General features: G+C 45.2%; 3 protein-coding genes across 5 annotated transcripts; 2 read left to right on the forward strand and 1 right to left on the reverse strand.

Moving 5' to 3' along the window:
* The first annotated feature begins 4,213 nt into the window (after positions 1-4,213).
* Positions 4,214-87,074, forward strand: LOC140105734 (ovostatin-like). 3 transcript variants are annotated; one of them, XM_072129762.1, is made up of 40 exons: positions 4,214-4,339; positions 4,675-4,716; positions 10,942-11,149; positions 11,944-12,100; positions 16,792-16,844; positions 16,946-16,966; positions 22,541-22,709; positions 26,306-26,390; positions 26,507-26,636; positions 27,646-27,757; positions 29,268-29,383; positions 31,223-31,381; positions 32,102-32,365; positions 32,952-33,018; positions 34,149-34,291; positions 41,589-41,738; positions 41,838-42,005; positions 43,770-43,875; positions 44,305-44,328; positions 45,522-45,545; positions 47,788-47,808; positions 49,472-49,541; positions 52,312-52,543; positions 54,202-54,325; positions 56,368-56,495; positions 58,430-58,481; positions 58,841-58,924; positions 72,071-72,247; positions 73,649-73,727; positions 73,871-74,024; positions 76,246-76,323; positions 77,548-77,710; positions 80,164-80,375; positions 80,486-80,698; positions 81,208-81,332; positions 82,426-82,513; positions 82,626-82,694; positions 82,789-82,894; positions 85,437-85,486; positions 86,782-87,074. In XM_072129762.1, exons 1-40 carry the CDS (start codon positions 4,275-4,277, stop codon positions 86,785-86,787), a joined length of 4,494 nt encoding a protein of 1,497 aa, XP_071985863.1. In that variant the 5' UTR covers positions 4,214-4,274; the 3' UTR covers positions 86,788-87,074. The 3 variants fall into 3 exon arrangements, with proteins under 3 accessions (XP_071985863.1, XP_071985864.1, XP_071985865.1); XM_072129763.1 differs by having other exon boundaries at positions 47,791-47,808; XM_072129764.1 differs by lacking the exon at positions 45,522-45,545.
* A 19,393-nt stretch (positions 87,075-106,467) lies between these two features.
* Positions 106,468-171,503, forward strand: LOC140106019 (ovostatin-like). The gene is made up of 19 exons (XM_072130169.1): positions 106,468-106,673; positions 140,076-140,259; positions 141,164-141,287; positions 142,162-142,289; positions 146,650-146,701; positions 147,573-147,659; positions 148,812-148,988; positions 151,189-151,267; positions 151,940-152,093; positions 155,492-155,569; positions 156,518-156,680; positions 159,141-159,349; positions 159,475-159,705; positions 166,806-166,927; positions 167,684-167,771; positions 167,868-167,936; positions 169,580-169,685; positions 170,564-170,613; positions 171,216-171,503. The coding sequence occupies exons 1-19, from the start codon at positions 106,603-106,605 to the stop codon at positions 171,219-171,221; spliced, it is 2,178 nt and encodes a 725-aa protein (XP_071986270.1). The 5' UTR covers positions 106,468-106,602; the 3' UTR covers positions 171,222-171,503.
* Positions 171,504-177,699: 6,196 nt separating this feature from the next.
* On the reverse strand, positions 177,700-238,226 carry LOC140106499 (ovostatin-like). The gene is made up of 36 exons (XM_072130966.1): positions 238,067-238,226; positions 213,440-213,623; positions 209,661-209,817; positions 207,895-207,947; positions 207,210-207,230; positions 206,595-206,763; positions 205,584-205,668; positions 205,354-205,480; positions 204,750-204,861; positions 204,471-204,586; positions 202,106-202,264; positions 200,918-201,148; positions 200,333-200,390; positions 198,737-198,879; positions 197,738-197,887; positions 197,444-197,611; positions 196,788-196,881; positions 196,552-196,702; positions 195,526-195,757; positions 193,843-193,966; positions 193,622-193,740; positions 192,978-193,029; positions 192,681-192,764; positions 191,201-191,377; positions 191,039-191,117; positions 190,534-190,687; positions 190,138-190,209; positions 187,727-187,889; positions 187,425-187,645; positions 187,122-187,340; positions 186,676-186,800; positions 183,723-183,813; positions 181,411-181,482; positions 180,198-180,300; positions 180,031-180,078; positions 177,700-177,949 (listed from the first exon to the last, which is right to left on the reverse strand). The coding sequence occupies exons 1-36, from the start codon at positions 238,132-238,134 to the stop codon at positions 177,939-177,941; spliced, it is 4,392 nt and encodes a 1,463-aa protein (XP_071987067.1). The 5' UTR covers positions 238,135-238,226; the 3' UTR covers positions 177,700-177,938.
* Positions 238,227-273,037: the final 34,811 nt, after the last annotated feature.

Consider the following 273,037-nt stretch of genomic DNA (forward strand, 5'->3'; position numbering starts at 1 on the left):
GCCCCCTGTCTATGTTGATGGTAGAACCGTCTCTCCTCTAGGTGAGGAGGATGCCCCCTGTCTATGTTGATGGTAGAACCTCCTCTCCTCTAGGTGAAGAGGATGCCCCCTGTCTATGGTGATGGTAGAACCGCCTCTCCTCCAGGTGTAGAAGATGCCCCTGTCTATGGTGATGGTAGAACCTCCTCTCCTCTAGGTGTAGAAGATGCCCCTGTCTATGGTGATGGTAGAACCTCCTCTCCTCTAGGTGTAGAGGATGCCCGCCGTCTATGGTGATGGTAGAACCTCCTCTCCTATAGGTGTAGAGGATACCCTCTGTCTATTTGTTGCTAGAACCACCTCTCCTCTAGGTGTAGAGGATGCCCCCTGTCTATGTGGATGGTAGAAACTCCTCTCCTCTAGGTGTAGAGGATGCCCCCTGTCTATGGTGATGCTAGAAACACCTCTCTTCTAGGTAGATGATGCCCCCTGTCTATGGTGATGGTAGAACCTCCTCTCTTCTAGTTGTAGAGGATGCCCTCTGTCTATGATGGTAGAAATGTGTCTCCTCCAGGTGTAGAGGATGTCCCCTGTCTATGTAAAGGTAAATCCTCCTCTAGGTGTAGAGGATGCCCCCTGTCTATGGTGATAGGAGAACCTCCTCTGCTCTAGGAATAGAGGATGCCCCCTGTCTATGGTGATGGTAGAACCTCCTCTCCTCTAGGTGTAGAGGATGCTCCCTGTCTATGGTGATGGTAGAACGTCTTCTCCTCTAGGTGTAGAGGATGCTCCCTGTCTATGGTGATGGTAGAAGGTCTTCTCCTCTAGGTGTAGAGGATGTCCCCTGTCTATGGTGATGGGAGAACCTCTTCTCCTCTAGGCCTAGAGGATGCCCCCTGTCTATGGTGATGGTAGGACCACTTCTCCTCTAGGTGTAGAGGACGCCCCCTGTCTATGGTGATGGTAGACCTGCCTCTCCTCTAGGTGTAGAAGATGCCCCTGTCTATGGTGATGGCAGAACCTCCTCTCCTCTAGGTGTAGAGGATATCCCCTGTCTATGGTAATGGAAGAGCCTCATCTCCTCTAGATGTAGAGGATGCCCCCTATCTATGGTGATGGTACAACCGTCTCTCCTCTAGGTGAGGAGGATGCCCCCTGTCTATGTTGATGGTAGAACCTCCTCTCCTCTAGGTGAAGAGGATGCCCCCTGTCTATGGTGATGGTAGAACCGCCTCTCCTCTAGGTGTAGAAGATGCCCCTGTCTATGGTGATGGTAGAGCCTCCTCTCCTCTAGGTGTAGAGGATGCCCCTGTCTATGGTGATGGTAGAACCTCCTCTCCTCTAGGTGTAGAGGATGCCCACCGTCTATGGTGATGGTAGAACCTCCTCTCCTATAGGTGTAGAGGATACCCTCTGTCTATTTGTTGCTAGAACCACCTCTCCTCTAGGTGTAGAGGATGCCCCCTGTCTATGTTGATGGTAGAAACTCCTCTCCTCTAGGTGTAGAGGATGCCCCCTGTCTATGGTGATGCTAGAAACACCTCTCTTCTAGGTAGATGATGCCCCCTGTCTATGGTGATGGTAGAACCTCCTCTCTTCTAGTTGTAGAGGATGCCCTCTGTCTATGATGGTAGAAATGTGTCTCCTCCAGGTGTAGAGGATGTCCCCTGTCTATGTAAAGGTAGATCCTCCTCTAGGTGTAGAGGATGCCCCCTGTCTATGGTGATAGGAGAACCTCCTCTCCTCTAGGAATAGAGGATGCCTCCTGTCTATGGTGATGGTAGAACCTCCTCTCCTATAGGTGTAGAGGATGCTCCCTGTCTATGGTGATGGTAGAACGTCTTCTCCTCTAGGTGTAGAGGATGTCCCCTGTCTATGGTGATGGGAGAACCTCTTCTCCTCTAGGCCTAGAGGATGCCCCCTGTCTATGGTGATGGTAGGACCACTTCTCCTCTAGGTGTAGAGGACGCCCCCTGTCTATGGTGATGGTAGACCTGCCTCTCCTCTAGGTGTAGAAGATGCCCCTGTCTATGGTGATGGTAGAACCTCCTCTCCTCTAGGAGTAGAGGATAGCCCCTGTCTATGGTAATGGAAGAGCCTCATCTCCTCTAGACGTAGAGGATGCCCCCTGTCTATGGTGATGGTACAACCGTCTCTCCTCTAGGTGAGGAGGATGCCCCCTGTCTATGTTGATGGTAGAACCTCCTCTCCTCTAGGTGAAGAGGATGCCCCCTGTCTATGGTGATGGTAGAACCGCCTCTCCTCTAGGTGTAGAAGATGCCCCTGTCTATGGTGATGGTAGAACCTCCTCTCCTCTAGGTGTAAAAGATGCCCCTGTCTATGGTGATGGTAGAACCTCCTCTCCTCTAGGTGTAGAGGATGCCCGCCGTCTATGGTGATGGTAGAACCTCCTCTCCTATAGGTGTAGAGGATAACCTCTGTCTATTTGTTGCTAGAACCACCTCTCCTCTCGGTGTAGAGGAGGTCCCCTGTCTATGTTGATGGTAGAAACTCCTCTCCTCTAGGTGTAGAGGATGCCCCTGTCTATGGTGATGCTAGAAACACCTCTCTTCTAGGTAGATGATGCCCCCTGTCTATGGTGATGGTAGAACCTCCTCTCTTCTAGTTGTAGAGGATGCCCTCTGTCTATGATGGTAGAAATGTGTCTCCTCCAGGTGTAGAGGATGTCCCCTGTCTATGTAAAGGTAGATCCTCCTCTAGGTGTAGAGGATGCCCCCTGTCTATGGTGATGGTAGAACTACCTTTCCTGTTAGGTGAAGAGGATGCCCCCTGTCTATGTGATGGTAGAACCTCCTCTTCTCTGGCTGTAGAGGATCCCTCCTGTCTATGAAACACCTCTGCTCTAAGTGTAGAGGATGCCCCCTGTCTATGTTTGTGGTAGAAACGCCCCTCCTCTAGGTGTAGAGGATGCCCCCTGTCTATGGTTATGGTAGAACCTCCTCTCCTCTAGCAATTGAGGATGCCCCCTGTCTATGGTGATAGTAGGACCTCCTCTTCTCTGGCAGTAGAGGACCCCCCTGTCTATGGTGATGGTAGAACCACCTCTCCTCTAGGTGTAGAGGATGCCCCCTATCTATGGTAATGGTAGAACCACCTCTCCTCTAGGTGTAGAGGATGCCCCCTTTCTATGATGATGGTAGAACCTCCTCTCCTCTAGGTGTAGAGGATGCCCCCTGTCTATGGTGATGGTAGAACTATCTCTACTCTAGGTGTAGAAGATGTCCCTGTCTATGGTGATAGTAGAACCTCCTCTCCTCTAGGTGTAGAGGATGCTCCTGTCTATGTGATGGTAGAACCTCCTCTCCTCTAGGTGTAGAGGATGCCCCCTGTCTATGGTGATGGTAGAACCTCCTCTCTTCTAGGTGTAGATGATGCCCCCTGTCTATGGAGATGGTAGAACCTCCTCTCCTCTAGGTGTACAGGATACCCCCTGTCTATGGAGATGGTAGAACCTCCTCTCCTCTAGGTGTACAGGATACCCCCTGTCTATGGTGATGATAGAAATGTCTCTTCTCTGGGTGTAGAGGATGCCCCCTGTCTATGGTGATAGTAGAACTGCCTTCCCTCTTTGTATACTTCAGATTCATTCATTTATTAATTTCTGGGGCAAAAAAAGTTTTATTACAAAAAGCACTAGGCTACACTACATTACAGTAACATGTCACTGGATTCTATTTAAGTATAGAGAAATATATAATATATAGAAAACAATATGGCCAGACATTTCAGATAACTTTCAGCTAGAGAATGGATGTAAGCTTGGATAAATACTTCATGTGCCATATGGTATAATAGCTATGGTGCCAGCACTCAACTCCCCAAAAGGTTGGATGACTTGAAATTGAATTTTATGAGTATTTTACAACATCTCCAATTGCAAGTGTGAAGGACCACCATATATATCAGAAGCTTGGCCGAATATAGCTCGTATGGTATCCTTATGTCAGCCTATAAGAAACTAACTAGAACTATCACCATATTGCAACAATAACCAATAAACATTTTGAATGGTGTCCAATTGCATCATGAGCAAAATAAGGAAATCGTTAAGCTTCCTTATTTCTTAGGTGACTTTGTTGACCTTCTTTCTCACTAAGCAAAGTTCCGCATTACATCACGGGTTGAACAAACGTCTAATGTTTGGTTTTCGCCTGGAGCAGTTTGGCTCCTGGAAGGATGAATCTGGTTGGTTCACGCAATTGGAAAGGGAGAACTTCCCTATAAAAGGAGACCAATCCATGAGGTTGGTCTACAGGTGATCCCTACAGGTCAAAATGTGGTGGAAAAGCCTTCCTCTGAGCATTGCCCTGCTGGGCCTCATCATGCGTGCCGGATCACAGTAAGTTATCAGTAGAGCAACCGAGAAATGATTACATTGATATGCATTATTGTGTGTATTTTTAAAGGCGTGCTGAAGGGTAAGAATGGAACTGTCTGACTATTGTCTACCTGCCACCAAGACACCACCATGGACCGTCCTCAGTAGATCGTTAGTAACTAGATTGTCTTAGATTTTTTGAGACTTGCCAGAATATCCAATGGTCAGATAATCTAGGTAGCCCCTAGATGTTAAAATTAGCTAATGACTTTTATTTACAATTACATTTTTGATTGTATTCAAATATTTTAATGCATTTTACAATAATATTTTACAACTATGTTTTTCTCTTGCAGGAAAATAGCCTCACCTCCAGCATACATAACTACAGCTATCAGGTACTTTTGCTTTTTCATTTTTGTTCTAATCATTTTTAATTATATAGTAATATTGATATTTTGTCAATTTTGTAAGCTGAATATATTAAAGTTAACCAATATTTTGCAAAAAGGTACAATAGGTCATCCTTCATTGGGTGGTAGCTGCACTGGAGATGCAGTCGGTTAGAAGTTCACAAGTTACTTCCAACCAAAAGTTGGCCTAAATCTGTGTATCTTTTATGTATCAGTGCACAATGCAGATAGAACTCTACTGCAATGGCAAAATTACTGTACAGGTGGTCCCCTACTTAAGTACACCCGACTTACAGACGACCCCTAGTTAAAGACGGGCCCCTCTGCCAACTGTGAAGCCTCTAGTGAAGCTCTCTGGAAGCTTTACTATAGTTCCAGGCTGCAATGATCAGCTGTAAAATGTATTTAATAAAGATTTAGTGATAATCCTTGGTCCAAATACAGCAAATAATTTTGAAACTCCAATTGTCACTGGAGCAAACATTTTCTTGCCTTGAACTACTATTATAAAATATACAGTATAGACTTACCGTATATACTCGAGTATAAGCTGACCCAAGTATAAGCCGAGACCCCTAATTTTTCCACCAAAAACTTGGAAAACCTATTGACTCGAGTATAAGCCAAGGGTGTAGTATACAGCTAGCCAGCCCCAAGTAGTATACAGCAAGCCAGCCCCAAGTAGTATACAGCCAGCCCCATGTAGTATACAGCCAGCCCCAAGTAGTATACAGCCAGCCCCAAGTAGTATACAGCAAGCCCCAAGTAGTATACAGCCAGTCCCAAGTAGTATATAGCCAGCCCCCATGTAGTATAAAGCCGGCCCCCATGTAGTATAAAGCCAGCTCTCATACAGTATACAGCCAGCCCCCATGTAGTATACAGCCAGCACATATAGTATACAGCCAGCCCCCATGTAGTATACAGCCAGCCCCCATGTAGTATACAGCCAGCCCCCATGTAGTATACAGCCACCCCCCATGTAGTAAACAGCCAGCCTCCATATAGTATACAGCCAGCCCCCATGTAGTATACAGCCAGCTCTCATCCAGTATACAGCCAGCCCCCATGTAAAAACTCGGCTTATACTCGAGTAAATACGGTACATACAAATTCAACTTAAGAACAAACCTATGGAACCTATCTTGTACGTAACCCGGGGACTACCAGTATATTACTTTTCTAATTAAAAAGATAAGACTGATACCATATCAATATAATCCTATTGAAACTGTAGAGAATTGTACATTGTTTGACACAAAGGCCCACATTTATTAAAATGCCCCCACAGCAGCACACCCCCTGACCCCCTTATATTTGTGTCACCAAAAATGTAAATCTCAAAAAAAGCATCTAAAAACTGATCCAAAACTGATTGAGAACTTCACCACCCATCAGATCACAGACACCCTGTGACTGACACTACACTTACTGATGCTCCCTCACACTAGTCTAGAGACATTGAAACAGTTGTGTCTACAGTTAGGAATCTGTTACTTCTAGAATAGAATATATACAGTATATATATATTCAGTTAGAAACAGGACATTACGACTTCTCCAGGCCGTGGTTTATTACCGTAGCTTTCGTTGTCAGATGTCTTCAGAAAAATGCAGCAAATCTCCACACTGCGCCTCTAAAAACAACACAGTGGCATACACTATAATATCACCTGGATAACAGTGCTCCTCAATAATATATACTCCTCACACAACAAATGACAATACAAATAAAACATACTATATATAGTCCCCTAAATAAATATGTACAGCACCCACAACTTATTATATATACTGGACTCCCCAAATACATATATATATATATATATATATATATATATATATATATATATATCATAGATATATACTGGTTTGCCTTTAATCCTGCATCATGTTATTAGGCTTCCTGAAAGTCATGCTTGATGAAAGGGGGCTGCCTTACAAGGAAGCTAAGAGGCAATATTTTCCTTATCACCATCCTGAAAAACACATTTGCATATTTAGCTGAATTCCCCAGTGGGGCATCAATGGCTACAAGTCTTTAAACACCTTCAAGGCAGCCTTAATTCATAAAGTCTTCGTAAGGAGAACTCTTATTTTCCGACTCTAAGAGTTACACAGTGACACAGACATTAGTGGCATCTAGTACATTACAGGTGACAATTTGCTCAGTTAGAAACAGGACATTACGACTTCTCCAGGCCGTGGTTTATTACCGTAGCTTTCGTTGTCAGATGTCTTCAGAAAAATGCAGCAAATCTCCACACTGCGCCTCTAAAAACAACACAGTCGCATACACTATAATATCACCTGGATAACAGTGCTCCTCAATAATATATACTCCTCACACAACAAATGACAATACAAATAAAACATACTATATATAGTCCCCTAAATAAATATGTACAGCACCCACAACTTATTATATATACTGGACTCCCCAAATACATATATATATATATACAGAAACTCCCTCATAGACTCATAGATAGCAAATACAGTCAAGGAACCCCTTCGGCATACAGGGTAAAGTGGTAAAGTGGGGCCCTGGGCACAAATACAAGTGGGGCCCCAACATAAAACTTTTTTGTGAACAGTCACTGTAAGAGAATGCTTTAGTCCGGCACAATAATAACACTTTGTAGTTACACCCAGTAGTAGGTAAGTATCTGTCATGTGGGACTGTAGGAGAATCTTATAGGAGAGAGACAGATGATAGGGAGATGGATGATAGAAGATAAATATGAAAGATGATAGAGATTTATAGATGCAGAAATATAAAGAAAATTGTATGTAGACAGCTGGATGGGTAATAAAAGATAGATATGAGAGATAGAAAAATAATTGATAGATGAATAGATAATAGATAGGAGATAGATACGTGGATATATAGATAGACAAAAAGCTACATAGATAAATGGTTAGGAAGACAGATATATACATAGGAAATAGACAAGTTATAGGAAATAGATATATAGACAGGAGATAGATGATAAGCATCTCCACCCAGGCATTCAACCAAAGGGTATTCAAAGAGTAATACATCCTCTGCCCACAAAAGTTCACAAGCAGGGAGCCCATTTAGGACAGGGGGCCCTGGGCATATGCCCAGTTTGCCGCTCCATAACGCCGGCCCTGCCTACATAGATAGTATATTCAGGCAGGTCTCGCATTGGTAGTATACTGTACACAAACAGAATCTCTCATAGATATATACAGGCAGGTCCCTGCCCCCCCTCATATGTAGTATATACAGGCAGGTCCCCCATAGGTAGTATACTGTGTACTGTATAGAAAACAGAATATCCCATAGATAGTATATACAGGCAGGACCCCTGCCCCCCCCATACGCAGTATATACAGGCAGGTCGCTGCCCCCCTATAGGTAGTATATACAGGCAGGCCCATACCCCACCCCCCCCATAGGTAGTACTGTACACAAACAAGATCTCCCATAGATAGTGTATATGTAGGCAGGTTACTGCTCCCCTTATGTAGTATATAAAGGCAGGTCCCCACCCCCATAGGTAGTATATACAGGCAGATCCATGCCCCTCCCCCCAATAGGTAGTATTCTGTATAAAAACAGGATCTGCCATAGAAAGTATATACAGGCAGGTCCCTGCCCCCCATAGGTATTATATACAGGCAGGTCACCACCCCCCATAGGTAGTATATACAGGCAGGTCCCCACCCCCCATAGGTAGTATATACAGGCAGGTCACCACCCCCCATAGGTAGTATATACAGGCAGGTCCCCACCCCCCATAGGTAGTATATACAGGCAGGTCACCACCCCCCATAGGAAGTATATACAGGCAGGTCCCCACCCCCCATAGGTAGTATATACAGGCAGGTCCCCACCCCCCATAGGTAGTATATACAGGCAGGTCCCCGCCCCCCATAGGTAGTATATACAGGCAGGTCACCACCCCCCATAGGTAGTATATACAGGCAGGTCCCCGCCCCCCATAGGTAGTATATACAGGCAGGTCACCACCCCCCATAGGTAGTATATACAGGCAGGTCCCCGCCCCCCATAGGTATTATATACAGGCAGGTCCCCACCCCCCATAGGTAGTATATACAGGCAGGTCCCCACCCCCCATAGGTAGTATATACAGGCAGGTCCCCACCCCCCATAGGTAGTATATACAGGCAGGTCCCCACCCCCCATAGGTAGTATATACAGGCAGGTCACCACCCCCCATAGGTAGTATATACAGGCAGGTCCCCGCCCCCCATAGGTAGTATATACAGGCAGGTCACCACCCCCCATAGGTAGTATATACAGGCAGGTCCCCGCCCCCCATAGGTATTATATACAGGCAGGTCCCCACCCCCCATAGGTAGTATATACAGGCAGGTCACCACCCCCCATAGGTAGTATATACAGGCAGGTCCCCACCCCCCATAGGTAGTATATACAGGCAGGTCACCACCCCCCATAGGTAGTATATACAGGCAGGTCCCCACCCCCCATAGGTAGTATATACAGGCAGGTCACCATCCCCCATAGGTAGTATATACAGGCAGGTCACCCCCCCCATAGGTAGTATATACAGGCAGGTCCCCACCCCCCATAGGTAGTATATACAGGCAGGTCACCACCCCCCATAGGTAGTATATACAGGCAGGTCACCACCCCCCATAGGTAGTATATACAGGCAGGTCCCCACCCCCCATAGGTAGTATATACAGGCAGGTCACCATCTCCCATAGGTAGTATATACAGGCAGGTCCCCACCCCCCATAGGTAGTATATACAGGAAGGCCACCATCCCCCATAGGTAGTACATACAGGAAGGCCACCATCCCCCATAGGTAGTATATACAGGCAGGTCCCCACCCCCCATAGGTAGTATATACAGGAAGGCCACCATCCCCCATAGGTAGTATATACAGGAAGGCCACCATCCCCCATAGGTAGTATATACAGGAAGGCCACCATCCCCCATAGGTAGTATATACAGGCAGGTCCCCACCCCCCATAGGTATTATATACAGGCAGGTCCCCACCCCCCATAGGTAGTATATACAGGCAGGTCCCCACCCCCCATAGGTAGTACATATAGCTGATGCAGCCCTGCATACACCAGCCAATGGCAGGTAATGCACAATAAACACATAAGGAGTTTATTGGGATTCTTGGGAATTACAGTGATGATGTGTTTGGCAGTGTTATGCAGAGATTTTTTTTTATCTTTTTGCATAAAATAACATTGCATTGATAACATCCATCACATGAAATTACAAATGGAACCGTTTTCCCAGCGAGACAACTTATAATATACCGTATTGCTCCTGTTTCAGTCACAAATAAAGGACCAATATCTTGCACAAAAAAATAAGTTTAAATAATAATGACTAAAAGTAAAAATGTTTTATTTTGATATTTTTGTGGATATCTGGGCATTAAAGTTAATTTCTCCAAAAAATTGTTAAGAGTCTCATTTATAATAAATATTTAGCATTTTTCACTTTAAAGGAATTTCAAATGTGCTATTTCTGCAGATGAACGTGTCGGTGCACCAGGGGCGTGCCCGGGACTAATGGTGCGCCTGTGCATTTCTTTTTATGCCAACCATCCCCATCGGGCCCTTTATAATATCCTTTATGCTCCCTGTTATGGAAAACTTGGAAAACAGCTTATGAAACAAAGTGATAGAAGGAATACTGGGTATACTAGTAGTCATGGCTAGGGATGACCCGTTATGGCCAAAAACTCACCCCCAACTGTTACACTGTGCAGGAGCACCCCCACCCCCCACTATATGATGAAACATCCTGTGCTGCAGTGAGATTACATCAGGCAGAGGGAGGGGGCAGGGTGAGACAGTGTAATAGCCGGTGAATCTGTAGCATGGTGGGGCTCTGGGAAACACCACAGAAGCCTTTTGGGCTCATTAGCATAAATGTATCCATTTAGATTTCACTGATTGCATGTGTTGACAGTGGGGTAGGGGGGAGCCCAAACACTGAACTCAAACGTCTTGTTGAAGTCTAAGTTCAGGGCCCCAAATTCCCAGTGTTCAGCGTGGCCTCTTTCTTGGTAAAAAAAAAAGTTAATTTGCATACAAATGCAAAGTTTTCTCTAAAATTAAAAATGACTGCGAAATAAAAAGCAAAGCTTATACAGAACCCTGTACAATACAGAGTTAGTACCTTCCTCTGGGATGTGATGAGTAACATTCTTATCCCATTTTCCTAGCAACGGTGATCCCATCAAGAATCAAAACTGCCGATTTTTGTTGTCTGTCCCAACTGTGGTGAAAAGTGGGATGCTGGGACAAGTCTGCGTCGTCATGAACTGTATAGAGCCCGTGGAGATGACGGTCATTGTGGAAAACCAGGGACAACAAATTGTCGTAATCCATGAGCAAATCAGCGCCAATTTCTTTGACTGCGGAACTTTTTTAGTAAGTGATGTTATATGATGGGTTAATAGAAGGGAATGTTATCGGTGGCTCTTTATGATTTACTAGGGTTCGATTTCGTGGCTCGTTTATCTGTGGGCTGAGTATTGTAACTACATCCCTAGAGCTAAATTGATACAATGGGGCTCATTTACTGAGGGTCCGTGGAGCGCATTTTTGTCAGCGATTTCCGTTTTGCGCCGAATTGCCCCGGGATTTTGGCACACGTGATCAAATTTTGGCGGATCGACGCCAGCTTGCACGCGGCACAAATAGGGGGGGCGGGCCGTCCGACAACTCGACAGATTCGGACAAGGTGCGGGATTTAACATTTCATAGTTTATACGGTTAAAAAAAGACACATGTCCATCAAGTTCAACCAAGGAAGGAATGTGTCGCAAGACATGCGCTTACATGCACCCGGAAGAAGCAGGTGAACTCCGCCGGACCTCGGCGGGGAAGCGATGGATTGAGGAACTCGGGTGCACGAGCTTTGGTGAATTGCGCAGGACCCTAATCCTCATCGGACATCGCGCCGCGAGATCGCAACAGTAAATTTGTCCCATTGGGGGTTAAATCCCGCGCGTTGTCTGAATCCGGCGGGTTGTCCGACGGCCCGCCCCCCCCCATTTCTGTAGCGTGCAAGCTGGGGCTGATGCGACACAATCCGATCGCGTGCGCCTAAATCCTGGGGCAATTCGGAGCAAAACGGAAATCGTCTGGAAACCCGACGAAATTTGCGGCATTGGGACCTTTAGTAAATGAGCCCCAATGTGTCCTTTCCTTTGTCTTCTCAGGTCCCCGTAGTGAGCGAAACCCAATATGCCTATGTGACTCTTACTGTAACTGGCGCCACAGTAGATATAAAAGAACGCAAGAGTTTCATTATAGACATCATGCCAGACGCCTGCCGTGTCCAAATGGGAAAGAACCTGTACCAACCCGGAGACACAGGTGATGGAAATATTGTATTCAGTCTTAACAGGAGGAAATCTTGGCATTTTCCAAAACTTTCCAAATGGGAGGGAATCGCAGGGCCGCCACTAGGAGTTTTTGAGGCCCCTGACTGGAAGATTTTAGTGCCCCCCCCTTCACCGGTGTCCATTCCCACATTAATACATAACACTATACACAAAATTTTTTTTTCGACCAAAACATTTTTGAGGCATGACAAGCTAGACAGGACCCTACTCTACTGTGCGTGCCCACTCAGTATATAGATAGCCCCTGCACGTGCCCGATCAGTATATAGATAGCCCCTGCACATGCCCACTCAGTATATAGATAGCCCCTGCACGTGGCCACTCAGTATATAGATAGCCCCTGCACATGCCCGATCAGTATATAGATAGCCCCTGCACATGCTCACTCAGTATATAGATAGCCCCTGCACGTGCCCACTCAGTATATAGATAGCCCCTGCACGTGCCCAGTCAATATAGATAGCCCCTGCACGTGCCCACTCAGTATATAGATAGCCCCTGCACGTGCCCACTCAGTATATAGATAGCCCCTGCACGTGCCCGATCAGTATATAGATAGCCCCTGCACATGCCCACTCAGTATATAGATAGCCCCTGCACGTGGCCACTCAGTATATAGATAGCCCCTGCACGTGCCCGATCAGTATATAGATAGCCCCTGCACATGCTCACTCAGTATATAGATAGCCCCTGCACGTGCCCACTCAGTATATAGATAGCCCCTGCACGTGCCCACTCAGTATATAGATAGCCCCTGCACGTGCCCACTCAGTATATAGATAGCCCCTGCACGTGCCCACTCAGTATATAGGTAGCCCCTGCACGTGCCCACTCAGTATATAGATAGCCCCTGCACATGCCCGATCAGTATATAGATAGCCCCTGCACATGCTCACTCAGTATATAGATAGCCCCTGCACGTGCCCACTCAGTATATAGATAGCCCCTGCACGTGCCCAGTTAGTATATAGGTAGCCCCTGCACGTGCCCACTCAGTATATAGGTAGTCCCTGCACGTGCCCACTCAGTATATAGGTACTCCCTGCACGTGCCCACTCAGTATATAGGTAGTCCCTGCACATGCCCACTCAATATATAGGTAGCCCCTGCACGTGCCCAGTCAGTATATAGGTAGCCCCTGCACGTGCCCACTCAGTATATAGGTAGTCCCTGCACGTGCCCACTCAGTATATAGGTAGTCCCTGCACGTGCCCACTCAGTATATAGGTAGTCCCTGCACATGCCCACTCAATATATAGGTAGCCCCTGCACGTGCCCACTCAGTATATAGGTAGTCCCTGCACGTGCCCACTCAGTATATAGGTAGTCCATGCACATGCCCACTCAATATATAGGTAGCCCCTGCACGTGCCCACTCAGTATATAGATAGCCCCTGCACGTGCCCGATCAGTATATAGATAGCCCCTGCACATGCTCACTCAATATATAGATAGCCCCTGCACGTGCCCACTCAGTATATAGATAGCCCCTGCACGTGCCCACTCAGTATATAGATAGCCCCTGCACGTGCCCACTCAGTATATAGATAGCCCCTGCACATGCTCACTCAGTATATAGATAGCCCCTGCACGTGCCCACTCAGTATATAGATAGCCCCTGCACGTGCCCACTCAGTATATAGATAGCCCCTGCACGTGCCCACTCAGTATATAGATAGCCCCTGCACGTGCCCACTCAGTATATAGATAGCCCCTGCACGTGCCCACTCAGTATATAGATAGCCCCTGCACGTGCCCACTCAGTATAAAGATAGCCCCTGCACGTGCCCACTCAGTATATAGATAGCCCCTGCACGTGCCCACTCAGTATATAGATAGCCCCTGCACGTGCCCACTCAGTATATAGATAGCCCCTGCACGTGCCCACTCAGTATATAGGTAGTCCCTGCAAGTGCCCACTCAGTATATAGGTAGTCCCTGCACGTGCCCACTCAGTATATAGGTAGTCCCTGCACATGCCCACTCAATATATAGGTAGCCCCTGCACGTGCCCACTCAGTATATAGGTAGTCCCTGCACGTGCCCACTAAGTATATAGGTAGTCCCTGCACATGCCCACTCAATATATAGGTAGCCCCTGCACGTGCCCACTCAGTATATAGATAGCCCCTGCACGTGCCCGATCAGTATATAGATAGCCCCTGCACATGCTCACTCAATATATAGATAGCCCCTGCACGTGCCCACTCAGTATATATATAGCCCCTGCACGTGCCCACTCAGTATATAGATAGCCCCTGCACGTGCCCGATCAGTATATAGATAGCCCCTGCACATGCTCACTCAGTATATAGATAGCCCCTGCACGTGCCCACTCAGTATATAGATAGCCCCTGCACGTGCCCACTCAGTATATAGATAGCCCCTGCACGTGCCCACTCAGTATATAGATAGCCCCTGCACGTGCCCACTCAGTATATAGATAGCCCCTGCACGTGCCAAGTCAGTATATAGGTAGCCCCTGCACGTGCCCGATCAGTATATAGATAGCCCCTGCACATGCTCACTCAGTATATAGATAGCCCCTGCACGTGCCCACTCAGTATATAGATAGCCCCTGCACGTGCCCACTCAGTATATAGATAGCCCCTGCACGTGCCCACTCAGTATATAGATAGCCCCTGCACGTGCCCACTCAGTATATAGATAGCCCCTGCACGTGCCAAGTCAGTATATAGGTAGCCCCTGCACGTGCCCACTCAGTATATAGATAGCCCCTGCACGTGCCCACTCAGTATATAGATAGCCCCTGCACGTGCCCACTCAGTATATAGATAGCCCCTGCACGTGCCCACTCAGTATATAGATAGCCCCTGCACGTGCCCACTCAGTATATAGATAGCCCCTGCACGTGCCCACTCAGTATATAGATAGCCCCTGCACGTGCCCACTCACTATATAGATAGCCCCTGCACGTGCCAAGTCAGTATATAGGTAGCCCCTGCACGTGCCCACTCAGTATATAGGTAGTCCCTGCACGTGCCCACTCAGTATATAGGTAGTCCCTGCACGTGCCCACTCAGTATATAGGTAGTCCCTGCACGTGCCCACTCAATATATAGGTAGCCCCTGCACGTGCCCACTCAGTATATAGGTAGCCCCTGCACGTGCCCACTCAGTATATAGGTAGCCCCTGCACGTGCCCACTCAGTATATAGGTAGCCCATGCACGTGCCCACTCAGTATATAGACGGCCCCAGCACATGCCCCCTCAGTATATAGATAGCACCACCAATCCACAGTCAGCCCCCCCAGTTCACAGCAGCCCCCCCATTATTGAATTGTCCTGCCAGCCGCCCCCTTTATACTGACCTTTCGGCTTCTTCTCCTCAGTCCAGCAGCTTAGTTTTGCTCTTTGCTCTTCCGGCTCTGACGCATCAGTATGACGCGGTGGTGTCGCAGCCGCGTGACATCATAGTGTAAGTGCCCATGCGACGTACAACAATATGACGTCACACACCCGTGACACTGCCGCCTCATAATGATGTGCCTGGGCCGAAAGAGCAGAAGACAGAGCCACAGGGCCGGGGAGAAGAAGTCGAGAGGTGAGTACAGCCTCCTCGGGCCCCCCTTTCGATAGGTAAATGGGGGGCCCTTGAACACAGTCCCATTAGACCCCCATGATGGCAGCCTTGGGAAATACTCTTCCTCCAGTCATTGACCCACTCAGTAGTGGGGGCACGGGAGTCACAAAGTCCCCCCTCCCAGAACAGAGACAACTCTGAAGCAATGCACAGTATTTAACCCCCTCTCACACTACAGTATGGCAGTATATAGGGATTACTACTCATTGTATCAAATGGCCAGAAATCATACAGCCTCGGACAGATCGTCGCACCCTGGTGCAGTCACGAGATTGATGATGCAAGGGAATATATCAGCCCTCACATGCTGCTGCCCTTTTACCGCCGCTGATGGTGAAAGAAAAGGCAACATCTATGAACGGTGCTAGCACCAATTGTGGGTGTTACCCGTGGGTGTTTGCTGCTATATGCAGCAAACACCCACCTTGTATGGAGAGGGCTCAGCCCTATTACGTCCCATGTCGGTAAGGGGTTTTTAATATCCAATGCTGAGTACTGGGAAGCTGGAGCCATATCTACTGAGAGGCTTCAGATCGGGTGCAATCTACGTCAGTTTGGACTTTAGACCCGGTCTGAACTGGCAGAGTTTTTTGCTGTAGTCTGCTCACTGACGCCGTCCAAGTGCCGTACAAGTCAGAGATTGTACAAGATTTATGTGACTTCTCCACCAGTTGTCTGCCCCCCAATGTATCCACGTAGTTGGTCCTGGTAACACATCTACGTAAAATGCTTTTATGCAGCTCATGGTCCTTGATAGTCTTATCATATGTTTGTGATGTAGTAATATAAAATGGGAAATATTAATGTATGTGGTGGAGTGAGCCCCAAAATTCCAATGGTGGCCCTGCTCCCAAAGACACTGAGGCCAGGATGTGCAACCTCCATTCATTAATGAGAACGGGACCCCCATTACTCTAATTCTTGGTGGTCAAATGTCAATATAACAATAAAAAGCTACCTATCATTATTGTGTCAAAGTTTGGGCTCTGGTAATCTAGTAGCCGTGTCCTCCCACGATGGTCTCTATTAAATTGCTGTTTCACTTCTTTCCTTGCAGTGAGAGGCAGGTTGTTTTGTTTCGACTATGACCTGAAGCCCATGAAACACAACGTAAGTGGAATTAAGTTGTGGCTTCAATTAGAATTTACATAATTGTAATTTTTTTCTGTCTATGAATAATAATTTATGATTTTTTTTTTTCTATTTTGCAGGTTACTAAAGTCTACTTGGTGGTAAGAAATCAATAACTGCCCTTGTCAGGGCACATTTACCTAATGTATGACACAAGGCAATGCCTGATCCAAAAGAGGGTTACCCCTTTTTTCCCATTTAATGGTGGATGCAATTTTACAGCAAAACTGTCATCTTAGACCATATGGGGAGGCCTTTCCCCCATGATCTATCGCTGTGGGGAACATTAGGACCACATATTGACATATCCACAGATATGCCATTGAGTAAATAGATAGGAAAGGCAGTGGGAAAATCCAATTCCTTGATATGTCAAATGTATAAGTGTCAATAAAAAGTACAAATCCAAACTCATCCATCTTTATAAATATAGTAAAAAAGAGATGAAATTGTTAAAGGACACAAAGAAAAAAGAATAAAGAACATTTTGTCAACATTAACCCCTTAGCGCTCCGCGCCGTAGCTGTACTGCGCAGCTTCCCACGATTAGCGCTCAGCGCAGTACAGCTACTGCGCGAGCGCATACTATTTTAGAATTGTCACCACGTCGCGAGACATGGTGACATCGGGATGAGATTTGGGTGACAGAGGCAGGAGGAGTTCCTGTCTCCGTCACCCGACCAATCAAATCGGTCCCGCCCGCCGATCGCCGTGATTGGCCCGTCAAACCTGACTGGCCAATTACAGCGATTTTAGGCTAAAAAACGTGCTTTTAGCCCTTTCCTCTTCCTCCAGTGGCACCATTTTGGTTTGGTATCGCTGGCGAGAGGAAAGAGCGTTACTGTGTGCACCAAAATACACTTTTACACTATAAATAGTGTTCTGATCCTTATCTGATCCCTATTGTTCCATACAAATCCCTATCTGTTTTTTCCTGTGTCCTGTGTGTTCCCTGTGTGATCGCCTTGTGTGATCCCACGTGTCTTCCGTTTTTCCCTGTCTGTCCCTTCTGAACCCAAACGCACTTTTCAGTGCGCTGTGTTAGCGTTGTTCTGCACTGGACGCACTTTTCAGTGCGCCGTGTGAATAGCGCTGCACAGAATCTTTAGCAGTCTTAGCGGTAGTTAGTTTGTCTTAGGGCAAGCTAGGTGCATTTGTAGCGCCTTTTTGCGCGGTGCACATAGGTTTTTTTTCGGTGCCTGGTAATATTTTTTTTCCAGAGCGCCGTAGGTGTACCCGTACTTAGCTATTTTTTGTGTGTGCTATCTGTGTGGCTTGTCCGTGTAGTTTAGTGCACATTATTTTTTTTGTGTGCTATCTGTGCGACTTGTCCGTGTAGTTTAGTGCACATTATTTTTTGTGTGTGCTATCTGTGTGGCTTGTCCGTGTAGTTTAGTGCACATTATTTTTTGTGTGTGCTATCTGTGCGGCTTGTCCGTGTAGTTTAGTGCGCATTATTTTTTGTGTGTGCCATCTGTGCGGCTTGTCCGTGTAGTTTAGTGCGCACTATTTTATGTGTGCTATCTGTGCGGCTTGTCCGTGTAGTTTAGTGCACATTATTTTTTTTGTGTGCTATCTGTGCGGCTTGTCCGTGTAGTTTAGTGCACATTATTTTTTTTTGTGTGCCATCTGTGCGGCTTGTCCGTGTAGTTTAGTGCACATTATTTTTTTTGTGTGCTATCTATGCGGCTTGTCCATGTAGTTTAGTGCGCATTATTTTTTTTGTGTGCCATCTGTGCGGCCTGTCTGTGTAGTTTAGTGCGCATTATTTTTTTTGTGTGCCATCTGTGCGGCTTTTCCTTGTAGTTTAGTGCACATTATTTTTTTTGTGTGCTATCTATGCGGCTTGTCCGTGTAGTTTAGTGCGCATTATTTTTTGTGTGTGCCATCTGTGCGGCCTGTCTGTGTAGTTTAGTGCGCATTATTTTTTGTGTGTGCCATCTGTGCGGCCTGTCTGTGTAGTTTAGTGCACATTATTTTTTTTTGTGTGCTATCTGTGCGGCTTGTCCGTGTAGTTTAGTGCGCATTATTTTTTGTGTGTGCCATCTGTGCGGCCTGTCTGTGTAGTTTTGTGCACATTATTTTTTTTGTGTGCTATCTGTGCGGCTTGTCCGTGTAGTTTAGTGCGCATTATTTTTTTTGTGTGCTATCTGTGCGGCTTGTCCGTGTAGTTTAGTGCGCATTATTTTTTTTGTGTGCTATCTGTGCGGCCTGTCCGTGTAGTTTAGTGCACATTATTTTTTTTTGTGTGCTATCTGTGCGGCCTGTCTGTGTAGTTTAGTGCACATTATTTTTTTTTGTGTGCTATCTGTGCGGCTTGTCCGTGTAGTTTAGTGCACATTATTTTTTTTTGTGTGCTATCTGTGCGGCTTGTCCGTGTAGTTTAGTGCACATTATTTTTTTTGTGTGCCATCTGTGCGGCTTGTCCGTGTAGTTTAGTGCACATTATTTTTTGTGTGTGCTATCTGTGCGGCTTGTCCGTGTGGTTTAGTGCGCATTATTTTTTGTGTGTGCCATCTGTGCGGCTTGTCCGTGTAGCTTGGTGTGCATTATATTTTTTTGTGTGCCTGCTAGACGGTTTATCCGTGTAGTTTGGTGCACAATATCTAATTTTTCTAGTTCTCTATTTTTTTTTGTGTGCAATGTCTCAGAAGACGTACACCGTGTTGGAGGCATATAACATGCTTGCCTCTGACACCAAGTCAGCTAGTGGGGATGATGTCCCCTTTTACCTATCATCATCCTCCTGCTCATCTTCCAGTGACCTGGAAGGACCCCCAAGAAGGCGCCGTATGGTTCCAGGGACTTCTGCAGGAGAAGTGTCTGGGACTTCTGCAGGAGAAGTGTCTGGGGCTTCCACTAACTGTGGACTTTTTTACGTTTTTTTTTGATGAGGAGCTGCTGAATGTTATTATATTTCAGACAAATCTCTACGCTGCACAACATATTGCCCAAAACCCCACGTCCTTTTATGCACAACCCTACAGGTGGACCCCTGTCACTGCAGCAGAGATGCACAAGTATTGGGGCATAATACTCCTTATGGGAATAGTAAAGAAGCCTTCAATCAGGGACTACTGGAGCACAGACATACTGTACCACACCCCCATGTTCCGCATGGCAATGAGCAGGATGCGCTTTGAAGCCATCCATAAGTTTGCCAGTACCTGCCCAATAAGAGGGCAAGGTATGGTGTGAAGATGTATAAGCTGTGCGAAAGTTCTTCAGGGTACACATACAAGTTCAGGGTATATGAAGGGAAGGACTCCACTATAGTGCCCCCAGAATGCCCCCCTTCCTGGGTGTTACAGGGAAGATAGTGTGGGATTTAGTGCACCAACTGCTGGACCAGGGCTACCACATCTACCTGGACAATTTCTACACCAGCACCACCCTGTTCAAGTGCCTCACTTCCAGAAATACTGCGGCATGCGGCACTGTTCGCAGAAATCAGAGAGGTCTCCCTAAGTCGCTGCTTGGGCAAAAACTTAAAAGGCACGAAAGCAGGGCACTATGCAGCGACTCTGTATTGTGTGTTAAGTACAAGGACAAGAGAGAGGTCCTTGTATTAACCACAATACATGAGCACACCACCACCCCTGTCCCAGTACGAGGTACCAGTACAGAAACCCCCAAGCCAGACTGTATTTTAGATTATAACAAATACATGGGAGGGGTGGACTTGTCTGACCAGGTGCTTCAGCCGTACAATGCCATGCGGAAGTCGAGGGTGTGGTACAAGAAGCTGGCCGTGCACATCATGCAGATGGCATTGTTTAATGCTTTCGTGCTGCACCGGTATGCCGGCCAGCATCATGCATCATGATTTTTAGGGTGTTTGTCTCCCATGGCAGCAGCTGGGCACAAAATGACATAATGGATATTTTTTACTATGCACTATCCATTATGCACTTTTTCAGGGGTCCACCTGTGGGGTTAAAATGTTAACTATACCCCTAGATTAATTCATGGAGGGGTGTAGTTTCCAAAATAGGGTCAGTTCTTAGGGGTTTCTACTGTACTGGCCCCTATTGGCATCTACAAATCTTTCATGATGCCAAAAAGAAAAAAAAATGTACAATGTCTGTGCTCCAACAAGTTATTCCCTTTTGAGCCCTGCCGTGTCTCCATCCTACAGATTATTGCCTCCTATGGGGTATTGTCCTAACCGGGGTAACCCGCAGAATGATTTTTGATGTGTTTTTCCCCTTTTGTCACTTCAATGGCATATTTGATAAATTGCAATACAATTGTTTCTCTGCACTACTCACTTTGTATTACATTTGAGCCAGCACCTTAGGGGTTAAAATGCTCATACAAGCCTACATACATTCTTTGAGGGGTGCCCTTTCCAAAATGGGTTCACTACTTGGGGGTTTCTATTGTACTGGTACCTCGGGGGTACCCCCCATTACCAATCTAGTGAAAACGAAGCTTGAAAACCTAAATTGTGCTTCTTTCTTTCTGACCCCTGCCGTGTGCCCAGCCTGTAAATTATTGGCACATGTGTGGTATTGCCGTACTCGGGACAACCCGCAGAATGATTTTTGTGGTATTTGTCTAAAGTGGCATGGGTTGGGCACAGTATATGAGGCACTAAAATGACATTTTTGAGATAAAAACGCAAGTTTTACTCTGCACCCTTTACTTTGCATTCAATTTTGACCAGCGTGTCGGGGGTTAAAATGCTCACCACAACCACCGATAAAATCTTTGAGGGGTCTAGTTTCCGAAATGGTGACATTTTTGGGGGTTTTCTATTGTACTTTTACTTCAGGGGCTCTTCAATTACACTGTGGCACCACAAAATATTTGCAGCCAAATTGGCCTTCCAAATTCCCAGTAGCGCTAACTCTGTTCTGGACATCGCTGTGCGGGGAAAAAGCAGCTGACATCCACATGTCTGGTATTGCCGTACTCGGAAGAAGCAGGGCAAAAAATTAGGAATATATATTTACCTCAAATTCCTTCTGAATGTATCCGTTTTAGGGCTAAATTGGAAAGATTGAAATCAAAAATTGAAATTTCAAAATTTCCACTCCATTTTCATATGCTTCCGGAAAAATAATTAAAGGGTTAACAGACCTCTTAAATGCTGATTTGAATAGGTTGAGATGTTAGGTTCATAAAATGGTGTTACTTGTGGGGGTATATAGTACAGAAGCCTTTGTAGGGCACTTCCAAACTGAATTGATCACCAAAAAGTTCGCATTTTTCAAATTTCAAGAAAATCTGAGAAGTTGCTACTAAAACTTCAAACCTTCTCACATCCATAAAAAAAATGGAAACGTAAAACAAATAATGGATATAAAAAGAAGACCAATGGCAAAAGGTTTCTATCAAAAAAAAATTGTGGTATCACTTTTTGTCTAAAAAGTATAACATTTGAAACTTTGAAAATAGTCATTTTTTTCAAATTTTTCCTACATTTTTGAATTTTTACCCCCCAAAAAAGGAACGGATCACCGAAATGACACTACTAACATAAACTACAATGTCTCACGAGAAAATAATCTCAAAATCACAGAGATATCTTAAAGCGTTGAAAAGTTATTACCACTGGAAGAGACACTGGTCACATTTAAAAAAAAAAAGTAGCGAGCCTTAACGTGCAAACAGGCTGCGTCCTTAAGGGGTTAAAGGGCTAATCTTTCCTATTGTTGACATTTCGATAGGATCCAAATAATGCCCGTATTGTGCTGATATCGGTGGAAGCATCAGAGGATAAGCTGCTATCAGTCGAGGTTTCTCTGAATGAAGATGCACATCCTGGAACGTACCACCTCCGATTTGAAAGGGAATCCGGTGATACCATATTCGCATATATAAACGTGCAGAGATACTGTAAGTATTCATTATGTCGGGTACATAGTATTATTGTTGGTGACTCTTCAACTCTTCAACTTTTCCATAGCTCTCCACCACCAAGATGTCTACTCCAATCTTCTTCTCTGACTCATAAGTTTTATAGATGGACATAGAGGGGCAGATTTACTTACCCGGTCCGGTCACGATCCTGCGGCGCGTTGTCCGACAAGGATTCGGGTCTGCCGCGATTCACTAAGCTCGTGCGTCCGAGTACATGTATGTGTCGCTACTGTGCCGAGGTCCACCGTAGTTCACCTTCTTCTTCCCGGTGCATGTGAGTGCTTGATCATGCGACACAAAACTTTTTTTAAATTCTGCGGTTTGTCTGAATCCGACGGGTTGTCCAACGGCCACGCCCCCCAATTTCTGTTGCGTGCAAGCCGGCGCCGATGTGTCAAAATCCTATCGTGTGCGGCAATATCCCGGGGCAATTCGGCGCAAAATGGAAATATTTGGTAAACCCGACGAAAGTGCGGTGTTCGGACCCTTAGTAAATGAGCCCCAGAGAGGGGCTTATTAAACTAATGAAAATGAACACCAAATTTTTCAATAAATTTTTCAAGATTTTGCAGTTGAATAATAAAGGCAGTGTCATCCTGCAAGTGGTAGCTATGACTGTCATCCTCCCATTAAAAGGGAACCTGTCACAAGGTTTTACCAAACTAATCTACTATTCCGCTCGGATGAAATGTCTTTTCTGGAATTCCCACTTTTATGAGAAATGTCACCCGTTTACCTATATAAAAAAAAACTCCTCTAAAGTCAGGCAAATATGACTTTTCTCACCCCATTTTCACATGAGATGAGTCATGTTTAGTAGCTGCAGGTGGGTGTCACTTCAGAAGCCTCTATTTTTGGTTCTCTAGCACCTAGAAACATGCTTTCTGTGTCATATTAAAGATAGGAATCTCTTCTCGCAGACCTCATCCGGCTTATCGCTCTGTGAGCTACAGAACTGGACATACAGGCAGTTATAAAGGCAGGAGCTGGATCTTTATCCAGCTATGTCCATCTGTATCTCCGGTTCTGTACATAAAGCCAAAAAGCCTGATGTGATCTGAAAGATGAGATCTTTATCTTTAAAGCAACACTTCATTAATATTAATTATTCATAATTCATTAAATAATACATGGTGTGGGCCTGAAGGGAGAATCAGGACTCTATTCTTAGGAGCTGGAATCCTGCTGTGACTGCAGCCGTGATCCTTAATATGGCACCAGCACAATATTTCTAGGTCCTATAGAACAGAAGATAGGGGATTTTGAAGTGACACTTCCCCCGGTAACCACTAAACTTGACTCATCTCATTTTCAAATGAAGCGATAAGAGTCATATTCGCCTGACATTGGGTCAGATTTTACATAAAAGAGGGAATTCTTAGGCTTATAGTTTGGTGCTATAAAACCTGGTGACAGTTCCCTGAGCTGAGTGGTTTTGCTGAAAAAACAATTGTGACATTCAGGACCTTGGGAAAGCTGGCTCAGACTGGCTTACAAATTACATGGGAGCTTGGAATTGCAAATGGCTGCTATGTAAAGAATAACTAAGCATGACTATTCAAGCACTAATCAACCTGAGCTGGATGACTGATACACATCAGCTGGGTGATGGTGCAGCAATTGATTATTCTGTCTGGCAGGGAGAAAAGTAATTACATCATCATCTCCTGCTGAGAGAAACTCTCCTGCTATGAGAAGCGGGAAAGCAAACGCCAGAGCAGACATAGAAGCGACAGAGATTCATTACCATAATGTTATCTATTTTTATCAGAAAAACCACTCAGCTCAGGGATTAACCAAGATATGATCCTGCATCAGTGTAGCTGCAGCATTCTCAAGGTATTTTTGCTTCATAATGCATCAAATGGTAGGTTTCCTTTAAGCAACAAGGTTCTACACATGTGGCAAAGCTTACTATATGTACATCCTCTCCATATTTTTTGGATCAGTACCTACTTCTCCCTCTAATGACACAGCTAGTGTTGGCCAATCAGAGCTGACCAGTTTAAACATGCCGCCAAAATGTACCACTTCGATATCAAGTCCAAAGTAGGAAATCTTAAAGGGGGTTTTCCCACTATGCAAGTTAGACCATATCCACAGGATAGGACCTAACTTTCTGATCCAGGAGTGTCTCACAGATCACTTCCTTTGGGTCCATCCACATGTTGCAAAAATACTTCTCTTTTCCCCTCCATGGTATTGGGTCACATTTAGTTGTCTGTAATTACGTATTAAAGGGGTTTTTCCCACCAAGCAAGTTACTGATGGGTGGAGGTCTCAGTGATGAGACCCAGATACCTCCGTCGGACCCCTTGTCGATCCCAGAGATGAGTGGAGCAGAAACGACCACGCATGACCAATCTGCTCCATCCATCTTTATAGAGCTGACCGAGATTGCCGAGTGATGTACTCGGCAATGTCCATCAGCTCCATAGAGATGAATGGAGCAGAAAGGTCACGCGTGGTCATCTGATTCCTCTGCCGATCAGTAACTTGCTTAGTGGGAAAACCCCTTTAATACATCATTACAGACAACTAAATGTGACCCAATACCATGGAAGGGAAAAGACGAGTATTTTTGCAACATGTGGATGGACCCAAAGAAATAAGCAGGAAACTAGACACAAGTGATTGTCGACTATGTTCCACATCTACTACATTCAGTTTCAATCCTGGTGTATCCCTAAGATTATCCCTAATTTTAAATTGATTTGGAATTGAGTAAAGAACATCTGGAATGGGATTGACACATGCTCATATCTAGTTTGGGTAGATTCTAGTTTCCTTCTTCGGGTCAATTCGCCATGAAAGTCCACAGGTCAGGGCCGGCACCAGCACTGGGCATACCTGGGCAAGTGCCGGGGACAGAGCTGCCAAGAAGGCCCATATAAGACTGTACATAAGGAATCCATGAGGGTAAAATAACTATGAGGGGGCTGTTTAGGATGATACACTAGGGAATATTTGTGAGGTCACTGCTGTGAGACCCACTGAGGCTCTGTCGCCCAGGGGCCTTCTGAAACCTGGAGCCGACTCTGCCACCGACATGTATCATGATTTGTATCAACACGTTTATGATTTAATTTATCCTTTGGATTACCCCACCACACAAGGTAAAGAGATACTAAACTCACTATACCAACTGCATCTACTGCTGAAGGAAGTTAACCAGCTCCAAAATCTGTTGTGACACCAGAAACGGGCTGTGTCCGCCGGTGCACCTGTTTTCTTCTCTTTGTGCTTCCGCCCCTATGCTAAATGATTGATATCTCCTCTATAAGTAGAAGAAAAATAGAAGAAAATAGGTGCACCAACATACATGACCCTACCCACAGTGCACCAAGAACCTAATTAGCATAAAGATAAAAAAGGAAATGTTTCTGAAATGACAGATTTTTTGGGAAACAAAATATATCTTGAATGTGTCCAAATTCCCTTACACGATGCAAGTTTTACATATGGGGAGATTCGGGAGCCGGTTGACCCCCTGAAAGCTTAAGTTACTACATCTATAAAATTGTGTATTATTGTATTGGGTTTTTTGATCAATCCGTCCCATTATATCACAGCTTTGCCGAGATATGATTCCACGGTCAAATGTCAAAATACCGTCTCAGTTTTGGAAACATCTACTACCATTGAAATATCCGCCGAGTAAGTAACAGTCTACGCATTCAACCGCATTACTTTTAGTAGTGGAGGGTATAAATCCTACTTATCTATATTGTGGTCAAAATATACAATGATATCTTTGATTTTGACTCTTTCAGATATGTCTACGATAAGCCATTACCCGGCTCTTTCGTCGCCAAGTGTTGCAGGAGGAAAGCCTACACTTACGGTCGAACAAGTAATTGCTTCAGGGACCTGGAAGATATTTGTGTGAACTTCAATGCAGAGGTAAATCTATTCTTCCAGATATTAAGACCTGGTGACTCAATGCTCATTGACAATCGTTCATTTTTGTCACTGAATTTGGGAGGAGGGGCTTATCGTTGCAGTTAAATCCAATTTCTGTCGTAAAAATGTTTCAAAATTGTAGCATGTGCCGATTTTTTCTACCAAATTGGCAACTCTGTTTTTTTGTTGAATGGAGCCAACACAACCCAACTTTTCCAGACTTACCACATTGGCCTTAATTTGACATAAGGAGAACTTTTACTAACCGACCCTAGCCTCCTACCGATTCCCTTGACTGTACTGAAGAGACGCAACCTCTTCAAAATATCAATGTCTACAGTTGGGAAAATGTTATTTAGATAGATAGACCGGTTTGGCTGCCTTAAAAGGTATCTAAGAGAGGCGTGGCTTTCCTTGTCCAATCCTAGAAAACTTATTTGCATATTTCCCTGAATCCCCCAGTGGAGCATCAATGGCTATAAGTCTCCACACGCCTACAAGGCGGCCTTAATTGACAAAGTCTCCGTAAGAAGAACTCTTACTTCTCAACCCAGATTTACTACATGGATCCAGATGAGGAAAACAGAATTAAAAAGTGCACCTGTAAAAATAAAAAAAAATAAAAAAAAAAGACCCTCTATTCCTCTGGTGGGGCAAGAAAAACTTAGGAATCAGATGCAACTTTTTGTGAATTTTTTAAAATCAAAAAGCTGCACATCCACTGCAAAAACGACCTAATTTCTCAAACGTTCTAATTATTACAAAACTAATGGCCAAAAAAATCTCAAAATTGTTGTCATACGTCACCTACCTCATGATAAATATGCCCTATTTTGACATCATTTTACGCCCGTCCGTCGCTAATAAGGCTCCCCAATTTACCAAGTGCCACGAACATTAATGAGCAGCTTTTGTGCCCTCCAAACCTTAGGGAGGCTGCTATATCAAAAGTTGAGATATTACAGAAGTTTTTTTTTAAAAAAAAATGTTTGTGTTTTTTTTTTCACAGCTGGAATCTGGTTCCTACACCAAAATTCTCGACCTAAGTGTCTTTAATTTGCCGCTTTCAGAATATCAAAATAGCATCGAGTGTGAAGTCACCGTAAGAGAAAAAGGGACAGGTAATAATGAGATGTGCAATGGAGGACGAGGGTGTACAAAACTGTTATATATGTATCGATCAATGTTCAACTGTGATATGGACATCACTTATAGTATTTATGTAAGAAGGGACACCCAAGGTGAGGGTTGTGTCCTCCTCGGGAAGAGGCAATGGATGCCAAACCTCGGTCAATCTCAAAGTATAGGTGATGAACAGGGGTGGAGCTAAAATCTGACGAGCTATATAGTACTGCACCACCTCATCCAGAGGTAACATACCAAGGGTTCTCCATGCAGGCATCTCGACAGTCGGCATCTGAGATTCGACAACAGAAAGCATAAAAGTAGCGCATGGCTGTAAGTAATTAATGTGCAGACGGAACTAATCAGTCGGGGGCGACATAAAAATGCCGTCACAAATGAGATGTGCGCCAAAATCTTACATGGGCGGCGCCTGTTTTTCTTTGTTTTTTTATATCAGACCATTTTTTTTTACTGGTCTGTTCTGTGCCAAAATTTGCGCCTAAAAAAGACGACAAACTCAGCATAAATGTGGCGGATGATGTGGAAAATATAGGCCACGTCTGCATGCGCCAAAAAAAAGATGCACGAGTCGGGATAGTCAGAAAGATCTGTTCTTTCTGACGCAAAGGCATTATAAATGATCCGCAAACACTTTTACGCCAATAAAAAAGTAAGTTCCCAACACTTTTTTTGACGCAGCTACGATAATACATCTGCCCCATTGAGTGTGAGGAGTCATATTGGGGGGCATTTATTAATTTTGGCACAGGGTGGTACGGGGACCGTGCTATATTTTTTAGTGGTGCAAGGGATTAATAAATTGGTGCACGGACTAAAAGGTTTGAAGCTCCCTAGACTTGTCTTATATCTGCTTGGATTTTGTGTCACGAATTGCTCGACAAAACGAGGCGGAAAAATAGAAGCCCCAGGAAACTGTCTGATTCCCAAGCAGCGCCCCAAAAAAGAACCAGTCGAGAGTGCCGAAAAACACAAATATTGTGGCGCCGACACTTCTTAAATGAAGGCGCAGAAAGGGAAAAACAGAAAAACACTGCCAGTTTTCCGTTTGATAATAAATGACCCCCATAATGTTTAGGTCTTGTTTTATAGAAGTTGACTTGCACCCCTGATACTTCTCCTTATCTTGCTGCCTGAGGCAAGAGGCTCAACTCGCCTCATGGATGGTGCTCCACTAGTGATGAATTTCAGAAACTTGACATTCCCTTTAAAAGGAATTTACTAAGATTCTTGGAAAATTCCTTGCATTTTCTAAGGGCATAAGTGCAGCCAATCAGTGGCCTCAGCACTTGTTACATCGCTGACACTTACTAAGGTCACTGATTGGTCACAGCGAGTCCAAAGCCACTGAAACAGGCGGATGTGATGAAGAACCAATGTTTTCTGCAAAAAAAAAGGGATTAGCCAGGAATCTAACAGTAACAGACAAGAAAATGCTGTAGGACATGTTTGATAAAGTTACAAAAAATATTCTTGTCCTTTTCACAGGGGTCCTAGATACCAAATACTGTTATATTTCCATCACCAGCCAGCCTGCGAGCCTGCAGTTTGTTGATTCCTCCTATTACATGTATTACAAACCCGGCCTGCCCTTTCACATTGAGGTCAGTATGAATATACTATGGGGGTCATTTACTAAGGGCCCGATTCGCGTTTTCCCGACGTGTTACCCGAATATTTCCAATTTGCGCCGATTGTACCTGAATTGCCCCGGGATTGTGGCGCACACGATCGGATTGTGGCGCATCGGCGCCGGCATGCGCGCAGCGGAAATCAGGGGGCGTGGCCGAACGAAAACCCGACGTATTCGGAAAAAACGCCGCATTTAAAAACCGAAACAGTGTCGCTTGGAAAGTGCTTACCTTCACCTGGTCGAGCTCGGTGCATTCCAGTGCGTTCAGATGATTTTCAGCGCAGCAGTGCCACCTGGTGGACGGCGGAGGAACTACCTTCATAAATCCCGTCCGGACCCGAATCCTGTGCAGAGAAGGCGCCGCTGGATCGCGAATGGACCGGGTAAGTAAATCTGCCCCTATATGTCTTCAGAGTCGGACTGGGGGGGGGGAGGGCCTTGTGCTCAAACCAGAAATTGTTTCGGGGGGCCCATCAACTACTATATAGAAATATTACCTATATCTTCTTATGCCGCATTTGCGCAATGCATTTTCATTACGTTTTGAAAATGCATCAGAAAAAACACATCCCAATACACATCAGGATTAATAGTAAAAACACAGATGTATTTTGAGGTGCATTTTTCCCACTGCGTTTGCAATGTGTTTTAAAACATGAACAAAGCCTAAGACTATGTACCCAAGATGCAATTGAATTGCGTCTTAAAATGCATTTCAGCAGGATCGGATCCAGGTGTCAGTAGGCCCCTGGGTGACAGAGCCTCAGTGGGCCCCTTTGCAGTGAACTCATATGGCGGAATTAAAAATTCAGAAACTAAAAGAGCCCCCTGTTCCCTAAAATATTCCCTAGTTTACCATCCAAAACAGCCCTCTCATGTTTATTTTATTTAAAGACCCCCTCACCCCGTGGATTCTTTGTGTAGAGCCTTATGTGGGCCCCCCCCCCCAGCAGCTCTGGGCCCAAGCACTTGCCCAGGTATGCCCAGTGTGGGCGCCAACCCTGTATTTATAGAAACTGAACGCATCTCCTTGAACGCAGATGTTTTTAGACCTAAATGCTTGAGTTCGGTAGGTAGTAACGTGTTTTGCCATTTTGTAAAGAAAAAAAAAAATTGTTGCTACTTAACCCCTTCATGACCGATGGTCATTACTGCCTGAATGTCTACCTCAATTTTTGATGTTCTGCTATGCGCTTCTTTAAATGGCGATATCTCTGGATATCCCTCGCCCCCTCTCATATCCCACCATATTGTGGGCCCCTCTCATACCCCTCATATTGTGGACTCCCTATCATATAACCTCCATTTTGTGGACCCTACTTGTCCTCTTTTATTTGTTTCAATGGAATAAAAAAAAAATAAACACCACATACTTACCTGTGCCTGTTCCCCTGCTGATCTCCTCTTCTCATCTTCCTCTGTGCTGTGATGCTGGCAGACATCAAGACATCATCAATCCACCCCTGCTGGTCATACAGCTACAGCAGGGGAACAGTGATAATGTAGGGAGCTAATAGCTCTCTGCCCGATCCTGCTATTCTATTCAGTCCCGACATGGAGGATGGGGGTCAGAGTCAGCAGAGAGACTAGTGTCCAGCAGTCGGCAGAGCTAAAAGGCATTGGGGCCCACCGGTGTTTTCACCGGTACATTGGTAGGCCAGTCTGACCCTGTATGTCTTCGATAGATCTTTTGCTCCATCGATGTCTCCTGAACCTATATACTGTAGCATTAATGTCAGTTAGTGTTGAATATTTCTGAATATTTTAAATCCATATAATATCTCACCTACACCCCTTTTCTTTCTTGCAGGCTACATTGTCGAATGAAAAAAGTCAACCAATCACCTATGAGAATATAAGCATAGCGGTCAATGGAGTAGAAGTCAAGATAGCGACAACCGATGACCAAGGGAAGGTGGAATGTTTAATCGATACAACGCCATACTCTGCACCAAATATTACCATCAGCGTAAGTATTGAGCTTTTTCACTGCTCCCCATCTTCTGATCTAAGCAATGTTAAAGGGAACCTGTCATGAGGAAGATTATTTTTACATTGTGACAGGTTCTAATTGCCCCTGACATGTTGCATCTGAAAAATATCACAACTTTTTAATCATTTCTTTAACATTACCTGGCTTTCTGCCAGCATGGTGTACTGAGTCCTCGGGGAGGGAAGCAGTCCAAATGAGATTTGCTTGTGATGGTGAGCTTACACAAGTTGGGGAAGGGCTTAGGGAGGGAAAGGGTGATGACTGAGGAGGCATTGAGGAGAACATGACTTGTGTCATTTGATCTTCCCCAGGGACTCACCACACAGTGCTGGCAGGGAGCCGGGTAATATTTAAGAAATTATTAAAAACCTGTGGAATTATTCGGATGCACAACAAAGGCATGCATGAAACCAATATGCAAGAGTCTGTCATCGTATAAAAATGACCCTTCTGATGACAGGTCCCCCTTAAATGTTACGGAGGTTACTCAACACAAGGTGCTGGGCTGTGGGAAAGCTGAATGCAGACATACCCCAGTGCAAGTCCTCCTATCCTCTATGGGTTCTACATAAGTGATTCTCCTAGGTTCCCTGAGCACATATGGCCAAACCCTCAAAATATATAATTGCTATGGTAATCTATTGCTATACTACAAATGATCTTTTCTCATATTTCACACGTTTCTCTATCCCACAGATCAGCTATTTCAATGAAAATCAGTGTTACGCCACAAATCAGCCGTCCCGACCTTTCTTTAGGCCATATAATTGCTATGATCGTGACTATCCTTATGCGGAAATGATTGCCTATCGCTATTTCTCGGAGTCCCATAACTTTGTACAAATAATAAAGACAAAGGGGACCCTCGCCTGTCACCAGACTTATAGCATCGAGGTGGAATACATAGTGACGGAAGATGGAGTCGGAGAGGGAGTCACTTCAACCCAATTCTACTACATGGTAGGTATGAGGTGTGGAGACTTAGTAGAGTCATAAAATGTGATATATCCTCCCAAGGAGATCCTCTACAAAGCAGAGTCAGAGTGGTCTACCAAATGAGCAGAGGAAACCGGGGCTAGGCTCTGGACCCTAGAAGATGAGCCAATTAGGAGGTAACAAGGTTCTATTTACAAATAGGTTGATGGAAGAAGAGCTTCAAAAACTTAATGGGCCCTCGAAACATTAATCAAACATTTTGGGCCCACGTGAGTAAATTAAAGCTTGAAGATTTTTTTTGGAGGGTGCCTTCACACGTTCAGTTTTTCAGATGCAGTTTTTGATGGCCAAACCAGGAGTGGAAAGAGTAAAAGAGGAAGGGTAGCACCTCTCAGCTGTATGTTCTCACCCGTTATCATCCACACCTGCTTTTGGCTTTAAAAACGGCATCAGAAAAACTCAACGTGGGAACGTACTGTTGGTTTCTGATGGGGACAGTGGAATATTTTTGTATTGCAGTGGATTTAGTTTTTATGTTTTACTAAGATAAGTCCTGAGATAAGTCCCAAGAGTAAATACTGACATAAGTCCTGCTTATATTTTTTTATAGGTAAAAACCAAGGAAGAATTTGTATTACATGGCACAGTGGATATTGATTTGGCCGAGGGTAAGAAAGGTGAGTAGTGGTGAGAAAAGTGGTAGGTGAGAGCACAATATGGTACTAGTGTTGAGGCACATTTCCTAAGGGCTTTGCGCCAATTATTTATCGGGCTTTGCACGTTCTTTTAGGTGTAAACTGCTTGCACAGGTATTTAAAGGGAACCTACCACCACGGATCTACCTATTGAGGTAGATCCGGTGGCAGGTTCCTCTACTGTATTGTTGGATTGTTTAGGGCTAATTCTTGCGTGGCCGCTAACTTTAATAAACGTTAATTCTTCCAATATGTACATTTTCTAAAGAGGCTACTGGGGCGTGGAGTAGCCGGAGCTGAGGCTACACGGCGCGGCTACTCCACGCCCCAGCAGCCTCTTGCGTTCCGCCAACCCTGACATCTTCAGCGCACAGCTCCTGGTAGCTCGCATACTCGTCTGCAAACTTGGGTTCTGTGCATGCGCAGAACGCAGGCCGCCGGCTGCACAGTCCCGGAGCTTCTGCGCATGCACAGAAAGCAGGAGCTGCGCGCTGAAGATGTCAGGGTAGGCGGAACGCAAGAGGCTGCTGGGAAGTGGAGTAACCGCGCCGTGTAGCCTCAGCTCCGGCTACTCCACGCCCCAGTAGCCTCTTTAGAAAATTTACATATTGGAAGAATTTAAGTTTATTAAAGTTAGTGGCCAAGCAAGAATTAGCCCTAAAAAGGGTTATCCAACAATACAGTAGAGGAACCTGCCATCGGATCTACATTAATAGGTAGATCCATGGTGGTAGGTTCCCTTTAAGAAGTGTCCGAACTACAAATATGTCGCACACGACCGTTTTGTGGCGCAGCTGCACTAGTCTTCATGCAACACAAATCAGAGGGCGTTCCGGTGCTCAGTTGCACTGAGAAGTCTGTGGGGCCGGTGCAGGGAAGCACCAGATTCATGATTTCTGGTGCACGTTCTTAACGAATGTGTCGCACTCAGCGTTATACACGGGCAGAGGACTTGCAGTGCAGTTTGGAACATTCTAAGTAGATGTGCCCCATGGTGTTTGTTTTTTTTCCACTAAATAAAGAAAATGTCAAAACATTTTTTTTAAAAATTGTAAAAATCTGCAATAAATTTTTAGACGATTGTAACAAATATTTACATTCTATCCTTACAGTCTGGAAAGGATCCTTCACCATAGATCTTTCTATAACTCCTAAATATTCACTTAATATACAGCTCTTTGTTTTTGGATTTACGTTGGGTGAAATCATCTCAGACACCCAGGAATTCAGTGTAGAGAGCTGCACCAACAATGAGGTAGGTACATCATGTGCTACTTAATATGTATTCCAGGACACACTCTTAATTCAGAAAGAATCATATACGCATTGCTGTAAAAAAACAACAATTAACTAGAACCTAAAAAATAATGGGATTTTTTTGGCAGATAATTCTGATTTTTCTTAGTATTTCCTTATAAGAACATGATCTGGTAAATGCACCATTCACTATCCAATACATTTTCTTATAGAGGACCTTACAATGTCCCCACTAATATTCCTCCAGCTCCCCCCTTCCTCGAGCAGTCATTTTAGTTTCAACACCCATTATAGTGAGTAGGAGCTTTACTGTGAGATGGGAAGAACTGATCATCTGACAGTAATGAACACATTGGGGGTCATTTACTAATGGCCCGATTCGCGGTTTCCCGACGTGTTACCCGAATATTTCTGATTTGCGCCGATTTTCCCTGAATTGCCCCGGGATTTTGGCGCACGCGATCGGATTGTGGCGCATTGACGCCGGCATGCACACGACGGAAATCGGGGGGCGTGGCCGAACGAGAACCCGACGTATTCGGAAAAACCGCCGCATTTAAAAACTGAAAATGTGTTGCTGAGCTTGCACTTACCTTCACTAGGAATAGGCCGGTGAACTTGAGTGCGTTCCAGCGGGCCTCGGGGAACTTCAGCGCAGCAGCGCCACCTGGTGGATGTCGGAGGAACTGCCTTAGTGAATCCCGTCCGGACCCGAATCCACGGCAGAGAAGGCGCCGCTGGATCGCGAATGGGCCGGGTAAGTAAATCTGCCCCAATTTAGTCCTGAATCAAAAGAGAAAGGTTAAAAGAATACAAAGAACTATTAAAGAATGCCTACAGCCCCCACAAAACTGACCCCTGCCTATTGCCTCGTTGTGTCCTAGCGACATGGGACAACTAGAAAACACTCCCTCCCTTTTATCTGTGCAGACACAGAAAAAGACAAAGAAATAGAGAAACACAAAAAGGGTCAGTAACTGGAAGAGCAAACAATGACGGAACATTCAGTCCAGAGATCAGAACCGGATAATCAGAACAATCAGAACAAGTTTGAATGGAGCTAGACTATCAGTGAATACTTATAGTGAAGAGAGGCTCTGCCCCGGGTGGTGGGGGCAGGTAATCGCAGTCACAGGGTGTTATCTCTTACAAGTCAAAGGCAGAGTGCAGAGAGATGGGTGTGGCGAACACAAGGTCAATCTCCCACTAGAGCCCAGTTCACACTGCCGGATGAGTGAATCCCAATTCAACGTCTCCTCAATCTACTAGCATACATCAGACATCAACATAGATATGACAAGAATATTGCCTAATTTTTTACCCTATACGTAAGGGTAACAGAAAGTATAGAGAAGTCTATGGGAAATATTAGATGAACCGAAGACCTTCCGTCGTTAGTTCCCATTACTCTTTCCCAAAAAGGGAAAGTGTAGAAGAAAGTCCCAACACACAACATGAAAACACACAAAGGAACCAACAGGACGTTAGTTTTGTCTACTGCAGTCTGTTTGCTGTAGACATCAGCTGATCACTGCATTCTGGGACTAAAGTAAAACACCAAAGGTCACAGGTGGCAGAGGGTTCCATCTTTAACTAGGGGTCGTCTGTAAGTTGGGTGTATTTAAGTAGGGGACCGCCTGTAACTTAGGTGGTCAGTCACCCCAAGAACCATAGTAGTACTTTGGGATAGGCAAAAGCCACCTTCGATACAACCTGGTCATTAAAGGACTTGCGAAGAACCACATGAACCCTTGCCCTCACCAAAAAGGGAGTGAAGATTCCAAGACTTCCTGAAGACTTCAAAAGTAATACTTAAAGAGTAACCATCATTTTAGATGATTTTTTTGATATTGGGGCACGTTTACTTACCCGGTCCAGTTGCGATCCTGGGGCGCGTTGTCCGACGCTGATTCGGGTTTGACGGGATTCACTAAGGTCCGTGCGCCCGATATCCAGCAGGTGTCGCTGCTGCGCCGGAGTCCGCCGGAGTTCACCTTCTTCGTCCCGGTGCATGTGAGTGCTGATCCTGCGACACAAATTCTGTTTTAAATTCCGCGTTACTTCCGAATCTGTCGGGTTGTCCGACGGCCACGTCCCTCGATTTCTGTCGCGTGAAAGCCGGCGCCGATGCGCCAAAATCCAATCGCGTGCACCAAAATCCCGGGGCAATTTGGAAGTGTGCGATTTGGACCCTTAGTAAATGAGCCCCAATTCTGCTAAGTTGTGTAAAGTTGCGATGTTACTTCTAGAATGCTATGGCAAATCTGTCTACAGGATTGAAGACTGGTCTCTCTCACTCCTGTTTGTTACACAGCTGTGAGTGTTAACTCTTCCTGCTCTCTCCCTGGCTGTAAAACGCTAAGAGCATTATTTTCAAACATCAAGCTGAAAGTGAAGGGGTTAATCCTCCCTTCTCAGAGATGTTTAACCAAACACGGTGCAGTGCGGAGTCCCACAATGCACCGGCTGGAATATGCATCTCATCGGAGCGAGTAGCTTGATTTTTATTACAAACTAAGCAGAATTTATTGATGAAGTATAGTAGAAAATTATATTTATCACGTCCTCCCACCAAGAGTATAAAAAATGATCTCAAATGATGTTTTTCTTTAACCCCTTAACGACCTGGCCCATTTTAGTTTTTCAACTTCCATTTCTCACTCACCAGCTTCAAAAACCTATAACTTTTTTATTTTTCCACATAATGAGCTCTATGAGGGCTTATTTTCTGCGTAACAAATTACCCTTTATAGTGACTGTATTTATTATTCGATGCCATGTACTGGGAAGCAGGAAAAAAATTCCAAATGCAGGGAAAATGGTGAAAAAAACGCATTTGCACATTTTCTTGTGGGCTTGGATTTTACGGCTTTCCTTGTGGGCCCCAAATTACATGTCTATTTTATTCTTTGGGTCGGCATGATTACGGGGATATCAAATTTGTATAGGTTTTATAATGTTTTCATACGTTTACAAAAATTAAAACCTAGTGTGCAAAAATATATTTTTTTTATTTTGCCATCTTCTGGCGTCAATAACTTTTTCATACTTCAGTGTACGGAGCTGTGGGTGGTGTCAATTGTTTGTGACTTTTGATGGCGTTTCCGTTGCTCTCATTTTTAGGACTGTGCAACCTTTTGATCACTTTTTATTGATTTTTTTTAATATTTTTCAAAATGGCAAAAAAGTGCCATTTTCGACTTTGGGCGCTATTTTCCGTTTCAAGATTAAATGCAGTGAAAAAACATTATCATATTTTGATAGATCGGGCATTTTCGGATGCGGCGATACCTAAAGTGTTTATGATTTTTATTGTTTATTTATATTTATATCAGTTCTAGGGAAAAGGGGGTGATTTGAATTTTTAGGTTTTTTTTATTATAATTATTTTTTTTTTTTTACTATTTTTCAGACTCCTTAGGGTACTCTAACCCTAGATTGTCTTATCGATCCTACTATATACTGCCATACTACAGTATGGCAGTATATAGGGATTTTCACCCTCATTCATGTGAGGGGGTTATATGCAGTAGTGGACACTCCTTTAAATTTTGGACTTGAGGCAGTGTCCTGCATTTTTATGTCCTCTAGTCACACCCCAGGGAGATGACGACATATGAGGCTGCGGTCAAACGTGGTGTTGAGGGTGAGGTCACGCGTTGCGTTTTCATTGCGTTTTGAAACACATCACAGCAGCTGAGGAGAGGTGAATTGACTAATTTCATGACTGTTAACATTTGTGTTTAAAAAATGCGCCTGTTAACATGTGTTAACACCGTTTTAATGCATGCAAGACGAGACATTTATTTTCCCACAACTTAGCGTTTTGCTTTTAAAAATGATGGGAAACTTGATATTTTTTCATATATTACTATAAGTTAATCACATTCCTGTTCTTGCCTCTTCTTAAAGGAAATTTACCACTTTCCAAAAGTAAATTGTACCTACTCTCTCTTCATCTTGATCCCGGCGCTGGTCTCTGTTGATCTTTACATGCCAGAATCACCTAGAAAAAAGACTTATAAAAGTGATGTGTATATAACGGGATTATTCCGGGTAGATAATTATTCACGCCCCCTGCGTGACATCACACTATCTCTCCAACACAGGAAAGGGAGGCATCTATCATGCAGGAGGTGTGAATTCTACGTGATGTCACCCCCCTCTCCTAGATTTGGAGAAGGAGATGTGAAAGGCATGAATAATTAGCATCCAGACATCCCGGACATCGCTTTTCCGCACTCCGGGCTGCTTTTTATAAGTCTTTTTTCTAGGTGATCCAGGCATGTCAAGATTAGCAAAGACCAGCACCGGGATCGAGATGAAGATGAGAGCAGGTGAGTATCTGTAGGTGTTGTTTACTTTTGGAAAGTGGTAGATTCCCTTTAAGGCAGAACCCTATGTGATGTTAAGGATTCTTCATGCCCCTTAGGAATTTTCTGGCGCCACTTTCTATTTATTTGCAGGGGTGTAACTTGAGTGGGTGCGGAGGGCGCCATCGCTACTGGGCCCAAGAGCATGAGGGGGACCATAAGGAGTCACTTTCCAATATGCAAATACCAGTACTATAAACCATTCATTCTAATCTGGAGCCGGGCACCGAGGCCCATCAGTTTCAAGTCACGCCACTGTTTATTTGTTCTTTTAATAATGTCTACAAATTTCCAAATGACAATGCAGAACTAATTTAGTGTTACCTAATTTTCCTTAAACAACTGGCCCCATTGCCATCTGCATCATAGGCTTCCTGCACATGAACAGTGTGTGCAGCCCATAGTAATGGATCTGTATGTTGGTCATTGCATTATACAGAAAAATGACCCAATGACTCCTTGTCAATCTGCAGTGTAATTCTTGTAAGTTCCCCCATGGGGGCCTGACTGCAGTGTGAGGGCAGCTGGATTCCCAAGGACTGGGGTGGCCAGCTGTGGTGCAGGCAGTGGAATTGGTTGGCTGTGGATCCGGACTGTGGTGATTCCATTGAGAAGTAGAAACTTGGTGGTACCTCAGCCTTGACTTGGGTGTCAGAGGGCTGTAAATAGGGGCCAGGTTGGCCCTGCTACTTCTGCAGCAAGCAATGAGCAAAGCTCACATGGGGGAGGCAAAAGATCTGGAGAAAGACTTAGAATTCCAGGCAAATTTATAAACTCTCTGAACTGGGGAATTCCAGGACACCAACCATCGACCAGCCTGGGTATTGCGGAAAATCTAGATTTGAAAGTTAACATTTAACTCCACAGTGGCAGGCATGATGCAATAAAGAGGTAAATGCCACTTTTAGACATTAGATGGCAGCAAAAGATCACCATTGCCAATTAGAGAATGAGAGAGCTAACTTTAGGAACGACCAGTCTAGCGGGACATTACATAAGAACTGCTACAGTGTCCTTTCTGCAGTCTGGCCTGCATCTGAGAAGTCGTGGTTTATGATGCTCACAGTTTGTGTAATCCATTCAACACACAAGTCCATTTCTGTTGGCCTCACAGTTTAGGGTTCTATCCAGGGGCACACCACCCATGAGGCGAGTTGAGACTTTGTCTCAGGCGGCGCCCTCTGGTGGTCAATGAGGGCGGCATCATGCAGGCCACTGATGTCGGTAAAGAGCAGCCAGTCTGAGCCAGGACATGTCATGTTAAAATAATCATGACCGTGGCATGTCCTGGCTAGGCATTAGTCAGTAGGAGGTAGCAGGCTCAATATAGAGCAACATTAGTGTGGAGCCACAGATTGACTGTCAACTGTGCACTGTCAGCTGCTGCACAGCTCAGTACAGTACAGTCAGGGTCCTCCGCTTCCTTCACTCATTGATGAGGCCCCGCCCACAATTCCCGTGCCTCTGTGTACCAGGGAAGTGCTGTCAGTGGCTCCTAGGGGTCCCCTACCACCTCATGTGCAGAGGAAGCAGCCCCTCTCACAGAGGACACTATCTACTGGAGGAGACGGAGGTGAGGGGAGGAGGGAGTCAGGGAACAGAAAAGAGAGAAGAGCAGGAAGTTCTCTGAGTGTCTGCACTGGCCTGTGCTCCCTCTTACTGCTGCAGCCTGCACTCTTATCCTGGTGTGGGAGAGACAATGTCCCTTACTGGCTGTCTGACCACCTCTAACTATCTACAGGAGAGTTGAGTGTACAATACTGTTTGTATGTAGAGCTTGTGTCTGTAATAAGTAGAGCTTCTGTCTGTAATGTATATGTAGAGTTCGTGCACGTAACAAGTATGTAGAGCTTGTGTCTGTAATGTATACATAGAGATTTTGGCTGCAATGTATCTATAGAGAATGTGTCTGCATCTGTGCGGAACAGACCTTGTATCACATCCGAAATGGTGGAGTTTGCACCAAAATCTACTAAGAGACCGGAGTCTTTTAGTTGATACGGGTGCTGGAGGGAATAATTTTAAGACTGGCATTTAAAAGACCAGTCTTAAAGGGGTTTTTCCCATGAAGAAAAGTTTGCCCCTATCCACAGGAGGCGGCCTAACCTGCTGATCAGTGCGGAGACCCCCACAGATCACGAAAACGAGGGGTCCAATGGGGTCCCACGGACCTCTGTCGGATCCTTCATTGCTCAGTCAGACTAATGGAGCAGACGGCTGCGCATGACCGTTCTGCTCCATTAAAGGGGTTGTCCGAGTTTTGAAAAAAAAATATATGTGGCCGGGAGCGGGCTGCCTAAAACAATAAAGCTGTACTTACCTCCCGGTGCCCTCCCATATCCAGCGCTGCTGTCGCTCCGGTCCGGGTGCCATGTAAACAAACATAGCCGGAGCAGCGCTGCATTCAGCTTCCGGCCGGACCTGACAACCTTCCGGCCCCCGTACACAATGCTGTGTATAGGGACGGATAGGCGTACCCGGCCACGGCCGGCCGGAAGCTGAATGCAGCGCTGCTCCGGCGGCCATGTTTGTTTACATGGCACCCGGACCGGAGCGACAGCAGCGCTGGATACCGGAGGGCATCGGAAGGTAAGTACAGCTTTATTGTTTTAGGCAGCCCGCTCCCGGCCACATATATATATATTTTTTTTTTAAACTCGGACAACCCCTTTAATCTCTATGGAGCTCATGGCCGCGGGAGGGGGTGTTTTTCTATAGTTCGCCTCAGGCAGCAGAGAGGCTAGGTTCACCCCTGGTCCTATCACCATGCTCTACAATGCTACTAAACTGGAGGAGCTCCTAGTTTCTCTTTATAGGCTGAGCATTACTCCAATTATTATTGGTCTATGATTTACACTCTTTTTACTAATTTGTATCTACAATATTTTGACTCAGTGTTTTTCTTTTTTTCATATAATTTAGGTTTCCGCGAGATTCACAGAACAAGTCGTGGAACCAGGCGCTGAGGTTAAGCTAGAAATATCCGCAGCTCCAGGTTCAACCTGTGGAGTAAGAGCATGGGACTCCAGTCTGGAATTACTAGGAGCAATTTCTCTCCTCTTCGCTGATGATGTAAGAGAACTAACTGTACATAGAGTCGTCATATTTTACATTTAACAATGACATTTTTTGTATGTGACAGTTCGAGTAACGTCTACTTCTATCTGTCAGTTATATAACGCAGTGAACTATTATCAATCTGGCTTCCGAGTTAAGGATTTCGACTTAACGGATCCAGCACCCCCTTGTGAGGATCCGAACAAAGAAGTTTATTGCCATGGAAGATATTATAAACAAGTCAGCAGCCCAACAGATGGAGACGCATACGGCAATTTCGAGGTGAGTACTCGATGCCTCTGATCGTACAGAATGACTCTTACTTCCACCTACTCCAACTCTTTGCACTCTTTAGCCGATCTCTCCAATGTTTCCTGAGCTCCCACCATTCCTGAGCAATCCGTGCCGATAGTTCTAGCTTTCAATATGTTAGCCAGGCCAGGGGTGAACCTAAAATCTCTGCTGCCTGAGATAATAGCGCCTGATCCATCCCATCCAGTAGTAATATATCCGTTTCATTTGTTAGTAAGGTAGCTCTCCTGCAGGGTCTCACACCTATGCTGACATTGGTTGAGAAGAGACAATGGGGCTCATTTACTAAGGGTCCTGCGGCCGCAATTCTGTCGGGTTTTCCCCGAATATTCCCGTTTTGCGCCGTTTTGCGCGTACGTGGCCGGATTGTGCCGCATCGGCAACGGCTTGCATGCAATGGAAATCGGGGGGCGTGGCCATCAGACAACCCGATGGATTCGGGAAAAACCTCGGTATTTAAAAAAGGATTTGTGTCGCAAGACACGCACTTACAGTCACCGGGAAGAAGGTGAACTTCGGCGGACCTCGGCGCAGCAGCAACACCTGCTGGATATCGGGCGCACAACCTTAGTGAATCCCGGCAGACCCCAATCTACCCCGGACAACGTGCTGTGGGATCGCGAATGGAGTGTGGCTTATTTACTAAGGCTCCGCGGATCTCATTTCCGTCGGAATGTTCATGGTATTGAGGGTATTCGGCGGCTTTCATGCAACAGAAATCCGGAGGGCGTGCCATCTGACGATCCGACGGATTCGGACTGAGCACGGGATTTAAGATTAAAATTGTGTTGCAAGACAATGCACTTACATGCACCAGGAAGAAGAAGGTGAACTCTGGCGGGGGAGCGACAGATGCAGGAAATCGGGCGCACGATGTTAGTGAACCGCAGCACAGGGCATTGTCGTCGGACAATGCACTTTCGGAAACTTAGTTTAATGTCCTACTTTGTAGCAGCTGACAGCAGCCTTGATGCTGCCCCCTATCTTCCTCCAGGTGGTGCTACAAGTCTGCTGCAGTCCAAAAATTCTGAGTGCAAGAAAATTTTAGTTTGGCCGAGGGTCGCCGGCACAATGCTGTACATTGTATAGTGGCTGCAATGGGTATTGCATCTCGTCCTCGCTCACTTGAATAGGATTGATGTTTGGAACAATCTTTCTGTCAAAGTCTTTGTGTTGAGTAACACGGTATCGGCAAAGGTTTTAGGCATAGTGCTGTACATTGTATAGTGGCTATCATGAGTATTACAGCCCACCCCCACTCACTTGAACAGGACTGATATTTGGAACAGTCTCCCTGCCAAATTCTTTTACGTCCTCCTAGTAGATACAAGTGGCCCATAAACGACCCATAAACGTAAAAGAGTCAGGCTGGACATTCACACTGTTGCCTGCCCTCCTTCTGCTCTCCTCCTCAACAGGCCCAAAGTGGCGTGTGGTTCAGAAAAGCCCGGAAACTGGTCCATGTGGTTAATAAATCTCCCCCTGTGTGTGAACCTAGAAGAACTTAACCCAAGGTTGGACACACTAAATATTAATTTAGATTTCAGGGAGACTACTTGATTTTAGAAACAACTCCTGGCGACGGTCTGAGCCGGAATTTCCAATCCATCTCTATTTTAACGTACATGACCGCATTGCAGTACCACGTACAACCTGCGGGCGGATGTGGAGTAAAAGTTTTATCTAACAAACCAAAAACCTTGTATTATTTACTGTATCACCTCCTCATTTCAGAGATTCAGCATCATTTTCATCACAAACCACGAGGTGAGAAAACCAACAGTCTGTGGAATGGAGGAAATCGTATATCCCAACGATCCATGCGGTCCGATATTTTTCGGTATGTGTTAGCGTTTAAAGAATGTTTTTAGTCAGAGCCCCCTCCCTCTAATTTTAAAATGTAAAACCTCATCTTTACCCCAATCATTAACTTCATATGACTGGTGGACACATACACCTCATATTTACTGGAAATCGTCCTTCATTTTTCGATATTTCAGAATCTGAGTACTGATTCCCACGCAGCTCCCTCTCTCTGTGTAGTGGCTGAGCCGGGACACTGCAGCTTAGGTTCCATTCAAATAAATGGGAGTGGATCTGCAGTAACCCAGTCTGACCACTAAAAGAGACTGGCGCTGTCTCCTTCCTATTCCAGTCTCTTTGCAGATGTTGGTAGATCTATTTAGATTTGATTTTTTTGAAGTTATATAGGAAGACTATGAATTTGTTTCTTTTCATATTAATGATCTTGGGTTATTTGTTTCTCCAGCACGAGCTGAGGCATTCGTTGGAGGTAGATATAATTTTATATTTCATACAGTATATTGTAGACGTATCCTGTAATCAAACAAAATTGGATTTAAAAAAAAAAAAAAACATCCACACAAGGTTCAGACACCGACTCAATTCCCCTCATAACTTCTCTTAAAGGAAACCTACCATTTGATTTGATGCATTATGAAGCAAACCTACCTTGGGAATGCTGTAGCTACACTGATGCACGATCATGTCTTGGATAATCCCTGAGTCGAGTGGTTTTGCTGTAAAAACTATTATAATATTCAGGACCTTGGGAAAGCTGGGTCAGGCTGGCTGCCTACATAAACACATTACACACGGAGTTTGGCATTAGACATGGAGGTTAGTGAAGACATGACTAATCAACCTGAGCTGGATCACTCATACACAGCAGCTGGGGGATGGTGCAGCAATTGATTATTCTGTCTTCAGGCACAACCCAGGGATTACATCATCCTCTCCTGCAGTGAATAACTAATGTGCTAGGAGAAGCGCTGGAGCAGCCATAGAAGCGACAGAGCTTCGTTATCATAATGTTATATCTGTTTTATCAGCAAAACCACTCAGCACAGGGATTACCCAAAATATGTTTCTGCATCAGTGTAGTTGCAGCAGTCTCAGGGTATGTTTGCTTCATAATGCATCAAATCTAATGGTAGGTTTCCTTTAAGAGGGGTCCCAAATTCTGGGAATCCTGAAAAATCCTTTAAAGGACAGTGTTCCAAAAAAGGAAAGATTACTTACCTTTCCCTGATTCCTTGGTCTTTTTTAAGTCAGAGCCCCCTCCCTCTAAATTCAAAATCTATTTTCTTTGAATTGCAAAACCTCATCTTTACCCCCAATCATTAACTTCATATGACTGGTGGACACATACACCTCATATTTACTGAAAATCGTCCTTCTTTTTTCGATATTTCAGAATCTGAGTACTGATTCCCACGCAGCTCCCTCTCTCTGTGTAGTGGCCGAGCCGGGACACTGCAGCTTAGGTTCCATTCAAATAAATGGGAGTGGATCTGCAGTAACCCAGTCTGACCACTAAAAGAGACTGGCGCTGTCTCCTTCTTATTCCAGTCTCTTTGCAGATGTTGGTAGATCTATTTACATTTGATTTTTTTATAGTTATATCGAAAGACTATGAATTTGTTTCTTTTCATGTTAATGATCTTGGGTTATTTGTTTCTCCAGCACAATTTAAAACATTGGATGGAGGTAGACATAATTTTATATTTCATACAGTATATTGTAGACGTATTCTGTAATCCTACAAAATTGGATTTTTTTTTTCACTGATGCAGGATCATATCTTGGTTAATGCCTGAGTTGAGTGGTTTTGCTAAAAAAAACAATTATAACATTCAGGACCTTGGGAAAGCTGGGTCAGGCTGGCTGCCTACATAAACACACTACACATGGAGCTTGGCATAAGACATGGAGGTTAGTCAAGACATGACTAATCAACCTGAGCTGGATCCCTCAAGCACATTAGCTGGGAAATGGTGCAGCAATTGATTATTCTGCCTTCAGGCACAACCCAGGGATTACATCATCCTTTCCTGCAGTGAATAACTAATGTGCTGGGAGAATCACTGAACCAGCCATAGAAGCCACAGAGCTTCATTATCATAATTTTATAATTGTTTTATCAGCAAAACCACTCAGCACAGGGATTAACCAAGATATGATCGTTTTCAGTCAGAGCCCTTTCATTCTAATTTCAAAATGTAATTACTTTGAATTGTAAAACCTCATCCTTACCCTAATCATTAACTTCATATGACTGGTGGACACATACACCTCATATTTACTGGAAATCGTCCTTCTTTTTTCGATATTTCAGAATCTGATTATTGATTCCCACACAGTTCCCTCTCTCTGTGTAGTGGCCGAGCCGGGACACTGCAGCTTAGGTTCCATTCCAATAAATGGGAGTGGATCTGCAGTGACCTGGTCTGACCACTAAATGAGACTGGCGCTGTCTCCTTCTTATTCCAAATGGGAAAAAAACACGCAGGCATCTATAAATGACATTTCCAGGATTAGATTGTGAAATTAGCTCAAGGTCTTTATAGTCAGAGATGAGGTTGCGTCGTGTCCTGTGTACCGGGATATGAGTTAAATCCGGGAATGGGATAGATCATCAATAAACAAAAAAAAACAGGAATCCGAAACGCACTTCTCATCAAAAGAGATTGGGGCTCATTTACTAAGGGTCCGCGGACCGCGCAAACGTCGCAAACGATTACCGTTTTGCGCCGCATTTACAAGCAGATTGTGGTGCACGGGATCGGATTTCGGCGACGGTTTCGGACTGAGCGCAGGATTTAACATTTGAATTTGTGTCGCAAACCATACACTTACATGCACCGGGAAGAAGAAGGTGAACTCTATTGGACCTAAGCGAGGAAGTGACACATGCAGGATATCGGACTCATGATCTTAGTGAATCGCACTGGAGTCCATGATCGTCGGACAACGCACAGCAGGGACCGCACAAGGGACGGGTAAGTAAATGTGCCCCATTGTGTATTTCGGAGACAATGTAAAGTGGACTATGCGTTTTGGGGCAGACAGCTCCCTTCTTCTGGTCCATAACATGAAAACATTGGGGCACATTTACTAAGGGTCTGAACGCCGCACTTTCGTCGGGTTTTGTGAATATTTCCGATGTGCGCCGAATTGCCACGGGTTTTTGATGCATGCAATCGGATTGTGGTGCATCGGCGCCCGGCTTTCATGCAACAGAAATCGGGGGCCGTGGCCGACAGACAACCTGACGGATTCGGACAAACCGCAGAATTTAAAAGAGGAATTGTTTCGCAAGATCAGCACTCACATGCACCGGGAAGAAGAAGGTGAACTCCGGCGGACCTCGGCGCAGAAGCGACGGATGCTGGATATCGGGCGCACTATCTTAGTGAATCACGCCAGACTCGAATCCTCGTCTGAGAACACACCGCGGGATCGCGACAGGACCGTGTAAGTAAATCTGTTTCGGTGTTTCTGGCTCCCTGGGGGTTGTTGTGGGGTATGAGCCTCAGTTAATGCAGAATATGTGAAATCCTGTTCAACAGAAGGTAAAAGTTGGTATGTAGTACGCATATGTATATAACAGAGGGGGGTACTCTGAGATGCCTTGACAGTTGAAAGTGCTTCTGACTGTCAAGGCATCGAGAGATTCAAGTTATAGACCAGAAGAAGGGAGCTGTCCGCTCCCCGAAACGCGTAGTCCACTTTACATTGTCTCCAAAATAAACAATCTCTTTGAGAAGCACGGTCCGGATTTCAGTTTTTTTGGTTATTGATTATCTATCCCATCTTATTCCAGTCTCTATTGGTAAATTGGTAGATATTGGTAGATCTATTTAGGATGGATTTTTTAAAGTTATATCGAAAGTCTATGAATTTGTGTATTTTCATATTAATTGTCTTCGGTTTTTTCTTTCTCCTACAGAAGTTGCAGCAGGAGTAGGAGGTAGGTATAACTTTATATTACATACATTATATTGTAGATGTATTCTGTTATCAAACAAAATAGGAAGTTTCTTTTAAAAGAACATCCACACAAGGTTCAGACACCGACTCAATTCCCCTCATAACTTCTCTTAAAGGGGTCCTAGATTCTGGGAATGCTGAAAAATCCTTTGTAGGACTGTGTTCCAAAAAAGGAAACCGTACTTACCTTTCCCCAATTCCCTGGTCGTGCATCAAACCGGTCTTTGGCCCTGATGGTTCGGCCTAGAGTCACAGGAATCATTGTGGTCAATGATTTGCCTCCTCAGACCTTGGGAAGTCCCTTCCTATTATACCACCAGTGAATTCCCATGATGAGAGGCGGCCACTGATTGGCTAACATGGTTACTGTGACCTTTAGCACCTAGGCTGATTCATTGGTGCCAAAAGGACATGGGAACGGGAAACCGGAGAAAACCTTCTTATTTTTGCACAATGCCGCAGACTCCTGAAAAGTGGGGCACATATTATATGCCTTTGATTTCCAGTTCCTAACCTAGCTTCCCATTCACTCTCGATTTGGCACACTGTGAGGGTGCATCCTCGTGTCCCCCACAATGTGTGCTGTATAAGGGGGTAGGGTAGGTGTAGAAGTCTTATACAGTTCCCAGGATAGGGGTTGCCCCAACGCTATGCTGGATCAGGCAAGCACCATCAAGGTGTCACCATGTGTCGCTGCTGCCAGGAAGGGATGGTAAGGCGCGGTGCACACCAATGGGAAATAAGTCAAGAGAGTTGGGGTCGGCAGTGAACAGTTTCCTCTTTTACTGAATAAACTCAGGTGCAAAGCAATACAAGCAAATCATAGGGCTGATTTCTCCAATGGTCTCCCTGCCAGAAGAATGGTTCTATGCTGAGGAAAAGCTGGGTTTTCTCAGAAGGCTGGTACCCTGATCACAGGGTAGGAGCCCAGGGTCTATGGCAGAGTAGCTTCTCCGCTTCAGCTTCTTTTTCTGGTTGCTCAGGTAGACTGGTAGTCTTCTCCTCCAAGCTATATTCCTTTACTATCAGACACTAGGGACTGGGACTCTTCTCCTTAAATGCCTTCTAACAGGAGAAGAGTGGTTACATTTCAACACAAAAACAATGACAAAGCACTCTCCCACAGACTTACATTAAGTCTCCACGATATCCTATGTCAGCAAGTTTCTAAAATGTAAACAACTTTCCAGTCTGCTCCTGTCATTCTAAAGGACAGACTGTCTGCTTTTCTGGTAAACAATCTGTTTTTCTTATGCAAAACAATCTACAGCTATGGAAAACAAGTAGTTTCACTTGTTTTTGAGATTCATTTCTCACTCTCTCTATGCTCATTAACCCTTTTTAATAGTCTATACAGTAATAAAGAACAGAATGTATATAGCAAAACACAAAACATCAATGCAAGTAAAAAGTGCTGAGGTCTCATAAGGGAAATATCCAAATGTCCACAAATGTCCAAAGTTCAATGTTCCTCTGATCCAGGGCACTACACTAAGTGAGACGGTTAGGGGGGGGTAACCATAAAGTGTAACTATCTGAGGCACAGGGCCACACACTCAGTACAAACCTAAAGGCATAAGTAGGAAGTAAGTTTACGTAGATGGGGCCTTTGATCTAAAATATTCAGTTTCTTCTCCTTTTAGCCCCTGCTGCCGTTGTAACAGTCCGCAAAAATTTTGCTGATGGTTTTGCATGGCTGAAAACTACCATAGGGTAAGTAGGTCCTTCACTGATGGTTCTATACTATGAGAATCTCTATAATAAGACTATACAAAAATGTACCAGGAAAGATTCTCTTTTGGATGATTTGATGTCCATTGTCTCTAATGAGGTTTAGCTTCATAACCTATTTAAGAAAAAGATGATTGGTGGAGGACCCATGTGTCAAACCCTACAAATGTAGCTGTTATGACCTACCCATAGGATAGGCCATTGACCGTGCAGCTAGCTCACGCCCACCATCAACCTTTATCATTCATGGTCACTAGGTGGAGGAGCCACCAAACGGCGACAAAGGCAGACGGTCATGCTGCAGACTATAGAGCGGGTCCTAATCATGCCTGTGACGCGGCCTCGAAAGGGGTTTCTTTCACCCCTTAACGCCGCAGCCCTTTTTCGTTTTTGCGTTTTCATTTTTCACTCCCCAGCTTCAAATATCCATATTACTTTTTTATTTTTACACGTAAAGAGCTGTGTGATGGCTTATTTTCTGCGTAACAAATTGCACTTCATAGTGATGGTATTTAATATTCCATGCCATGTACTGGGAAGCTGGAAAAAAATTCCAAATGCAGTGAAATTGGTAAAAAAAAAACACATTTGTGCCGTATTACAAAAATTAAAACCTCCTGTACAAAAATTTTTTTGCCCTCTTCTGGCGCTAATTACTTTTTTATACTTTGGTGTACGGAGCTGTGGGAGGTGTCATTTTTTGCGGCTTTCGATGACGTTTACAATGTTATAATTTTTAGGACTGAACGAGCCTTTGATCACTTTTTATAGAATTTTTTATTTTTTTTTAAATGGCAAAAAAGGGCAATTTTCGACTTTGGGCGCGATTTTCCGTTACAGGGTTTAACGCAGTGAAAAACCGTTGTTATATTTTTATAGATCGGACATTTTTGGACGCGGCGAAACCTAATGTGTTTATGATTTTTACTGTTTATTTATATTTATATCAGTTCTAGGGAAAGGGGGGGTGATTTGAGTTTTTAGGGGGTTTTTTATTATAATTTTTTTTTAAAACTTTTTTTTATTTTTATTTTTACTATTTTTCAGACTCCCTAGGGTACTTTAACCCTAGGTTGTCTGTACAAACCTATCATATACTGCCATAGTACAGTATGGCAGTATATAGAGATTTTACTCCTCATTCATTACCATGGGGCAGATTTATTTACCTGGTCCTGTCGCGATCCCGCGGTGCGTTGTCCAACGAGGATTCGGGTCCGGCTCGATTCACTAAGCTTGTGCGTTGAGGTCTGCCGGAGTTCACCTGCTTCTTTCCGGTGCTTGTAAGTGCGTGTCTTGCGACACATTTCTAAATGTTAAAAGCCGTGCGTTGTCCGAATCCGTCCCCCCGCCCGATTTCTGTCGCGTGCAAGCCGGCGCCGATGCACCAAAATCCGATCGCGTGCGCAAAATTGCCCGGTGATCGCACGCAATCGGATTTTGGCGCAAACCCGACAAAAATGCGTCCGACTGACCCTTAGTAAATGAGCCCCAATGTACTGATAGCACATTGTAATGAATTGGTTAATGGGGCAACGATCCTCAGAAAGATGGCGCATGGGAGATGATCTGCTGGATCTGCGGGAAAACACCCGCTAGCACCTATCGGGGGTGTTACCAGTAAGCCTTTGCTCTAATAAGCCCGTGAGCCCTCTCCATGCACCCGCACCCGGCATGTGACGTAGTATTACGTCACAGGTCGGTAAGGGGTTAATGAAGTTTCTTTTATTAGGTCCCAAAGGCTTAAAGTGATTTACCACAAAAGTCTTCAATGTCATATTGTTAGTAAATACCATCAATTACTGATCAATTACTGAGTTTTGACTACTTAAAGAAAGTCAACCAGGTAAAAAAACTAAAAAGTCTAATTATACTTACCCCCTTGATCCCGGCAATATCTTTCGCTAGACTTGACACGCTGGGATCACCTAGAAAAGAAACCTATAATTAGCAGCACGGAATGTGGGGACAAGTTGTCCAGTGCTCTTGGCTGCTAATTATGCACACCCCTGCACCTCCCACTCCCATGGGAGAGGCGTGTCAAGACAAACGGATCCCAGCATGTCAAGGCAAGTAGAGGTCAACATCAAGAGGAGCAGAGGTGAGTATTTCTAGGTTTTTTGTTTTTTTTTAAATTTGATTTCCATTAACCCCCCCCCCCCCATTTATGTTCCTTAGAATCATAAAGCAACAATGCTACTTATTTATATTGTATATCTGCTAAATCCCTTCAACCAAAACCCAAAAGTCCAGAAGTCCACCAACCACAATGATATGGAAGAGCAAAGTTTTTCTTATTGTGAGAACTTCCAAACAAATTCCCTATCAGGCCGAGTTTATACGAGCATGTTTGGTCTGACAAACTCTCTCCGTGTGTCTGTGGGATTCCCACCCCTAAATGTAGAAGTGCTGAACTGAACTAACATGCTCAGCTCAGCTCAGCAGTTCTACATTTAGGTAACTGATAAATCCTGCAGTAACACGAAACAAGATTTTGCACCAAACTCACTTGTGAAACTTCACTGCAGGGAAATGATCTGTCGGAGCTCAAAGCAGAACCAGGAGCTTCTTCCTCAGAGTCTCTCCAGGTCTACTGGACCAGAAGCATCTCAATTAAAAATCGAATTAATCTAGAAAATTCCAATGAAAAATCTAATTTCCATGGTGACAGACTACAAACAAGCCCCATGTAGTCTGATCGTTAAGTCATTCATTGATCCATTGTATTTCTTCACTTCTCTTTAACCCTCAGGCCTGATGGAAAAGGAAGCGTGACGGCCACCTGTCCACAAACCATCACTACGTGGAATGGCGAAGTGCTTTGTGTCGAAGATGTCGCAGGCGTGGGTATCAGCAATGGGTCTGCATCATTTACCACAAGTTTAGATTTCTTTACCGAAGTCACATATCCACCGTATTGCACCAGAGGAGAAACTATCTTGATAGACATAACTGCTGTAAATTACCAAGAGAAGTGCGTCAAGGTGCGTAACCCAATTCTGGATTTACTGATGAAAATATAACATTACCAAAAAAATGCTTTGTTCTGTGTCTTAAAGAAGATGACAACTATCCCTATAAGTATAATACAGCTTTAGGGCAAATCATTGGGGGGGGGGGGGGCATTTATTTTTGGCTTAGAGGCAGTTTTTTGGTGGCTCCGTTTTTGGTTTTGTTGCTGCGCCATGTGTGCCATATTTATTATTTGTTGGTGCCACAATTCAGCTTCTTTTCCGACACTCACACGGTTTTTCTCTTTTTTTTTTTGTCGCTCAATTTGGGGCGAAACTTTTGAATCCCAACACTTTTCCTGTACTTCTAGTTTCTCCGACTTTCTGCACGCAATTTTTGGTGCAAAATAAGACCAACAAAAAAGCAAGTCTATCACGGTCTATTACACCTGCTTGAATGTGAAGTCATTTCAGGCCCTTGCACCATATTATTGAGCCCTGGGGACACAATCTTAAATCAGCATCTAATACGCCACAAAATTTGTGAGCCAAATAAATGGACCTTGCGACACAAATAATAAATAGCCCTCCAATATGTGTACCACAACAGTAGAGATGAGTGGACCCAATGGTCGTGTTTGGGTTGAGCGTTCAGCCACCTGATTGGCAGCCAAAAAACCGATGCAGCAAAATGACGCCCAAAGCAACTAGCCATGGCTATGATTGGCCAGGAGTGTTGAACCTGGCCAATCATAGCCATGGCTAGTTGCAAGGAGTGTCAATTTACCAACCGACCTAGGCATATTGTCGAATTGACAGCTGAACAGTCAATGCGGCAAATTGACAACCCTAGCAAGCCAAACCCGAACGCGAATCTAACCATTGGATCTGCTCATCTCTGCCTAAATTGTATGAAGGGCCTGGTTGTGCATATACATGGTGGATCGGCTCACTGTTTATCAGGATCAGAAGTAACCGAGTACCGTGCTTGGCTATCTCAGTGTCGTAGAGAGTTAAATGGATGCCCCCTTTCTTATAATTGGTGGGGATGCCCATTATCAGTGCCGACAGCTATATCTTCAGACTTTCCTCAATGGGGCACATTTACTAAGGTCTTCCTAAGGTTTATGTTGGACTTTTCACGTTCTTTCTAGCGCAAATGGTCATTGTGCGACACTAATTTCTGCACTCCAGGGGTTGTTCCGGTGCTCAGTCGGACCGTGCGCCAGATTTACCATGCAAGTCTGAAATGTGCCGCACGTGTTAACGGTGCACCAAAAGCAATAGCAAACTGTACACCATGTATGTAATTACATGAAATCACAGCAGCCTCCATGGAGGATGGAGACAGAGTAGTCCATGGAGACAAACTACTGTGGTCACATACAGTACAGCACAGACACAGTTTGCTATTATTAAGAGGCTAGAGGACCTGTGATAATGTCAGCCTAGCCACATGGCATGGATTAGATGGGAGGGGCCAGATGAGCAGGATATGCCCCCCTCACCTCCTCTGATGCCAGGGAATATAAGAGAAAAGGTGATTTATGTGGATGTAATGTAAACAATTTTTAGCTAAAAGAAGGGGGTCAGTTAGTTACCAGAGCTCTATAGGAACCTGTCACTGGCTGTATATGTGCAAATGTGCTGACAGGTTCCCTTTGAAGTCAATACTTTTGTTTTTGCTTTAGGTTGAAATTACACTAGAACTTTCAGATAGTTCTGTGCCAAAGCCACACAATGATATCAGTGGAGTCTGTGTTTGTAACGGACAACGGGTCTCAATGCAATGGAGCGTGCATTTTACTGCACTAGGTGAGATCCGCTGGAATTCTCTGAGGGTATCTGTGAATATGAAAATTCAGTCTAATCTGCAATTGGCAATTGATCTAAAGGGAACTAAAGTGTAGAACAGGAAAAGTGTCCTATCTGCAGGCAGCATGTTATAGAGCAGGAGGAGCAGAGCAGATTGTACATAGTGTCCTATCTGCAGGCAGCATGTTATAGAGCAGGAGGAGCTGAGCAGATTGTACATAGTATCCTATCTGCAGGCAGCATGTTATAGAGGAGGAGGAGCAGAGCAGATTGTACATAGTGTCCTATCTGCAGGCAGCATGTTATAGAGCAGGAGGAGCTGAGCAGATTGTACATAATGGGGCAGATTTACTTACCCGGACCATTCGCGATCCAGCGGCGCGTTCTGTGCGGTGGATTTGGGTCCGGCCGGGATTCACTAAGGCAGTTCCTCCGACGTCCACCAGGTGTCGCTGCTGCGCTGAAGAGCATCGGAACGCACTGGAGTTCACTGAAGGGTGAAGGTAAGCGCGAGTCCAGCAACACTTTTTTTCTTTAAATCCGTCGGGTTTTCGTTCGGCCACGCCTCCCGATTTCATTCGCGTGCATGCCGGCGCCGATGCGCCACAATTCGATCGGGTTCGCCAAAAACCCGGGGCAATACAGGGAAAATCGGCGCAAATCAGAAATATTCAGGTAACACGTTGGGAAAACGTGAATCGTGCCCTTAGTAAATGACCCCCAGTGTCCTATCTGCAGGCAGCATGTTATAGAGCAGGAGGAGATCAACAGATTGTACATAGTGTCCTATCTGCAGGCAGCATCTTATAGAACGGGAGGAGCTGAACAGATTGTACATAGTATCCTATCTGCAGGTGGCATGTTATAGAGCAGGTGGAGCTGAGCAGATTGTACACAGTGTCCTATCTGCAGGAAGCATGTTATAGAATAGGAGGAGCTGAGCAGATTGTACATAGTGTCCTATCTGCAGGCAGTATGTTATAGAGCATGAGGAGCTGAGCAGATTGTATATAGTGTCCTATCTGCAGGCAGCATGTTATAGAACAGGAGGAGCTGAGCAGATTGTACATAGTGTCCTATCTGCAGGCAGCATGTTATAGAGCAGGATGAGCTGAGCAGATTGTACACAGAGTCCTATCTGCAGGTAGCAGGTTATAGAACAGGAGGAGCTGAGCAGATTGTACATGGTGTCCTATCTGCAGACAGCATGTTATAGAGCAGGAGATGAGCAGATTGTACATAGTGTCCTATCTGCAGGCAGCATGTTATCCTGAAGGAGGAGCTGAGCACATTGTTCATAGTGTCCTATCTGCAGGCAGCATGTTATAGAACAGGAGGAGCTGAGCAGATTGTACATAGTGTCCTATCTGCAGGTGGCATGTTTTAGAGCAGGAGGAGCTGAGCAGATTGTACCTAGTGTCATATCTGCAGGTAGCATATTATACTGCAGGAGAAGCTGAACAGATTGTACATAGTGTCCTATCTGCAGACAGCATGTTATAGAGCAGGGGGGGCTGAGCAGATTGTACATAGTGTCCTATCTGCAGACAGCATGTTATCCTGCAGGAGGAGCTGAGCACATTGTACATAGTGTCCTATCTGCAGGCAGCATGTTATAGAGCAGGAGGAGCTGAGCAGATTGTACATGGTGTCCTATCTGCAGACAGCATGTTATCCTGCAGGAGGAGCTGAGCACATTGTACATAGTGTCCTATCTGCAGGCAGCATGTTATAAAGCAGGAAGAGCTGAGCAGATTGTACATAGTGTCCTATCTGCAGGTGGCATGTTATAGAGCAGGGGGAGCTGAGCAGATTGTACATAGTGTCCTATCTGCAGGCAGCATGTTATAGAGGAGGAGGAGCAGAGCAGATTGTACATAGTGTTCTATCTGCAGGTAGCATGTTATAAAGCAGGAGGAGCTGAGCAGATTGTATATAGTGACCTATCTGCAGAGCAGGAGGAGTTGAGCAGACAGGAGGAGCGGAATAGATTGCACACCATGTTCTATAAATTATATTAAATATTCCATTGCCTTTCACAGGTGACGTAGACATCACAGCAACTTCATCCACAACGTTCATTTCTACTTCTGAAACTAATTGTGATGGGGCCAGTGACAATTCTATGCCGCAACATATAGACACAGTCATAAAACCAATCCATGTAGAGGTGAGGGCTCGGTGTCTACAATTTGTTGTTGCTTTTTGTCATAAAAAGATGGGGTAAATCCAAATGTTTAGAGCTCACATGATGTCCCCCCGCCCAGGAACATCATGAACTGATGCTTCCCATCCATCACGGGCTACTGTTAAAGAGTAACAGTAGTTTGATAGCACTTTTACTATTTTGTAGGAGGGGGGAGGGTGATGTGAACATTTTTAAATACTTTAATTCTTCACATATTGTAAAAGTAACAGGGAGCAAAGTGCCACCTTAGTAACAACTTTCTCTCTCTGTTGATAAGGAACATCCATTTTTTCAGGAAGACCAGGAGACTATCCATTTCTTTCCCCTTTCCTGTTTGTTTACACAGCTCTGAGCAGTGAGTTCTAACCCTTAATGCTCTCTCCCGGGTTATAGTATTCTGTGAGCATTTTTTTTTTAATTTCTCAGTTTCACTGTCAGCTAGATAAAGTAAGACGGGCTGAGCAGTGATAGATAAGATCTTCTGTTAGAAAATAATGCCAGTAGAAGGGAGAGAGCAGAAAGGTTTAACTTCACAGCTCAGAGCTATAAAAAAAACACAAAGAGATTCTCTAAAGACAGGCCAAAACATGGATTTCCTTCACAACGGAGAGGTAATGGTGAGTTATATTTGTTAACAAAGTATACAAAGAAATGTTTACAATACTAACCCCACACAATACATCAAGAATAACCTCAAACAACAGGTCATGCTTTAAAAACTAGCAGGGAAACATTTTATAAACTCAAAAAAATAATAAGATAATGGGGAAGAAATCTTATGACTGGCGGACAAGTTATATAACAAGACCCATTTCGGGGTCAGACCCTCTCAGTAGATCCGGCTTCGGAGAGGGTGGGGGCTAATTAGGGGGGTGGGGGGCTTTCAAAATGTAATAATTCCCACCTGTGTTTTTATTTCTGACATGAGTAAAAACACTTATTAACAGTCATATCATTGACCAGTGACGGCAAACGTTTCAGAGACTAAGTGCCCAAATGTCAACCGAAACCCATGTATTAATCGCAAAGTGCCAGCACAGCATTTTAAGGAGAACCCGTCAGGGCGATTTGGCCCCCTAGACCGCACCTTATGGACCATACTACACCCCGGGTTCACTGCACATATGCCGTAGGTACTGCTCCATCTTCATCCGATGCGCCTCTTCAGAAATATCCATTGGTTTGGTTTATAGTGTTTTTTATATAGAGAAGGCACAGGGGGACAAGCTGGAGGGTAATTTGGGACACTAAACCATCGGTCCATAGGTGGTTTGGTGTCCAAAATCAGCCTGACAGGTCCTCTCCAAGCTGTAACTTATTGCTCCCTGTTCTTCACCAACTTTCATTCATACCAGTCTCCTGAGGACCAAACACAGTTGAAAAGAGAAGGGAAAATTCGGACATCATCATCGTTGTAGCTTCTCTCCAGGGCCCCTGTGTACAGGAAGATGGGGGGGGCCCAGCAGAATGACCTACAATGATAATCAAACATGACAACACCTTCTCATGTCTCCTTCCAAGTTGCCAAGGAGGTGTCACTGACAGCAGGATCTCCCAAGACTGTAGGAGTTCTGTCTAGTGAACTCTGTTCTGGGGCAATGGCCTGGGTGCTCACAGGGAGGGGTCTGAGTGCCACCTCTAGCACCCATGCCTTAGTTTTGCTACCACTGACTTAGGGCCTCTTGAACTCTCTCTTGAAAGCTTCAAAAGCTTAAACTTTCCGTTCCGTTACTTGTCTTCTATCTGTCTCAGGCCAGTAATTAGTTTAAGAGGGTGTGAAACCACTAAAAGGGGCCACTGGATGGTGTTAGGCTGGTCGAGGCCCACCGGCGTCATAGTCAGGTTGTTTGTGAAGTCATATCATTTAGGAATATGTGTGACCAATCTTATCTCTCTCTCTCTGATTTTTCTACAAGTCCGAAGGAATAAGAACACAAGTTACGTCCAGCCATTTGGTCTTTTTGAAAGGTAAGCAGTTGAATGACCACGGATCACTCATATTTACAAGGGTTTTTTACGGGGACAATTCCGATTTTGTTAATCCGGTATTTGCTTTTGCAGCTACTGCTTGACATTGAGAGTTTTTGCCTATTTGCCTTCCATGTCTTTGTTTATCTATTACGCGGCATAACTGAGTTTTAGTCATCAAAACCCATCTCCGCCAATCATGTCTTGATACATTTTTAAAAAATTGCTGGAATACCTTCAAGTAAGGAGTAAGAAGGGAACCAGCCGGAGCAAAGTTCCTAGAGATCTCCTTCCAGCAATAAAGAAGATTTATTGGAATATTTTTGTGACATCTAACCTTTTTCTACTTGCCTTTAAAGGGTCCACTATGGAATATCAAGTTACCATAAGTATTCCTGAAGACGCGGTGCCAGATTCTTTTACTCTACATGTTCAATGCATTCGTGAGTTAATTTCCATATTGTATGGAAAAGTAGTAAAGAAATCCTTCCGCAATACTGATAAAAAAGATCTTAGAGATAAATGTCTCAGCAAAATATCACCTGAGGTGGGGTAATATCCAACTACACAGGGGTAGGAAGTGACACCAATACCCCATCAGGAGTTTAGGTCTAATAGAGCGCTGGAAGGGGGAAGTGTGACTGTGAACACCAACTTAAAACTAGTGAACCCAAACCAACCCATAATTATTCCTACTAAAGCAAACATTTTTGGGCTGACCAGGAAGTATATTGATGTGATGTGAATACGTCATCAGATCCTTTGGTGCCAAAACAGTTGTCCCTGTAGCATCGAGAAGCAACAACTTCTGGATGCTGAAAGAGAACACAAAGCCAAAGCCGACCCGTGATGACTTTTTGCCTTCTGCTACCAAGAGCAAAAGAGCAAAAGAACAGATCAGTGTCAACCCCCTATACGCATCCTGTTAGTAGGCCACCAAAACAATTGTTCGGGACACAGAGAAAAGAATGAGGGGGGCAACACAGTGCCATTACATTGAGGTGTATGGAGCACTAATAGAGGGGGCACCACAGTGCCATTACATTGAGGTGTATGGAGCACACATAGAGGGGACACCACAGTGCCATTACATTGAGGTGTATGGAGCACACATAGAGGGGGCACCTCAGTGCCATTACATTGAGGTGTATGGAGCACACATAGAGGGGGACACCACAGTGCCATTACATTGAGGTGTATGGAGCACACATAGAGGGGGGCACCACAGTGCCATTACATTGAGGTGTATGGAGCACACATAGAGGGGGCACCACAGTGCCATTACATTGAGGTGTATGGAGCACACATAGAGGGGGACACCACAGTGCCATTACATTGAGGTGTATGGAGCACACATAGAGGGGACACCACAGTGCCATTACATTGAGGTGTATGGGGCACACATAGAGGGGGACACCACAGTGCTATTACATTGAGGTGTATGGAGCACACATAGAGGGGGACACCACAGTGCCATTACATTGAGGTGTATGGAGCACACATAGAGGGGGAAACCACAGTGCCATTACATTGAGGTGTATGGAGCACACATAGAGGGGGGCACCACAGTGCCATTACATTGAGGTGTATGGAGCACACATAGAGGGGACACCACAGTGCCATTACATTGAGGTGTATGGAGCACACATAGAGGGGGGCACCACAGTGCCATTACATTGAGGTGTATGGAGCATACATAGAGGGGACACCACAGTGCCATTACATTGAGGTGTATGGAGCACACATAGAGGGGACACCACAGTGCCATTACATTGAGGTGTATGGAGCACACATAGAGGGGGCACCACAGTGCCATTACATTGAGGTGTATGGAGCACACATAGAGGGGGACACCACAGTGCCATTACATTGAGGTGTATGGAGCACACATAGAGGGGGGCACCACAGTGCCATTACATTGAGGTGTATGGAGCACACATAGAGGGGGGCACCACAGTGCCATTACATTGAGGTGTATGGAGCACACATAGAGGGGGCACCACAGTGCCATTACATTGAGGTGTATGGAGCACACATAGAGGGGGACACCACAGTGCCATTACATTGAGGTGTATGGAGCACACATAGAGGGGACACCACAGTGCCATTACATTGAGGTGTATGGGGCACACATAGAGGGGGACACCACAGTGCTATTACATTGAGGTGTATGGAGCACACATAGAGGGGGACACCACAGTGCCATTACATTGAGGTGTATGGAGCACACATAGAGAGGGAAACCACAGTGCCATTACATTGAGGTGTATGGAGCACACATAGAGGGGGGCACCACAGTGCCATTACATTGAGGTGTATGGAGCACACATAGAGGGGACACCACAGTGCCATTACATTGAGGTGTATGGAGCACACATAGAGGGGGGCACCACAGTGCCATTACATTGAGGTGTATGGAGCATACATAGAGGGGACACCACAGTGCCATTACATTGAGGTGTATGGAGCACACATAGAGGGGGCACCACAGTGCCATTACATTGAGGTGTATGGAGCACACATAGAGGGGGAAACCACAGTGCCATTACATTGAGGTGTATGGAGCACACATAGAGGGGGAAACCACAGTGCCATTACATTGAGGTGTATGGAGCACACATAGAGGGGACACCACAGTGCCATTACATTGAGGTGTATGGAGCACACATAGAGGGGGCACCACAGTGCCATTACATTGAGGTGTATGGAGCACACATAGAGGGGGCACCACAGTGCCATTACATTGAGGTGTATGGAGCACACATAGAGAGGGACACCACAGTGCCATTACATTGAGGTGTATGGAGCACACATAGAGGGGACACCACAGTGCCATTACATTGAGGTGTATGGAGCATACATAGAGGGGACACCACAGTGCCATTACATTGAGGTGTATGGAGCACACATAGAGTGGACACCACAGTGCCATTACATTGAGGTGTATGGAGCACACATAGAGGGGACACCACAGTGCCATTACATTGAGGTGTATGGAGCACACATAGAGGGGGACACCACAGTGCCATTACATTGAGGTGTATGGAGCACACATAGAGGGGACACCACAGTGCCATTACATTGAGGTGTATGGAGCACACATAGAGGGGACACCACAGTGCCATCACATTGAGGTGTATGGAGCACACATAGAGGTGGACACCACAGTGCCATTACATTGAGGTGTATGGAGCACACATAGAGGGGACACCACAGTGCCATTACATTGAGGTGTATGGAGCACACATAGAGGAGACACCACAGTGCCATTACATTGAGGTGTATGGAGCACACATAGAGGGGGACACCACAGTGCCATCACATTGAGGTGTATGGAGCACACATAGAGGTGGACACCACAGTGCCATTACATTGAGGTGTATGGAGCACACATAGAGGGGGGCACCACAGTGCCATTACATTGAGGTGTATGGAGCACACATAGAGGGGGAAACCACAGTGCCATTACATTGAGGTGTATGGAGCACACATAGAGAGGACACCACAATGCCATTACATTGAGGTGTATGGAGCACACATAGAGGGGACACCACAGTGCCATTACATTGAGGTGTATGGAGCACACATAGAGGGGGAAACCACAGTGCCATTACATTGAGGTGTATGGAGCACACATAGAGGGGGACACCACAGTGCCATTACATTGAGGTGTATGGAGCACACATAGAGGGGGACACCACAGTGCCATTACATTGAGGTGTATGGAGCACACATAGAGGGGGGAACCACAGTGCCATTACATTGAGGTGTATGGAGCACACATAGAGGGGGACACCACAGTGCCATTACATTGAGGTGTATGGAGCACACATAGAGGGGACACCACAGTGCCATTACATTGAGGTGTATGGAGCACACATAGAGGGGACACCACAGTGCCATTACATTGAGGTGTATGGAGCATACATAGAGGGGACACCACAGTGCCATTACATTGAGGTGTATGGAGCACACATAGAGGGGACACCACAGTGCCATTACATTGAGGTGTATGGAGCACACATAGAGGGGGCACCACAGTGCCATTACATTGAGGTGTATGGAGCACACATAGAGGGGGACACCACAGTGCCATTACATTGAGGTGTATGGAGCACACATAGAGGGGGGCACCACAGTGCCATTACATTGAGGTGTATGGAGCACACATAGAGGGGGGCACCACAGTGCCATTACATTGAGGTGTATGGAGCACACATAGAGGGGGCACCACAGTGCCATTACATTGAGGTGTATGGAGCACACATAGAGGGGGACACCACAGTGCCATTACATTGAGGTGTATGGAGCACACATAGAGGGGACACCACAGTGCCATTACATTGAGGTGTATGGGGCACACATAGAGGGGGACACCACAGTGCTATTACATTGAGGTGTATGGAGCACACATAGAGGGGGACACCACAGTGCCATTACATTGAGGTGTATGGAGCACACATAGAGAGGGAAACCACAGTGCCATTACATTGAGGTGTATGGAGCACACATAGAGGGGGGCACCACAGTGCCATTACATTGAGGTGTATGGAGCACACATAGAGGGGACACCACAGTGCCATTACATTGAGGTGTATGGAGCACACATAGAGGGGGGCACCACAGTGCCATTACATTGAGGTGTATGGAGCATACATAGAGGGGACACCACAGTGCCATTACATTGAGGTGTATGGAGCACACATAGAGGGGACACCACAGTGCCATTACATTGAGGTGTATGGAGCACACATAGAGGGGGGAACCACAGTGCCATTACATTGAGGTGTATGAAGCACACATAGAGGGGGAAACCACAGTGCCATTACATTGAGGTGTATGGAGCACACATAGAGGGGACACCACAGTGCCATTACATTGAGGTGTATGGAGCACACATAGAGGGGGAAACCACAGTGCCATTACATTGAGGTGTATGGAGCACACATAGAGGGGGAAACCACAGTGCCATTACATTGAGGTGTATGGAGCACACATAGAGGGGACACCACAGTGCCATTACATTGAGGTGTATGGAGCACACATAGAGGGGGCACCACAGTGCCATTACATTGAGGTGTATGGAGCACACATAGAGGGGGCACCACAGTGCCATTACATTGAGGTGTATGGAGCACACATAGAGAGGGACACCACAGTGCCATTACATTGAGGTGTATGGAGCACACATAGAGGGGACACCACAGTGCCATTACATTGAGGTGTATGGAGCATACATAGAGGGGACACCACAGTGCCATTACATTGAGGTGTATGGAGCACACATAGAGTGGACACCACAGTGCCATTACATTGAGGTGTATGGAGCACACATAGAGGGGACACCACAGTGCCATTACATTGAGGTGTATGGAGCACACATAGAGGGGGACACCACAGTGCCATTACATTGAGGTGTATGGAGCACACATAGAGGGGACACCACAGTGCCATTACATTGAGGTGTATGGAGCACACATAGAGGGGACACCACAGTGCCATCACATTGAGGTGTATGGAGCACACATAGAGGTGGACACCACAGTGCCATTACATTGAGGTGTATGGAGCACACATAGAGGGGACACCACAGTGCCATTACATTGAGGTGTATGGAGCACACATAGAGGAGACACCACAGTGCCATTACATTGAGGTGTATGGAGCACACATAGAGGGGGACACCACAGTGCCATCACATTGAGGTGTATGGAGCACACATAGAGGTGGACACCACAGTGCCATTACATTGAGGTGTATGGAGCACACATAGAGGGGGGCACCACAGTGCCATTACATTGAGGTGTATGGAGCACACATAGAGGGGGAAACCACAGTGCCATTACATTGAGGTGTATGGAGCACACATAGAGAGGACACCACAATGCCATTACATTGAGGTGTATGGAGCACACATAGAGGGGACACCACAGTGCCATTACATTGAGGTGTATGGAGCACACATAGAGGGGGAAACCACAGTGCCATTACATTGAGGTGTATGGAGCACACATAGAGGGGGACACCACAGTGCCATTACATTGAGGTGTATGGAGCACACATAGAGGGGGACACCACAGTGCCATTACATTGAGGTGTATGGAGCACACATAGAGGGGGGAACCACAGTGCCATTACATTGAGGTGTATGGAGCACACATAGAGGGGGACACCACAGTGCCATTACATTGAGGTGTATGGAGCACACATAGAGGGGACACCACAGTGCCATTACATTGAGGTGTATGGAGCACACATAGAGGGGACACCACAGTGCCATTACATTGAGGTGTATGGAGGACACATAGAGGGGGACACCACAGTGCCATTACATTGAGGTGTATGGAGCACACATAGAGGAGATACCACAGTGCCATTACATTGAGGTGTATGGAGCACACATAGAGGGGGACACCACAGTGCCATTACATTGAGGTGTATGGAGCACACATAGAGGGGACACCACAGTGCCATTACATTGAGGTGTATGGAGCACACATAGAGGGGGACACCACAGTGCCATTACATTGAGGTGTATAGAGCACACATAGAGGGGGACACCACACTGCCATTACATTGAGGTGTATGGAGAACACATAGAGGGGACACCACAGTGCCATTACATTGAGGTGTATGGAGCACACATAGAGGGGGGCACCACAGTGCCATTACATTGAGGTGTATGGAGCACACATAGAGGGGGGCACCACAGTGCCATTACATTGAGGTGTATGGAGCACACATAGAGGGGACACCACAGTGCCATTACATTGAGGTGTTTGGAGCACACATAGAGGGGGGCACCACAGTGCCATTACATTGAGGTGTATGGAGCACACATAGAGAGGGGCACCACAGTGCCATTACATTGAGGTGTATGGAGCACACATAGAGGGGACACCACAGTGCCATTACATTGAGGTGTATGGAGCACACATAGAGGGGACACCACAGTGCCATTACATTGAGGTGTATGGAGCATACATAGAGGGGACACCACAGTGCCATTACATTGAGGTGTATGGAGCACACATAGAGGGGGAAACCACAGTGCCATTACATTGAGGTGTATGGAGCACACATAGAGGGGGACACCACAGTGCCATTACATTGAGGTGTATGGAGCACACATAGAGGGGGACACCACAGTGCCATTACATTGAGGTGTATGGAGCACACATAGAGGGGGACACCACAGTGCCATTACATTGAGGTGTATGGAGCACACATAGAGGGGACACCACAGTGCCATTACATTGAGGTGTATGGAGCACACATAGAGGGGGACACCACACTGCCATTACATTGAGGTGTATGGAGCACACATAGAGGGGGGCACCACAGTGCCATTACATTGAGGTGTATGGAGCACACATAGAGGGGACACCACAGTGCCATTACATTGAGGTGTATGGAGCACACATAGAGGGGGAAACCACAGTGCCATTACATTGAGGTGTATGGAGCACACATAGAGGGGACACCACAGTGCCATTACATTGAGGTGTATGGAGCACACATAGAGGGGGACACCACAGTGCCATTACATTGAGGTGTATGGAGCACACATAGAGGGGGACACCACAGTGCCATTACATTGAGGTGTATGGAGCACACATAGAGGGGGACACCACAGTGCCATTACATTGAGGTGTATGGAGCACACATAGAGGGGACACCACAGTGCCATTACATTGAGGTGTATGGAGCACACATAGAAGGGGCACCACAGTGCCATTACATTGAGGTGTATGGAGCACACATAGAGGGGGACACCACAGTGCCATTACATTGAGGTGTAGGGAGCACACATAGAGGGGGACACCGCAGTGCCATTACATTGAGGTGTATGGAGCACACATAGAGGGGGGCACCACAGTGCCATTACATTGAGGTGTATGGAGCACACATAGAGGGGACACCACAGTGCCATTACATTGAGGTGTATGGAGCACACATAGAGGGGGCACCACAGTGCCATTACATTGAGGTGTATGGAGCACACATAGAGGGCGCACCACAGTGCCATTACATTGAGGTGTATGGAGCACACATAGAGGGGGGCACCACAGTGCCATTACATTGAGGTGTATGGAGCACACATAGAGGGGGGCACCACAGTGCCATTACATTGAGGTGTATGGAGCACACATAGAGGGGACACCACAGTGCCATTACATTGAGGTGTATGGAGCACACATAGAGTGGACACCACAGTGCCATTACATTGAGGTGTATGGAGCACACATAGAGGGGACACCACAGTGCCATTACATTGAGGTGTATGGAGCACACATAGAGGGGACACCACAGTGCCATCACATTGAGGTGTATGGAGCACACATAGAGGGGGAAACCACAGTGCCATTACATTGAGGTGTATGGAGCACACATAGAGGGGGGCACCACAGTGCCATTACATTGAGGTATATGGAGCACACATAGAGGGGACACCACAGTGCCATTACATTGAGGTGTATAGAGCACACATAGAGGGGGCACCACAGTGCCATTACATTGAGGTGTATGGAGCACACATAGAGGGGGCACCACACTGCCATTACATTGAGGTGTATGGAGCACACATAGAGGGGGACACCACAGTGCCATTACATTGAGGTGTATGGAGCACACATAGAGGGGGACACCACAGTGCCATTACATTGAGGTGTATGGAGCACACATAGAGGGGGACACCACAGTGCCATTACATTGAGGTGTATGGAGCACACATAGAGGGGGCACCACAGTGCCATTACATTGAGGTGTATGGAGCACACATAGAGGGGACACCACAGTGCCATTACATTGAGGTGTATGGAGCATACATAGAGGGGGCACCACAGTGCCATTACATTGAGGTGTATGGAGCACACATAGAGGGGGGGTCTCAGTCCCATTACATTGAGGTGTATGGAGCACACATAGAGGGGACACCACAGTGCCATTACATTGAGGTGTATGGAGCACACATAGAGGGGACACCACAGTGCCATTACATTGAGGTGTATGGAGCACACATAGAGGGGACACCACAGTGCCATTACATTGAGGTGTATGGAGCACACATAGAGGGGGAAACCACAGTGCCATTACATTGAGGTGTATGGAGCACACATAGAGGGGGAAACCACAGTGCCATTACATTGAGGTGTATGGAGCACACATAGAGGGGACACCACAGTGCCATTACATTGAGGTGTATGGAGCACACATAGAGGGGGGCACCACAGTGCCATTACATTGAGGTGTATGGAGCACACATAGAGGGGGCACCACAGTGCCATTACATTGAGGTGTATGGAGCACACATAGAGAGGGACACCACAGTGCCATTACATTGAGGTGTATGGAGCACACATAGAGGGGACACCACAGTGCCATTACATTGAGGTGTATGGAGCATACATAGAGGGGACACCACAGTGCCATTACATTGAGGTGTATGGAGCACACATAGAGTGGACACCACAGTGCCATTACATTGAGGTGTATGGAGCACACATAGAGGGGACACCACAGTGCCATTACATTGAGGTGTATGGAGCACACATAGAGGGGGACACCACAGTGCCATTACATTGAGGTGTATGGAGCACACATAGAGGGGACACCACAGTGCCATTACATTGAGGTGTATGGAGCACACATAGAGGGGACACCACAGTGCCATCACATTGAGGTGTATGGAGCACACATAGAGGTGGACACCACAGTGCCATTACATTGAGGTGTATGGAGCACACATAGAGGGGACACCACAGTGCCATTACATTGAGGTGTATGGAGCACACATAGAGGAGACACCACAGTGCCATTACATTGAGGTGTATGGAGCACACATAGAGGGGGACACCACAGTGCCATCACATTGAGGTGTATGGAGCACACATAGAGGTGGACACCACAGTGCCATTACATTGAGGTGTATGGAGCACACATAGAGGGGGGCACCACAGTGCCATTACATTGAGGTGTATGGAGCACACATAGAGGGGGAAACCACAGTGCCATTACATTGAGGTGTATGGAGCACACATAGAGAGGACACCACAATGCCATTACATTGAGGTGTATGGAGCACACATAGAGGGGACACCACAGTGCCATTACATTGAGGTGTATGGAGCACACATAGAGGGGGACACCACAGTGCCATTACATTGAGGTGTATGGAGCACACATAGAGGGGGACACCACAGTGCCATTACATTGAGGTGTATGGAGCACACATAGAGGGGGACACCACAGTGCCATTACATTGAGGTGTATGGAGCACACATAGAGGGGGGAACCACAGTGCCATTACATTGAGGTGTATGGAGCACACATAGAGGGGGACACCACAGTGCCATTACATTGAGGTGTATGGAGCACACATAGAGGGGACACCACAGTGCCATTACATTGAGGTGTATGGAGCACACATAGAGGGGACACCACAGTGCCATTACATTGAGGTGTATGGAGCACACATAGAGGGGGACACCACAGTGCCATTACATTGAGGTGTATGGAGCACACATAGAGGAGATACCACAGTGCCATTACATTGAGGTGTATGGAGCACACATAGAGGGGGACACCACAGTGCCATTACATTGAGGTGTATGGAGCACACATAGAGGGGACACCACAGTGCCATTACATTGAGGTGTATGGAGCACACATAGAGGGGGACACCACAGTGCCATTACATTGAGGTGTATAGAGCACACATAGAGGGGGACACCACACTGCCATTACATTGAGGTGTATGGAGAACACATAGAGGGGACACCACAGTGCCATTACATTGAGGTGTATGGAGCACACATAGAGGGGGGCACCACAGTGCCATTACATTGAGGTGTATGGAGCACACATAGAGGGGGGCACCACAGTGCCATTACATTGAGGTGTATGGAGCACACATAGAGGGGACACCACAGTGCCATTACATTGAGGTGTTTGGAGCACACATAGAGGGGGGCACCACAGTGCCATTACATTGAGGTGTATGGAGCACACATAGAGAGGGGCACCACAGTGCCATTACATTGAGGTGTATGGAGCACACATAGAGGGGACACCACAGTGCCATTACATTGAGGTGTATGGAGCACACATAGAGGGGACACCACAGTGCCATTACATTGAGGTGTATGGAGCATACATAGAGGGGACACCACAGTGCCATTACATTGAGGTGTATGGAGCACACATAGAGGGGGAAACCACAGTGCCATTACATTGAGGTGTATGGAGCACACATAGAGGGGGCACCACAGTGCCATTACATTGAGGTGTATGGAGCACACATAGAGGGGACACCACAGTGCCATTACATTGAGGTGTATGGAGCACACATAGAGGGGACACCACAGTGCCATTACATTGAGGTGTATGGAGCACACATAGAGGGGACACCACAGTGCCATTACATTGAGGTGTATGGAGCACACATAGAGGGGGACACCACAGTGCCATTACATTGAGGTGTATGGAGCACACATAGAGGGGGACACCACAGTGCCATTACATTGAGGTGTATGGAGCACACATAGAGGGGGACACCACAGTGCCATTACATTGAGGTGTATGGAGCACACATAGAGGGGACACCACAGTGCCATTACATTGAGGTGTATGGAGCACACATAGAAGGGGCACCACAGTGCCATTACATTGAGGTGTATGGAGCACACATAGAGGGGGACACCACAGTGCCATTACATTGAGGTGTATGGAGCACACATAGAGGGGGACACCGCAGTGCCATTACATTGAGGTGTATGGAGCACACATAGAGGGGGGCACCACAGTGCCATTACATTGAGGTGTATGGAGCACACATAGAGGGGACACCACAGTGCCATTACATTGAGGTGTATGGAGCACACATAGAGGGGGCACCACAGTGCCATTACATTGAGGTGTATGGAGCACACATAGAGGGCGCACCACAGTGCCATTACATTGAGGTGTATGGAGCACACATAGAGGGGGGCACCACAGTGCCATTACATTGAGGTGTATGGAGCACACATAGAGGGGGGCACCACAGTGCCATTACATTGAGGTGTATGGAGCACACATAGAGGGGACACCACAGTGCCATTACATTGAGGTGTATGGAGCACACATAGAGTGGACACCACAGTGCCATTACATTGAGGTGTATGGAGCACACATAGAGGGGACACCACAGTGCCATTACATTGAGGTGTATGGAGCACACATAGAGGGGACACCACAGTGCCATCACATTGAGGTGTATGGAGCACACATAGAGGGGGAAACCACAGTGCCATTACATTGAGGTGTATGGAGCACACATAGAGGGGGGCACCACAGTGCCATTACATTGAGGTATATGGAGCACACATAGAGGGGACACCACAGTGCCATTACATTGAGGTGTATAGAGCACACATAGAGGGGGCACCACAGTGCCATTACATTGAGGTGTATGGAGCACACATAGAGGGGGCACCACACTGCCATTACATTGAGGTGTATGGAGCACACATAGAGGGGGACACCACAGTGCCATTACATTGAGGTGTATGGAGCACACATAGAGGGGGACACCACAGTGCCATTACATTGAGGTGTATGGAGCACACATAGAGGGGGACACCACAGTGCCATTACATTGAGGTGTATGGAGCACACATAGAGGGGGCACCACAGTGCCATTACATTGAGGTGTATGGAGCACACATAGAGGGGACACCACAGTGCCATTACATTGAGGTGTATGGAGCATACATAGAGGGGGACACCACAGTGCCATTACATTGAGGTGTATGGAGCACACATAGAGGGGGACACCACAGTGCCATTACATTGAGGTGTATGGAGCACACATAGAGGGGGGGGGGGTCTCAGTCCCATTACATTGAGGTGTATGGAGCACACATAGAGGGGACACCACAGTGCCATTACATTGAGGTGTATGGAGCACACATAGAGGGGACACCACAGTGCCATTACATTGAGGTGTATGGAGCACACATAGAGGGGGGCACCACAGTGCCATTACATTGAGGTGTATGGAGCACACATAGAGGGGGACACCACAGTGCCATTACATTGAGGTGTATGGAGCACACATAGAGGGGACACCACAGTGCCATTACATTGAGGTGTATGGAGCACACATAGAGGGGGGCACCACAGTGCCATTACATTGAGGTGTATGGAGCACACATAGAGGGGACACCACAGTGCCATTACATTGAGGTGTATGGAGCATACATAGAGGGGACACCACAGTGCCATTACATTGAGGTGTATGGAGCACACATAGAGGGGACACCACAGTGCCATTACATTGAGGTGTATGGAGCACACATAGAGGGGACACCACAGTGCCATTACATTGAGGTGTATGGAGCATACATAGAGGGGGACACCACAGTGCCATTACATTGAGGTGTATGAAGCACACATAGAGGGGGACACCACAGTGCCATTACATTGAGGTGTATGGAGCACACATAGAGGGGGGGGGGTCTCAGTCCCATTACATTGAGGTGTATTTTCTCACTAATAAGATTTCTCTCTATATTGCTCCGTATATTTTTTGTTTTTATCACTTTTAGCGGATATAATCGGACCTCTGGGGGACAATCTTGTTCGTCTGGTGTTATTGCCAGATGGATGTTGCCAACAGAACCTTGCACGGCTGCTTCCTGTTTGTCATTATATCAGCTATCTCCAAGCTACCAGTGGAATAGATAATGATCTTCTGGATAGATCAAAAAATCTTCTCATCGCTGGTAAGTAAGATCTCCCGAACAGATATATAAAAAATAATATTCATTGATGTTTATATAGTCCTAATAGAAGTATGGAGAGGCCCATCCTTCAGAGGAGGTCATTGGTCAAACTTGTATAAACCATGGACCTGACGCAGAGCCGGTACTTACCAATATGGTGACAAATCACCAGCTATTGATGTTGTTTAGATTACGTCCAACTACCAGGGTGTATCTCTATCCAAGTCTATGGTGGGATCAGTAACGCACTAGTGTGTGGTCTGCCACCGGATCATGCCCCACACTCAAGCCACCCGATATAGCTAGCGGGAAGTTGGTTCTGTCTGGCATAGAATTGGGCTTTAGTGCACCCGTTGGTCAGAAACGCCCCATGATGGCCCAGCATCGCACCCCCGGCACCCCCCTCCATGCCAAATCTAGAAAATAGTGTTTGTGCACAAGGGAATACGAATATTTTGAGGCTTGTACACCAGAAAACTGACGTACAAGCCCTGATCAATCTTCCCAGTGTCTTCGTTTAGTTTGTTTCGTGTTTTTAAAAACATAAATCATCTTCACTTTTCGGGATAGAAGCCTTTTCTGTAGATCTCTATGGAAGTCCCCCAAGACTTTCATCCTATTTAGATCTTCAAATAATTTGATGTGGAATTTGTAAGTGAAAGACACAGAATTGGTCCACAGTGTTGGGTTAGCAAATTATCAGTTGAGCAGATTGGCAGGAAAGTGCTGCCTTCACATCAGTCATCTTGTAAGTTGGAATGACTTCCACTGGGGGGCAGCATTCTAGTAATTGGCAACCCCATCAATGAACCATTTCCTTTATACAAAATACTTGCTAAATATTTTTCATAATATAAACTTTTAGTTTATAAAAGTTAGGCCCTATTCACTCATTTGGCAAATGCGGTCCCGATTTCAGTACTTTATAAAAGTCCATTTCACATTATCTGGCTGCCTTCCGGCAGCGTGTGGTGAGTCCATCCCCCTCCCTCCACTGCCTAATCAATGCGCATGACAGGAAACGAGCAGGGAAAGGGGCGGAGGAAGCTGGAGGAGTGTGTAGCAGAGACTGAGACACAGGCACACCAGCTGCAGCTCACTCCCCACCCCCCATCCCTCAGAATCACCACACACTGCTGGCAGGGAGCCAGGCAATGTGAAATAAACTTTTATAAAGCAGTGAAAGTATTCAGAATGTTGCCCAAGGCATTTTTAAAAGCGTGATAGTACAGGCTATTGGAACCTGTCACTGGATAAAAATGGCCTTCCTGTTGACAGGTTCGCTGTAAGATCCGCAGACACTAAGAATATAGGACCCTCTACCTATTTGGTTTTTTTTTTTCAATATAAAGAATTGTTAAACTTTATCACAAAGTCACGTTACTATCTATGTATTTGTAGGTTACGCTCGTCAACTTGGATGCAGAAGAAATGGCGGAGAATATTCTTTATTCCGAAATAGCCTTCTACTGAATTCATGGTAAGGGCAGCGCCGTAGGGTCGTGAGCCGCAGGACCAGGACATTGAATTCTGTTCTGTGGCTGCACCTCAGGTTCTCATCCTCGCTAGTTTTTTTTGTATTTGATGTTGTCACTTTATTGATATATATTATCTCTGTTCCAGGGTGACGGCAGACACATTCTATGCGTTTGAATGCATGCAGGATCTGATTTTCATTGATACAGACATTCAGCAGGAGACGCTGGCACAACTAGGACGCCTTCAAAACTTGACAACTGGCTGCATCAGTCCAATTGGATCGTACTATATTTACCAGGTAACCTGCGCTTATATCTTCTCATCAACTGGTCATGCTACCCAATAGGTATCTTAGGGCAGATGCTTGGACTAGGAGCCTATGTGATCATCTACTTTTTGGGATATGATGGTCTGGGGTGTAATCCAAGGGGTTTTACACCCTGTAAATAAACATTGATCCGTAGGCTATGACACTAAGGGAAGCAACACAGGTTCCGAGGGAGAGAGGGCTTCCACGTTGGGATTTGTTTGCTTTATGAGGACTCTACATCCTTTCATGGTGCCGATAATGATGTGCTCCGTACTGTTGCGTTGCGTCGTTAAGGGGGTACCATACAGAGGGGCTACTCGCTGGCACCTATTGCAGGTGGTAACCACTGCAAGGGGTTGTCCATTCACAACCAGTTATCCCCTATCCACAGAACAAAGGATAACTTGCTGACCAGTGGGGAACTCCATTTTAACCCCATTGTACCCCAAAAGAATGAAGTGTCAGGTGAGACCTGTGCTGCCGCTCCATTCACTTTCTATAGAACTGAAGGAGATAGGTAAGTAGTGCTCCCAGCTATCTCCATCAGAGCCATAGACCTAAATAGTGCAGCAGGTCCATGTGTGACTATCTGCTCTGCTCACTTGGACAATGGACCCCCACGGATCAGCGACTTATCCCCTAGTACAGGCAGTCCCCTGGTTACTTAGAAGAAAGGTTCTTTAGGTTTGTTCTTAAAGGGCACCTACCACCATGATTCTACCGATAAAGGTAGAACGGGTGGTAGGTGGATGAATGGGACGTGAGGATAGCCCTTTTTTGGGCTAATCCTCACGTCCCGGCTATCCTTTGGTAAACTTTAATAAGTCTGTATGTAAATTTTTTTAAGAGGCTACTAGGGTGTGGAGTAGCCGGACATTAGGCTACTAGTCGCAGCTACTCCACGCCGCAGTAGCCTCGTTCCTCCGCCTACCATGTAATCTTCGCTGTGCAGCTCCTCTTAGCTGCGCACCCTCGTCCATGCGCAGAACGCAGGCCTACGGTTGCGCGGCCATAGCTCCGAAGCCGGTGCTACTGCGCATGCGCAGAACGCCGGGTACTGGACGAGACTTACATACAGACTTATTAAAGTTTACCAAAGGATAGCCGGGACGTGAGGATTAGCCCAAAAAAGGGCAATCCTCACGTCCCATTCATCCACCTACCACCCCTTCTACCTTTATAGGTAGAATCGTGGTGGTAGGTCCTCTTTAAGTTGAATTTGTATGTAAGTTGAAACTGTATATTTTATAATTGTAGATCCAGACAAATTTTTTTTTTGGCCCCTGTGACAAGTTTCACATTTTTTTGCTGTAATGGGGCCAAGGATTATCAATAAATCTTCATTACAGACAATTTTAAGATGATTATTGCAGCCTGGGACTATAGTAACAACCAGAGACTTCCCCAGAGGTCACAGTGGGGAGAGAGGTCCGTCTGTAACTATGAGTCATCTGTAAGTCGGGTGTCCTGAAGTAGGGGACTGCCTGTAGTGCAGGAGGTGCAAGTGCAACTATCTGCTCTGCTCACTCGGACAATGGACCCCCACGGATCAGCGACTTATCCCCTAGTACAGGTAGTCCCAGGGTTACGCACAAGATAGGATCCATAGGTATGTTCTATTGAATTTAAGTTGAATTTGTATGTAAATCGAAACTGAATATTTTATAAATGTAGTTCTAGACCAGAGGTCACAGGGGGCGGAGGGGCCCGTCTTTAACTAAGGGTCGTCTGTAGGCACCGTCTGTGGGCAAAGCTCCGATCGGATATCGGTTCATACAAAAACTTGGCAAACTCTTGTTTTCTCTAAAGTTTTTTCCATTTTTTTTTAAGGATTTAAAACATAAATGTATACATTTGATATCTACGTGATTGTACTGATCCCAAGAACAAAAGGCACCGTACAGTTAAAACCATAAATACAAAACCCATTTAAAAAATTGCCCACGTGCCGATTGTTCTCTATTTGGAATTCTCGGGGCGGAGCCTGGAACATTAAATGGCGACGCTCGCACGTAACAGCTCCGGCAATGGAAGATAAAGAGGTTATGGTTCTTGAAAGGAGGGGAGTAAAAAAAAAAAAGCGGAAAAGTGCAGTGGCATTAAGGGGTTAATTTGTCCACGCAGAGATGAAGAGTTCAGTATATGGACACGTGTTTGTCGGTTCTTTAGCCGATACTTAATTTTACAATAATCTAATTTTTTCTCCCAGGATGGTAAGAACACGGAAGTCTTCTACTCAGCGTACCTTCTCATACGGCTAACGCCATCTCGCCACTACGGCATTGGGGTGAGTAGACGTGAATAGTAACAGACTGCGTATTATGATGTGTACTAAGACCTACATGAGACAGGAGTTATCGGGACAGAGTTATGAACATAGAAATTACCTGCAGTAAAATAATCCACGTGTAGAAGTGGCGCAGTAGGAGGGGTTAAAAATTTGACCCGAGAAAGATCTGCTGGGAATCCGATCACTGACACTAAGCCCCTGAGATTCTGGACTGCAGGCAACATTGTCCATCTCAGAGGTGACATCTAGTTGGCAGCCAAGGGGGGATTTGAAGATTTTCTCGGTTGCCTTTGTAAAGTTACAAAAATGCAGAATTTCACAGATATCTATCAGTCCTGCTGTACACAGTTTCAGTTGGCCCCTAGACAAGACCCTGTAACTTCTGACTTAGGGTCGGGGAAGCCATCTTGGATTCCTGTGTGACGCCATGCAGATGAGATTTCTGTCTCTCTTTGCTCCGAGCCTGTAGCCACGCCCCCTCCACGGAGCTCAGAGACACTCACTGATCACTTCCTGCCAGGAGACCGTGAGCAGAGAGGAACTGCAAACTACAAGCAGATAAGTGATCCGGGGGAAGGGGGAGGCAGGCACATATATGTGAGATGTAGCAGAGCTCACAGTGTAACAGAGTAATGGTCTATCAGCCTCTGTGTAATCATCTCATGCATCTCTCATCTGTCTCCTCTCTCTCTCTATGTGTCAGTGTTTAAGTTCAATGTCAGAATCCACATGAAAGTGTAGATACACCTGTACCCTGATAATCTAATCACATTGCCACCCCACAGAACCAGACAGATCATAATGTGTCTGCTTAGAGAGTCCCCGCCCACACCCTGGGATTTTGCACTGAGCAGCCTAGGGCGTTATAGGAGCTAAAACAGCAATAAAACTGAGTAAAATGGGGTTAAAATGTTCTTTATTGTGTGAACATCACTTAGGAGGTGGAGATTTACAAATTTTCTTTTGTGGGACAACCCCTTTAAAGCAATTCAGTCATCAGAGTAGTTTAACCTTGGAGAGGAGCTAAGAAGTGAGCAGTTCTAATGTTTAGTGTAAAGTTTTACCTTTAACCTTGTGACCTGACCACTGCCCAAAAACTAGAAGCCGAGGACTTGTCGATTTGCTCTGTATGATTTTGTAGCTTCTCCTTAATTCAATTTTTTGCATTCCGACTCCTTGCACAGTTCAGCACCGCCCACATATTGTGCCTTTTATTTTTAGGATACATTGATAGAAGGTCTTATTAGATGTTTGGAGAACGTTGTGATTGAGGATCTGGACATGATCACAATCGCCCATGTGTTCCACGCTGCAGCTGTGGCCAAGATATCACCATTATGGGAAAACGCAAGGGATTATCTGATGGCTCGGATGAATAACAGAGGTATTGTAAGCCTGGAGGTCCATTCATTAGAGATCTGATGCAGGGGGTGTCCTACTCATCTGCTTCACCAGACATCTAGGTTCCTCTTAGTAACAACCTGCATTTAGCAAAGTCTTAGGGTTGGTTTATTACCGAATATGTTGGGTGCTCTGGGATAGAAGCCGACCTGGCAGTAGAGATAACGATATTAATGACTACACTGGAATTTATGGAGTTGATGGAGGGATGGTGGAAATGTCCTCTTTACCATGTTGATTTCAATCAGAGAAAAAAACGGAGAAAACGTTGCGCTCCACGTGTAGCCGGGCTTCCAATTTTTCAGACCATAGACACAATTCGCTCAAAATTTGGCCCAACTAAATTTTATTTCACAATAAAATGTTTTACAATACAAGCGAATTGTAAAAGGTTTTCATAAAAATCTTAAAGCTACGCGTTTCCAGGTCAGAAACACCGACCTCTTTATCAGGCTTATTAGAAGATTAAAAAAACTCTGCACTGGCCGTTTCTGCCGAAAATGGCGCCAAAATCCGCTCCAAAACCTCATTATTCCGAATTGTTTATTGTTGTCCCGTTCATAAATTCGTGACGTCGTTCCTATTGTCTTCTATGGAGTCTTCTACAAGCAATGGGAGATTGGTTCTCTGTCGCCCTCGTGTGGTGAGATTTGCGTATAACATGGATTGTTCCTTGTATATTCAGATCCAGATGGAAGAAGAAAAAAAAAACGCATACACATTACACCTATCGGCCGAATACCGGAAGGCGTATAAAATCGCTTCGAAAAATGTTAAATATTTATTGGATGTATAAGTGAAACACACTGGTTGCCTACGGACTAAATGAAGCCACAGAAATTATTTGCAAATTCGTCTGGATTACATATAACGATGCTCAGGCACCTTCTGTCGGCTTTCTTCTTCCATTATGATCTTCATATGATTATGGAAGGGAAATGATTTGCGACTCCCCAGAAACCTTCCGCACTCTCTGCACGATCATAATTGTGGTCCTAGCAGTTAGAAGTCATCTCATGCAACACATCAACTTCACCACACGAGGGCGGTAAAGTCCACAGTCGCCTTGATCTGAGCAGAGAAGAACAATCCACGTTATACCCAAATCTCACCACACGAGGGCGACAGAGAACCAATCTCCCATTGCTTGTAGAAGACTCCATAGAAGACAATAGGAACGACATCACTAATTTACGAATGGGACAAGAATAAACAATTCGGAATAATGACGTTTCGGAGCGGATTTAGGCGCCATTTTCGCCAGAGCAGACGGTGCAGAGTTTTCTATCTTCTAATAAGCTTGATAAAGTGGTCGGTGTTTCTGACATGGAAACGCGTAGCTTTTAAGATTTTATGAAAACCTTTTACAATTCGCTTTTATTGTAAAACATTTTAATGTGAAATAAAATTTAGTTGGACACAATTTCGAGCGAATTTTCTCTATGGTCTGAAAAATTGGAAGCCCGGCTACACGTGGAGCGACCCCAGAAGGTTCAGAGGAGAGGAGCAGAGCCGGGCTAACAAGGACTTCCATCTATATGGACACCCAGACATCTATTTTGTTACATTACAGTGTAACCCTATGAGCCCCCCCCCCCCCCTCTTTACCATATTGTTACTATATTTGTTGCCAAACCCATTGTCTAGAGGGTTGGAAAGGAAATACTTTGTACTTTTCAATTCTGATTGTAGGGTGCAGGTGTAGAGGGGCCACACCCAATTGCCACAGGAAATGTTAACACCCAGTTGTCACAAGTCGCTGAGGCATATACAGAAATATTCTCAGAAAGCCTTAAAGGACACCAGACTGTCACCAATGTAATGCCTGACACATTAAGGGGTTAACCGGACCCTTTTTTCTTATCTTCAGGAACGGGCGATACACTGCAGAAACAACTTTATAGTAATATGCTAATGAGCTGCTAAATTATGCACGCCCCCTTCATTAAAGCTCATTTCCTGGTCCCGCCCACCAGCGTATTCATCACCCAGAGCTTGCGCATGCGTGGTAGCTCGACACACTGCGCAACCGCCCGGAGATTGTGATATTTGTGATATATCGCGATATCGCTGGCGCCGGTACATTTCTAGAAAGGGGGTGCGAATAATTTAGCCTGGAAGCGCTGACGTAGACGGCTCATTAGCATATTTCTAGAACGTTGTTTCTTCGCCCATTCCTGAAGAATAGGAAAAACGGTGGCGGTTAACCCCTTAGGTGATGAGCGTTAATATCGGTGACAGTCTACATTGGGGGTAGATGTCCTTTAACAAATCCAATTACTAAATCTGTAGGGACCCTCAGGACCCTTCATGTAAGGGATCCATGGTGGGGGTGGGGGGGGGATGCAAACACATCGATCTATAAATAAATACCTCCATATAGTTCTACTATAATATTAATACACAATGTATATCTGATATTTGTCTTTCCTATAGATGGAGGCATATTCTGGCTATATGAACAATCAATACCAAGTCCATATTATTTCCTATCCAATCGCTACACTACGGCCGATGTGGTCATCACAGCTAACGCTATGTTGGGCTTCCTGATGGGCTCTGGAGATTTGGATTTGGATTTCCTTGCCCAAATATCCTACTGGTTGTGTGAAATTCAGGGCGGCACTGGTGGTTGGACATCAACAGTGGTAAATGAAGGCTAAAGAAAGACCCTGCTCAATATTTTTTGATATATATTTTTTTTGTCCTTAAAATATCCAAATTGGAGCACAATATTAATTTTGTCTCTTTCTAATAGGACACAATAGTGGTCGTCGAAGCCCTAACTATCTTCGGCAAAATTGTCTATGTGGAAAACATCAATGTTGAGGTTACTGTGACTTCAGGAGACAATGTAGTCGCTCACATCACGGCCACCAATGTGAACAGACTGGTGCTTCAGAGAGTCCTACTGCCTGGACCTGGGACTTTCTCAGTTTCCGTTGCCGGAGTGGGAAACCCCCAGATACAGGTAAGATTTGCCTTCTTGTCGCAATATCTACATAATGGGAGTCATTTACTAAGGGCCCGAATCGCGTTTTTTCCGGCGGGTTTGCACGAATTTTTCAGTTTTGCGACGATTTTCCCTGTATTGCCCCGGGATTTTGGCGCACGCGATCGGATTGTGGCGCATCGGCGCCGGCATGCACGCGACGGAAATCGTGGTGGGGGGGGGCGTGGCCATACGAAAACCCGACGGATTCAGAAAAACCGTCCTGGTGGACGTCGGAGGAACTACTTTAGTGAATCGCCTGAAGACCCGAATCCACCGCAGAGAACGCACCGCTGGATCGCGAATGGACCGGGTAAGTAAATCTGCCCCACTATTTCAGGTCAATTCTTTACTGTGGACATTTCAGTTTGGCCAAGTTCAGATAATTCGGAAGTGAAACGAGCAACTTCTCATGATATATTGTGATAACGCAAAATTATATTGACAAAGAACCTTGACAAATCCTGAGCATGGGTTTCTCTCTATAGTTTATAGCAGATTTCCACAGGAAGGTATCAAACGACGGCAACCTCATCTCTCTGACAGTCACTACGGAGGCTGAGAGCTGTACCGATGGAGTAGCTCCAGTCATCAACATCACAGTCTGTGCCACGTAAGTCCCTGCAGCTCATACTCCTCCCTCTCCCTACATTACAATCCTCCATGGTGACTCGTTTTGAAGGCTACGTCATTTATAGTTTCATAGTTTCATAGTTTATACGGTTGAAAAAAGACACTTGTCCATCAAGTTCAACCAAGGAAGGGTAGGGATTGGATGAGGAAGGGATTTAGGGGAAACAATTCTATATAACACAACCATCAATGTTATTTAGGTGTAAAAAGGCATCTAGACCCTTCTTGAAGCTCTCTGCTGTCCCTGCTGTGACCAGCGCCTGAGCTCGGCTATTCCACAGATTGACAGTTCTCATAGTAAAGAAGCCCTGTCGCCTCCGGTGATTAAACCTTGTTTTCTCCAGACAGAGACAGTGCCCCCTCGTCTTTTGATTTGATTTCATCTGAAACAACTTACCACCATATTTTTTGTATGGACCATTCATATATTTATATAAATTAATCATGTCCCCTCGTAGTCGTCTCTTTTCCAGACTAAATAAATCTAGTTGTTTTAATCTTTCCTCATAACTAAGACCCTCCGTACCCCTTATCATTTTTGTGGCTTTACGTTGAACCCCCTCCAGCTCCAGGGAATCCTTTTTATGGACCGGAGCCCAGAACTGAACAGCATATTCCAGGTGAGGCCGAACCAGTGCCTTGTACAGGGGTAATATTACATCCCTATCACGAGAGTCCATACCACTTTTGATACATGACAAGATCAAAAAGCCTTCTAAAAGCCATAAATTTTGTGCCCCGGTTTGGAAATTTCCATCTTTCTATAATGGTGGCCTTGGCCATGGAAAGTATTGGGTGTAGGAGCTTCACTTTTCTCCACGCACTTCAATAATCTCATGGCGTCCATGGTATAAGAGTTCTGCTTTGGTTGGTTCGAACAAGGACCTGTTCATAGCAAGGTCATTGTGATCATTACAGTAAGTTGTCACCCTCCACCTGCCCAGTCTACTATGGCGACAAACTTTCTACGTAATGTAGAAGTCGATGCCACTATATATACACCACTCGTGGTCACCTGAAGACCAGAACATGGAATCATTTTCTTATATCTTTTCTCAATTTCCCTTTTTTAGTTACACGGGTGAAGGAGAAACCAATATGGTATATTTTGACGTAAAGATTTTAACTGGATATTCACCCAACCAGCAGGCAATCTACGATGTGAGTGTCAGGACCTTGGATGAAACCAAGTGTGGTCCTTAGGCCTTTCAGATACTGTTTGACATGAAACTTAAAAGTGATACAATGACCTTATATTATCTTCTCTGATCAGTTGGTGGCCAGTGGACAGTTCTCTGAGTATGGATTGGACGAAAATCATGTTTATCTTTATCTGGAAAAAGTAAGTCTGCGAGAACTTTTCTTCCATCCTCTTCTAACTTCCCAATCAATGAAATCAGTGAATATCGAGTGTAACATTTGTTCTTATTGTACAGATGAAACCTAATGAAGAGATCTGCTTCTCCATGGAATGTTTCCTGGACCAAAGAGCAATGCTCTACAGTGGCAGCTCTGTTATCGCAGCGGATTTCTACAATTCCCGTAAGGTTATATACAGTATGGATGATATGAGCCCCACCATTCTCCAGATGTCGCTACACTTGGACACATAACTCGGAGACTGTTTTCCTTACTTGTAGTCCGGTGATGGGTTAGGATAAGGAGCTGAAATGTGCCGTAACGTATATACTGTATCCAGACTCAATACTGATGGTTATGGTAGGAATAAAACACCAGGCTGATGAAGGATTTATGGCACATGGGCCTGGTAGTGTCTGAAGGATCCAGCGTGACCCCATAGGAAGTTACTGGGGAGTTACACTTGGGTCCATTAACTAGTAATGGAAATAAGATGATATGGGTTATCCTAATTCATGGGTCGTTGCCGCATTAGGACGATCTATATCGTCCTGTTGATCTCCAGCAGTAGAGTCGCTGTTACAGACTGCATCTGCTCAGCAAGGAGATCTTTCCTTGCCGCGCAGTTTAACCGCTTAACTGCTGTGATCAAGCACAACCGTGGCAGCTAAGGAGAGAGGCAAAGGGAAAAGGTGTGCCTTATGGGGGGGGGCAATGTGCCTTATGGCGGGGGGTGGGGGCAGTGTGCCTTATGGGGGGGGGGGCAGTGTGCCTTATGGGGGGGGCAGTGTGCCTTATGGGGGGGGGAAGTGTGCCTTTTTGGGGGGGCAGTGTGCCTTATGGGGGTTGGGTAGTGTGCCTTATGGGGGTGGGGCAGTGTGCCTTATGGGGGGGCAGTGTGCCTTATGAAGGGGGCAGTGTGTCTTATGGGTGGGGGGAACAATGAGGCTACGGGGGTGGGGGGAGCAGTGTGTCTTATGGGTGGGGGGAACAATGTGGCTACGGGGGTGGGGGGAGCAGTGTGTCTTATGGGTGGGGGGAACAATGAGGCTACGGGGGTGGGGGGAGCAGTGTGTCTTATGGGTGGGGGGAACAATGAGGCTACGGGGAGCAGTGTGTCTTATGGGTGGGGGGAACAATTTGGCTACGGGGGTGGGGGGAGCAGTTTGTATTATGGCTATGTGTGGCTATGTAGAGGACAGCATTGTGGCTGTGGGGGGAACGGACAGTGTGGCTATGAAGGGGGGGGGGGGTATGACTACCCAGGGGGGGACAGTGTGGCTAATGGAATGTGGCTTGTAGGGGGACAGTGTGGCTACAGGGGGTGGGACAGTGTGGTTACTTTGAGTTGGGGGAGCTACAGTCTTGCTATTGGGGGGAGGCCCACTAAGGGGCCCACTAAGGCTGTGTCGCTCAGGGGCCTACTTAAACCTGGTGCTGGCGCTGCCCCTTACAAAAGAGGTTTTTAATATGATAAAGTAGTAAAACATAAGAAAACCTGTCTATGTTCGCTGTCTCCTTTATCGTACTAATCCTATTTATTATACTGTACGGTGAAGTGCGCTAATTAAAAAAACAAGGGGCAAAACAGCAGTTTTATTCTGTTCCATTGCAGGAAAAAGCTAATAAGTTTGAATCATCAGGCTTTTTTGACCATAAAAATTAACCCATTGGAAAATACAAATCTTACTGCAAAAAACAAGCCCTCACATGCCCATGTCAGATAAAAAAATAAAAATGTTATGTTTTTTGCAATTTGGGCAGGGAAAACGTAAAAAACGGTCCTGAAAAGGGTCCTGGAGGCCGATCCAGGCCGTGTCCTTAAGATTAAAGGAGTCATATGTAACCGACCAGAACAAAACCTAAAATCACTTGGTTTTTGATTCTGTTGGTTTTCCCTTTTGCAGATAAATCACAGAAGCATCTTGATCTCTTTGGGGGTCATTTATCTTTATTTATTGATCTTTTTTATTGTTTTTTCTTCTTCTTTGAGAATTTTTTTGGACGCATCACAATTTTTGCGCTTTTTTTATGGACATTTTGAAATGTCCGCCAGACATTTGTTTTTCGCCGGTAGGAGACATTTATCTTCTATTCACAGATGGCATTTATCATTTCAAATTGTCTCAAATTTGCGACATTTTTGGATGCAAAAAAATTCAACCTTAAAGGAAATCTACCATCAGGATTATGGATTATAAACCAAGTATACTTACATGCTGCAATGTGACCCTCTTTGTCAGGATCTGGTATTCTTTTAGCTTTTTATGCCTTTGTTTTTAAGAAAAAAAAAGCGTACAAAATTATGCAAATGATCCTGAGGGGCTCCACTCTCCATAAAAGTTAATGGAGACTAGAGCCCCTCAGGCTCATTTGCATAGTTTTTAAAGCATATTTTCTTAAAAATGAAGGGCATAAGAAGTTAAAAGAAGAGCAGATCCTGATAAAGGGGTCACTTGGTTTATAATCCATGATCCTGATGGTAGATGTCCTTAAAGGAAAACTTAGACTATGGAAAGAAATGACTTGAGACATTTCAGTGACATTTTTGAGACATTTGTGACAAATTAAAAAAAAATTAACACAAGGGAAAAAAAACGACATTGATAAATTAGCAAAGAAACAGGGAGAAGATAAATGACCCCCTATTTTTTTCTTTATGGCAATTCAAGACCATTGTCTATTACTCAATGTATTGAATATTTATTGTTCTTGTCATTTGTAGGTGTTGCAGCTTCTCAAAGCTACAGCTATCCCTGCGCACCTAATGCTTTGGTAAGAAAACTTTCCTAATATTATAGATTTGTAAGTTATATTCATCACATCCAAGAAAATAGGACATTTCTCACAGCCGGTAATGTCAGTAGGCTGCCTCTACAGCCCTTGTCATTTTGGTTGTGATTAGAGAGGAGCGAGCACTAAAATGCTCGGGTGCTCGTTATTCGAGACAAACTTTTCCAGATGCTCGAGTGCTCGTCTCGAATAACGAGCCCCATTGAAGTCAATGGGAGACTCAAGCATTTATCAAAGGGACCATTGTTCGGGAATAAAATGTGTTAATTAACTGAAAAAGAATGTCTTCTGATAAGTTATCAGATGTATGCAAACATCTGCAGTCTATTCTTCACTGTTCCGCGCGTATATTATCTCCCGACAAGTTAGCAGATGTGAAGAACAGTGAAGAATAGAATAAAAACAGTGAACACAGTGACCACAGGATCATTTAAGAGAAAAACACAGTGCAGAATAGATTGCAGATGTTCGGCACATCTGCTTACTTGTCGGGAGATACGCTGTCCCAGGATCCGCTGCTCTTCTTCCACTGAAGTCTCCCCGATCTCTCCGTGCTGCCCGATGTCTCCCTGCTGCCCGATGTCTCCGTGCTGCCCCATGTCTCCCTGCTGCCCCATGTCTCCGTGCTGCCCCATGTCTCCGTGCTGCCCCATGTCTCCGTGCTGCCCCATGTCTCCGTGCTGCCCCATGTCTCCGTGCTGCCCCATGTCTCCGTGCTGCCCCATGTCTCCGTGCTGCCCCATGTCTCCCTGCTGCCCCATGTCTCCATGCTGCCCCATGTCTCCGTGCTGCCGCTTCCCCGGTGTCTCTGTGCTGCGGCTCCCTGGTGTCTCTGTGCTGCTGCTCCCCGGTGTCTCTGTCCTGCTCACCGTGTTCTTCACACATATATATTGTTCTTCACATAGTATTTTGTTCGCACCGTTCCACGCGTATCTCCCGACAAGTAAGCAGATGTGCCGAACATCTGTAATCTATTCTTCACTGTGTTCTTCACTGTGTTTTTCACTTAAATGATCCCGTGGTCACTGTGTTCACTGTTTTTATTCTATTCTTCATTGTTCTTCACTGTGTTTTTTTAATTAAATGCTCGATCTCGAGCAGGGGAAATATTCGTTCGAGCAACGAGCCGTTTCGAGTACCTTAATACTCGAGCGAGCATCAAGCTCATCTCTAGTTGTGATATACAATGTAACTTTTTGAGTGTTTTATATGTTATTAGACATGTTAGGAACCATAAACCCATCTGATAATAACTGGTTATGTGTCTCTTTCTCTAGGAGTAATCTTGTTGGCTTCAGTCTGGGATCACATATTGGGATATAAGATATCCTGCTACACTTACAATAGTTGTAGATCTTAGTGATCACATTGTAAGACTGAAACTTCGATGAGAAGAACTGATGGATACAAAAAAAAAAAGATTTCCCAGCATGCATTTAGGGCTTTTGTGCTTTGCAGATACAAGATTAGATTTTGATTCAACCATGAATGGAGGTGACTTTTCGCTATTCTCATGGTCTCATATGTAATAATCAATCTTTATTGAATAAATTACGCATTTTAGTCTCCAGTGTTGTGCCCGGCTTTCATTTTTGCTTGGATAAGTTTCTTGAAATACACAGAGATATCTATTAAGCTCGGCTCACGGCCCCGTGGACAAGCTCTAAACATCTAGAGAAGGTTCATCTATCATTGAGAACCTGGACATGCGACACGTTGGCCAATAAAGATGGGGTCAGTAAGAGAGGACTAGAAATACCGGATATAGTGCCAGGACATTCCGCAAGTAGAAAGCCAAACCAATCCAGGTAAAAACAAGTCCTCAGGCAGATAGAATGTATCGAAATGTAGAGGAGATGCTCCAACTAGCACCAGGTAAGGACCACTGATGGCTTATTCTTAGCTATTTTCTTATCAAAATACCCATCAAGTACAAGCAGTATCAGAACAGCACCACACTGGACCGGAGGTAAGGACAGAGGAACGTCTTGTTTTTAACCTCCTGGGGGCAATTAAGGAGAAATTCAATAAATATCAACCTCTTTGGGCATTAGGTGCCACATAGTCCATAAAGTCCAACAGAAGAAGTAGATGGAGGGGAAGGACAGATACTCGTCTGGAATGAATGTGACGTGACATGACGTGTGCAGGTGGGATGGACCCTCACTTCATTTTAAGAAAAAAACTTAAACTAGAGGAGACATTGTACCTCTCACGTGACGTCACTTACCTCTCTTATGCTGCCAGCATGGGAGAGGGAGGTTGTCCAAGCCTTCTAGGGGGTCCATGTCCACTCACACCACCCACCAAATTTATGCTGAGAAGGACCTTCACCCATGAAATAGACATGTACACAAGAGCAATTTCAAGACTTTTGAAGGTCCTTGAGAAGGTTGTTTGAGAATTTATGAAATCAAGTCAAGAAATTAATAATTGGCAAATGGAAGCTGTGAGCTACCAATGCAAAATGGCCATGAAGTAGGAGACCAAAAAGTGACAGAGTAGTGATAAGCTGAGTGCTGACGGGTTTAGTGCATAAAGCTATCATATTGGCCTGGTTGGGTGAGTACAATATGGTATGGAAGATCTTCACTAACCGGCACAGATCCGTGACCTTGACACCTTGGAGCACCTTAGTGGTGGACTAGAAAACAGAATGCAAGACAAAGTTTTCTCGTCCGACATCAGTGTCTATCTTCAGCATTGCTCTTTTGGATGAATGGGCAAAACTTTGGCACATACCTTCTAACATCCTGTAATGGGGACACCGGACAACAAACAAAACAGATCCCCAACAGCCTGGCATGCTCGCATCTGCAAATGGTAGGCGATGCGGTACAACCACAAAGAAGGTCCCTCCCTGCACTAGTATGGACATGTAACAAGACATATAAATGAAACTAAGGGAGGGTCAACAATCAGAGCTAGTATATAAAGTACAGAATGCATACACAGAAAAATAGTCAAGAATGTAAGCCAAGTATTAAAAAACCAGTAGAGACTCATAGCACAGACAAGAAAGCTAGCAAGAAAATCTTTAATCAGCAATCAGGACAGCGCACGCAGGGAGCCAGGTGGGCTGGGCAGAGCTCTGATAATTAGAGTTAACCATTGCTGGCTCAGAGCAAAGATTGCAGAAAGATTGCAGATTGCGTTTGAGGTGGATTCAACCAGGGTGGAGGGTGGTAAAGTAAGCCAAGAGGGCTGGAGCAAAATTGCAAAATTGTGCAATGATGCAAGGACTTCAGTGTCAGAAAAGGCAGCCTAGTGGATCCTGCTCTCCCTAACAGCCCGAGGAGCAGACCAGCTAGTAGTGGGTGAGCTTAAGGTTGAGCTTAAGGTTCTGGAATTAGAGGAACAGTTAGATGTTGTTGGTGCAGCGGAGACATGGCTCGATGAAGCACATGATTGGCGCATTAATATTCAAGGTTTTAAACTCTTTATGTATGTATGTCTATATGTAATAGGAGGGGAGGTGGTGTATGAGTATATGTAATAGGAGGGGAGGTGGTGTATGAGTATATGTAATAGGAGGGGAGGTGGTGTATGAGTATATGTAATAGGAGAGGAGGTGGTGTATGTGTATATGTAATAGGAGAGGAGGTGGTGTATGTGTATATGTAATAGGAGAGGAGGTGGTGTATGAGTATATGTAATTGGAGAGGAGGTGGTGAATGCATATATGTAATAGGAGAGGAGGTGGTGTATGTATATATGTAATAGGAGAGGAGGTGGTGTATGTGTATATGTAATAGGAGAGGAGGTGGTGTATGTGTATATGTAATAGGAGAGGAGGTGGTGAATGCATATATGTAATAGGAGAGGAGGTGGTGTATGTGTATATGTAATAGGAGAGGAGGTGGTGTATGTGTATATGTAATAGGAGGTGAGGTGGTGTATGTATATAGGTAATAGGAGAGGAGGTGGTGTATGTATATATGTAATAGGAGGGGAGGTGGTGTATGTGTACATGTAATAGGAGAGGAGGTGGTGTATGTGTATATGTAATAGGAGAGGAGGTGGTGTATGTGTATATGTAATAAAAGGGGAGGTGGTGTATGTGTATATGTAATAGGAGAGGAGGTGGTGTATGTAAAAATGTAATAGAGGGGGAAGTGGTGTATGTGTATATGTAATAGGAGGGGAGGTGTTGTATGTATATATGTAATAGGAGGGGAGGTGGTGTACGTGTATATGTAATAGGAGGTGAGGTGGTGTATGTGTATATGTAATAGGAGAGGAGGTGGTGTATGTGTATATGTAATAGGAGGGGAGGTGGTGTATGTATATATGTAATAGGAGGGGAGGTGGTGTATGTGTATATGTAATAGGAGAGGAGGTGGTGTATGTGTATATGTAATAGGAGGGGAGGTGGTGTATGTGTATATATGTAATAGGAGGGGAGGTGGTGTATGTGTATATGTAATAGGAGGGGAGGTGGTGTATGTATATATGTAATAGGAGGGGAGGTGGTGTATGTGTATATGTAATAGGAGAGGAGGTGGTGTATGTGTATATATGTAATAGGAGAGGAGGTGGTGTATGTGTATATGTAATAGGAGGGCGGTGGTGTATGTGTATATATGTAATAGGAGGGGAGGTGGTGTATGTGTATATGTAACAGGAGTTGAGGTGGTGTATGTGTATATGTAATAGGAGGGGAGGTGGTGTATGTGTATATGTAATAGGAGAGGAGGTGGTGTATATGTATAAGTAATAGGAGAGGAGGTGGTGTATGTATATATGTAATAGGAGGGGAGTTGGTGTATGTGTATATGTAATAGGAGGGGAGGTGGTGTACGTGTATATGTAATAGGAGAGGAGGTGGTGTATGTGTATATGTAATAGGAGAGGAGGTGGTGTATGTATATATGTAATAGGAGGGGAGTTGGTGTATGTGTATATGTAATAGAAGGGGAGGTGGCGTATCTGTTAATGTAATAGGAGGGGAGGTGTTGTATATGCATATTTAAAAGAAGGGGAGGTGGTGTATGTGTATATGTAATAGGAGGTGAGGTGGTGTATGTATATAGGTAATAGGAGAGGAGGTGGTGTATGTATATATGTAATAGGAGTGGAGGTGGTGTATGTGTACATGTAATAGGAGAGGAGGTGGTGTATGTGTATATGTAATAGGAGAGGAGGTGGTGTATGTGTATATGTAATAAGAGGGGAGGTGGTGTATGTGTATATGTAATAGGAGAGGAGGTGGTGTATGTGTATATGTAATAGGAGGGGAGGTGGTGTATGTATAAATGTAATAGAGGGGGAAGTGGTGTATGTGTATATGTAATAGGAGGGGAGGTGTTGTATGTATATATGTAATAGGAGGGGAGGTGGTGTATGTGTATATGTAATAGGAGAGGAGGTGGTGTATGAGTATATGTAATAGGAGAGGAGGTGGTGTATGTGTATATGTAATAGGAGGGGAGGTGGTGTATGTGTATATGTAATAGAAGGGGAGGTGGCGTATCTGTTAATGTAATAGGAGGGGAGGTGTTGTATATGCATATTTAAAAGAAGAGGAGGTGGTGTATGTGTATATGTAATAGGAGGGGAGGTGGTGTTTGTTTACATGTAATAGGAAAGAAGGTGGTGTATGTGTATATGTAATAGGAGGGGAGGTGGTGTATGTATATATGTAATAGGAGGGGAGGTGGTGTATGTGTATATGTAATAGGAGGGGAGGTGGTGTATGTGTATATGTAATAGGAGAGGAGGTGGTGTATGTATATATGTAATAGGAGGGGAGGTGGTGTATGTGTATATGTAATAGGAGGGGAGGTGGTGTATGTGTATATGTAATAGGAGGGGAGGTGTTGTATGTATATATGTAATAGGAGGGGAGGTGGTGTATGTGTATATGTAATAGGAGAAGAGGTGGTGTATGTGTATATGTAATAGGAGAGGAGGTGGTGTATGTGTATATGTAATAGGAGGGGAGGTGGTGTATGTGTATATGTAATAGAGGGGAGGTGGCGTATCTGTTAATGTAATAGGAGGGGAGGTGTTGTATATGCATATTTAAAAGAAGGGGAGGTGGTGTATGTGTATATGTAATAGGAGGGGAGGTGGTGTTTGTTTACATGTAATAGGAGAGAAGGTGGTGTATGTATGTAATAGGAGGGGAGGTGGTGTATGTGTATATGTAATAGGAGAGGAGGTGGTGTATGTATATATGTAATAGGAGGGGAGGCGGTGTATGTGTATATGTAATAGGAGGGGAGGTGGTGTATGTGTATATGTAATAGGAGGGGAGGTGGTATATGTGTGAATGTAGTAGCAGGGGAGATGGTGTGTGTATATATGTAATAAGAGAAGAGGTGGTATATGTGTATATGTAATAGGAGGGGAGGTGGTGTACGTGTATATGTAATAGGAGAGGAGGTGGTGTATGTGTATATGTAATAGGAGAGGAGGTGGTGTATGTGTATATGTAATAGGAGAGGAGGTGGTGAATGCATTATATGTAATAGGAGAGGCGGTGGTGTATGTGTATATGTAATAGGAGAGGAGGTGGTGAATGCATATATGTAATTGGAGAGGAGGTGGTGTATGTGTATATGTAATAGGAGGTGAGGTGGTGTATGTATATAGGTAATAGGAGAGGAGGTGGTGTATGTATATATGTAATAGGAGGGGAGGTGGTGTATGTGTACATGTAATAGGAGAGGAGGTGGTGTATGTGTATATGTAATAGGAGAGGAGGTGGTGTATGTGTATATGTAATAAGAGGGGAGGTGGTGTATGTGTATATGTAATAGGGGAGGAGGTGGTGTATGTGTATATGTAATAGGAGGGGAGGTGGTGTATGTGTATATGTAATAGGAGGGGAGGTGGTGTATGTATAAATGTAATAGAGGGGGAAGTGGTGTATGTGTATATGTAATAGGAGGGGAGGTGTTGTTTGTTTACATGTAATAGGAGAGAAGGTGGTGTATGTATGTAATAGGAGGGGAGGTGGTGTATGTGTATATGTAATAGGAGGGGAGGTGTTGTATGTATATATGTAATAGGAGGGGAGGTGGTGTATGTGTATATGTAATAGGAGAGGAGGTGGTGTATGTGTATATGTAATAGGAGAGGAGGTGGTGTATGTGTATATGTAATAGGAGAGGAGGTGGTGTATGTGTATATGTAATAGGAGGGGAGGTGGTGTATGTGTATATGTAATAGGAGGGGAGGTGGTGTATGTGTATATGTAATAGGAGAGGAGGTGGTGTATGTGTATATGTAATAGGAGGGGAGGTGGTGTATGTGTATATGTAATAGAAGGGGAGGTGGCGTATCTGTTAATGTAATAGGAGGGGAGGTGTTGTATATGCATATTTAAAAGAAGGGGAGGTGGTGTATGTGTATATGTAATAGGAGGGGAGGTGGTGTTTGTTTATATGTAATAGGAGGGGAGGTGGTGTATGTGTATATGTAATAGGAGGGGAGGTGGTGTATGTGTATATGTAATAGGAGGGGAGGTGGTATATGTGTGAATGTAGTAGCAGGGGAGATGGTGTGTGTATATATGTAAAAAGAGAAGAGGTGGTATATGTGTATATGTAATAGGAGGGGAGGTGGTGTACGTGTATATGTAATAGGAGAGGAGGTGGTGTATGTGTATATGTAATAGGAGAGGAGGTGGTGTATGTGTATATGTAATAGGAGAGGAGGTGGTGAATGCATATATGTAATAGGAGAGGAGGTGGTGTATGTGTATATGTAATAGGAGAGGAGGTGGTGAATGCATATATGTAATTATAGAGGAGGTGGTGTATGTGTATAATGTAATAGGAGGTGAGGTGGTGTATGTATATAGGTAATAGGAGAGGAGGTGGTGTATGTATATATGTAATAGGAGGGGAGGTGGTGTATGTGTAAATGTAATAGGAGAGGAGGTGGTGTATGTGTATATGTAATAGGAGAGGAGGTGGTGTATGTGTATATGTAATAAGAGGGGAGGTGGTGTATGTGTATATGTAATAGGAGAGGAGGTGGTGTATGTGTATATGTAATAGGAGGGGAGGTGGTGTATGTGTATATGTAATAGGAGGGGAGGTGGTGTATGTATAAATGTAATAGAGGGGGAAGTGGTGTATGTGTATATGTAATAGGAGAGGAGTGTTGTATGTGTATATATAGATAGAGAGGAGGTGGTGTATGTATATATGTAATAGGAGGGGAGGTGGTGTATGTGTATATGTAATAGGAGGGGAGGTGGTGTATGTGTATAGTAATAGGAGGGGAGGTGTTGTACGTGTATATGTAATAGGAGAGGAGGTGGTGTATGTGTATATGTAATAGGAGAGGAGTGGTGTATGTGTATATGTAATAGGAGAGGAGGTGGTGAATGCATATATGTAATAGGAGAGGAGGTGGTGTATGTGTATATGTAATAGGAGAGGAGGTGGTGAATGCATATATGTAATTAGAGAGGAGGTGGTGTATGTGTATATGTAATAGGAGGTGAGGTGTGTATGTATATAGGTAATAGGAGAGGAGGTGGTGTATGTATATATGTAATAGGAGGGAGGTGGTGTATGTGTACATGTAATAGGAGAGGAGGTGGTGTATGTGTATATGTAATAGGAGAGGAGGTGGTGTATGTGTATATGTAATAAGAGGGGAGGTGGTGTATGTGTATATGTAATAGGAGAGGAGGTGTTGAATAGAGGGAGGAGGTGTATGTGTATATGTATAGGAGGGGAGTTGTTGTATGTATATATGTAATAGGAGGGTAGGTGGTGTATGTGTATATGTAATAGAGAGGAGGTGGTGTATGAGTCTATGTAATAGGAGAGGAGGTGTGTATTGTACATGTAATAGGAGAGGAGGTGGTGTATGTGTATGTGTAATAGGAGGGGAGGTGGTGTATGTGTATATGTAATAGAAGGGGAGGTGGCGTATCTGTTAATGAAATAGGAGGGGAGGTGTTGTATATGCATATTTAAAAGAAGGGGAGGTGGTGTATGTGTATATGTAATAGGAGGAGTTGTGTTTGTTTACATGTAATAGGAGAGAGGTGGTGTATGTATGTAATAGGAGGGGAGGTGGTGTATGTGTATATGTAATAGGAGAGGAGGTGGTGTATGTATATATGTAATAGGAGGGGAGGTGGTGTATGTGTATATGTAATAGGAGGGGAGGTGGTGTATGTGTATATGTAATAGGAGGGGAGGTGTTGTATGTATATATGTAATAGGAGGGGAGGTGGTGTATGTGTATATGTAATAGGAGAGGAGGTGGTGTATGTGTATATGTAATAGGAGAGGAGGTGGTGTATGTGTATATGTAATAGGAGGGGAGGTGGTGTATGTGTATATGTAATAGAAGGGGAAGTGGCGTATCTGTTAATGTAATAGGAGGGGAGGTGTTGTATATGCATATTTAAAAGAAGGGGAGGTGGTGTATGTGTATATGTAATAGGAGGGGAGGTGGTGTTTGTTTACATGTAATAGGAGAGAAGGTGGTGTATGTATGTAATAGGAGGGGAGGTGGTGTATGTGTATATGTAATAGGAGAGGAGGTGGTGTATGTATATATGTAATAGGAGGGGAGGTGGTGTATGTGTATATGTAATAGGAGGGGAGGTGGTGTATGTGTGAATGTAGTAGCAGGGGAGATGGTGTGTGTATATATGTAATAAGGGAAGAGGTGGTATATGTGTATTTGTAATAGGAGGGGAGGTGGTGTACGTGTATATGTAATAGGAGAGGAGGTGGTGTATGTGTATATGTAATAGGAGAGGAGGTGGTGAATGCATATATGTAATAGGAGAGGAGGTGGTGTATGTGTATATGTAATAGGAGAGGAGGTGGTGAATGCATATATGTAATAGGAGAGGAGGTGGTGTATGTGTATATGTAATAGGAGAGGAGGTGGTGTATGTGTATATGTAATAGGAGGTGAGGTGGTGTATGTATATAGGTAATAGGAGAGAAGGTGGTGTATGTATATATGTAATAGGAGAGTAGGTGGTGTATGTGTACATGTAATAGGAGAGGAGGTGGTGTATGTGTATATGTAATAGGAGAGGAGGTGGTGTATGTGTATATGTAATAAGAGGGGAGGTGGTGTATGTGTATATGTAATAGGAGAGGAGGTGGTGTATGTATAAATGTAATAGAGGGGGTAGTGGTGTATGTGTATATGTAATAGGAGGGGAGGTGTTGTATGTATATATGTAATAGGAGGGGAGGTGGTGTATGTGTATATGTAATAGGAGAGGAGGTGGTGTATGTGTATATGTAATAGGAGGGGAGGTGGTGTATGTGTATATGTAATAGGAGGTGAGGTGGTGTATGTGTATATGTAATAGGAGAGGGGGTGGTGTATGTGTATATGTAATAGGAGGGGAGGTGGTGTATGTATATATGTAATAGGAGGGGAGGTGGTGTATGTGTATATGTAATAGGAGAGGAGGTGGTGTATGTGTATATGTAATAGGAGGTGAGGTGGTGTATGTGTATATGTAATAGGAGAGGAGGTGGTGTATGTGTATATGTAATAGGAGGGGAGGTGGTGTATGTATATATGTAATAGGAGGGGAGGTGGTGTATGTGTATATGTAATAGGAGAGGAGGTGGTGTATGTGTATATGTAATAGGAGGGGAGGTGGTGTATGTGTATATGTAATAGGAGAGGAGGTGCTGTATGTGTATATGTAATAGGAGAGGAGGTGGTGTATATGTATATGTAATAGGAGAGGAGGTGCTGTGTGTATATATGTAATAGGAGGGGAGGTGGTGTATGTGTATATGTAACAGGAGTTGAGGTGGTGTATGTGTATATGTAATAGGAGGGGAGGTGGTGTATGTGTATATGTAATAGGAGAGGAGGTGGTGTATGTATATATGTAATAGGAGGGGAGGTGGTGTATGTGTATATGTAATAGAAGGGGAGGTGGCGTATCTGTTAATGTAATAGGAGGGGAGGTGTTGTATATGCATATTTAAAAAAAGGGGAGGTGGTGTATGTGTATATGTAATAGGAGGGGAGGTGGTGTTTGTTTACATGTAATAGGAGAGAAGGTGGTGTATGTATGTAATAGGAGGGGAGGTGGTGTATGTGTATATGTAATAGGAGAGGAGGTGGTGTATGTATATATGTAATAGGAGGGGAGGTGGTGTATGTGTATATGTAATAGGAGAGGAGGTGGTGTATGTGTATATGTAATAGGAGGGGAGGTGGTGTATGTGTATATGTAATAGGAGGGGAGGTGGTATATGTGTGAATGTAGTAGCAGGGGAGATGGTGTGTGTATATATGTAATAAGAGAAGAGGTGGTATATGTGTATATGTAATAGGAGGGGAGGTGGTGTACGTGTATATGAAATAGGAGAGGAGGTGGTGTATGTGTATATGTAATAGGAGAGGAGGTGGTGTATGTGTATATGTAATAGGAGAGGAGGTGGTGTATGTGCATATGTAATAGGAGAGGAGGTGGTGTATGTGTATATGTAATAGGAGAGGAGGTGGTGTATGTATATATGTAACAGGAGTTGAGGGGGTGTATGTGTATATGTAATAGGAGGGGAGGTGGTGTATGTGTATATGTAATAGGAGAGGAGGTGGTGTATGTGTATATGTAATAGGAGGGGAGGTGGTGTACGTGTATATGTAATAGGAGAGGAGGTGGTGTATGTGTATATGTAATAGGAGAGGAGGTGGTGTATGTGTATATGTAATAGGAGAGGAGGTGGTGTATGTGTATATGTAATAGGAGGGGAGGTGGTGTACGTGTATATGTAATAGGAGAGGAGGTGGTGTATGTGTATATGTAATAGGAGAGGAGGTGGTGTATGTGCATATGTAATAGGAGAGGAGGTGGTGTATGTGTATATATGTAATAGGAGAGGAGGTGTTGTATGTGTATATGTAATAGGAGGGCAGGTGGTGTATGTGTACATGTAATAGGAGGTGAGGTGATGTTTGTGTACACGTTATAAGAGAGAAGGTGGTGTATGTATATATGTAATAGGAGGGGAGGTGGTGTACGTGTACATGTAATAGGAGAGGAGGTGGTGTATGTGTATATGTAATAGGAGGTGAGGTGGTGTATGTGTATATGTAATAGGAGAGGGGGTGGTGTATGTGTATATGTAATAGGAGGGGAGGTGGTGTATGTATATATGTAATAGGAGGGGAGGTGGTGTATGTGTATATGTAATAGGAGAGGAGGTGGTGTATGTGTATATGTAATAGGAGGTGAGGTGGTGTATGTGTATATGTAATAGGAGAGGAGGTGGTGTATGTGTATATGTAATAGGAGGGGAGGTGGTGTATGTATATATGTAATAGGAGGGGAGGTGGTGTATGTGTATATGTAATAGGAGAGGAGGTGGTGTATGTGTATATGTAATAGGAGGGGAGGTGGTGTATGTGTATATGTAATAGGAGAGGAGGTGCTGTATGTATATATGTAATAGGAGGGATGGTGGTGTATGTGTATATGTAATAGGAGAGGAGGTGGTGTATATGTATATGTAATAGGAGAGGAGGTGCTGTGTGTATATATGTAATAGGAGGGGAGGTGGTGTATGTGTATATGTAACAGGAGTTGAGGTGGTGTATGTGTATATGTAATAGGAGGGGAGGTGGTGTATGTGTATATGTAATAGGAGAGGAGGTGGTGTATGTATATATGTAATAGGAGGGGAGGTGGTGTATGTGTATATGTAATAGAAGGGGAGGTGGCGTATCTGTTAATGTAATAGGAGGGGAGGTGTTGTATATGCATATTTAAAAAAAGGGGAGGTGGTGTATGTGTATATGTAATAGGAGGGGAGGTGGTGTTTGTTTACATGTAATAGGAGAGAAGGTGGTGTATGTATGTAATAGGAGGGGAGGTGGTGTATGTGTATATGTAATAGGAGAGGAGGTGGTGTATGTATATATGTAATAGGAGGGGAGGTGGTGTATGTGTATATGTAATAGGAGAGGAGGTGGTGTATGTGTATATGTAATAGGAGGGGAGGTGGTGTATGTGTATATGTAATAGGAGGGGAGGTGGTATATGTGTGAATGTAGTAGCAGGGGAGATGGTGTGTGTATATATGTAATAAGAGAAGAGGTGGTATATGTGTATATGTAATAGGAGGGGAGGTGGTGTACGTGTATATGAAATAGGAGAGGAGGTGGTGTATGTGTATATGTAATAGGAGAGGAGGTGGTGTATGTGTATATGTAATAGGAGAGGAGGTGGTGTATGTGCATATGTAATAGGAGAGGAGGTGGTGTATGTGTATATGTAATAGGAGAGGAGGTGGTGTATGTATATATGTAACAGGAGTTGAGGGGGTGTATGTGTATATGTAATAGGAGGGGAGGTGGTGTATGTGTATATGTAATAGGAGAGGAGGTGGTGTATGTGTATATGTAATAGGAGGGGAGGTGGTGTACGTGTATATGTAATAGGAGAGGAGGTGGTGTATGTGTATATGTAATAGGAGAGGAGGTGGTGTATGTGTATATGTAATAGGAGAGGAGGTGGTGTACGTGTATATGTAATAGGAGAGGAGGTGGTGTATGTGTATATGTAATAGGAGAGGAGGTGGTGTATGTGCATATGTAATAGGAGAGGAGGTGGTGTATGTGTATATATGTAATAGGAGAGGAGGTGTTGTATGTGTATATGTAATAGGAGGGCAGGTGGTGTATGTGTACATGTAATAGGAGGTGAGGTGATGTTTGTGTACACGTTATAAGAGAGAAGGTGGTGTATGTATATATGTAATAGGAGGGGAGGTGGTGTACGTGTACATGTAATAGGAGAGGAGGTGGTGTATGTGTATATGTAATAGGAGAGGAGGTGGTGTATGTGTATATGTAATAGGAGAGGAGGTGGTGTATGTGTATATGTAATAGGAGAGGAGGTGGTGTATGTGCATATATGTAATAGGAGAGGAGGTGTTGTATGTGTATATGTAATAGGAGGGCAGGTGGTGTATGTGTACATGTAATAGGAGGTGAGGTGATGTTTGTGTACACGTTATAAGAGAGAAGGTGGTGTATGTATATATGTAATAGGAGGGGAGGTGGTGTATGTGTATATGTAATTGAAGAGGAGGTGGTGTCTGTGTATATATGTAATAGGGGAGGAGGTGGTGTCTGTGTATATATGTAATAGGAGAGGAGGTGGTGTTTGTGTATGTATGTAATAGGAGAGGAGGTGGTGTATGTGTATATGTAATAGGAGCGGAGGTGGTGTATGTGTATATGTAATTGAAGAGGAGGGGGTGTATCTTTATTTGTAATGGGAGAGGATTTGGTGTATGTATATATGTAATAGGAGGGGAGGTGGTGTATGTGTATATATGTAATAGGAGAGGAGGTGGTGTATGTGTATATGTATTAGGAATGGCGGTGGTGTATGTTTATATGTAATAGGAGAGGAGGTGATGTATGTGTATATATGTAATAGGAGAGGAGGTGGTGTATGTGTATATGTAATGGGAGAGGAGGTGGTGTATGTATATATGTAATAGGAGGGGAGGTGGTGTATGTGTATATGTAATAGGAGGGGAGGTGGTGTATGAGTATATGTAATAGGAGAGGAGGTGGTGTATGTGTATATGTAATGGGAGAGGAGGTGGTGTATGTATATAGGTAATAGGAGAGGAGGTGGTGTATGTGTATATGTAATAGGAGGGGAGGTGGTGTATGAGTATATGTAATAGGAGAGGAGCTGGTGTATGTGTATATGTAATAAGAGGGGAGGTGGTGTATGTGTATATGTAATAGAAGGGGAGGTGTTGTATGTGTATATGTAATAGGAGGGGAGGTGTTGTATGTGTATATGTAATAGGAGGGGAGGTGGTGTATGAGTATATGTAATAGGAGAGGAGCTGGTGTATGTGTATATGTAATAAGAGGGGAGGTGGTGTATGTGTATATATGTAATAGGACGGGAGGTGGTGTATGTATATATGTAATAGGAGAGGAGGTGGTGTATGTGTATATGTAATAGGAGAGGAGGTGGTGTATGTGTATATGTAATAGGAGGGGAGGTGTTGTATGTGTATATGTAATAGGAGGGGAGGTGGTGTATGTGTATATGTAATAGGAGAGGAGGTGGTGTATGTGTATATGTAATAGGAGAGGAGGTGGTGTATGTGTATATGTAATAGGAGGGGAGGTGGTGTATGTGTATATGTAATAGGAGAGGAGGTGGTGTATGTGTATATGTAAAAGGAGGGGAGGCGGTGTATGTGATTCACACCTTCAGTGCTGCAACAGATACCAATCCCAGAAACTGAGTCAGGAGACCCTAATCCAGAGCTGCAACTTCCACAGTTTGGACACAGCTCCATCTCAGCTATCCCAGCCTGCATCTACTACCTGGCTGGTGCCTCTTTCCTGAGGACCACTCTTCGTGACCACTCCAGTAACCAGAATCCAATGTTAATCGTGTGGGGGCCATTTCCTCATATCCAGAGAGTTGTGATCAATGATTCCTACTCTCTATTCTGTGTTTGGCCCACTACTATTTAATATATTTATTAATGATATAGAGGTAGGAATTAATAGCAATGTGTGAAATGATAAGGGTTATGGAGGGGAAATTAAATCAACTAGATTTATTTAGTCTATAAAAGAGACGACTACGAGGGGACATGATTAATTTATATAAATATATGAATGGTCCATACAAAAAATATGGTGGAAAGTTTTTCCAGATTAAATCAAATCAAAAGACGAGGGGGCACTGTCTCCGCCTGGAGAAAACAAGGTTTAAACACCAGAGGCAACAGGGCTTCTTTACTGTGAGAACAGTCAATCTGTGGAATAGCCGAGCTCAGGCGCTGCTCACAGCAGGGACAGCAGAGAGCTTCAAGAAGGGTCTAGATGCCTTTTTACACCTAAATAATATTGACAATTATGTTATTTAGAATTGTTTCCCCTAAATCCCTTCCTCATCCAATTCCTTCCCTTCCTTGGTTGAACTTGATGGATAAGTGTCTTTTTTCAACTGTATAAACTATGATCTTATCGGCCTGATAGTACAAACTGGATCAGAGAAAGACATAAAAGATCCTCCACCAAGTGTCCCCATAAGAGCCATTTATGCTTTTGCAAAGAGACCAAGTTGACTTTATGATGGTGTTCCTGGGTGGGTCGGTTGCAGAGTCCTGGGCTGGCAAATTTTCCTAATGTTGAGATCAAAATTGTGCACAAGGTCAAGACTGGGTCTTCACCTGCAGTTGTTTGGCTTGATAAAGACACCGTTTCAGCATTAAAATACCTTGCCTTATATCCCAACAATGAAAGGCTTTCCAGCTCACCCAACAGCCATCACCCATCTCCTAAACCGGTGGAACCCTATTTCCTCTCACACTCTTTTGGACTCCATATTGTTGCACACTCATCGATTCATTGTGGGATGTCATAAAAACTGTACAACTAATTTGGATATGTGCCAGTAGTCACAGGGATGTTCTCTTATTTCTATACTGCTCTGTAGTGCATTAGGGGCTTCATTCCTTGCCTATAGGGAGATATGTGCATTTCAAATTTGTAAACTTGCCAAAAGAATTGGGAGAGCAAAAAAGATGTTCATCTGAAAATGGGAGATCCCCATAAATTTTAGAAGAGAAAAAAGAAGCCCCGCACTCTTCTTGAGAGGTAAATATTCTTTGCTTATTTCCTCTTTTTTATTCTCGTATTTACAAAAAATGTTCTCAAATGAAAAAGCCTTACTAGTTTCAAACTCCATCTGTGCATTGAAAATGTGCAATTGCATGTTTTTTGGAAACTAACAATTCATCTGTGACTAGTGTATGGGGCCATGATTTCTATTGATGTGCCTTGTGGTTACAGGGACAATAGTAAAAGTGATTTATTTGCAAATGTACTCATTACTAGCTGTAGATCCTGGCGTTGCCCAGGATAGTAAATAACTGCTCTCACCTATAACAAAATAGAATCAGTTAACAAAAAATATTTTATATCTATCTATGTATCTATTACTCTCCCTGCCTGTCTCTCACTCACTCTCCCTGCCTGTCTCTCACTCACTCTCCCTTCCAGTCTCTCTCTCACTCACTCTCCCTTTTAGTCTCTCACTCTCCCTGCCTGTCTCTCACTCACTCTCCCTTCCAGTCTCTCACGCACTCTCCCTTCCAGTCTCTCACTCACTCTCCCTTCCAGTCTCTCACTCTCCCTTTCAGTCTCTCACTCTTTCTGCCTGTCTCTCTATCACTCACTCTTACTTTCCCTGCCTGTCTCACTCTCCCTGTCTGTTTCTCACTCTCCCTGTCTGTCTCTCTGTCACTCACTTTTTTTTTTAAATCAGATAATTTTTATTTGATTTTGAACACAAACAAACAATTGTACATGTATTACATTTTCCACAGTATAAATCACTGTATAAGGAGAATATGAGAATATTGCAGTATTTATACAGCATCATCTTACAACTCAGATCGTCACAAGGTGTTGCAATAGTATACATTACTAGTTGCTAAATACAGTTACCAATAGTGTGAATTAACTGAAACAGTCCCTCCACCCCCCCCCCCCCCCGCCCCAGAGTCAGCTCCCGAAAATTTGACCCACGACTATTTGACCTGTAGTGCCCTCTATGTGGCTAGCGATAGTTGGTACTGCAGGCTTGCTCTAAGTTGAGTTAGTGGACGCGATGGCAATCCCGGAACATCCATCCAATTTTATGGAAGTAATGTTGTGGCACCCATACCGGGGCATTATGCAGGACATATAGAAGCTGCGGCATTAAGACCATTTTATCAGGTTCCCCCTTCCTACTGGGGACAAGGGCAGCTTACACCACGTCTCTATTCTGGTTAAAAAGCGAGAAATCAAGGGATCTAAGTTGTCCTTTATATAGTCTTTTGGTCGGCCAGTCACCACCACTCCCAAGTATTTAAGCTTGGTCGCCACTTGTAATGGACCTAGTGTTTGGGGGTCGCCCGGGATTGGGTCCAGGGGAAGTATAACGGATTTATTCCAGTTGATGTTAAACCCTGAGTATTCTCCAAAGGTCCTAATAATGTTCATGGTGCTGCTTAGGGATCTATCTGTATCTCCCAGATATACCAGGAGATCATCGGCATAGAGAGACACCCGCTCTTGTACCTCCCCTCCCCTGAAGCCCTGTAAGTCTGGGGTAGATCTAGGAATGCTCTGTCACTCACTTACTTTCACTCACTGTCCCTGCCTTTCTCTCACTCTCCCTGCCTGTCTCTCTCACCCACTTGCTCACTCTCTCCCTGTCTGTCTCTCTATCACTCACTCAGTGAGTCTCTCTGCCTGTCTCCCACTTTCCATGCCCATCTCTCTGTCACTCACTCATGCTTCCTGTCTGTCTCTCTAGCAGTCCCTCAGTCTCCTGCCTCTTTCTCTGTCACACATTCACTCTCCCTGCCTGTCTCTCACTCACTCTCTCTCCCTGCCTTTCTCTCCGTCACTCACTCTCTCTGCCTGTCTCTATGTTACTCACTCTACCTGCCTGTCTCTCTGTCACTCACTCTCCCTACATTTCTTTCACACTCCCTGTCGGTCACTCTGTCTCTCCCTCTCCCTGCCTGTCTCTCTGTCTCTCATTCACACTCAATGACTGTCTTTCTATCACTTACTCATTGAGTCTCTCCACCTGTCGCTCGCTCTTCATGCCCATCTCTCTGTCACTCACTCATGCTTCCTGTCTGTCTCTCACTCTCCCTGCCTTTCTCTCTCTCTTTCTCTGCCTGTCTCTCTGTCACTCACTGTCCCTGCCTGTCTTTTTGTCTCTCACTCTCCCTACCTGTCTCTCTGTCTCTATCCCTATCCATATTACCTCACATGTAAGCATCTTATACTCATTGCCAATCACAGCTCAGAGCTCATATTAATGACCTATGACAGGACAGCAGACAATCACGGATCAGCTTCCAACTGCTGCAGCAGCAGCAGCAGAAAATGTCTCCTGTATATGATTGTTACTAAGTGTATTTTGGAAAGTGTGAGGTTAAAATTTCGGCTCAAAACTGAGTCTGTCATTCCCTGAGTCACAGAGAGGGCTGGTGCAAAATTTGGTGATTGTAAATGCAATGGTGCAGATTCCTTTAGTGGACATACATACAGTAAATACACACATACATCTGTACATACACTCAGATTTATCAAGTTGCCTAAGAGTAAGAATGTGCCTAGTTGCCCATTGCAACCAATTACAGCTCAGCTTTCATTTTATCAGTGTTCATGAATATTTTAAAGAGGTGCTGTAATTGGTTGTCAAGGGCAACTTAAACAATCTTACTCTTACGCACCTTGATACATCTGCCCCATACACTCATCTTTATAAATTAGTTTTATATTTATTATCCAAAAGTATAAAATACAAAATGAGATGGGTCTACCTTCCAATCTATCTGGTGTTCACTGTTGTAAACGGAAAATGTCATGGCAAAATGTAATAAATATGATCTGACTTTAAAAAAACATCTATCAATGAGTCAGCAGGTGGTAACATACACGCTTAAGGGGGATGTGACACTATAGTTGTATAGGATGTACTGAAATTTAATATACACCTGTTCCATGCACCTCTTGTGAATGTTACTAGAGCCCCTTAGTGCACTCTTCTCAGACTGTTACACTGTCTCCCTCTCCCCCTGCTCCTCCTCCCTCTTTCTGATGTAATGACACACAGTGGGAGGGGGGGGGGGGAGTGCTCCTGCACAGTGTAACAGCCTGTTAAACTAAAGCAAGGAGGGGCTCTGGTAACGATTAACAGAGCCCTTTTGGCTTATTAGCATTATTTTAAGGAAGGAGGCCATAGATAACAAATATTAGAAGATACCACAGTCACGGTGTCTGGACTTTTGAGTATGTGTCCCTGGTTTATCATGATGGATTTTCATGGTAGATTTCCTTCTATGCCATAATTTGCAGTAAAGTGAAGTAAGGGAGGCCATGACACTATGGGGATTGCATTATTCTCCAAAGCATTGTGGGAGACCAGGGAACCTTCCATGATATTTACCATGTGAGTCATATGATTCTGCAGCAGATCTGAGACCTTTTGTAGGGACCCTAGCTAGCCCTTTCACCTTCTTACCTTTTTACTACACACCTGGGCAAGCAGAAGGGTAGGGGCAAGTAGGGTGTACTGTGTGATACTCGGGACCGAATGCACTTTATATGCAAAATTATTCAGAATTTATTGGGCAAGTCCATGGTGCTCTGGAAGTTTTATCTTTGATCAGTAACTATATTAAAGTATGTGGACACATGCTCCTGATTTGATCTGTTTGACTCCTACCTGATCTGCATGTCTCCTGACCTGGTTGTCCTCTGCATACAGTAACAGGGCCGGCGCCAGCACTGGGCATACCTGGGTAAGTGCCTGGGGCCCAGAGCTGTTGGGGGGGGGCACCACATAAGGCTGTACATAAGAAACCCAAGGGGGGGGTGAGGGGAACTTATATAAAATTACCATGAGGGGACTGTTTAGTAAGATAAACTAGGGAATATTTTAGGGAACAGGGGACTGTTTTAGCTTCTGAATTGCCACGTGAGTTCACTGCAAAAGGGCCTACTGATGCTTGATCACCCAAGGGTCTACTGGAACCTGTCACCCAAGGTCCTACTTGAACCTGTCACCCAAGGGCCTACTGGAACCTGTCACCCAAGGGCCTACTGGAACCTGTCACCCAAGGGCCTACTGGAACCTGGAGCTGACCCTGCACAGTACTATACATGCTTGGCTGAAAATAGCAACTTTGGCTTAAGACCAATATAGAGCAATACCACACCCCTATGAATCTCCAATCCATGCCATCCTATCCTATTATATAATATGAATATATGAATCATAATAATATAATAGACTTATTACCATATGCCAATAATAACCACCTTGAACGGCATCCAATTAGCAATAACAAAAGGAATGTGGGAATCATGAAGCTTCCTCATTCTTTATGCAAATTTTTGTTCTTAGTTGGTTCCTCATTACATAACAAGTAGAACAACGATCTAATGTCTATTTATTGGCAGGAGAAACTTGTCTCCATGAGTATCCTTGAATCTGGTGCGTTTAGAGAAACTGCAGTATAAAAGAAGAGTTATCCATAAGGCTCGTCTCCAGGAGATCCCTGCCCGTCACAATGCGGTGGAAAAGTCATTCACTGTGGATTTCCCTACTAGGACTCATCGTTGGTGCCAAATCAAGTTATGGGTTAGTAAGTCATGGGTTAAAGGAAGATATTTTATTACCAACTGAGATGCTACTTATTCTATGCTAAATTGTCCAAGTAATTTAAGTATTCTCAGAGCTAACAATGGAAATTGTGTGTCCACTGTCATCACAATCCCTTGATGTTTGTGTTCATTGGTTGTCTGTATAGCATATTCTGACAAGTATGACATTCTGACAAGTATGATATTCTGACAAGTATGATATTCTGACAAGTATGACATTCTGACAAGTATGATATTCTGACAAGTAGGATATTCTGACAAGTATGATATTCTGACAAGTATGAAGCAGTTATACATCACATGAATATAACATCAACATCACTTTCGACAGGTACATATCTCAGATTTCTGAATGCTTTTTTCATCTGTATACTCTGCCTTTCATATAGCTCACCGCCTTATGGTATATGCTCTATGGTATATATCTGTTCATTACCTTTGTATTACATGCGTGTCTGTTACTTTCTGTAACATTTGTCCCTTTTATGTCTGATGTTTTAATGTTCATCTTTGCCCTTGAAATCTTTTTGTTTTTCTCTTTTTAGAAATTGACCTACATGTAAAAAGTCCCCTAGATTAGGAAAATTCAGATGTCCTCCAGCACTCCAGAGACAAGATTTTAAAAACTCATCATGTTAAAAAACCGCATACATCCAATTTTCTCGAAGCTTGCCTGCTTGTGTGATAGAAGGTCTTCCTTATAGAAAGATTTCTTCCTACACTGTTCAGAACTCCTGGCATTTTTCCGCAGCACCTTTAGGGTATAGGTATTACTACAAGCTATTCACTAATAGCAACAGATTTTTTGGAGCTGAAAGCTCTAAAGAGACAGGATCTTCAAGTTCTTGCTGGATTGTGGTGTAAATGCAAATAATAGCTTAAGGCATTTTGTTCAGAGTGAACTAGAAAAGTAATTTTTCAGATTTCTACTTTTCCCTAATAAGAGCAGCCTCTGCTCCCTAACTAAGTGCCCTGAAAAGGGCAATCACTGATTTGTGAGAAGCCCCTGCCTGACCCCTTATCTGACTGACCCTACAAGGAGTAGCAATTTCTTCCTAGCTCTGTCTGCTGTTTGTTATGACATCTTCACATTTGATCCTACACTTATACTTCAGAGTTAAATGTTGAGCCTGGCCAATTACAGGCAAGCCTACAGGGGACATTCCTGAGGTTGCTAAGGGTCTGCAAGCTGCTTGATTGTGTGCTCAGTAGTCAATCAAGCAGCTCGACATGATATCCCCAAACATTTCTAATTTAGTAGGGACTCAGCTTGTGCTGTCCACTCACAACTAGTCATCTTCCAAAATTGCCTTCTAGATTAGTTGGTTTTCTGAAAAAGGTCTATGGTTTAAAATGGAGTTGAAGTCTGTATTCAGAGGGGGTTCGGAAACTGACAATATTTGGACCATCCTTGGATTAAATTATAAAGATTGTGTAATGGATGTACTGGGAATAGAAAGACAGACATGGACAGTGAGTCCTAGAACTGAAGCCACCAGATGGTCCCCACCTACATTCTCGAAAGCCAACCTAGGTGGTGGCTTGTAACTGGGGGATGCTTAATACTAAGTAAAGACAACCGAAGGAGGGCAAGACAAATGAATACAAAAGTCACCAGAGCCAAGTCAGAATTCTATAGGACATCAAAATACCAAATTGATTAGGGAAAACCAAGAATGTTAGCTTGGTCAAGTGTGGACTATAAGAAGCACTAAGGAAAGGTTCCCAGAATATCAGAATCCTGGTCCAAACCCCGATAGGGTAAAGATTCTGTCCATCACACAACCAAAAGCCTCCTATAAGTCTCTCCGGCAGGGGCGTAACTTGAGGGGGTGCAGAGGTTGCGGTCGCACCTGGGCCCAAGAGGTTGAGGGGGCCCTTATGGTGTCACTTTCCCATATGAGGAGACTATTACTATAAACCATATGCAGAAAAAGGTAAAAAGACACTCACGTTCCCTGGCTGGTCCAGAAATTGAAATCCACAATGGAGGTGCTCCCACGGTGTCTGGCAAATAGAGGCAATCTGAGAGTATGCAAAGGAAGACCGGAGCACTTGAATAAAATCCAACGTAATTTTATTGCAAATCCATTCTAAAATTCAGCACAGGTATTGTGCATAGATCGGTGTAGGTACATGAGCAGACAGACCTACGCTTTTCAGCTCAACTTCGAGCCTTAATCATGGTATGGCACAGATTAGTTAAAAACAGATTTTTATGAACCTTAACACACCTGAATAATTAGCAGTTTTACACATCATATCCGGTTTTGTTCGTAAAGCCACATCTTGTACTCTTTTTTTTTTAAACAACAATTTTTTATTTTGTCTCTGCATAGTTTACAAATAAATAGTCATAGAATCTAAAAAGTTTCACAGTATTATCCGACGGATACATAGTTGACAAATTTCACAATAATGTATCAAATATATGCAAAGACAAACTTTTTCATTTTTCTAAAACCAGTGAATAAAACAAATTCAGCCTGTGGCTCCAGCCTTCCACCTCATCCTCCGGCTTCCGGGACCCCAGGCTTATAACACCCCCCCCCCCCTCTCCAGGTGATCTCTTTCCCTAACCTCTATACTCCAAAGCTCCAAGTCTTCCTTTCAGCTGTTGAGTATTGTACCATGTGGTGTATTGAAAGGTTTTCATAAGTGATTGTATCTCTGCTTCCGTATAATATCTTAAAATAAACTCCTTCCATTTTTTAAAGAACTTTTCCGAATCCCTTTCTTTATGTCTCTCCGTTTCTATTTTATCATATACTAGAAGCTGTTTCAGGGTGCTAATCACCTCCGGTATGTCAGGGATGGTCGACACTAACCAGTGACGCAAAATACACTTCTTAGCTACCAATATAGTTATATGTACCAGCCTTTTGTCTACTATGCATGTTTCCTCTGGATTCCCATCCACTGGTATGTGGCGGAATAACATTGTTTCCGGGGTCATTATCACCTCCTGTCTCCATACTTCTTTTATCATGGCCTTAATGGCTTGCCAAAAGGGCTCCAGATGCGGGCATGACCAAATAGCATGAAATAGATTTGCTCTATCCAAGCCACATTTCGGGCAGCTTCTCTGATAATGCGCTGGTGCGTCACTCGGGGCAAAATTGAAAGCATATGTTGCTCTGTGCATCAAGCGATACTGCATTTCCCTCCCATTGCTCATTTATCATCGATTTTCGTACCTTTTCCCAACCAGCTAGCATTTTGTCATGTAGATCTGTGGTATCTATTTCCCTTTCCCATCCCTGGAAGCAGTTCCCTTTCCAACGGTGCAGCATTTGTTCCCTAATTCTCACATGGATTTCCGATAAAGAATCATGGCGTTGAGGCGTGCCTACCAAAGTGTCAAACGGACCTGACTTTTCTGCTTCTGGCATTCCTCTAACCCTTGCTTTGCTGGTCTCCAGAATTTGATAAAACTGCAGGTGTTGTGCGATGCCCAGTCTATATTTGTCTTTGAATTCCTGCCAAGTAAGCCACCTAGGTTCTGACTCGTGTAGGAGATGTCCGGTTCTTGTTATCCCTTTTTCTCCCCACTCCTTAAACAATCTATTCTCTCTGGTTTGTCTATATATCATGTTTAGCTGTATGGGGGTGTATTTTGATAAGCTGAACGGTTTCCCGTATATTTTCCTGATTGCTTTCCATGCCCCAACTGTATCTTTCAGGAGATAGCTTTTCTTGACATTAGGGGGGAGTTCTGACCATTTGAGATGTAGTAGTGCAGCCAAACTATGCTGTCCCGCTAGTTCTTGTTCCAGGATCACATTAGAGTGGGAGTTAGTGTTGTGTAGCCAGTCCCTAACGTATCTAAACTGTGCTGCTAGATTATAACAGCGTAATAGCGGTAACTGTATTCCTCCATCATACTTGGGTAGAGCTAACTTGTTATAGGCAATTCTAGGACGCTTGCCCTTCCATAATCTTGTACTCTTATGCACTAATACAATGGTAAATGCAGTCGTACATGAAAGAGGTACTACAAATTTAGATGTTTAGACAAACAATCAATATATGTAGGCAAGATCATTCCTTAAATTCATACCGTTAGGATATCTGGAATTCAGAGCGAGGATCCAAAACGCCTCTCTCCTAAGGAGGAGTTTTCTCCGGTCTCCTCCTCTGTTCAGCTGTTTAACCTTTTCAATACCAAAAAACTGGAAATCAGAAATATTTTTATTGTGTCTTTCTATGAAATGTTTAGCGGCTCCAGAGGCTTTAATATCGCCATTCTTGATACTTGTTAAATGTTGAGAGATTCTACTTTTTAATTTCTGTATAGTGCAGCCAACATAGATGATGGAACAGCAACAGCATTTTATAATGTATACTACATATCTTGTGTCACAATTAATAAAAGATTTTATCCTATTACTTTTTTTGTTGTCTATTCCAAAAATACTCATTTTGCTGGCTGCAAGAACGCATACGTTGCACCTGCTACCCCCACATTTGTAAAACCCTTTAAGGGATAGCCACTAGAGATGAGCGAACATACTCGTCCGAGCTTGATGCTCGATCGAGCATTAGCGTACTCGTAACTGCTCGTTGCTCGGACGAGTATTTCGCCCGCTCGAGAAAATGGCAGCTCCCGCCGTTTTGCTTTTTGGCGGCCAGAAACAGAGCCAATCACAAGCCAGGAGACTCTGCACTCCACCCAGCATGACGTGGTACCCTTACACGTCGATAGCAGTGGTTGGCTGGCCAGATCAGGTGACCCTGGGATAGACTAGCCGCTGGCCGCGCTGCTCGGATCATTCTCTGTCTGGATGCCGCTAGGGAGAGAGCTGCTGCTGCTCAGGGAAAGCGTTAGGGTTAGAGATGAGCGAACATGCTCGTCCGAGCTTGATGCTCGGTCGAGCATTAGGGTACTCGAAACTGCTCGTTGCTCGGACGAATACTTCGCCCGCTCGAGAAAATGGCAGCTCCCGCCGTTTTGCTTTTTGGCGGCCAGAAACAGAGCCAATCACAAGCCAGGAGACTCTGCACTCCACCCAGCATGACGTGGTACCCTTACACGTCGATAGCAGTGGTTGGCTGGCCAGATCAGGTGACCCTGGGATAGACTAGCCGCTGCCCGCGCTGCTCGGATCATTCTGTGTCTGGATGCCGCTAGGGAGAGAGCTGCTGCTGGTCAGGGAAAGCGTTAGGGTGTTCTATTAGCTTACTGTTAGGCAGGAGTGATTCTCAAAGAACCCAACAGCCCTTCTTAGGGCTACAATAACGTTCTACTTTTTTTATTTTAATTTGCATCTAGTACCATTTTGTGAGGAATTAGCAGGGGGACTTGCTACCGTTGTGTTTAGCTCTTAGTGGCACACATATCCATAGCAAAGACCGAAGTGGGAAAATTTAGTAGGGGTTGGATTTCAATTAGGCACTAACTCAGTGTCATCTCATCTGACAGTAGTGTGCTTTGATACTTGGCTAGAAAATAGCCATAGGAGAATACAAAGAGCTTACTTACGCATACAGTAGCGTTCTATATATTTGATTTCTGGTTGATCTGCTGGTGGCTGTACTTTCTGCAGTGCATGTACTAGCCAATTCTGAGCAATTTGTAGTGAGACTTGCGACCGCTGTGTTCTGCGCTTAGTGACGCACATATCCATAGCAAAGACCGAAGTGGGAAAATTTAGTAGGGGTTGGATTTCAATTAGGCACTAACTCAGTGTCATCTCATCTGACAGTAGTGTGCTTTGATACTTGGCTAGAAAATAGCCATAGGAGAATACAAAGAGCTTACTTACGCATACAGTAGCGTTCTATATATTTGATTTCTGGTTGATCTGCTGGTGGCTGTACTTTCTGCAGTGCATGTACTAGCCAATTCTGAGCAATTTGTAGTGAGACTTGCGACCGCTGTGTTCTGCGCTTAGTGACGCACATATCCATAGCAAAGACCGAAGTGGGAAAATTTAGTAGGGGTTGGATTTCAATTAGGCACTAACTCAGTGTCATCTCATCTGACAGTAGTGTGCTTTGATACTTGGCTAGAAAATAGCCATAGGAGAATACAAAGAGCTTACTTACGCATACAGTAGCGTTCTATATATTTGATTTCTGGTTGATCTGCTGGTGGCTGTACTTTCTGCAGTGCATGTACTTGCCAATTCTGAGCAATTTGTAGTGAGACTTGCGACCGCTGTGTTCTGCGCTTAGTGACGCACATATCCATAGCAAAGACCGAAGTGGGAAAATTTAGTAGGGGTTGGATTTCAATTAGGCACTAACTCAGTGTCATCTCATCTGACAGTAGTGTGCTTTGATACTTGGCTAGAAAATAGCCATAGGAGAATACAAAGAGCTTACTTACGCATACAGTAGCGTTCTATATATTTGATTTCTGGTTGATCTGCTGGTGGCTGTACTTTCTGCAGTGCATGTACTAGCCAATTCTGAGCAATTTGTAGTGAGACTTGCGACCGCTGTGTTCTGCGCTTAGTGACGCACATATCCATAGCAAAGACCGAAGTGGGAAAATTTAGTAGGGGTTGGATTTCAATTAGGCACTAACTCAGTGTCATCTCATCTGACAGTAGTGTGCTTTGATACTTGGCTAGAAAATAGCCATAGGAGAATACAAAGAGCTTACTTACGCATACAGTAGCGTTCTATATATTTGATTTCTGGTTGATCTGCTGGTGGCTGTACTTTCTGCAGTGCATGTACTAGCCAATTCTGAGCAATTTGTAGTGAGACTTGCGACCGCTGTGTTCTGCGCTTAGTGACGCACATATCCATAGCAAAGACCGAAGTGGGAAAATTTAGTAGGGGTTGGATTTCAATTAGGCACTAACTCAGTGTCATCTCATCTGACAGTAGTGTGCTTTGATACTTGGCTAGAAAATAGCCATAGGAGAATACAAAGAGCTTACTTACGCATACAGTAGCGTTCTATATATTTGATTTCTGGTTGATCTGCTGGTGGCTGTACTTTCTGCAGTGCATGTACTAGCCAATTCTGAGCAATTTGTAGTGAGACTTGCGACCGCTGTGTTCTGCGCTTAGTGACGCACATATCCATAGCAAAGACCGAAGTGGGAAAATTTAGTAGGGGTTGGATTTCAATTAGGCACTAACTCAGTGTCATCTCATCTGACAGTAGTGTGCTTTGATACTTGGCTAGAAAATAGCCATAGGAGAATACAAAGAGCTTACTTACGCATACAGTAGCGTTCTATATATTTGATTTCTGGTTGATCTGCTGGTGGCTGTACTTTCTGCAGTGCATGTACTTGCCAATTCTGAGCAATTTGTAGTGAGACTTGCGACCGCTGTGTTCTGCGCTTAGTGACGCACATATCCATAGCAAAGACCGAAGTGGGAAAATTTAGTAGGGGTTGGATTTCAATTAGGCACTAACTCAGTGTCATCTCATCTGACAGTAGTGTGCTTTGATACTTGGCTAGAAAATAGCCATAGGAGAATACAAAGAGCTTACTTACGCATACAGTAGCGTTCTATATATTTGATTTCTGGTTGATCTGCTGGTGGCTGTACTTTCTGCAGTGCATGTACTAGCCAATTCTGAGCAATTTGTAGTGAGACTTGCGACCGCTGTGTTCTGCGCTTAGTGACGCACATATCCATAGCAAAGACCGAAGTGGGAAAATTTAGTAGGGGTTGGATTTCAATTAGGCACTAACTCAGTGTCATCTCATCTGACAGTAGTGTGCTTTGATACTTGGCTAGAAAATAGCCATAGGAGAATACAAAGAGCTTACTTACGCATACAGTAGCGTTCTATATATTTGATTTCTGGTTGATCTGCTGGTGGCTGTACTTTCTGCAGTGCATGTACTAGCCAATTCTGAGCAATTTGTAGTGAGACTTGCGACCGCTGTGTTCTGCGCTTAGTGACGCACATATCCATAGCAAAGACCGAAGTGGGAAAATTTAGTAGGGGTTGGATTTCAATTAGGCACTAACTCAGTGTCATCTCATCTGACATAGTAGTGTGCTTTGATACTTGGCTAGAAAATAGCCATAGGAGAATACAAAGAGCTTACTTACGCATACAGTAGCGTTCTATATATTTGATTTCTGGTTGATCTGCTGGTGGCTGTACTTTCTGCAGTGCATGTACTAGCCAATTCTGAGCAATTTGTAGTGAGACTTGCGACCGCTGTGTTCTGCGCTTAGTGACGCACATATCCATAGCAAAGACCGAAGTGGGAAAATTTAGTAGGGGTTGGATTTCAATTAGGCACTAACTCAGTGTCATCTCATCTGGCATAGTAGTGTGCTTTGATACTTGGCTAGAAAATAGCCATAGCAATAGGATAGCATTGTTTGGTTTTAAAAACTCAAAAAAAAACAAAAAACACACAAAAACACACAAAAAAAAACAAAAAAAAGTAAAAAAAAAAATAAAGTTATAACTCTCATTTTAAAAATGTTTAACCCGAGGGCTAGGGGTAGAGGACGAGGGCGGGGACGTGGGCGTCCAACTACTGCAGGGGTCAGAGGCCGTGGTCCTGGGCGGGGTGAGACACCACCTGCTGATGAGGGAGCAGGGGAACGCCGCAGAGCTACACTCCCTAGGTTCATGTCTGAAGTTACTGGGACTCGTGGTAGAGCACTGTTGAGGCCAGAACAGTGCGAACAGGTGATGTCGTGGATTGCTGACAATGCTTCGAGCAATTTGTCCACCACCAGTCAGTCTTCCACGCAGTCCACCCATGTCACCGAAATCGCCACTCCTCCAGCTCCTGCACCTCAGCCTCCTCCCCCCCAGTCTGCCCCCTCCCAGGAAAATTTGGCATTTGAACCGGCATACTCTGAGGAACTGTTTTCTGGACCCTTCCCACAGTCACAAACCACTTGTCCGGTTGCTGCTGAGCAATTTTCCGATGCCCAGGTTTTCCAACAGTCACAGTCTGTGGGTGATGATGACCTTCTTGACGTAGTGGAAGTGTGTAAAGAGGTGTCCGACGATGAGGAGACACGGTTGTCAGACAGTGGGGAAGTTGTTGTCAGGGCAGGAAGTCCGAGGGGGGAGCAGACTGAGGGATCGGAGGATGATGAGGTGACAGACCCAAGCTGGGTTGAGAGGCCGGGTGAACACAGTGCTTCTGAGACGGAGGAGAGTCCTCGACCAGAACAGGTTGGAAGAGGCAGTGGTGGGGCCAGACGGAGAGGCAGGGCCAGAGCTGGTGCATCAGCGCCAAATGTGTCAACTAGTGAAGCTCCCGTGGCGAGGGCTCCTGCGGCGAGGGCTAGATCTTCAGAAGTCTGGAGGTTCTTTAAGGAAACACCGGATGACCGACGGACTGTGGTGTGCAACATTTGCCAAACCAGGCTCAGCAGGGGTTCCACCACTACTAGCTTAACTACCACCAGTATGCGCAGGCATACGAATGCTAAACACCCCACTCAGTGGCAACAAGCCCGTTCACCTCCGGCCGTGCACACCACTGCTCCTTCCCCTGTGTCAGCTGCTAGTCAGCCCCCTGCCCAGGACCCTGCCACAAAAACCCCATTGTCGCCTCCACGATCCTCCACAGCATCCACCAGCGTTCAGCTCTCCATACCCCAGACGCTGGAGCGGAAACGCAAATATAGTGCAACCCACCCGCACGCCCAAGCCCTTAATGTGCACATCTCCAGATTGCTTAGCCTGGAGATGCTGCCCTATAGGCTAGTAGAGACCGAGGCCTTTCGCAACCTCATGGCGGCGGCCGCCCCTCGGTATTCGGTCCCCAGCCGCCACTACTTTTCCCGATGTGCCGTCCCAGCCCTGCACCAGCACGTGTCAGACAACATCATCCGTGCCCTGACCAACGCCGTTTCTGACAAGGTCCACCTGACCACGGACACGTGGACGAGTGCTGCCGGGCAGGGCCACTATATATCGCTGACGGCACATTGGGTTAACTTGGTGGAGGCTGGGACCGAGCCTGACACTGGGGCTGCTCATATACTGCCGACGCCGAGGATTGCGGGGCCTACCTCGGTCCAGGTGTTTCAGGCCTACTATGCCTCCTCCTCCTCCCACCCCTCCTCCACCTCCTCCTCCGAACTACCATCCGTGGGCACGGCGCCATCAGTCGGTAGCTCTAGGCACAGCAGCAGTGCCGTCGCTAAGCGACAGCAGGCGGTGCTCAAACTGCTGAGCCTAGGCGACAAAAGGCACACCGCCCAAGAGCTATTACAGGGCATCACGGCGCAGACTGATCTGTGGCTGGCACCGCTGAACCTCAAGCCGGGAATGGTTGTGTGTGACAACGGCCGTAACCTGGTGGCGGCTCTGCAACTCGGCAGACTGACACATGTGCCATGCCTGGCCCATGTGTTAAATCTGATAGTTCAGCGTTTCCTCAAGACATACCCCAATCTGTCTGATTTGCTCACGAAGGTGCGCCGCATCTGTGCGCATTTCAGGAAGTCCAGCCCAGATGCTGCCACTCTCAGGGCAGCGCAGCGCCGCCTCCAACTGCCCGCTCACCGACTGTTGTGCGACGTGCCCACGAGGTGGAATTCAACACTGACCATGTTATCCAGAGTTTACCAGCAGCGCAGAGCGATTGTAGACTGCCAGATGTCAACTTCCACCAGAACTGGTAGTCAGGTCAGTCAGCTTCCTCAAGTCTACAATGAGGAGTGGACGTGGATGTCTGATATCTGTCAGGTGCTGAGTAACTTTGAGGAGTCAACACAGATGGTCAGTGGCGATGCCGCCATCATCAGCCTCACCATCCCGCTGCTTGGCCTGTTGAAAAACTCTCTGGTCAGCATGAAGTCGGAAGCTTTGCGCTCGTCACAAGAGACAGGGGAAGAATATTCCCTTGTTGATAGCCAAAGCACCCTCAGGTCTGTTTCTCAGCGCATATCGGAGGAGGTGGAGGTGGAGGAGGATGAGGAGGAAGAGGAGGAGAATGTTGGTGAGACACAAGAGGGGACCATTGTTGAGTCCTTTACTGTTCAGCGTGTATGGGCAGAAGAAGAGGAGTTGGAGGAGTTGGAGGAGGAGGAAATGGACAGTCAGGCCAGTGAGGGGAGTGAATTCTTACGCGTTGGTACTCTGGCGCATATGGCAGATTTCATGCTAGGCTGCCTATCCCGTGACCCTCGCGTTCAAAGAATTTATTCCAGCACCGATTACTGGGTGTTCACTCTCCTGGACCCACGGTACAAGCAAAATCTTTCCACTCTCATCCCTGCAGAGGAAAGGAGTGTGAGAATGCATGAATACCAGCAGGCCCTGGTGCACAAGCTGAAACAGTATTTCCCTTCTGACAGCGCTAGCGGCAGAGTGCGTAGTTCTGCGGGACAAGTAGCGAGGGAGAGTAGGCGAGCAGGCAGCTTGTCCAGCACTGGCAAGGGTACGCTTTACAAGGCTTTTGCCAGCTTTATGTCACCCCAGCAAGACACTGTCACCTGTCCCCAGTCTCGGCAGAGTAGGGCTGATCTTTACAGAAAGATGGTGAGGGAGTACGTAGCTGACCATACCATCGTCCTAAATGATCACACAGCTCCCTACAACTACTGGGTTTCAAAGCTGGACATGTGGCACGAACTGGCGCTGTACGCCTTGGAGGTTCTTGCCTGCCCTGCCGCTAGCGTCTTGTCCGAGCGGGTTTTCAGTGCAGCTGGTGGCATCATCACCGATAAGCGTACACGCCTGTCGACTGACAGCGCTGACAGGCTGACGCTTATTAAAATGAATAAAGGCTGGATTTCTCAGAATTTCCAATCTCCACCAGGTGAAGGAAGCTCAACCTGAATAATTGATCCACTCCTCCTCCTCCTCATTTTCCTCCTTCTCCTCCTCTTTGTACAGTAAAGCAGAGGAAAATGGCTATTTTTTGACAGGGCCCACTGGCTCTTGCTATAGTACTTCATGCATTTAATTTTTCTGGAGGGCCACCTACCCGGTCCTCTGTTTGAAACAATTTTTGTGAGTGCCACATACAGGCACTCAATCTATTCCATTTTACTGCAGGGCCACCTACCTGCTCCTCTGGTTTGAAACATTTTTGGGACTGCCACATACAGGCACTCAATCTATTCCATTTTACTGGAGGGCCACCTACCTGCTCCTCTGGTTTGAAAAATTTTTGGGACTGCCACATACAGGCACTCAATCTATTCCATTTTACTGCAGGGCCACCTACCTGCTCCTCTGGTTTGAAACATTTTTGGGACTGCCACATACAGGCACTCAATCTATTCCATTTTACTGGAGGGCCACCTACCTGCTCCTCTGGTTTGAAAAATTTTTGGGACTGCCACATACAGGCACTCAATCTATTCCATTTTACTGCAGGGCCACCTACCTGCTCCTCTGGTTTGAAACATTTTTGGGACTGCCACATACAGGCACTCAATCTATTCCATTTTACTGCAGGGCCACCTACCTGCTCCTCTGGTTTGAAACATTTTTGGGACTGCCACATACAGGCACTCAATCTATTCCATTTTACTGCAGGGCCACCTACCTGCTCCTCTGGTTTGAAACATTTTTGGGACTGCCACATACAGGCACTCAATCTATTCCATTTTACTGGAGGGCCACCTACCTGCTCCTCTGGTTTGAAAAATTTTTGGGACTGCCACATACAGGCACTCAATCTATTCCATTTTACTGCAGGGCCACCTACCTGCTCCTCTGGTTTGAAACATTTTTGGGACTGCCACATACAGGCACTCAATCTATTCCATTTTACTGGAGGGCCACCTACCTGCTCCTCTGGTTTGAAAAATGTTTGGGACTGCCACATACAGGCACTATCCAAATTAAATTGTCTCCATAGCAGCCTCCACACGTTGTCTCCATTGCTACCTCCAAAAGTCGTCCATATAGCTGCCTCCATACATCGTCCCTTTATCAAACGAGGTGTGTCAGGCAGAAATTTGGGTTGTTTTCATGGATTACACATCAAAGTTGTTAACTTTGTCGCCACCCTGCTGTGTTATCCACAAAATATACTGGCAAACTTTTACCATTTAGGGATATTATTTCAGCGCTTCTTGCGCATCTGTTTACATTCCCCTCACCCGCCATATCCTAAACTTATAAGAACGCTACTACACTTGATCTTATACAAAAGGTTCTTAGAAGTGCTGTTTGGGGAGTAGCCTAGAGACAGGGGCTTGAATTGGCGAAAGCTCGCCTGGCAGCGGAGCGCCAGCTCCATGCGCATCATGCGCTTCTTGCGCATCTGTTTACATTCCCCTCACCCGGCATATCCTAAACTTATAAGAACGCTACTACACTTGATCTTATACAAAAGGTTCTTAGAAGTGCTGTTTGGGGAGTAGCCTAGAGACAGGGGCTTGAATTGGCGAAAGCTCGCCTGGCAGCGGAGCGCCAGCTCCATGCGCATCATGCGCTTCTTGCGCATCTGTTTACATTCCCCTCACCCGCCATATCCCAAACTTATAAGAACGCTACTACACTTAACTTGGTGCAGGCTGGGACCGAGTCTGACCCTGGGGCTGGTCATATACTGCCGACGCAGAGAATTGCGGGGCCTACCTCGGTCCAGGTCTCAAAGGCCTACTATACCTCCTCCCACCCCTCCTCCACCTCCTCCTCCTCCGAATTACCATCCGTGGGCATGGCGCCATCAGTCGGTAGCTCTAGGCACAGCAGCAGTGCCGTCGCTAAGCGACAGCAGGCGGTGCTGAAACTGCTGAGCCTAGGCGATAAAAGGCACACCGCCCAAGAGCTATTACAGGGCATTCCACATCAAAGTTGTTAACTTTGTCGCCACCCTGCTGTGTAATCCACAAAATATACTTGCAAACTTTTACCATTTAGGGATATTATTTCAGCGCTTCTTGCGCATCTGTTTACATTCCCCTCACCCGCCATATCCCAAACTTATAAGAACGCTACTACACTTGATCTTATACAAAAGGTTCTTAGAAGTGCTGTTTGGGGAGTAGCCTAGAGACAGGGGCTTGGATTGGCAAAAGCTCGCCTGGCTGCAGAGCGCCAGCTCCATCCCAAGATCCAACTAACATAGTTGCAGCACCTTTAATCTACTACTAGTTCACTGCCTCCATAATAATAATAATAATAATCTTTATTTATATAGCGCCATCATATTCCGTAGCGCTTTACAAATCATAGGAAACAAATACAAATGTATTGTAACAGAGCACAACATTTGTATGGAACAACAGGAGTGAGGTCCCTGCTCGCCAGAGCTTACGGTTTATGAAGATGATGGGGTAACACGAGGTAAAAGAATATTTAACGGTCAAGCCATTCTTCTTAGGGAATAGAAAAAAATATAATAAATGGAATTGCTGTCGCTTGAACCACTCAGCCGTCATCTTATATACCAGGTCCAGGGTGAATGGGACTGCAGAGAAGTCTGGTGCCTGTTGGTTGCTGGATAACAGATGGGAGGACGACACAGGACGGGTTAGTAGAAGAGTTAAAACTTCATGCAGTTAATGAGTGTTATAGGCTTGCCTAAAGAAATGGGTTTTAAGAGCACGTTTGAAACTTTGGAGGTTAGGTATTAGTCTGATAGTCCAGGGCAGAGCATTCCATAGAATTGGTGCAGCTCTAGAGAAGTCTTGGAGACGCGAGTGGGAGGTCCGCACTAGGGTAGAGGTTAATCTAAGATCACTGGCGGATCTAAGAGCACGGGTTGGGCGATAGACTGAGATAAGAGAGGAGAGGTAGGGGGGTGCAGCATTATACAGAGCTTTATGGATGAGGGTTATTATTATTTTAAACTGTATTCGAAAGGAGACTGGCAGCCAGTGCAGCGACTGGCATGAACTGTAAGCATACATGGTCCCCTTATCAAACGAGCTGTGTCAGGCAGAATTTTGGGTTGTTTTCATGGCTTCCATGTTAACTTTGTCGCCACCCTGCTGTGTAATCCACAAAATATACTGGCAAACTTTTATCATGTACCGATATTATTTGAGCGCTTCTTGCTCACCTCCTTTGGTTCCTCTCTGACACCCATTGGTTTGAAGCCTGAGTCCAATTAGGGTATGTCGCCATGCCACTCTCTAGCCTGCCGCTGCTGCCGCTGCCTCTGCATGCCGTCCCCTATAGTGTCAGGGTCAATTATTGGATGTTTTACATGCTATCTAGCTTCATTCTGTCACTCTGTCATGGCCATGCTGTTGCCCATAATTTCGGCATAATGGTGCGATTAAGCAGCCTCAGAGGCATCCATGCATGCTGCCCCTGCTGTTTCCTGTCCATTTCCGTGGTGTTTCCATCCTTTTCTGAGGTTCCCAGGTGTTTGGCCAAGCTTCCCTGTGCAGAGCCTTGGTCCCCTTGAAAAATGCTCGAGTCTCCCATTGACTTCAATGGGGTTCGTTATTCGAGACGAGCACTCGAGCATCGGGAAAAGTTCGTCTCGAATAACGAGTACCCGAGCATTTTAGTGCTCGCTCATCTCTAGTTAGGGTGTTCTATTAGCTTACTGTTAGGCAGGAGTGATTCTACAAGAACCCAACAGCCCTTCTTAGGGCTACAATAACGTTATAATTTTTTTTTTTTTTTATTTGCAGCTAGTACCATATTGTGAGGAATTAGCAGGGGGACTTGCTACCGTTGTGTTTAGCTCTTAGTGACACACATATCCACCTCAAACACCAAAGTGGGAAAATTTATTAGGGGTTTGAGTAGAATTAGGCACAGTCTGCCAGTTTCTTTTTATTTTACGTTTATTTTTTTCATAACTCAGCGTCATCTCATCTGGCATAGTAGTGTGCTGTAATACTTGGCTAGAAAATAGCCGTAGGAGAATACAAATGTCTTAATTACGCCTACAGTAGCGTTATATATATTTGATTTCTGGTTGATCTGCTGGTGGCTGTACTTGCTGCAGTGCATCTACTAGCAAATTGGGAGCAATTTGGAGTCAGACTTGCGACCACTGTGTTTTAGTGACGCACATATCCATCGCAAAGACCGAAGTGGGAAAATTTATTAGGGCCCGGGGTTGTATTTCAACTAGGCACAGTCTGGCATTTCCTTTTTTATTTTACGTTTATTTTTTTCATAACTCAGCGTCATCTCATCTGGCATAGTAGTGTGCTGTAATACTTGGCTAGAAAATAGCCATAGCAATAGGATAGCATCGTTTGGTTTTAAAAACTAAAAAACACAAAAAAAAAACAAAAAAAAAAAAAAAAAGGTAAAAAAAAAATACAAGTTATAACTCTCATTTTCAAAATGTTTAACCCGAGGGCTAGGGGTAGAGGACGAGGGCGGGGACGTGGGCGTCCAACTACTGCAGGGGTCAGAGGCCGTGGTCCTGGGCGGGGTGAGACACCACCTGCTTATGAGGGAGCAGGGGAACGCCGCAGAGCTACACTCCCTAGGTTCATGTCTGAAGTTACTGGGAATCGTGGTAGAGCACTGTTGAGGCCAGAACAGTGCGAACAGGTGATGTCGTGGATTGCTGACAATGCTTCGAGCAATTTGTCCACCAGTCAGTCTTCCACGCAGTCCACCCATGTCACCGAAATCGGCACTCCTCCAGCTCCTGCACCTCAGCCTCCTCCCCCCCAGTCTGCCCCCTCCCAGCAAAATTTGCCATTTGAGCCGGCATACTCTGAGGAACTGTTTTCTGGACCCTTCCCACAGTCACAAACCACTTGTCCGGTTGCTGATGAGCAATTTTCCGATGCCCAGGTTTTCCACCAGTCGCAGTCTGTGGGTGATGATGACCTTGTTGACGTAGTGGAAGAAGTGTGTAAAGAGGTGTCCGACGATGAGGAGACACGGTTGTCAGACAGTGGGGAAGTTGTTGTCAGGGCAGGAAGTCCGAGGGGGGAGCAGACTAAGGGATCGGAGGATGATGAGGTGACAGACCCAAGCTGGGTTGAGAGGCCGGGTGAACACAGTGCTTCTGAGACGGAGGAGAGTCCTCGACCAGAACAGGTTGGAAGAGGCAGTGGTGGGGCCAGACGGAGAGGCAGGGCCAGAGCTGGTGCATCAGCGCCAAATGTGTCAACTAGTGAAGCTCCCGTGGCGAGGGCTCCTGCGGCGAGGGCTAGATTTTCAGAAGTCTGGAGGTTCTTTAAGGAAACACCGGATGACCGACGGACTGTGGTGTGCCACATTTGCCAAACCAGGATCAGCAGGGGTTCCACCACTACTAGCTTAACTACCACCAGTATGCGCAGGCATATGAATGCTAAACACCCCACTCAGTGGCAACAAGCGCATTCACCTCTGGCCGTGCACACCACTGCTCCTTCCCCTGTGTCAGCTGATAGTCAGCCCAGGACCCTGCCACAAAAACCCCATCGTCACCTCCACGATCCTCCACAGCATCCACCAGCGTTCAGCTCTCCATACCCCAGACGCTGGAGCGGAAACGCAAATATAGTGCAACCCACCCGCACGCCCAAGCCCTTAATGTGCACATCTCCAGATTGCTAAGCCTGGAGATGCTGCCCTATAGGCTAGTAGAGACCGAGGCCTTTCGCAGCCTCATGGCGGCGGCCGCCCCTCGGTATTCGGTCCCCAGCCGCCACTACTTTTCCCGATGTGCCGTCCCAGCCCTGCACCAGCACGTGTCAGACAACATAATCCGTGCCCTGACCAACGCCGTTTCTGACAAGGTCCACCTGACCACGGACACGTGGACGAGTGCTGCCGGGCAGGGCCACTATATTTCTCTGACGGCACATTGGGTTAACTTGGTGGAGGCTGGGACCGAGTGTGACCCTGCGGCTGGTCATATACTGCCGACGCCGAGGATTGCGGGGCCTACCTCGGTCCAGGTGTTTGAGGCCTACTATGCCTCCTCCTCCTCCCACCCCTCCTCCACCTCCTCCTCCGAACGACCATCCGTGGGCATGGCGCCATCAGTCGGTAGCTCTAGGCACAGCAGCAGTGCCGTCGCTAAGCGACAGCAGGCGGTGCTCAAACTGCTGAGCCTAGGCGATAAAAGGCACACTGCCCAAGAACTATTACAGGGCATCACGGCGCAGACTGATCTGTGGCTGGCACCGCTGAACCTGAAGCCAGGCATGGTTGTGTGTGACAACGGCCGTAACCTGGTGGCGGCTCTGCAACTCGGCAGACTGACACATGTGCCATGCCTGGCCCATGTGTTAAATCTGATAGTTCAGCGTTTCCTCAAGACATACCCCAATCTGTCTGATTTGCTCACGAAGGTGCGCCGCATCTGTGCGCATTTCAGGAAGTCCAGCACAGATGCTGCCACTCTCAGGGCAGCGCAGCGCCGCCTCCAACTGCCCGCTCACCGACTGTTGTGCGACGTGCCCACGAGGTGGGACTTTGAGGAGTCAACACCGATGGTCAGTGGCGATGCCGCCATCATCAGCCTCACCATCCCGCTGCTTGGCCTGTTGAAAAACTCTCTGGTCAGCATGAAGTCGGAAGCTTTGCGCTCCTCACAAGAGACAGGGGAAGAAGATTCCCTTGTTGATAGCCAAAGCACCCTTAGGTCTGTTTCTCAGCGCATATCGGAGGAGGTGGAGGTGGAGGAGGATGAGGAGGAAGAGGAGGAGAATGTTGGCGAGACACAAGAGGGGACCATTGTTGAGTCCTACACTGTTGAGCGTGTATGGGCAGAAGAAGAGGAGTTGGAGGAGTTGGAGGAGGAGGAAATGGACAGTCAGGCCAGTGAGGGGAGTGAATTCTTACGCGTTGGTACTCTGGCGCATATGGCAGATTTCATGCTAGGCTGCCTATCCCGTGACCCTCACGTTCAAAGAATTTATTCCAGCACCGATTACTGGGTGTTCACTCTCCTGGACCCACGGTACAAGCAAAATCTTTCCACTCTCATCCCTGGAGAGGAAAGGAGTGTGAGAATGCATGAATACCAGCAGGCCCTGGTGCACAAGCTGAAACAGTATTTCCCTTCTGACAGCGCTAGCGGCAGAGTGCGTAGTTCTGCGGGACAAGTAGCGAGGGAGAGTAGGCGAGCAGGCAGCTTGTCCAGCACTGGCAAGGGTACGCTTTACAAGGCTTTTGCCAGCTTTATGTCACCCCAGCAAGACACTGTCACCTGTCCCCAGTCTCGGCAGAGTAGGGCTGATCTTTACAGAAAGATGGTGAGGGAGTACGTAGCTGACCATACCATCGTCCTAAATGATCACACAGCTCCCTACAACTACTGGGTTTCAAAGCTGGACATGTGGCACGAACTGGCGCTCTACGCCTTGGAGGTTCTTGCCTGCCCTGCCGCTAGCGTCTTGTCAGAGCGGGTTTTCAGTGCAGCTGGTGGCATCATCACCGATAAGCGTACACGCCTGTCGACTGACAGCGCTGACAGGCTGACGCTTATCAAGATGAATAAAGCATGGATTTCTCCTAATTTCAAATCTCCAGCAGGTGAAGGAAGCTCAACCTGAATAATTTATCCACTCCTCCTCCTCCTCATTTTCCTCCTTCTCCTCCTCTTTCTACAGTAAAGCAGAGGAAACTGGCTGTTTTTTGACAGGGCCCACTGGCTCTAGGTATAGTACTTTATGCATTTAATTTTTCTGGAGGGCCACCGACACGGTCCTCTGTTTTAAACAATTTTTTGGGACTGCCACATACAGGCACTCAATCTATTCCATTTTTCTGGAGGGCCACCTACCTGCTCCTCTGGTTTGAAAACTTTTTTGGACTGCCACATACAGGCACTCAATCTATTCCATTTTTCTGGAGGGCCACCTACCTGCTCCTCTGGTTTGAAAACTTTTTTGGACTGCCACATACAGGCACTAAATCTATTCCATTTTTCTGGAGGGCCACCTACCTGCTCCTCTGGTTTGAAAACTTTTTTGGAATGCCACATACAGGCACTCAATCTATTCCATTTTTCTGGAGGGCCACCTACCTGCTCCTCTGGTTTGAAAAATTTTTTGGACTGCCACATACAGGCACTATCCAAATTGAATTGTCTCCATAGCAGCCTCCACACGTTGTCTCCATTGCTACCTCCAAAAGTCGTCCATATAGCTGCCTCCATACATCGTCCCTTTATCAAACGAGGTTTGTCAGGCCGAAATTTGGGTTGTTTTCATGGATTCCACATCAAAGTTGTTAACTTTGTCGCCACCCTGCTGTGTTATCCACAAAATACACTGGCAAACTTTTACCATTTACGGATATTATTTCAGCGCTTCTTGCGCATCTGTTTACATTCCCCTCACCCGCCATATCCCAAACTTATAAGAACGCTACTACACTTAACTTGGTGCAGGCTGGGACCGAGTCTGACCCTGGGGCTGGTCATATACTGCCGACGCAGAGGATTGCGGGGCCTACCTCGGTCCAGGTCTCAAAGGCCTACTATACCTCCAAATCCTCCCACCCCTCCTCCACCTCCTCCTCCTCCGAATTACCATCCGTGGGCATGGCGCCATCAGTCGGTAGCTCTAGGCACAGCAGCAGTGCCGTTGCTTAGCGACAGCAGGCGGTGCTCAAACTGCTGAGCCTAGGTGATAAAAGGCACACCGCCCAAGAGCTATTGCAGGGCATTCCACATCAAACTTGTTAACTTTGTCGCCACCCTGCTGTGTAAGCCACAAAATATACTGGAAAACTTTTTTCATTTACGGATATTATTTCAGCGCTTCTTGCGCAGATGTTTACATTCCCCTCACCCGCCATATCCCAAACTTATAAGAACGCTACTACACTTGATCTTATCCGAAAGGTTCTTAGAAGTGCTGTTTGGGGAGTAGCCTATAGACAGGGGCTTGGATTGGCGAAAGCTCGCCTGGCAGCGGAGCGCCAGCTCCATGCCAAGAACCAACTAACATAGTTTTAACTGCAGCACCTTTAATCTACTACTAGTTCACTGCCTCCATACATCGTCCCCTTATCAAACGAGCTGTGTCAGGCAGAATTTTGGATTGTTTTCATGGCTTCCATGTTAACTTTGTCGCCACCCTGCTGTGTAATCCACAAAATATACTGGCAAACTTTTATCATGTACCAATATTATTTGAGCGCTTCTTGCTCACCTCCTTTGGTTCCTCTCTGCTACCCATTGGTTTGAAGCCTGAGTCCATTTAGGGTATGTCGCCATGCCACTCTCTAGCCTTCCGCTGCTGCCGCTGCCTCTGCATGAAGTCCCCTATAGTGTCAGGGTCAATTATTGGATGTTTTAGATGCTATCTAGCTTCATTCGGTCACTCTGTCATGGCCATGCTGTTGCCCATAATTTTGGCATAATGGTGCGATTATGCAGCCTCAGAGGCATCCATGCATGCTGCCCCTGCTGTTTCCTGTCCATTTCCGTGGTGTTTCCATCCTTTTCTGAGGTTCCCAGGTGTTTGGCCAAGCTTCCCTGTGCAGAGCCTTGGTCCCCTTGAAAAATGCTCGAGTCTCCCATTGACTTCAATGGGGCTCGTTACTCGAAACGAGCACTCGAGCATCGGGAAAAGTTCGTCTCGAATAACGAGTACCCAAGCATTTTAGTGCTCGCTCATCTCTAGTTAGATTGTATCTGGAATTCGTTGTCATTAGAGCAGATTCGTCTAGCTCGCAGGAACTCTCCATAAGGGATTGCATGGACTGTATGTGAAGGGTGACAGCTGAAGGCAGAAAGAATAGAATTGCCTGCCAAAGGTTTAGAATGGAATAGAATAGAATAGAATGCTTTATTGTCCCCATAGGGGAAATTGACTTTGTCACAACGACAGCAGCAACACCTCCATTCATGATCACAGATATACATATACAAACAGAGTAAGATACAACATACTTTACATATAGATAATAACAGTTATTTTAAAAGAATCAATAAAAAGTATAAAAAGAAGAATAACACCGTGGTTACATATTAATTACTTGCCCATGTTAACTAATGCAATTGCCCTCGGTATAAAAGAATTTTTAAAACGATTCGTTCTACATTTCATGTGCAAAAACCGATCACTAAATGTGCTACGTTGACCCATCAGTGTGTTATGTAATGGGTTTTTCTCATTACATACAATAGATTTAAATTTGGAGAGCATACGTGCACACAAGACTGACTCCCAATCCTCTGTCTTAGTACCAACAATTGAGTTCACCTTCCTGACCAATTTCTTAAATTTGTTCAGGTCCGTGGTGCGGGCATTGTTTCCCCAACATACCACCGCATAAAATAAAACACTTCCAATTACAGACTGGTAAAAAGACAGCAACATCCTACGGTCCACATCAAAGGACCTGAGCGATCTTAAAAAGTACAGTCTCCCGGACGCCTTTTTATACAATTTCTCTGAATTTATTTGCCACAATAACTTATCATCCAGATAGACGCCCAGATACTTATAGTTTGTGACGCGTTCCACTGCGACACCCCTAATCTTTGTAGGCTCACCATCAGTATCACGTTCTTTTCGGAAACTGATTACCATTTCCTTGGTCTTAGATAGATTCAATTCCAAACCATTTGTGTCGCACCACTCCGAGAACACATCAATGGTCGACCAGTATTCAGACAGATCTCCCCCTTTTATGCACCCTATTATCGCAGTGTCATCCGAATACTTCTGCAAGAAACACTGACTTCTATTTTTTTGAAAATCTGCGGTGTAGATGGTAAATAAAAACGGGGCAAGAACAGTCCCCTGTGGGGCTCCAATGTTACTCACAACCACATCCGACACCGTGTTTCCAATTTTCACCTTCTGCGGTCTTAATATCAGATAATTAAAGATCCACTGAATTAGGCCAGAACCAACCCCCATTTTACCCAATTTCTGAAATAAACGTTTCGGGATAATCCTATTAAAAGCACTCCCAAAGTCGAAGAACATTATCCTGATCTCAGACCCCGGCTCGTCCAGATGCATGTATACCCTGTGGAGCAAATAAAGAATCGCATCCTCCACACCCAGACATGGTTGGTATGCGAATTGTAAAGGGTCAAGATACGGTTCAACTACTTCAGCAAGATGTCTCAAAATAAAACGCTCAAAAACCTTCATAATTATTGGTGTTAATTATTGGACCGGAATAATACACGACGTCTTCCATAGCGACGGAACCACTGCAGCTGAAATACTACGATTAAACAGTTCACAGAAAACAGGGCCAAGTTCCCCAGAGAAAACATTGTGGTTGTCACTGTATTATGTTCTGAGATCAAATTGATGTCCAGGAAGTGTGTATTGGTGGATAAGTGTTCATATGTAAATTTGAGGTTGATATCGTTGTCATTAATATATTTCACAAAATCTACAAATTTATCTGTATCCCCTTTCCAAACCAGTAAAATATTTTGTAAAAAGGGATTGTGAATTGAAAAAATGGTGTTCTCTTCCCACCATGCAACAAACAAGATGGCTAATGATGGTGAAAATTTTGAACCCATCGGGGGAACCACAAACCTGCAAAAAATATTCTCCATTAAACATAAAAAAATTGTTTTTTAATAAATATTCAATACATAACAGTAGGTACATCTGTAAATCAGGATTGAATTGACTGTATCTGTTTAAATGATGTTGAATGGCTGTGATGGCCGCGTCATGAGGGATGCATGAGTACAAATTGATCACATCACATGTGCCAAATCTAAATGTGTTTTCCCATTCGAATGTATCGAAAAATCGTAGCACGTCTGAACTGTCTTTGAGAAACCCTGGAGTTCTAATGACTAATGGCTGCAGATGGGAATCAACCCAGGCACTGAGGCGCTCGTTAAGAGACCCAATGCCTGAGATGATTGGGCGAAGTGGAGGAGGAAAAATGTTTTTATGGGTTTTAGGTAAACCATGAAAAATTGGTATTGTGGGGTTGTCTATATTTAGATATTTTGCAGTTTTTTGATCTAAGACACCCAGAGAAAGACCATCTTTGATAAGTTGGTTTAAAGTGCATTTTATAGAAGATGTAGGGTCCATGCTGAGTTTATGGTATGTTTTACAATCATATAGAATATTGTTGGCAAGTTTTACATAGAGACCAGAATCCATTACAACAACGGACCCGCCTTTATCAGATTTTCTAATTATAATATGTTCATTGTTTTTCAGGTCGTGCATGGCTTTAAAATGTGTATCATTAAAGTCACCTCTATCCAAGGAAATGCTGGGTTGTGTATTATCATTCAATGCATGTAACTCTTTTTACACTAGCGCTTGAAAAACATCTAACGCTGGTACTCTAGATCAGTGATTTTCAACCTGTGTGCCGTGGCACACTAGTGTGCCGCGACACATGTTCGGTGTGCCGCGGGGAAAGTTCCCCAAACTATGATGCCCCCCTGTGTTTTGTTTCCCGGCAATGCTGAGCGATGCGCAGTCTCGGCTTCTTACAATGTAGGAGACGTGTATGATAACACATGCACAAGCTTTGAACCTCGCGCGACAAAATGACGTCACCAAGGCCGGCGCATCATCCTGAGAGCGGAGAGACTCTCGCATTTGCCCACCGCCAAGGTAATGCCCACCAATAATGCTGACTATATGAGCTTTGGCCTGAGTATATGAACTGTTGGCAGAATACTCAGCATATGAGCTGGTACTTGTAGTACTCCAGCAATATACTGCATATAACAATGAGAAATACTATAGTCATGAGGCTGGAGTACTACAAGTACCAGCTCATATGCTGAGTATATAATCTGGCACTTGTAATCTGGCCTCATGGCCATAGTACTTCTCATTGTACCCCTTTATATTGCAGTATATGAGCCACATAATAATCAGCACCATATACTAAAAACAGGGAGAAACTGAGAACTATTGAGGAAGAGCTTTGTGTGTGTCTTTTCACCATTCCTGCCAGGATATCCCTTTTGTGTTTATAGAAACAGGCCCAGGTTTCACACTGAGTGAGTAAAATAAATTTACAATGTATATTATTAACTATATGTATAATATGACTGTTTTAGTGTCATTTTGTGCTATTTTGGTTGGTGGTGTGCCCCAGGATTTCCTAAGTATAAAAAGTGTGCCGCGGCTCAAAAAAGGTTGAAAATCGCTGCTCTAGATTGTATAGGGTAAAAATTACTGTTAGACATTACATAATTGACATCAGAAATATCAACAGTGGGTACCTCAGTGAACTCACTGAGCTCGTGTAGGTCCAGGAGCGCATTTTGCTCATGGAACATGAGGCCAGCGAACTCACTATCGGTCGTATGTACAGGAGAATGAATCGGTGATGTAACATCTGGTTTGTCAATGTGAAAATGTCTCTTCACCGTGATGGCTCTGACAAAACGGTTGACATCGAGTAATGTCTGAAAGAGGTCAAAATTTTGAGGTGGAACATAATTCAACCCTTTGGCCAACACCGAGAGATGACTTTTGGACATAATAGTTGGAGATAGTACTATGACATTGTCCTGTAAATGGGTATCAAGGTTCTCTATTTTTTGCTTTTGCGTGTCGTATACCGCTTCTCTGTTGGATCTTCGTCGGTTTCGCTTGCCCCGTTTTTTGTCGGTTTTTCAGAAGGAGCTTTATTTTTTGTATATCTTTTTTTATATCCTGTTGTATTTCTGCTTTTATTATCGCTGTATTGGGTATCTGACGTTTCACCTTCTGATGACGTAAAATTGACTTTTTTTTGGGAGTCAGAAACGTCCGATATCTGAGAATCATATCTTTTTTTCAGGATAGATTTAACATTGCGGTAGTTATTTGGACGATGTAATTTCCAGTCATAAATTTGATTTTTGGCAAAATCTTCTAAATCCCTTTCATATTTCCTTCTTTTTGTCTTAGTGATGTCTTCCTCCACTATATCAAGATCTTTCTGTATTTTTGAACGTAAATGAGTATATTCTGTATTGCTGGTAGAGATGGTTAAATGTTCCTCTATTGCCGAGATCTGATCTCTCCAATCGATTAGCTTTTTCTCTTCGTATGATACGATAAGTTGCATTAATTCATGGGAACATTTCGACAGAATATTGTTCCATTTTTGCTGGAACTCATCACAGAACACAGTGGTTGGAGACTTATATATTCTTAAGCCTCTAGGGATCAGTTCTTTTTCAAGATATGTTTTGAGGGTATTGTGGTCCCACCATACCCGTAATTCTTGTTTAGACAACTTCTCCCATTGATACAGCTGATCTTTCCAATTAGTGTGTATCGGAGATGCAGCGTCTGTATGTTCACCAAAAATGGAGGCTAGTTTTTGGAGTCTTTGTTCGTGAGTCATGGTAATAGGTTTTAGCCGGTGTGTAAAACAAATTTAAATATAGAGAATGGAGACAATCGTAGTGAAAAAATATATATATCGAAAAAATTGTGGATTTTAAATGCCTAGGTTGAAGTACACTCATGAAAGGGTATGCATAACCAATGTCCTTAATTCATTCAACCAATTTGGCACATTTCATTGCAAAAATTTCATCGTAGACCGCCATAAAGCATGGGATAGTGAGAAAAAAAGCTGCCAGATGCTTTTAAATAATGCAGAAAAAGGTAAAAAGACACTCACGTTCCCTGGCTGGTCCAGAAATTGAAATCCACAATGGAGGTGCTCCCACGGCGTCTGGCAAATAGAGGCAATCTGAGAGTATGCAAAGGAAGACCGGAGCACTTGAATAAAATCCAACGTAATTTTATTGCAAATCCATTCTAAAATTCAGCACAGGTATTGTGCATAGATCGGTGTAGGTACATGAGCAGACAGACCTACGCGTTTCAGCTCAACTTCGAGCCTTAATCATGGTATGGCACACATTAGTTAAAAACAGATTTTTATGCACCTTAACACACCTGAATAATTAGCAGTTTTACACATCATATCCGGTTTCGTTCGTAAACCCACATCTTGTACTCTTATGCACTAATACAATGGTAAATGCAGTCGTACATGAAAAAGGTACTACGAATTTAAACCATACATTATAGTCGGGGGCCCGGCACAGACTTTGCACTGGGGCCCATCAGCTTCTAGTTACCCCACTGCTCTCCAGGTGAACTGGACCAAATGGATCTGTGGATTACATCTCATTTACAAATCTACTATCCACAATGAATAATTTCTTATTTTTGTATAAAGACCTAAATATGTACAAAAATAAATTTCGTCCTGTCTTTCTATATTGGAATCTCTTAATGAATAATGGGGCTTATTTACTAAGGGTCTGGGGAGAGCACTTTTGTCAGATTTAGGAAATTTCCGGGTTTAGGCTGCTGTGACAGCTATTTAGAAGGGGATCGTGTTGCACGTGATCGGATTTTGGTGCATCGGCACTTCCTTTATGCGACAGAAATCAGGGACGGGCCGTCGGATGATCTGACAGATTCGGACTTGAGCTCTGGATTTAATATTCAAATGCACTTACAAGCACCAGGAAGAAGAAGGTGAACTCCGGGGACCTGAGCGGGGAAGCGACACATGCAGGATTTCAGGCGCACGATCTAAGTGAATCGCGGCACAGGGAATTGTCGTCGGACAATGCACTTCGGGTGAACTCCGTCGGCCGGGTAAGTAAATGTGCCCCAATGTGTGTATATTGTGGATGTTTTTAAAAATATTATACAATGGGGGCGTGGCCTAGCAGCGGATGTAAGCGGCTGTGTGATAGCCGAGCTCCGCCACCGGAATCCTGTTCAGCACGGAGCTGCCGCCGGGTTCGGCTGAAAAATAGCCACAATGGAGCGGGAAGATCAGCGGTACCGGCGGGTGTCCTCCCGAGCCGCGATGACGGGGTCAAAGAGGCAGAAAACGGCCGAAAAGCAGGGGGAGAGAATGAGCCAAGATGGCGCCCGCCAGCAGGCAGGATCGCGTGCGCAGAAGTCTCTGCGGCCAGACACTGCAGCCAAGCTGAGTGGCTATGCACGCATGGCCCCAGGATCGAGTGGCACATCCCTGTCCCAACAAACAGAGTCTGGAAGCTCCCCGGGGTCCAGGTATGCTGTATTGTCAGACCTGCAATCTGAAGGTGAGGAGGAGATGGCAGGGGAAGAGGCCAGGGAGAGCAGGCCACAAGGGCATAGCCAAGATTTAGAAGAAGAGGAGCTTGAACCCACATTGACTGATGTTATGAGAGCTATGCAGCATAATACCTCTGCACTCCTGCAGTTAACTGGTCAAGTGGGTAGTTTGAAAGAAGAAATATTGCTTGTCCGCAATGATATGCATAAAATGGCTGAGAGAACAACGGCTGTGGAGAATAGAGTACAAGAAATAGAAGATGCGTTGCCGCCGGTGCGGAACGCGGTAAGAGAGCAATCACAAGCTGTACTAGCTCTGCAAGCAAAAACGGATGACCTTGAGAACAGGTTGCGCAGAAATAATATTAGGCTGGTTGGTGTGCCTGAGAAAGTGGAGGGGCAGAACCCGGATGATTTCTTTGAAAAATGGCTTCTGGAGGAGTTTGGGCGGGAGAATCTGACACCGCTGTTTGCAGTTGAAAGAGCACATAGGGTACCCACCAGGCCGGGACCACCGGGCAGACCACCGAGGCCAGTACTTATTAAGCTGTTGCATTATAAGGTTCGTGACAAGATACTGAGGCGAGCTCGGGATAAAGAAGACATTACGATAAATGGCGTGAGAGTGTCCTTTTTTCAGGATTTCTCGGTGGAGGTCCAGAAGAGGCGAATGCACTTCATGGATATAAAGAAGCGGTTGAGAGCGCTGGGGGTCTCCTATTCGATGCTCTATCCTGCCCGTCTACGTGTGGTGGCGCTTGTAACTACACATTTCTTTGATACGCCAGGATCTGCGCTTCAATGGCTGGATGCGCATGAGCAACGCTTGCGAAGACAGGAGGGGAGGCCGGACGGAGATTGATGATGTGGCCCCTATGTATCGGGACAAAGTGTGAGACCCTATTGCTGACTGTTGTTTTGTGAGGCTAGAGTTTAATACCTTATGTTTGGTCCTCTTCTTTGAGGGGGCCTTCTATTCTCATTGCAGACTGGAGGATGCCGAACCTGGATGGCACTTTGATGTATGTAGTGGCGGAGAAGATGGTTACGTGTTTACTGTTATAATTCACTAATACTTTTTCTACTTTATAGGAAATGTATATGTTGCTATTTTTGTGTCAGACGCTGGGATTTTGGTAAATTTTTGTTGTAAATAACATAGAGAACGAATGCTCAGTGTCTTGCGGGTGGGAGCAGTTTATCCTACTGGCTAGGATGCAAACTAATAGCCCAGACCCTCTGCGGAGGGGAGGTTTATTGTTACTTGTTGTGGGAAGGGTAAGGGGGGATAGGTTAAGGTCTGAACTTAGAAATGTTGCATATAGCGAAGGGGTAAGTGGCATAATAGAGGAGAAGGTGGGCCTAGCACAGGAGAGGAGGAGAGAGATAATAGACTGCCATGGGAGAAGTGTTTAATTGCCTGTCCTGGAATATACGGGGCCTGGGAAATGCCAATAAAAGGAGAGTGATCCTTCAGTATGCAAAAGAGAAAGCAGTTTCAGTGATAGGGCCACAGGAGACGCATCTCACGAGGGACACAGCCAATGTACTTGACAGATCCTGGATTAGTCATAGCTATCATGCGTTCCACACTTCTTATTCTAGGGGGGTGAGCTTATTAATCAATGCGGCATTACCATTCACATTACACTCATCATTTTCTGACCCTGAAGGCCGATTTGTGGGTGTGCACTGCAATATATATAGGTGGGAATGCATAGTGGTAGTGGTGTACATACCCCCGCCATTCTCCTGTGTACCGCTCCGGAATTTATTGGAGCGTCTATCTGCATTACCTGATGTCCCTTTGCTCATAATGGGCGATTTTAATCAAGTTATGGACAGCGAGATGGATAGGTTCACAGGCGCTGGTGGGCAAAGACGGGGTATGACATCCCTGGGGAGATGGTGCACGGAAATTGGGCTCCACGACTACTGGCGGGAAAGGAACCCGGGAGTACGACAGTATTCATGTAGGTCATCTACGCATGAGTCATTGTCCCGCATTGACATGATACTGGGATCTGATGGAGTGATTCCTGTGGTGTTGGATATTGAATACCAGCCGAGAATGTTGTCCGACCATTCGGCCCTATTGCTGAAAGTGGGGTGTGGGCGGAGGGATGGGCAAAGACAGTGTGGTTGGCGTTTGAATGCCTTTTGGCTGAAATTAATAGATGGGGGAGTAACAAAGCATCACCTGAGGGAATATATTGAGTTTAATGAGGGGTCGGTACCGAGAGCTATTCTATGGGATGCTGTAAAGATGGAATTGAGAAACATTATAGGCAGGGAGAACAAAAGAGTGAAGACTAGGTCTAGGCAGATAGGGGCTGAATTAAGGGAAAAAGTGGTGAGAGCGGAGGAGAACTATATCATGTCTAATACTCATGAGGCGGAAAGGGTATGGACAGAAGCGCAGGACCAGTTAACAACCCACATGCTCCAACAGGCAGATAATAAGCGTATGTTCTTAAAAGAACAATTTTATGCGGAAGGGGAACAAACTGGGAGGTTGCTAGCCAAAATGGCGCGGGCAAAGACAGAAAGAGCATATGTTTATGGCCTCAGGGAGGAAAGCGGGAACCTGGTAGAAGGAACAGAAGGGGTTCTAAGAGTTTTTACGGATTTCTATAAGACATTATATACTACTAGAGCAGATTATACTGCAGAACAGTTGGAGAGTTTTCTAGGGGAGATCCGTATGCCACTCTTGAGCCCAGAGGCAAGGGAGCTTTTGGAGGGACCCATTACACTGGAAGACCTGGAGCAAGCAGTTGCAGGCATGGCAAATGAGAAAGCCTCTGGCATGGATGGGTTGCCGACTGAGATCCTGAAGGAATATGGGGATGTTTTGTTACCACAGTGGTGGGAAACTCTGAAAGAATGTTTTGATACTGGGAGACTGCCGGCCTCATGTTATGAAGCTGCAATTGTAGTGATCCCTAAGGAGGGGAAAGATGCACAGTTGCCAGACTCTTATAGACCCATATGGCTCCTCACGTCTGATATTAAAGTACTGGCAAAGGTGCTGGCGACTAGACTGAGTTCGGTGGTGGGTTCAGTAGTGCACAGTGACCAGTCTGGATTTATCCCATCTAAGTCCACCGCCATTAATCTTAGAAGGTTGTATCTTAACTTGCAAGCTACAACGGCGGATAGAGAACATGCGGCAGTGGTTTCTTTAGATGCCACGAAAGCTTTTGACTGTGTAGAATGGGGTTACTTGTGGGCTGTGCTTAAGAAATTGGGGTTTGGCCCTAATTTCATTAAATGGGTGCAGTTGATGTATGCAGCGCCATCAGCTAGACTGAGAGTGAACGGGGAATGGTCGGATAGATTCTATTTACAGCGGGGCACAAGGCAGGGGTGTCCGCTCTCACCACTGCTGTTCGCTCTTGCAATAGAGCCGTTAGCATGTATGGTCCGGCAGCATCAGGATATAAAGGGATTCCAGTATAATGGAGGGGAGGATTGTATATCCCTATATGCAGATGATGTATTGCTATTCCTCTCAGATGCAAGGCAGGCAATACCGGTGGTGGAGAATATTTTCGCTAGATTTGGGGACTACTCAGGACTGCGTATTAACTGGGCGAAATCTGCAGTGATGCCTCTGACTCCTAGTACCCATACGCAGGTACAGGGGGGAGAAATACCGGTAGTGGATACATTCACTTATCTGGGACTACATATTACTCGAACGGTCACGGACTTTATTCAATTAAATCTGGCTCCTCTCCTACAGGAAATGCGAGCACGTATAGTGATTTGGCATAAACTACCTCTGTCTGCACTGGGCCGTGCTAACCTGGTAAAAATGGTCCTGATGCCCCAACTTTTGTATGCCTCACACAATGCCCCAGTGTGGATTCCTAAATACTGGTTCCGTAGGTTCCATAGCCTGTTTAGGGATGTAGTATGGAAGAAAGGGATCCCAAGGATTCGGCTGGAAAAGCTACAGATGCCAAAAGACAAGGGGGGTCTGGCACTCCCTAATGCTTGGGTTTATTATTTGGCTGCGCAGTGCCAACAATTTGGGGGATGGGATCTGACAGGGAACACTTCTTGCTGCCCAAGAGTGGTAAAGCACTTTTTGGAAACTCAGGAGCTAATAGCAGCGTTGGAAGCGGGATTCTTGGGTAGGGGGGTGAGAAACTGTCCGACCCTTAGACTTATGCAAAAGGTATGGGATACGTATAAACGCTTAATGGCAGTGGGTCCTTGGACTAAGTTTACGCCCTTGTGGAACAACCCATATTTGGGAGAGGTGTACATGCTGGAAGACATGCAAAGATGGAGGAGAAGGGGGTTGTATACTTATATCAGTTGTATGAAGCTGAAGTGCTTAAGTCATTTCAGCAATTGACGGAGGAATTTGGGGTTAGTAGGGCTATGTTTTTTCAATTTTTGCAAATCAGACATGCGATCCAGGCACAATTTGGGGTTCAGGATATAGAGTTCTCCTCTATTGGAGTTCTATTGGAGTGATAAAAGCGAAGAATATGCGGGGCCTGATATCTTTGGTATACAAAGTGATTCTCGATAAGGTGCTGGGAGATCAGATGGCTGATACTCGAAGGAAATGGGAAGTGCAGGTGGGAAACCTTGCAGATGAGGAATGGGGGGAAGTGATGGAGTCGCCCTCCCTACTGTCATTGAATGTGGCACGTAGGAGATCGCAATTATTCCTTATACATAAGGTGTATCGTACTCCAACTGTGCTGCAAAGGATGGGGCTGCGGGGAGACTCATATTGCCCGAAGTGTCGAGAGGAGGGTGCGGACGATATGCACATGTTCTGGAGGTGTTCCAAGTTACAACTCCTGTGGGAGAGAGCGGGTAGACTGATACACAAGGTGTTTCTGGTTGATGTGCCTATCGAACCCAAAGTGTGTGTGTTGGGCTGTGTAGGGGAATTAGATATAACTAGGCCAGAACAACTAGCAGCAGCCAAAATTCTATACCACGTACGGAAATCGATCGCCAGGCATTGGCTGGATGAGGAACCGCCGGCTCTTGCGGAGGTGAAAAAAATGCTAAACAACACGATTAAGCTTGAAATGAATGTGTATAGGAAGAGAGGGGCTTTTAAGAAATTCGAAAAACAATGGAGTAAGTGGATTGAGTGTCCAGGACCGGCTTCACCGCAGTTACTACAGAGTTGGGAACGTTGGCAATCTGTAGGGTTGCTGGAATAGGAGTAGGATAGCATGGGTGCTGGGTGCCTTTGGAGAAGGAATTATTATGCCAATGAAAGGAGAAGTTCAGACCTAGGGGGGGTGGGGGGGTTGGTGTTGGGACTTGTTATGTATGTATCAAGCATATCTGATAATGTTATGGTATATTACTTTGCGGAATATGTAAATGTATATGCTTTATTCTGTGATTCAAAGCATAAATAAACGTTTTCTGGTTTAAAAAATATATATATTATACAATAAAAATTCATTGCTTTTTATGAAAATAGTGGTAAAATTCCCTAAATATCCCCATGGTGACGGATTAGTCTGATCCATCATTGATGCATTGTATTTCTTCATTTCTCTATAACCCTCAGCCCAGATGGAAATGGAACGGCAGCCGCCACCAGTCAAGACGCCATCACGGACACCAATGCGACTGCAACATCAAACACATTTTTCCCTTTCTACCTTGAGGTTACAGTTCCAACATTTTGCACCAGAGGAGACAAGATCATTGTAGACGCGTCTGCTACAAACCACCAAGAGAAATGCATCAAGGTGCGTACCCCAAATATGGATCTCTGTACAAATATTATGTCACTACAATTACATGAAGAATGAAAAGCGTTTTCACAGCTCTAATAGGTCTTGGTGCTCAACAAAGCCAAATGTAATAGTTTTTTGGACCTCAATTTGAATTGAGCCCCAGGTGAAGCAGGTCCATTGACCTTTATTCTATCTCAAGGTCTCTGTCTGTCGGAAGTAGAGAAGTCTTAGCCTGTGATATGTCCGGCTGTTGGGGAATCTCGTTATCCATTATTGCACACATTAGAACCTCCAGATTGTCCTCAACATGTCCACCCTACTCCTCCTCCTACATTAGAGCCTCCCTAGATCCAGTCTGCTCTTAGCATTTAGACTGAGTCACTTGGAAATAGGATCAAATTCTATTACCATTACCATATTTTTAGGACTATATGGCGCAAAGGATCATAAGGCGCACCATCAATAAATGCCTGATAGGTTCTTATATAAGGCGCACCGGATTACAAGGATGAAGGACCAGCAGGTGGCAGACCTGTGCACAGTTCAAGGCAGCTGTTGTCTGTAAGTACGGTTCATATATAAGGCGCACAGGACTATAAGGCGCACCGGATAAGGCGCACCTGATTATAAGGTTGAATGACCAGCAGGTGGCAGACCTGTGCACAGTTCAAGGCAGCTGTTGTCTGTAAGTACGGTTCATATATAAGGCACATTTGATTTCTGAGAAAATCAAAGGATTTTTTTTGCGTCTTATAGTCCAAAAAATACGGTAGGATATCCAGATATCTACTTCCATTACATATAAGTAACACAATCCTGAAGCTCATGTTAGATCAGGTTTTGCCTTTATAGCTTCATCGGGTCAGAACTCAAGTATCTCCTAACATTAATGTCAATACTTTTGCTTTTCTCTTAGGTCCAGTTTACACTGGGAGTTTCTAATGGTTCTGTGCCGATTCCACTCAATGATAGTAGTAGAATCTGTATTTGTAAAGGACAAAGGGTCTCTCAGAGATGGAGCGTGGATTTGACCTTGTTAGGTAGGATCACTCTGTTATTTTGCTACATTTTTTTAAATTAGAACTTTAACTATGAGAATTATGTTACTTGAAGTCTATGAATTAAGAATCTGCAGTTAGTATGTCATAGAGCAGGAGGAGCTCAGCATATTGTACACAGTGTCCTATCTGCAGGCAGCATGTTATAGAGCAGGAGGAGCTGAGCAGATTGTACATAGTGTCCTATCTGCAGGCAGCATGTTATAGAGCAGGAGGAGCTAAGTATATTGTATATAGTGTCCTATCTGCAGTTAGTATGTCATAGAGCAGGAGGAGCTCAGCATATTGTACATAGTGTCCTATCTGCAGGCAGCATATTATAGAGCAGGAGGAGGTAAGTAGATTGTACATAGTGTCCTATCTGCAGGCAGCATGTTATAGAGCAGGAGGAGCTGAGCAGATTGTACATAGTGACCTATCTGCAGGCAGCATGTTATAGAGCAGGAGGAGCTGAGCAGATTGTACATAATGTCCTATCTGCAGGCAGCATGTTATAGAGCAGGAGGAGCTGAGCACATTGTACATAGTGTCCTATCTGCAGGCAGCATGTTATAGAGCAGGAGGAGCTGAGCAGATTGTACATAGTGTCCTATCTGCAGGCAGCATGTTATAAAGCAGGAGGAGCTGAGCAGATTGTACATAGTGTCCTATCTGCAGGCAGCATGTTATAGAGCAGGAGGAGCTCAGCAGATTGTACATAGTGTCCTATCTGCAGGCAGCATGTTATAGAGCAGGAGGAGCTGAGCAGATTGTACATAGTGTCCTATCTGCAGGCAGCATGTTATAGAGCAGGAGGAGCTGTGTAGCTGGTGCTCTATATGTTTTGCCCCTCGTTCACCTCTATTTCCATTCACAGGTGACATAAATATCACAGCGTCGGCATCAACAACGTTCAATTCTACTTCTGCTAATAATTGTGATGAGAAGTTGAATGATTCTGAGCCGCACTATACAGACACAGTCATGGAAACCATCCGTGTGGAGGTGAGGGCTCGCTGTATCTTTGTGCTTCTTACTCCAATCTCCTCCATGAGCTCCGTGTGTGTCTCTGCTCCTGATAGTGTAGTTTTGTACTGTCTTAGCCATGGAGAGCAGAGAAGAGTGAAGAAATCAGGCGATACCTTTTTGAGGCTAACTGAGTATATTTGATGGTTAGAGCTTTGGAGAATACTAGTTCTCTTCGTCAGACATGATGTTATGCATGAAACAGAAAATTCACAGCATTTTATACACACTAAACAGTGATCATCAAAGGATATTAAAAAAACCTCTAAAACAACAGATTGATAAAAACAGGGACATCTTATTTACAACAGGATGGCAATAAAAACATTAAAAACCTATGAGGCGAGACACATGAGCCCTGGCTCTTATCTGCTTGTGGCCTCCAGGTCAGAGGTCGGAGGTCATGAAGCTGCATGAATGTTAAGACCACTTTGTAAGGTGTTGAATCTCCTCAGTAATTTATACTCCCATTCTTTCCTTTCCCTCTGTGTCTTAAAATGTCCCATTAAAACAGTAATCTGCAAATCTTCCATAGTGTGGTCCTCTCTGGAGAAGTGTGCAGCCACTGGCAGATCTTTCCTTTCTTTTTTAATATCATATCGGTGAAAGTCCATGTGCTGATGGAGTCTCTGACCTGTTTCCCCAACATAAAGGCCTGTGGTTGGACACTGCTGACACATGATAAGTTAGACCACATTAGAGGACCTGTAGGAAAAGGTCCCCCTGTATCTGATGTACCTGCTGTGATTGTGAATGTGCTGGCATGTTTTACACCTGCTTTGCAGGCAGGTGAGGTACCATTTTCTGATGGGGGTCTCAGGGCACTCCGGACAACCAGTTGTTTCAGGTTTGGTGGTTGCCGGAAGGACAGGAGAGGAGGGACTGGAAATATTTCTTTTAATCTTGTGTCTTTATGCAGAATCGGTTGGAGTTCCTTGGCAATGTGACGCAGGATCTCCAGTTGTGGGCTGTAAGTGACTACTAGGGGCACTCTGGCCTCCTGTTGGGTCTCCTTATATTTGAGTAAATCATCTCTGGTGATGGCTGCTGCTTTACCTATTTGGTTATCAGTCACTTTTGGTCTGCAGCCCAACTGGAGAAATTCAGACCTGAGCTCCAGGAGGTGTTTTTCCAGATCTGTCTTGTCTGAACATATACGGTTGTAGCGTATGGCCTGGCTGTATATGATAAACTTCTTGGTCATATCAATAAGTTGCTTCTTGTAGGCCTCTGTTGGATCACTCTCAAGTTTACTATAATGAATGGGGTTAGACAGCTGTCTGTTTGCTTCCTTGATATAGTCAGAAGTATTCATTATGACTATTGCACCCCCTTTGTCTGCAGGTTTTATAATGATATCTGGGTTTGCTTTCAATGATTGAATAGCCCTTTGTTCCTGCAGGGTTAAGTTATTTACTTGTTTCTTTCTTTTCCCCAGGATTTCAGTTTTCACTTTTTTTCTGAAGTGGTCAATGTATGTATCCAGTGTTGAGTTGGTTCCAGATTTGGGGGTCCAGGTAGATCTTTTTGTTGGGTTGCTGTTGAACTGTCCTGTCTCCAAATCTGTGCTGTGAGGAGAGTCTCTGTCATGGAAATATTCTCTGAGTCTTATTTTTCTGAAGAATTCCTCCATGTCATTGCAGAGTTTATTTTTGTCCACAGATCTTGCAGGGCAGAAGGACAGACCTTTGGAGAGAACGGACATCTCATGTTTGTCAGGCTCATAGGAGGAAAGGTTCACAACACAGCTCTGGTGACCTGGCTCAGCACTTGTGCCTGTGGTGATGGAGACTTTTTGTCTCAGTCTCTGGAGCTTTTTCTTTTTGTTGTTGATCATCATATCCTGAAGTTTATGGTAATATAATTGGAGTTGGTCCTTCATCTCTTCTGTATCATGTTCCAGGAGTGTCTTTAGGGCATGTATTTCCTCCTGTATTTTCCTCTTGTTGTTATAGAGAATCTTAATCATGTTGTTGCGCACTATACACTAACATAGCTACAACAACTTTCACCCCACCATCAATCTGAAACTAAGCTATTCAGACAAGGAGATACACTTTCTGGATACCACCATTCAGATTAAAGACAGCCACTTAACCACAACAATATTCCATAAACCTACAGACAGAACGGCCTACCTGAGAAATAACAGCTTCCACCCCAAACATACCAGACAATCTATCATATACAGCCAGGCCATACGCTACAACCGCATATGTTCAGACAAAAAACATCTGGAAAAACACCTCCTGGAGCTCAGGTCTGAATTTCTCCAGTTGGGCTACAGACCAAAAGTGACTGATAACCAAATAGGTAAAGCAGCAGCCATCACCAGAGATGATTTACTCAAATATAAGGAGACCCAACAGGAGGCCAGAGTGCCCCTAGTAGTCACTTACAGCCACAACTGGAGATCCTACATCACATTGCCAAGGAACTCCAACCGATTCTGCATAAAGACACAAGACTAAAAGAAATATTTCCAGTCCCTCCTCTCCTGTCCTTCCGGCAACCACCAAACCTGAAACAACTGGTTGTCCGGAGTGCCCTGAGACCCCCATCAGAAAATGGTACCTCACCCTGCCTGCAAAGCAGGTGTAAAACATGCAGGACATCCGCAATCACAGCAGGTACATCAGATACAGGGGGACCTTTTCCTGCAGGTCCTCTAATGTGGTCTACCTTATCATGTGTCAGCAGTGTCCAACCACAGGCCTTTATGTTGGAGAAACAGGTCAGAGACTCCATCAACGTATGAAATCGCACCGATATGATATTAAAAATGAAAGGAAAGATCTGCCCGTGGCTGCACATTTCTCCAGAGAGGACCACACTATGGAAGATCTGCAGATTACTGTTTTAATGGGACATTTTAAGACACAGAGGGAAAGGAAAGAATGGGAGTATAAATTAATGAGGAGATTCAACACCTTACAAAGTGGTCTTAACATTCATGCAGCTTCATGACCTCCGACCTCCGACCTGGAGGCCACAAGCAGATAAGAGCCAGGGCTCATGTGTCTCGCCTCATAGGTTTTTAATGTTTTTATTGCCATCCTGTTGTAAATAAGATGTCCCTGTTTTTATCAATCTGTTGTTTTAGAGGTTTTTTTTAATATCCTTTGATGATCACTGTTTAGTGTGTATAAAATGCTGTGAATTTTCAGTTTCATGCATAACATCATGTCTGACGAAGAGAACTAGTATTCTCGAAAGCTCACCATCAAATATACTCAGTTAGCCTCAAAAAGGTATCGCCTGATTTCTTCACTCTTCTCTGCTCCTGAGACAGGTGTGAGCGGTTTAGCAGGCAGGAGACGGCAGCTAATGATAGTTACTCTATTAGGAAGTTTATTTTACACATCAATATTCATGTCTATTGAGTTTTTTAAGCCCAAACCCCTCATTTAACCAAACAGTCCTAAATGTGTAAAGTTAAGGGGAACCTGTCAGCAGAAATTTCCTTAATAAACCACTGCCGGGATGTTGTGAATCATCTTAACATGGTCCAGATCAAGTTTCTTTTATAGTGTGACGGCATAAATCAGAAAATGAACTTCAGGAAAATGAGGTATGTGGATGTATCTGGATGTACAAAAATCACAGAGGCGGAGAGCTCAGCACTGAAGTCAAGCTCTCCCTGCCTCAGGACGCCATCTCTGCTGTGATTGACATGATGGGTCACATTTACTAAGGGTCTGAATCACGTTTTTCTGCCAGGTTTTCCAAATTTGACAGTTTTGCGGCGAATCGCCCCGGGATTTTGGCGGACACGATCAGATTGTGTCATGCATGCGCCGAAAAAGGGGGGGCATCGGAAAACCCGACGGATTCGGAAAAATCACGCTATTTAAAAAAAAAGTGTCGCCTGACACGCACTTACATGCACCAGGATGAAGAAGTTGAATTCCATCGACCTCGGCGCAGCAGCAACACCTAGTGGACATCGGGCGCACGACCTTAGTGAATCTCCGGAAGACCCGAATCCTCGCCGGAGAACGCGAATGGACCAGGTAAGTAAATGTGCCCCAATGAAGCAGACTTCAGGAGAATCCATTTCCTATGTCCCTGGACACAAGACTGTGGAGGACCTCAGAGACCTGAGACTGGGAGAGCTTGACTTCAGTGCTAAAGGCTCCACCTCCTTGACTTTATACAAACAATTTACTACTGTGCTTTGGGCTCAAATGTGAGACTCCAACTCCATTGACCCCTGACCCTTTGGGGGCTTCATTTATTAGTTCTGCTCCTATAACAAAGTTGTAATATGTCAACCTTAGCCAAGCCATATAATCACATTGAATCAATAAAGTATCAATCTCTTTGTTTTTTCTAAAAGGCTGAAGGAATAAAAAGGAAAGTTACGTCCAGTTATCTGGTGATTATGGAAAGTAAGTAGTTAAATAACACGGGATCTACAGATATTTACAAGGATTATTAGAGGGACAATTTCAGATCTGAAATTAAACCTGTCACCAGATTTTACCCCATTAAACCAGCAGCCCCCTCCGGTAAGGGATGAAATGTCTTCTAGAATTCCCTCTTTTATGTGAGATTTCAATGATTTACCTATAAAAAAGAGACGATGAGACGATGAGTAGAGAAGAGTCATGTTTTGCTCGAGATGAGTCAAGTTTAGGGGCAGCACGGGAAGTGTTATTTCAGACAACACTATCTTTGGTTCTAGGGAACCCACAATATTCTGGTGTCAGTTTAAAGATACAAATCTCATCTTTTATATAATATCAGGTTTGTGGTTATATGAGTTACAGAACAAGAGATCCAAGGAGCTAAAGATAATTGGAAATGTGAGCCAGTCCATGCCTTTTGTTTAACTCCCTGTATGACCAGTTTTCGGGAGTGTGATGTGGTCTGAAAGAAGAGATTCTTATCTTTAATATGACACCAGCAGAACCTGCTATAGAACCAAAAATAGGAGTCGGCAACCCCTAAACTTGACTCGTCTCATGTGAAAATGAGATGAGAAGAGTCATATTTGCCTGACTTTGGAGGAGATTTTTTATTATTGGTAAATAGGTGAGATTTTAAATAAAAGAGGGGATTCAAGAAAGGATATTTTTAGACCAAGGGGCTGGTGGTTTAATAGGGAAAAATTTGGTGACAATTTTGTTGCCTCAAAATTAACTTTTCTATATTTTTTCCAAAACTGAAAACATGGTTCATAGGAGTCCGACCCCGACCAGTCAAGAACCAATGGAATATCTCAGTGAGATCTAAACCTTATTCTGTTTTCCTTTAAAGAGTCTCCCACTCGCATCTTTATTACGATAGATATTCCCGTTTTCGAAGTGACGACCGATTCTTTTAAGTTACACTTACAAGTCGTAGGTGAGTTCATTCCCGTGTTGTATAAGAAATGTAATAATAAAATCCTTCCATAATATACAGGCAGCCCCCGGGTTACATACAAGATAGGTTCTGTAGGTTTGTTCTTAAGTTGAATTTGTATGTAAGTCGGAACTGAATATTTTATAATTGTAACCACAGTCACAATTTGTTTTGGTCTCTGTGACAATTGGATTTTAAAAATGTTGGATTGTCATAAGAACCAGGATTAACAATAAAGCTTCATTACAGACGCCTGTGATATCTGTTACAGCTGATTATTGTAGCCTAGGACTAAAGTACAGGAAATTACCAATATCCAGAGATCCGTCTGTAAGTCGGGTGTTCTTAAGTAGGGGGCCGCCTGTATACATAACCCATAAAATGAATGCACAATAGACCATCAATATCAGATTATTTTGGGCTGACACCAGTCTTCCAGTGACAGCTGGAAGCCACGATTACCGTCATTGATGGGAACTGCAGGGATGTCGCCCAGTGGCTTCAGGATATGGAGTTGACTACTCACAGATCTATTTCTAGAGTTTGCTGGGGATCCAGTTGTCAACCCCCCAACACTCAGGGGGAAACCATCAAAATAGATTGTTGCCCACCCCTTTGACCTTTTTACCCCTTTGTTGCTTCCTGATGATGGCGAGCACAAACGCCAAACCCGGGTGCCTAGAGAGCGACACCTAACCACAATGGGGCAGATTTACTTACCCGGTCCATTCGCGATCCAGCGGCGCGTTCTCTGCGGAGGATTCGGGTCCGGCCAGGATTCACTAAGGTAGTTCCTCCGACGTACACCAGGTGGCGCTGCTGCGCTGAAGTACATCGGAGTGCACTGAAGTTCACCGTCCTCCGCTGGGTGCAAGTAAGCGCGTGTCAAGCGACACTTTTTTTTTAAATGCGGCAGTTTTTCCGAATACTTGGTTTTTTTTTACGGCCACGCCCCGCGATTTCTGTCGCGTGCATGCCGGCGCCGATGTGCCACAATCCGATCGCACTCTCCAAATTCCCGGGGCAATTCAGGGAAAATCGGCGCAAATCGGAAATATTCGGATAACCCGGTGGAAAAAACGCGATTCAGGCCTTTAGTAAATGAAATGGTGTATTCGCATAGTACTAATGTTTTTTTTTCACCCCATTTAGGTGACGCTGTCGGACCTGTGTGGAACAATTTTAACAAATTGTTGATGATGCCGGATGGATTCTGCCAGCAAAACCTGGTACGACTGCTCCCTGTCATGTATTATGTCAACTATCTCACAGCAATGGATAATTTAGATGATGAATTTTTGGAAAAAGCTAAAAATGAGTTGGCTGCCGGTAAGTAAGATCTTCTCAGGTGTTATTCTGAACATAAATATATATATAGTCAATTTTAGTCTTTATAGTTATATATGAAATGTGGATAATCCCCTTATTCGGATGAGATCATTGGTCAACATCTGCTGATTCTTAGTTACTCATATATGAGACACATGCACCTTACCCAGAGCCCACCCCATCTGTAGCCATACAACTTTTATCAAGTATTCTGCTATATAACAGCAATTGATATTGTGTAGACTTTATCAAAATTCCATTGTACCTCTTTCCATATAGATTTAGAACCAAGACAGAGAAAAAGATGCAGGCAGATGAGCTGCCCATGACCCCTTTCCCTTTCTACGGATTGTGCTAACCTGCAGGGACAACTGGATGACAGTCCCTATTCTGAGTATGTGACCAGAACCAATGACAAACAGAGAGGAACAGACACACAAATAAGCAGACAAAAGCAAAAGTCAGGTTAACTGGGTCAAAACCAAGATGGCACTGAGGTACAGAATTATGAGGCAAGGAGTATTCAGATAACAAAGCAAAGGTCAAAATCCACAGCAAGCAAAATAGAGACAATAACCCTACAAATAGCCAAAGACCAGTATAAACAGCAACTGAATGAATGAGCAGTTACATGTGGAGTTTCTAAATGATCCCTACCCCTGTCTAATTGCCCAGACTGTACTAACCTGCAGTGGACAATTGGATGACAACCCCTATTCTGAGTATGTGTTCAGAACAGATGAAAAACAAACAGAGAGAAACAAAAACACGGATAGGCAGACACAAGAAAAGTCAGAAAAACCAGGTCAAAACCAAGACAGCGGTGAGGTACAGAATTATAAGGCATATGCAGATAACAAAACAATGCTCAAAAGACACAGTAGTACTACATGTAGCCAGAGTCTAGTATAACAAGCAGTTATATGTGTGGTTTCTGAACGCCGCCCCTGAAGCTGATTGGTTCAGCCGTCCATCACTCAACCCACAACTGACACACCTCACAGTTCTCCCCAGCTTTCCAAGGGGCATAAACCCAGCTGAGCCATGGAAAATAAACTCTATAAAGAAAGCTTCAACTGTAGATCTCTATGGAAAGCATCAAAAGCAAAACACACAATTGTACTATTGCTTTCATGTAGGAAATCTGTTAAATGTGAAGCAAGGAACGTGGTGCAATTTTCTATCCTCATCAGCTGCAATACACACTCCAAACAGAGTGGCAGAAACATGGATGAACTTCACAACGCAGTCATGTAGAGACCAGAAATTGGAAACATGGGACCCACATTCATTGAGGGTCCCATTACTTAGCACCATTTTCTGTGGATAGAATAAATGATATGTATGTCAGTAAAATAACCCATTCAAGTGATTTCTGGGATACAACATCTGTAGACATAAAGATCTCAGAAAATAGCATGTTTTTTCCCCAAAAAAACTCTATCTTAAAGGAAATCTACCACCGGTATATGTTCCAGGTTTTTACAAAAAGGCTTTTAAAATTATGCAGATGAGCCTGAGGGTCTCCAGGCTCCATAGGTGTTATTGGAGCCTGGAGCCCCTCAGGATCATTTGCATAATTTTTAAAGCATTTTTAAAAAGAAAAAAAAAACAAGGGCATAAGAAGCTTGAAGAAGAGCAGATCCTGGCAGAGGGTGCGCACACCAGTATGTCAGTGTGCTTGATTTACAATCCTTCATCCTCATGGTAGATGTCCTTAAAGAAATTTTTATAACAAAGACATTTGGGCTCATTTACTAAGGGTCCGCGGAGCGCATTTTCGTTGGAGTTTCCCAACGATTTCCTATTTTTGCCGAATTGCCCCGGGAGTTTGGCGCATGCACTTGGAGTTTGACGCATCGTCGGCGGCTTGCACATGACAGAAATGGGGGGGGGGGCGGCCGTTGGACAACCCGACGGATTCGGAAAACGCACGGTATTTAACATTTAGAAATGTGTCGCAAGACACGCACTTACAAGCACCGGGAAGAAGAAGGTGAACTCCGACGGACCTCGGCGCAGCAGCGACAGATGCAGGAACTCGGGCGCATGAGCTTAGTGAATCGCGGCAGACCAGAATCGCACCACGGGATCGCGACAGGACCGGGTAAGTAAATCTGCCACATTATCTTCCTTACTTTTCAGTGTAAACAATTGGTTAAATTATAACAAAGTCATGTTGTTGTCCTTTTACTCGTAGGATATGCTCGTCAACTTGCCTGCAGAAGGGGAAATAGCGCATATTCTTTATTTCGGAATTCAAATGTTCCAAATTCATGGTAAGGGTAGAGCGATGGCTGAAGCCTAGTGTCAGTGAGCTGCAACAAAAGGGTCAGGACATCACACTCTTTGCTATGGATACATCTCTTGCTTTTCTTTTCTGTAGTTTTGGTATATTAGATTTTTTTTGCACATTTTTATGTACATTTTTTATATTTATTGTGTCATTTTATTGTGATGATCAGAACTGTATAAACCACTATTTAGCTGTCTACCCCAGATCTTTTGCTCTGCTGTGAGCATTCTTGTTATTCTTTTAGTGTGTGTGTGTGTCAGATGTGGTCTGAGTGATGGAAGACTGAACCAATCAGCAGCTATTCCGGCATCTACAAACTCCATATATACTTAGCTTTCAGTTCACTCAGTGTGGTCTCTTGATACTTGGTACAGATATTGCTGTGTACTCTGACCCTTGTTATGTTTTTGACTATTATTTGCCTCATGATTTTGTACCTCGCCACCATCTTGGTTTTTGTCCTGACTGTGCTTGTGTATGTCTGTGTTTAGTTTGTTTGTAATTAGTTCCAAGTACAAATTCAGAGTAGGAAATATCAAGCAGTTGCCACCTGTGAGTTAGTGCTGGGCCTGGCCAGTAGGCAGGGATAGAGGTGGTGAATTAGCTCAGGGCCTGCACCTGTTCCTTTTTTTGACAGATGCTATTTATTCATCAGGTTGACTATAGACACGTTCTTTGCGTTCGAAAAAATTAAGAATCTGACTTTTGTGGATGAAAAAATTCAGCAAAAGACGCTGTTATATCTCAGGAGCCTTCAAAATTCAGAAACCGGTTGCTTCAGTCCAACTGGGTCATTTTACACCATCCAGGTAACATGCACTTACATCTTGTTGTCTCTGTTATAACTGGTAAAACCACAAGGTAACTCAGATATGTTATTGCATACTCTATTTTGAAAGTACTATATATACTCGAGTATAAGCCAAGTTTTTCAACACAAACAATGTGCTGAAAAAACCTAACTCAGCTTATACATGAGTCTATAATGAAAACAAACTCTTTACTCACCTTTCTGACGCCCCCGAGCAGGTCCTCTTCTCTCTTGCAATGCTCCGGCTCCGTGTCCCTCTGTGATGCCATTGCACACACAATTATCTCAGCCACTTGCCGACATCATAGTGTGTGTGGCGATGGCAGTGCACGTACACTATGATGTCAGCAAGTGGCTGGAGTTAAGAATTTGTTTTTCTTATTGGCTGGGCATACCTCGGGTAGGGGGCTTGCTATATACTGTGGGCAGTGGCTGCTGGCTATATACTGGGGGTATGGGCAGGCTGGCTATATACTGGGAGGAACAGGCTGGCTGGCTATATACTGGGGGGCAGGCTGGCTATATAATGGGGGACAGGGGGCTGGCTAGCTTTATGCTAGAAGGTGTTGGCTGGATAGCTACGTATATACTGGGGGGCAGGCTGGCTATATACTGGAGGACAGGGGGCTGGCTAGCTTTATGCTAGAGGGCATGGGCTGGATAGCTACCTATATACTGGGGGGGTAGGCTGACTATATATTGGGGGACAGGGGGCTGGCTAGATTTATGCTAGAGGGCATTGGCTGGATAGCTACCTATATACTGGGGGGCAGGCTGGCTATATACTGGGGGACAGGGGGCTGGCTAGCTTTATACTAGAGGGCATGGGCTGGATAGCTACCTATAAACTGGGGAGCAGGCTGGTTATATACTTGAGGATAGGGGACATGGGTTGGCTATATAATAGAGGGCATGGGCAGGATGGCTATAAACTGGGGGGGGGCAGGCTATATACTGGGGGCATGTGGTGGCTGGCTACATACTGGAGGGAGAGGACTGGCTGGCAATATACTGGCTGGAGGCTGTGAGCAATGCATTTCCCACCTTAGGTCTTACTCGGGTCAATTGGTATTCCCAGTTTTTTTGTTAAAATTATGGGGCACGGCTTATACTCGGGTTGGTTATACTTGAGTATATATTTTATTTATTATCAATTGTCTATTACCGGAAGAGAACAATTGTCTTGTACCATCCTTTTGAAGGTAGTTCTTGCAAAAATAGAGTTTCCTATTCAACAGCCTTTCAAACCACATGTAGCAAAACCTTTGAGACAGACTATGGTTAGGTAGAAGAAAAGGCAACTTGAATAAAGATGTTCCTTCAGTGGCCTCCTAAACAGCAACGGATGTGTACAGATGCCATGGACCATGAATGGCTCCGTGGCTTTTCACAATAGTATTCCACTGTATTTACTCTGACTCTGGCTTTACCATGTACAGTAAGCATAGATATCTGTTGACTTCCTTGAAGGCCTAGGATGGAATATGCCTCAGATCTCCATAGATTGCCACCATATCATTTCCTATTGAAGACGTACGGCACCAAACATCATGCATCATCAGAATCTTTTATTAACATCTAAGTAAGTTACAAACTTACAAAATAACTAATGTAAAATCTGCATATAAAAGCAAGTCAGCCAAACACTTGGGAGCCCAACCTAGTTTTTGCCATGGTAGCTTCTTCCAGCCATGTCTACAAGTCTTCCCCTTCCATTTTTATATGATTCCAGCTCTTTAGTTTCAGAACAATTAATTTCAGAACATAATAATCTTACAAGTTATATCTCACAATATAAGACCACATTACCGATTACCGATGTATCGGTTTTTCCATTTTGTAAATTAAATTATAGTCATTTTATTTGGATGCCCCATTATGCTGCTGATCAAGAACAGACAAACATTTAAAAAAGTTAAGAACAGTCACAGAGAGTAAGCCCTAAAACTAAATCCTTTCAGCTGTCCCTACCTACTTGTCTATCCTATCTTAGACAGTAGGTGGCAAGTGTTCTTCAGTCTCTTCCTGCTCCAAAGTGAAAACTGAGGAAAAACAGGGTGAAACAAATGCAGAAGAATGGTCACACACGTATGGGTCAGAACCAAAAGGACAATGCAATACTCAATCGAGAGACAGACGGTCAGAGGCCAAGCAATACAATACAAAATAAGGAAGGCTGGAAAACACTAGTAAGCTTCAAGGAAGACTTAAAGGACATATATCATCAGATCAAGGATTGAAAACCAAGCACACTGACATACTGGTGTTTGCTTTTAAAATTATGCAAATGAGCCTGAGGAGCTCCAGGGTCATTGTGAAATAATGGAGCCAGGAGCACCTCAGGCTCATTTGCATCCTTTTCTTAAAAACAAGGGTATAAGAAGCTAAAAAAACTGAAGATCCTACCAGAGGGGGTCACACCAGTACGTCAGTGTGTATGGTTTAAAATCCTTGATCTGGTGGAAGATGTCCTTTAAAGAAAACCCAGGGAAGTGGGCGGATATCAGAGCCCGTCTCTAAATAGTAATTAGACCAACCCATAAAATCCAGACAACGCCAAGTGAGTCTGCCGGAGTTCACCTTTTTCTTCCCGGTGCATGTAAGGGCTGATCTTGCAACACAAATGGTATTATAAATTCTGCGTTTTTTCCGAATCCGTCGGGTTGTCCGACGGCCGCGCCCCCCATTTCTGTCACGTGAAAGCCGATGCACCAAAATCCAATCGCATGCGCCAAAATCCCGGGGCAATTCGGCGTTAATCAGAAATCGTTGGGAAACCCGACAAAAGTGAGCGATTCGGACCCTTAGTACATGAGCCCCAGTGTCAATAACAAATGTATATTCTAAGTATCCATCCATTTTGCATTTCAGTAGTCGAAATCTACTGGATCCAAACTAACCTTAAGGGGCACATTCTGAGAAATAAGGACAGGGTCTTTCCAAAAATTATAATGTCCTCTCTTCGGAATCTTAGATTATTTATTTAGAGTCAGTTGAGTGCTGGGGGTACAGAAACAATGAGGACAAGGGCTGGAGGCCAGTGGTAGAGGGAATAAGCAGGTGAATAACTAGAAGAAGACGACACAGGTGAGCATTGGCACAAGGAAGACCATCATTACACTCATGAACCCCAATTCCTGGCCATTTTCCTTACCCGTCGCAAAAGTAAACATGAGGGTAACAAATATTATCAACACAGGGTCCAATGTCAAGACGGTTTCCACATTATGATGTAGTAATCAGGACCCTACAAGGGGCCACTCCTGACCACTTTGGGAGACCTCTTACATGACCTAAATTTTTTGGCTACCACCACAAGTATAGAAGTAGATACTCGTTCCTTATTTAAAGGCAAAGTCATTTCTAAATTTCAATGTAATCTCCTTTTTCTCGTAGAACGATGAGCATAATGTTATCCACTTCTCCGCATACGTCCTCATGCGGTTATTACTATCCGGTCAGTACGGCACTGGGGTGAGTAGACCAAGTATAGACTTAGAGCGAAAGGAGACAAGATTTGCATTGTTCTGTTAAAGGAAAATCTACCACTTCTCTGTCTCCCGTTTTCTGCGTAAATATCTCTCGGTAGGTCAAAGTATTCGCTCTGTGCTGCCGAGATTTCCAGCACCCAGTGGGAGTGAGTGAAGGAGCAGGGAGGTGGGGAGAAAAGCTGTGGGTGGTATGTTATAGCTAGATCCCCTGAAGCCCTGAGGGGCTCTGGTGACACCCCCTGGAGCCCCACAAATTAATTTGCATAAAAATATAAGTTCTTTTTAAATGTCATCTACAGGAGCAATTCTCCAAACAAAGATATGGTTGAACTTGATGGACATGTGTCTTTTTTCAACCGTATAAACTATGATACTATTATATATTTCTATTAACGCTGCTGGGATCTGCTGGGATCTACCCCGAGGAATTCATAGTTAATAAACCACAAAGGGGAAGGGGTAGATTTCCATTTTGCATTATTTTATGAACAAGGACTATAATTGGATCACAGACACTCAACCTCTTAGATGCCACTGTTGCGTTCAGCCTTGGCATCTAAGGGGTTGAGTGTCTTTGATCGAATGATAGTCCTCGTGTAGATCATACCAAGGTTCCTACCATTCAGACAGAGATGAATTGTTCCATTCCAAAAAAAACGGCATTTACATATTTCAGTCTATGGTTTATGTCATTAAAAGATCCTTTAAGGGGATCAAAAAATTGCGTTAAATTTTTTTTTCATTTATCACCGGGCTACCCTGATCACTGTCGTGGATTGCCCAAAAACATATTTTTTTTGTCTGTCCTTGTTGATGTCCTCATTATGACGTCATAGCTCCTCCCCCTTTTGGTTGATTAATACCAGTAACAAAGTTTCAGTTTCTTCTTTTTTCCTGCAGTTCAGTGACTCCATATTTTCCTGTGTTGTAGGATACGTTGATAACAAATCTTACGAGGTGTCTGGAAAATGTTACAATGGAGGATGAGAAGATTTACACTCTGGCCTATGTGTTCCATGCTGCAGCCGTGGCCAAGATGCTACCACTATGGGAGAGGTTATACACGTATCTGATGAAGCAGAACATTACTGAAGGTCAAGAAGACCTTTGATTATATAAGCCTAATTAGCATAGTTTAGGGTACATCATATGATAATAAGCCTCTTTACTGTCAGATAGTTGGTCTGGAATCAGAGGAGAAAGCCTAACTCCACCCATCAGACAGCGGAGATCGGACAATGAGGACAGTTATACAGAATAGGAGTAGTAGTTCTGTTCTGTGCCCATATATACAGGATATTAGTAGTAGTAGTTCTGTTCTGTGCCCATATATACAGGATAGGAGTAGTAGTACTGTGCTGTGTCCATATATACAGGATAGGAGTAGTAGTACTGTGCTGTGCCCATATATACAGGATAGGAGTATCAGTACTGTGCTGTGCCCATATATACAGGATAGGAGCAGTAGTACTGTGTGATGCCCATATATACAGGATAGGAGTAGTAGTACTGTTCTGTGCCCATATATACAGGATAGGAGTACTAGTACTGTGCTGTGTCCATATATAAAGGATAGGAGTAGTAGTTCTGTTCTGTGCCCATATATACAGGATAGGAGTAGAAGTACTGTGCTGTGCTCATATATAAAGGATAGGAGTAGTAGTTCTGTGCTGTGTCCATATATACAGGATAGGAGTAGTAGTACTGTGCTGTGCCCATATATACAGAATAGGAGTCGTAGTTCTGTGCTGTGCCCATATATACAGGACAGGAGCAGTAGTACTGTGCAGTGCTCATATATACAGGATAGGAGTAGTAGTACTGTGCTGTACCCATATATACAGGATAGGATTAGTAGTACTGTGCTGTGTCCATATATACAGGATAGGAGTAGTAGTACTGTGCTGTGCCCATATATATAGGATAGGAGGAGTAGTACTGTGTTGTGCCTATATATACATGATAGGAGGAGTATTACTGTGCTGTGCCAATATATACAGGATAGGAGTAGTAGTACTGTGCTGTGCCCATATATATATATATATATATATATATATATATATATACATACAGGATTGGAGTAGCAGTACCGTGCTGTGCCCATATATACAGGATAGGAGTAGTAGTACTGTGCTGTGCCCATATATACAGGATAGGAGTAGTAGTACCGTGCTGTGCCCATATATACAGGATAGGAGTAGTAGTACTGTGCTGTGTCCATATATACAGGATAGGAGTAGTAGTACTGTGCTGTGCTCATATATACAGGATAGGAGTAGTAGTACTGTGCTGTGCCCATATATACAGCATAGGAGTAGTAGTACTGTGCCTTGCCCATATATACATGATAGGAGTAGTAGTACCGTGCTGTGCCCATATATACAGGATAGGAGTAGTAGTACTGTGCTGTGTCCATATATACAGGATAGGAGTAGTAGTACTGTGCTGTGCTCATATATACAGGATAGGAGTAGTAGTACTGTGCTGTGCCCATATATACAGGATAGGAGTAGTAGTACTGTGCTGTGCCCATATATACAGGATAGGAGTAGTAGTACTTTGCTTTTTCCATATATACAGGATAGGAGTAGTAGTACTGTGCTGTGCTCATATATACAGGATAGGAGTAATAGTACTGTGCTCTGTCCATATATAGAGGATAGGAGTAGTAGTACTGTGCTGTGCCCATATATACAGGATAGGAGTAGTAGTACCGTGCTGTGCCAATATATACAGGATAGGAGTAGTAGTACCGTGCTGTGCCCATATATACAGGATAGGAGTATAGTAAAGTGCTGTGCCCATATATACAGGATATGAGTAGTAGTACCGTGCTGTGCCCATATACACAGGATAAGAGTAGTAGTACCGTGCTGTGCCCATATATACAGGATAGGAGTAGTAGTACTGTGCTGCGCCCATATATACAGGATAGGAGTAGTAGTACCGTGCTGTGCCCATATATACAGGATAGGAGTAGTAGTACTGTGCTGTGCCCATATATACAGGATAGGAGTAGTAGTACTGTGCGTTGCCCATATATACAGGATAGGAGTAGTAGTACTGTGCTGTGCCCATATATACAGGATAGGAGTAGTACTACTGTGCTGTGCCCATATATACAGGATAGGAGTAGTAGTACTGTGCTGTGCCCATATATACAGGATATGAGTAGTAGTACTGTGCTGAGCCCATATACACAGGATAAGAGTAGAAGTACCTTGCTTTGTCTGTTGTACTGTATAAATAACATAGGATCAGACACACACAAGAACATACACAGTCAGGCTGTTATTGTCCTTGTAGTCAGGACTGTGTCCAGGGCGGATGCAGATAGAGTTGAAGTAGTGACTGTCAGGACTGCCATGGAGGCTGTTTCATCTGCTCATGCACCATTATCATATAGAAATTTGCAAAATAGTCCCATATTTTTCAAAGCAGGTATACAAGGTATCGCTTCTGCCGATATAATGCATATGGCACCTTAGTACTGCCATACAGTCATCACATCATATTAATAAACAATGCACATCTCTTCTTTGTCTCCCCTATAGGTGGCACCGTACACTGGGAACCCAATGACACGAGCAATGCGCCATTTTATTCCCGACGTTACACTTCGTCGGAGGTGGACATCACAGCTACCATTATATTGGGCATCCTCAGGGGCCACAGAGCTTCTGCAGACATGGATTTGCTTCGCCAAATAGCCACTTGGTTGTCTTTCAGTCAGAGCGCCACTGGTGGTTACATAGCGCCACAGGTATCCCAGCGCTACACAAAGATCAACGCTACGTACATTTGGAATATTCAAAGAATTTGTTAACCCCCCCCCCCCCAAAAAAAAAAAAATTGTAACAGAAAGTCAATGTTGTCTCTTTCTAATAGGACACAATAGTGGCCATCGAAGCCACCACTGAGTATGGCAGATTGGTCTACGTGGAAGACACCAATCTCGAGGTGGATTGCCAGGTGATCTATCGTTACGTCGGTGAAGTCGCTGACGTAAAAGTCAACAATGATAACAAACTGCAGGCTCAGACACATCCGCTGAGTCCATATTTGGTTATCTCATCAATGCAAGTGACCATCAATGGAACAGGCAACACCGTGGTACAGGTAAGATTGCTGACCTGAGTTACCGGATATGGATCATATCACCACATTGAGGGGCCACCATCTTGATTCTGGAGAACCATTGAGGAGAAAGGTTTGACCATCTGATTACAATATCTGAGGCCAACTGTGAACGGACGAGGACTTTGTAACCTTTGCTCTTGACCGGACATGTCCAGATATTTGTGATGTGAAATGAGCCGCTTCACGTGATATATTGCGACTAGAGATGAGCGAACATACTCGTCCAAACTTGATGCTCGATCGAGCATTAGCGTACTCGTAACTGCTCGTTGCTCGGACGAGTATTTCGCCCGCTCGAGAAAATGGCAGCTCCCGCCGTTTTGCTTTTTGGCGGCCAGAAACAGAGCCAATCACAAGCCAGGAGACTCTGCACTCCACCCAGCATGACGTGGTACCCTTACACGTCGATAGCAGTGGTTGGCTGGCCAGATCAGGTGACCCTGGGATAGACTAGCCCCTGCCCGCGCTGCTCGGATCATTCTCTGTCTGGATGCCGCTAGGGAGAGAGCTGCTGCTGGTCAGGGAAAGCGTTAGGGTGTTCTATTAGCTTACTGTTAGGCAGGAGTGATTCTACAAGAACCCAACAGCCCTTCTTAGGGCTACAATAACGTTATACTTTTTTTTTTTATTTGCTTGTGGCTGGGCTTGCTGGCACTAGTAGTGCAGCTAGTACCATATTGTGAGGAATTAGCAGGGGGACTTGCTACCGTTGTGTTTAGCTCTTAGTGACACACATATCCACCTCAAACACCAAAGTGGGAAAATTTATTAGGGGTTTGATTTCAATTAGGCACAGTCTGCCAGTTTCTTTTTATTTTACGTTTCTTTTTTTAATAACTCAGCGTCATCTCATCTTGCATAGTAGTGTGCTGTAATACTTGGCTAGAAAATAGCCATAGGAGAATCCAAACGGCTTACTTACGCCTACAGTAGCGTTATATATATTTGATTTCTGGTTGATCTGCTGGTGGCTGTAGTTGTTGCAGTGCATCTACTAGCAAATTGTGAGCAATTTGGAGTGAGACTTGCGACCACTGTGTTTTGCGCTTAGTGACGCATATATCCATCGCAAAGACCGAAGTGGGAAAATTTATTAGGGCCCGGGGTTGGATTTCAATTAGGCACAGTCTGCCATTTCCTTTTTTATTTTACGTTTATTTTTTTAATAACTCAGCGTCATCTCATCTGGCATAGTAGTGTGCTTTCATACTTGGCTAGAAAATAGCCATAGCAATAGGATAGCATCGTTTGGTTTTAAAAACTAAAAAACACACAAAAAAAAAAAAACACAAAAAAAAGTTAAAAAAAAAATTAAAGTTATAACTCTCATTTTCAAAATGTTTAACCCGAGGGCTAGGGGTAGAGGACGAGGGCGGGGACGTGGGCGTCCAACTACTGCAGGGGTCAGAGGCCGTGGTCCTGGGCGGGGTGAGACACCACCTGCTTATGAGGGAGCAGGGGAACGCCGCAGAGCTACACTCCCTAGGTTCATGTCTGAAGTTACTTGGACTCGTGGTAGAGCACTGTTGAGGCCAGAACAGTGCGAACAGGTGATGTTGTGGATTGCCGACAATGCTTCGAGCAATTTGTCCACCAGTCAGTCTTCCACACAGTCCACCCATGTCACCGAAATCGGCACTCCTCCAGCTCCTGCACCTCAGCCTCCTCCCCCCCAGTCTGCCCCCTCCCAGCAAAATTTGCCATTTGAACCGGCATACTCTGAGGAACTGTTTTCTGGACCCTTCCCACAGTCACAAACCACTTGTCCGGTTGCTGATGAGCAATTTTCCGATGCCCATGTTTTCCACCAGTCGCAGTCTGTGGGTGATGATGACCTTGTTGACGTACTGGAAGAAGTGTGTAAAGAGGTGTCCGACGATGAGGAGACACGGTTGTCAGACAGTGGGGAAGTTGTTGTCAGGGCAGGAAGTCCGAGGGGGGAGCAGACTGAGGGATCGGAGGATGATGAGGTGACAGACCCAAGCTGGGTTGAGAGGCCGGGTGAACACAGTGCTTCTGAGACGGAGGAGAGTCCTCGACCAGAACAGGTTGGAAGAGGCAGTGGTGGGGCCAGACGGAGAGGCAGGGCCAGAGCTGGTGCATCAGCGCCAAATGTTTCAACTAGTGAAGCTCCCGCGGCGAGGGCTAGATTTTCAGAAGTCTGGAGGTTCTTTAAGGAAACACCGGATGACCGACGGACTGTGGTGTGCCACATTTGCCAAACCAGGATCAGCAGGGGTTCCACCACTAATAGCTTAACTACCACCAGTATGCGCAGGCATATGAATGCTAAACACCCCACTCAGTGGCAACAAGCGCGTTCACCTCCGGCCGTGCACACCACTGCTCCTTCCCCTGTGTCAGCTGATAGTCAGCCCCCTGCCCAGGACCCTGCCACAAAAACCCCATCGTCGCCTCCACGATCCTCCACAGCATCCACCAGTGTTCAGCTCTCCATACCCCAGACGCTGGAGCGGAAACGCAAATATAGTGCAACCCACCCGCACGCCCAAGCCCTTAATGTGCACATCTCCAGATTGCTAAGCCTGGAGATGCTGCCCTATAGGCTAGTAGAGACCGAGGCCTTTCGCAGCCTCATGGCGGCGGCCGCCCCTCGGTATTCGGTCCCCAGCCGCCACTACTTTTCCCGATGTGCCGTCCCAGCCCTGCACCAGCACGTGTCAGACAACATAATCCGTGCCCTGACCAACGCCGTTTCTGACAAGGTCCACCTGACCACGGACACGTGGACGAGTGCTGCCGGGCAGGGCCACTATATATCGCTGACGGCACATTGGGTTAACTTGGTGAAGGCTGGGACCGAGTCTGACCCTGCGGCTGGTCATATACTGCCGACGCCGAGGATTGCGGGGCGTACCTCGGTCCAGGTGTTTCAGGCCTACTATGCCTCCTTCTCCTCCCACCCCTCCTCCACCTCCTCCTCCTCCGAACGACCATCCGTGGGCATGGCGCCATCAGTCGGTAGCTCTAGGCACAGCAGCAGTGCCGTCGTTAAGCGACAGCAGGCGGTGCTCAAACTGCTGAGCCTAGGCGATAAAAGGCACACCGCCCAAGAACTATTACAGGGCATCACGGCGCAGACTGATCTGTGGCTGGCACCGCTGAACCTGAAGCCAGGCATGGTTGTGTGTGACAACGGCCGTAACCTGGTGGCGGCTCTGCAACTCGGCAGACTGACACATGTGCCATGCCTGGCCCATGTGTTAAATCTGATAGTTCAGCGTTTCCTCAAGACATACCCCAATCTGTCTGATTTGCTCACGAAGGTGCGCCGCATCTGTGCGCATTTCAGGAAGTCCAGCACAGATGCTGCCACTCTCAGGGCAGCGCAGCGCCGCCTCCAACTGCCCGCTCACCGACTGTTGTGCGACGTGCCCACGAGGTGGAATTCAACACTGACCATGTTATCCAGAGTTTACCAGCAGCGCCGAGCGATTGTAGACTGCCAGATGTCAACTTCCACCAGAACTGGTAGTCAGGTCAGTCAGCTTCCTCAAGTCTACAATGAGGAGTGGACGTGGATGTCTGATATCTGTCAGGTGCTGAGTAACTTTGAGGAGTCAACACAGATGGTCAGTGGCGATGCCGCCATCATCAGCCTCACCATCCCGCTGCTTGGCCTGTTGAAAAACTCTCTGGTCAGCATGAAGTCGGAAGCTTTGCGCTCCTCACAAGAGACGGGGGAAGAAGATTCCCTTGTTGATAGCCAAAGCACCCTTAGGTCTGTTTCTCAGCGCATATCGGAGGAGGTGGAGGTGGAGGAGGATGAGGAGGAAGAGGAGGAGAATGTTGGCGAGACACAAGAGGGGACCATTGTTGAGTCCTTCACTGTTCAGCGTGTATGGGCAGAAGAAGAGGAGTTGGAGGAGTTGGAGGAGGAGGAAATGGACAGTCAGGCCAGTGAGGGGAGTGAATTCTTACGCGTTGGTACTCTGGCGCATATGGCAGATTTCATGCTAGGCTGCCTATCCCGTGACCCTCGCGTTCAAAGAATTTATTCCAGCACCGATTACTGGGTGTTCACTCTCCTGGACCCACGGTACAAGCAAAATCTTTCCACTCTCATCCCTGGAGAGGAAAGGAGTGTGAGAATGCATGAATACCAGCAGGCCCTGGTGCACAAGCTGAAACAGTATTTCCCTTCTGACAGCGCTAGCGGCAGAGTGCGTAGTTCTGCGGGACAAGTAGCGAGGGAGAGTAGGCGAGCAGGCAGCTTGTCCAGCACTGGCAAGGGTACGCTTTACAAGGCTTTTGCCAGCTTTATGGTACCCCAGCAAGACACTGTCACCTGTCCCCAGTCTCGGCAGAGTAGGGCTGATCTTTACAGAAAGATGGTGAGGGAGTATGTAGCTGACCATACCATCGTCCTAAATGATCACACAGCTCCCTACAACTACTGGGTTTCAAAGCTGGACATGTGGCACGAACTGGCGCTGTACGCCTTGGAGGTTCTTGCCTGCCCTGCCGCTAGCGTCTTGTCCGAGCGGGTTTTCAGTGCAGCTGGTGGCATCATCACCAATAAGCGTACACGCCTGTCGACTGACAGCGCTGACAGGCTGACGCTTATCAAGATGAATAAAGCCTGGATTTCTCCTAATTTCCAATCTCCACCAGGTGAAGGAAGCTCAACCTGAATAATTTATCCACTCCTCCTCCTCCTCATTTTCCTCCTTCTCCTCCTCTTTGTACAGTAAAGCAGAGGAAACTGGCTATTTTTTGACAGGGCCCACTGGCTCTAGGTATAGTACTTTATGCATTTAATTTTTCTGGAGGGCCACCGACCCGGTCCTCTGTTTTAAACAATTTTTGGGAGTGCCACATACAGGCACTCAATCTATTCAATTTTTCTGGAGGGCCACCTACCTGCTCCTCTGGTTTGAAAACTTTTTTGGACTGCCACATACAGGCACTCAATCTATTTCATTTTTCTGGAGGGCCACCTACCTGCTCCTCTGGTTTGAAAACTTTTTTGGACTGCCACATACAGGCACTCAATCTATTCCATTTTTCTGGAGGGCCACCTACCTGCTCCTCTGGTTTGAAAACTTTTTTGGACTGCCACATACAGGCACTATCCAAATTGAATTGTCTCCATAGCAGCCTCCACACGTTGTCTCCATTGCTACCTCCAAAAGTCGTCCATATAGCTGCCTCCATACATCGTCCCTTTATCAAACGAGGTGTGTCAGGCCGAAATTTGGGTTGTTTTCATGGATTCCACATAAAAGTTGTTAACTTTGTCGCCACCCTGCTGTGTTATCCACAAAATACACTGGCAAACTTTTACCATTTACGGATATTATTTCAGCGCTTCTTGCGCATCTGTTTACATTCCCCTCACCCGCCATATCCTAAACTTATAAGAACGCTACTACACTTGATCTTATACAAAAGGTTCTTAGAAGTGCTGTTTGGGGAGTAGCCTAGAGACAGGGGCTTGGATTGGCGAAAGCTCGCCTGGCAGCGGAGCGCCAGCTCCATGCCAAGAACCAACTAACATAGTTTTAACTGCAGCACCTTTAATCTACTACTAGTTCACTGCCTCCATACATGGCCGCCTTATCAAACGTGCTGTGTCAGGCAGAATTTTGGGTTGTTTTCATGGCTTCCACAACAAACTTGTTAACTTTGTCGCCACCCTGCTGTGTAATCCTCAAAATATACTGGCAAACTTTTACCATTTACGGATATTATTTCAGCGCTTCTTGCGCATCTGTTTACATTCCCCTCACCCGCCATATCCCAAACTTATAAGAACACTACTACACTTAACTTGGTGCAGGCTGGGACCAAGTCTGACCCTGGGGCTGGTCATATACTGCCGACGCAGAGGATTGCGGGGCCTACCTCGGTCCAGGTGTTTCAGGCCTACTATGCCTCCTCCTCCTCCCACCCCTCCTCCACCTCCTCCTCCTCCGAATTACCATCCGTGGGCATGGCGCCATCAGTCGGTAGCTCTAGGCACAGCAGCAGTGCCGTCGCTAAGCGACAGCAGGCGGTGCTCAAACTGCTGAGCCCAGGTGATAAAAGGCACACCGCCCAAGAGCTATTACAGGGCATTCCACATCAAACTTGTTAACTTTGTCGCCACCGTGCTGTGTAAGCCACAAAATATACTGGAAAACTTTTTTCATTTACGGATATTATTTCAGCGCTTCTTGCGCAGATGTTTACATTCCCCTCACCCGCCATATCCCAAACTTATAAGAACGCTACTACACTTGATCTTATACAAAAGGTTCTTAGAAGTGCTGTTTGGGGAGTAGCCTAGAGACAGGGGCTTGGATTGGCGAAAGCTCGCCTGGCAGCGGAGCGCCAGCTCCATGCCAAGATCCAACTAACATAGTTTTAACTGCAGCACCTTTAATCTACTACTAGTTCACTGCCTCCATACATGGTCCCCTTATCAAACGAGCTGTGTCAGGCAGAATTTTGGATTGTTTTCATGGCTTCCATGTTAACTTTGTCGCCACCCTGCTGTGTAATCCACAAAATATACTGGCAAACTTTTATCATGTACCGATATTATTTGAGCGCTTCTTGCTCACCTCCTTTGGTTCCTCTCTGCCACCCATTGGTTTGAAGCCTGAGTCCATTTAGGGTATGTCGCCATGCCACTCTCTAGCCTGCCGCTGCTGCCGCTGCCTCTGCATGCCGTCCCCTATAGTGTCAGGGTCAATTATTGGATGTTTTAGATGCTATCTAGCTTCATTCTGTCACTCTGTCATGGCCATGCTGTTGCCCATAATTTTGGCATAATGGTGCGATTAAGTAGCCTCAGAGGCATCCATGCATGCTGCCCCTGCTGTTTCCTGTCCATTTCCGTGGTGTTTCCATCCTTTTCTGAGGTTCCCAGGTGTTTGGCCAAGCTTCCCTGTGCAGAGCCTTGGTCCCCTTGAAAAATGCTCGAGTCTCCCATTGACTTCAATGGGGCTCGTTACTCGAAACGAGCACTCGAGCATCGGGAAAAGTTCGTCTCGAATAACGAGTACCCGAGCATTTTAGTGCTCGCTCATCTCTAATTGCGACCAATCGTAAGCAGATTTTTCTCTCTATAGCTCATAGCAGATTTCCACAGCAAGACAACATCTCAAGGACGCTTCTCTCTGATTGTCACAACCGACAATGAAACCTGTACTGATGGAGGAGCTCCGATCATCAACATCACGATCTGTGCCACGTAAGCTCCAGCCATTTAGAGTCCTCTCTATTATCTCTCGTAGGTTAGCTCTAAGTCTCATGGTGATAGATTAGATCCATTTATGTGAGGCATTGTATCTTGGATTGTTTTGCTGTTCTTGATCCTGACCTTCTAAAAACCATGAATTTGGTTCATGGTTGTAAATTTCCATCAAGTATACAAGACCGTTACATTTCCATTGTTTCTCGGTCATGGAAATGTCTTGAAGGATCACCTCTCTTGGAAGGTAGAGGAGCTTCCTTAATGTGGTGGACAGGTTGTCCATGTATTTCATACATGGTTCCATAAACCTGACCTTCTGAAAGCTATAAATTCAGTGTCCTGCTTGGAAAATTCTATCACTTCGCAAACGGGTCTATACAAGAACATTGCACTTATATGGTTCCCTTTTCATGAAAAGCCCATGTCTTCTAGATGTTGGGAAAAAAAGTAATCCAGGACCAGGGTTGATAGAACTAACATAGTTTGTATCAGCATCTCCTCAATATTCACCAATTACTTCATGAAGTCCAAGTTGAAGAGCTCCACATTGGTTGATGGAACATAGCAATGTTCTTAAGAAGGTCATGGTGATCAAAATATCATGTTACACGACATCTGAAATGGGTTGTATAATGCAAGTAGCCTTCACAATGTTGTCACAATGCTCCCAAGTCTTGTAGGACAAGTATAAGAGCTATGATCATCTGAAGAACAAAGCATTGAATTACTTTTTATATCATTTTCCCTTTTTAGTTACAAGGGTGAAGGACAAACCAATACGGTATATTTTGATATAAAGCAATTGACTGGATATTCAGCCGACCGGCAGTCAGTCTACGATGTGAGTGTCAAGAACTTGTGGGAAATCATGTGTGGTCCTTACAAATGTTTGTTTAAACCTCAGCCAAAACTACAATCTATAATCTTTTCCTCTTAGTTGGTGACCAATGGAATTATATCTGATTATGGATTTGAAGACAATCATGTGTATTGTTATCTGGAATCTGTGAGTATTAAGGGACACTTGTCCCTTCTTTATCTTCCGGTTGTCTAGGTATCACCACGGGCATTGGTGGGTCATAAAAGATCCGAGGTACAGTAATTCCCACTACTGTACATAATCCCGTCACATGTGGTTGTGCCAAAAACAACTCTACTTATATCCAGCTACAGACAACACAGGAGAAATCGCTACTTGTTACATCCAGTGCCAGAAGGTGACGTGTCCTCAGATAAATAATGTCCCTACAGCTCCCAGTAATGTCCCCTATAGCCCTCACTAAGTTATGTCCCCAACATCCCCAGTAATGTTCCCGTTCCCGACTCCTAGGGCGTGCATGTGCCGGCTCTTGAAGATTTAAAGGGCCAGTGCACCGCTGATTGGTGCTGGTCCTTCCCAGAATTCTTAATTACCCAGCCTCTCCCTCCTCATCCCGCCGGATCTTTGTGTCTTGTGCCTTAGAGAAAGCTTTGGCTCATGCCCTTTGCTGTTATTGTAATTTCCCGTTGTGACCCCTGTTCCATTCCGGACTACGCTCCTCTGTTGCCTGCCCTGACCTATTGCTACGTCCCTGACTCTGATCCCGTGCCACCTGTCCTGTCCTCCTGCCTGTCCCTGACTACAATCCTAGTCAACATCTTTCTACCTCGCCTTGGGCGCCAAAGTTGCACCTGTGGAACGACCTGGTGGTGCCACAGCAAGTCCAACCCGCTTTGCGGTGGGCTATGGTGAAAACCGGGTGCCACTTAGATTACAGTCCCAGTTGTTAGCTTATGTCATCGTCGGTGGTGGTCCAGGGAGGCCACTGCCCCTTGAGCCTGACAATGTCCCTACAACTCCCAATAAATAATGTCCCCCAGAGTAAATATTGTACCCTACAACCCTGAGTAATGCCCCTACAGATCCCAGTAATGTCCCTTATAGCCCTCACTAAATAATTTCCCCATGTCTCCATAGCCCTCACTAAGTCCTGTCCCCACAGCCCCCCAGTAATGTCCTCACACAGCCCCCAGTAATGCCCCCCCCCCACACCTTTGGTAAAGTCCACACACATCCCCCAGTAATGTCCTCAGACAGCCCCCAGTAATGTTCCCCACCACCCCCAGTAATGTTCCCACACACCTTTGGTAAAGTCCACACACATCCCCCAGTAATGTCCTCAGACAGCCCCCAGTAATGTCCGCACACAGCCCCCAGTAATGTTCCCCACCACCCCCAGTAATGTCCGCACACAGCCCCCAGTAATGTTCCCACACAGCCCCCAGTAATGCCCCCCCCCCACACCTTTGGTAAAGTCCAGAAACATCCCCCAGTAATGTCCGCACACAGCCCCCAGTAATGTTCCCCACCACCCCCAGTAATGTTCCCACACAGCCCCCCAGTAATGTGTAATGTAATGATGTCGCTGTGTCTCCGGCTCTCTGTAACGGAGCAGGGAGCTCGTGGCTCTGTGCACCACTACTGCCCTCATCCATATCTGGTTAGAGTGGGGGGAGCTGCCTGGACAGTGGGACAAGTGTCCTGCTGAGCCAGAGACATCTAGAGCTCGGACCTAAAGATCTGGGGAATGGGCCCTGGGTCTATTGACCTGGCGACACCTCTGGGTATCACATAATTGAACACTTGTAACCATCATTCTCATTGTACAGATGAAATCTAGTGTGAAGACCTGCTTCTCCATCAGATCATTCCAGGACCAGGGAGCATTAGCCTACCAGGACAGCACAGTTCTGTTACAGGATCCCTACAATCCAGGTAAGATCTAAGGTCATCTAATATTATATACATCACAAGATAAGAGATTTACACGTCAGGCTGCTCCTCTGATTAATTTCTCTGCTCAAGGAAAAATCATAATATCTAAAAATGTGAAACTGAAATTTTTTATAAAAACTTATAAGCAAAATATTTTTTATCCCATTGTAGCTCCAATGTAAAACTTTTTCTTTACTCCTTTCTTAGGTTTTGAAGGGGTCGGTATCTAAACTAATATCTTAATTAATTGGGATTAGAAAAAAGATAAGCTTGATCCAATGTGATCAGAATTTTTCAGTAGTACATTATAATAACTTAAAGGGGTTTGTTCATGAAAGATGTTATTGTGATGTTTACACAATGTCATTTTTATCCCCTTAATTGATGGTCAGTGTAAGAGTGTGAGCGGGAATTCTCTGAGCAGACACTTCCTGATCCCTCTGTGCTATGAGATGCTGTGTGCTGACAATGTGCTTAGATTATCAGGGTGCAGGGTTTATCTACACTTTTATTTACCTTCTAAACATTCTACTTGACACATAGAAAGAGAGATGAGACAGATAAGAGATGAGAAATCATGAGATCCATGTGCCTGTGTCTGAGTTGGTCTTGCAATGCAGACGGAAGGGGCTGGAGGCAGAGAGCACTGCAGTGTGCAGACAAGAGAAGCTATTCATGAGAATAATCCGACCATAGTCGGTGTTCCATGGACACCTGGACTGATAGAGACAGGAATTATATCTGTGAAATGATGTCTTTTTGTTAATAACCTTGTTAAGAATCTTGTCTGTGGGGGAATAATCCTTTAATGCTTTTATGGCAATTTGAAACCATTGCTTATTACTCCATATATGGATATATTTTCTTGTACTTTTCAGATAACTCAGCTTTTGTAACATACAGACACCCCTGTTCACCTTCTCTTAAGGTAGGAAAAAATTTGTTATCCTAAGTTTATAAGTTGACATATTTATACTTTATCTTATAGTCATATTCATTGGGTCACATTTACTGTTGGGTCTGCACCGAGATTGTGTTGCATGCGACCCTATTCTGGTACAGCTGCACTGGCCGCCATGCGACACAAGTTAAGGGGGGGGGGCGGTCCAACTGACCGAGCATTGTATTTATCTTTTAAATTGTGTCGCACGCCCTATGTTAAAGGTGCAACACAAAAAAGATGGTGAACTCTGTCTGGCCTGAGCGGTGAAGTAACACATTCATGATTTCTTGCGCACAATCTTAGTGAATCGCCGCACGCAGCATTATACACGGAAATATCACTTTTAATGCAGTTTCCGACTTTCTAAGTAAATGTTCCCCATTATATCCAAGAAAATAGACCCAAAATATATGAAATCTCTCATATAGACACCAGTGTCAGTCCAGGCTTCTGCAGGCCGAGTCATTTTGCTTGTGATATACAGTTTATCCGTGTTTTATATACAGTTTATCCGTGTTTTACATACAGTTTATCCGTGTAAGGATTATAACACACATGACAGTAACTCCTTATGTCTCTTTCTGTAGGAATAACCCCGGTGGCTTCATTGTTGTGATATTAGACATCCTAAAACACGTAGAGTAGATAAAGAACTTTAGTTTGCAAATTGTAACATTTAATTATCATGTGACGATGGAGGCGATGAGATGAACCAATCAATACAAGAAGTAAAGATGATTTCCCAGCATGCTTTGTGCTTTGTCGTCAAAGGGCTTTCGGGCTTCGCAGATATTAGATTGATCCCAATACGGTGACTTTTCTCTATTCTCGCAGTCTCTTATGTTCTAATAAACTATTGTAATTCTATTCTTCAACATTGTGTCCATATTGATTACTTTGAACATAAGAGTCAATGATAGGTTGAACAATTTCTGGAAATGATTCTACTAGGCTAGTCAATTTGGGAGTCTAAACCAAAAATAAACTTACATACTTACTTATGTAAGTCCGATGATTATGCAATCCCATGCCGGTGGCACATCTTGCGAAGGGTTAGGCTGGGACAGTAACCCGGAATCACTGTGCGTGTGCGGTACCTATAGTACTTTGACAGTGAAGCCAAAGTGTAATATTACGGTTTCATCCACCAGAACATGCAGGCGCCGAGGGATAGTGTGACCTACGCAAGGATAACATTTGGGATTTGGGACAGAGGTCCATAAGGGCCTTTGGGTGATTTAGTGTTCCAAATTGTCCTGACAGGTTCCCTTTAAAGAACAGTTTAAGTGCTATTGAAAGCACAAGATTGGAGTAGGTTACCCTGCACCTACTGATAGTATTGCAACAAATGGGTTTAACGCCTGGTTCCAGTTGGGTATTTTTCAGATTAGGGATTTGCTAGAACACCCCTCCCTTTCTCAGCACTAATTGAGAAGCGTCACTCGTTAGCTACAGGGTAATACTCAAATTAGACACAGTGGGCAAATTTACTAAGGGTCCGCGGGCCGCATTTTCAGCGGGTTTCAAATTTTTTTCTGTTTTGCACCTCATTTAACTGTTTTTTTGGCGTACACAATCAGATTTGGCGATATCATGCAGACTTTCATGTGACACAAATCGGGGCGTGTGGCCATCGGACGATCCGACGTATTCGGACTGAGCGCGGGATTTAACATTCAAAATTGTGTCACAAGCCCAAGCATTTACATGAAACAGGAAGAAGAAGGTGAACTCCGGCAGACCTGAGCGGGGAAGTGACACATGCAGGAAATTGGACGCACAATCCTAGTGAATCACGGCAGCTCCAAATCCTTGTCGGACAACGCACCTCGGGGATCGTGACGGGATGGATAAGTAAATGCGCCGCCTTATCTCATCAGCTTTAGGCTCAGAACCAGCTCCCCGCCCTACCCCTTTTGTGCTCAAGGCCCATCTTATAAAGGCCTCATATGTTCTATATATGGTATTCTGAATAATGCCCCCACTATTCCTTCCCCTATACGCTCTTATATGACTGGTTGGGATGTCAGTTTACCCCTGAACAGTGGCAGATAATATGGGCCAGGAAGTCCTCAATTTGTACTCTCTACAGAAAGAAGAAAACCGGATCAAGATATTGATGACCTGACATTATGCGCTGGAATTGCGTCTCAAATTCAACCCAACCCTCCAAAATGTTTGCTGGTGATGTGGTTTGGGAAATGGCTCCCTATTCCGCCTTTACTGGGACTGTCCAATTATTCGGTCTTAATGGGAGGAGGTTTGCTAGATGTTGCTACACGTAGACATCCCTCTTGAACAGGCTGTACACTCAGCGGCCACTTTATTAGGTACACCATGCTAGTAACGGGTTGGACCCCCTTTTGCCTTCAGAACTGCCTCAATTCTTCGTGGCATAGATACAACAATGTGCTGGAAGCTCCTCAGAGATTTTGGTCCATATTGACATGATGGCATCACACAGTTGCCGCAGATTTGTCGGCTGCACATCCATGATGCGAATCTCCCGTTCCACCACATCCCAAAGATGCTCTATTGGATTGAGATCTGGTGACTGTGGAGGCCATTTGTGTCCAGTGACCTCATAGTCATGTTCAAGAAACCAGTCTGAGATGATTCCAGCTTTATGACATGGCGCATTATCCTGCTGAAAGTAGCCATCAGATGTTGGGTACATTGTGCTCATAAAGGGATGGACATGGTCAGTAACAATACTCAGGTAGGCTGTGGCGTTGTAACGATGCTCAATTGGTACCAAGGGGCCCAAAGAGTGCCAAGAAAATATTCCCCACACCATGACAGCACCACCACCAGCCTGACCCGCTGATACAAGGCAGGATGGATCCATGCTTTCATGTTGTTGACACCAAATTCTGACCCTACCATCCGAATGTCGCAGCAGAAATCGAGACTCATCAGACCAGGCAACGTTTTTCCAATCTTCTACTGTCCAATTTCGATGAGCTTGTGCAAATTGTAGCCTCAGTTTCCTGTTCTTAGCTGAAAGGAGTGGCACCCGGTGTGGTCTTCTGCTGCTGTAGCCCATCTGCCTCAAAGTTCGACGTACTGTGCGTTCAAAGATGCTCTTCTGCCTACCTTGGTTGTAACGGGTGGCGATTTGAGTCACTGTTGAGCCTTTCTATCAGCTCGAACCAGTCTGCCCATTCTCCTCTGACCTTTGGCATCAACAAGGCATTTCCGCCCACAGAACTGCCGCTCACTGGATGTTTTTTCTTTTTCGGACCATTCTCTGTAAACCCTAGAGATGGTTGTGCGTGAAAATCCCAGTAGATCAGCAGTTTCTGAAATACTCAGACCAGCCCTTCTGGCACCAACAACCATGGCACGTTCAGAGGCCTCAAATCACCTTTCCTCCCCATACTGATGCTCGGTTTGAACTGCAGGAGATTGTCTTGACCAAGTCTACATGCCTAAATGCACTGCCGCCATGTGATTGGCTGATTAGAAATTAAGTGTTAGCGAGCAGTTGGACAGGTGTACCTAATAAAGTGGCCGGTGAGTGTATACCTCCTAAACTTGCTCCCCAATAAAACCGGAGGCGCTGGTGCCAAGCTGCTCCTTCATGTCTTAATGGCCACTAAGCGTCTTATTGCAAAGTCTCTACTTTACCCAAATCAGTGTGGTGGGATCCATATGAGCGTGCGTTCCAGTAGCTGACTTGCTATAATCCAAGTAAATGATATAGATCTTGGAAAAGAACAGAAACCAAATGAGAGAAGAGCGCGATATATCAGTCCTGGTGAGACCTATACCAAGACTTCTGGACCTGATGAAGCCCCCAGTGCCGAAGTGCGAAACGCGTTGTGTTTTATATATATTCCCTTTTATTAACCAATAAGAACTTGAAAAGAAACCCGAGTGGATCTGCGCCATCAAATCGTCCTTTCTAAAAGGGATTGAGGATATATCTATCCCATATAACATCTTCTGGTGATATATTTCCCTGCCTCTACTAAGCCTTTTCCGCAATCCAAGAAAATCAAAGAGGTTCTGTAGCACATCAGATTAGGAAGGTTTCTTTATTTATATACACACACACATTAAAATCTTCTTGAGTACATCATGGCACAAGGGTAGGAGACAAGACCTACGCGTTTTAGCTCAACAGAGCCTTACTCTTTGATTTTCGAAGTGTCTTATTGCCCTACATAGGTAGCTGCCACTACCACCTTCCCCTATGGATCTATATTACCCCATAAAAGATATGAGGACAATGAAACACTCAACAGCAATAATTAGAAATGAGAAGGATAAGTTTGATTCTATATGGGGAGCGCAGGATTCATGGGACTTTCCTAGACGTGGTTGTGCCACGGAGCCCCCTCTCTTTCCGCCTTATACGCACTCCTTATTCAGTGTCTGACTTATGTCACTTCTAAAGGGTATCCAGGTGAATGTTTATCTTTTTCAATTTTGTTATTCTGTATATAACCACCTAGCATAAGGAATCGCTGAACCATTTTGTTTACTTTTTGAAAATGTGGAAAATAAAAAATTGGGGGGGGGGGGGAATTGGAGTAAGTTTGCTGTGGGCAGTAAAATAATCCTGTTCTAAAAGGGAGGTTGAGGAATGAAAATCTGACCACATAATTAAAATGGGACTGGTCCCCCAGGTTCAGTTGGTGTTGGGACCACCCTTCCCTCTGCTAGGACATGAGTATACTTACCCGGGAAGACGATGACACCACATGGCTAGAAGCTGATGGGATGGATGGAAATTCCAGTTACCTGCAGCTACAACTGTAATCGCATAAACTAGGATAGACTGTAAGCAACATTTAATTTGAGATTAATTAATTATACATATGTCATTTTAAAAAATCTTTGATAGGCAAGAATATAGGCCTGCATTTATTAACCCCTTCCTGCCGCAGCCCTTTTTCGATTTTGCGTTTTCATTTTTCACTCCCCACCTTCAAATATCTGTAACTTTTTTATTTTTCCCTGTACAGAGCTGTGTGACGGCTTATTTTCTGCGTAACAAATTACACTTCAAAATTGGTGTATTTAATATTCCATGCCGTGTACTGGGAAGTGGGAAAAAAAATTCCAAATGCAGTAAAATTGGTAAAAAAAAAAAGTGCATTTGTGCCGTATTCTTGTGGGCTTGGATTTTACGGATTTCACTGTACGCCCCAAATCACATGTCTACTTTATTCTTTGGGTCGGTATGATTACGGGGATAACAAATTTATATAGGTTTTATAATGTTATCATACATTTAAAAATTAATTAAAAAATTTTGTACAGGATTTTGCCATCTTCTGGCGCTTTTTTATACTTTGGTGTATGGAGCTGTGGGTGGTGTCGTTTTTATGCGGATTTTGATGACGTTTACAATGTTATCATTTTTAGGACTGTACGACCTTTTGATCACTTTTTATAGAATTTTTTTTTTTTAAATGGCAAAAAAAATGGGACTTTCGACTTTGGGCGCGATTTTACATTACGGGGTTAAACGCAGTGAAAAATTTTTTATATTTTGATAGATCGGGCATTTTCGGACGCTGCGATACCTAATGTGTTTATGATTTTTACTGTTTATTTATATAGCAGTTCTAGGGAAAGGCTGCACTATTTAGATGCAAACTTCTGCACCCAAAAGGGCGTTCCAGTGCTCAGTCGGACCGTTCCAAATATTTACTATGCAAAGTCCAACAGAATTATGTTGTACGCTTTATAATAAAGGTGCATAAAAAGAATGGCGCACTCCGTCAGAGCACTGCAGGGGGCGCCAGATTCATGGAGAACATTGGACACAATTCCTGTATCTGGTGCCCCCTGCACACTACACTGGCAACTGCACACAGTACAAACTGCATTATTTTTGATACATGTGGACCATAAACATGTACAGAAACAAGTATATAATTATGAAGGAATATTTCCTTTATGTCATATCCAATGTTTTTGTCGTGCTTGTCGGCATTGACTCTCATTGGTATTTTAGCTGAGGTTTACAAAGCTATAACTCATTGCTATCCTTTGTTAAACAATGAAAACTTAAAGACCTATCCCGCCTTTGGATCAGTTCTCTACTGCACCTTCCTTCCAGAAATTATCTTCACACAGTTACAATTTTTTTAACCAACGTGAAATTGAAGAAATGTGTGTTTATAAGAAGTTATTTATCTATCCGTGGCCTCCTTACTTCTAAAATCAACTTTGAAAATGATGAAATGATGCTAATGAGACTTAGAAGCTACCCTAGCCCCTCTGTGATCACAAGTGCTAAGGGAGCAGGGAGAAGGGGAACAATGTAAAGCCAGATCACAGAGGGGCTACGGTAGTCCCTCCGGATTATTAGAAATTTTAAAGAGTTGACTTTACATCTGACCACAGTCACGGTGCCTGGATCTATGAGTAAGTGTTCCTGGCTTATCGTGATTAATTTCCTTTAAATAATTTAAAAAATGTTAGGGTTGTACTCACTTTTTGAGATACTTTGTCTTTACTATACAGACGGTCCCCTACTTAAGGACACCTGACTTACAGATGACCCCTAGTTATAGACAGACCCCTCTGCCCTCTGGTGAAGCTTTCTGGATGCTTTACCTTAGTCCCAGGCTGCAATGATCAGCTGTAATGTGTCTGTAATGAAGCTTTATTGATCATCCTTGGTCCCATTACGGAAAAAAAATAAATAAAATTTTTTTTAAAAAGCCAATTGTCACTGGGACAAAAAAAAATAAAATTTGTCTGAAGCTACAATTATAAAATATACAGTTCTCACCATACAAATTCAACTTAAAGGACATCTACCACTAGGATATAGGACTGAGGGGCCCCAGGCTCCATAGGTGTTTATGGGGCGCCTCAAGCTCATTTGCATACAGTCCTTCATCCTGGTGGTAGATGTCCTTTAAGTGCAAACCCAAGGAACCCATCTTGTATGTACGGTAATCGAGAACTGCCTGTAATGCTCACAAAAAAAAAAAAAAAAAAAAGTGGTGGTTGAGAAATCAAATCTACAACATAAACAAAAAGTTTTGTACAACCTGAAGCCACAGGTTGGAGGACTCTGCAGCATGGAATACATAGACAACGGAATAGAGAATCTTGTAGGACTTTAATTTGGTTGCTGATACCAGGTTGGGTCCTGGCAACATTACAAAAGCAGAAGGAAAAGTAGGACATTCGTAAATGTAAACGTATAATGCACATGTATAATAAACGCTTCGGCGTCTTCCACTTCAAGAGGCCGGTGCAAAACGCCATTCTGGGATTTAAACAATTTTTATAGAAACCAGCTTCTTCTTCCAGTCTCTTCTTTGGGGCAAATGATGTTCTCATGAAGATGCTACAAAAGAAAAAAGGAATAAGTGTAAAGCACCAGATAATACATAGACTGCGCAGGTTGGACTGGGGTCGGGGGGCTCCACCGGTGAGGGGCATTGTAATCTTTACTTTTACCATAGTAGAGCCAATTCTGGTTATGTTCAGTATAGAATATTACAGTATTTCTTTGAACCACCCAATAAAATTTTTGTCCAAAACAGTGACAAAAATATAGGGGTGCTGGCAGTCCCAGGCCACGTAGAGCTCTCAGCTGCCTGAATATTGGAATTAGCTCAAATATTGGAAGCTCATTGACCAATTGCGTAGTTGTTGGCATTGTCAGCAATTCTTCTTGTCCCATTTGCCAGGGTGTCCTCACGACTCCCTCCCTACTCTTTGGGAGAGACTGCGGTCACAGAGGGAATGTCAAAATCTAGGGAAGGAGGTCCAGTAAATCAAATTTATCCCCAGCGGTGGCTTAATGCGCCAGTCATGATACTCCCCCGTGCCCGAAAAATACTGATGACCCAACAGAGTTTCTGGTGTAAAGTAGGCCAGCCATGTTTAGTCTAGACTAGTACGACAGTCTTAAACTAGGACAGATTTAGCATCGAACATTAGACACTTCTATGAACCTTGTGTCTAGTCTAGCTCAGCACTGTCTAGCCTTGGATACTCCTATAGTTGGATACTCCTATCATGAAGAACTCTGTGCCTTACTTCTGATTGACCGGACCCAGATTTGGGTTTTCAACCAATTTTGAAGGTTTGGGTCCCCCAAAGTTCTGACTTAGCACCATTTAAATTGTTGCAGCCTCAAGCGCGCTGCCATTTTGGGAAGGATCATCACTCCCGGATGGTGCCATCGGGAGCAACAACCTTCACCAACATGGAATGTCAGTGCCGGAGCCTGCATGGCGATTTCAATGCCACTGGCATTTAGCAAAGTTGGGTAAGGGTTCAGTACCCCAAAAGATTATTATTATTTTTTAAACGGGTCAGCGCAAAACTAGTCCTAGTACATTGGATTTTATTCCGAAGCATCAAGTTGAGTCGGGCTTGGGTTCATCGTGTATTGGAGGGATTACGTGGCAATTTTTAAGAATTGGATTTAAATTATGTTATTCAATACTAATCAACTATTATAATTACTAGGAAATCACGTGAAACCAATCCAAATGTAGTTCTCCAGCTCTCCGCCAACTCTAGTGCGGCCGCTGGTTCATCCTTGTGCACCAAAGAAACAACGTAGCCAGCACTTGGAGACAGCATGTGATCAATTCATTTCTTTAATAGAGCCTGGACATCTTATGCACGTACACACATCGTACACAGAGGGTCAACGCGTTTCGGCTGATAAGGATCTAAAATTCTCTAGTAACAAAATAGCATTTAACAGATCCTCCCCAGGGAAAACACATTCCTATTGGGAAGAGAAAGGAATAAAGGATTCAGACTTGCATTAACCCTACAGGGCATTTTAGATCATGACTAAGGCTTATTAGCCGAAACGCGTCGATCGTTTGCCAAGCCTTTTTTTTTAAAAGAAGAATAATGAAATGGATTGATCCCATGCTGTCTCCGAGTGCTGGATACGTTGCAAATACAAATCGGCCTTGACCTTTGGCATGTCCGGCCTTTGTATATGACCCTGCAAACTATGGCTCCTCCCAGCAGAGCTCACACGATCTCCCTGATCTACAACGCTGAGTACACAGTCACTCCTAAACTCTCATAAGAAGGCAATGTAAAGATGCCAGCAGGATTCTTTTTAGGAAAATCGAAGACGGGTCATGTTATGCCACCAGTTTAACCCCTTTACGACCCCCAGACGGCTTTATACGTCCTATTTGCACATGCCCCATGCAGAAGGGACGTTTCTAAAAAGTCTTGACATGGACCAACTTCAAAACTCCATATCTCCTGAACCCTGGCACCTAGAAACACAATTTTTCCAGAGATAACGTCTTTTAAACAAGCACAAAGCAGAACGTCAAAAATTGACCTGGACATTCAGGCACCAATGACCATCGGTCACCGAATCTATGGAAAGGGAATCGCAAATACTTAAAAAAAGTAAAATTTTATTCTGCTAAGTGTTACCTGTTGGTGGAGCACAGGGGTGACGATAGGTTGCATACCCATTCTCATCTGCAAGGGAAAAAAAAATAAAAAATTTAATAAAGCACATTAAAAACATTTGAGGGTTAAAGTTAGATGTAAAATATATATATATATATATATAAAAACAGAACAACCCGAAAACTTACAGTTTTCATAGTAGCTGTACACCAAAGCTGAACTCTGCTTCACATTCAGAACACGTTGACCCATCAACAACTTAAAGGAGAAGTCAATTTGCTTCTTGGACACCTGAGAGGAAATAAGGGGGAACAGGATCAGATCCAATCAATGAATGAAGACATTGGGGGTCATTTCTCTGCGCTCTTTTTGCACCTCATTTGTCTTTGTCTAATAAAGTTTTTTTTACACCTTTTTAGACGCAATTTAAAAAAAAAAAAATTTCAGCAAATCACTCCATTGCCTTTCCTAAGCAGGGTCAGGACTGGTGTGTAATTGCACAATTTTACACGCCTATATAGGTGCAAATCAATGTTAAATTTTTTGGGGAAAAAAATGAGCAAAACAATTGCGCTCAAAAGGTCACTAAAAAAAAAAAAAGGTGCATTATACTCAGATAAATGACCCCCATAATGTATTGGATACAAGTTCAATGAAAAAAAAAAAAAAAAAAAAAAAAACACCCCTACAGGGGGCAGCACTGGGTCCCTGTATGTGTTAACCATCTATGATGCCAGAACAATGCAAACATCATGCAAAGACCTCCATAAAATTACCATAAGACTTGCAGATCACTTTATACTAAATATTATTAATATACCAATATATAATAATTAAGAATAATTAGTTAATGTATTAGTTATTAATATGAATTAAATAATTAAGTATAAAAAAAAAAAACTCCCAAAAAGGAAAAAAAGTTAACATAATGAGGCTCCTCAAAACTTTTTTCTACATTTACTAACTTGAGCTCCTGCTAAAACCCATTGCTTTAAGATAATCTACCTATCAAAATCCATCCTGATAAACCAGGGACATTACTCATAGATCCAGGCACCGGGACTGTGGTATCTTCCTATATATGCTATCCATGGCCTCCTTCCTTCTAAAATCAACTTTTAAAATTATGCTAATGATCTGGGGCGTTACCAAGACCCCTCCATGTTGCAGCCTTGAAGGCTGTTACTTCCTCTGCCGCTGTGAGATTATCAGGCAGGTTGGGGTTGGGATTGCTGAGGGAGTAACAATGTAACAGCCTGTGAGACTACATCATGGAGGGGCTCTGGTAACACCAGGGTAATTAGCATAAAGGTTGATATTAGAAGGAAGGAGGCCTTCTCTTTACTGCTCGATTTCGCCATATAAACAATACCAAGATATGTTTGCCCAAAAATCACTCACCTCTTTTAAATATATGATCAACTCTCCTTTTGGACTCTCTTCTGTTCTGGAAATTCCCTCAATTTCTGTCAACTGGAAAAAAATTAAGTTTTAATTGACTAAAACGGATTTAAGATACAGTAGAAGAAATGTAGGCAGTTTGTAGCCCCCTACAAGACAAATCTTCTCCGGGTTGACCTGATCTCCAGGGTAAAGCAGGACAACTCCGTGGCGGAGATCGAATTATTCAAAGTATAAAAATAGTCATTTATTGTACTCGTAAAAGTAGAAATAAAAGTGTAAAAATCAAAGTTTTTTATTTCTACTTTTAAGAGTACAGGCAGTCCCCGGGTTACATACAAGATGGGGTCTGTAGGTTTGTTCTTAAGTTGAATTTGTATGTAAGTCGGAACTGTATATTTTATCATTGTAATCCCAGACAGAACTTTTTTGGTCTCTGTGACAATAGGATTTTAAATATGTTGGATTGTCATAAGAACCAGGAGTAACACTAAATCTTCATTACAGACGCCTGTGATATCTGTTACAGCTGATTATTGTAGCCTAAGGCTAAAGTACAATAAATTACCAACATCCTGAGGTCCGTTTGTAACTAGGGGTCGTATGTAAGTCAGGTGTTCTTAAGTAGGGGACCGCCTGTACAATAAATGAATATTTTTACACTTTGAATAATTTGATCTACGCCAAGAAGTTGTCCGGCTTTACCTTGGAGATGATTCGTTTTTTTTGTGATTGGTGTGAACAGACCTCAACTCGGGACAATATCGGAGAAACATTAAAAAACATTTAAAATCTCGTCCCGGTAACATTTTCCACATGTAGAGGGTGCGCCATTTATATGGATCCACCTAAATAATATGGGAATGTTTGTGGTGATATCAACTTCCTGTTCGGGGCACGTTAGTATATGGGAGGGAGAAACTTCTTTAGATGGGTGTTGACCATGGCGGCCATTTTGGATACAACTTATTTTTTTTCCAATGGGAAGAGGGTCATGTAACACATTAGAACTTATTGAGAATTTCACAAAAAAAAAAAAAAAAATACAATGTTTGCTTAGTTTTAACGTAGCTTTATTCTTTCAAAGTCATTTACAGGTTTACGACCACTTATAGAATGGGGCACATTTACTAAGGGTACGATGAGCGCATTTTCGCCGGGTTTCCCCGACTTTTTCCGTTTTGCATCGCATTTAACTAGAGATTTTGGCACAAGCGATCAGATTTTGCCGCCATAGCTCGGACTTGCATGCGACACAAATCGGGGGGGCGTGGCCGTCGGACAACCCGACTGATTCGGACTAAGCACGGGATTTAACATTTAAAATTGTGTCGTAAGGCATGCACTTACATGCATCGGGAAGAAGATGGTGAACTCCGGCGGAGCTCAGCAGGGGAAGCAACACATGCAGGAAATTGGACGCACGATCTTAGTGAATCGCGGCAGCTCGGAATCCTTGTCGGACAACGCATCTCACGACAGGGAAGGTAAGTAAATGTGCCGCCATTGTGTTCAAAGTGCTGCCCATTGTGTTGGAGATTGTCAATGCGACCCTCTTCTTCTGCTCTTGACGCACTGAGAGTAACACCACAGAAGAAATGCGAGCACAGGCCTCCAGTATCCGTTGTATCAGATGCTGCACATCTCGTATCTTCACAGAATAGACCATAACCTTCAGAGGACCCCAAAGGTCCGAGCATTCTGACATGAACACTTCCCTGGAAAGTGGATTGGTCGTTTTGCAACAGTTGAGTGGCCACCAATGTTCCCGATCCGACCCCCTTTAGACTTTATCTTTGGGATCATCTGAAGGCAATGGTCTATGCTGAGAAGATGCAAGATGTGGAGCATCTGATACAACGGATACTTGAAGCCTGTGCTTGCATTTCTTCTTCTGTGTCAAGAGTGGGAGAAGAGGGCTGCATCGACAACCCAACACAATGGGCCGCACTTTGATCGCATTTTACAAGTGGTCATGAACTTCTAAATAACTCATGAAAGAATAAAACCAAGCACCATTGTTTTTCTTAGGAAATTCTCAAAAAGTTTGATGTGTTACATGATCCTCTTTCCATTGGAGAAAAAAAAAAAGTTGGATCCAAAAATGTCGGACTTCAAAATGGCCGCCATGGTCAACACCCATATTGAAAAAGTTTCCCTCCTACCATATCTTAATGTGCCACAGACAGGAAGTTGATATAACCAACCATTCCCGTTCTATTTAGGTGCATCCCACCCTGTACTGTGACCAATGAGTGACATTGGAGGTGGAGACTTGGTTCTTTTTCCCCTATAAGTATATAAACACCAACCTTTCTCATAGAAGAGTATTCAACTCTGTAACCAGACAGAGGTCTGATCTGGATAATCGCCATGCCGGATACATTATGGGCTCCGTTATAACTGAAAAATAAAATTTAGGTTTCATTTACACCCGTTTCTTTGAGGATCCATCTGCCTTCTCTTTCATATTACAGATAGAAGTTTGTGAGCGTATAGCTGGTGTTGGAAAAAATCCCATTCGGCGCCCGTTTCTGGATTTTTCACTTTTTTATTATTTATGATTTTTAAAAAAAAACAAGTAAAAATAAACTAGAATTAAAATCACAGTAAAAATGTCTTATTATTTAGGAGACGCGTTTCATCGGTCCATATTCTTATGTTATTTTTTGTTGGAGTTATATGGGGACTTTTTTGGCGCGTAGAAGCTAAGATTTTGGCGACCGTTTATGACGATATGCAACATTTTTGTTGTTTTTGTCAAATTTACACAATATTACAAAATAGAATATATAATATATAATAATCTAATGCATTACTCTCCTGTTCTTTTTTTACTGTCATTCATAAAGTTTCGCATTTATCACGATCTTTGCGTATATATTTGGGAGAGTGTCATTTCCCCTTAATGTCACTAGAGGGTGTATGTATGTATTTCTTGTGCGTGCAATAATTTCTTTTCCCCAATAGATGGCCTTAGTGTTCTTTTTTATTGGTGGCTATGGGCTGTTTTATTTCTATCCTTCCACTAGATGTCCTCAGCGTACAGGGGATTTTTCTGGTAGATGTGTAGTAACAGTGCTCTCCTCATCCAGGATTTTACTGCTACTAGCAGGGGCGTTACTTTAGGGGGTGCACAGGTTGTGATCGCACCTGGGCCCGAGAGGTTTAGGGGCCCTTATGAGAAGACTAGTAATATAAACCATACATTATAGTCGGGGGCCTGGCTCAGACTTTGCACTGGGGCCCATCAGCTTCTAGTTACGCCATTGGCTACTAGGTGCGTTTCTTGTGCAGTGCCGCATCGGACCTGGTGAGTACAGAGGGTTTTTTTCCTTTTAGTATTTCTGCACCGAGGATGTTATCTATCCCCATAGGCTAGTGGAGCATAGTTTACGCTAGTACATTTAATCCACCAGGATTTACTGTGCCCAATTTATAAATCCAGTAAATTTCTCTCTTTTTCAAAGATGGTGTTTGATTTTTTTTTTGTGTTTTATATATTTACTGTGATTTTAATTATAGATTTTTTATTATTTATAATTAAAGAAAACAAGTAAAAATAAAGTGAAAAATCCAGAAACGGGCGCCAAACTGGATATTCCCGTTCACATTCAAAACTAAGTGAAAACAAATAACTATGAAAAGTTTGTTTTTAACCCCTTCCCAGCGATGGCCCTTTTTCGCTTCTCCCTTTAATAATCCAGAATTGCATAGGATATTACATTGTCACTAGGAAGTACAATGTACTAGAAAGAAAAAAATTCCAAAATGTGGGGAGATTAAAAAAAATAAAAAATTTTAAACCATTAAAAATGTTGATTCGTCGTCTACGACAACTTTTTTGTTTCGATTGATTGTTGCAGTATGAATGTGGAATTCACCCAGCAGAAACCAATTAAAATTTTGGGTTAGTGCTGTCCCCATTCGGAGGATTACCCCAAAGATCCAATTCTATAACCACAACAAACACAAACTGAACCTACACAGAGATGTGACAACATTCCATCTCTTAGGCGTCTCCCCATCTAATAGACCTCACTCGATCTTCGCAATCTAAATGGCATCCATCGAGACAAAGTAGACCTGTATTTTTTTACTTTATAGTTTTTTTTTTATCCCAGAGGAATGGGCGAAAGTTCTGCCAAACTCTCGGTCTCTGGTACATCGCAAAAAGCCAACTAGGTATATCATGTCCAGGTGGAAGGTCCCTAACCATCTGCACGTGGTTTACCGATCTTGCCCTGACGAGTTCTGGAGATGTTGACGGGTGCCTGGCACCATGCGCCACATGTGGTGGGGATGGCCTCTGTTGCAACACTTCTGGCCCAGAGTTGTTGATCTTACTAAGGTTTTGCTATTGACAATGATCCAGACACTTTTCTGCTCTCCATGCTTCCCAGCCCACTCGTCAAACACCCTTTAACTGTATTCCGATCACCAAACTTTGGAAATCCACACATAATCCGTTCATTGCCGATTGGTTCACCAAGATCCTGACACTTCAGAGAATGCAAAAACTCATAACAGATCAAAACCACTGGTGAAAGACACATTCTGACCACACGTGGCCTCTAGGCATTCTCCTGCATACTCGTTCACTTCTCCTCCTGTGTGGGGAGCACAGACTCTGCCCCCCTCCCCCCCATTTTTTACTCTGACTTACCCTCCCATTTCTCCCCGTAGCTTTGTAACCCTCCCATCTATTTGTAATTCCCCTTTTTCTTTCTCCACAAAGTTTACACTTACATTGCAGTCTCCCTGCACTCCCTTCAGATTGGTTTGTCTTAACAAAACTCACTAGAACGCAAACATTTATCCAAAATATCTGTATTTTGTTCTGTTTTTATTTTGGCTATGCTACTTGTTCTCGTCCAACAGATCTATTCACTGTTAAGCCCCATACACATAACCATATAGGCGCCTGTGATTACGGCCCTAAATTTGCGGCTGTATAATGGCGCCCATAGAAATCTATGGCACCCAACCACACAGTGGCTCACCACACCATGACAGAGCCGAGCACCCGCCTCCCTATGGAGAAGGGAGGGGTGAGGAACGATCACCCCTCCTCCAGACCATGTGCTCTCCCCGGTGTGGGCATTTATAAATACCCTACTCTACACTGCTACAGTACAACTTTTGGACTTGCAGTAAATCTGTCGCCCAATATGTGCAGGTTCCCCTAAATTTGATATTAACATTCTGTGCATTTGAGCAATAATCAAGAAGAATCAAGAACAAAGGCCGTGAAAACTAGTATACCTGACACTGCCGTTAACAGTGAAGCCATAAGCCACTCCATTGGTACAGCTTTCCGGAGAGGTGAATAAGGACAATGAGTAAGCCGAATTCTCCTTGGGCACTTGTATGTTATAGCCAACGGTTGTCTACAAAACAACAAAGAAAATCATTACATTCAGAAATAATTCCCTTTCTCAAGTCAAAACACCAGAATATCACGTAATGGTTTGAGTAAAAAAGGCCCCCATACTCAATGCTTCATTTTAAAGTGTGGAGACACTTGAAGAGGAGTCATCCCTTGTACCTGAGCACCATGGGGGCCATGAGCTAGCCACTCTAGCTCATGGCCCACCTTAAACATCAGTGCCGGAATATGACGGCTTTTTGCGATACCTAATGTAGTTGTGCCCCTGCCATTAAGACACCATTGCTACAACAAAGACAGAAAGTTATTTATGGAAGGTCACCTGTATCAAGCATGGGCCATTCCCACTGACTTCAATGGTATAGTCTCCACTGGCCTCTGGAAGGGGCGTCCTATGGACCACAAGGCTGTTGTCTTGGTTTATTTCTATTTTGTTGACTTCAGCATTAGCCCTTCGGATCACCACAGTTTGTTTAGAATTGGGAGGAACTTTTAGAACTTGAGCAAATTTGGTCAGTGCCTGGAGTCCCATAACAGTGTCCTAAAAGATAGAGCAACACGGTTGGTCAACTGCGCAATCACCTGTTGAGAATGGGTTCTTGGAGGACTCATTTCTTAGAGTTACCTGTGTGGATCCGAAACCACCATATCCGTTCTGCTGACGAGTAAGCCACATGCAAATCTGAGCCATCAGTGTACGGTCGTCTTGGGAGACGCTGGGGCCAGCTGCAATACTTAGGAGCATGTAAGATGTAATCAGCACCTCGGCTGGAGCATAGGGGGGGCGGAAAAAGGGCATTTTTGGCATCTTGGGCATGTCCTCACGTTCCCAGTGTGCTGCGCCAGCTGCAGATGAGATTTTTTTATACATCATCAATATATGCAACATGTAAAAATTTGGAAAACCAAAAAGGACTTGAGTCAGACCTTGAACGATGACCTTTTTCATCATACTCTGAAGCAAGGGCTCTCTATATTCTCGGAGGTCGGCCAGTGTGAAGGCGTAGAGCATCATGGCCTGGATAGGGATCTTCTGCTCGCTCTTCGATGCATTTTTCAGACATTGCAAAGCACCAGTCAACATAGTGCCCTAGAAAAAGAAAATATACATTTTTAAAAAAACTTTCTTTTAATTATTGGAGAGAAAAAAAAATAGGAAATATCTACAGCCAAGCAGGGGCGTTGCTAGGGTTGTAAAAGATCCGGGGCACGGGCCCCAATACATATGTAGCGCTCTTTTAGTAATGCCCCCTCCTGTACATAACCCCTCACATTACAACTTTACTGACAGTGTATACAGCTACAGAAACACCAGAGAAATCCCTACTTTTTCCCTCCAGTGACTGCAGGTGACGCGTCCTCCATCTTCTCCATTAGGCATCACCACATCTTATGTTCCTCATTGTTCCTACATCTTGATTCCCTGGCAGTGTTATCCTGCTGCCGCCCCTAACAATCTCCCCAAATACTGTAAGGCTGCGCGCACACTTTGTCTTGCATTTAAACAAAACCAGGTGCGTGTTACCCATCACGCCCCAACAGTAAGTAATGTGCCGCCCACACAGCCCCCCCAACAGTAAGTAATGTGCCGCCCACACAGCCCCCCCAACAGTAAGTAATGTGCCGCCCACACAGCCCCCCCAACAGTAAGTAATGTGCCGCCCACACAGCCCCCCCAACAGTAAGTAATGTGCCGCCCACACAGCCCCCCCAACAGTAAGTAATGTGCCGCCCACACAGCCCCCCCAACAGTAAGTAATGTGCCTCACACACAGCCCCCCACTAAGTAATGTGCCTCACACAGCCCTCCACTAAGTAATGTGCCTCACACAGCCCTCCACTAAGTAATGTGCCTCACACACAGCCCCCCACTAAGTAATGTGCCTCACACAGCCCTCCACTAAGTAATGTGCCTCACACACAGCCCCCCACTAAGTAATGTGCCTCACACACAGCCCCCCACTAAGTAATGTGCCTCACACACAGCCCCCCACTAAGTAATGTGCCTCACACAGCCCTCCACTAAGTAATGTGCCTCACACACAGCCCCCCACTAAGTAATGTGCCTCACACACAGCCCCCCACTAAGTAATGTGCCTCACACACAGCCCCCCACTAAGTAATGTGCCTCACACACAGCCCCCCACTAAGTAGTGTGCCTCACACACAGCCCCCCACTAAGTAATGTGCCTCACACACAGCCCCCCAGTAAGTAATGTGCCTCACACACAGCCCCCCAGTAAGTAATGTGCCTCACACAGCCCCCCAGTAAGTAATGTGCCTCACACAGCCCCCCAGTAAGTAATGTGCCCACACACAGCCCCCCACTAAGGAATGTGCCTCACACAGCCCCCCACTAAGTAATGTGCCTCACACACAGCCCCCCACTAAGTAATGTGCCTCACACAGCCCCCCACTAAGTAATGTGCCTCACACAGCCCCCCACTAAGTAATGTGCCTCACACAGCCCCCTAGTAAGTAATGTGCCTCACACAGCCCCCTAGTAAGTAATGTGCCTCACACAGCCCCCTAGTAAGTAATGTGCCTCACACAGCCCCCTAGTAAGTAATGTGCCTCACACAGCCTCCCAGTAAGTAATGTCCTCACACAGCCCTCCAGCCCTTCCCCCTTATTCTCCCCCTTCCCTATCATGTCTCCCCCCTTACCTCACAGATGCAGCTCTCTCTCTCTCTCTCTCTCTCTCTGTGTGCACTGCTTTCCACGGCAGGTCATGTGACCATGACATCATCACAGGTCCTTCAGCCTCTGTGACTATTATTCACCTGGAGCTGAGCTGCTGGGGAAAGCAGTGACAGCAAACGTTCTCATCACGATCCGTGCAGGACACAGATCGTGTTGAGAGAGGGGAGGATGCCCGGGGAGATCCGAGGCACGAGCCCTGGATCTTTTGACCTAGCGACGCCCCTGCAGCCAAGTCATTGATGTGTCTGTACGAGGTCTTGTTTATTCAACACAAATTACACTTGGCCATGATGCCAAGTGTTCAAGCTACCCCAGGTTAGTTTTATACTTTCATGGTTGACCCACACAGGTTTTTCTTACCCATGTTCAAGTCATGATAAACGAGCCGAAGGGGCTGGTTCCCCTAGACCGGATCATGGTCAAAAATATCAATGTCTATGTTATATAAAGATCAGAACCTGTTTGGCTAACAATGAAGGTCGAACTGCACCAATTTTAACCCACATTTGGCAAACATCAAAACTTACAAATTACACCTCCCCCGAACTCTTTAACACATTGGAACAAAGCCTCAAAATAAAAGAGTGGTCATTAATAATACCCAAACTATTTGGAAGAAACATCTGGTTACTTACCCCTAGACTATATTTGGATTCCATGAGAGAAACGGCAACATAAACAGTAAGGGCAAGATCACTGTTTTCAGTCTATAAAAAAGAAAAAAATACATACATTTCAGAAGTGTCAAATTTAAAAAAAAAAAAAAAAAGTGGCAAAAAAATAAAATACAGGCTGCTTTTGTTTAAGTGTAAGTTCCACTTATGGTACATATGATATTACTGACTCTTCAAAGTACACATACAGCACACAGGTAGGGTATTGCTAACCAGCTTAAACTCCGCCATCAGCAGTACATTACAGCAGTTCCCTTTGCACTGCAGACCCTGCCCCAGTCTACACAGTAAAGCTGAATAGAGAACTACAGAAAGCCGTTTATTCTATTCCATCCAGTGGCCACGACAAATTTTCACCTCAATTGAGAATAGCGTTCCTTGGGATTTGAAGCAGCCAGTTTCCAGGTTTTGGGCTTTCTCCAACCAAACCAGTGCTTGCTGTTGTTGGTTAGGATCGATATAGATATACTCTTTGGCGGATTCTAAAGTCTTGAAGGCATAAGCAGTCAGACTGTAAATGGGAAAAAAAAAACAAACAAACAAAATCTTCAGGCTAGTATTTTGGTAGTGTATCTAAATCTTTAAAATGTGCAAAGCCCTCAAATGGGTCTTCTGGGACATAAATAGTGAGGACTTGGGTGTCCTGTTTGTATTGACTTACAACAAGGAGTATTGATCATGGGCCTGGGAAATTAACAATTTTGAGCAGTTAATCAGTTGTGCCATCATCCCACAGAGGTTTTTTTGGTCCTCTGTCCTAAGCACTGGACCTTTCCTTTTGAGAACCAAAAAAAAACCCACCAATTCTATTGTATGATCTTGGTCAATATTAATACAAGAGTTAACAGCAAATGTTACTTACTAAGCATTTGGTTGCTCTCTGGGAGTTGTGAATACTCGATAACCTCCACGATAACTGAATGCGAGCAGACGATAATATCCTACAAACCAGAAATGCCACCAGATTTACACAAGAGTTGCAACAAAAATCTAAAACTTGAGCCATCCCTGCCCTAACACCCACCTTCTGACATGTATGCCTTTGCCTTCTGTAGCGTTTTGTCATCTAGTTTCCCTGTAGCATTCATATATTTTAGGATGTATGGAATATAAGCCATACGAGCAAGAACCTGTTCACCACAACCCATGGGTTTCTGGATCAGATCTTCAAGGTTTCGTATTGGGAGTCCAAGAAAGTCAGCTGTGGGAAAATTGAGAAAGTGGTAGAATTCAGAAGCCATTGAGAAGCTTGATTTTAGATCTTTCTACTGAAAGTGCTGTCTATCACGGGTCATGCTTTGTCCCCTTAATGCCTCCATCCTCACTGTATTACACTATTAGTGCCTGTGCACATAGCAATGATGCCCCCTTAATGCTTCCCAACAAAGAAAGTAGCTACATAGAAGCCCAAAATCTAAATTTTGCAAGTAAGTCTATGGTTTATATTAGGCTGCTGACCAAAGTGGACATCTTCTTAACCTACCAAAGTGTTCAATCATTCAAACATCCTACTTCCCCTAGAAGTCTAGGGACACTTGGGATGTAATCACTGTGGGTTATCTGCAAAAGAATCCTCTAAGGCTTAAAAGCACACAACAGTGCCGAGTCCTTGAAACATAGACCATGTGATGACCACATGACCGGGTAAGTGGTCATTTTTTGCCACACCTACATTTCCATCCACCATCTATGTTGAATATTGCTCAGTATGTCCATAAGTACCCAGGTTATACCTTTATGAAATATATTTCTGTCCTGTTGTTTGAGAAAGGGTTTTTAAACCAGAAGTGCCCCATTTTGAACATTTTAAACCAAAAGAAAAACCATAAAATTTAAACAAAAAATATATTAAAAAAAACAGAGAAAGTGAGTTAATCAGTTTCCACTAGTAGATGGTCACTTGCGCCACTGCAGTGTAATTTTTACGTTTTCACTTTGCATACCATTACCGATTTCCTATTGGTCTAAGATTGTGTAGCTAAGGGCGGCTGCGGGTAACGTATGCATTTTACCATTATACTTTGTTGCCGATTCCACTGCGGAGGACCTATATGGACCCAAAAGTATCTGTCAACCTGGTTGTAGTTTCAAACAAATAACCAAGTGGAATCCAGAGGAGAACCCACTATTGGTGTCCGTTTTATTCCCGTTGGCCAAACCTTCTCACCAGAGGCGTCGTCCCTGTTCTATTCTTAATTTAGTTTTTCCGGATTATTGCCCCGGGCATGGGAGTCCAAGCATCATTGTTGTACATATAAAGAGTTCCTGCACCGTACAGTAATAAAGTTTTCACTATGGCAGAATGCCATGCTTGGAATCTCATCTCCAGAGAAATGTGCAGTGTGTAAAATTCCGGGAATTGGTGGAAGACAAAAGAGTTTGCCGCTTTACTGTTCATACACAAACGAGTTACATTCAGAAATCCTGGAAACATAATACTGAACAATACAAAGAAACTAGAAAGTTTTAGGAATTTTCAGCATTGTACATGCAGAAATACTTACACACAGCGGTCACATGGGCGGTGGGAGTGTCCGGGACCACGTTTGCAGGTGGAGTTATGCTGATTGGTAGCTGAATTTTGTTATCTACAAAAGAGAAATCATTTAATTAAAAGGTGAAACAAACCCATAGCAAATATTTGAGGAGGACATTTTTTTTAGGTTTTTCACACTGCCGGTTCCTTACAATGTAGTTCAAAATTTAGCAAAAATTCACCATTAAAATTTAGCAAGAATTTTGGCAAACCAGCATAACTTAGGCAAAGGGCTGGAGATGAGTGGGGGGAAGATAGGACTTACCTTCCACAAAGACCAGTTCACTTGACGTCAGCTCCTGAGGGACTCCTTCAGACTGGAAAACAAAAGCAAAACATTTTACTTAGTCTTTGTTCTATAACGAAGATTTTTCGTTCACCTTCTGTTCCCCAGTGGCTTCATTGTATGGAGATCAAGACCTGGGCTTCTGGTCAGTTTTTTTCCCCCTGCTATTCCTGCTAAGGAAGAGGAATGCAACCTGCCAAACACAGGCGTGAACAGCTTTCAAAAAGTTTTCGAAAGCTCTGTTGGCCAAACGTGACAGTTGTAGATTCTAATGGAGAGAAGGGGGTAAAGTCAGGCCCGGTCTTCAGGTTCTCCATCCATAAAGTAATCAACTAGTTTGCCACAACCTAAAACCAATACTGCTACCGACGTGCCATGAAGGAGGTCATGTCAGAATTGGAAAAAACAAACAAACACTCTAGCCCAAAAATCAGGCAACCCATAGACAATAGTTTTACCATTCATAAAAGAAAGCAGCTATGCCTTCTAATCCAGGTTTACCAAGATCACCCAAAATTTTCGTTGAACCCCCATTTATAGGCTTTGTATTGTAGCTGTGATGCAGTGTTTACATTTTATCGCCATCCGTTGGCATGGACGGTCTACAAAACCACATGGCTCACCTGCACGAGAACGGATTGCACAACAGTGTCCGTGCGGGGTTTTTGGGACGGGTCATTTGGTCCATCACATGACTGGCCAATGTGAGTCGTCTTCGCAGATACTGTGAAATTGATCTCTCCTATGGTGGAAGAGATAAACCAGACACAGGGATGAATATGCAGTTAGGTGAAAAAATGGTGGAAATAGATTGGCACGTATTCGTGGGCACCACTCCCATTACCTATAACTTTTGCGTCGACTTCCCAGGTGTAGGAGGCTCTACCGTTGGCGCACACACAAACATCCTGCTTGCCATCCTTCAGCTCAGCTTTGTACGCATCAGAGTTTTCCATCGTAACTTGGATCTAATGTGGCAGAGGAAATTGGTTTCAGGACACGACATGTGAACAGATCTACATCCATCGTTACTACTACCTGTAAGTAATGTACAGTGTACTGAAGGATGGTATTCCTGCGTCAGAATACTGTGTAGATACAGAAAAAGTTGGAGATCTTCAGCTATGAAGCTTGCCAGATGTAGTTTCGGATTACAATTCAATATAAGCTTGTGTGTCACCTTGGTTACAGACTACAAACAAGCGCCATTTGTAGTCAGAGCTTGCAGCCATATTTTGTTTTCTCTTGGGCATTTTCCATATCATAGAAAAAGAAAAAGGAAACTTTTCCCAAGTAACTGTTAAAGGTTTCCTCTCCCTTGTGTGGTAACCGGATTCCGCTTTATCTTGCATACATAGGGGCAGATTTACTTACCCGGTCCTGTCGCGATCCCGTGGTGCGTTGTCCGACGAGGATACTGGTCTGACGCCATTCACTAACATCATGCGTCCGAGTTCCTTCCTGTGTCGCTGCTGCGCCAAGGTCCGCCAGAGCACCAGAGGTGCTTCTTCCCAGTGCCTGTGAGTGCTCGATTTTGCGTCACAAAACATTTTTTAAATTCCGCAGTTTGTCCGTATCAGTCGGGTTTCCCGACGGCCACGCCCCCCCCCCGATTTCTATCACATCCAATGTGCCACAATCCGATCACATGAGCCAAAATCCCAGGGCAATTTGGCGCAAAACGTAAATATTTGGGAAACCCGACGTAGGTGCAGCGTTCGGACCCTTCGTAAATGAGCCCCATAGTCTTAAAAGGGGTATTCCCATTTCTGTAAATTAATGTTATTGTTTGTACTATAAAAAGTTATATAAAAAAACTTTCCAATATACTTTCTGTATCAATTCCTAACAAGATCTCTGCTTGCTGTCATTTATTAGAAATCTTTTATGTTTACTACCTATGGACAGAAATCTGACCATGGTCACACAGGTGAACGGCTCGTTATACATCACATAGAGTAATCAGAGCTGTGGTTTATAACGAGCCGTGCACCTGTGTGACCGTGGGCAGATTTCTGTCCACTGGAAGTAAACATAAAGGCTTCCTATAGCAGGACAGCAAGCAGAGATCTAGAAATCTTTTAAGAATTGATTATACCCCAAATAAATGGAGCAGCAGGTTGAAGATGCGCGCTGCCGCTCCATTTACTGTCTAGGGCAAAGACGGAAGTAGCTGAAGACTTCGCTTGGCCAGATCAGTCATTCTTCCATAGAGAATAGAGCAGCACGGAACATGAAATTGTTGTGACCCAAATACCCCTGCAAGTCTTTCCGGAATGTATCTCTAAAAATATACTTTAAAAAATTTACAAAAAAAAAATTTACTTTGTAAATTTTGAGGGTGACTTGGGTCTATGTGACTTGTTAATCCATTATTTTCTTAAGTCTTTGTATATTGTATTTTTCTATTTGCTTTTGTATTTTGTGTTACAAACACTGAAAAATGGGGTTGGAGTGAAATAAAAAATGGATCAGATTAAAAATGTAAACAATGTAAAGGAAAGCAAAAATCTAGAAGTTTATTCACCTTGATACAGTGCTGCATGTAATTGCGCACAACTGCCACGAGGGACAAGATTTCTCCTCGTACGAAGGAATACGGCAAGGAAAGCTCCACAAACATCGGCAGGAATGTTGTCAGATTGGCCGCATACTTGGTCATACCAAACCCAGTTTCTTGAGAGGTGCAGAAAGCCGTTCCGTGCCACTTTGTGATGGTGTCTGGAACAATCGCTGATTGAGTAGCCCGGCCTTGAGTGCTACACAAAAAATAAAAAATAAAAAATCATCTATTGTCATCTCTAAAAATTTTTCTAGATGACAAAATTTAATGACATCATGCTGATCGGGTTGAACCTTTATGAATAAAACATTTGGTCCAATAATCTATAAATTATGGATTAAAGGGAACCCATCATCAGAAATTGTCCCAATTAACCATTACCAGTATGTTGTGAGGCAGATTAACACCTTCCATGTATCTTTCATGGTCCAGTGCGGTGGCATCATCCAGAAAATCAACTTTGAAGTGAGCTGTAAATCGGTTGTATAAAGGCATGGAGGCGGAGAGCTCAGCATTGAAGTCAAGCTCTCCTCACCTCAGAATGAAGAAGATCTGGTTAACGAGAGTTCAGCATTGAAGTCAAGCTCTCCTCACCTCAGAATGGAGGAGATCTGGTTAACGATGTGTCTGGATGCAGGACAATTACAGTGAGGAGGGCATTCTGAAGTGAGGAGATCTGGACTTCAGTGTTAAACTCTCCGCCTCCTTGACTTTATACAACCAATTTACATGTCACTTCAAAGCTGATTTTTATGGACGATGCCACCGTGCTGGACCGTGAAACAGACATGATCTAGAAGGTTTTCAACTGCTTGATGACATACTGGTATCGGTATATTAGGTCAATTTCTGCTGACAGGTTCCCTCCAAGCTCCACCTTGATTTCATCCTAAAAATTGTCTGTACGGTTTTTTAACAACAGTAAAAGATCAAAAATCATGTTGTAAATGTGCGATTAGATAGTCCTGTCTTTAGGAGGATCATACTTACTCAACAGGAGTCATAATCCATAAGAAGGTTTCCAAAAAGTTTTTTCGAATGGTGGAGACTTCCGACCCTCGAGGTGATGCTGCGCTATCCATTTCAAGGCTGGCAAATTTGAGGTTAGCGCCACCAGCACCACCAAAACCAACACCTTCACCTGTAAAGACATAGGAACCTTACCATCATGAAGTAAAAAATAAAAAAAAAAGTTACATTGATTTAGCATTCAAAAAGTCGACTACCTGCCATTGGAACAATAGGTATTGGAGTCGGGTTGTTATCACAGACTTCAGGTTTTCGTAGTATCTTGGTTGTCCCCATCATTAGTCCAATAGACTAAAAAATATATATATAATGTATGTAGATTATACAATGTATTACTCCTCTTCATTTAAGATTATGGGAAAAACTAGATGATGAGTGGGGTCCAACTGACCACCATTGGTCATGAGGATGGTGGCAGGATGAGCAACTGCCCAGCTGCTCCATTCGATGCCTATGGGAGCAGTCAGATATCTAAGCACCGTGCTTGACCATCTGCATACTTGCCAAGCCACTCCAACCATTAGAGGGAACAGGATCCCCGTTCTCTGGAGAACTTGACGTTCTGTTCTTAGGTTGGGGTCCGAATGTTGCAACCTCCACTGATCACATCAGCTCGTTAACCCATATCATTTGGATAGGTGGTAAAACATACATTTCAGACAACCCCTTTAACTACCAAGACAAAGCTCAACTGTGTCCGGGTATAAGATTCCCCTCTCCCCTTCAAATCCATAGGATACGTCATCCATAAATATATAACCTGGAAAACCTTTGACATTGTGAGTCTTTAGGAAAGTTTTAAGGGATCCAATGTTCTTGCCACTTAAGTTACCATATCCAAGTTCATACATACCTTCAATTTGTTGTAGGTATCACCTTCGGAGGGGCTGCTTACAGGTAAATAATAATTGCCCTTGATGAACATTAGCTTGTTTGGATCTTTACACGGAGGTGCAGGGTCTTCAACATCAATTCCACCCACGTTGTAACCATAGGAGTAGGACCTACGAGCGCTGTAAATCTGGAATGGACATGGAGAGTCACCCTTTATGTTTACTATATACAGACCAAAGTTCCTAGAACTTGGTCACAAACAAGTAAGAGAGTGTCTAAAAGTCATTCACTGCACAAACCACACGCTACTTACACTGCTCGCAGAAAACTGCCCATAGGAGTTGAGAATCAAGAGGCTAGAATCAATCACGGACAATCCACAATAGGAATTTGGATCTGCGGAAAGCTGCACATCAACCTTGGATCCTGGCATCGTTTTTTCCTCAGAGAAAGTCATAGAGACCTACAAAAGATACAAAATGGTCAACTTTTCATCCAAAAGCAAGCTCTGGCACTGGATGGTGGCCCTAAGATACTACCACCACATCAGAGGAAAGTTGTAAGGATTGGAAATGTGCATTTTGCACTAGGACGAAGACCATCAAGGTACAAAATCAACAGAAAACATGATCTATGTTAGATTTGGATGACCCACAAGTAAGATGCACTTGGTGGTGAGAAGAAAACAATACGGAAGTGGTTAAAGATATCTCATAAGGTAAACGAATATGAAACAATTCAAGTGGAAAAGAGGGGAACAATGAGGAAATGGGCTAGAACCTGGGAAAAATGGAAAACGGATAACAACTGGCACAGGTCCTTAAGAACTAACCTAACTAAGAGCCAAGAGCTGTTTTTATTTAAAGTAAAGGTGTTATATTTCAGCGATTGTTTGATTCGCATTAACTGTAGTATAATTTTTTATATATGGAATTTGACACATGTTAAAGATGTAAGAAATTTTGATGCACAAACGTTGTGTGTTTGAACTTGAATTTTGTGAAAATTAATAAAGCTTTTTTTTAAGACAAAAAAAAAAAAAAAAAAAAATACACTTGGTGGCCGGCCATACTCCACTTACCTAGTCAGCACCCAACTGGCTTGCTAGACCTTGCTTTAGACTATTATGGTTCTGTGAGCCTTGAATTTAGTTTGAGGCCGTAATCTGATGATGGTTCCAGCCCTTACATCCTCCACCAGTTTATACCCATCAAGTTTCTCAATAGGAAATCATTTTGAGGTCAGTCAATGGACGCCCCAATAGTAAATACCATATACCCTAAAAAAATCTACTAAACCAGTGTCCATGTACCTGATTTTTGAAACAGTTTTCAATGTTGAGATTGACCGTATCAGCAACAATCTCATCTTTCAATATAGCGTAGACTACCATATCAGCACTGGGGGCCATCTCAAAAGACACCGGGATATCCAATCGGGAGGAACCATTCCTAGCTAAAAGAAAGATTAAGAGAGAGGTTTGTTTTTGTGGTCATCGGAAAGATCTACTAAAAACAGGACCTTTAGCAATGGCTCATTAAAAGAAGCAGAACGTCAATGGATACCCCCAGTGACCCTACTGACAATAAATGATGTCACAACTTTTCTCCTCCTCCTCCCTGTACAATGACCTCTATATAGATAACACTGACCCATCATTACATTACTACTGACAATAGATGATGTCACAGCTTATCTCCTCCCCTCCCTATACAATGACCTCTATATAGATAACACTGACCCATCACTACTGACAATAGATGATGTCACAGCTTATCTCCTCCTCCTCCCTGTACAATGACCTCTATATAGATAACACTGACCCATCGTTACATCACTACTGACAATAGATGATGTCACAGCTTATCCCCTCCTCCTCCCTGTACAATGACCTCTATATAGATAACACTGACCCATCATTACATCACTACTGACAATAGATGATGTCACAGCTTATCTCCTCCCCCTCCCTGTACAATGACCTCTATATAGATAACACTGACCCATCATTACATCACTACTGACAATAGATGATGTCACAGCTTATCCCCTCCTCCTCCCTGTACAATGACCTCTATATAGATAACACTGACCCATCATTACATCACTACTGACAATAGATGATGTCACAGCTTATCCCCTCCCCCTCCCTGTACAATGACCACTATATAGATAACACTGACCCATCATTACATCACTACTGACAATAGATGATGTCACAGCTTATCTCCTCCCCCTCCCTGTACAATGACCTCTATATAGATAACACTGACCCATCATTACATCACTACTGACAATAGATGATGTCACAGCTTATCTCCTCCCCCTCCCTGTACAATGACCTCTATATAGATAACACTGACCCATCATTACATCACTAGTGACAATAGATGTGACAGCTTATCTCCTCCCCCTCCCTGTACAATGACCTCTATATAGATAACACTGACCCATCATTACATCACTACTGACAATAGATGATGTCACAGCTTATCTCCTCCCCCCTGTACAATGACCTCTATATAGATAACACTAACCCATCACTACATCACTACTGACAATAGATGATGTCACAGCTTATCTCCTCCCCCTCCCTGTACAATGACCTCTATATAGATAACACTGACCCATCATTACATCACTAGTGACAATAGATGATGTCACAGCTTATCTCCTCCCCCTGTACAATGACCTCTAGATAGATATCACTGACCCATCATTACATCACTACTGACAATAGATGATGTCACAGCTTCTCCTCCCTCATATAAAAAATGCTTTTACTAAAGTTCAGGCAAGATGGACCTCCCCATTTTCGTAGACAGAAAAAAAAAGGCACAAAGAGATTTGTTCATCTGGTAAATTTACCCAAATAGCTTCAATCATTACCCAATATAAGACAACTCACCAGTGCTTAGATCAATATCCTTCTGACCACTTTGGACAATGGCAGAATTTGATATCACCTGCAAAATGAATTAAAAAAAAAAAAATTCAGAATAGATTATTCAGATCTACAAGTATTCAATTACAATAGGGCCTACAGAGAAAAATATGATGTTTGGGTTGTTGACATAATTAAGGCTTTAACTACTTTAATAATGCCGAGTGGGACGCTCAACATTCCACTAAAAAGTGACACTCCTTGGATAGAGCCCACCTCAATGCTTAGTCAAGGTTGTATTGGTGAATGAGACCCAAGTGATGGGCCCCAAAAGAGGCAATGGCACATTTACAGGTGCTGTGTTACAAAAGGTATTATTTCTAAACAGCATTGCTATGGTCATGACATGGAAGGTAGAGTGTCCATGGTTCTGTAGGAACAGAGATCAAATTGTAATTATATCAGTAGCAACTGAACAGTAAAAGATGGTTGGGCTTGAAACTTTGAGGTCCTCATTTTAACTCTTGGGCCATTTCGCATGGACAAAAATTATAATGAAACTCTAAAGGCTTAGGTAGTCGTTCAGTCCACTGCATAGAGAACACTAACCATATAATAGAAAGTGACCGAGTTAACTCCAGCCCCGGTTCCTTCTTCGCTGATGATGTAGGCCATATCAATCCCATGGCTCTCACCACAACTTAGTTCTCCTTTAGGGCGTTTCATTTGTATAAAGCTACTGGAAAAGGAGTAAAAACGTTGCACCATGTTTTCGACACTGGGGAAGTCCTTCCTTGACCATTCTTCATAGTAGCACTGGTCTGGGTTTAAGTAACTGACCTAAGAGGTAGAGAGGATGTACAAGTTCATGTAAATAAACCAAAAAAACCCAAAGAGATAGGCCTCAAGCACCCACCCGTACCCTGGAAATAGAAGGGTTATATTTGGTTGAAGGAAATGTGGGATTTGAAGTGGAACATCTACTTCCTCTTAATCCAGATGGCATGATAGTTGGGGGGGGGGGGGCAAAAATCCAAGCTAGCGACACAGTATGGGGTTCCAACCATTATTGTATATTACAAACCTTTAAGGGGAGATCCACCGCTACAGTCTGGCATTCCCTTTTATAGAGTGCATTCTAGCACAAAAATTTGAAGAAATTTGGTCTATCCAATTGGTTAACCCATTACAACTGTAGATACAGCCCCAACATCAGGATTGTTTTTATCAGTTTTTGGGGGGTTATTTATCTTATCTGTTTGTTTTGGCTCGTTTTTCCGTCTGCTTCTTTGGTAATTTCTCAATCTCACTTTTTTCCTTGTGTTAAATGTGTTGGGTTTTTTTTTGCAGATCTCTTTGAGACATTTGTTACAAATGTCTCAAAAATGTCTCAAGTCACTTCTTTCCATTTTCTAAGTTTTCCTCAAGTATGGTTGACACAAATTTGAGACAATTTGAAATGATAAATGTTATTTGCGATATTTAGCACATAAATGGGTCTTCCTGACAAAAAACAAAATGTCCGACGGACATTTCAAAATGTCCCCAAAAAGACGCAAAAATTGAAATGAGCAAAAAATGATCAAAAAAGCTAAATAAATATAAATGACCCCCTGTGAGTTGATACTGAGGTTCTCATCCACCTCACATCAATGTGATCAGTAGTGAATGTTCAGCCTGTGCCTCACACTACCCCAAAATTGCCATGGTTTTAGTAGACCAAATCCATAACGGTTCTATGCCAAGGTAGGTCCAGGCTTTTTGCTTCAATGAGTTCAGACACAGTAGAATACTCACTTTGACGGTAAAGTTTGCCTCCACCATATTGGAAGTGTCTATTTCATGCTCTATCCGGCCCTCCGAGTCAGTGATCGCAGTCTGGGGTTGATCATTATTAACCTGCACCTCAAGTTCCTGATTAGGCATTGGTTGACCGTTCTCATCATTAAGTTGTGCCTAGAAAGTCAAATAAATGGGATATCAGTCTCATTTTATGACCTTTTTTTAAATTTCATCAAATAAACATGCAATTTATATGTACAACATCCACAATTGTTCATATAAAATATACATTTATCCAACTTGTATTGAAATTCCTTTAAAGTTCATTACACCATAAATAGTCACCCTCCAGCCGTACCATACGATGTCCCGTTGGTTTTAATTTACTTCTAGATATGGAAACAATTTAAAAAAAAAAAAAGGAAGGAAAGGCCCCAAGTTTATTTCCCAATTCAATTAAAGGGGTTTTCTCGCAAAGACAAGTTAGGCCCAACCCATGGATAGGGCCTAATTTACTGATCAGTGGGGGTCACAGTGCCGAGACCCCCACAGATTGCGAAAATGAGGGGTCCGACCGACCCCTTGTCGCTCCATGAGAGTAATGGTCAGACAGGCGCGCATGACCTTTTGATTTCATTAATCTCTATGTAGCTGACGGAGATCGGCAAGTGCGGCGCGCGGCAATTTCCGTCAGATCCATAGCGATTAATGGTGCAGAACGGTCATGCGCGGCAGTCTGCTCCATTAAAGCTCTCATACTGACCCATACTGATCAGCAAGTTAGGCCCTAACGTATCTTCATGGGAAAACCGCTTTAACTTTGGTATTGCATAGGAACTAGTCTCCCAGCTCTTCCATTTTTTTCTATACTTCCATCATTTCATATTTTTTGAAATTTCATATTGCATCTGGTCGTTTACTCTGTTACATACTTCTGGTATGTCCGGGAACCTTAAGGATCTCCAGAGCTTGGTTCTGCATAATCTAGCTGCTATTAGAATATGAAATTTTGACCATCTAGTAGCAGGGTCTATATTCTCCAGGCCCACATGTAGTAATGCCATTGATGGGACAGGGTCTACTTTTCTACCACCAATCGAAGTAATTAACTCAAAGACTTGGGACCAAAATTCCTCTATACCTGAGCATTCCCACCAAAATTGGAAAGTTGTGCCTTTCTTCTGCCTCCCTTTCCAGCACTGGTTCGGATAATTGTCCATACAGTGCACGTTTCTGTCTGGACAGAGGTGCCATCTTGTATGGACCTTCTTCAGTTGTTCCAGGTGGATGTACGTAACATTTCTTCTGTGGCTCTAAACCATTGTTTGCTTGTAATTACTGAACCCAATTCTTGTTCCGGCTTAGCCGTGTAGAGAAGGAGTGTTTTTATTTAAGCCATTAAAAAAAAAAAAAAAAAACTGTACGCTGTGGATAATTTTTTTCCCTGGCACTTGTTATTATCAAATAGAGTTGAGTTATCTTGTATTGCCCCCTCATATGCTGTTTTGCTATAAATTGCCCTAAAATATTTCTGATTTGTAGATATTGAAAGAACATATTTGTATTCAAATCTTTTTCTTTTTGAAGATCCCTAAAAAAGGTTAAAGGGAACCTGTCATCAGAAATTGGCCTAATAAACCACTACCAGTTTGTTGTCAAGCAGTTGAGCAGCTTCTAGATCATGTTACTTTAATGAGCCAACTTGGTGGCATCATCCATAAAATCTGCTTTAAAGTTAGATGTATAAAGTCAGGGAGGCGGAGAGTTTAACCCTTAAGTCAAGCTCTCCCTGACTTTGAACACCTCCTCCCATGTGATTGACATCATGCGCCAGACTTTAGGAGATCTGATTAATGATGTCCCTGGATGCAGCGCCATCAATTACAGTAAAGGGGCATTTTAAGGCAGGGAGAGCTTGACTTCAATTTTAAACTCTCCGCCTCCTTGACGTCATAAAACCAATTTACATCCTGCTTTAAAGTTGATTTTCTGGATAATGCCACCACGCTAGGCTATTAAAGAAACATCTAGAAGCTGCTCAGCTGCTGGACAACATACTGCTAGTGGTTTATTGGGCAAATTAGCTTTTTAGACATAATTTTATGCCTTGAAAAAGTTTCTCCAAAACAATGAGAAGATTCTTCAAATCCATGAATTTTTTGGAATTTCTACAAAAGAAACCTATTGGAACAAGCAACCTACAAAAAAAAAAAAAAAAAAAAAGAAGATTGATCCTCACATGACAATTATTGGTACTTATATACTGTATATACTTATATACGGTACTTATATACTGAAGTGCAATTTTCAAGAAACATTTCCATAAGATACTGGAAGTAAATCCATCTAACCAGTCTAATTTTTGGTTATTGATACTTACCACAACAGGGTATTTTATCCCTCTCATATAATACGGCAATTGGGATTCATAGTCGAAGCTGAGCCGAGCTGGTTGAGTTGTAACTGAAACGTAACGAGACTCTGTGACTTGAATTCCTAAAAAATAAATTAAAGGGACAGGTCATTTCTTCTCCAACCTGCCCTTCAATACCATCACTTGTCCTACAAAATTGGAATAGTGGGCCCAATACCGAATTTCCCAGAATCCCCCCACCAGTCTATACCACCTCATGTTAGGCATTTTAACTTATTTAGTTACCTGTTCCCGCTTCAGTCACTGTGATATCCAGGGACAAGGAGGCTCCTCGTGCGTTCCTCATGAATGGTGAATACAGATCAATGACGCCGCTGTAATGGCCCTCCTCATCAAGCTTTAGGGAGGAATAGGAAGAAGGGGGATGAAGCGTTCAACTGAGATTTTGCAAAAATCAAAACTTTTGGGATGATGAGGAGTGTTTCCATTTGACTCTAGATTATAATATAAAATTTTGGTAACAAGTTTCGTCACAAGACCCTGAACTGACTCTACATGATGGTTGGGCAAGAATCAAGACCCTCCATTCAAAGTCCTTAGGAGTGCTGGAAATGGCCAATCACAGTGCTCCACCATTTCTGCCACTCCCTTAGAGGATAATGAGTGCAACGAACAAGGACCAGGAAGGAGTCATGTATAGCACTGCTATTGACATTGGATGAAGTAGCAGGATGCACGGTCAACCGTTCTCTATCATTTAGGAGAAACTGGACTCCCAACATTCATAAGAAGGGGAGTCCCATCACGTAGACCAACATCTCCCACCCCCAACCTTTTGTGATAACCTTTCGTGTAGTCAACCAATCAGTTGGGGTTGCCCATTACTCACCTCCCCTGTCATAGTGGTGCACGAGTCACTGTTATCTTTGAAGCAGTTTTGTCGTCTGCCATAGTAAGACGGTTGCTTGCAATACCGGACAACGACGGAGCCGGCCATGGGCTCACCATAAGTGTAGCTAAAGAGGCAGAAACAGTAACGCTTTAGTTAGGCAAGACAAAATTAAATTTATGTATATCACACATACACGGTCCTTTATGAAGAGAAACATTTTTTCATACACGGAAGAAACGTTGACTGGTACATCCTCCGCGGTCATGGATACCGTCTGTGGAGAGTTGACGTCTACTGTAAAACGGGGCAACACTGCAAAAGACAAAAAAGTTTGTTAGTAGACAATTTTTTTTTAATTTTTAAAATTTACAAATCTTATATTTTTATTAACTTTTAACAAAAGCACTGCAGAATTTGATGGCACTAAATAAATACAGATTATTATTATTATTATTATAAAACCGACCAGTTAGAATTGCCATCACAATTTAATCATTAATTACAACCAAAATCAGCTATGCCACTTATTTAGCAGTTTTCTAAAATAAATCCCCCCCCCCCCATATCTCCCTATTCATCTGCCAACACAGGAACTCCAATATATTACAGAACCATGTTATCGAAATAAAATTCATCAGGACAAACAAAAATCCAACTCTTCTGCCACCACAAATCTCTTCCCAACACCATCATTTAGCCCAACTCCCCACCCCTGTATCCAAGTGGCCTTGACCAGTTTCCCACAGGCCACATTTAGCATACGCATTAACCCTTGAGGGTTTTTTTAATATTTGGGTACCTTAATTCTTTTGTCTCGTTATGTTGCCGCATTCAAGCACCAGTGGTTATTTAGAGAGGTTTGTCCATTTGTGGGCCTGGTCAGTGGCCAATGGTCATATATATATTCTTTACTACTGGTGCTTTTGTACAGTATTCATACGAATCTGTGGGAATCGGGGCACTACTCCAAACAGCCCTCTGGTGACATGTTCCCTTTAAGGGATTTTTTTAGACCACCGGGGGGGGGGGGGGGTTTCAGGGCCTTGTTATATCAATCACATTGAGGCTCAGGAGTTTCAAGTTGTGGATCGGCTATTGATTTAGTTAGAATTCAGCCAACAAGAACCAACGTAAAGATCGTGAAGGAATGTAGGTCCCTCACACTGCTTTCATACACTAGCAGATAACACCTTTCAATGCATTTTACCCAAACACAAACGTTATTTTGCATAAATTACCGTATTCTTCCACTGTAAAATACTGTCTAATGGGATAGCCGGATTCTCTTTCTGCTATAAGTACATAGGAGCCAGGAGTAGCCTCTCTGATCAGTTTGAAATCCAGAGAAATCACCCCATGGTCATCCTCTGGAAGAAGCCATTGGGCAATTCTGGCTCTTGATGGATCCTGTAAGAGATGGAAGCTTTTTGAACAAGTCTACGAATCCTACAGCATACCCAGGGGAAGGTCAGCACCATCATGTTCTTGTGGGTTAGTCAATGTATTTACACAGAGGGCTCGGATAGCCAACATCCCCACGGTGAGGATATTCTTTGGCTTCATAATATGCAGTAGGTGTACGTATAAAAGTTATGAAACACATATTGTTGCCATATAGAATGCTAAAATGGGAGGTATTCTGAACCAAAATAGGAAACAGGGTGGTCACATTGCTTTGCAAGCACCCTACAAAATTTCTAGAACAGAATCAACACATGGCTTGGCCATGATGGTAGAACTGGGTAGAGCCAACATCAATCTTGAGCATAACCCTATGGTCTTACAAAACAGAAGAAAACTCAAGTTACACCCGCTACCTCGAGCGCCCAAAGGCCCAGTAGAGTATTGCTTACCTGCAGGTAGACCGCTGAAAACTGTAGAGGAGAGGGAAAAAAGACAAAAAAAAAAAGTTACTGATGAAGAATGGCGACTGAACAGCCAATTCGGCAATTAGTCCGGTCACATGGTGTCTGTTCCTCTCTAGTAGGGATAAAATCCAGCTAGAAGTTTGGTTTAGGTGTTCAGGTTCTCCACCACCTGTAAGACTCATGTTCAGTACAGGCCATGATCATGGGTGTTAAACCTTTCAATGCCAGTGTGCAGGCGTAAGGGCCGGTGGCATTTAAAGGGTTATCACCTGTCAATGGTGCAGTCACAAGCATAAGTGGTCATTTAAGGTTCAGGTACTCGAAGCAAGCCTTCTTTCGAGGTTTGGCCAAACCCAGTTGGGTGCACTCATCCTTAGTGTTGGGACTCCCATCTAGCCTGGAAACACCATTATTGCTCTGCCATTTTGAAGGTTACAGTTATTGTAGGCCTTTAGTTTTATAGGCTTAACTTTAAAGACTGAACCAAAACTGGTGCCATCAAGATTGAGTGAGAATTAAACACTATAGGTCCTCAATGTAGGTCAATGTTTTATTAGGTTCAGCTACTTCCTGCTCTGCCCACCCCCTATATATACCTGCCTAGGTCAGGGAAAATGCTACAGATATGTGCCGTCCACTAGAAGAACTCATGGGCAAAACATTCACTTACCTTCAGAGTCACTAGCTTCAGCTGAGCATTAAGACACAACAACCTGAAGAATACTGTAAGAGAACCAAACCCTGGTCAGGTCCAGCATTGTGCTTAAAATGTAGCAATTATTTTATCATTAACAAAAATTTGGCATTTTCCAAGAAGCAGCAAGAATATTTATAAAGTTTAAGCAAAACACGTAAGGGATTGTATAAAGACAAACAAGGTGGAACCGATCAATGAACAGATGGTCCGAGGATGGGGTGGCACGATTAGCTCTTGTCTAAATGGCGGAGTGCTCTAGTGATAATGTACAACAATTATGAAGACGCTGCTGTTTTACAAGGAGGCCGGTACTCCGTGCAGGATATATCACCATGATGATCGGAGTCTTGTCCTCAACACCGTGGTTGGTCCGTGAAGGCTGCAAGGTCTGGGATTTGTCTGTGTCTTCCCTTATACTTTGGATTGTTGAAAAAGTGCAAGGAAAAAAGTATACACAGCGCATCAGACAATCAGTATCTAGTGGTACGGAAAGAAGTACAGGCGGTCCCCTACTTAAGAACACCTGACTTATATACGACCCCTAGTTACAAACGGACCACTGGATGTTGGCAATTTACTGTACTTTAGCCTTAGGCTACAATAAACAGCTATAACAGTTATCACAGGTGTCTACAATGAAGCTTTATTACTAATCCTGGTTCTCATGACAATCCAACATTTTTAAAATCCAATTGTCACAGAACCCAAAAAAAATTTGGCTGGGGTTACAATGGTAAAGTATACAGTTCCGACTTACATACAAATTCAACTTAAGAACAAACCTACAGACCCTATCTTGTATGTAACCCGGGGACTGCCTGTAGTAGAGGCTGGAATAGTAATATTAAGGTACGGAGTTTGCAGCGTCTCCCGTGGCCCGGAATTGGATCCTCGCTGGCTTGGCTTGATTACTGGCAGACGGGAGCGCTGTGGCACAGCGGTACTCAAGCCAAGCCAGCGAGGTCACTTCTTGCGACCAAACAATCTTATTGGGGCACTGATTTCCCCGCTACCTCGGTAGAGCTGTATGGTCTCCTATCTACACCTCAGACGGACGCTACCCACCACACTCTGATCAGGCAGAATACTTGTGTTAACTGTATGGACCTGAGGAAGGGTACAATCCGACCCGAAACGCGTAGTCCGAACTATTGATGTTACATTCCACTGCTTTGTTGAAATAAATAAATTGCCTGAATGAGAAGCGCGTCCTGGAATCCTGCTTTCTCTCCCTATCCCCATACGACTTTGGATTGTTGGAGAGCCTTAAATGAGTTGACTGCACTTCCAAGGGTCACTACACACATCCTACTGTGCAAGGCATCATGGGAATTGTAGTTTTAGCATTTAGGGGGAAAAACAAACTGCACACACGCACACTCCAGGTAATAAACCATGTCGGCTGATTGGTCAAGGGACTATAATCCAAACCAGTCCAACAGCTTTTGTGAACTTGACAGCATCCTCCTTGAAATTACTTACATTTCGGAGGGTTAGGAGAAATTAAGTGTTGCGTAGTATCTTGCGACATGTTTGCCCCACCAGGAAAAGACACCTTGTAGCCCCTCATTTGCCCAGATTTGGTCCTAGTCTATATCACAGAACTTCCCCGATTGAGCATTTTCAAAATGGGTCAAAAATTTGGTAGAACACGATGCCATCCAAGATGGTAGCAAATTAGGTCAAATGTTTCAGGCATTTGAAGTTGAAGACCTATTCCCCCCCAATTCCCTGCTTACCTTGCTGGTCGGGCTTGTATATGGGTTTGTCCATTTGAAACCTACAAGTTTCGGAGGCAGATTTCAAGACCACAGTTTTACGTTCCCTTAGGTCTGTATTTGCTCCTTTCGCGCAAAAGATGATGGCCACAGGAACGGGTTCAGAAACAGAGGGAACCTGGGGTATGAACAACAAGCCATTCACGTCATTCGTCTCTCTTTACAAGCCAATGTACAAACGTGAAGTAGTCGGGGACAGACATGTGGCAGCCATACACGTAATCCCGACACAACTGTTCTCCGGCGTCAGCCGTGTGCCAAGAACTCAGTCAACAATAGAGTTTATTTAGCAGATTAACATTGTTGACGTTTCTAATATAAAACCGGATTATACATGTAATGAGAACATATAAGGGAATTAAAGAAAAAACGTTGTTACCATTATACCCGTAGTAGCACAAGGATTGCAATATACATGTTGCGCAAGTTTAAAACAAATTAAAATGGCTTCAGTTTCTGAATCTCCCCCACAGTTCTCCATGACCATGTTAAGTATTGGAGCAGCACCATGTAACACATTAAGAGTCTCGCCTTATGCACTAGGCCCAACAATTGCCCAAACTAAGACCATGTAGACAGGATAAGAGTCATAGTACCGTGTCCTTATGCAAAGAATAGGAGTAGTAGTAGCACTGTGCAGGATAGGTGTAGTAGTATTGTGCTTATACACACAGTATAGGAGTACTTATAGTATGGTGAAAGTGCATATATACAGTATAGGAGTACTTATAGTATGGTGAAAGTGCATATATACAGTATAGGAGTACTTATAGTATGGTGAAAGTGCATATATACAGTATAGGAGTACTTATAGTATGGTGAAAGTGCATATATACAGTATCGTGCTAAAGTAGTAGTAGTAGTAGTAGTAGTAGTAGTAGTAGTAGTACACAGGATAAGAGTTGTAGTTCTGTGCAGTGGCGTACCGACCGCGGTCGCCATTGAGACCGGGCCCATCGGACGGGGGGCCCGGACGACCGTCTCAATGGCGACCGCGGTCGATACGCCACTGGCAGTCGGGCAGGGGCCTCCGTCCGTCCGGACAGGAAGCTCCTGCCCGTCACTGAATAGTGCTCGATGCGGCAGTAAGCGGCCGCTCGAGCACTATTACTGGAGCGATGTGGCCGGAAGACAACCCCGGCGCACATCACAATATTTGGGCAAGAATATGTGGTAATTAATTGTGGGGGGGGGGGATATGTAATAATTAATTGTGGGGGGGGGGGGGGCGAATATGTGGTAATTCATTGTGGGGGGCAGAATATGTAATAATTCATTGTGGGGGGCAGAATATGTAATAATTCATTGTGGGGGGGGAGAATATGTAATAATTCATTGTGGGGGGCAGAATATGTAATAATTCATTGTGGGGGGGGAGAATATGTAATAATTCATTGTGGGGGGCAGAATATGTAATAATTCATTGTGGGGGGGGGGAGAATATGTAATAATTCATTGTGGGGGGGGAGAATATGTAATAATTCATTGTGGGGGGGGGAGAATATGTAATAATTCATTGTGGGGGGGGGGGAGAATATGTAATAATTCATTGTGGGGGGGGGAGAATATGTAATAATTCATTGTGGGGGGGGGAGAATATGTAATAATTCATTGTGGGGGGGGGAGAATATGTAATAAATCATTGTGGGGGGAGAGAATATGTAATTATTCATTGTGGGGGGGGAGAGAATATGTAATTATTCATTGTGGGGGGGGGGAGAGAATATGTAATTATTCATTGTGGGGGGAGAGAATATGTAATTATTCATTGTGGGGGGGGGACAGAATATGTAATTATTCATTGTGGGGGGGGGGATTGTAATGATTAATTGTGGGGGGCAGAATATGTAATAATCACTGAAATATCAGTTAGCAGAAAGGGTTTTGAGGTTTGTTTGTTAGGTATAGTTGGGGAGGGGGGGCCCCCATTAGGAATTTTGTCCCGGGGCCCAGTGGACTCTAGTTACACCACTGGTTCTGTGATATGCCTTCACATATACAGTATAGAGTAGGATAATTATGTGCCCATACATACAGGATAGGAGTTGTAGTACTATGCTGGTCCAGTCTATATAGACTAGGAATAGTATCCCTCATATATACAGGTAAGGAGGAATAGTACTGTGATATGTGTACACATATGTAGGGTAAAAGGAGTAGGACAGTGTCATGTCCATGCATGGAGGATAGGGGAAGTAGTAGTAGTACTGTGCTGTGCCTATATACAAACAGAAGTAGAGTAGCAGGACTGTGCTGTGCCTATATACACACACAGGAGAAGAGTAGTAGTAGTACTGTGCTGTGCCTATATACAAACAGAAGTAGAGTAGTAGTAGTACTGTGCTGTGCCTATATACAAACAGAAGTAGTAGTAGTACTGTGCTGTGCCTATATACAAACAGGAGTAGAGTAGTAGTACTGTGCCTATATACACACACAGGAGAAGAGTAGTAGTAGTAGTACTGTGCTGTGCCTATATACAAACAGAAGTAGTAGTAGTACTGTACCTATATACAAACAGGAGTAGAGTAGTAGTACTGTGCCTATATACAAACAGAAGTAGAGTAGTAGTACTGTGCCTATATACAAACAGGAGTAGAGTAGCAGGACTGTGCTGTGCCTATATACACACACACAGGAGAAGAGTAGTAGTACTGTGCTGTGCCTATATACAAACAGGAGTAGAGTAGTAGTACTGTGCCTATATACAAACAGAAGTAGAGTAGTAGTACTGTGCCTATATACAAACAGGAGTAGAGTAGCAGGACTGTGCTGTGCCTATATACACACACACAGGAGAAGAGTAGTAGTACTGTGCTGTGCCTATATACAAACAGGAGTAGAGTAGTAGTACTGTGCCTATATACAAACATAAGTAGAGTAGTAGTACTGTGCCTATATACAAACAGGAGTAGAGTAGTAGTACTGTGCCTATATACAAACAGGAGTAGAGTAGCAGGACTGTGCTGTGCCTATATACACACACACAGGAGAAGAGTAGTAGTACTGTGCTGTGCCTATATACAAACAGGAGTAGAGTAGTAGTACTGTGCTGTGCCTATATACACACACACAGGAGAAGAGTAGTAGTACTGTGCTGTGCCTATATACAAACAGGAGTAGAGTAGTAGTACTGTGCTGTGCCTATATATACACACACACACACACACAGGAGAAGATTAGTAGGACACGTGATAGGAGCTGGACTTTACTTTGCCCATACTGTTAATACAGAATAAGTAGACACAAACAATATGGAGTTGTGACTGACGGGGGCTATATCATGTTGCCAAAGGTTCCAGTTCAGCTGCACCCGTTACCCAACGGTTAACATAGCGGCCCACATTTACTAAGCTCAGTGCAGTGTGTACCATGTGTAGAGTGGCGCACTTCCTTCATGAATATGGCGCCATTTTTTTTTGAGCGCACCTTTAACATGGGGCGTGTAACACACTTCTGTTGGACTTTGCATGATAAATCTGACACACGGACTGACGGAGCACCGGAACACCGCGTCAGGTATAGTGCAGCGTGCGTCACAATGGGGTCTCAGAAACGTCCTAAATACCTGTGCAACCTGTTTGCACCAGAAGAACATACAAAGTCCAACAGAAAACTGGCGCAAGGTCCTTAGTGAATATGGGCCGGTCTTGGAGTGCGGCAGGATTCACATGTGCGAGTCCAGCTGCAGCAGACAGGGGTACAAAGCTCAATGCACTGACCAGTCGATGGCCACTTACCGTAAAAGCACCGCACTGGAAGTACTTTGAGGGTTCGGCATCTTCCGCTATGATGCTGATGTTCTGTCCGTTATGTTCCAGCACTACAGTGATGCCCACGCGTTCAGTGACCCCCACAAGGTTTACACAGACTTTTCCTGTATCTCCACTGATCAACGAAACCGGGGTACTGATGACGAACCCACTAAAGGAAAGAATCAAGAACGGCAGGTTAATACGTTTATGAATTATGCCCCCCCAAAAATCCCACAATCCAGGGGCACTAACGTAAAACATTACCATAGTCACAGTGCCTGGATCTGTATTTGTTATCCGTGGCTACCTTCTGTCTACAATCAATAGGCTAATGAGTCAGAAGGGCTGGGGGGGGGGGGGGAGAGTTTACAAAGCCACTCCATGCTGTAGCTTCATAAACTGTTAGACTGTACAGAAGCATTCTGCGTGCTGTAATCTCAAACAGTTGAATGAAGGGGAGTGCTCATGCACAGTGTAACAGCCTGTGAAGCTACAGCACAGAGGGGCTCTGGTAATGCCCCGCAAGATCTTCAGACTTTAAAAAGCTACAATCCAGTAGAATTAATGGCAACTAAAGTGCATTGATGCAGTGAAACACGTGTTTAAGTGACCAGAAGCCTAATCCGAAAGGGAGCAGTGGACCAGAACTTTCCACGTATTCCAGTAGTACATGAGATATATATAGACTATTGGCAATGATTTTTGGTTTACATCCAAATTGAGAAGAAATAATATAAGATCAGTTTCTCGGTTGGCAGTGATGACATCAGCAAGATAATCCATTTGGAAAGACAAATAGACATATGGTCTTGTGCCATCTATTGTCGCATCCAGAGATCGTGTTTACGCCTATACAAGCGTCTACGAGTTCTCTCCTCTCTCCCCTTATCCTGGCCGTGGGGCTGCAGCTAGAAGGTCATGGCCGCGGAGCTGCAGCTAGAAGGTCATGGCCGGTAGTGCTCCGGTCACATGACCTTGGACAGCAAAGTCGCAACCAAGCGGCATCCTCACCGTCTGCATCGGAACTGTCCGTATGCTCACACAGAGCCAATCGGCAATTGTCACACTGACAGCCCGATCCTGTATTGTGACAAGGGTCTCATACAATAAGCCCTGTGTCACAGCAGCCCCTAAACACAGTGCTCATATTGAATGCTGTGCTTGCAGAGGGATCGCGTGACATCACAGAGATTCCCCGAGCAGAGGGGTTGGATGCATGCAGAAAAGATGCAATGTGCATGCAATATCTAATGGTACAAAGAATATCAATGGTTAAAAACATTTTAACTCTGGCTTTACATCTATTTACAGCAACCACTTAGCCTATGCATTGGCAGGGGTGTTGCATACCTCCTTGGCAATTGAACGAGCCGCCCACAGCTCAGCTAGTAGTGCATGGCTTTCAGAAGGACTTAAGGCAAAGTGCTTGCTGCTATATGCAGTGTCCACAGAGACAAGCTGTCCACAGTCCTGGCTATTGGAACCAGGGTTGGTGCCGGACAAAGTACATTACATAAGTACCATATGGTTGGTAGCCATCTCCTTTGGTCCATAGTAAGGCATGGTGTCATGTCCTGTAATCCAGTCCTTGCACCAAGGCCTGAAATTTGTCCGAGGACACATCACCTAGGTGGCATAATCATAGTCATATTGCATACAATATGGTATACTGCCATCTTGTGATCTTACCCTGGTGTGCAATGTCACAATTCAAACACCCCCGGCCCCCTAAAGACCCGCGGTTTACAGAGGCCACACAAGTACGAAGCTTTGGTTTGATGCACAAGCCTGCAGTCAGGATTTGACAAATACAGATGGACGGTCCGACACAGCTACAAAGCCAGAGGGTTAATGCAGGTATATAGTATTGATTACTATATTAGTGTAAAACATCTCATTGACTGAACAGCTTATCAAACATTACACAATTTGGTTGCTACCTTTAGTAGCAAATATAGCAATGTCCTTTTCCTGAAAAAGTAAGGCATGATATGCATAACATCATTAAGAGAGTGTCCTTTTTGCCTGAAAGGGAAGGCAAAATATGCATGGCAAATCAATTAACACCAAGAATGTCCTTTTTACTTAAAAGGGAAGGCATAAAGTTCATAAATATGAAAAATAATAATAGTCCTTTTTCATTAGCGAAGTATTGACTTTTAGCCTCTGAGGGCTCAAATGCATTAGAGTCCACACTCTCAGCACAGTCCTTAAAGAAGTGAAAAAACAATAGGATCTCCTCGAGATGAGGGACACAGTCCTCAGTGGCAGGTAGCTCTGCGTTCAGCATAGAGGGATGCTTTCAAGCACAACTGGGGCAAGTTGAAGGAAAGTTTCTTGACTAATGAACAAATAATGATAGGGGCAGAGTCCCAGGATAGTCTCTGGCCCTATGGGACATGTGGGCACAGCCCAACTGGGAGAAAAAGAAAAAGTATATGTACAAGGTACCCGATTGTGGGCTTCAGTCTTCTTGTTCATCAAGTTCATGAAAATGTATCTGTTTAGGGCCATGAACCTTACCCTGGGAAAGCTGGTACTCTGCAGGTATGCAGGGGCCTTTCCTTTTGTCTCCTGCCGAGAATATCTCCGTCTCGTCATCATCAGCCACTGGAATGATTGGTGCAGGCGCCTCAGGATCAATGGTAGCAACAGAGTCATCCTCCATGGGCAGCAGTACAGGCAACAGGGGCAGAGATAGTGTCCGTATTGGTGGCAATATCCACACCTCAGTCTCAGTTCTTTTTGATTCCAGGTCTTCTGTGACTCTGCGGGAGTCAGGCACTGGCCGGCCCAGAAGTCACGAGAGGTGGCTTGCTGTAAGGAAGTATAGGGTGGTTTCCTCCTTTTTGAGGGAGAAGTCACTTCCAACTGTCGCTCAAGCATTTTGCTCATGGTGTCTACCAGGATGGTGACCTGCTCTGCCAGGACTGAAACTCCTTCAGACACTGGGGGTGGTGTTGCAAGTTGGACTGGCCACATTTTTGGTGTATCGCTCGTGGCCAAGACTTGACTTCACGGAGGGAAGGCCCCTTTAACTGCCCGGTCAGCATGCTCACTTTCTGCTCTTCTGTGAGAGGGTATAGGGTGAAGGTAGCTAGCATTTTTGCCCTAAATTTGGAGAGACCGTGTGTAGCTTCCCTTAATAGAGGGATAACCAAGTGGCCCTGAGGTAGTAGGGTATAGTCAGGGGCATAAACATGGTGGCACTGGTGGTAGCAGGACTAGGTGGACTATCTGGCAGATTCCGGCACCCTGATGAAGGCTCTGGTGAAAGGAGTCACTCCAGCACAGTGTTCCCTTCCTGATACGACATGGTCGGCCCGGTATTCCTGAGATTTGAGGGGCTAGGAGGCGTAGCAATGTCCATGTGATAATGGGGGCATAGGCCCTTTAAGGTACAGTAACTTTTCCTTAGGAGGTGATCCAATATACACCTATCTTGGGAAATAATCTCTCCCCCCTTTAACTTCCCCAGGGCACTCACACAGGCTCAGGCGCGGTGACAGGACAGCTCCAATGTACAATGGTCCAGTCTCACAGACGGTTGGCAGGCAGGAGAGGCTCATCGAAGGTCAGCAGTGCTTGAATGGTTGGTGCGCGTGGTCAGCAGGCTTCCTGGCAGCGTGCGCCTTAATCCAAGATGGCCGTTTAACCTTCTTTCTAGCGGGATCGCTGCGACTTCCCCCTCCTTCGCGAGTTATTTTGCGCCACATACAGTGGGTGGAGCTTGGTCCGTGCGCCAGTGAATTTTGGCGGGATGGAACTTCATGATGCGTAGCACAGAGTTTGCAGAAGTTAATGCTTTCAGTGCTGCAGCAGCGCTCTTACAGTAGATGTTGCAGAGCACACACAGTTCTTTGCAGGAATTAACCTCATAGGTGCTGGAGCAGCTCTCAAGGACAGGACAGCAGAGTTACACAGTACACTTGAACAAAACAACAGTTCAAAGTGCCAGTATAATGCATAGAAGGAGATATCCTGTTCGTGATGCCACTTGCAACATTCTCCACTGGGGTCGAGCCTTTTCTTGAGGCCTGGAGGCAGCCGGGGCCCATAATACCGGAGTGGCTGTCTTATGTGGCCTTGCTGTGGTCACAGTGCTTGGTATGGGGACTGAAGGGCTATCCCACAGCCTGGCAGGTCTCCAGCAGGTGGTGTGTGTAATAAATATGGAGGGAGAGGCTGTTGCAATAGGTTTCCACCTAAGGCAACCCCTGAGGTGTATATCGGAATCCCTGGATGGTGGATTATAGTGAGCCTGTGATGGGGAGACAGCCAGATTCAGTGATTACAGATCTGGGTTTATGAGGGATTGGTCCCGTCAGACTAATCCGATTGGCTTCTATGAGGTGGTAAGTTCCAGGCGGGGATGTTGTATATCTGGACTTTTCAAAGGCATTTGACAAAGTGCCAGATAAAAGGTACATAAAATGAGACTACTGGGACTAGGGGAAAACCTGTGTATTTTGGTAAGTGATTGGATTAATGATAGAAAACAGAGGGTCGTCATTAATGGCACATTTTCAGATTGGGTTGACCTTACCAGTGGAGGCCACAGGGGTCAGTATTGGGGCCACTTTTTAATATTTTTATTAATGACCTTGTAGTGGGTTTACACAGTCAAGTTTCAATATTTGCAGATGATACTAAGCTGTGTAAAGAAAGATGCTGATAGTTTAGCATTACAGAGGGATTTGTAGAAGCTTAAGGAATGGGTGGAGAAGTGGCTGATGGCCTTTAATGTAGATAATGTAAAGTTATGCACTTGGGCCATGGAAAGAAAAAGTATAATTATGCTTTAAACAGTCAATTACTTGGTAAAACTGCAGCTGGTTCAGCAGATTCTCATGATAAAGACATAGTTTTGCCCTTATACAAATCCCAGGTCAGACCACACATGGGATATTGTGTACAGTTTTGGGCACCAGATTCTAAAAAGGACATAGTAGAAATAGAAACAAGATTACTAGGGGAATGGGGGGGGGGGTAGAATTCGGATTACTAGAATTTGGGATTATTCAGTTTAGAAAAAGAGGATTGAAGGGAGACCTCATTACAATGTACAAATACCTGAAGGGCAGTACAAGGATCTCTCCAAAGATCTTTTTATACCTAGGCCTGTGACCAGGACAGGGGGTTCTACCATCACCATAGACAGGGGGCATCCACTACACCTAGAGGAGAGGAGGTTCTACCATCACCATAGACAGGGGGCATCCACTACACCTAGAGGAGAGGTGGTTCTACCATCACCATAGACAGGGGGCATCCACTACACCTAGAGGAGAGGAGGTTCTACCATCACCATGGACAGGGGACATCCACTACACCTAGAGGAGAGGTGGTTCTACCATCACCATAGACAGGGGGCATCCTCTACACCTAGAGGGGAGGAGGTTCTACCATCACCATAGGCAGGGGGCATCCTCTACACCTAGAGGAGAGGCGGTTCTACCATCACCATAGACAGGGGACATCCACTACACCTAGAGGAGAGGCGGTTCTACCATCACCATAGACAGGGGACATCCTCTTCACCTAGAGGAGAGGAGGTTCTACCATCACCATAGACAGGGGGCATCCTCTACACCTAGAGGAGAGGAGGTTCTACCATCACCATAGACAGGGGGCATCCTCTACACCTAGAGGAGAGGAGGTTCTACCATCACCATAGACAAAGGTTCTCTACTGTAAGAGCAGTGAGACTATGGAACGCTCTGCCGCAGGAGGTTGTTATGGCGGACTCTATGTACACGTTCAGGAGAGGCCTGGATGCCTTTCTGGAGAGCGAAAATATCACATGTTATGGGGAAAAAACATTTGTTTAATTGAATTAAAGGTTGAATTTGAGGACTTGCGTCTTTTTTCAGCCTTATATACTATGATACTATGAAATTGTGCCTCTTAATTTGGCTGATGTGCAATTCCATGTGCACAGAGTCCCTACATGTCATGGCCTATAGCATAAAACTTTATAGAGCTTAAATACCTTATTCCCAAGACTCCTGAAACTTATAATTAACCCATAGAAGTCATAATTTATTCTTCTGCCCAATAAAACCCCAACCCTAGAATTCTGCTGGGCGTGTCCAGGACTGGATCAGACTCGTAGATTTCTAGTGATTTGGGCACGGATCATCTCTGCACAGATGATAAATTATCATATATGCTGATGCGGGGATTTCTCACCCGATATTCACAGGTGAGAAAACCTGCAGAACAGGAAGCCTGGGCGGAGGAGGGAGTGAGCGCGGAGCCGGGCCAGGACCCAAATACTTGTTCTGCTTATGTACTTAGTATAGATTGTGCACATGGAGAACACAAGGCTGGAACGTGACGCGCTATTACTGATCCAGAAATGTATTATGTAACAGGGGTTTCATATAGCAAACACAAGAAACTGTGCAGGGACGGCCAAGAAGGAAAAGTGCCCGACTCCAGAGGACAGAAACCTCGGGTGTAACCTTTGGGATCAGCGGCATTATATTGGCACCATATGGAGTATTATTTTAGCTACAATACTAAACTAAAATACTGCAGGTTTTCTGCCAAAACATAATTTCCAGTAGGGCAGTGTTCACACCTTGTTACTTGTCGTACGTTGTACAGACAGGTCAGGAGGATTCAGATGTGTCCTTACATTGTATGGCACAGATATATCCTGCAGTATGCCTATACAGTGGGATGTGTCGCCTACCCTCCCCTGGAATGTGGGGGGAGGATTCTACACGATGTTCCCCCAGTGATGTCACTGTCCTAATATGGACAGTGGCATCACCAGGTCCTCCCTCCTGCCATCTGCCATGTGACGCATGCGCTCGGTGGGGCTGTGGGGATAGATGCAATATGCTGCATCCGCTCCCTATAGCCATCCTCCGCTGATACGTCGCTCAGGCGGAGGCTGCAGGAGGAAATGACGTAGCTTGCAACTGCAACACCCTCGCCGATGCAATGGCGAGGTAGTGTTTGCGAATACGTCCCACCTGCATATACCCACATCACACTACATGGTTCTGATAGGACATAGGGGTATTGCAGTGGTGAATCCTGCCTGGCAAGGCAGAGGTTAAGTATTTTGTATGATGCAAGATGCTGTTGTCCAATGATATGTGTTACATCCTGTGCTCTGTAAGCTGAGATGTGATTGGAGGAGTAGCCACCACCTGACCAAAGGGAGGTAATAAAACCTCTGGCCAGGAATGTGCTGGATGATTATTCTAGTGTGGAATCCTAGAGATCAGTGAGTGAGTGAGAAATCTCTGTCTAGTCCATACCAGAGCAGGAAGAGCCTAGCCCCTGCCTCTGAAGAGTGGAGTATTAGACTAGAGGTAGTGTAGTGAGGAAAAGGGGTATCATCTTACCTTTAAAGGTGATACCTGAAGCCCTACAGGACAAGCTGAAGCTTCCTACCAGGACACAGCTGCCTCCCAGCCTGCCCTTTACATCCAGGCTGGTGAACTATCTCCTGAGGCTCCCTCCAACTCACATCTCAGCACTCCATCTACCTGTTAAAGGCACGTTGCTGCGGTTCCTGCCGGTTCAAATAAAGAACTGTAAGTTGTTTTCTTCAACTTCTGTCTCCGTCTGGTCCCTGTTAATACGGCTGCCTTCACCACCGGCACCCTGTCCATCACCCAGAGACTCACACACGGGACATTAAGGGGTTGCCCCAGGGAGATCCGCTATAGCAGCCTCTTCCTCATCATTTCTTGCCAACACCACCCTGCTGGAGACCTGCCAGGCTGTAGGACAGCCCTCCGGTTCCCCCGTACCAAGCACCGTGACAATAGCGTGCTTAGGCCGCAACCGCCAGCCACTCCGGTACTGCGGGCCCGGCTGTCTCCAGGCCTCACCTCAAGGGCTAGGCCCCGGTGGGGGATGTTGCAAGTGGCGTCACGAACAGGATATATACTTCTGTGCCTTATCCTGGCACTAAAGACTGTACTTTATTAAGAAAAAGACTGTGCTGCCTAACCCTGATGCCATCCGGGTTTAGGCCCAAGTATTTGTGTGTTTCTACATTGAACTTTATACTGCTGCCATGTGCTGTCGAGCGCCGCTCCAGCACTCAAGAGGTTAATTCCTGCAAGAACTGTGTCAGCTCTGCTACATCCGGCGCTGCTGCGCCTGAAGCATTTACCTCAGAGGCGTGTGGCGCAGCAAGTATTTCAAGCCCGCCAAATCTTCACTGGCGGGAACTCCAGAGGCGTCATTAGGCTCCGCCCCCTGCGCGAGTGGCGCGAAGCACAGTGGAGGAGGAGCTGGAGCGTGTGCGGCCGGCAACGAAGAGGGTTAATCGGCCATCTTGGATTTCGGCGCAGGCCGCGCCTGAAGCCTGCCAGCAGTGTGCGCCTCATCCGGAGTTCCGGCGCACGTGTCCTGCCCCTGGAGGAGAACACCGCTGAGCATCACCGAGCCCCTGCTGCCTGCCGGACATCGGGAACAGAGACCTTCATGCACCGAAGCTGTCCTGTCACCGCGGCTGATCCTGAGTGAGTACCGCTGGGGAAGTTAAAGGGGGGTAGAGATTGTTTCCGATGCTAGGTTATTGGCTCACCTCCCAGGGAATAGTGACTGTGTCTTAAAGTGCCCACGTCCCATTCTAGCCATCGCCCATAGCAACGGACATTGTGTAACCCTACAGGCTTCCCTCAGCTAGGCCAGTCATGTCCGCCCAGGACGAAGATACGGGACTGGCGCAAGTCCCATCCCCTGGTCCCTCCTCAGGGTACCGGAGCATGTTAAGTCCTCCAGAGAGTCCCTTCAGCCCTGCTACAGCTAGTGTCCCTGGGACTCCCACCATGATGCCTTTGACTATGCCCTACTATCTGGGGGCCCCCTGGTTACCCTACTACGAGGGAGAATCACATACTCTCCCTGAATTCAGGGACAAGTTGTTAGCCACCTTCGCCTTGCTCCCATTCACAGAGGAACAGAAAGTGGGCATCCTCATCGGGCAGTTGAAAGGACCCGCTCTCCGGGAAGTCAAGTCCTGGCCCCGAGAACAGTGTCAGAATGTGGTCCAGATTCTTGATAGGCTACGTAACACCTTTGACAAGTGTACTGTCTACGAGTTGAAGCAGAAATTCTTCGGGAAAAGACAGAAGCCCCAAGAGTCCCTCCGAGACTTTGCCCTCTCCCTACAGGAGACATGGAAGGCCATAACCCGTCTTGATCCCAAAGACGCTGAAACCTCTGACCAAACCTTAAGGGAACAATTTATCAATGGACTTGTTGATAGAAATCAAAGGTGTCAACTAAAGATCATCTCTTCTCAACATGCCCAGGCCTCTTTCCTTGAGTTTAAGGAAATTGCCATTGACATATTAGGAGACCGATCACCTACTGGACCGCAGAAAGAGCCTGAATCCGTAGAAATGGAAGAATCTGCTCTCGCTTGCCATCCCACGCAGTCAGCATCACCTACTCCTGCGACTTTGGAAGTTACTGGCATAACAGGACCGGTCCCTAATCTGGCGGACACCCTGCATCAAATCCTTGATCGGTTGACCCAGTTGGAAGTAACTGTCTCTGCTATGAGGAGGAAACCTCCAGAGAACCCGGTACGGTCAGCTACTCCTCGTGAATCTCCGACTAAACAGCGCCCAAAAGAAGCGAAGTCGTTAAGCACCTGGAGTCAGAGGAAACCCCGCCAGCGGTGCAGCTACTGCCATAAATATGGGCATGAAGAGAATGATTGTCGTCAGTTAAACGACAAACCCTTGGAGCTAAGGGACGACCTCCAAGGGAAGAACTTGTAAGTCCCCGAGATGCTAACTGGATGCCCAGGTTCGTGGGGACTCGCCCCATGGTTCATGTAACCATCAACGGAGTTACCCTACCGGCCTTAATTGATACCGGCTCTCAAGTGACCACCCTCCGGAGTGCTGCCTTCGAGAAATGCCGAGGAAAAGCATCCTTAATCCAGCCTCCCAAGGCTTACTTGAACATTATTGCTACGAACGGAAAACCCGTACCCATCCGCGGCTACTGGGAGCCCACGCTAACCATTGGAGACACTGAGTTAACCAGACAGGGCGTAGTGGTGACCCGAGTGCCCGAAAACGGTAACTTCTCCCTGGTACTGGGTACCAATGTCCTCCGCAACTGCTACCCTGAAGTGCTGAAGGCTCTCCACGACTCCCTGCCGACAGTGCCCAACGGTTCCCGGAAGGTAATTCAGGAGACTATGCAGGTTCTTGCGGCGCAACAGAAGTTTGCTGGCCCTAATGGAGAAATCTGCAGAGCCCGGATCAAGGATCCCCAACCTGTCCGCCTTCAACCTGGGACTGAGACGTTAGTATGGTGTCGAGCCTGCATGGGCGTTCAAGGTCAAGACTACCAGGCGATAGTAGAACCTCTACCAGCTGATGAAGACCTGCCCATTCTAGCCGCCAGGAGCCTAGTCACGGTATCCCGAGGACAAGTACCCATTCGACTACTAAATGTGGGAGACTCCCCAGTGGACCTGAGAAAGTATCAAGCCGTAGCCACTCTCTTCAGTGTCCATCCTGAAGACTTGGTGGAAACCTCTCTGTCTGCCTCCCAACAGTTGGAAGTGAAGCAAGGTGCTGAAGATGAGCCTGCCGAGCAATCCTGGTGGCTTGAGCTCAATATTGGAGACGACGATTTTACTCCTGCAGACCAAGTACAAGGTGTCCTGGATGTCGTCATGAAGCACCACCGGGCCTTCAGCAAACACCCACTGGATTTTGGGCAGACTACTCTGATCCAACACACCATCCCTACTGGCTCTCATCCTCCTATCAAGGAACGATACCGGCCCATACCTCCAGCCCGCTACCAAGAGGTGAAGAAGCTGGTACAAGAGATGAAGACAGCCAACGTTATCCGGGAGAGTCACAGCCCATGGGCTGCCCCGCTGGTCCTTGTGAAGAAGAAGGATGGAACCCTTCGATTCTGTGTTGACTATAGGAAGATCAACAATATCACCCACAAGGACGCCTATCCTCTGCCTCGAATCGAGGAATCCCTCGCAGCCCTAGGGTCAGCTGCCTACTTCTCTACCCTGGACCTGACCAGTGGCTACTGGCAAGTGGCCATGGCACCAGAAGACAGAGAGAAGACGGCTTTCACCACCCCAATGGGCTTGTTCGAGTTCAACAACATGCCGTTTGGGCTATGCAACGCCCCAGGCACATTTCAACGGCTGATGGAGAGATGTTTGGGTCATCGCAACTTCGAGACCGTCCTGCTATATTTGGACGACATTATCATCTACTCCAAGACTTATGAAGACCACCTCCACCATCTGGCTGAAGTCTTCCAAATCCTGACCCAACATGGGTTGAAGGTCAAGCCATCCAAGTGCCACCTGCTACAACCTAGCGTCAAGTACCTGGAACATGTGGTGAGCGCTCATGGAATTGAGCCAGATCCAGAGAAGATTGCAGCTGTTTACGACTGGCCTACCCCATCCACCGTACGGGACATCAAAAGCTTCCTGGGATTTGCCAGTTATTACAGGCGTTTCATCCCGAAGTTTGCCCAGCTGGCGGCTCCCCTGCAAGAGCTTCTAAGGGGCCTGCCAAAAGAGAGCCAACGTTCCCGAGTATCCATTGAGTGGACGGCCGAACGAGAAGCTGCCTTCCAGATGCTCAAGCAACGGCTGACTGAACCTCCGGTGTTGGGATATCCAGACTATAGTCTGCCTTTCACCCTATACACTGATGCCAGCAAACAAGGTCTAGGGGCGGTATTATCCCAGCTCCAAAATGGAACTGAAAGGGTCATAGCCTACGCCAGCCGTTCCCTCCGAGAACCGGAGCAAAACGACCAGAACTATAGTTCCTTCAAGTTGGAGTTTCTGGCGTTAGTCTGGGCTGTGACCGAAAAGTTCAAGGACTATCTAGCTGCATCATCTTTCACTGTCTTCACAGACAATAATCCTTTGGCGCATCTGAACACCGCACGTCTTGGAGCACTGGAACAACGGTGGGCCTCCAGACTTGCCAATTTCAGCTTTACCATCAAGTACCGGGCTGGTAAGACCAATGACAACGCCGACGCTCTGTCCCGTCTCCCTGACCAGTGGGAGGGACCCTCCACGGATGCTCAGTGGGAAGATGTCGAGATGCCAGCATTCTATGCCCGGTTTGTGCGTCAAGATGCCCAGAGAGTTTACTCCCTACCGACAGAGGCAGCGCCAGCTACTCCTCAAGAAGAGTCAGAGCCCCCTGCGGAAAAGGACCTCTGGATGAGTCTTCAGGCTGATAGCCGTGCCATAGGAGAAGTAATGGACTATCTCTCTAGTGGGCGAGTGCCTGAAAGAATCCGGCGCAGAAGAGCTGATGGAGAACTGTCTCAATTGTGGCGCCAGAGAAAGACTCTGAGCATGCACCAGGGTCTGCTAAAGAGAAGAACTCTGGACCCTATCACTTATGACCGGCTGTACCAGATTGTGATTCCCAGGAGGGATGCCAAAATAGTGCTGGAAATGTACCATGACCAGTCCGGACACTTTGGCGCTCAGAAGACTGAAGCAACCCTCCGAAGGCGATTCTTCTGGGTCAACATGAAGTCCGACATTGAAGCCTGGTGTCGAGAATGCCCAGCCTGCGCCATCGCTCGAGGAGAGCGACACAATCAAAGGGCCCCTCTACGTCCCATTGTGAGCCAACGGCCTTTGGAGATCCTGACATTGGACCACGTGAAGTTGGAGCCCAGCAGGTCCGGTCACAGTTATGCTCTTACGATCATCGACCACTATACCAAATTTGTGGTTGCAGTACCTGTCAGAGACCTGTCTGCAAGGACCACCGCAGCGGCCCTGTGGAAGAGCTTCATCCTCCCCTATGGCTGTCCGGACCAGATCCTTACAGACCAAGGAACAGCATTTGAGTCCCAAGTCTTCCAGGAGCTGTGCACTCTATATGGCTGCAAGAAGCTGAGGACCACAGCCTATCATCCCCAAGGCAACGGGCTTTGTGAAAAGATGAACCAGACTCTAATCAATATGCTGAGGACTCTGACCCCTGCAAAAAGGGCTGACTGGCCAAAACTGTTGCCCGAATTAGTGTACCTGTACAACAATACCACTCATTGCTCCACAGGGTACACCCCGTATTATCTGATGTTCGGGAGACACGGCCATCTCCCTGCTGATATGACCTGGGACATGGAGTCCCCTGATTCCCAGTCTTTACTCCCCCAGACTGACTGGGTTCACGAACACCAGAGGCGCCTGGCGGATGCCAGAGAAGTTGTGGATCTGCGGTTGGAAGAGGCCCGAGAGAAACAAAAAAGGGACTTCGATCGTAATGCCTGTGCTGAGCCTTTTGCCCCAGGAGATCGAGTGTGGCTGCGCAACAACCATCCTACCAGTAAGCTAGATGGGCGTTGGGAGCGTGAGCCATACCTAGTTAGGGACAGTCTCTCCCCTGAAGTCTACGAGATTTCAAGAGGAGACCGTCCACCACTCCGGGTACATAGGAACCGGCTGAAGAGATGTCTTCGTCCTTTTGCCCCTATGTCCACACCTCTCATCTCGACCCCCAACTTACAGACCTCCTTGTGTTCGCCTACCCCCAGTTTCTTGGAACTTGTGACTGTGCCTCAATTCTGTTTTGTTTCCACTCCAGTAAGAGGTACCTCGGAGAGACCATCATCCCCACCGCAGTCTCCAATACTGCTGCCTGTGGAGGATGATCCGGCTCCAGAGTCTGCAACCCCTGAAGCATCAGAGGCAGCTGAGACTCCGACTCCAGCGCCTGAATCAGAGGACGACGATGAGGAGATTGTTATCTTCTCCAGGCCGGAACTTCGAAGGTCTCAAAGGGAGACAAAAGGTAAAGCTCCTGCGTACCTGCAGGAGTACCAGCTGGTGACACGCAGAAGCCGGAGGCAGGTACGTTTTTCTGACACCGAAGTACTTACCACCGAAGAAGATGCTGAGTAACCCCTGAAGGGCTGTAGCCCATTTCAGGTACTGTACATATTGTGTATTTATCTCCATTTTTCCCTAAAGAGCCAGAGACTTTCCTGAGACTCTCATCCCTATTTATCTCAGTCAAGAGACTTTCCTTGAACTGATTATTGTCCTGTGCTATGATAGCACCCCTTCCTCTGCCACAGCAGAGATTTCCTCAAAGGACTCTGTCCCTCTACACAAAGAGGAGACCCTTTGTTTCTTTATTGCACTTTTCCCCACATCAAGGGCTGTACCCAGAAGATGGACTTTGTCACTAGAGACCTTCTGAGAGACTTTTGCCAGATACTCCAGGGAAAAGTTGCTATTGCTATTGACTACTATATTGCACTTAATGCCTTCCTTTTAGGTACGGACATTATGTTTGCACTTTTTATGCCTTTTCTTTGCAGGAAAAGAGACATTTATTATCGTGCTACCCTGAGTAGCCTATCTACTTCTGTAACGTTTGTAACGTTCAAGATGTGTACCCATTGGGCTCCTAAGCCAATGTGATCTTAACCTGTTTGCACACTGTCAGAATATATGCCAGTAGTCTGCATTAACCCTTTCATAGGCTTTTCAGGTTGTAGTGTGGCTGTGTCGGACCGTCTTTTTGTGTAAAACACTGACCGCTACCTGATCCCTCAAACTGAGGTTTGCACATGGGGGTGTTACGGAGTTAGCACCTGGATGCCACCCATACATGGGTAAGGATACCAGTCAGGAGGTACTCGTGTCTAATATGCTAACGCAATGCAGATATGCACTATATAATTGCCGCCAGGGAAGAAGTGTTGATATAACAAATATACAGGCCTTGGTGCAAGGAGTGGATTACAGGATATGACACCACACCTTTCCTACTGTACAGTTCGGTTTAATGGCGTCAGCGACCAACTGTCATACAGCTGCATGTTTTGTCTTAGTCCGACACCAACCCAGGTGCCTGTCTCCAGGACCATGGGCGGTTTGTCCCTACACCTCACATAGCCCCCTCTGTGCCCCAAAACATCTGTTGTCGAGCCGAGGGCGGCTCTTTCAATTGCCCCCGGGGTATGCAACACCCTCGCCGATGCAATGGCGAGGTAGTGTTTGCGAATACGTCCCACCTGCATATACCCACATCACACTACATGGTTCTGATAGGACATAGGGGTATTGCAGTGGTGAATCCTGCCTGGCAAGGCAGAGGTTAAGTATTTTGTATGATGCAAGATGCTGTTGTCCAATGATATGTGTTACATCCTGTGCTCTGTAAGCTGAGATGTGATTGGAGGAGTAGCCACCACCTGACCAAAGGGAGGTAATAAAACCTCTGGCCAGGAATGTTCTGGATGATTATTCTAGTGTGGAATCCTAGAGATCAGTGAGTGAGTGAGAAATCTCTGTCTAGTCCATACCAGAGCAGGAAGAGCCTAGCCCCTGCCTCTGAAGAGTGGAGTATTAGACTAGAGGTAGTGTAGTGAGGAAAAGGGGTATCATCTTACCTTTAAAGGTGATACCTGAAGCCCTACAGGACAAGCTGAAGCTTCCTACCAGGACACAGCTGCCTCCCAGCCTGCCCTTTACATCCAGGCTGGTGAACTATCTCCTGAGGCTCCCTCCAACTCACATCTCAGCACTCCATCTACCTGTTAAAGGCACGTTGCTGCGGTTCCTGCCGGTTCAAATAAAGAACTGTAAGTTGTTTTCTTCAACTTCTGTCTCCGTCTGGTCCCTGTTAATACGGCTGCCTTCACCACCGGCACCCTGTCCATCACCCAGAGACTCACACTCGGGACATTAAGGGGTTGCCCCAGGGAGATCCGCTATAGCAGCCTCTTCCTCATCATTTCTTGCCAACACCACCCTGCTGGAGACCTGCCAGGCTGTAGGACAGCCCTCCGGTTCCCCCGTACCAAGCACCGTGACAATAGCGTGCTTAGGCCGCAACCGCCAGCCACTCCGTAACTGCGGGCCCGGCTGTCTCCAGGCCTCACCTCAAGGGCTAGGCCCCGGTGGGGGATGTTGCACAACATCTTTCCATCCTGCCTGTATAGTGACCAGATGAAGGTAACAGCTTTGCCTCTGTCTGCCACCATGTGTCAAAGAATACGCTAAGCTATGCTATAGGCTTAAGGGCTAAAGGCTTATTTTGCAAAAAAAAAGGACTCTTAAAATAATAAAAATAAGCCTCAGTGCCTCCTGTGTATGTTACATGAGCCTCAGGGGCTCCTGTGTAGGTCACAGAAGCCCCTTCTAGCGCCATCAGCTGTCACTAGCAGGGAAAGGGGGTGGGCATAGTACCAAAGCAAGGCTCCAATGGAGTCTGGAGGGGCTTCTATGATGAACACAGGTGCCCCAGAGGCTCATTTGCATATTTAAACATTCCTTTATCAAAATATTTTGGCAAATATTTGCATCTAAAATACCACCTAAAATAATACCTTACTGAAAGCCGCTGTGAAAGATTATTTAGGGAATCACAGAGACAGAACGTGAAGGAAGGGGAAGCAGCCGAAAAAAAATGGATTATGTATATACATACAGGCAGGTTCTGAAGTCAAATATTTTTGTGTGCAAGTCAGAACAGGTATATGTTTCATTGTGACTCAGGACAAAGTATTTTTTTTAACCCTTTGACAATTTTGGGTTGCCAAGGGAACAAGGATTCACCATAAAGCTTTGTTACATTACAATTAGAGATGAGCGAGCACTAAAATGCTCGGGTACTCGTTATTCGAGACGAACTTTTCCCGATGCTCGAGTGCTCGTCTCGAATAACGAGCCCCATTGAAGTCAATGGGAGACTCGAGCATTTTTCAAGGGGACCAAGGATCTGCACAGGGAAGCTTGGCCAAGCACCTGGGAACCTCAGAAAAGGATGGAAACACCACGGAAATGGACAGGAAACAGCAGGGGCAGCATGCATGGATGCCTCTGAGGCTGCTTAATCGCACCATTATGCCAAAACTATGGGCAACAGCATGGCCATGACAGAGTGACAGAATGAAGCTAGATAGCATGTAAAACATCCAATAATTGACCCTGACACTATAGGGGACGGCATGCAGAGGCAGCGGCAGGCTAAAGAGTGGCATGGCGACATACTCTAAATGGACTCAGGCTTCAAACCAATGGGTGGCAGAGAGGAACCAAAGGAGGTGAGCAAGAAGCGCTCAAATAATATCGGTACATGATAAAAGTTTGCCAGTATATTTTGTGGATTACACAGCAGGGTGGCGACAAAGTTAACATGGAAGCCATGAAAACAATCCAAAATTCTGCCTGACACAGCTCGTTTGATAAGGGGACCATGTATGGAGGCAGCTATATGGACTACTTTTGGAGGCAGCTATGGCGATGACGTGTGGAGGTAGCAATGGAGACAACGTGTGAAGGCAGCTAAAAAGACGACGTGTGGAGGCTGCTATGGAGACAATTTAATTTGGATAGTGCCTGTATGTGGCAGTCCAAAAAAGTTTTCAAACCAGAGGAGCAGGTAGGTGGCCCTCCAGAAAAATTAAATACATAGAGTACTATAGCTAGAGCCAGTTGGCCCTGGCAAAAAAATATCCAGTTTCCTCTGCTTTAGTGTACAAAGAGGAGGAGAAGGAGGACAATGAGGAGGAGGAGGAGTGCATACATTATTCAGGTTCAGCTTCTTTCACCTGGTGGAGAATGGAAATGCGGAGAAATCCAGGCTTTATTCATCTTGATAAGCGTCAGCCTGTCAGTCGACAGGCGTGTACGCTTATCGGTGATGATGCCACCAGCTGCACTGAAAACCCGCTCGGACAACACGCTAGCGGCAGGGCAGGCAAGAACCTCCAAGGCGTACAGCGCCAGTTCGTGCCACATGTCCAGCTTTGAAACCCAGTAGTTGTAGGGAGCTGTGTGATCATTTAGGACGATGGTATGGTCAGCTACGTACTCCCTCACCATCTTTCTGTAAAGATCAGCCCTACTCTGCCGAGACTGGGGACAGGTGACAGTGTCTTGCTGGGGTGACATAAAACTGGCAAAGGCCTTGTAAAGCGTACCCCTACCAGTGCTGGACAAGCTGCCTGCTCGCCTACTCTCCCTCGCTACTTGTCCCGCAGAACTACGCACTCTGCCGCTAGCGCTGTCAGAAGGGAAATACTGTTTCAGCTTGTGCACCAGGGCCTGCTGGTATTCATGCATTCTCACACTCCTTTCCTCTCCAGGGATGAGAGTGGAAAGATTTTGCTTGTATCGTGGGTCCAGGAGAGTGAATACCCAGTAATCGGTGCTGGAATAAATTCTTTGAACGCGAGGGTCACGGGATAGGCAGCTTAGCATGAAATCTGCCATATGCGCAAGAGTCCCAACGTGCAAGAATTCACTCCCCTCACTGGCCTGACTCTCCATTTCCTCCTCCCCCAACTCCTCCAACTCCTCTTCTTCTGCCCATACACGCTGAACAGTGAAGGACTGAACAATGGTCCCCTCTTCTGTCTCGCCAACATTCTCCTCCTCTTCCTCCTCATCCTCCTCCACCTCCTCCGAAACAGACCTGAGGGTGCTTTGGCTATCAACAAGGGAATCTTCTTCCCCCGTCTCTTGTGACGAGCGCAAAGCTTCCGACTTCATGCTGACCAGAGAGTTTTTCAACAGGCCAAGCAGCGGGATGGTGAGGCTGATGATGGCGGCATCGCCACTGACCATCTGTGTTGACTCTTCAAAGTTACTCAGCACCTGACAGATATCAGACATCCACGTCCACTCCTCATTGTAGACTTGAGGAAGCTGACTGACCTGACTACCAGTTCTGGTGGAAGTTGACATCTGGCAGTCTACAATCGCTCTGGTAAACTCTGGATAACATGGTTAGTGTTGAATTCCACCTCGTGGGCACGTCGCACAACAGTCGGTGAGCGGGCAGTTGGAGGCGGCGCTGCGCTGCCCTGAGAGTGGCAGCATCTGTGCTGGACTTCCTGAAATGCGCACAGATGCGGCGCACCTTCGTGAGCAAATCAGACAGATTGGGGTATGTGCAACACCCTCGCCGATGCAAGGCAGAGCTGTGTTTGCAAATACGTCCCACCATGTAGCTTGCAGCCTGTGTAGGGTCTGATTAGCCTCACAGCATGTCACTACATAATACTAGATAACACAGATGAACTCTGCAGTGGTAGATCCTGCCTGGTAAGGCAGGAGTTAATTGCTTTATGTGATGTAAAATGTGTCATCCAATCACATGTATTATCTTAATGTATTGTAAGCTGGGATGTAATTGGAGGAGTAACCACCACATGACCAAGAGCTGAGAAAAAGTGACGGTTGGAGATTTCAACCAGAGAAGTGAGTCTGACAGGATTCAGTCAGAAAGACTAGCCAGTCAGACCAAGCAGTGAGACTGTAAAGTGTAGTGAGAAAGACAGAGAGAGAAAAGGGGTATCATCCTACCTTCCAGGGTGATACCTGAAGCACTCCAGGATAAAGCGGAAGCATACTACTAGGACACAGCTACCTCCCAGCCTGCCCTTGCATCCAGGCTGATGATCCCTCCAAATGCATCTCAGCACTCCACCATTTTGTTAAGGCACGTTGCTGCGGTTCCTATCGGTTCCAATAAAGAACTGTAAGTTGTTTTTTGTTCAACGTCTGCCTCCGTCTGGTCCCTGCTACTACGGCTGTCACCATCACGGGCACCCTGTCCACCACACAGAGACTCATACTCCAGACCCCAAAGGGTTGCCCCAGGGAGATCCGCTATAGCAGCCTCTCCCTCATCATTTCTTGCCAACACCACCCTGCCAGGCTGTAGGACAGCCCTCCGGTTCCCCATACCAAGCACCGTGACACTAGCGTGCCTAGGCCGCAACCGCCAGCCACTCAGGTACTGCGAGCCCCGGCTGACCCCAGGCCCCGAGAAAAGGCTAGGCCCCGGTGGGGGATGTTGCATATGTCTTGAGGAAACGCTGAACTATGAGATTTAACACATGGGCCAGGCATGGCACATGTGTCAGTCTGCCGAGTTGCAGAGCTGCCACCAGGTTACGGCCGTTGTCACACACAACCATGCCTGGCTTCAGGTTCAGCGGTGCCAGCCACAGATCAGTCTGCGCCGTGATGCCCTGTAATAGTTCTTGGGCGGTGTGCCTTTTATCGCCTAGGCTCAGCAGTTTGAGCACCGCCTGCTGTCGCTTAGCAATGGCACTGCTGCTGTGCCTAGAGCTAGCGACTGATGGCGCCATGCCCACGGATGGTAATTCAGAGGAGGAGGTGGAGGAGGGGTGGGAGGAGGAGGAGGCATAGTAGGCCTTTGAGACCTGGACCGAGGTAGGCCCTGCAATCCTCGGCGTCGGCAGTATATGACCAGCCCCAGGGTCAGACTCGGTCCCAGCCTCCACCAAGTTAACCCAATGTGCCGTCAGCAATATATAGTGGCCCTGCCCGGCAGCACTCGTCCACGTGTCCGTGGTCAGGTGGACCTTGTCAGAAACGGCGTTGGTCAGGGCACGGAGGATGTTCTCTGACACGTGCTTGTGCAGGGCTGGGACGGCACATCGGGAAAAGTAGTGGTGGCTGGGGACCGAATACCGAGGGGCGGCCGCCACCATGAGGTTTCGAAAGGCCTCGGTCTCTACCAGCCTATAGGGCAGCATCTCCAGGCTAAGCAACTTGGAGATGTGGACGTTGAGGGCTTGGGTGTGTGGGTGGGTTGCGCTATACCTCCTTTTGCGCTCCAGCGTCTGGGGTATGGAGAGCTGAACGCTGGTGGATGCTGTGGAGGATCGTGGAGGCGAAGATGGGGTTTTCGCACGGGAGGTGTTTGGGCCGGGGTCCTGGGCAGGGGGCTGACTAGCAGATGACACAGGGGAAGGAGCAGTGGTGTGCCCGGACAGAGGTGAACGGGCTTGGTGCCATTGAGTGGGGTGTTTAGCATTCATATGCCTGCGCATACTGGTGGTAGTTAAGCTAGTAGTGGTGGATCCCCTGCTGATCCTGGTTTGGCAAAGGTTGCACACCACAGTCCGTCGGTCATCCGGTGTTTCCTTAAAGAACCTCCAGACTTCTGAAAATCTAGCCCTCGCCACGGGAGCTTAACTACGGGCAACATTTGGCGCTGATGCACCAGCTCTAGCCCTGCCTCTCCGTCTGGCCCCACCACTGCCTCTTCCAACCTGTTCTGCTATAGGACTCGCCTCCGTCTCAGAAGCACTGTGTTCACCCGGCCTATCAACCCAGCTTGGGTCTGTCACCTCATCATCCTCCGATCCCGCAGTCTGCTCCCCCCTCGGACTTCCTGCCCTGACAAAAACTTCCCCACTGTCTGACAACCGTGTCTCCTCATCGTCCGACACCTCTTTACACACTTCTTCCACTACGTGAATAATGTCATCATCACCCACAGACTGCGACTGGTGGAAAACCTGGGCATCGGAAAATAGCTCAGCAGCAACCGGACAAGTGGTTTGTGACTGTGGGAAGGGTCCAGAAAACAGTTCCTCAGAGTATGCCGGTTCAAATGCCAAATTTTGGTGGGAGGGGGCAGACAGGGGGGAAGGAGGCTGAGGTGCAGGAGCTGGAGGAGTACTGATTTCGGTGACATGGGTGGACTGCGTGGAAGACTGACTGGTGGACAAATGGCTAGAAGCATTGTCCGCAATCCACGACATCACCTCTTCGCACTGTTCTGGCCTCAACAGTCCTCTACCCCTAGGGTTAAACATTTTCCAAATTAAAGTGTAAACTTGAAAAAAAAAAAAAAATTTGTGTTTATTTTTTTTTAGTTTTTTATTTTTTTAACAAAACGATGCTATCCTATTGCTATGGCTAGTTTCTAACCTACACTGACAGCACACAACTGGATTTTGTGCTTTGCAAGAGGAGTTTGAGCTATAAAATGAAATAAAGATTAAAAAAAAAAAAAAAAATAAATAAATCAGCAGACTCTGCCTAATTCTACTCAAACCCCTAATAAATTTTCCCACTTTGGTGTTTGAGGTGGATATGTGTGTCACTAAGAGCTAAACACAACGGTAGCAAGTCCCCCTGCAAATTCCTCACAATATGGTACTAGCTGCACTACTAGTGCCAGCAAGCCCAGCCACAAGCAAATAAAAAAAAAAGGATAACGTTATTGTAGCCCTAAGAAGGGCTGTTGGGTTCTTGTAGAATCACTCCTGCCTAACACTATTCTAATAGAACACCCTAACGCTATCCCTGACCAGCAGCAGCTCTCTCCCTAGCGGCATCCAGACACAGAATGATCCGAGCAGCGCGGGCAGCGGCTAGTCTATCCCAGGGTAACCTGATCTGGGCAGCCAACCACTGCTATCGACGTGTAAGGGTACCACGTCATGCTGGGTGGAGTGCAGAGTCTCCTGGCTTGTGATTGGCTCTGTTTCTGGCCGCCAAAAAGCAAAACGGCGGGAGCTGCCATTTTCTCGAGCGGGCGAAGTATTCGTCCGAGCAACGAGCAGTTTCGAGTAGGCTAATGCTCGAACGAGCATCAAGCTCGGACGAGTATGTTCGCTCATCTCTAATTACAATGTATCACTGCAACCTGGGACTAAAGTTCAGTAAGTTACTGGCATCAACTGGCAGGTCCATTTGGAGGTCACAGAGGTCCATTTGTAACTAGGGTTTTGTCACATGACCTGGACATATTGCCATTTGGTGGCTAATCAGCCAACCCCTTCAAATGATGCTCCTATCAACTAGCCATGGCTATGATTGGCTATAAGGATAATCATAGCCATGACTAGTGGCTAGGGGAGTCAGTTCCCTGACCAATACATACGGAAACCCAAATCGGAACGATCTCTAATCGTCCAAGTCAGGGACTACCTGTATTATTCATTATTCACGGACATGTGGGTCCTCCTAGTAGCCAGTCACCTCAGATGGCTACCCTCATGGAGGAGGGGAGGGCAGTAAGGAATTTTTGCACCCTCTCCCACTTCTTTCCTTGGAACAGAAGACATCCGGATGTCTTTCCAGGATCTTGTCATCATTTACAACGTGGATCAAAGACAAGTTTTCTTTCAGCTACTGCGAGAGACGGCACAGTGAGGAGAAGCACCATATTGCTTTATCCCTATATAAAACCGCCATATGGTTATCACAGAAACAGACACTTAGAGTTACATAAGATACGGAGCAGTCATTAGGTCCGGCAAAGTTTATGCAGAATTTCCCTACTACAGGGTCTAGTTTTGGGGACTTTTTCTAAGATTTTGGGTGTGCCGGATTTATCTTAGTGGTTGATATATACACGAGACACGTGAAATCGGTTGGTTTTTGGAGACTTTTCTTCTGAAAAGTCACACAAAAGTCTCAAATGATTAAGGGCGCGTTCACACGTTGCGTTTTGACCTGCGTTTTCATTGCTTTTGAAACGCATATACAACAGCTGAGGAGAGGTGATTTGCCTAATTACATCACTGTTAACATTTCCATTTACAAAACGCATCGTAAACGCGATGTTAACACATGCGTTAACATTGCGTTTACAAACGTAAACAGTAATGTAATTAGGCAAATTACCTCTCATCAGCTGTTGTATATGCGTTTCAAACGCAATGAAAACGCAACCAAAACGCAACGTGTGAACGCGCCCTAAAGGAAATCTACCACCAGGATGAAGGATTGTAAACCAAGTACTTTGACATATTGGTGTGTGCCCCCTCTGGCAGGACCTGCTTCTTTCAGGATCTTATGTCCTGGTTTTAAGAAAAAAAAGGCCTTAAAAGTTGTGCAAATGAGCCTGAGGGGCTCCAGTCTCATTGACACCTATGTAACCTGTAGCCCCTCAAGCTCATTTGCATAATTTTAAATTTTTTTTTTGTAAAAACCAGGAAATAAGAAGCTAGAAGAAGAGCAGATCCTGCTAGAGAGTCCACACACCAGTATGTCAGTGTTATTTTACGATCCTTCATCCTGGTGGTAGATTTCCTTTAAGCAACCCCTTGCCTAAGCCTGTTCCGGACTGGAGTTTATTTGTACAAACATTTTACGATTTTTTTCAGACGTCCACATCTGGAAACTTATGACAAATCAGGAAAAAAACCAACATGACAAACTTTGTGAAATGGCAACAAAAGTTAAAAAAGTTTGATAAATGACCCCCATTATTTTGGGACCCTCTTTAAAGATACTGGTTATTGGTTGGACTCCCAGCAATTATATAGTTTCTTGCTCATTATGTGAATTGGTAATAGATCCCTTTATCGGGACAACCCCTTTAAGATCCTGTAAAGTCATTGATGCTTTGCAACATTTTAGAGCAAAATAAGTTGCAGAATAAGTAAAAACAGCTGCAACTATAGTAGTGAGTGAGGCCGCGTGTTACTATGGGGGTATTTGCACAGCTCTTATGTGTGCAGTATAGCAGGTGCCCATAAAGAGGCACTTAAAGGCAATGTCTATTGGAGGGGGGTGGGATTTGACTGACAACATTGAGCTACAGCTCAGCATTAACTTTGCAGAAAGTAGAAAACTACTACGTCTTTCGGTATCCACGGAGTTAAGTGTTAGTAGTATCAGAATTGCTACAATGTAATCAAGTGACCCCCAAACAAAAAGTTTGTGCACCCCCCAACCTAAACTTAAAGAAACTTATGGCAGCTATGGATTTCAAGAAGTCCAAAGTTGGACAACCCCGACCCCATTAGTAGTTAATAGTTGACCCCATCCCGTATACAGCGGTTATACTATAGGGGACTTACGGTTTGTCTGCAGCCCTGGTGACAAGGCACAGGAGAGCGACACATAGCAGCTGCAGCAGCCTCCCCATGGTAGCACAGGACTGTCCTGCTCCCTGCTGCTCGGGGATTTATACGCTGACACACAGGGCAGGAGCTCCGACTTATTTGCATTGTTTCCTCATTGTACTAATAAGTAGTTCAAATAGGAAGCAGGGGAGGAAGGGAGGGAGGGGCGCAGGCGAAAATCCAGGGACTCACTCCCTGCTCTCAGGGTGTATTCACACACTCAGTTTTTCTGATGCAGTTTTGAAAGTCCAAACCAAGAGTGGAGCGATGATATGTTCTCATCTGCACCTGCTTCAAAAACTGCATCTGAAAAACTGAACGTGTGAACGCACCCTTAGGGCGCACGCGTTTAACACATATGTTAACATTGCATTTACTATGCGTTTTGTAAATGGAAATGTTAACAGTAATGAAATTAGGCAAATCACCTCTCCTCAGCTGCTGTAATGCGTTTTGAAACGCAATCAAAACGCAACCAAAACGCAACGTGTGAACGCGCCCTCATGGTGCTTTCACACGATGCATTGCGTTGTGTTTTTTATGCCTTTTTGGCACATTCCAAAGACTTCAGGCCGCGGTCACACGTACCGCTAGGCATCGGTTCATAACGCGACGCTAGCGCACAGGGGGAGGTCATTGGCCTGAACTCACATGCGTTTCCAGAGAAACGTATGCGATCGGCTTATCAATCCCATGCATTTCCCTGGAAACGCATGTGCGTTCGGGCGAGGACCTTCCCTTGTGCGCTAGCGTCGCGTTATGAACGGACGCCTAGCGGTACGTGTGACCACGGCCTCAGCCTTGATCACAAGCTAAGGTTACATTATGTTTCTACTGCATCTGCTAAAACGCAATGTAACATCAGCAACGCAATGTGATCAAGGCTGAAGCCAGTCGAATGTGTCAAAAAACGCAACGCACAACGCATTGTGTGAAAGCGTCCTCAGGGTGATGCCACACATGGCGTTTTGGTCCGTTTTAAAGAATGAGTTTTCAGTCCGTGTAAAAGCACATGCATTTTTGACCGTTTACCATGCGTTTGGCTGCTTAGAACCTGTTTATCTATTAAGACACATGGTAAACGGTCAAAAACGGATGGATTTTTAAAAAACACATGCAATTTCAAACGGACTGAAAACGCATGCTCTAAAACGGACCAAAAACGCCACACGTGGCATCACCCTTATACATTAGCGGGTATTACTAGCCGTAAAAGTTTTCTTCACACTAATGGCAGGGAGCGCGCTCCGAGGCGTTCATATGACTGCATGACAAAAATACCAATTTTTTTTTCTGTTTTTGCAACAGTCTCATCTGCGTTTTGGCTTCCATTTTGCAGTTTCCGTTTTTTAACGGATCCGTTTGAAAGAAATGGATACCTTACTTTGGTTGGTGTCAGCTCATTTCCGTTTTTCATTATTTTACCTTCTGGTGCTCCAACTAATGGAAGGTCTAACGGAAGATGTAAAAACGGATACTACCGGACACCATGACAAGTCCATTGAAATCAATGGGGGAAAAAAACGATCCGTTATTCACCCGGTTTTAAACGGAAACAGCAAAACTAGAGCCAGAACGGCGATGGCAGATTTATTTGTTTTTTGTGTAGTTTTAGTTTTTACTGTCAAAATCTGAAATAACATTGTATTTTACCAAATAAATTTTAAAAGCTGCAACAAAATCACATGAAAACGGGAGACGCAGTTAATTTTTTTATGTATTTGTGATGTAATTTAATGTGCGCTGTGTGACTGTACCCTCGGGCCGTGTTGCCTGTGGTGCTCGTTACCCATTGGTGGAAATACATATATTGACCGGCCCAAGGCGAAGGCCGGCGGCACATGTGGCGTTTTCAACCCGTTTTTGGGCCATTTTTAAGCGGTCTGTTAAAAAACGCATGCTTTAATAAACTGCATGTGTTTTTGACCGGTTTTACCAATTATCTTAATTAAAACAGGTCAAAAACAGATGCGTTTTCAACGAACTTCTTAAAAACGGCCACGTCTGCTGCCGGGCCTCAGGCCGAGTTCACGCGTGGCGTTTGCGTAGCGTTTCCTAACGCACCACACTCCTCTTGCAATCACCTATTGATGTAAGATTGCGCTTGCCTTGTGTTTACGAAACGTCAATAGGTGTTTGCAGGCGAAGTCTTTGGGTTGCGCTTGAAAACATAACCCAAACGCCAGATGATGTGAACGCGGACTAAGCGCACCACTTTGGTATTGCATTTCAAAAGTGGCCTGAATGGAGCAGCAGGGTGTGTGCCGACTACAGGACACCAGCTGGACCCCCACTGATCACATTATTATACATTATCCAAAGAATAAAAATTAGAAGGAGGAGACATGGACCAAATAGGGACTGGACTGGTAATAAAACCTGGATGTGTAATGGTCCATGGAGTGCTAACGCTCTGGTCCCATTTACTTGGATAGGTCAATAAATGTCAAAAATGGCCTCCAACATGAAAACCCCCTTTAAATAGGTATTTCAGTTTTCATATAAAACCACTGGGGGCCAACCGGTTCATCTCTGGTCCTGCTTGTGTGACTGTCCGCAGACGTCTTGTGACCACTTACACTTCCGGCCCAGCTACAAGTTCCCGGAAGTGTTAGCGGCAGGGAGCAGGAACAGGATAAGTAGCTTTTTTTTTGCCCCTACATCTTTATACAAGACCTTTTATTTCCCCAAGTTCTGGTTCTTCCTCTTGGCTTGGCCCCTGCATTGGAGCCACCCCTGAGCAGGCGGCCCCTGCAATGGAGCCGGGATTGGGGAAACATAAGTAATTCATGTCCTATAGGTAACAGGCAATAAAAAATGTTCTGGTCCGATTTCCAATTTTTGTCCTCAACAAGTAGCGGCAGGATATTTCTCTTCTGCAGGTTGGACTCGATTGATATTTAAACTTTTCAGCAAATTCATAGTAGACCCGTAGCTCAAGCAAACTTTTGACTTTTCCCGTCTTGGAACCATCTTGGTAGTTTCCAGAATTTGCTCATCACATCTACGTACGAGTATTCTGGGGTTATGATGATCCCTGGAAACTCACCGGAGGAGAATCATGAAGGGTCATAAATATCTGATGACCTCAGTCATGTCCTTGTACTTCACTAGACACGGATCTTTAGGGCTTGTACTATAAATAGAGAAGATGGCTTCAGAGATATTTTAATTGTTGACTTGCAACATAGTGGACACCATATGACCCATCACAAAAACTTAGGTGAACTTGTTACCTGTAAATCGGTCCATGTCCTGGTAAACTACCATCTGAGGATCTGGATCCACCAGTAGGAGATCCACCAGGGGGCCTGGCTGATGTCTAAGTCTCAATTAGAGACAAACTAAACTAATAACATTTATAGTTGGACTTAATTCATTGAGTGTGTTAAATCCTCCATAGTGGTGGGAGAGAAAGTAAGTGAATTTAATAATCTGACTGTAATGGTGGGCTGGTGTGGCCCATCATGTGTAGGGAGTAGTAGGAAGCTGATCAGGCAGGACAGTCTATAAATTGTGCCAGAGATTAGGCAAGAAAAGACGTTTCTGGGTTTGGGCAGGAGGTAAGTATGGGCGGTAAGTGTGAGTAGTGAGTAAGTGAGTGTCAAAGCAATCTTAGATGGCAAAGTGGTAACAAGCATCATCAATAGTCGGGAGCAGTAGTGTTAAAATAAACCAATAGGTCAAAGTCAGCAGGACCAGAATAACCTGGGAACTTTTGCTCAGGCACTAAATAGGAGGACAATAGGGGCTATGGAGATTGGTTATTTTTTACTGGTGCATGCTGGGTATTTAAGAAATAATAATAATTGGTTTCTGATGTATGGTGGGGGCCTACAGGCAGGGTGGGTGCCAGCCTTGGGCCTACCTGGGCAAGTTCCAGGGCCCAGAGCTTCTGGGGGGGGGGGCCCACATAAAGCTATACATAAGGAATTCATGGGCGAGAGGGGGCTATATCTATTGAATCCATAGGGAATGAGGAGGGTTTTATATAAAATACCCATGAGGAGGCTCTTTGGTTTGATAAAATAGGGAATATTTTAGGGAACAGGAGACTGTTTTAGTTTCTGAATTTTGAATGCCGCCACGTGAGATCACTGCAAAGGGGCCCACTGAGGCTCTGTCACCTAGGGGCCTACTGAAACCTGGAACCAACCCTGCCTACAAATGAGTGCTAGATGGCAGGTACAATCACCAGGAGGGGCTTCTCTGTAGAACGCTTTTACAGGATTCACTTTTAAATTAAGTCTACTTCCAAAAATTTGATTTGTACAATATCAAGAAGAATTTATGACTTTTCCCAGGGGTGAACCTAAACTCTCTGCTGCCACACGTGAGATATAGAACGGCCCCTTCTCCGGTGCATCGAATGGTAATATATCAGGTTATTCATAAGTAAGTGGGATCTCCATGCAGGGAGGCAGTGGGGCACATTTATCAAGAACAGTCTGTACTACGTGCATTACCTGTGCAGTGTGCAGGGGGCGCCAGATTCAGGATTCGTGGATTCATGATGTTATTACAAGGTGTCTTTTATAATATAGAATATCATACCAACAAGTCAATGGATTATAATGGATTGTAGAGAGAGAAGTGATGTCCTAATGTAATCCCTAATCTCAGTTACGGATTTGTTTTGATAATTAATATATGAATGATGTGTGATGTCATCATCTGGATAATGACACAGGGTTACTCATTATTGTAATTATCTTACCATCTGCCCATGTGACGTAAGAAAGAGCATCACTTAAGGAAGTTACAGTCTGTGACATGCCAACAGTAGGACTAAAAATATCACTGGGGTGACCTGGTCCCAATTGTAACCTGTGAAACTAGGACAAGGTAAGAGCGGTCATAAACAGCACAGTCCTGGGTGTCCAATAGCAGAGGGGTCTCCAGAGAGGGGTCTCCACTGTATACAGCTCTGTCTCCTGACACCAGTACTGGATGTCCTACCAGAGGGGTCTACAGAGAGGGGTCTCCACAGTACACAGCTCTGTCTCCAGACACCAGTCCTGTACGTCCATAGGGGTCTCTAGAGAAGGTTCTCCACTGTACACAGCTCTGTCTCCAGACACCAGTCCTGAATTTAAAACCAGAAGGGTCTCCAGAGAGTGGTCTTCACTGTATACAGCTCTGTCTCCTGAAACCAGTCCTGGATGTCCAACCAGAAGGGTCTCCAGAGAGTGGTCTCCACTGTATACAGCTCTGTCTCCAGACACCAGTCCTGGATGTCCAACCAGAGGGGCCTCCAGAGAGTAGTCTCCAGTGTACACAGCTCTGTCTCCTGACACCAGTCCTGTATGTGCAATACTAGAGGGGTCTCCACAGTACATAGCTCTGTCTCCTGACACCAGTCATGAATGTCCAATACCAGAAGGGTCTCCAGAGAGTGGTCTCTTCTGTATACAGCTCTGTCTCCTGAAACCAGTCCTGGATGTCCAACCAGAAGGGTCTCCAGAGAGTGGTCTCTTCTGTATACAGCTCTGTCTCCTGAAACCAGTCCTGGATGTCCTACCAGAGGGGTCTCCAGAGAGGGGTCTCCACTGTACACAGCTCTGTCTCCTGACACCAGTCCTGGATGTCCAACCAGAGGGGTCTCCAGAGAGGGGTCTCCACTGTACACAGCTCTGTCTGCTGACACCAGTCCTGTACGTCCATAGGGGTCTCTAGAGAAGGTTCTCCACTGTACACAGCTCTGTCTCCAGACACCAGTCCTGAATTTAAAACCAGAGGGGTCTCCAGAGAGTGATCTCCAATGTACACAGCTCTGTCTCCTGAAACTAGTCCTGGATGTCCAACCAGAAGGGTCTCCAGAGAGTGGTATCCACTGTATACAGCTCTGTCTCCAGACACCAGTCCTGGATGTCCAACCAGAGGGGCCTCCAGAGAGTGGTCTCCAGTGTACACAGCTCTGTCTCCTGACACCAGTCCTGTATGTGCAATACTAGAGGGGTCTCCAGAGAGTGGTCTCTTCTGTATACAGCTCTGTCTCCTGAAACCAGTCCTGGATGTCCAACCAGAAGGGTCTCCAGAGAGTGGTTTCAGAGAAACATCTCCTCAAGCCATGATTAAGGAGATGTTTCTCTGAAACGCGTAGGAGACTATTGGTCTCCTCACTACCCTAAGGTTTTTCCGTGTCTAGAGGCTTCAACTATGTTCCTTTTTAAATGTTGTCACAATAAAGGTAAACAGTTTTTATACTTCCGTGGACATCGTTTGGAGTTGGATTTGTTTGCCATTGAATGTACTACAGAGCCAAAGGTTCCGTGCTCACGAATTGCCACGTCATTACTGCATGTTTTCACACGTCCAGGTGAGCTGACCATATATTTTTCTTTTTTAAATTTATAGGGACTGGTTCTATGGTCGAGAAACCTTGGCAATTCTAAGGGGGCAATTCATCGGTCTGATTTCATGGTCTGCATTTCTTGCACAAGGTATACAGAAATATGAGGCAAGGATTTCCCATCTCCCGGGTCAAACTGCATCTTCAGCCCAGAAACAGTTAATACAGGGAGTCCTTGTATTATATTTCTGTATGATGCAAGGACTCCCACACTGTGCAACGTGTGCAGTCTGCAGGATCGGGCCAACATAGGGGCACATTATCAGTGGCTGCACATTTTCGTGTGGAGCCAGGCTTAGACACCCACATTAGGCAGAATGCCATAAAAAGCAGAATGCAAGTCATACAGAGGCCGCACATCGCCCACATTTATTAGCATTTTCATCCAATTTTATGTCTGACTCTGCACCAGAAAGAACGTCTTTGGATCTTGCACATGTATCTATAAAGTGTCTGTGTCAGTTTTATGTCGTGGCTGCACTAAAGGGGACCTAAAGGGGCAAGACAGAAAGAATGTGCACCTAAAGGGGCAAGACAGAAAGAATGTGCACCTAAAGGGGCAAGACAGAAAGAATGTGCACCTAAAGGGGCAAGACAGAAAGAATGTGCACCTAAAGGGGCAAGGCAGAAAGAATGTGCACCTAAAGGGGCAAGACAGAAAGAATGTGCACCTAAAGGGGCAAGACAGAAAGAATGTGCACCTAAAGGGGCAAGACAGAAAGAATGTGCACCTAAAGGGGCAAGACAGAAAGAATGTGCACCTAAAGGGGCAAGGCAGAAAGAATATGCACCTAAAGGGGCTGTTACTGCTTAGTCAGAGTTTGCGCCACAATTCTGCAGCAGGAACAAAGTGCACCAAAAAAACAAATGGCTACACCTATGGAGAAGTGCAGGGGACCCAGATTCATGAAGAGGGGACGCCACTTTTGATTAATCTGCCACACTCTGCAGGCAAACTGCACATAGTACAGAGTGTGCTAGTTATGATAAATGTGGGCCGTATTGTATCTCCTCAGATACACACAGTATATCCTTAAAAAACTGGTTAGGTACAGATGTAGCAATCCTGAACAAAGGATCTACTAGGTTAAGTAAACAGTGAGAACATGTTAGGTAAACAGGTTTTCCATAGCTTTCATGATGTGATATCAGTGGCTCCTGCAGATAACACTGTCATCATGTATTTAACAAAATCTAGAAACGGAGGGATAAGTATACAGTATATCCTCACAATTTCTATAGAAATTAAGGAGTTAAATATCATCCATGCTCTCATAATCTTACACCAAAGATTGATTGATCATCAGTAAGTGTGACCACCCCTAAGAAAGCAGAAGTTCTGCAGTTTTCTGGTCCAGAGCACTAATGCATGAGTGCAAGGAGAAAAATGCATCTGTATTAGCCTTAGAGAAGCAACTGCCTCTGTCCATCAGGATGGGAAGGGTTATACGTCAATTTCCAAACAATTTGAAGTTTATCCATCAGGCTTTGGTAAGAAGGATTTTAACCCACGGAAAACAATCTTCCAATGAGTGAACATTCCAGAAAATTTACCCCAAGGTCCTGACCATACACAGTTATTTCCTTTACTGTAAACCTACATCCACTTATAATATTATACCCATAATTGCTTGATTGATCATCAGTAAGTATGACCACCCCTAAGAAAGCAGTTATTTCCTTTACTGTAAACTTACATCCTCTATGACTAAAAGTAAACAGCACCTCAAAGCGTGTTCGAACCTCTGATTCTTTCCAGTGCCGCGCAATGATCCGTTTTTCTACTCTAGTGATATATTAAATCGGCCCCTGGAGGCATCCATAGAGGTTGGTGAACAATATAGGAGACACTCAACCACATTATGCACTGAGCATCACCTACAGGGTCACCCGCCCCCCCATATAGGTTCCCTATCTTTTATCTCTACTACAAATCAGGGGTAAGTCTGTGACTCGGAGGCAGCTTCCCTAAAGAAGTCAATGGCTGTTCATGAAGATTCCCAATGGGGGGGAGTGAAAAAGCAATGGAGGCACCTGGTGCAGACGGGAGGGCACCATGTTGACGAATTATACCTTTGATATCTGGGTCGATGGCCACTTTAAATATCTTATTAACAAGTCTTCATCGCCAATTGTGATGCCCCTGGGTGTCATTGTTAAGGGGACAAATCATTTTTGCCATTGCCGCCTTGAGCTTTGCCATTGCCTCTAGATCCACACGATACAATACGATAATACTTTATTGATCCATTGGGGGGGAATTGCCTTGTACATAGTGTTCCAGGAGTTGTTACTAACAGAGACAGGCTTAATGTTACAGTTACATACGTACACTACAGGAGGCGCCTTCTTACACGTTGCTAGTTCCTTGGTTGAAAACAAACAGTACAGGTTAATAAGACCATATTACATTACATGAGGTTAACCAATTACAGTACAAATACAATAGGTACAATAATAAATAGACACGAGCTAGAGAGACATCCATAGGGGGTACTAGAGAAGGGGTGCCGGTCCGGCGCTAACAGGGATATCATAAACCTTTAGCTCTATCATAGGTATCCCCCATATGATGGTTGGACAAGAAAATAGGGAAGACGTAAGTAAACAGAAGTGTGAGTTATTATAGTGTCAGAAAGGGATAAAAACAGGAAAGAGCTTTGTATTGTTCCTTTCACTATAATCCTATAGGAGATGGTATTAGGTCAAAAAATGTGTAAGAATTGTGGCATTGTACAGACTGACCATCTGTTAGAGGAAGTGGCTAATAGACGAGCTATTGTGTCCTTCCAACATAGTGAAAACAGGAAGTGTTCACAAAGGGGATTTGTAGATAGAGACCAATAGGATAACAGGTTGCGAAAGGGCAAACATGGCCAAGGTCAGTGATGGGTTTGTGGCCTCCTGAGATGTACAGGGGTCTTTAAGCTTTGGATTCATAAGCTTATTATCTGAGATTTTTGTGTACTGTATCTAGCTAAGGCGTGTTCTGCATTGGCAAAACTGCTGGTCTATGATTCAAGGTGTTTTCTATAGGAAGCACTCTAGATCCCCATCGGTCAGCTCAATCCAGTCTTGTAAATGGAAGTTCTCCAGTCTGGTCATTAGAAGTACATTGGAGACGTTTTTTTTGATGTGTTGCTTGTGTTTACTTTTGAGCGTACCCAGTTTCCTGAAACCGGACCTCGACTTCATACAGAAGTTTTGGTTCAGGTCCGGGTTAGGCTCAACCTCTTTACCAGTGACTCCTGCTGGCACCTATCACTACTCATCTGTACTTTCAGTTCTGGAGTATTGAGTATGGAACCCCAGGTAGATCACATATTGATGGCCATCACCTACTTAAGCATCACTTCAAGAGGGCAAAGCTTTGTGACCTCCTGGAGCAAGGTCACTATATAGAATTTAATGGTTGCCGGGGTTGCCAGATTAGCAGCCTTCCGAGTTACCTAAAGCCAAACAAGTAAGGGGACAAAGAGGTCCCCCAGGTCATCATTGGCTTGAAATAGATATTGATGAAGGTGTGTATGTGTTTCTTGGATAGTTGATGGTCAGGAATTGTCCGAATTATCTAAATTAACCTCAATCCACAAGTAAACTAAATGATCTGTTGGGAACCCCATCGATCACGATAATGGAGACCCTCACGATAATGCAGAGAATGAGTATCCTGGAGCATCGTGATGATCATTGGAAACCCTGGATGCCCATTTTCTGGAGCATTGGGGTCCCATTCTCATGATCGGTGGGGTTGCAGCTGTTGGACCCTCACCGATTATCCTATCAACCATTATCCTGTGGACAAGGTATAGCCTAGATACTTGGGATGAAGCACTGTCAGCTCGACACCTTACATCTCATGTTGCTCTGTTGCGTGATTCTTGGTAGCCTGACGTTTAGTCAATAGTGAAGTTCCTGACCCTAAGAGCAGGTTTGTTACCAGAATGCAATGGGTCTTAATTAGGGATGAGCAACCCATTCAAGTTCAGGCAAGTTTTACCAAGCCTAAAAGCACACCCACCGCCATATTCCTGAGGAATATTGTTCCCCATGATGACAGTGCTTAAAGAACATGGTGTCCACACAATTCTGGGTGTTATCGGTGGATGGGTGAACCAAACCCAAATTTCTGTCTAAGTTATGGAGTTCGTGGACCAGCACATCATTGGTCTTCATGCTAAATATGTACTAGGCTTCAACGATGACCTATTGTTTATACTAATGGTTTCTTCAAATGGGAAAGAGATACCACAAGGACCATATGCTTCTGGGCCTGGGTGCTACAGCACCCTCTGCTCTACCTTAGACCCATGACTAGGAGCAGGTCTGACCTCTTTAATGAACCATAGGACCTTTCTCTGCCCCCTGATGACAACATTTCCCTGGTTCTTGGAGGTCTCTCAGACATGCCTTTCCAAGAACCTTACTATGCATGGTACCACATCATCCGCCATGAGATATTGACCCAATGGGAGGCCACTTTAAGACAAAGTTTTTGTGTCCTGAACAAATATGTGGACCATTCACTTTATAAATTTTTTTCATAAACACAGAGAGTCGGAGCAGGTAGATCCAGATGACCCACTCCACACTCCTTCACTCGTCATTACATGTTTGTACACAGATATTGGGGGTCATTTACTAAGGGCCCGATTCGCGTTTTCCCGACGTGTTACCCGAATATTTCCGATTTGCGGCGATTTTCCCTGTATTGCCCCGGGATTTTGGCGCACGTGATCGGATTGTGGCGCATCGGCGCCGGCATGCACGCGACGGAAATCGGGGGGCGTGGCCGAGCGAAAACCCGACGGATTCGGAAAAACCGCCGCATTTAAAACAATAAAAGTGTCGCTTGGGACGCGCTTACCTTCACTTGGTCCAGCTCGGTGAACTTGAGTGTGTTCCTATGCTCTTCAGCGCAGCAGCGCCACCTGGTGGACGGCGGAGGAACTACCTTGATGAATTTTGGCCGGACCCGAATCCAGCACAGAGAACGCGCCGCTGGATCGCGAACGGACCGGGTAAGTAAATCTGCCCCAGTGTGTTACTTCCTCCAAGAATTGCAAAATGTTTTATTCTTGATTAATAACTTGACCTTTAGGCCCAAGTAATCCATATTGTTTTATAGATTTCGGTGGAGACTCCTCTTGTCCATGGTCTTGTCTTGCATTATACCTTCACTTGACTGTGTAATAACCAGACTTGTCCTGTGGAGTAGAGTGGCGCTGTTTCTCACTTTTCTCAGTTTTTGGTGACTTTTTCCCTTTATTATAGCAATTTCAGTATCCACTATATGTATACAGGCTGGTTCTGTAATGTGGACATTGCTGGAGGCTGGTTCTGTTACTGGGATGCTATGGCTCGGGATCCAGATGTGGATCTTTTGATGGCTGCATCTGGCTCGCAGACAAATCATGGATTCATAGCGATGGGCAGTGTGTACATGTAAGACACACACAGCGCTGATCACTGGATGCAGGCCAGGATGTTACCGCTGCCTGCGTCCTTTGTGTGACCAAGGTGCCATCTCTGCATCATTGCTTAGGTGACAGCTCCTGTGTAGTGCAGCATCCACTCCTCTCTATGACCCAGACGCCATTGCCTAAGCAACGATGGCAGCGGCGCCTGGGTCAAGCACGGAATGATGTGAAGCCGCTGAAGGGAGAGCAAGTAGGTGAGCATTAACTTTTTTTTTGCTCTGACTACCTATCTACTGGGAAGCATGGGCTGTGACTACCTATCTACTGGGAAGCATGGGCTGTGACTACCTATCTACTGGGAAGCATGGGCTGTGACTACCTATCTACTGGGAAGCATGGGCTGTGACTACCTATCTACTGGGGCCTGGGAGCATGTGATGGGGCTACCTGTCTACTGGGAGGTATTTGCTGTGGCTACCTATCTATTGGGGCCTGGGGGCATGTGCTGGTGCTACCTATCTACTGGGAGGCATGGGCTGTGACTACCAATCTACTGGGGCTTGTGATGGGGCTACCTGTCTACTGTGAGGTATGCTGTGGCTATCTATATATCGGGGGCATTTGCTGTGGCTACCTATCTACCTTGGGCATGTGCTGTGGCTACCTATCTACTGGGGAACATGTGCTGTGGGTACCTATTTACTGAGGGCATGTGCCTGGGCTACCTTTCTACTGGGGAATGTTCTATGACTGCCAATCTTATGGGTGCATGTGCTGTGGCTACCTATTTACTAGCAGGCATGTGATGGTGCTACCTACTATTAGAGGGGAAGTGCTGGGGCTACCTATCTACTGGGGGATGTGTGCTGTGCCTACCTATCTACTGGGGGGCATGTACATATTGTAAGGGTCTTACAGAATTACTTTTTAAAATATGTGGTGTTCATGGCTCTCTCTGAGCGCAGCCACTCTATTGTGGGGTCCCCCGCGTTCCACAGCTCTTCTAGCGCCTTAACGGTCTGCAGCCTCTCACACCTTGCAATCCGTGTCTGAAGAAGGTCTGATGTTATAAGACCGAAACGTTGCATTAATTTGGATTGCTGATTCACTTTAATAAAATATGCAAATCAAGTATCACAGGAGTGCCAAGTTTCTTTCAAGACATATTGAGGGGTGTTGTAGCCTACTTGTGCACCCGCACCACCGGTATTGAGTGACGTGTACTACTCCTACATGGCTCTCTCAGCCAAAAAGGTTCCCGACCCCTGTTTTATGGGGATCCTGTTGGAGACTGGTGTTGTTATGGAGATCCTGTTGGAGACTGGTGTTGTTATGGGACATTGTTGGAGGCTGGTTCTATTATGGAGACCATTTTGAAGGCTGGATCTATTATGGGGATCCTGTTACAGGCTAGATCTTTTATGGGAACCCAGTTTCATGCTGGTTCTGTTATGGGGTTCTTATTGCAGGCTGGTTCTGTTACAGGGACCATGTTGCAGGCTGGTTCTGTTATGGGGATCCTGTTGCAGGCTGGTTCTGTTATGGGGATCCTGTTGCAGGCTAGATCTTTTATGGGAACCTAGTTTCATGCTGGTTCTGTTATGGGGTCCCTATTGCAGGCTGGTTCTGTTACAGGGACCATGTTGCAGGCTGGTTCTGTTATAGGGATCCTGTTGCAGGCTGGTTCTGTAAAGCCCCGGTTTTGGGACGGTTTCATTTTGCTGGATAGCTTTGTAATGAGGGCAGCTATAGTATAACCTGTTAGTAGATGCTATTACCCGCTGTTATGGGCTGGGACTGTGTCTGACTATTTCTGCAGAATTTCGGGTTGCTAAGTGAGTGGGATGTTACTTTGAGACTGAGCCACTAATAGATAAAATAAATGCAATAATAATAATTCCACAACCATGACCCCTGTTGCTTGTTAAAGAGAACCATTCCGGATGATTTGGGACGTTAAAACCACCCACAGTTCCTTATGGACCGGTGATTAACTGTCCCAAATTGCCCTTTGCAAAGTCCCTCTGTGGGTGTATAAGGACCTTTGGATGATTTAGTGTCCCAAATCGCCCTGACGGGTTCCCTTTCAGATATTTACCGTATATACTCGAGTATAAGCCGACCCGAGTATAAGCCGAGACCCCTAATTTTACCATCAAAAACTGGGAAAACCTATTGACTCGAGTATAAGCCGAGGGTGAGAAATGCATTGGTCACAGACCCCACCCCAGTATGTAGCCAGCCTGCCCCCAGTAGTATACAGCTTGCCCCCAGTAGTATACAGCTTGTCCCCAGTAGTATACAGCCAGTCCCCAGTAGTATACAGCACTGCCCCCAGTAGTATACAGCAGCCCACAGTAGTATACAGCCAGTCCCCAGTAGTATACAGCACAGCCCCCAGTAGTATACAGCACAGCCCCCAGTAGTATACAGCACAGCCCCCAGTAGTATACAGCACTGCCCCCAGTAGTATACAGCACTGTCCCCAGTAGTATACAGCACTGCCCCCAGTAGTATACAGCAGCCCACAGTAGTATACAGCCAGTCCCCAGTAGTATACAGCACTGCCCCCAGTAGTATACAGCAGCCCCCAGTAGTATACAGCACTGCCCCCAGTAGTATACAGCACTGCCCCCAGTAGTATACAGCCTGCCCCCAGTAGTATACAGCCAGTCCCCAGTAGTATACAGCACTGCCCCCAGTAGTATACAGCACTGCCCCCAGTAGTATACAGCCAGTCCCCAGTAGTATACAGCACTGCCCCCAGTAGTATACAGCACTGCCCCCAGTAGTATACAGCCAGTCCCCAGTAGTATACAGCACTGCCCCCAGTAGTATACAGCACTGCCCCCAGTAGTGTACAGCACTGCCCCCAGTAGTATACAGCACAGCCAAGCCTGCCCCCAGTAGTATACAGCTTGCCCCCAGTAGTATACAGCCTGCCCAGCATTAAAAAAAAAAAAATAAACTTATATACTCACCCTCCGGTGGCCCCGACGTGCAGCGCTGCTCCCCCGATGTCCGCGCGGCTCGTCTTCTGGCTCCCGCGGCCGTCTTCTGTTTTCTCTAACTTCGTGCTGGGCGCCGCCATGGTTCTCTCCCGGACGGCGCTTGGTATGACGCGCCGCTGCTGACGTCATACTAGGCGCCCCCTGGGTATATAAGTTTATTATTTTTTAAATATTTTTTATGACTGTATGATTCGTGTATAAGCCGAGGGGACGTTTTTCAGTACATTTTTTGTGCTGAAAAACTCGGCTTATACACAAGTATATACGGTAATCTTTGCCAATGTTGTACAATGTAGTATTTATGTGTCATGCCCTTTAGTACTATCACCCTCTTATGTTCGTGACACTGTTGAATTTGGATCCTCAGATATATACAATTCTGTCCTTTGTGCTATTGCGTAGTGAAAAAGTTTGGAAACTTCTGTGTAACGGCAGCTCGTATTGTTGAATCGTTACTTCTACATTTTGCAATCTTAGTCTAAAGTCTACAGCCCCAACCTTCACACAAGGCAAAAGCAAACAAGTTCAGGACAGATCCCAAACCAGACAAAAAATAACTTTATATATTTTCATCATGATGAAGATCGTTACAGGCAGTCCCCGGGTTACGTACAAGATAGGTTCTGTAGGCTTGTTCTTAAGTTGAATTTGTATGTATGTCAGAGCTGTATAAATGATAATTGTAACACTAGACAAAAATTTTTTTGGTTGATTTTAAACATGTTGGGGCTTATTTACTAAGGGTCCACGGATCGCACTTTCGTCGGCTTTTAGAAATTTTCGGGATTTGTGCTGCTGTGACAGGTATTTAGAAGAGGATTGTGACGCAGGCGATCGTATTTTGGCACAATCACGCCGACTTTCATGTGACAGAAATCGCAGGGCGTGGCCGTTGGACGATCCGACGGATTCGGACTGAGGGCGGGATTTAATTTTAAAATTGTGTCGCAAGACAATGCACTTACATGCACCAGGAAGAAGAAGGTGAACTCTGGCGGACCTGAGCGGGGAAGCAAGAGATTCAGGAAATCGGGCGCAAGATCTTTGTGAATCGCGGCAAAGTTCATTTTCGTTGGACAGCACACAGCAGGGAACGCGTCAGCACCGGGAAAGTAAATGTGCCCCGTTGTGTTGTCATAAAAACCAGGAGTAACAATAAAGCTTAGAGACGCCTGTGATAACTGTTACAGCTGATTATTGTAGCGTGAGGCTAAAGTACAGGAAATTACCAACATCCAGAGGTCCGTCTGTAACTAGGGGTCGTCTGTAAGTCGGGAGTTCTTAAGTAGGGGATCGGCTGTTTCGGAAAAAATTTGAGGGTTGGTCTAGTTACGGGCTTTTGGGCCATTCAGTGATCCATTGGAAGCTTCTGGATAGTAGATCGATAAGAAAAATTACTACAGGATTTACACATGGATCTTCAGGACTACACATGACATGTAGTCTGTAAACATGCAGATTTACTTACCCGGTCCATTCGCCATCCAGCGGCGCGTTCTCTGCGCTGGATTCGGGTCCGGCCGGGATTTATTAAGGTAGTTAATCCGCCGTCCACCAGGTGGCGCTGCTGCGCTGTAAAGCATCCGAACGCACTGGAGTTCACCGAGCCGGGCTGAGTGAAGGTAAGTGCAAGCTCCCCGACAGATTTTTTGTTTTAAATGCGGCGGTTTTTCCGAATCCGTCGGGTTTTCGTTCGGCCACGCCCCCCGATTTCCGTCGCGTGCATGCGAGCGCCGATGCGCCACAATCCGATCGCGTGCGCCAAAATCCCGGGGCAATACAGGGAAAATCGGCGCAAATCGGAAATATTCGGGTAACACGTCGGGAAAACGCGAATCGGGCCCTTAGTAAATGACCCCCATAGTTCTGCATAGGAGCTGTATACACAACAATAAAACTATTTAGATTGCATAAGATTTTTTGACACAAAGTTGAGGTAACTCTTCCAGGTGTAAGATAGTTGGACCAGAGAACAGAGAATGTTAAAATAATGACCTACGTGTGGAGGAAACTAGATGGAAGAATCTCAGCAGAGAGGTTGTTCTGGACATTATGAAGAACTAATCACAGATTTGTTATATATGTTAGAAGAGAAATAAAGAGAGAGAGAGAGTAGAGGCACCACATGGGTAAGACCTTATTAAGATGTATTAATTTATTTATTACATTTTGGTTGCTTCTGGATACAACCATAGATCTTTTGACTATGGTCAGATTCTTTTCATGAATAGCTTCTCTTGTCTGCACACTGCAGTGCTCTCTGCCTCCCGCCCCTCCCCCCTGCATTACAAGACCAGTTCAGACACAAGCACTTCCTGCCGGCAAGCAGCAGTGTGCTGAGACTTACTCTAGTAGCTACAGACACATAAGGTCTTTATCCGGGAGGGAGGCATATAGCAGAGCAGACTGTGTTACAGTTGAGTTAGGTTACAGGTGAGTTAGCAAAGCTGAGAATGTCATTATGATATGATGGATCTCATCATATCTCATCTCATCTCTGATCAGTCTCATCTCTCATTTTCTATGTGTCATATACTAGTAGAATATTCAGACGCTGGTTCTGTTATGGGGATCCTGCACCATGATAACCCTGCACCATGATAATCTAAGCACATTGTCATCACCCGGCATCTCATAGCATAGAGGGATCACGAAGTGTCTGCTGAGAGAGTCTCTGCTCACACTCTGGAATATTACACCACCCTTCACTGAGTGATAGGAGCTAAAACAGCAATAACCCTGAGTAAAATTCCAAAGTAAGGGGATAAAAATGATATTTATTGTGTAATCACTAGGTGAATAAAATGTGAGAACTTTCTTTCATGTGAAAACCCCTTTAAGTCAAAATAAGACCCGTGACATGACTAAGGAATCTCCTCATTGGTCACAATTTAGAAAAAATTAGTTAGCAATAATTACTTTAAGAAAGACTTTGATAAAAGTAGAACAGGAAAGAAGCAGACTTTCACTTCTACCCCAAATGGCGATAACCCACACAGGGTCCATCTCACCGCTTATCGTCCCTTCTCAGCCAAAAAATAGATTTTACACAAATATTGGTCCATGCTTACAAAACCACTACCCCCGCAATGACAGAAATCCAAATCAAATTTTCATAACATCTGCGGTACATGACCTCTTGTTGACGTTGGCAGTCTCCTGTAGGCACCAGTTCAAGAACGTATTTGGCACCTGCTAAATCCGGCAAGGTTCCCTGCTTCCCTGGATGGTGACCAATTCTCTAATGTGATTATTGGATTATTTACAGGAAAAAAAATGTTCTACCTAAAGGTTTATTATTATTTATTTATGGAGCAGCATTAATTCCATGGTTCTGCACAATCAGTAAGGGGTTCACCTACATTACATTAGGAGAAGAACAAATGCAAGTACAAATACAAAACTACAGCGATCAGGAGACATGTGGAAGAAAGACCCTGCCCGTGAGGGCTCACAATCTATATGGAGGGTAGATGGAGACATGAGGTGAGGTCACAATCTATATGGAGGGTAGATGGAGACACGAGGTGAGGTCACAATCTATATGGAGGGTAGATGGAGACACGAGGTGAGGTCACAATCTATATGGGGGGTAGATGGAGACATGAGGTGAGGACACAATCTATATGGAGGGTAGATGGAGACACGAGGTGAGGTCACAATCTATATGGAGGGTAGATGGAGACACGTGGTGAGGTCACAATCTATATGGGGGGTAGATGGAGACATGAGGTGAGGACACAATCTATATGGGGGGTAGATGGTGACAGGAGGTGAGGACACAATCTATATGGAGGGTAGATGGAGACATGAGGTGAGGACACAATCTATATATGGGGGGTAGATGGAGACAGGAGGTGAGGACACAATCTATATGGAGGGTAGATGGAGACACGAGGTGAGGTCACAATCTATATGGAGGGTAGATGGAGACACGAGGTGAGGTCACAATCTATATGGGGGGTAGATGGAGACATGAGGTGAGGACACAATCTATATGGGGGGTAGATGGTGACAGGAGGTGAGGTCACAATCTATATGGAGGGTAGATGGAGACACAAGGTGAGGTCACAATCTATATGGGGGGTAGATGGAGACACAAGGTGAGGACACAATCTATATGGAGAGTAGATGGAGACGTGAGGTGAGGACACAATCTATATGGGGGTAGATGGAGACACGAGGAGAGGTCACAATCTATATGGGGGGTAGATGGAGACATGAGGTGAGGTCACAATTAGAGATGAGCGAACACTAAAATGCTCGGGTACTCGTTATTCGAGACGAACTTTTCCCGATGCTCGAGTGCTCGTCTCGAATAACGAACCCCATTGAAGTCAATGGGAGACTCGAGCATTTTTCAAGGGGACCAAGGCTCTGCACAGGGAAGCTTGGCCAAACACCTGGGAACCTCAGAAAAGGATGGAAACACCACGGAAATGGACAGGAAACAGCAGGGGCAGCATGCATGGATGCCTCTGAGGCTGCTTAAACGCACCATTATGCCAAAATTATGGGCAACAGCATGGCCATGACAGAGTGACAGAATGAAGCTAGATAGCATCTAAAACATGCAATAATTGACCCTGACACTATAGGGGACGGCATGCAGAGGCAGCGGCAGCAGGCTAGAGAGTGTCATGGCGACATACCCTAAATGGACTCAGGCTTCAAACCAATGGGTGGCAGAGAGGAACCAAAGGAGGTGAGCAAGAAGTGCTCAAATAATATCGGTACATGATAAAAGTTTGCCAGTATATTTTGTGGATTACACAGCAGGGTGGCGACAAAGTTAACATGGAAGCCATGAAAACAACCCAAAATTCTGCCTGACACAGCTCGTTTGATAAGGGGACCATGTATGGAGGCAGTGAACTAGTAGTAGATTAAAGGTGCTGCAGTTAAAACTATGTTAGTTGGATCTTGGCATGGAGCTGGCGCTCCGCTGCCAGACGAGCTTTCGCCAATCCAAGCCCCTGTCTCTAGGCTACTCCCCAAACAGCACTTTTGTATAAGATCAAGTGTAGTAGCGTTCTTATAAGTTTAGGATATGCCGGGTGAGGGGAATGTAAACAGATGCGCAAGAAGCGCATGATGCGCATGGAGCTGGCGCTCCGCTGCCAGGCGAGCTTTCGCAAATCCAAGCCCCTGTCTCTAGGCTACTCCCCAAACAGCACTTTTGTATAAGATCAAGTGTAGTAGCGTTCTTATAAGTTTAGGATATGGCGGGTGAGGGGAATGTAAACAGATGCGCAAGAAGCGCTGAAATAATATCCCTAAATGGTAAAAGTTTTCCAGTATATTTTGTGGCTTACACAGCAGGGTGGCGACAAAGTTAACAACTTTGATGTGGAATGCCCTGTAATAGCTCTTGGGCGGTGTGCCTTTTATCGCCTAGGCTCAGCAGTTTCAGCACCGCCTGCTGTCGCTTAGCGACGGCACTGCTGCTGTGCCTAGAGCTACCGACTGATGGCGCCATGCCCACGGATGGTAATTCGGAGGAGGAGGAGGTGGAGGAGGGGTGGGAGGAGGTATAGTAGGCCTTTGAGACCTGGACCGAGGTAGGCCCCGCAATTCTCTGCGTCGGCAGTATATGACCAGCCCCAGGGTCAGACTCGGTCCCAGCCTGCACCAAGTTAAGTGTAGTAGCGTTCTTATAAGTTTGGGATATGGCGGGTTAGGGGAATGTAAACAGATGCGCAAGAAGCGCATGATGCGCATGGAGCTGGCGTTCCGCTGCCAGGCGAGCTTTCGCCAATCCAAGCCCCTGTCTCTAGGCTACTCCCCAAACAGCACTTCTAAGAACCTTTTGTATAAGATCAAGTGTAGTAGCGTTCTTATAAGTTTAGGATATGCCGGGTGAGGGGAATGTAAACAGATGCGCAAGAAGCGCTGAAATAATATCCCTAAATGGTAAAAGTTTGCCAGTATATTTTGTGGATAACACAGCAGGGTGGCGACAAAGTTAACAACTTTGATGTGGAATCCATGAAAACAACCCAAATTTCTGCCTGACACACCTCGTTTGATAAAGGGACTGTGGCACTCACAAAAATTGTTTCAAACAGAGGACCGGGTAGGTGGCCCTCCAGAAAAATTAAATGCATGAAGTATAGCAAGAGCCAGTGGGCCCTGTCAAAAAATAGCCATTTTCCTCTGCTTTACTGTACAAAGAGGAGGAGAAGGAGGAAAATGAGGAGGAGGAGTGGATCAATTATTCAGGTTGAGCTTCCTTCACCTGGTGGAGATTGGAAATTCTGAGAAATCCAGCCTTTATTCATTTTAATAAGCGTCAGCCTGTCAGCGCTGTCAGTCGACAGGCGTGTACGCTTATCGGTGATGATGCCACCAGCTGCACTGAAAACCCGCTCGGACAAGACGCTAGCGGCAGGGCAGGCAAGAACCTCCAAGGCGTACAGCGCCAGTTCGTGCCACATGTCCAGCTTTGAAACCCAGTAGTTGTAGGGAGCTGTGTGATCATTTAGGACGATGGTATGGTCAGCTACGTACTCCCTCACCATCTTTCTGTAAAGATCAGCCCTACTCTGCCGAGACTGGGGACAGGTGACAGTGTCTTGCTGGGGTGACATAAAGCTGGCAAAAGCCTTGTAAAGCGTACCCTTGCCAGTGCTGGACAAGCTGCCTGCTCGCCTACTCTCCCTCGCTACTTGTCCCGCAGAACTACGCACTCTGCCGCTAGCGCTGTCAGAAGGGAAATACTGTTTCAGCTTGTGCACCAGGGCCTGCTGGTATTCATGCATTCTCACACTCCTTTCCTCTGCAGGGATGAGAGTGGCAAGATTTTGCTTGTACCGTGGGTCCAGGAGAGTGAACACCCAGTAATCGGTGCTGGAATAAATTCTTTGAACGCGAGGGTCACGGGATAGGCAGCCTAGCATGAAATCTGCCATATGCGCCAGAGTACCAACGCGTAAGAATTCACTCCCCTCACTGGCCTGACTGTCCATTTCCTCCTCCTCCAACTCCTCCAACTCCTCTTCTTCTGCCCATACACGCTGAACAGTGAAGGACTCAACAATGGTCCCCTCTTGTGTCTCGCCAACATTCTCCTCCTCTTCCTCCTCATCCTCCTCCACCTCCACCTCCTCCGATATGCGCTGAGAAACAGACCTCAGGGTGCTTTGGCTATCAACAAGGGAATATTCTTCCCCCGTCTCTTGTGACGAGCGCAAAGCTTCCGACTTCATGCTGACCAGAGAGTTTTTCAACAGGCCAAGCAGCGGGATGGTGAGGCTGATGATGGCGGCATCGCCACTGACCATCTGTGTTGACTCCTCAAAGTTACTCAGCACCTGACAGATATCAGACATCCACGTCCACTCCTCATTGTAGACTTGAGGAAGCTGACTGACCTGACTACCAGTTCTGGTGGAAGTTGACATCTGGCAGTCTACAATCGCTCTGCGCTGCTGGTAAACTCTGGATAACATGGTCAGTGTTGAATTCCACCTCGTGGGCACGTCGCACAACAGTCGGTGAGCGGGCAGTTGGAGGCGGCGCTGCGCTGCCCTGAGAGTGGCAGCATCTGGGCTGGACTTCCTGAAATGCGCACAGATGCGGCGCACCTTCGTGAGCAAATCAGACAGATTGGGGTATGTCTTGAGGAAACGCTGCACTATCAGATTTAACACATGGGCCAGGCATGGCACATGTGTCAGTCTGCCGAGTTGCAGAGCCGCCACCAGGTTACGGCCGTTGTCACACACAACCATTCCCGGCTTGAGGTTCAGCGGTGCCAGCCACAGATCAGTCTGCGCCGTGATGCCCTGTAATAGCTCTTGGGCGGTGTGCCTTTTGTCGCCTAGGCTCAGCAGTTTGAGCACCGCCTGCTGTCGCTTAGCGACGGCACTGCTGCTGTGCCTAGAGCTACCGACTGATGGCGCCGTGCCCACGGATGGTAGTTCGGAGGAGGAGGTGGAGGAGGGGTGGGAGGAGGAGGAGGCATAGTAGGCCTGAAACACCTGGACCGAGGTAGGCCCCGCAATCCTCGGCGTCGGCAGTATATGAGCAGCCCCAGGGTCAGTCTCGGTCCCAGCCTCCACCAAGTTAACCCAATGTGCCGTCAGCGATATATAGTGGCCCTGCCCGGCAGCACTCGTCCACGTGTCCGTGGTCAGGTGGACCTTGTCAGAAACGGCGTTGGTCAGGGCACGGATGATGTTGTCTGACACGTGCTGGTGCAGGGCTGGGACGGCACATCGGGAAAAGTAGTGGCGGCTGGGGACCGAATACCGAGGGGCGGCCGCCGCCATGAGGTTGCGAAAGGCCTCGGTCTCTACTAGCCTATAGGGCAGCATCTCCAGGCTAAGCAATCTGGAGATGTGCACATTAAGGGCTTGGGCGTGCGGGTGGGTTGCACTATATTTGCGTTTCCGCTCCAGCGTCTGGGGTATGGAGAGCTGAACGCTGGTGGATGCTGTGGAGGATCGTGGAGGCGACGATGGGGTTTTTGGGCCAGGGTCCTGGGCAGGGGGCTGACTAGCAGCTGACACAGGGGAAGGAGCAGTGGTGTGCACGGCCGGAGGTGAACGGGCTTGTTGCCACTGAGTGGGGTGCTTAGCATTCATATGCCTGCGCATACTGGTGGTAGTTAAGCTAGTAGTGGTGGAACCCCTGCTGAGCCTGGTTTGGCAAATGTTGCACACCACAGTCCGTCGGTCATCCGGTGTTTCCTTAAAGAACCTCCACACTTCTGAAGATCTAGCCCTCGCCGCAAGAGCCCTCACCACGGGAGCTTCACTAGTTGACAGTGGCGCTGATGCACCAGCTCTGGCCCTGCCTCTCCGTCTGGCCCCACCACTGCCTCTTCCAACCTGTTCAGGTCGAGGACTCTCCTCCGTCTCAGAAGCACTGTGTTCACCCGGCCTCTCAACCCAGCTTGGGTCTGTCACCTCATCATCCTCCGATCCCTCAGTCTGCTCCCCCCTCGGACTTCCTGCCCTGACAACAACTTCCCCACTGTCTGACAACCGTGTCTCCTCATCGTCGGACACCTCTTTACACACTTCCACTACGTCAAGAAGGTCATCATCACCCACAGACTGTGACTGGTGGAAAACCTGGGCATCGGAAAATTGCTCAGCAGCAACCGGACAAGTGGTTTGTGACTGTGGGAAGGGTCCAGAAAACAGTTCCTCAGAGTATGCCGGTTCAAATGGCAAATTTTCCTGGGAGGGGGCAGACTGGGGGGGAGGAGGCTGAGGTGCAGGAGCTGGAGGAGTGGGGATTTCGGTGACATGGGTGGACTGCGTGGAAGACTGACTGGTGGTGGACAAATTGCTCGAAGCATTGTCAGCAATCCACGACATCACCTGTTCGCACTGTTCTGGCCTCAACAGTGCTCTACCACGAGTCCCAGTAACTTCAGACATGAACCTAGGGAGTGTAGCTCTGCGGCGTTCCCCTGCTCCCTCATCAGCAGGTGGTGTCTCACCCCGCCCAGGACCACGGCCTCTGACCCCTGCAGTAGTTGGACGCCCACGTCCCCGCCCTCGTCCTCTACCCCTAGCCCTGGGGTTAAACATTTTTAAAATGAGAGTTATAACTTTTTTTTTTTTTTTACTTTTTTTTGTTTTTTTTGTGTTTTTTTGTGTTTTTTGTTTTTTTTTGTGTTTTTTTTTTTTTTTTGAGTTTTTAGAACCAAACAATCCTATCCTATTGCTATGGCTATTTTCTAGCCAAGTATCAAAGGAAGCACACTACTATGCCAGATGAGATGACACTGAGTTATTGCCTAATAGAAATCCAACCCCTACTGAATTTTGCCACTTCAGCCTTTGCTATGGATATGTGCGCCACTAAGCGCAGAACACAGCGGTCGCAAGTCTCACTACAAATTGCTCAGAATTGGCAAGTACATGCACTGCAGAAACTAAAGCCACCAGCAGATCAACCAGAAATCAAATATATAGAACGCTACTGTAGGCTTCAAGAAGCTGTTTGTATTCTCCTATGGCTATTTTCTAGCCAAGTATCAAAGGAAGCACACTACTATGCCAGATGAGATGACACTGAGTTAGTGCCTAATAGAAATCCAACCCCTACTGAATTTTCCCACTTCAGCCTTTGCTATGGATATGTGCGCCACTAAGCGCAGAACACAGCGGTCGCAAGTCTCACTACAAATTGCTCAGAATTGGCAAGTACATGCACTGCAGAAACTAAAGCCACCAGCAGATCAACCAGAAATCAAATATATAGAACGCTACTGTAGGCTTCAAGAAGCTGTTTGTATTCTCCTATGGCTATTTTCTAGCCAAGTATCAAAGGAAGCACACTACTATGCCAGATGAGATGACACTGAGTTAGTGCCTAATAGAAATCCAACCCCTACTGAATTTTCCCACTTCAGCCTTTGCTATGGATATGTGCGCCACTAAGCGCAGAACACAGCGGTCGCAAGTCTCACTACAAATTGCTCAGAATTGGCAAGTACATGCACTGCAGAAACTAAAGCCACCAGCAGATCAACCAGAAATCAAATATATAGAACGCTACTGTAGGCTTCAAGAAGCTGTTTGTATTCTCCTATGGCTATTTTCTAGCCAAGTATCAAAGGAAGCACACTACTATGCCAGATGAGATGACACTGAGTTAGTGCCTAATAGAAATCCAACCCCTACTGAATTTTCCCACTTCAGCCTTTGCTATGGATATGTGCGCCACTAAGCGCAGAACACAGCGGTCGCAAGTCTCACTACAAATTGCTCAGAATTGGCAAGTACATGCACTGCAGAAACTAAAGCCACCAGCAGATCAACCAGAAATCAAATATATAGAACGCTACTGTAGGCTTCAAGAAGCTGTTTGTATTCTCCTATGGCTATTTTCTAGCCAAGTATCAAAGGAAGCACACTACTATGCCAGATGAGATGACACTGAGTTAGTGCCTAATAGAAATCCAACCCCTACTGAATTTTCCCACTTCAGCCTTTGCTATGGATATGTGCGCCACTAAGCGCAGAACACAGCGGTCGCAAGTCTCACTACAAATTGCTCAGAATTGGCAAGTACATGCACTGCAGAAACTAAAGCCACCAGCAGATCAACCAGAAATCAAATATATAGAACGCTACTGTAGGCTTCAAGAAGCTGTTTGTATTCTCCTATGGCTATTTTCTAGCCAAGTATCAAAGGAAGCACACTACTATGCCAGATGAGATGACACTGAGTTATTGCCTAATAGAAATCCAACCCCTACTTAATTTTCCCACTTCGGTCTTTGCTATGGATATGTGTGCCACTAAGAGCTAAACACAACGGTAGCAAGTCCCCCTGCTAATTCCTCACAAAATGGTAAAAGATGCAAATTAAAATAAAAAAAGTAGAACGTTATTGTAGCCCTAAGAAGGGCTGTTGGGTTCTTTGAGAATCACTCCTGCCTAACAGTAAGCTAATAGAACACCCTAACGCTTTCCCTGACCAGCAGCAGCTCTCTCCCTAGCGGCATCCAGAGACAGAATGATCCGAGCAGCGCGGCCAGCGGCTAGTCTATCCCAGGGTCACCTGATCTGGCCAGCCAACCACTGCTATCGACGTGTAAGGGTACCACGTCATGCTGGGTGGAGTGCAGAGTCTCCTGGCTTGTGATTGGCTCTGTTTCTGGCCGCCAAAAAGCAAAACGGCGGGAGCTGCCATTTTCTCGAGCGGGCGAAGTATTCGTCCGAGTAACGAGCAGTTTCGAGTACCCTAATGCTCGACCGAGCATCAAGCTCGGACGAGCATGTTCGCTCATCTCTAGTCACAATCTATATGGGGGGGTAGATGGAGACACGAGATAAGGGCACAATCTATATGGGGGGTAGATGGAGACACGAGGTGAGGTCACAATCTATATGGAGGGTAGATGGAGACATGAGGTGAGGTCACAATCTATATGGGGAATAGATGGAGACATGAGGTGAGGTCACAATCTATATGGAGGGTAGATGGAGACACGAGGTGAGGACACAATCTATATGGAGAGTAGATGGGGACACGAGGTGAGGTCACAATCTATATGGGGGTAGATGGAGACACGAGGTGAAGTCACAATCTATATGGGGGGTAGATGGAGACACGAGGTGAGGTCACAATCTATATGGAGGGTAGATGGAGACACGAGGTGAGGTTACAATCTATATGGGGGGTAGATGGAGACATGAGGTGAGGTCACAATCTATATGGAGGGTAGATGGAGACATGAGGTGAGGTCACAATCTATATGGGGAGTAGATGGAGACATGAGGTGAGGTCACAATCTATATGGAGGGTAGATGGAGACACGAGGTGAGGACACAATCTATATGGAGAGTAGATGGAGACACGAGGTGAGGTCACAATCTATATGGGGGGTAGATGGAGACATGAGGTGAAGTCACAATCTATATGGGGGGTAGATGGAGACACGAGGTGAGGTCACAATCTATATGGAGGGTAGATGGAGACACGAGGTGAGGTTACAATCTATATGGGGGGTAGATGGAGACACGAGGTGAGGACACAATCTATATGGAAAGTAGATGGAGACGCGAGGTGAGGACACAATCTATATGGAGAGTAGATGGAGACACGAGCTGAGGTCACAATCTATATGGGGGGTAGATGGAGAAACGAGGTGAGGTCACAATCTATATGGGGGGTAGATGGAGACACGAGGTGAGGTCACAATCTATATGGAGGGTAGATGGAGACACGAGGTGAGGACACAATCTATATGGGGGGTAGATGGAGACACGAGGTGAGGTCATAATCTATATGGAGGGTAGATGGAGACATGAGGTGAGGACACAATCTATATGGGGGGTAGATGGAGACACGAGGTGAGGTCACAATCTATATGGAGGGTAGATGGAGACACGAGGTGAGGACACAATCTATATGGGGGGTAGATGGAGACATGAGGTGAGGACACAATCTATATGGAGGGTAGATGGAGACGTGAGTTGAGGTCACAATCTATATGGGGGGTAGATGGAGACACGAGGTGAGGTCAGAATCTATATGGGGGTAGATGGAGACACAAGGTGAGGATACAATCTATATAAGGGTAGATGGAGATACGAGGTGAGGTCACAATCTATATGGAGGGTAGATGGAGACACGAGGTGAGGACACAATCTATATGGAGAGTAGATGGAGACGCGAGGTGAGGACACAATCTATATGGAGAGTAGATGGAGACACGAGGTGAGGTCACAATCTATATGGGGGGTAGATGGAGACACGAGGTGAGGTCACAATCTATATGGGGGGTAGATGGAGACATGAGGTGAGGTCACAATCTATATGGAGGGTAGATGGAGACATGAGGTGAGGTCACAATCTATATGGGGGGTAGATGGAGACATGAGGTGAGGTCACAATCTATATGGAAGGTAGATGGAGACATGAGGTGAGGACACAATCTATATGGAGGGTAGATGGAGACATGAGGTGAGGTCACAATCTATATGGAGGGTAGATGGAGACATGAGGTGAGGTCACAATCTATATGGAGGGTAGATGGAGACATGAGGTGAGGACACAATCTATATGGAGTGTAGATGGAGACATGAGGTGAGGACACAATCTATATGGGGGGTTGATGGAGACATGAGGTGAGGTCACAATCTATATGGAGGGTAGATGGAGACATGAGGTGAGGACACAATCTATATGGAGGGTAGATGGAGACATGAGGTGAGGACACAATCTATATGGAGGGTAGATGGAGACATGAGGTGAGGACACAATCTATATATGGGGGGTAGATGGAGACACGAGGTGAGGTCACAATCTATATGGGGGGTAGATGGAGACATGAGGTGAGGTCACAATCTATATGGAGGGTAGATGGAGACATGAGGTGAGGACACAATCTATATATGGGGGGTAGATGGAGACAGGAGGTGAGGTCACAATCTATATGGAGGGTAGATGGAGACAGGAGGTGAGGTCACAATCTATATGGGGGGTAGATGGAGACATGAGGTGAGGTCACAATCTATATGGAGGGTAGATGGAGACATGAGGTGAGGACACAATCTATATGGAGGGTAGATGGAGACATGAGGTGAGGACACAATCTATATGGGGGGTTGATGGAGACATGAGGTGAGGTCACAATCTATATGGAGGGTAGATGGAGACATGAGGTGAGGACACAATCTATATGGAGGGTAGATGGAGACATGAGGTGAGGACACAATCTATATGGAGGGTAGATGGAGACATGAGGTGAGGACACAATCTATATATGGGGGGTAGATGGAGACACGAGGTGAGGTCACAATCTATATGGGGGGTAGATGGAGACAGGAGGTGAGGTCACAATCTATATGGGGGGTAGATGGAGACATGAGGTGAGGTCACAATCTATATGGAGGGTAGATGGAGACATGAGGTGAGGACACAATCTATATGGAGGGTAGATGGAGACATGAGGTGAGGACACAATCTATATGGGGGGTTGATGGAGACATGAGGTGAGGTCACAATCTATATGGAGGGTAGATGGAGACATGAGGTGAGGACACAATCTATATGGAGGGTAGATGGAGACATGAGGTGAGGTCACAATCTATATGGGGAGTAGATGGAGACATGAGGTGAGGACACAATCTATATGGGGGGTAGATGGAGACACGAGGTGAGGTCACAATCTATATGGAGGGTAGATGGAGACATGAGGTGAGGGCACAATCTATATGGGGGGTAGATGGAGACATGAGGTGAGGACACAATCTATATGGAGGGTAGATGGAGACATGAGGTGAGGACACAATCTATATGGAGGGTAGATGGAGACACGAGGTGAGGACATAATCTATATGGGGAGTAGATGGAGACACGAGGTGAGGACACAATCTATATGGAGGGTAGATGGAGACATGAGGTGAGGACACAATCTATATGGAGGGTAGATGGAGACATGAGGTGAGGACACAATCTATATGGGGGGTAGATGGAGACATGAGGTGAGGTCACAATCTATATGGGGGGTAGATGGAGACATGAGGTGAGGTCACAATCTATATGGAGGGTTAATGGAGACATGAGGTGAGGGCACAATCTATATGGGGGGTAGATGGAGACATGAGGTGAGGACACAATCTATATGGAGGGTAGATGGAGACACGAGGTGAGGTCACAATCTATATGGAGGGTAAATGGAGACATGAGGTGAGGTCACAATTTATATGGGGGTAGATGGAGACATGAGGTGAGGACACAATCTATATGGAGGGTAGATGGAGACACGAGGTGAGGTCACAATCTATATGGGGAGTAGATGGAGACATGAGGTGAGGACACAATCTATATGGAGGGTAGATGGAGACACGAGGTGAGGTCACAATCTATATGGAGGGTAGATGGAGACATGAGGTGAGGTCACAATCTATATGGAGGGTAGATGGAGACATGAGGTGAGGACACAATCTATATGGAGGGTAGATGGAGACATGAGGTGAGGACACAATCTATATGGGGGGTTGATGGAGACATGAGGTGAGGTCACAATCTAAATGGAGGGTAGATGGAGACATGAGGTGAGGACACAATCTATATGGAGGGTAGATGGAGACATGAGGTGAGGACACAATCTATATGGAGGGTAGATGGAGACATGAGGTGAGGACACAATCTATATATGGGGGGTAGATGGAGACACGAGGTGAGGTCACAATCTATATGGGGGGTAGATGGAGACATGAGGTGAGGTCACAATCTATATGGGGAGTAGATGGAGACATGAGGTGAGGACACAATCTATATGGGGGGTAGATGGAGACATGAGGTGAGGTCACAATCTATATGGGGGGTAGATGGAGACATGAGGTGAGGACACAATCTATATGGAGGGTAGATGGAGACATGAGGTGAGGACACAATCTATATGGAGGGTAGATGGAGACACGAGGTGAGGACATAATCTATATGGGGAGTAGATGGAGACACGAGGTGAGGACACAATCTATATGGAGGGTAGATGGAGACATGAGGTGAGGACACAATCTATATGGAGGGTAGATGGAGACATGAGGTGAGGACACAATATATATGGGGGGTAGATGGAGACATGAGGTGAGGTCACAATCTATATGGGGGGTAGATGGAGACATGAGGTGAGGTCACAATCTATATGGAGGGTAGATGGAGACACGAGGTGAGGACATAATCTATATGGGGAGTAGATGGAGACACGAGGTGAGGACACAATCTATATGGAGGGTAGATGGAGACATGAGGTGAGGACACAATCTATATGGAGGGTAGATGGAGACATGAGGTGAGGACACAATCTATATGGGGAGTAGATGGAGACACGAGGTGAGGACACAATCTATATGGAGGGTAGATGGAGACATGAGGTGAGGACACAATCTATATGGAGGGTAGATGGAGACATGAGGTGAGGACACAATCTATATGGGGGGTAGATGGAGACATGAGGTGAGGTCACAATCTATATGGGGGGTAGATGGAGACATGAGGTGAGGTCACAATCTATATGGAGGGTAAATGGAGACATGAGGTGAGGGCACAATCTATATGGGGGGTAGATGGAGACATGAGGTGAGGACACAATCTATATGGAGGGTAGATGGAGACATGAGGTGAGGTCACAATCTATATGGAGGGTAAATGGAGACATGAGGTGAGGTCACAATTTATATGGGGGGTAGATGGAGACATTAGGTGAGGTCACAATCTATATGGAGGGTAGATGGAGACATGAGGTGAGGTCACAATCTATATGGAGGGTAAATGGAGACATGAGGTGAGGTCACAATTTATATGGGGGGTAGATGGAGACATGAGGTGAGGTCACAATCTATATGGAGGGTAGATGGAGACATGAGGTGAGGACACAATCTATATGGGGGGTAGATGGAGACACGAGGTGAGGTCACAATCTATATGGAGGGTAAATGAAGACATGAGGTGAGGTCACAATTTATATGGGGGGTAGATGGAGACATGAGGTGAGGACACAATCTAAATGGGGGGTAGATGGAGACATGAGGTGAGGTCACAATCTATATGGGGGGTAGATGGAGACACGAGGTGAGGTCACAATCTATATGGAGGGTAAATGGAGACATGAGGTGAGGTCACAATTTATATGGGGGGTAGATGGAGACATGAGGTGAGGTCACAATTTATATGGGGGGGTAGATGGAGACGTGAGGTGAGGACACAATCTATATGGGGGTAGATGGAGACACGAGGAGAGGTCACAATCTATATGGGGGGTAGATGGAGACATGAGGTGTGTTTTGAGGTGATATTAGAAGGACAGTATGACACATTTTGTTAGAGAGTTCCAGAGTTTTGGGGAAGCACGTGAGAAGTCCTGGATATGGCTGTAGGAAGACCGGATAGTAATAGAGTTGTCAGTTTCGGTGGTGGCGGACCAACTGAACCACTGTGAGCGATGACGTAAGCTGATACCTGGGAGCGGAGTCTAAGTGGCACCAAGTATTTACCAGAGCCTGACCCAAAGCAGGTTGGACTTGCTGCGGCGGGATACCACCAGGTCACTTCACAGGCGTGACTTTGCTTGTGGTAGTGGCCAGTCCGAGGTAAAGAATCGGCAAGCAGAATCAGAGTCATGGTCAGGCAGGAGGTCAGGACAGGTGGCACAGGATCAGAGTCGGGAATGTAGCACAAGGTCAAGGCAGGCGGCAAAGAAATATAGATCTATGTGTCATCTGCATAAGAGTGGTAATGGAAGCCATAGGACTTAATTAGGTATAGGCAGAAGAAAAAATGGGGCTATGGATGGGTGTGCTGTCCTGTATCTACAGGCTGTATTTCTGTATAAATACGTGACGTTTTTCATCCGTATGCAGCACATATTTAATCCGTATTTTATACATGCCCATAGACTTTTAGGGCATACAGAACTGAAATACGGGAGAAAATAGGACATGCTCTATATTTTCATACGGCCAGTATACGGTACGTACACTCCAGTGTCAAAAACGGCAATGTAAATGGTTGAACGTATTGTCCATTGAAATGAATGTGGCCGTATGTAACCTGTAAAAAAACGGTACGTATACGGCCGTTTTTATACGTCCGTGTGAATGAAGCCTTAGGCTATATTCACACTGCCGTTGCCCGCCCGTACCGTACCGTAGCGGGCAACGGCAGTGTACGGGGAGAGGAGGAGGAGGTGAGCGCAGCTCACCCCCGCCCCTCTCCATAGCAACCTATGGCGCACGGCGCCGTATTACGGGAAAAGATAGGACAGGTCCTATCTTTTTCCCGGGTACGGAACGGTACGGTGCCGCACGTGTGCTGCACCGTACCGCTCCCGTAGGGTGCCGTGCGCCCATAGAAGTGTATGGGGGACGTATATCGGCCGTATATACGGCGGCCGTATATACGTCCCCCATACGTTCGTGTGAATATAGCCTAAGAGTGTATAAATAAATACATGAATGGAGTCTAAAAAAGATAAAAAGGTAACCATGATTATGAATAGCAAGAATTGTAGTGAACATGAAGACTAAATGGAAGGAATAAGGAGTATGGTAGTAAGAAATATGAATATTTGTGGGGATAAAAGGAGGAGATGGGAATTTGTGATACTTACATGTAGCAGCCGGACAGAGAAAAGCTGATGGCTGTTGACAAGCGCGCGCTGCCACGCCGACTGAATATAACACAGTCCGGACGCCAGCGTCTGCGCAGTGACAATATGTGTCCGCGTGCGCTCGGCTCCGGAAAAAGGATGAGGGTGGCGCATGCGCAGTAGGGATATTTGTCATTGTGCGCTCGCCTCTGAAGAAAGAGAGAGCGGCGCTTGGGCATGGAAAAGTGAGAATAATAGTGTTAGACACCAGTGCCTGCGAGTTGGTGTGAGGAAAATAACTGCAGGGATCACCTTGCTGCCTAAAGGAGTGAGTAGATGAGTGTCTAAAAGATATGTCATAGTAGGAAGGGATTTAATTAGATTTCCCAGGCCAGAGGTGTAGATGGAGTAGAGGTCCCAGGACAGAACCTTGAGGGATGCCAACAGAGGGGGCAAGGTAAGAGGTGGTGTGAGAGTGATAGACACCGGACATCTGGTTGGAGAGGTATGAGGAGATTCAGGACAGGTCCAGGTCAGTGATGCCAACAGAACACAGCATCTGCAACAGGAGGGAATGGTCATCTATGCCAAAGGCAGAGGGCAGATCAAGGTAAAGGAGGACAGAGGACAGATGTTTTGTGTTTTATAACTATTGAATAGTGGTGACTATTTGAATAGTTTATTCCGGCGATCTGGGGCCAGCACTGACTGCAGGCGTTAAGCACGGTTAACCCTGGTTAGCCAAGGTTTAGTCAAACCGCAGCACTTTGTACAAATCCGAACCAGAACTTTGCAGTTTGCTTCACACTATGAAATATCTGTACTTCTTGACCCCTTTTTGTCAAGCAATTCAAGACATACAGACAAATCAGGTTGGTTTAAGAGGTTAAAGAAAACCAGAGGATCTATTGGTAGACAATAAAACACAGTCCATGGGGTCCACCAAAACTAAATCCTATATGAAGCTGGGATGCAACAAGGGTCTACCAAATCTGGACATCCTATGGTCTAGACAAGGATGATCAATACAGTTGATCAACTGTGATCGCCCAAGAGAGAGCTACAGACATTCACAATCCACCTACAGAGGCCACTACAGAAAAATTGTGGTATTACATGTCTCTTCTTCAAATGAGTCCTCCAGAGCAACAACCTACTTTTTCTACGGGCAATCAAGCTAAAAGATGCAGGTTCTAAAGAGTGAGTTTCCATACCATCATGTCCCCAAGCCCTAACGCAACCTAGCCTAGATAGTCCTAAAATGTTCTATTTCAGACCAGGATTCTCCATCTAAAACCAACTACTAAACCTTTGTAATGCCGGATCTATGGATGGAGTGTGTGACCTGATATTGTGCTGCATCAGGATCACATCATCATTACGTAAGGCCAGCAATGTTGTGTTGACTCATTTCTTCATTGCTCTGCTACGCCTGGGGCACGAAAATATGAAAATAAATGACTTGAACTTGTTTCTCAACTTACTATGAACATTGCAACACATGTTTCTCCACTTTATGTGAACAAGTCTTCACGCAGCTGAGAGGGCGAAACCCTGAGACATGTGTCAATTATTTCC

This window comes from Engystomops pustulosus, chromosome 11 (assembly GCF_040894005.1).
Source record: "Engystomops pustulosus chromosome 11, aEngPut4.maternal, whole genome shotgun sequence".
NCBI classification, from domain to species: Eukaryota; Metazoa; Chordata; class Amphibia; order Anura; family Leptodactylidae; genus Engystomops; species Engystomops pustulosus.

Coding starts and splice junctions, on each gene's coding strand:
- LOC140105734 (XM_072129762.1), top strand. CDS start 4,275: ATGTGGTGGAAAAGCCTTCCTCTGAGCATTGCCCTGCTGGGCCTCATC. Junction 4,717..10,941: donor TACATAACTACAGCTATCAG/GTACTTTTGCTT, acceptor CCATTTTCCTAG/CAACGGTGATCCCATCAAGA. Junction 76,324..77,547: donor CTCGCCACTACGGCATTGGG/GTGAGTAGACGT, acceptor TTTTATTTTTAG/GATACATTGATAGAAGGTCT.
- LOC140106019 (XM_072130169.1), top strand. CDS start 106,603: ATGCGGTGGAAAAGTCATTCACTGTGGATTTCCCTACTAGGACTCATC. Junction 147,660..148,811: donor GTTACACTTACAAGTCGTAG/GTGAGTTCATTC, acceptor CACCCCATTTAG/GTGACGCTGTCGGACCTGTG. Junction 152,094..155,491: donor GGTCATTTTACACCATCCAG/GTAACATGCACT, acceptor TTTTTCTCGTAG/AACGATGAGCATAATGTTAT.
- LOC140106499 (XM_072130966.1), bottom strand. CDS start 238,134: ATGGGGAGGCTGCTGCAGCTGCTATGTGTCGCTCTCCTGTGCCTTGTC. Junction 193,030..193,621: donor TGCAATCCGTTCTCGTGCAG/GTGAGCCATGTG, acceptor TTTGTTTTCCAG/TCTGAAGGAGTCCCTCAGGA. Junction 190,688..191,038: donor AGAGAGCAACCAAATGCTTA/GTAAGTAACATT, acceptor TCCCATTTACAG/TCTGACTGCTTATGCCTTCA.